Below are 220,209 nucleotides of genomic sequence, written 5' to 3' on the forward strand. Positions count from 1 at the left end.
TTGGCTACGGGCCACCGGAGCACGTGACCCTGCCAAGATGGCACCCAGCGCTCCAACCATGTGGAGGGGTGGTGCCTAGGGAGCTAGCCCCTGTCCTAGTCTCGGGACCCAAATGTTTCCCTTTCCCCCTTCATTCCCTTTCGCCTTCTCCTGGTTTTTCAAACACGCTGTTTCAGTGTTCTGCCAGTGTGGGTTTGTTCCTTGCTACCGGTTGGCCTTCCCTTGTCGAGGCCTAGGCCGAAGGCATACTTTCGACTTCCAGTGATGCTGCCCCCAGCACTTTCTGGACGGGCGTTACACCTGGAGCAGCCCACCTGGGCCAGGTGATTGCAATTCAGCCAATGGGAGTGACCTGGAGTCGTTCACCACACCTCCCCCGGGAACCCTTGAAAAGGCAGGAGCCGAGAGGGAGAGGGGCTTTTGGCTTGGCTTGTCTGGTCGTCTTCGTGGGAGGAAACTTGGGAGAGAGATCCTTGCGTGACCCTGAGCAGCCTCTGCCAGGCCCATGGTCAGAGGAATCCTATGGGTGCCGCAAAAACCTGATGCTTCTTTGAACTCTCATTAAATTCACTTGGATCAGGAGCCAGGCTCCAGCGTGAATTCTTTCTCGTGTGGAGCCAAGGACCAAGGCTGAAATCTAACAACTCTTACTACAGCTCTGCCGCCAGGATGTTCCAGCCAGAAATTCTGATTCTTTAAAGGTTCCCCGAGCTGCCGGATAGACGTTCCTTCCCTTCAGAGATTTGAGAGTCTGTTCCTGCCAGCAGGCGTCTTTGAAGGCCATGGGCCACACCATGCAGCGGCCCTCCTAGCTTGTGGACTAGAGAACGGTTGGACCAAAATGTCGGCTGCCGCGACTGGTCTTCGACCCCTTCCCTCAGGTGGGGGCACCTGCCTGAGGCCTCAGATTCATGGCACCCCAGAGGTGAGCACGGAATCTGCGGTTATTGGCTTTGAGGCATCAAGCTCTCAATAGCCTTGTTGTGTTGTGTTTTCTAGATGGGACTTACCATCTCAGTACCCAGGAATTTCCCCCTCGATGTATCCTGTTCAATTGGGAAAGATTTGATCCGGAACAGCTGGACAAACAGAAGCTGATTACGCTTTGCAATTCTATTTGGCCGCAGTATGTTCTAGAGGAAGGGGGATCGTGGCCCGCCAATGGTACACTTTCCCTTTCAACCCTGCAACAGCTAGAAAGAGCATTTTTGTGGAACGATGGAGAGGTGGTCGGAGATGCTGTATGTTAGAGCATTCTTTCTTTTGAGGAAGAACAAAAATCTCTATTCCCAGTGCACCCAGGACCCCCGAGGGACCATGATCTAGAGGGCACCTATTACCCCAACCCGGAAGCAGCCCAGAGAATTCTACCTGTAGTAGAGGCAGCAGGGGAACTTGGCCCCCAGGCAATTTACAAGTCTTTTACTCCAATGGAACTCAAGCAAAGTAAAAATGACTCGGGCAGGTACTCTAACAAACCCGAACAGCACACAGAACACTTCCAGCACCTCACCCGAGCCTGTGATCTACCCTGGAAGGATGTAATGGTCATACTGGGACAGACCATGACAGGCTTTGAGAAAGAGCGGGTGCTCAAAGGTGCTAGGAAGCTTGCAGAGGAGTTACATGTGATGAATGAAAAGTACCCTGTAGGGGAAGCTGCTGTACCTTTAACAGACCCTGCTTGGAATCATAGTGAGCCTCAGCACAAGTGGGCACGGGAACATTTCCTGGTGTGCATCACGGGGGGACTAAAGGCAGGCAGGCAAAAGGCCATTAATTATGTCAAGGTGACAGCGATTCACCAGGGACCTACCGAGTCTCCTGTAAGCTTTTTAGAGCGGCTAAAGGAGGCCCTGAAGAATCATACTGCTGTAGATACTGAATCCTATGAGGGGCAAGTCTTGCTCAGGGACAAGTTTCTCACACAGACCGCACAGGACATTCGCAAGAGACTCCAAAAAACTTGTGCAAAAGCCTGAAGGAGCTACCCTAGAGATGGTTGCTTGTGCCAATACAGCTTTTTACAATAGGGAGCAGGAAGGCGAGGCTCGAGCCCGGGAGAAGGAGGAAAGAAAGGACATTAGGCATGCCCAGGTATTGGCTGCACTCAATAGCAGACGCCCGTCGAATGCCTCCCAGGTTACCCAGACCTTTGAATCAGGTACGAGTGCTACATTTGCCAACAACCGGGTCATTGGGCTAGGAATTGCCCTGACCGGAACAAGCCTCCTCAGGCACATGCGTCCATTGCGAGCAGACTGGCCACTGGGCTGGCCTCTGTCCTAAGGCCCAAAACCTGGAGGGGAGGTGCCCACAGGTCAACATGCACTTGATAACAGAGGAGGCGGATTGAAGGTGCCCGGTCCGGACGGCCCAGCAGCAAGAGAAAACTGTTACTGGTCTGGAACCTAGGGTGAGCATCGGCGCGGCAGGAAGGTCAGTGAACTTCCTTTTGGATACTGGGGCCACCTTCTCCTTGTTTTCTTCCCTGGACCCCTGGTACCCCGCACCTGCTCCGTCCTGGGAGTATCAGGAAAACCTGCAGTTAAACATTTTACTGAGCCTCTCAGATGTCTTAGGGATAACTTCTATTTTTCTCACAGCTTCCTAGGAATCCCTGAATGTCCAGCTCCACTCCTAGGCCGAGACATACTGTCCAAGCCACACACCTGCATAGTCATCGGGCCTCATCCTCGACCCTCTACAGCTTTCCAATTGTTCCTCTCTGTGGAGAAGCCTCAGATTCCCCCACAGGAACCGTGGGAACAGACGAATATTCCTGTGAGCCACTGGGCGGTCTTAGGATGATATTTCATCGCCACCCCAGGACAGATGAAGGCTACACAGATGATTTTACCTCAGACCCCTCACAGCCTTTAGGCCAGTGAATGCCTTTACCCCGTTCCTGTGTTTACAGTGAGCAAACTCTCATGCCTGGTGCCAAGATTTCTATTAATTCCCTGTGTCACTAACCTAACTTCAAGGGCACTGCCACGTTACGATCTTACCTTTGTCTCCCTTAAACTGTTCGCCTGTTTGTTTATTTTTCCGGTTCTCAGGTTACCAAGGCCTCTAAACCAAGTGTGCCAGCTCCAGGCCCACCATCTCCTAAACCCACCTCGACCTTATCCATCCTGGGCTCTAAATGGACAACCCCTTCTAACAGAGTAGCAAAGGTATGGACCCAAAAGCCCTCTTCACCCCCTTTGCCAGCACGAAGTAGCTAGAGATGTCGTCGTCCAGTACCCCAAAGATTTGGGTCCATATCTCTTCAGGGGGGAATGTTAGGTAGGCTAGCACAAGTTTTAAAAATGTCCGTTAACGCATGCCCAGAGCGCCAAGCACGGAACAAGGAGTGGTGCACTGCACATGCTCAGAGGCTCAGGTTTCCCAATGGCAGGCATGGGTGGGCGCTACACCTGGATTGGCCCACGTAGGCCAGGTGAATTCAATTCAGCCAATGGGGTCGATCAGGGGTCGTCCACCACTCCTCCCCATGGAATCCTTGAAAAGGCAGGAGCCCATTGTCGAGAGACAGACTTTTCTGCGTGGCACTGAGCAGCTTCCAGCCAGGCTGCATGGTCGGGAGGAGTCCTATGGGTGCTGTGTAAACCTGAAATTTCTTCTAACTCTCATAAAACTCACTTGGATCACGAACCAGGCTTTTGCGTGAATTCTTTCTCACGCGCGGAGCCAAGGACCGAGGTGTAACTCTAGCTCCAGAGAGAGCTAACAGATACATTGTACTTGATCAGACCCCACCGGGCAGTATATGCCTTCCTTGTCATCAATTGTAGATCTTTTGCTATTCCATTGTCCCTGAGTTTATTGGCTCCCCACCCCCCGGACCTCCGGTCCTATAGTTTTCTCCTCAAGATTGTTTGTCCTGCCTATCTTGTATAGGTAGACATAGGACGGAAAGAAAAAAAAAAAGATAGTTCCAGGTCTGTCTGCTGATTCTTAGGAGTGTTTTCCAATCAGATCTGATGAGGTGCCAAGGCCTGTCCCCTGAATTAGAAGTCTATTTTCAGGATACCTCGGGAACTTGGTTACTTTGCTCCCCTTGCTGCCCTGTTTCGCTCCCTTCATGTTTTGCCTTGCTGTTCGTGGGGCAGACCGGGCACACTTTCCTCACAGTGTCTCCAGTGCTGTCCCCATGGCGCTATGGGTCAGTGAGGGAATGTTGTGTCTCGTGGTGGGGCCGTTCCCTAAAGTCCTCTCTGTGCATTGGCTGCTCCGAGCAGGGATGTCATCCCCAGGGCTCGGTGGGCCAGGGTGAGGTTCACTCTGTCTCTTTCCCTCTAAATGTGTACCCCTGTGGTCTGGACAGACTCACCACTCTCCCCAAGCGATATCTTCTGTACTAGCTTCTTCTGGGGAGGGGGTGTTGTTAGCTTGTCTTGATTCTTTGTTTTTGTATGTTTTTCTGCATGCAAAATCCAGGGCGGGCGAATCTATGGAGAGAGTAACTAGATTGATGTTTTCTTGGTGGTGCAGTCGGGTCGGTTTGGGGGCACTTGGGAAGCTAATGACAAGGAGGACGAGAAAGAAGAAAATGATCCAGAATTGACTGTGGCGGCGATTGTGCAACTCTTCAAGACCTGGTGGAACTAGCGAATCGAATGCTGTGGGGATGATGCCCAGATAAAACTGTTCACAGCAGACACAAAGAGTTACAGGGCTGGAAACCCACAGAGGGGAATTCTAGACCCTGCCCTGTGGGGTCACCACGAGTAGGAACTGACTGGAGGGCGTGAGTTCTTTTAGGCAATAATCCTTCCGTCTCTCTGCCCTCCAGCGATGGAGTGCCTTCCAAATTCGGAGGCTGGCTCTCGGCACCACAAAGCAGGAGGATAAAGTTGCTGGTGAGGCGACACTGGGACCATACAATCAGCCAAGCTCAGAATGTGGGGCAGTGAGCAGGACAAAGGCCGGCTGCTCCTGAGTCAGTCACGTGGAAGACAGAGAAAGATCCGATCTGAGGAGCAACCCAACCTCCCCGACAGACTTTCGCTCAGTCCTGGTTCCCCAAACCACCTGTCCCTTAAGTCCAGGAGCACAGAGAAAACCAGCCCCCTGAATCTCCACAACCGAACCCCACAGGCAACACCCAGATGAATGAGGAAGCAATGGAAGTGGACAAGGATTTCAGAACGGTCTCTGTGAGCCTCTCAGTCTGTAACTCTTTATAGGAGTGGAAAACCTCATCTTTCTCCCTAGGAGCAGCTGGTGGTTGCAAACTGCTGACCTTGCCATTAGCGGTCCAACGTGGGATGGCGTATGCTACCAGGCTCCTTTGTCAAGAGTGACAGCCTTGGATCGGAGTCCCAGTGGGGCTCGATGGCAGTGGATTTCATTTGAGTTGTTTAAGGAGACTAAGACAAGGGGGTGATGACAGAGAGAACTTGTCTGGGGCCATCCGTGGGTCACAGAGATGCGCTTCCACATGTGTTTTGCAAGACACCTGTGCACATATGAACTGGAAACCCACAGCAGCAATGGGTGTTAATAGGAGATCACAAGTCAGGATCAGGAACCAGTAAGGATACAGTTATTGGTTCACAGCATCACCTCTTCCTTGTGAGCAGCCAAGCCCCTCCTTGGTCCTCAGCTTCACATCCGAGTGGTTCCTTGGCCTCTATCCCTGTGGATCAAGAACCCCTCCTGTTGCTCTGTCCCACGGTCCCTTGGTCTCAGCACTGCTCCTCTGTTCTGTCTCATGGACTCCTTGCCTCGGGCTCTGGTCTCTCGATCTGACACCTTTGCTCTGTGTCACAGTCTTGGGTGCCTCTGGTCTTGGCCTTCACTACTTCAGGCAGTGGTCTCAAATGTGCTCTTCTGATGGCCTATGGCGTCTGGGGTCTTAAAGGCTTGAAGGTAAACAAGCGGTCATCCAGCTTAGAAGCAACAAAGCTCACATGGAAGAAGCACACCAGCCTGTGTGATCACGAGGTGTCAAAGGGATCAGGTATCAGGCATCAAAGAACAAAAAATCAGATCATTGTGAATGAGGGGGAGTACAGAGTGGGAACTGAAAACCCATCTGTAGGCAACTGGACATCCCCTTACAGAAGGGCCTCAGGGAGGAGACGAGCCAGTCAGGGTGTGATGTAGCAACAATGAAACATACAACTTTCCTCTAGTTCTTAAATGCTTCCTCCTCCCCCACTATCATGCTCCCAATTCTACCTTACAAACCTGGCTAGACCAGAGGATGTACACTGGTGCAGATAGGAAATGGAAACACAGGGAATCCAGGGCGGATGATCCCTTCAGGACCAGTGGTGTGAGTGGCGATACTGAGAGGGTGGAGGGAGGATGGGTTGGAAAGGGGGAACTGATTACAAGGATCTACACATAACCTCTTCTCTGGGGGACAGACAACAGAAAAGTGGGTGAAGGGAGATGTCGGCCATGGAAAGGTATGAAAAAATAATAATTTATATATTATCAAGGGTTCAAGAGGGAGGGAAAGTGGGGAGGGAGGGGAAAAATGAGGAGCTGATGCCAGGGGCTTGGGTGGAGAGCAAATGTTTTGAGAATGATAAGGGCAATGAATGTACAAATGTGCTTTATACAATGGGTGTATGTATGGATTGTGATGAAAGTTGTATGAACCCCTAATAAAATGATTTTTAAAAAAGAAAAAAATGTTCTAGAATTGAATGTGGTGATAATTGTACAACTCTTCTTGATATGATTGAATTATTGAATTGTACGACAGGTGGATGAAGTGCTAATAAAACTTTTTTTTTAAAGCAGTTTTACTTGAACCTTGTTTGTTTGTTTTTTGTGTGATGGCTGACTTAGAATTATGTGCGGGTGTGAAAACAAATCTTGTTTCCTGCTCCGGAAAAGTGTCTCAGAGACTGTTGTGATGTGGAACACAGCTTCCAAGGGCAGAGCAATGGAAAAAAGATAAAGCACACAAGTGGTTTTCTCGTATCAAAGAAGGTGAGATGCCAGTTGATGACTAACGTCGTTCTTGGCATCCATCAACTTCCCGAACAGATGAAAATGTCGATCCATAGTGCATTTGGAGTCTGTTCCACTGGTTTCACCACTAATACAATGCATCTGGCTCAGGCAGCCATCTCAGGGTGCCAGTTTTTGGGCCCCAAAAAACCCAGCATGCCTCTCTTGCCCCACACACCTGACTCACCTGACCTTGCTTCATTCGACTTCCTTTGAAGAGGGACATGAAAGGACAGCGATTTGATGACATAGAAGAGGTTAAGGGGGAAAAAGTGAGGGAGGTGCTGTCAGCCATCCAAACAGATGAGTTTGAAAGCATGTTTCCGAGAGTGGAGTCGCAGATTTGACAAATGTATAAAGTGTAATGGGGAGCAGGTTGAAGGTGATAAGGTTGTTTTGTAAAATAAATTTGAATACATAGGTGCAGAAACAATTCTGGTTTGGGGGGGGGTGGTGCCCCTCGTATGTTTGCATAGTATCTTGATCAGCTCTTCCTTCCTTCCACCCCCACACCACCTTTCGGAGCGTTCCACCGTGGCCTCGGTTCGTGGACGGCGGTGGTTCCATCAACTCAGTCTGTGTCTGTGACATGTACACGGGCAGTTCTATGACCAGCAGCCCCGAGGATGCGCTGCTTCTCATCAGTGATCCTGCAGTAAGACAGGAGGACCAGGACCTACTGCCAGGTCAGATGAAACACAGTCACTGTGTGTTGAAATTCTCCGATGAATTGAACTGGGTCGGTAGAAGAACTGCTGTGGTCGTTACTTAATTCAGATACGTCCTTCTGAAGATATAAGAGTGAAGGGGTGGAGTTTAGCCTGTCAGTCGTCTCAGCCTGATGATGCTGCCTTGTGGGCGTGGCCTTCTCATAAGGAGGGTCCTGGGATCCTCTCCTCTCTCTCTGCTTCACTTTCCGGATGTCAAGTCACTCAGAGAGCTGCCAGAGATACCGCCATTGGATCCGTACAATGCTGCACCCTCCAGACTGTGATCTCCCTGCATTCTGCGTCATTGCATGCAGCTGCTTGAGTCTGCAGCGGGATTTGTGGGCTAGTATTGTACTTACATGGACTAATATCTGACTTATGGACTTGCTCTGGACAGGGCTGGGCTGTTGACTTGATACAGAATTATCTCTTGATATAAAAGCTTGTGGGGGGAGGTCAGATGCTTACAGACATCCTCCCTGAAGATAGGCAGTCACCAGGGAGTAGGTCCTGCTTCCTGCTGTTAAGAACAATGGAGAGGCCTGCAGTCATGGATTTGGTTCCTGTAGGTGGAGTTCACACCCTACTGATAGTGGTTCCTATGGAGATCCAGAGAACAGGTCAAAGTTAAGCTGCCATCCTGACTCTAGGATCCGCCCATCTTGTCACATGTATACCCCAATCCCTCCTCTCCCTATTGCGTGTATGTCCCTAGACCACCCCCTCTCCTTGCTGTGTTGCCAATAGTGCAACCCCTCCCTGTAACGTATGTCTTTACCTGTAATTAGTGGGCTTGCACGCCCCCAAAAGGTATATAGGGTTAGCGATAGAGATCACGCTCTCTCTTGACTCCTCCTCTCCTCTCCCATCCTCGCTCCCTTTCCCCTTGCCCTCCTTCCCTTCCTCTCTCTCCACGTGGACCATCAAGTGGGGCTGAGGTGAGCATGCTACTATGAAATGTGTCTGACTCCATTATTTCAATCTCTCTTTTGTCTCTCATGCTCTTGAGGACTTTAATATAATATTTATATCTCTCAACCGTACAATTGTGCTTACTGAACCCGTCATTAGTGGTGGGGGGGCTGGTCTCCCCAACTCCTACCACAAAAGCTCTCTCTTACACACAGATGAGTGTCACTGGATTTGTTTCTCTAGTCAACCCGGCCTCACACAACTGCCCACCTTCCTTTTGCAAGTGTTTAAGTCTCCCACACCGAAGGGGATGTGCACTCTGATGGTGTTTCCTAACATTAGCCCATGCCACTTCCTGTAAGGCACAAAGCATGGGATGCAGGGACGCCCCTTCTCCCCGGACCTCGAGATACACAGGCTGTTGCTGCTTTATCGTTTATGGGAGCTATTGACTCCAGGGCGTCGGCTGGGGGGAGGGCGTTTCTTCACATTTGTGAGTTGGAGATGAGTCCCAATCCCATTCTCATAATTGATTAATCCCCACAATATCCTCCCATCACAGTGCTTCCTTAAAGTGCCCTCTTACAAGCACATGACCGATTGCTATCTGGCTGGCAGCCTTATCTGTAGGAGCAGACATGTTGCTATTGCTCTCCCTGCTCAGGGGACAGTCACTCCCCCTTACCTGCCCTCAGCACTGGTGTTAGGGTACTCCTCCAATGAGCTCAGGGACCTCTAGGGTTAGGCTACTGCCCACTTTGTTAGGTATGTTGCTACCTGTAATTATGGGGGCTTGCATGCTCTGAGACTATATAAGTTGATGTGAGAATACATTCTCTCTCTCTCTCTCTCTCTCTCTCTCTCTCTCTCTCTCTCTCTCTCTCTCTCTCTCTCTCTCCTGGATCTGGTTCCTGACACCATGGAGGAGGTGAGCACCCTCAAAATTTTTGTCTGCCTCTTAATTTCTTCCCCTCAATGATACAACCGTCCCATCAGGCCCATCCACAGGTGGGCTGGATCCCACACCAAATGAAGACAAATGCAGATGTTAATTCTCCATCCCAGATGAGCCCCCAAATGTGGCATTCTGTCCTGCGGAGGAATGCCATATCCCGTTGCCAGGCTGGTTATCCTCGGAAAGGTGGAGTGGGGGGCGGGGAACTAGACTGGATTGTAAGGTATAAGCCACAGATAAGCCAAACTCACACACTCACACACCTCGGCGACGAGTTAAGCGCAGTTTTGTGTTTCATATTGAAATCATTTTATTGGGGGCTCGTACAACTCTTACCACAATCCATACATCAATTATATCAGGCATGTTTGTACATAGGTTTTCCTCCTTCTTTTCTAGACAGTTACTTTCTATTGAGCCCTTGGTATCAGCTCTTTTCCCCCTCCCCCCTAAGGACAGGTTTGTTTCAGCACAGAATAGAGACACTTCAAAGAGTACTGAAGTGGGTCCCTTACCAGTTGAGGAGGACTCTAGAGTGAGGGGAATAGCCATTGTTTTTAAAGGCACCGTCAAAAGCCTGGGGGCTACAGCTCTGCAGACCGGCCAAGCAGCTTTCTGCTTAGGTTTCTTAGTTTGTCCTTGGTCCAGACAGCTAACTGACCAGATGGCCATGGTCCTTGGTGACGCCTCAAGGTCAAGCTGCTGCTTCCTTGACATTAGGAAAATGGGGGTGAGGCTGGGACGTGGAGGCCTTCCCCACCCCCAGCAGCCTCCCTGCCTTGCACCCCAAGCCCCTCGGCAGCAATAACATTGTTTTGCTCTCGTGCCTTCTTCCCGTCTTCACAGCACCAATGGGATAAGAATGCACAGGCATTTTGCTTTCCCCTCGTTTTTGGGGGGGGCTGTTTAGGGGGTATCTAAGACTTCGGGGTTTGGATTTAAAGGGCCTTGTCAACATAAAGGTGCGGGAGGGCAGACTGGGAGAAAGTGGATGCAGCTCCGGGAACTTCTGTTGGCATCTGCTGGGTTTAGCGTGTAGCACCGGCAGGGAGGCTGTTGGGATATGGAAGGCCTCAGCCTGTAACACCAGCCCCCCTCCCATGCCTTCTCACAGCAGAACCTTTAAGCAAGGGAACCACTGGTGACCACCCACGTGCATGCTGGAAGGAGGGCAGGCGCACTGATCTCTGTATCCGATGACCAGCTGCCTAGGTCAGCTCCAGGCTGGGTTCCCGCACTGAGGCACAGAGAGGTTAAGTCACCTGGCCAATGCCAACCAGCCAGGGAGTGGCCAGCCCTTCCTGCCCCACCCTTCCAGAGACTGGAGAGCAAGGTGGGGTGGAGCCAGCAGAACTAGGGGCCCTTCTCCAGGGCCTGCCCCAGGTCGGCTGCCATCCCCACCCACTCGGGAAGGAAGGCTGCCTTGGGCTTGAAGACCAGCTCGAAGGGGGAGCCGGGCAGGGTGAAGTTAGCCAGGTAGATGGTGTCACCCCCCGCGAGGTAGGCGGCCCAGAAGCCGAAGGTGCCGACTGTGATGACCGTGTGGTTGCACTGTGTGAGCAGCGCCATGTCCCTGGCGGGCGAGCCTTGCCGGCCACTCCCTGCAAACACCACGTCCCCCTGGGAGCTGTCGATGTTCCCATGACACCAGGCCATGTCGTCACTGGTCACCACGAAGACCGGGGCGTGGTGGCGGGCCCGGAACCAGTCCAGGGCCCGCTGCAGGTAGCCGCGGTCGGCTAGCACGCCTTTCCACACCCGCGGCATGACGCGCACGTAGTCGCCCCGGCGCACGTGGACCCCTATGAAGGTGGCCGGCCGTGGCCGCCGCGCCGCCAGCCGCCCGAGGAAGCGCTGGGTCCGGCGGCTCAGGTGCTCGTGAAGCGAGAACTCGCGCAGGATGTCGGCGCGGAGGTGGTGGTAGAAGGTCCAGGAGCAGGGGTAGCCCGTGAGGCGCACGTAGCGGCCGGAGATGTGGCGGTAGCTGTCCGACATCCAGTCCTGCAGCGGGTAGTCCTCCCACGGGATGCTGCTGGCCACGGCGCGGTGCAGGGCCGGGAGGGAGATCTGGAAGATGGGCGCCAGCACGCTGTGCATCTGCGCTGGGATGAAGGCCGGCCGCCCGTTCAGCTTGGCCAGGGCGTACAGCGTGGCGTACTGGCCCATGTGGTTCCCCAGCCGGCCTTTGGAGTTGATGGTCCACGCGCCCTCTTGGGAGACGTGCTCTTGGACCAGGAGCACCGGGGCTGGGTGTGCCCAGGGGGCGGGCACCGAGGCCAGGCGCAGGTGGCAGTGGAAGATGGCGGACAGTGAAAAGACAATGAGAAGGAAGTAGACCGTGGAGCAGGCGGGACACACGCTCCGCAATCCTCCTGAGGCTGCGAGGAGAGAGGGTTGTGTCCTGTAGGGTGGCTGGGGGGGGTGGGGGGCTCATGCATTCACTAACCCTAGTCATCCAACCATCGATCCATCCATCCATTCACTCCCTCCACCCCTGTAGGCAGATCTAGAGCACGTGGGGGTGTAGACTCAGAACACTTGTGTGGGATACCAGCCCCCACCAACCATCCAACGGGTCCAAGGGTGGTTGTGTGATTGAGGGGTAAAATTACAGAGACTTCAGACAAAAGATAGTATGTGATCGCTCACCTCCAGGACAGCCATGATCTCAGCAGCCAGGTCCACGCAGAGAGAGGATCTATTTCTAATCACGGCTGATATACATTTTGGGGGATGTGCAAACCCCCCTGACTACAGCCTAATGGGAAGGGGTTGTGCAATAGCATATGCCTACAGGAAGGGCACAAGCTAGGGGTGCACATGCAATAGGAAGGGGGGGCACTAGGGGTACACATGTGACAAGATGGGCGGGCCCTGGATTCAAGAAGGCAGCTAACGCTGGTCCTCCTTGAGGGGGCTTGACCTTGACTCTAGGCTCTCCTTCAGGGGAGCAATCCACCATCCTTAGCAGCAGACTATAGAGACTGATTGCTCTAGATGACTGATACCCTCAGGGAGATGACCTTTAAGCAGCTGACCTCCAAGTGTCATATAATATGGGGAGGGGGGTGACAATCTGAGGGAAAACCCTTCTGAATCCCACCCCCTGGTGCCATAGAGCTGGCCTGACTCACAGCCACTTGATGCCCAACCAAGTGATACACTGCCCGGTCTGTCCTTTGCCGGCCTCACAATTGCTATGTTCCAGCCCACTGTTGCAGCCACTGTGTCAATTTATCTATGGCCTCCAGGGTCTTCCTCTTGTTCGCTGCCCTTCTACTCTACTAAGCATGATGTCCTTACCCAGGGACTGGTCTCTCCCGATAATATGTTCAAAGTTCCCAAGAGGAAGGCTTGCCATCCTGGCTTCTAAAGAGCATTCTGGCTGTACTTCTTCCAAGACAGGTGTGTTGGCTCTTTGGACAGCCCCTGGTACTTTCGATAGTCTCTGCCAGCACCAGAGTTCAAATGCATGAACTTGCCGACAGCTGACCGCATTTTACCTCTACACACAGGCATCCCATAGGATTCCATCTGGAGTTACCGCAGATTGAAGCATCTATTGGTGGAAGCCAACAGGGTCCAGTTGAAGTCTTCTTTCTTTAAATCATTGTATTTGGGGCTCATACAACTCTTATCACAATCCATGCATACATCAATTGTGTCACGCACATTTGTACATTGGTTACCCTCATCATTCTCAAAATATTTGCTCTCCGCTTGAGCCCTTGGTATCAGTTTATTTTTCCCTCCTCCCTTCCTGCTCCCCCCTCCCCATGAACCCTTGATAATTTATAAATTATTGTTTGTCATATATTACATTGTCCGACATCTCCCTTCACCCACTTTTCTCCCGTCCCCCCAGGGAGGAGGTTATATGTACATCCTAATATGCGGTTCCCCCTTTCTACCCCACCTTCCCTCCACCCTCCGGTATCGCTGCTCTCACCACTGGTCCTGAAGGGATCATCCACCCTGGATTCCCTGTGTTTCCAGTTCCTATCTGTCCCAGTGTACATCCTCTGGTCTACCCAGATTTTTTTTAAGGTAGAATTGGGATCGTGAATAGTGGGAGAAGGAAGAAGCCTTTAAGAATTGGAGGAAAGTTGTATGTTTCATTGTTGCTACCCTGCACTGCTGACTGGCTCGTTTCCTCCCATTTGAAGACTTCTTAAGGTCAAATTTGGCTCAACTATTAATAAAGTCCTGGTTTGAGCTTCGTGGCCTGTTAAGCTCTATCTCCAAGGCCTCAGTTGACAGCAGGAACTTGGAAGGTTAGACAGGAAGCTTTGGCGCGGGGAACGTGTGTCAACGGGGAGGAACCATGTGGTTGCACAACTTGAAGACTGTCGCCAGTGTTCCTGAAGTGTACAAGTAGAAACCGACTAATTAGTGCATGCTCTGCTGGGTGTATGCGCAGCAAATATTTTTTTCTTTCCGTCATAATGTAACCTTCTCAGCATATCCTCTATTGTGTCCCGATCTGCTTACTCCCCCACCTCACCCCAAACACGGTCCTGTGGTTCCTCAACGTCTTGACTGTCTAAGAGGTCGCTCTGACAACTACAGTGCGACTAACCCAAGCCATGGCCTTGCCACCCAGCGGCCTCGTCTTCATGCAAAAGTTGGGTAACGAAGAAGAAGGGATGCCTTGAAGCCTCGTGACGGTGAAGAACTCTGAGTACACCTTAAACTGCCAGAAGAATCAACAGGTTTGTCCTGAAAGAAGTCCAGCCAGAATGCCCCTTCGAAACAAGGGCGTCTCATATTTTGAACATATTCTCGGTGGGAGTGGGGGGGACCAGTCCCTGGAGAAGGACACCGTGCTTGGTAAAGCAGAGCTTTGGTGAAAAATAGCAAGACCCTCAACGAGATGGCTTGACACCGTGGCTGCCACCACGGGGTTTAATCATGGCAAAGGCCACGAGGATGGAGTGGCAGCCGGCAGTGTTTCCGTCTGTTGTACAGTAGGGCCCCCTGAGTCTGGACAGCAGTCAGGTTCTGACTGAGCTGCTATATCCTATCCATCTAGATTTCTAGGCGGCCTTGGTGGGCCCAGGAACCCTGGTGGTGTAGTGGTGGTTTTGAGTTGGGGTTGCTAACCAAAAGGTGAGCAGTTCGAAACCACCAGTCACTCTGCAGGAGAAAGATGGGGCTTTCTACTCCTGTATAAGGTTACAGCTCATAAACCCCCAGGGGCAGCTCTCCCCTGTCCTATCAGTCGTTATGAGACATCATGAGCTAGTGGCACGGAGTTTGGTTTTCTTGGTCTGTGGGCACCCTCCCCGCTCTGTGCTCACTGCCTCCGGAGGCGTTGGAAGTACATGCCTTCTGGGCAACTGTACAGGAGGCTGGCTGCTCCAGTAAAGAATCCCAGCACCCCTCAGGGCTAATAATGAGAGTAGCGATACCAGGAGGATACAGGGAAGGTGGGGGGAGGAAGGGGAAACCGATCACAATGACCAACATATAACCCCCTCCCAGCGGGAGAACAACAGAAAAGTGGATGAAGGGAGACGGCCATCAGTATAAGACATGAAAAAATAATATAAATTATTAAGGGTTCATGTACCAAGGACTCAAGTAGAAAGAAAATGTTTTTGAGAATGATGATGGCAACATATGTACAGGTGTGCTTGACACAATGGATGGATGGATTGTGTTAAGATTTGGCCGAGTCCCCAGTAAAATGATTTTTTTAAAGGATCCCAGCTTAGGAAACCCTACAGAAGTGACTCAGTGGCAGTGGGCTCACCCAGCTGTGGCTACAGTGCCCCCCACGCAGAGGTTTCCGCGTGAGATTAATTTTTCGAAGCTTTGCAGACATCTTCCATTTAACAGCAGTCGGACCCGGAAAAGGGACGTTTGAGATGGTGGGGAGCAGCTGCATGAGTAGCTGCTGGAGCTGGGTCCTGACCGGTGACCTTCGCTTTTGTGAAACCCTGAACCTTCCTCCTTGCCCCAAGACATTCCATAAATGTGGCTCTTTTCTGGGCAAGGTGGCTGCCATTCGGTCCGGTGTCCAGTTTTCCAGAAGAGCGCCCTGAAATTTGATTTTTCTATCTTCAGACCAAACTTCAAATCCAATCGTCATCATCATGTTGTGGGAGGATGGGAGGGGCTTGCTCTGGAAGCCGGTGGCCGGTCAGTCTCAGGTCAGTCTCAACTTTTTATCGCACCTCCGGCCCAACTTGGGGGTGGGGGCAGGGAAGGCTGCCTGGGGTGCTACCTGCTACCTTGCAAGCTGGGGCGTCAGGCTCTTACCCAGCCCCCAGGCCCAGCCGGTGGGTCTCCAGCTGAAGAGAGCGAGGTGACCCAGGTCCTGGGCCCCAGGAATGACACCACACCACGGTCCAGGGCTGCCCTTTGCACTGTAAGACCTGCGCACTGGCCCGGCCCTGGCTCCCACCCCGCCACATGCAGTTCGATGCTCAGCAGTCGCGACTTGACTTTCTTCCAGGTGTCCTTCACACAGGCTCCAGCTACCTGACCTCCTCTCCTGGCTTCCCGTCAGGAAGAGCCGTGGGAGAGACCCGGTTTGCGGCGGGTCCTTCCCGGGATGAGGGCTGGCAGCCCTGCAGCGCCTCGTCCGCCGGCTTTCATCGGCAACTTTACTAAAAATCTGCAGTTGATTTCGGCTGGTGGGGGAGGGGGGAGCCAGAGAGTCCACGGGTGATCTTCTCATAGGGTGCCGGCAGGGCTCAGGACCAAGGTTTTGCTGCTGAGACCCTGCGGGGCTGCCAATTTGCGGAAGGGTCCTGCCAGCCCGGGGTTTTAGAGCAGAGAGGCGAGCCGGTCCTGGAGCACCCGGTTCCCATGAGCTTCCAGGAGGATGGTCTACATTCCAGTCCGTGTAAACCAGTGAAGTGGCACAGAGAGGGAGAGGGAGCCGGCGCCCAGCGCCCAGCTGGTGAGCAGGCCTGGGCTGCCCTTGAAGTCTGCACCGGGCACTGCCCTGGGCTTTTCCATCATGTTCTAGGAGTGAGAGGGCGGTGTGTGTTGGGGGGGGGGGTCCCGTTAACTCAGACACACCTCCCCCCTCCCTGCGGGTGACGCGCCAAGCCTTCGTGATCTCTGGGTCAGGAGGCAGGGGTCTTTCCGGAGCTGTCGGGGCTTGGCCCACACGGGAGAGGTGTGCTCTCTCTTCTCTCTGGGGCGGGGCTGACTTCCTGCTGCTTCTTGCCCCTCCCTGCGCTACCTCACCCAGGTGCCCTGGGGGGAGGGGGGGCGCCTCAGGTTTTTAAGAATCGAGCTGACTAGAAAAGCACGCCCTCCCCTAAATCATGACACTCTAGAAACGCAAACACACTTTAATCTTTCAACCCCTAGACAAAACTCTCCCCTGAGGGCATCTTTAAACCAAACCTCAGTTTAGTTTACATACTAGCACTCTTGGCTGCTGGAAGGGGGCACTTGTTTACTGAATCAATCGTCGGTCGGATTAGGCAGAGGCTCTAACAGCACAGAGATGTGTGTCCAAAAATCCCTCACCGCTTCACAAAAACTCCCTGCCGCCTCGTGGCCACCCTAGGGGACAGAGTTGTACCAGCCCCTCGGGTTGCCAGGACTTTAACTCCTGTTGTTGTTTAAATATATATTTATTTTTGTCATAGCTCTCAAGGCTCGAAGCCCAACAGCAAGCGTCAGCAGGGCCATGCTCCCTCTGGTTTCTGAGAGGGAATCATTCCTACAACTCCAGGGGTCTCGGGCATTAGGAGCCTTCAGCCTCTGTCTTCGCAGGACCTTCTTCTAAGGTCCCATGGAGACAGATCCTTCCCAGTTCAAAACAAAACCTGGCATTTTCTTTCTTTCTTTCACATCATTTTATCGGGGGCTCTTACAACATTCCATCCATCAAGTGTACCGTGGGCTCAAGTGGAAAATGTTTCTGAAATGGTGATGGCAGCCTATGTTCGAATAGGCTTCGCCCAAGACTTTAACGTTTCAGGGGAGCGGGCAGCCCCTTCTTTCTCCGGTGCAGGCAGGCGCTGGTGCATCGGAACTGCTGGCCTTGGGGGTAGCAGCCCAAGCCAGTAACCCACTACGCCACCAAGGTTCCTGCCACTGGTATCATGAACCCCAACATATTTGGGTCGCCCGCTGGGACTGCCGGGAGGAGAAGGCTCCAAGAAGCACAGTGCTGGCTGGCTGTTGGTTGGTCCATGCCAACTCCCAGGGCATTGCTGGACTGACCTCGGGCTGCCCATGAGAAGGTCCAGCGGGTCTTCCCGCCTGGATGTCTCTCTCACAATGGTCACCACAACTTCTGCGAGTCTGTCTGAACTCAACGTGACCCCAGGTCCCATGTGCCTCTGAGTGGCATGAGGACGAGGAGCCCTGGAGCCTCCTCCTACAGGGGCAGTGGGGTCGGGTTTGGGGCATTCCTCTTCCAGTGCCCCTCCCTGCCCTGCCCCAGCAGGACCCTCTGATCCCTTGTCGCATCGGGGCTGCACATCGGAGGGTCCCCAGGAAACAGAGTCACCCATGTGTTGGTTGTGCTCCCAACCCCCAGGGTAGGCACCGGGACAGCGGTGCCCCCAGCCCGTCCAACGTGGCCACCAGCAAAGATCTCGGACGGCGCGCGCTCCTCTGGCGGCAGCGGCTTCTCCCTCAGCGGCAATGAGGGGACACGTTCTCTGAGCCGCCCCCCCCCCAGCTCCGCCCCGGCGTGGGTCAGCTTGGACAGCAGCATTTGCCCGAAGCAGCAGGCAGAACGGGACGAGGGGGACGCTGGCTGTGCGCCATGCCCCCTGCACTCCCGGGGTGTCCCTGCTGTCTCCCGCCGCCCGCTGATTCTGGCGCCCTGCCCCGCCCGGTCCCCACCGCTCTGGGAGAACCCGCTGAGGTCTGTAGGGCTCCCCAGGGGCTCCCCACAGATGAAGGTAGCTCATCTCCCCCTCGCCTTAACCACCACCTACAGCACGTTCCACAGGGGAGGCGGGGCGGGCTGAGGTCACTCAGCCAGGGGCAGAGACCCGGCTGAATTCCTGGTGGAAACTGCCCCGCCGCCTGCCTGTAGGGCAGCCCCCTCCCCAGGCGAGCCTGCAGTCGCCACCGCTGGCCCGCCAACACGTGGCTGCACCACTGGGATTCTGTGGACTGGCAGGTGAGTGAGAGAGAGGCCCCCTTCCTACCTGCCTTGAAGCTCCTGGGCCAACTTGCTTGTGGCTGTCTGGCTGGGGGCTTCGGGACGCCATGCCGGCGCTCCAGGTCGACAGCGCTCTCGTCCTTTGTGGTCTCCAGTGGCTCTGAGGTCCGGGGTTCCTGCAGGAGGGGCAGGGCTGCAGTCCGTCCGTCTGGCCTGCACAGCGTGGTGGTGCTGCTGGCCTCTGAGCCACGGCTCAGCAACCCCACTGGCCCCCACTGGCCGGGGCTGAGCAGACAGACACTTGTCTCTGGGAGGGGGCCACAGCGGCTCCTGCAGAGGAAGCAGGACCAGAGGGCTGACCTCCTGGGGCCCAGGATCGGCCAAAGTCAGGGGCCGAGGAGTGGGGCTAGGGGTGCAGAGAGGGGCTGGGAAGGAAGCCTGGATCCTGGGTGGGCCCTATGAGCCCCAACTATGAGGCACTTGACTACTGGTCTCAAGAAGCCAGAGCTAGGCTGGCCAGGTGGGACTCAGGCCCCAGAGAAGGTCCAGCAGGGGGACCAGTCATCGGGGCTCCTGGGGGTGGGAGGTGGGGGACAGGAATGTCTTTTGTCCCCAGGATCAAGGCACCTGTTTCCATGAGGTGCTAAGGGCCAGAATGGGGTAGCCCCTGAGCTACACAGGCAAGAGAAGAGGGGCCCTGGGTGGGGCGGTGTCCTCCCCAAGGCCCCTAAGGGGCAAGGCCAATGCCCACGTGCAAGCCCAAGATGGCGCCAGGCTCCAGGGAGGGTGGAGGGCAGAGGGCGGAGGAGTGTGATGCATGTGTCGGATGGAGGGCACGACTGCAGGTGGCAGCAGCAGTGGGGGGACACAGGAACCATGAGACTAGCTGGGGGAGATGGTACCCCAGGGGATCCCTCCCAGGCTCCGAGCCCCAGTGTGCATGCCAGCTTTGGCCCAGATAAGAGGGTAAGGGGCTCTGCCACCCTCCCCCACAACCAGTCATGAATGAATTCTTGGGGGCTGCTGCCCAGACAGGGACTTCAGGGCCACATGCTCCTGAGCCTGGACTGTAACCCCTCGGGCACCTTGGGTTCCAGCGCCCAGCCCTGCCTCCCATTCTCCTCCCCCCACCTCCATCACCCACCCCACCAGCATCTGTTCCCCCATCTGCTCTGGGAACCCTTAGATCAAGGGGAGATGGTGGGGCTCTGGTCCCAGACCCTGCAGCCTGGGATGGTGGGTGGGGCTGAGACCCTAGAAGCCCTGCCCATCCTGTGAAGGAGCCTGGCTGCCGCCTCCCAGGCCCACAGGGACTTGGCTGTCTTGCTCCCCAGCCCCCAGCTGGCCCATCCATTTCTCTGGGTGGAAAAGGGTTAAGGGGGAAGGACTGGGGTGGGTGCCAGGGGGCACAGGGAGGCTGGGGCTGCTGGGTGATAATCCCCCTCCGTGCCCAGGGTGTGGAGAGCAGGGTTAGGGCCCCACGTGGGAAAGGGGCTCTCTCTGATCCCCGTGGGCTGGGGCTCGGCCTCCCTTCTGATCGCCCGCGGGATGGCATGACAAGGCCTCTTGTCCTCCCAGCTCTCCAGGGAGGTGGGGGGTAAGGGGGGGGCCTGCCTCCATACTGGCCCCCTGCCTGTAAGGCCCCCATGCTCGGGCCTCAGGCCTCCCACGCCTTGGGGCCTGTGGGCGCCAGACCTCTCTCTCCCAGCCGCCCCAGCTCCTGTCCCTAGTGGTGCTAACCACCAGCCTCTCCCTCTTTGTCTCTGTCTCTCCATCTGTCTGTCCTGCTCCAGCACCGCCCTCTCCCCAGAGGCCCCTGCCCGCTCAATGCGAATGGAGGAACGGAGGGAGAGAGTTCTGGGGTGTTAAGCTCCGGATTAGTTCAGGCAAAATTCTCGATTTTGCTTGCGTTCCTTCCCCTTTGGGTTCTGTAAACAGTAACTCTCCCCAGATGGAAAGACTTTCCTCGCTCTGAGGAAGCCGGGGAGGGGGCTAGGCAGGGGTGGGGGTGGGGGGGAGGTGCTTTCACAGTGGGTCCCCCAGACAGGCCCCTCCTCTTCCCGCCAGGTGCTGCCTCCTCGCTGGCTGACCATGTCCTCAGCCCTGGCCCTCTTGCTCCTCCTGAGCCAGGCAGCAGCGGCCGCAGACCCCTGCTATGATCCAGAGGGCCAGCCCAGGTTCTGCCTCCCGCCTGTCACCAAGCTGGCTGGAGTGACCGCCTCTTGCCCCCAGACCTGTGCCCTCTCCCCAGGGCCAGACCTGGGGCTCCGGGCCTCCTGCAATGGCAGCCTGGCCCTGGCCCTGGGCGCGCCCTTCCTCCTGACATCTGTCAGCTTGCGCTTCTGCAGCCCAGGTCCCCCTGCCCTGGTCCTGTCGGCTGCCTGGACCCCAGGGGGTCCCTGGAGGCCACTGTGGCGTAGGCCCACCTGGCCTGGGGCCCTAGGTGGCCCTGAGCGGCTGACCTTCCGTGCCAGGCCAGGCCCAAAGGCCAGCCTGATGGCTAGCCATCTCCTCGTTGAGCTCGGGGACCGGGCGGGGCTGGCTGCAGCTGGCGTCAGAGGCCGCTGCCAGTGCCACGGCCACGCTGCCCGCTGTGCTGCCCGCTCTCGACCCCCGCGCTGCCGCTGCCGCCACCACACCACTGGCCCCGGGTGTGAGAGCTGCCGTCCATCCCACCGAGACTGGCCCTGGAGGCCTGCCACGCCCCGGCACCCCCACCCCTGCCTGGGTGAGTGCTGGTCTTCTCTGCTGCTGCAACCCCCAGGGGGCTGCAGGAGGCTCCTCTCTCCCCAGAACTGCTTGCCCCCGGATCTTAGGACCAGCCCTCGAGCCCCCTCCTGCCCTGCCGTCTTCCCACAGGCAGAGTTGGCCCCGAAGGGTAACACACACACACACACACACACACACACACACACACACACACACACCCTCCCCCCGCCCCTCCCCCCCAGCTGCTGAGCGAAGGCTGCAGGCTTGGTTGGTCCACTGCGATTCCTGGAAAGAAAGCCTTGGCGATCTACGTTGAAAGCTTGGGGTACCCAGCTCCCCTCTGACATACACGGGGGCCCTGAGAGTCGGTTCTGACGATAAACCAGCCTCAGACACACGGGGTCACTGAGAAGCGGGGTCCCTCCCTCACACTCTTCTGCTGGGGATTGACCGGTTATGATACTAAAATGACACAGCCTCTCTGGAGCCCTGGCCCAGGGCCCAGCCAGCTGAAGGTGCCCGACTTCCCTTCCACAGCGGCCACAGAACACAGCAGCGGCCTCCCCATGCCAGCCGCATGGGGACCTGTCCTTGAGCCCAGCTGATAGATGACAGGACTGAAGCCAGAGCTGGGCAGGCCCGCGTGGAAGACCCATGGGCCTGGGAAGGTCTCCTCGGGGGGTGGAGGGGGGTGTTGTGTAGAGCTCTGGGCTCTCTGCTTGTCCTGCTCAGCTCCTGTCAGACACTGAAATACCAGGCTGCCTCCCTGGCTTCGTATCACAGCCACTCTGCTTGCTAGCTGCAGACTCCTGGCGGCTGACCTAACCTCTCTGTGTAAAGTGGTGAGAGAGGGGTCCTGGTGATGAGTGCTTAAGCACTCAGCTGACAACCGCTAGGTCGGCGGTTCAAATCCACCAGCAGTTCCAAGGGGAAAAGATGAGGCAGTTGGCTTCCACAGAGATGAAAGCCTTAGAATCCACAGGGCCAAGAGGCAGAGTTGACAGTTCAAGGGGTGGGAGGTGGGTGGGAGCTGCATTTTATTTTTAGAGGCTGTCAAAAAAAACAATCTCAGCTATGGGGTTGATTCCAACTGTAGACCCCACAGGACACAGAAGAACTGCACCCCGTGGGTTTCTAAGACGGAAACTCTTTGAAGGAGTTGAAAGCCTCATCTTTCTCTCGCAGCGCTGCTAATGGTTTCAAACTGCCGACCTTGCGGATGGCAGCTCTCAGAGCAACCCTGGAAGAAGGGGAGAACTGCCCCTGTGGGTTTCCGAGACAGCAGCTGCTCACGGCCGCCCTGTGTGTCCGTGGTCTATGGTGCCACCTGTCCCAGTGCCGGTGCTCACTTCCTATGGGGTCATTCTCACAAAAGGTTTCCCGTGTTTTGTAACCGTACTGCACACTTCATATATGACGGGCCAGTGTGGCGTGTAATTCGATGGATGTGCACGGGGAAACCAGACAATGGGCGTGACCCCTTGGGGACCCCAAGGTCCACCTGTACCTAAGCTGGTACCCGGCCTGGAGGGAGGGCTTTCTGAGCCACTTCTAGGGTCACCGTTCCTCAGGGAGCACAGGAATGGCCCTCAGTCCCACCACCACCAGTACTGGGCCCTGGCTCCCAGGACCACGGGTTCCCCCTCCAGGCCCCACTTATCCTCCCTCCCAGCTCCCCTCCCCTACAAGATGCTACCAGAGTCTCAGCCCCTCCCCCATTTCTTGTAGCAGCTACACACACACACACACACTGCAGCCCCATCCCTCTTAGAAGGTGTGAGTGTGTTTTAAACCTGGTCCCAGGAGGTCCAGTCCACTCCCCACTCAAGGTGACTGTGCGACAGAGGACTGCCCGCTAGGCCTTCCCAGCCTTTGAATCTTTCCAGAAGCCCACTGCCACCCCTTTTTCGCACAGAGCGGCTGGTGGATTTGAGCTGCTGACCAGTTGGTTAACAGCAGGGTGCTTAGCCGCCCCATCACCAGGGCTCCTGATACCGAACAGTCCCTGGGCCTCCTCTCCGCCCTCTGTGTCCTCAGATGGCCAGCTTAGGAGCCGCCATTCTCCCCATGGAGAATGCTCAAGGCCACCAACCTCCCTGCCCCTTCCCTGGATTCCACTGTCGCCCCCCACCCCCCAGGCCCATCCCCACCAGCCTGGTCTGGAGATGGAGAGCGGGCACTCACGTGGTCTGGGTGTGAGGCGAGGTGCATCCTGGGTTTGGACGGGGCCTGAGCGCAGGAGAGGCGGTCCTTCCAAGTCTAAACTGAGTGAGCCTGGTAGGGGTGAGGAAGGAGGGCTTAGATATGGGGGCTTCCTAGCCACCATCATTCCCAAGGTCCCCAGGGGCCCTGGCAAGCCTGCACTCAGGCCAGAAAGACCCCAAGCCAGTCTGAGCAGCTGCCTCTTCTCACGTCCCCAGACACTCCACTGGGTGAGAGGGGTGTGAGTGGGCTCCCCGTTAGACAGGGCACAGTGGGGCTCAGAGTAGGGGCATCACTGCCCCAGGAAACATGCCAGTCTCGGCTCCCAGTCATTCCATGGCTCTGAGGAACTCTGGGGACCTGCCAGTCCAGGCCTCTCAAATCTCACCAGCGTTGCAGGTGACCTGATCGTGTTCCCCGGAAGAGGGCCGGCTGCTGGCCTTGAACCGCCTACTTGGCAGCTAGCAGCCCCATGACTCAACCCACTGGGCCAACCAGACCCCAAGCCATACCAAAGCCACAGACTCCAGCCTGCTGGCCCTTCTGAGGCCCCACAGGGCTACGCCTGAGGGGTGTAAAGTGGGGCGGAGGTACCTGTACCCTCAAAGGGCTGCGTGAGGGTGACAGAGGCCCTCAGCAGTAACAGGTGAGCCCTGTGCTGCGTCCTGGATACAGATGACTCCATCCAACCCTGGGACCGAGTGGGTTAGGCCTTGGGCTTCTAACTGGAAGATGGGTGCCACAAACCCACCAGCCGCTCCCGTGACAATTTACTGCCTTGGAAATCCGAGGGAGCAGTTCTACTCTGGCCGACAGGGTCACTGTGAGTCAGAATTGAGTGGAGGGATGAGGCCGGCTTTGGGCTCATCCTCTGGAATGGCCGTTGCTGCCGCTGTTGTCAGGTGCCAGCGAGTCGGTTCCGACTCAGAGCGACCCTTCTGCGCAACAGAACCAAACACCGCCCAGGCCCGAGTCACCCTCGCGGCTGTAGCCACAGTGTCTGTCCATCTGGTCGAGGGTCTTCCTCATTGCTGCTGCTCCTCTACTTGACCAGGCAGAATGTCCTTCTCCACCAAGGGACCTGTCTCTCCTGACAACGTGCCCAACGTGCAGGAGCCCAAGTCTCGACATCCTGGCCTCTCAGGAGCACTCTGGTTGTACGTCTTCCAATAGAGATGTGTTTGTCCTTTTGGCGGTCTATGGTACCTTCAATATGGCGAACTTGGCACTCAAAATATCAAAGCAAAAACCTCAGTACCATCGGGTCGATTCTGACTGATCACTACCCTATAGGACAGCGCAGAACTGCCTCTGTGGGTTTCCAAGGCTGTAGCTCCTTATGGGAGCAGACAGCCGCATGTTTCTCCCCGGGAGCGGCAGGCGGGCGGGGGGGTGGAGGGGTGTGGGGAATCAGCTTGTGATTGCCACCAGGGCTCCTAGAACTAGCCACACAACGTGAGAAATGGTTGCAGAAGGGCTGTCACTTGCTCAAGAAACGCAGAGACATAGCCCCAGGCTCTGACTGAGGTCACACTCCACACCCCAGCCCTCCTCTCTGCATGCCCACCACTGAGAGGCCTTCCCCAGTCCTTGTCCAACGCACCCGTTTTAGCAATAAGAACGAAGAGGATCTGGCTGCAGGCACTCAGCCCACCCTCTTAGGTCCTGTCCACACTCTTCCCTTTCTTTGGTGCAGCAGGGGCCTGGGGACGGGCAGGAAGCCCAGCCTCAAGGGTCTGGCCACTCTTGCCCCCAGCCTGCTCCTGCAACCAGCATGCCCGCCGCTGCCGCTTCAACGCAGAGCTGTTCAGGCTGTCAGGCGGCCAGAGCGGGGGCGTCTGTGAACGGTGCCGCCACCACACGGCCGGGCGGCACTGCCACTACTGCCAGCCGGGGTTCTGGAGGGACCCCAGCCAGCCCATCACCAGTCGTAAGGCCTGCCGGGGTAAGTGTGACCTGGAGCTGGGTGGAGGCAGGATTGGATCCCTGGTCTGGGGGAAGAATAGGCTGGAGGCCCTGATTCCTGGGCGTAAGTCTGAGTGGATCTAGGGGAGGAGGGGGCTGCACTCCTGGGTCTAGGGAGGAGGGGGCTGGGGGCCTGGACTCCTATGTCTGAGGGAGGTGGGGCTGGGGGCCTGGATTTCTGGATCTGGGAGAGGGGGCTGGGGGTCTGGACTCCTGGATCTGGGGGAGGAGGAGGCTGGGGGTAGGAAGCATCTGCACACAGGCACCCAAGGCCCCCAGCTCCTCTCCTCATGCAGCCTGCGAGTGCCACCCTATTGGGGCGACAGGTGGTATCTGCAACCAGACCAGTGGGCAGTGCTCCTGCAAGTTGGGAGTCATGGGCCTCCGGTGTAACCGCTGTGGCCCTGGCTACCAGCAGAGCCGCTCCCCCAGGATGCCCTGCCAACGTGAGTCCTGAGGGCAGGGCCCCAGGGCCTATGTGGGGTGGGAGCCAGACTTGGGCTAGAGGCTGGATTTGGGATGTTCTGGAAGGAAGGGGGTGGAACCCCTAGCTCTGCAGGCAGGGGAGATGGGGGTCCAGACTCCTGAGGGAGGAGGGGCCTGGGGACTCTTAGACTTTAAGGGAGCAGATACTTGGGGCCTGGATGCTGATTCCCCAGGGAGTGGGAAGGGAACTGAGCTTTTGCTAAAATGCTTCTCTCTCTGTGTCTCCCACCGCCCCCCCCCCCAGGAATCCCAGAAACAACCACCACTCTTGCCACAACCCCTGGTGCTTACAGCTCTGGTAAGACTGACAGGGGTGCTGTCCCCAGGCAACAGGAGGGTGGAGGATGGGCTGACGAAGCCCCCAGGTGGGGACTCGGGAGTTGGGGTTGTGTGGCCCATGTCAGATGCAGGGGCGGGCAGTGGCAGTGCAGTGGGCCAATGCTCAGGAGCCCCCTGCAGATGGCTTGATCCTTCCCAGACCCTCAGTGTCGAAACTACTGCAACAGCTCAGACACCAGGGTCCACATGAGCCTCAGGCGGTACTGCCGGCAGGACTACGGTGAGTGGTGGTGGGGGGCGGGGGAGTGGATGGTGGTCAGGCAGCCCGAGACATCCCCTGGAAAACTGCCTTCCAGCCTGTCCTCATCTGACACGGGAGAAGGGTTGGATCCCAAAGGGTTCTTCTTGACCTAGGGTCTGATGGGGCAAATGGGGTAGGGGGCAGAGAGGGCAGTGTGGAGAGGATGTTATCTTCCTGGGTCCCCTTTTTACCTATGCTCTTGGCCTTGTCGCGTTGCAGCATCTCCCTCAGCCTGACCCCCAGGAGGGAGAGGTAGGCCGTGGGGAAGGAAAGAGAAGGGAGAACTAGTTGGCCTGGTTGAATGGGGTGGACCCTTGCCCTGTCCTGCCGATCTTAAACACCCTGTGCGCCTCTCTTCATTCAGTGTCCTTTTTCTCCAAGGGTCTCAGCCCCACCTGCACTCACTCAATCCATAGTTCCCTAGTCCCTCAGTCTGCTCCTCCCTCAGCACCCCAGTGACCCCAGGCACTCTGGCCTCAGGGACCTCAGCCCACCAACTGAAGGTGCCATCCCTGTGACTTCTCAGACACTTCCTCCTTCAGCAATGTCACTGGCATCTAACGTCATCAAGACCCCAGATGGCACCTGCTCCCTCCCCAGCCAAAGTCCCACCTCCTAACTCCCTACAACCCATGGTGCGGCTTCCACACGGAGCAACCCTGTCGGATGGAGAAGAGTTACTCCCTAGACCAGTGGTTCGCAACCTTCCTCATGCCGCGACCCTTTCATACAGTTTTTCATGTCGTGGTGACCCTCCCCCCACAACTATAAAATGATTTTCGTTGCTACTTCATCACTGTCATTTTGCTACTGTGATGAATTGGGCAACCCCAGCGAAAGGGTCTCGACCCGCAGGTTGAGAACCGCTGCCCTAGGGTTTCTGAGGTTGTTAATCTTCATGGGAAGGGTTGGCCTCATGTTTTGCCCCCACTGCAGAGTGGTAACTTTTCGGTTAGTTGACTCAAGGCTCCCCCCTAAAAAAAAAAAATTCCCCCCCCTGAATTATCTTATTGCAACCTTAACCCTTAGGTTTCACTCTTGTCCTCTTCCTTATTCTGCAAATACACGCCACCCAGAGCCCACCCCTGGCAATGCTCCTCCTTCTCACAGATCCCACTCCTGCCACCCCTAACCTGATCACAGCAGACTCCCACCCACCGGCCAACTTTCATTCCCAGATCTGCGCCTACTGTCCTTCCAAACTCCTCGTCTGCTTCCTATCAGGCCTCTGCCTTCCTGGGAGACACCGCCCTACAGGCTATAAAGCCTATAAGCTTCCTGGCCTCCACCAGACTGCCCCGCACCCTCTCCCCTCGAAAAGGCTCCAGGCCCTAACCCCTTCCCCTGAAGCCTCGTGCCCATGGGGGCCGGCGCCGACCCTCCCCTGCCTCCCCGCAGTGCTCCAGGCGCAAGTGCTGGCGATCCAGGTGGCGGACGACGCGTGGTGGCGGCTGGCCGTGCGCGTCCTGGCCGTGTTCAAGCAGCGGGCGCAGCCGGTGGCCCGTGGCGCCCAGGACGCCTGGGTGCCCCGGGCAGACCTGGCCTGTGGCTGCCTGCGCCTGCGACCCCGCAACGACTACCTGCTGCTGGGCAGCGCGGCCGGCGGGCCCGACCCTGCGCGCCTGGTCCTCGACCGCCACGGCGTGGCGCTGCCCTGGAGGCCGCGCTGGGCACGGCCACTGAGGAAGCTGCAGCAGGAGGAGCGCGCGGGGGGCTGCCGCGCCCTGCCGCCCCCCACCCGGGCACCGGGGTCGTAGGGCCGGAGCCCCTGTGGCCTCCCGCTCGAAAGATCAAATGGGGAGCCACCTGGCACGACGCCTTCCACCGCCGCCGGGCTTCCCTCAGCGAGTGACCAATCAGACGCCGCGGCGCCCTCGACGTCACTGCGCGCGCGACGACGTCACTACGCGCGCGCCGACGTCGCGCAGGCGCGAGGCACGTTTCCGGGGAAAGGCGGCACGCGGCCACGAGGGCGTTGGTCCCCTCGTGTGGCTCCCCGACTGAAGGCAGCGATTTCTCACAATAAAGTCGGGATCTTGTAGAACTTGGGCTCCGGACTCATGATGGGGTCTGAGGGCGTCTCTAGGGGGCGAAGGAGACTTAGAGAAACGCCTGGGGAAGTAAGGATGGGTAGCAGCCCATTGGTTCAGTGGCCAAGCCCTTGGCATGGGACGTCACTGAGGGGCTCGTCTGACTTGCATTGGCCGAGGATTGGCCAAGAACTTGGGAGAAGATGACAGGGAAGACGACGAGGAAGGGATAGCAGTCGTTTCCCATTGAAAAACTTTGCGTTGATGACGAGTCACAGGATGGTCTCTGAGAAAGGACTATATTATAGTGGTTCTCAACCTTCCTAATGCCGGGACCCTTGAATACAGTTCCTCATGTTGTGGTGCCTTCAGACGCCCCATCTTTCTCTTAAGACACACGTGTTGGTTCTGCTGGTCCTCTGTGCTCACGCCTGCTATGTTCTTGGCCTGCACCAACATTCAAAGGCATCCATCAGGCATGCTTGGCGTGGTGGTGATTATTTCAGGTACACCTCGGACGTTGCCAGAAGAAAAAAACAGGCCTGTCTTGGAAGAAGTACCGGGTTGCCACAAACCTCCACGTTGTAAACAACACAAAGTCCGAGACGGCGCAATAAAAATGAAATAAAGGGCCATCAAACCTAGCCTGCCTGCAATCTGAACCCCTGGTGGCCTGGCCTCCTCCAGGAAAGAAAACAGAGCGAGGAAGAGTTTGCGATGAAAATAATTTTATTATTGGAGGCTCATCACTGTCATTTTGCTACTGTGATGAATAGGACGACCCCCAAAGGGGTCGGGACCCACAGGTTGAGAACTGCTGGAAGGACTTTGATTATCTGAGGAGAATTCTGTTGGCTCTTCACCAGGTCTTGAAGGGTGACCAGACTCACTCCTGAGTGAATAGCCAATTGGGAGCCACAGAGTAATGTGATGTGACTTGTTACTAAGCAGAATTTCATTATCCCCTAACTCTTGAGTATCTGTAGGCCAGAGGGGTGGGGCTAAAGAGGCAGGAGGCAGTTAAGTGCTATGGAGTGGATGGTTGAGTCCTTGCTCAAAGCCACCATAGCTAGACGCCAGCTCCATCCAGCCATTCGCTAACCCTCTGACTGGTTTCATTTTTCTTCTCAGCACTTGTCACCGCAAGATATATTAAACAATTGTCTGTTTTTAAAAAGTTTTTCTGTCTTTTCAGCTAGAATCCGAGGTCCTTAGAGAAAGGGGTGTGGGTAGAATGTACACCCCGATCCCTGGCACCTAGAAAGGCCCCTGGCGCACTGTAGCTGTTCAATAAAAATGCCATCGAAAGAGTGGATCCACGAAGAGCTTCATTTCTGCCACCGCTGAAGGTGAGTGATGCCGCCTGCCGTCTGCAGCGTAAGGATCCATCTGGCTGTGGCTGTTAGGTACCGGCCAGTCGATTCTGACTCACAGCAACCCGATGTGCAACAGGACGAAACACCGCCTGGCCCTGCGCCGTCCTCACAACTGCTCTCAGGTGTGAGCCCATGGTTGCAGCCTCTGTGTCAATCCATCTCATGGGGGGGGGTCCTCTTTTTTTCACTGCCCCCTTTACTGTAGCAAGCATGCTCTCCTTCTCTGGGGACTGGTCTCTGGATAACTCGTTCAAGGTACACGAGAGGACGTCTTCAATGGCTTTGCTTCCAGAGAGCCTTCGGACGGCCCTTCTTTCTCTTAAGACACATGTGTTGGTTCTGCTGGTCCTCTATGCTCATGCCAGCTATGTTCTTGGTCAGCACCAACATTCAAAGGCATCCGTCAGGCGTGTTTAGCGTGGTGGTAATTATTTCAGGTACACCTGGGACATTGCCAGAAGAACAAACAGACCTGTCTTGGAAGAAGTATAGGGTTACCACAAACCTGCACTTTGTAAACAACACCGAGTCCGAGATGGGCAATAAAAATAAAATAAAGCGCCATCAAACCTACCCTGCCTGCAATCTGAACCCCTGGTGGCCTGGCCTCCTACAGGAAAGAAAACGAGGAAGAGTTTTCTGGCCTCCCGGAGTGATTCAGAGTTAAGGACAGAGAGTGGGGCTAGGGGACCCACTCAGAGACTGTGGGAACCGCCTGGGCCTGCTGTGCCCTGACCCTGCCAAGGCCCACCCGGGGGTCTGGGAGGTAGGAGGTGAAAGCATGGAGCGGGGTGAGAGCCCCATATGTTTTCTATGACCCACGCTTTGTTCCCAGCGCCCGAGACCAACAGGCGTGAAATTCACATCTGGGACTGCCTCCCGCCTGGTCCTTCCCTCCTCTCTGGGCGCTGAGCCCACCCTCTGCTGGAGGCCTCACAGGTGGCTCCCAGATCTCTGAGGAGGCCCCGCCCACCTCTGGACACTGATGGATGGCTTCCTGGAGGAGGGGCTCCTGAGACTTTGAATAGGAATTTCTCCAGCAGAGAAAGGGAGCTCCGAATAGAGGGAATGGTTTCTTCAAAGACCCAGTGTGTTAGTCCGGGTGGACCAAAGAAACAAATTCATAGACACTCAGATATGTATAAGAAAGGGCTTTATTTAAAAAGAGTAATTGTATATTGAGAAAATATCCCAGCCCAGTCCGGATCTGTGGGAAGAGGAGGGTCCCCAACAAATCATTACTGGCCCGGTAGGGGCAATTGTACAGCGATAATAAGTAAAGATTATAGTAAAGTCATACAGAGTAAGAGAGGTAAAGGATAGAGATTGAATGAATGGAGTCAGACACAATTCATGGTAGCATGTTCACCTCAGCCCCGCTGCTTGGTGGTCCAACCACGAGAGTAGGAGAGAGTCACAACTTCATTGCTAACCAAGGGTTATATCTCCTTTGGGGGGCATGATTACAGGTCACCACATGTCACAGGAAGGGGCAGTACAATAAGCATACACATCATAGGAAGGGGATAAGCTAGGGGTGTGCCCATAGGAATGGGAAGGTCTAGGGGTACACATGTGACAAGAAGGGTGGACTCTAGATTCATGAGGGCAGACTGACCTTGGTCATCCTAGAGCGGGTTTGACCTCTATTTCCCACACAGATCAAGTCCATAAGTTGGGTGTGAACCCACATGTGTGATATCAGTCTGTAAATTCCTCTTCAGACTCACCCAATACATGCAAAGACGCTGAAAGCAGGAAGGTCACAGGTCAGTGGGTGGGAAGTCTTGTTGGATCCAGTGGTGATGGAAGCACTTGAGTACTGGCCTGGGTCTCCATATGGCTCCTTCAGCTCCAGGGCCCTGGCCCCATCAGGGTAGCTCCGTGTGGCTTGTCAACAGGAACATCTCACAGAGAGTGTGTGTCTCACCTCCAGGGAGTTATTTATCTCCATAGCACCTCCAAATGAGGTCATCAAGCTGCGACCCCATTGACAACCTAAACTCCACCCCTTTGCAAGTGGACAAAAGATTATGTAACTGCTACACGCAGAAACCAGCGGCTCCAGAGTAATCAGAGAGGAGGGGTAAGGATAGAAGCTGGGGGTAGCCAAGGAATGTGGACTAAGATGCACTTAACCCAAGATATGATACTTTCAACGGTCTCATGTGTCTGAGAAAGCTGGACAATTTAAAGGGAAACCCAGAGAAGAATCGGTACTTTGGAATTATGGTGCTGGCCAAGAAGAGGTTATGGATAGCTGGAAGACAGAGCCAGCTCGGTGTTGACAGAAGTCCAGCCAGCATATTTTTTTACAGGAGAACACTTCATCCCATGCCATTTGGACATTCCCAAAAGGGAACAGTCACTGAAAAGGGACATTGTGCCTGGTAAAGTAGAGGGACAGTGAAAAAGAGGTGGAGCCTTATGAGAGCCTGAGTCACCACACTCATAGACGTGTAAGAAAGAACTTTAAATCAAGACGTCATGTAGCATCAAGAAGACGTCCTCACTCCGTCCAACCCAAGTCCATGGGCCGGTCATCCTTATTCAATGTTCAACTTTCACAGGCATATGAGGCGATGGGAAATACCATGGCTTGGGTCAGGCCCACCTGAGCCTTCCAACTAACATCCTTATTTTCAACACATTAAGGAGGTCTCGTGTAGCAATTTTACCCAATGCGCTGTGTGATTTTTATCTCTTGGCTGTTTTGACCTTGGTTCTTTGGAAAACTAGCTTGATGGATTATGAGCAAGTTCCTAGAAAGAGCTTAGAACCCAGCTTGACCCCTAGCAGGTGCTCCATGGGCCGGATGGTATTATCCAAAACAAAACTCACGACCATAAAATGAATTCTGACTCCCAGAGACCCTATAGGACTGATTCAAAGTACCCCTGTGGGTTTCTGAGGCTGTAAAAAGCCTCATGGGAGTAAAAAACCTCAGACTGTTCCCATGGGGTGGCTGGTGGTTTCAAACGGCTGCCCTTGAGGTTCATGGCCCCACATGTAACCTACTATGTCACCAATGTAGCGAGGCTGGGAGGAGTGACAAGTAAGATGAGGGCTGCTGTCACTTTTGTCTGTGTCTTTCTCCAGGCTCCACAGCTCGCTCCAGGTCTTCCAAGGTTTTTCTCGGGGCACCTGAATGTTTCTGAACATATGCCTACCTGATCTCCCAGCCTCACGGGCCTGTTAGGTAGTCTAGCTCAACGGCTGGGGCGTCCATTACACATGCCCAGAGGTCCGAGGTACGGAAACAAAGGCAGGGGCACACTGCAAATGCTCAGAGCTTCAGGTTTCCCACCAGTACAAGTGGGTGGGTGCTGCAACTGGATTGGCCCACCTAGCCCGGGTGAATTCATTTCAGCCAATGGGGTCGATCAGGGGTCATCCACCACGCCTCCCATGGAATAATTGAAAAGGCAGGAGCCGGGAGTCGACCGCGTGACTTTCTGACCAGTTTCCAGGCAGGCTGCACATTCTTGAGGAGCCCTGGGGGTGCCTGTGTAAACCTGAAACTTCTTCTGACGCTCATAAAACTCACTTGGATCACAAACTAGGCTTCAGTGTGAATTCTTTCTGGTGCAGAGACCAAGGATCAAGGTATACCTCTCCCTGAGAATTCTAACAATCCCATGTCTCTCCATAACTGGAGTCTGTTTCGAAGAGTGGCTAATGGTTTGTTTGAACTGTTGACCTTGTGTATCTCAGGCCTTGGGTGTAACACAATGGGTGTAACCACTATGATATCAGGGCTCCTGGCCTTTGGCCTGGTTCTTTGGGAAATCAGGTTGGAAAAAAGATTTAATCTGGTGTTCCACTTTGCTCTGGTTTGGTTTTGTGTTTGTTCTACTTTGGTTTAGGTTGACTGACATTTCCCAAGGCGAGCAGGAAACAACTTGATGGCTTGATCCTTTATGTCTGGCCTGGACAGCTCCCTGCCCTCTTTTTGGTATGCATGTTTTCAGGGTCTTGACAGTAGGTGCGTGGTGGCCCAGCCCAGCTCGCTAGGCAAGTGAAATGCCTGTGCCCAACTCAAAGGAAGAGGGGATTGATCAGTTCAAAGCCTTGGTGGAAGAGTCTGTGTCTTGTGATTGACAAGGAGTTCGCCGAAGAGTTGGCTTCGACTGCCATCTAGCTCAGAAGCAACAAAGCCCACCTGGAAGAAGCACACCAGCCTGTGCGATCAAGAGGTGTTGGAGGGATCAGGTATCACGCATCATCAGAACAACAAATAATATCCATGGGGAGTGTGGAGTGGAAACCCAAAGCCCATTTGTAGGCCACCTGGACATCCCCTTACAAAAGGCTCTCGGGGAGGAGACGAGATAGTCAGGGTGCGATGTAGCAATGATAAAACATACAACTTTCCCCTAGTTCTTAAATGCTTCCTCCCCCCCTCCCCACATGATTCTAATTCTACCTTACAAATCTGGCTAGACCAGAGGATGTACACTGGTACAGATAGGAACTGGAAACACAAGGAATCCAGGGCGGATGAACCCTTCAGGACCAGTGGGGAAGAGTGGTGATACTGGGAGGGTGGAGAGAAGGTGGGTTGGAAAGGGGGAACTGATTACAAGGATCAACATATAACCTCCTCCCTGGGGGATGGACAACAGAAAAGTGGGTGAAGGGAGACGTCGGACAGTGTAAGATATGACAAAATAATAATTTATAAATTATCAAGGGTTCATGAAGTAAGGGGGAGCGAGGAAGGAGGGGAAAAAGCAGGAGCTGGTGCCAGGAGCTTGGGTGCAGAGCGGATGTTTTGAGAACGATGAGGGCAATGAATGTACAGATATGCTTTACACAATTGATGTATGTAGGGATTGTGATAAGAGTTGTATAAGCCCCTAATAAAACGATTAAAAAAAAGAGTTGGCTTTGAAAAGTTCCTGGAAACCTTCCATTATCTTTTCCTTCCATCTCCCCCCCATTTTTTAATGGTGCAATAAAGTGAAATTTCTTAAGGTAGCTCTTCTATCCACGTCTCCGTAACGTGGGACCGTGCGAATAGTATGTGAGACACTAATAGAGGGGAGGAGCCGGTTTGAGAATGAAGCTTCTCAGAAGCAGGGAGAGAGAATTTCCGGGACCATCAAGGAAGTCAAGCCAGCAAAGGGGCACATGGGAAGTTCCTGTTTGAGGTAGGCAAGAAGACCATGAGACTGAGCAGAGAAGCCGCGCTGAGACTATGAGACTGTAAGGCAGAGTAGTGGGCTGGCTTCTTGGTCCACGGAGGCTGAGACCAAGAATCCATTTGGCTGAGAGGTTGAGGACCAGAGAGAGAGGCTGGACAGGCTGAGGAGAGAGGTTGCTGTGGACCAATGACTATATCCCTTCCGTTTACTGATCCTGGATGCAACAACTTGGTAACTTCCCTAAGAAACCCCTGTAAAACACTCACTGCCATCGAGCCAATGCTGACTCATAGTGACCCTGTGGGCCAGGAGAGAACTGCCCCCTGTGAGTTTCTGAAAAGGTCACTCTTGGCGGGAGTAGAAGACCCCTTCTTTCACAAGAGTGGTCTGTGCATTCTCTGTAGCCATTGCGACGCATCATCGAACCCAGGAGAGACGTGGAGCATCATGGATGGAGTGGTTGGTGTCAGAATAAGGTCCAGAAAGATGGAAGGTGGACGGCATGTCTAACCTCTGCCATGAAGCAAACAGCCGTGTGAAGATGGATTCGCCTTCATCCTGGTGTAGACCAAAAGAATTCAGAGGTGGCCTCCATGCCGTTGACCCAACAGCTGTCACACAGGAGCATCCAGCCGCAGGGCAATTTGTCAGATAGAAGGCAGCAGAAAAGCAGCAGGGAGAAGCAGAAAATAGAAGGAGGCGCAAAGGGAAGGAAGCAAGGAACCTACATGGGGCAACGGCTTTAAGGCTGAAGATGGCAACAGGCCCAGAAAGGGGCCCGGTGACAGAGCTGGGGGTGACAGGTGGCAGAGACTGTCCTAAAGAGGCTGAGAGGTGGCCTGCAGACCACAGGCGCCGAAAGAGCTGCCTTGTCCTGATGACAGGAGATTTTTGACTACCTCTTCCCTAAGCCTGAGTTCTACCTATTGATCCTGATCCCAATTTGTGCCTTGTTTCTTCCTCAGCCACATAACTGTACGTAATCTATGAGTGCTGGGTGGTCATGACAATGGATTACTGAACTGAACAGGGAAGCTGAGAGTGTCGTTGGGGGGGAATGGCAAGTTGGTAAGAAGAAATTGGATCATGAGGGAGGGGGGAGCAGGGAGGGAGTGTGAGGGGAAAGAGGACCTGATGCAAAGGGCTTAAGTGGAGAGCAAATGCTTTGAAAATGATGAGGGCAATGAATGTACAGATGTGCTTTACACGATTGATCTATGTATGGATTGTGATAAGAGTTGTATGAGCCCCTAATAAAACATTTTAAAAAATTGGAGAGTAGAGGCCTGATCTTCACATCTGAGTTAGGCTGGGTTCCCTAGAGAAACAAAGGACACCCATATATGTGTAAGAAAGAGCTTTATACCTGGAAGTAATTATGCATAGGGAAAACATCCCAGCCCAGTCCAACTCAAGTACATAAGTCTAATTCTAATCCATAAGTCCAATTCTAGTCCATAAATCCCTCTTCAAATTCATGAAGCCATTGCTTCTTGGCCTTTGGGCTAAGATCAAGTGCAAACTCATGAAGCCACGTGCAATGGTGCAGGAAGATCACAGGTCGGTGGGTGCAAGGTGCGGACAAAGTCTTGTGGATCCAATGGTGGTGGATGCGTTGACCACCAATGCAGGCCTCAGCATGGCTCACCAGCATGAAGGTGAAGCAGAGCGGGGTGGGGGGAGGCTCCCAGGAGCCTCCTTATGAGAAGGCCACGCCCACAAGCAGGCATCAATCAGCTGTGACCTGATTGACAGGTGTAGTAGTTACACGGTTCATGTCAACTTGACAGAAGAAGGAAGGGGTGGCGTCTAGCCTGTCAAGCAGCACTGTGGAGAAGCATACACTGCAGAACTGAGGCCTCCAGCCAACAGCCATAAGAGGGAGCCTGTTTGCAGATGGACTCCCCAGCCCCAGTTGAGACTTCAGATGGCTGCAGCTCTGACCAATAAAAAATAGCTTCACTCGTACCCTCCTGAGAGATCCCAAACCACAACCACCCAGCTCACTTGCTCCCATATTCCTGACCCTCAGAAACCGTGAGATGGTGCATGGCATTTCAAGTCAGTAAAGTAGGGGGTAATCCATATAAGCTGTGATGGACAATTAATCCCTATCTTTCTGGTGTGCTTCCTCTCTCTCTCCCCCTCCCTCCTTCCCTCTGTCTCTGTCTTCTCTCAGTCTCTGAATGCCCAATTCCTAGTCTCTCTCTCTCTCTCTCTCTCTGAATGCCTGTGTCTCTTTAGTTTCTCTCTTTCTATCAGCTGATCTACATTCTGGATCTCTCCTTCCTCTGTGCCTTTCTGCTAAGACGGCATTCCCTGCATACCTGTGTCTGTGTGTTGATGGGCAAGTACTGGGGAAGGATCTCTGGTGGTATGTGAGTTAGGTGCTGGGCTGACAACCCCCAGGTTGGCGGTTCAAATTCATCAGCTGCTCCGCAGGAGGAAATGGAGGCAGTCTGTTTCTGCAAAGATGTACGTCTCAGAATCTCCACATGGGGGTCACTCTGAGTCAGATGGCTCTGGGTATGAAATTTCGTGTGTGTGTGTGTGTGTGTGTGTGTATGAAGGTGGCACAAGCAGTTAAGGGCTGGGCAGTGAACAGGAAGGTTGGTGGTTTGTTCCACCCATCGAGCTACATGGAGAACCATAGGGTAGTGTGCCTCCGTAACAATGACTGTCTTACAATTAGCACAGACCCCTGAATCCATCAGCCCACCACTGTCGCACCACATCCTCAGCGTCTGAGCTGGTCCCCACCTGCCTAGGCTCCCACTGCCTGAGGAGGTGACCGTCCCAGAGGAGAAGACCAATACCCCCATGCAAAGAGCCGATGTGAATGTTGAAGCTCTCTGGCCCCGCATGATTTACAAAAGACTTTGACTGACAGGGCGGCCCTCATCTGCAATGTGGGAGTGGGGGAACCTATCCCTTCCACCACCACTGCCCCAGTTGAGGAAGAGAAAGTGGAAATCGAGGAAGATGGAGCTGGGGAATCTGATGATGACGTGGGCTTGGATCTTTTGTAACTTGTGAGGTAAACGGCCATACCCTTTTTTTCCTCTACAGTGATGGGGGGTTGTTGGGGAACTTAGCAACAGGATACTACAAATGAGGATCAGGAAACATTAAGGATACAGTTCTTTTGTCCTCAGCAATGCCTCTGTTCGGTCATAGTAGCAGCCATGTCTCTCTCTTAGGCTCCCAGCCTCTGCCCTGCTCAAGCAAGCTTTGCAAAGCTCCATGGGCACTGCCAAGTGCACACAGCATATCCCACTCTGCAAGCTAGCCTTCTGCCCAAAGGTAATTTAGCTTTGTTCACTCCTGGGGCTAGGAAGTCTGCCTCTCTGCCTCATGGTACTCGCTGCTGCGTCTTCTCCACTAGGGATCCAGGACCAACCCACATGGTGCTTCCTTTGCTGGCCATAGGATCCTCTCTCCCTGCTGCTTCTCGTTAGTAGTTTGCTTGTTTGACGCTAGCTCATGTGTCTCACACACACAATTGGCGTCAGTTCCCATTTTACATTTATGACAGATAGCCTTGAACACCTTACTGGGCAGTTCTACTCTGTGCTATGGGGTCACTATGCTTCTGTCTCGATCACAGTGGGTTTATGTGTCTACCAAGGCGCCCTGGCGGTGGTGGTGGTGGTGGTAGTGTGAATGGTTAAGTGCTTGGTGGCTAGCCGACCAAAGGTAGGCGGTTCGAAGCCACCCGAGGACAATTCTGGAGCAAGACCTAGCGATTGGCTTTCAGTAAAATGACAGCCCCTCACAGAGCTGTTCTGCTCAGTCACCCGGGGCCCTTACGAATCAAAAGTCGCCTTGAAGCCAACTGATAACCACAGCAAGGTAGTCTGTCTGTCTGTCTCTCTCCTTGGGTCGCTCAGTGTATGCTTCTATGTCCTCTCTCCTCCACTTCTACAGCAAATTGGGGTCTCCAATCCTGGTGGCCTAGTAGTTACAAGTTGGGCTGCGAATCACATCAGCAGTTCAAAGTCACCAGGTGCTACATGGGAGCAAGACGAAGCTTTCTTCTCCCATAAAGAGTTACAGTCCCGAAAGCTAATGGTGCCCGGCTATCAAAAGATATAGCACTTGAAGATAAACAAGCAGCCATCCATCTGAGAAGCAACTAAGTCCACATGGAAGAAACACACCAGCTTGTGATCATGAAGTATTGATGGGATCAGGTATCAGGCATCAAAGACCCAGAACAAAAAAATCATATTGATGTGAATGAGGGGGCGGGGGGAGTGGAGACTCAAAGCCCATCTGTAGACAATTGGACATCCCCTTACAGAAGGGTCACAAGGAAGAGATGGGCCACTCTGTGCAGTAAAGCACCGATAAAACCTACAACTTAAAAAAAAAATAGAAACAAATTCAGCTAGACCAGAGTATGTACACTGACTGGTACAGATAAGAGCTCACAACACAGGGAATCCAGGACAGATAAACCTCTCAGGACCAATAATGAGAGTAGTGATACCAGGAGGGGAAGGGGAAGGTGGGGGGACAAAAGGGGAACCAATCACAATGATCAACATGTAACACCCCCCCAGGGGTGAAGGGAGACAGCAGACAATGTAATATGTGAAAATAATAATTTATAATTTATCAAGGGTTCATCAAGGAGGGAAGGAGAGAAAAAAATCAGGAGCTAGTACTAAGGGCTCAAGTAGAAAGAATTTTGAAAATGTTGATGGCAACATAAGTACAAAAGTGCTTGACACATGGATCTATCTATGGGTTGTGATAAGAGCTATAAGAGGGGGGAAAAGAGCTGTAAGAGCCCCCAATAAAATGATTTAAATAATTTTAAAAAGAGTTACAGTCTCAGAAACCCACAGGGGCAGTTCTACCCTGCCCCAGAGGGTCATAATTAATCGGAATGGACTGATGACAGGGAGGGTTGGGGGGTTTGGGGCCCTATGTCTCTATGTCTCTATACTAGTCCGTTATTTGATGCTTCGCTTCTATTTTTGGATCTCTTTCTCCTCCTCCCACCCCAGGCATCTCCTTCTTCCATCCACAGTCTGTTACATGGGTGGGTCTCTGCCTCCTTCGTGGCCCCATTCTTTTTCTCTTTGGGGATCACTTTTTGTGAAGGTCTCTCTCTCTCATTCACCCCTTCTTCCTTTTTCTCCTCCTGAGAGTGTCCCCCGTGTCTTTCTCACTCACTCTATTTCAAACCAGCTGCCTCCCGCCCCCCACCCTGTCCCCCCAGCTCTCTTCCTGACCCCGCCCCTCTGCAGTTCCAATCTCACCTCCGCCCCACCCTGCCTTCCCCTTCCCTTTCCAGGTCTCTGCCTCCCTCTCCTGGTCAGAGGCTCTCACTGCACCCCAAGCTCCCATGGGAAACCCTTAGCCAGGTTAAGGCAGCCCCCCAGTGGAGGACGTGGGGGAGCGCTGGGAGGGGGCTGTCAATGTTAGGACGCGCCCCAACCGGGATCCCTGCGAACTGGACGGCCTCGGGCACGAACCCAGGCCAGCTCCTGGGGACCTGGGAGGGCTCGCCCAGCTCCACCTTAAGCAACCCCCCCATTTCTGCAGAGGAAAAGGAACAGCCATCTCTGGGCCCCAGGTGTCCGGGACACCCCCACCCCCATAGCCACAGCCGGGCTGGGAGTTGGGGGACCAGCACCACCCCCACACCCCCCGCACCCCCACCGTGCCCCTTAGTACCCGGCCCTTCACACATTCCCACGAGTGTTCTCTGCTGCGAGGAGGTTCATCCCTCCCCATCAACCCCCCCGCCCCCTCCCCCGCGGAAAAAAATAATTAAATAACACCCAGAGAGAGAAGCCAGGGAGGGGGAGGAGGGAGGAAGGGCCGAGAGAGAAGAGACAGGGAAAACGAGGAGGCAGGAGTGGAGGAGGTGGGGAGAGAGAGGGAAGCGGGAGACCGGCAGGAAGGGGAGGCAGGGAGGAGGTGAAGAAGGGAGAAAGAGAGGCGGGGAGCCGATGGATACCTGGGATTAGGTGGCTTGGAGTTTCATGTAAAGAGAAGCAGGAGGGGGTGTGGACTCAACCCCCCACCTCCCCCAGGTAACCCTGGGAGAGAGGCAGATCTGGAAGAGGTGGGAGTGGAAGTCTGGAGGAGAGGCCAGGGAAGGAGTGGGCTTGGGGGAGTCTCTTTCCCCAGCCGTTAGGGGTTGGGAAGCTGGGAACTCGCTGGGAGGAGAGGAGTGAGGTCGGAAGTTCTGGAGCAAGAGGGTCCCAGGAAGAGGGGAGGCGGCAGCTGAAGGTGAGGGGGCAAGGGTCTTGGAAGGGGGGGCTCTCCTTCAAGGCCTCCTGGGAATGGGAGGTGCCGCTCGTCTGAGCGCCCCTCGAGCGCTGGTACTCTGGGCCGCACTGGGGGCGGCAGGTAAGACCCGGGACCCGGGCAGGAGCCCCTCTGGGCGGGCTGTTGGGGGGTGGGAGGACGGGCCCAAGAGAGGGGTTCAGGCTGCTCTCTCCCCAGCTCACATCGGACCAGCACCTGACCCAGAGGACTGGTGGAGCTACAAGGATAATCTCCAGGGAAACTTCGTGCCAGGTGCAACCAGGGCGGGGACCCAGGAGTCCGGGCCCCCGCCCTCAAGCACCTCCTTCGGCCCCAGCAATCTCAGCCCCCAGCCCCCACTCTTTCCCCAAGACCCAGGAGTCCCAGCTCCCTCCCCGTCCCTCCTTCCCTGCCTCCCTCGCTCTGGAGCGGGGGCCCAGCCTCCGAATCCCCGGGGCTCACCGTGGGACATTATACATGCGCATTTCAAGTAGCGAGTGGGAGTGAGTGGAAGGAAAGTGTGGGGGTGGAAGAGTGTGTGTTCGCTGGGAAAGCGGCGGGTCCTGGCTTCTTCTGGGAACCGGAGGTTCAGAGGCCCCCGCCCCGCACCCCCTCCCACCTTTTCCAGCCTCTCTTGCAACCTCTTTTCCCCAATACAGTCATTTTCCAGCTGTGGGACAAGGGAGACTGAAAGAACTACAACTCCCATGGGGCGCTTAGACAGGCAGGCAGCAGATGGGTAGGCTGGCAACCCTGGGGGCTTATGGGAGTTGTAGTTCTCTCTCATAATGACATAATTTTAAGATGGGAGTGGATACAGGAGAGGTTGGAGCTGATAGTGGTGGAGGGGGAAGGGGGGCGGTTTTAGGAAACGACTCCCAGATTCTTCTAGAACCCAGGATTCTGGACCCCAGCCACTTCCGTCCTCAAACCAGGAGTTCAGACCCCCAACCACTCCACCCCACTTAGATCCAGGAGTTCAGACCATAGGACCTCTCTCAGGAAATCCCAGCATGGGGACCTTGTCCTTATTTCTGACTCCTCCTCCTCTGAACCCCATGACCCCAGGGCCTCCCTTCTGGGGCCTGGTGAATGCAGCCTGGAGCTTGTGCGCCGTGGGGAAGCGGCAGAGCCCCGTGGATGTGGAACTCAAGAGAGTGCTTTATGATCCCTTTCTGCCCCCGCTGAGGCTCAGCACTGGGGGCGAGAAGGTAGGGGGGCTGGATTACAAATGCTGGGGGTGGGGTGGGTGGGCTGCTGAGATGGGAAGCCAGCACCAAGGAGCAGGAGGCAGCCTTGGGGAGCAAGGAAGTCTCAGCTCCTATACTCTAAAGAACTCTTATCTTTTGTTCCTGCTCCAAACATACCCCCCAGACCTTCCATCACCGTAGAAGCAGAAACTGCTTTTAAAAGCATCACAAGCCCAGTGAGAGACCTACGCCAGGTATTCTTCTGTGGATGCTGAGCACTGAAGCACAGAGAGGTTGACTTACTTGCCTGGGGTCACACAGCTAGAAGGCTAACACTGGGGTCCCAAACCAGGAAGCTGAGTTCCCAGGGAGGCGTTCCCTTATCCACTGGGCAATGCCTTTTCTAATAAGAGCCCACCAGTGTTTCCTCGGACCCATTCCTGATCCCATCCCCTCCTCATTCCCAAGTCCACTCTTCCTAGTCTCCCCACTAAACACCATTCAATTGGATTCCTGAGATACCACTTTTCCTAGCTTCTGTTCGATTCCTTGCTGGTCTGTCTGCTTGCCTTCTACAAGCCGTACTTCCGCATCACAGACAGACAGACGGCTGAAAAAACACAAGGCAGATCATATCACTCATCTACTGGGAGCAGTCATCTCAGCAGATGCTTCTGTAGCACCTAGCTTCAGTTCCTTCTTTTAAATAAGAATAAAAACTCCCCAACCCGGCCTCCAAGGGCCACCATGGTCAGGGCCGCAGCCCCATTCTCTCCATTGTTCACTGGGATCCTGTCCCCACTGGCCCCTTGACTTTCACTGAAACAGGTGGCCTCAGGGCCTTTGCACTTGCTCCGTTCTCTTCCTGGAATGTCCTCCCTGCTTTTTGCATCAAACCCCTCCTCATCCGTTCGTTCGAATGTCAGCAAACACACACACACACACACACACACACACACACCACACCTCCCCCCGCCCAGACTGGGACCGCTATTGCATTTTCTTAGAGCCTCCCCTTCTCAAAGTAAGCACACACTGAGGGATTAAAGGGCTACTTGTACAATTGAATATGGACGGTCCCTCTCTCCCCCATCAGAACATAAGCTCTACTAGGCCCTGGAGTTCTGTCTGCTTATTCATTCTCGATTCTTGGCGTCCCTGACATAGCTTCAGCTCAGTAAATTTTGCCCATGACAGGAATCCAACCAGTTTTGAAAGAGCCCTTGTGGCACAATGGGCTCTGTGTTGGGCTACTAACCACAAGGTCAACAGTTTGAAACCACCAGTCACCGTGTGAAAGAAAGACGAGGCTGTGTACTCCCATCATGAGTTGCAGCCTTGGAAAACCACAGGGTCAGTTCTCCCCTGTCCCCTGGGGTCGCTAGGAGTCACAGTCGATACGATGGCAGTGAGTTTGGGTTTTTTATTTTTTAATGGGGTCGTTATAAGGTAGAGAGAGCAGTTCATTTTCTGCTCACCAGAGGCCAGCACAGAATCTGGAACTTGGTTGATGTTCAAACTATATTGAGTGACTAGAAGATTGTGGGGAACAGTTTAAGGTTAATGCTGGAAGGGGGATATAGGCTGGAAAAGATGAGTGTTACATCTCAGACCTTCTGCCTCTCTCGAAGCTCCGGGGGACTCTGTATAACACAGGCCGACACGTCTCTTTCCTGCCTGCGCCCCGGCCAGTGGTGAATGTGTCTGGGGGTCCCCTCCTCTACAGCCATCGACTCAGTGAACTGCGACTGCTGTTTGGAGCACGGGATGGAGCCGGCTCCGAACACCAGATCAACCACCAGGGCTTCTCCGCGGAGGTGATGGCTACTAACCTCTGATCCTTGGCCCTGGGTCTGACCTTACAAGACTCGGTTCCTCCCACTTCCCCCTCTGCCTTTCTGCACAGAATCCGTTCCCTCTTCTGAGCACTGACCCTCACCCATTCGGGGCCTGGGAATCTCCTCCTCTCTCCTCCTGCTGGGGGGTGGGTGGGACCCCCCAATATCTGGGTTCCCTCCCCCAGGTGCAGCTCATCCACTTCAATCAGGAACTGTATGGGAACCTCAGTGCGGCCTCGCGCAGCCCCAACGGCCTGGCCATTCTCAGCTTCTTTGTCAATGTGAGTCAAGCAAGCTTCGCAGGGAGCGAGGAGCTGGTTGCCTGCACTCTGGGGGCCTTTGGAGGGAGGAGGGAAGCCTGATGGTTTAGATTCCTGCGTGCTGGGGGGAGGAGAAGGTCTAAGGGCTTGGGGATCTGAGCTTCTGTGGGTTCCCCCCACTTTGTACTCCCCCCGCACAGGTGGCTGGCAGCTCAAACCCATTCCTCAGCCGCCTCCTCAGCCGTGATACCATCACCCGAATTTCCTACAAGAGTAAGTCTAAACCCACTGGGATGGGGGCGGGGTTGGGGTGGGGAGGGGCGGAGCATCCAAGTGGAGCACCTGGCCTCACACTGGGTGATGTCCCCACAGATGATGCTTACTTCCTTCAAGACCTGAGTCTGGAGCTCCTGTTCCCAGAGTCCTTTGGCTTTGTCACCTACCAGGGTTCTCTCAGCACCCCGCCCTGCTCAGAGACTGTCACCTGGATTCTGATTGACCGCGCCCTCAATATCACCTCCCTCCAGGTGACCCCTCAAATCTCCATCCATCCATCCATCCGAGTCCAAGCAGTCACTTTGTGTAGGGGCTTCCAGGACTGTAAATCAAGGGCCCTCAAACTATGGCCCGCGGGCCACATGCGGCCCACCAATGACATTTATCCGGCCCGCCGGATGTTTTGCTGCCGTTGCTGCCTAATCCTGCTCAGCAGCCTACTTGACCAGCGTTCATAGGAATTTGTCCATAGTTTGTTTTTTTTAAACTATAGTCCAAACAGTCTGAGGGGCAGTGAACTGACCCCGGGTTTAAGAAGTTTGAGGACCCCTGCTGTAAATCTTTATGGGATCTCTCAGCCTCATTTTTCTACCGCGAAGCGGCTGGCGGATTTGAACCACAAATGTTACCATTTGCAGGACCTGACCTAAGCCAACAGCGCCCCCACGCTCTCTTCCTGTTGTTGACAAGGTAGCAGAGCAGGCTAGAGGGAGGGTCCAAGGAGGGCCTCTGGAAGGTGTGCCACGGAGCGATGCCCCGCCCACTCGTGCCGGAGGGGCGGGGACGCGTGATGTCACTTGCATGATTTCTCTATTCACACAGTTCCCCTCCCTCCCCTGGCAGATGCATTCCCTGAGACTTCTGAGCCAGAATCCGCCATCCCAGATCTTCCAGAGCCTCAGCGGTAATGGCCGGCCTCTGCAGCCCTTGGCCCACAGGGCCCTGAGGGGCAACAGGGACCCCCGGCACCCCGAGAGGCGGTGCCGAGGCCCCAACTACCGCCTGCATGGTATGGTCCAGTCTGCAACCCCCCCTCCACCTCTTGGTCTAGCCCACCTATGCTCCCCCCCCCCTCCCAATGTGGCACGGTCCTATCCTCCCTTTGCTACATTGTAGGGCGCGTTACTTTCTATCTCTAGCTCAACTTGGTACGGCCCACGTCCCTCCTTCACCCCTGGGTGGTCCATGATTTGTATTTCCTCCCATCAATTTAGAAGTCAGTCTAGAACCCGAGCTGGCTTCGTCTCCTAGCACAGTTAACGACGACACACCCCCCGCTCCGTTTTCACGTGGTACAACCCGAAACGAGAATCAACTTGGTACACTCCTTTCCCCCCTTCCTCCTGTTTTCCGGTGGTTTATCCCTGGAAGCAAACGGTCACCCCTGGTTTATCGCCGTGGTACAGTCCAGACTCCTCGCCCCAAGCCCATCACTTGGTTTAACCTAGGGCTGAAACGGGCCCCCCACCCTCCTGCCTCCTCCACTTGGTTTAGCCCAGGGCTGCCCCCGCAGCGTCACAATGTGGTACATTCCGGCTCCCCCTTCGCCAACGTGCCGTGGTAGAATCCGGCGCGGCCTTGCCCCAAGCCCCGCTCCTGTCGTGTGAGCCTTAGCCTAACGCCTCTCCCTGATGCCGGTATCCTGTCTTTCAGTGGATGGTGCCCCCCATGGTCGCTGAGGCGCCCCGGCGAGGACTGTGCCTGCCCGCCACAAGCCTCCCTTCTAGGAGAAGAGAGCCATCTCCAAAATCAAAGCTATTAAAGGGATAGAATGTTTCCTGTTTCTCAGTTGTCTGATTCTAGGAGCATGAGGGGTATTTCGCAACAGTTTTCTTCGAGAAACCAATCGCTTTCTCTTCCTAAACCCACACGAGTTAACTCGACTCTTGTTTTCCAAAATAATCATTTGGACCAGCGGCTCCTTTAAGCGGCGTCTTCGGTTCCCCACCTTTTTCCTCCCGCATAAAATATCCCCCTCCCCACCCTCCTGTAGCACGCGCGGAGCCACGTGCTTCCTCCACTCGCCTGTCTCATTGGTCTGAACTGGGTCACGGTCCCGCCCCCAGAGCCTCCTCCCATTGGTCAAATGTAGGTCAGGGTCCCGCCTCCCTCCAAAAGGCAAGGCAACTTCACGCGCAGAGCTCCACACGCTCCCCGCTGCCCCTCCCCGGCCTTGGCAGACCTAGGTCGTCCCATTGGCTGTCAGTCTCCAGAGAGCGACACGCGATTGGCTCCTTTTTGCAGTGGAAGCACGTGGCTAGAGAGGAGGGCGGGGCAGGGCGGAGCGGACGCGGGCGGGGACCGGGAGGAGGGGCCCGCGCTGTGGCGTCGGGTGTTTTGGTTTGGCTTTTTTTTTTTTCCGCGAAAGAAGTTTGCTTTGGCCCCGCCTCAAGGCGGGTGTCTCCTCCTGCCCCCCACCCCCGCCCCTCCGCGCACACCTCTTGGTGCAGATTGCAAAGCGCCTTCCGTTGGAGAGCTGCAGATTTTGCAAGAGCCAGGCTCGCCCACCTTGCAGGAGCGCCTTGTGTCCCCTTCGCACCCCCAGCTGCAAAGAGCCAACTGCCTGCTTTGGTCACCCCTTCGCCCAGACTGCATGGTCTCCGGGGACCCTCTTGAGTTGCACGTTCCTGCACGGAAGACCGCGAATCCGCGTTGCCCCTAGGATTTGCAGTGTTCTGGATACTGGAAGGCTTGCAAGCTACACTCGCCCGCCCCTGGGCAGGCACCCGCTCGAATCACGGGAGTGTGCCGCTGACTGGCAGGCCAGCTCTTCGCCTCTCCATGAGCCTGTGAGCCTGGGGGCAGGTGCCCGGCGATGGCGCGGCCCGCGAGCGACCGGACCCCGGCCCCCCTGCTGCTGGGCGGCCCGGCCGGGGCCCCCCCTGGCGGGGGTGCGCTGCTTGGGCTGCGAAGCCTTCTGCAAGGGACCAGCAAGCCCAAAGAGCCTGCCAGCTGTGAGTTCCAGCCCCCACCTTCCCCAGCTCAGAGCCCCCTTAGGGACTCGGGAGCAATTCTCCCAGCCTTTAGGCACTCAGCTACTCAGGTGTTTACGCCCCTCGATCCCTTAGCTCTCGGGACGGTCTATCCCGAGGTTCCAGCACTGCTGGGCCTTAGCCGCCCCCCCTCTTTGGATTCCGGGAGTCTGGACCCCTGGGGTCCTGGGAGGAGGGAGGGGGTGTGTCGGGTGCTCACACGGAGGTGACACGGGCTTGGGCGGGGCCTCCAGGGGTCACATGGGGCCTAGGATGAGGAATGTGCCCGCGGAGCCGAGCCCCTTCCTGCCCCTTCCAGAGTGTGGGGGAGGGAGGAGAACTGCGTAGGGGAGGGGTGGGGTGGGGGGATTTCGGAGGACTTTACAGAACTGTCATTTTTTTCTCTCTCCACCTGCCCAACCCTCTGCCTACCCTATATCTTGTGACCCTCTCCTGGACTCCTGTCCCCTATTCCTTGGTTCTTCTTGTGTCTCCTGTTCACGTTGACTATCTGTCCACATCTGACTCCCCGTCCCCCCACCCACGCTCCTTTTTGTTTTTAATCTGCCCCACCCTCTTTGGGTCTGTCTCCCTCTGTCTCTGTCCTCTGTCTCTGGGTGTCTGCCCTCTTCTCTGAATCTCTGTCCCCTCCTCTCTTGGTCTTTGCCCTTCCCCCGTTCCCTGCCCCCTCGGCTCGTCCACTCGGTGTCTGGATCCCTCTCTGTCCATGCTGCGGGTCGCCATGCCCGCCCGCTTCTCCCCGGTCTCTCTGCCGTCCTCCACCCGGTCCCGTCTTTCCCTGGCCCTCAGGTCTCCTGAAGGAAAAGGAACGCAAGGCGGCGCCGCCGGCCGCCACGGTCCCCGGGCCGGGCCTGGAGCCGGCGGGCCCGGCGGATGCCCCGGCCGGGGCGGCGGTGGGCGGCGGGTCCCCGCGGGGGCGCCCGGGGGCCGGGCCTGGCCCGGGTCTGCTGGCGCCGCTGCTGTGGGAGCGGACGCTGCCGTTTGGCGACGTGGAGTACGTGGACCTGGACGCCTTCCTGCTGGAGCACGGGCTCCCGCCCAGCCCGCCGCCCCCAGGGGGCTCGTCCCCGGGACCCTCGCCCGCGTGCACCCCGGCGCCCTCCCCGGGACCTGGCTCCTGCGGCTCAGCCTCCCCCCGCTCCTCGCCCGGCCACGCCCCCGCCCGGGCTGCCCTCGGGGCCGCGGGCGGCCACCGCGCAGGTGCGGCGGAACGGGTGGGCGTGGCCTGGACTCCCGGGGCGTGGCCTGCGCTCCCGGGGGCGGGGCCTGGACTCCCGGGGCGTGGCCTGCGCTCCCGGGGGCGGGGCCTGGACTCCCGGGGGCGGGGCAGTTTGCTGAAGTTGGGGGTCCCCTAGTTGAAAGGCAGGAACCTTGTGCGTGCAGTGCTTAAAGCGCTCTTCTGTTAACCGCAAGGTCAGCTGTTTGGACCGACCAGCTGCTCGGCCTCCGACAGCCTTGGGAACTGCCCCGGACCGCGTGCACTTATACTCTGCCCGATGGGTTTGCTGTTCTGAGTCCACTGCGGGGCAGCGGGTGTTTTGGTTACTTTAAAGATGCTGCCTGAGGGCGCATATTCTGTACCACGAGAGGGTGAGCGAGAAAGGAGGAAGGCACTCCAGGAAACGGATTGAAACAGTGGCTGTAGCCCAAGGCAGTTTACACAGCAGTGACCGAGAATGGTGCAGGTGTTTGTTCTGTTAGACATTGAGTTGCTATGAGTCGGAACCGACTCCGTGGCACTTACCAACTGTACACTAGGAGGACGGGCTTGGGACCCTGTATGCCAGGACGCCTGCCCGCTGGGGGGATACTGTGGACGTTTCTAGGCGACGGAAACTCGTGGAGGCTGGGCTAGGAGGGAGCTGGGCCCTAGAATCTGTGGGACTAGTCCCGCTGCTAGGACAAAGGTGAGGGCTGAGCACAGACTTCTGGTTCTCCAGGATCAGAGAAGGTGTAACCCCAGGCCCTGCACCTACCCCACCCCGCCCAGCTTTCTCCCATCAAGACCGGAGCATTCAGAAGGGAGGAGACTGGGGATCTTGGGTGTAGGGCTCCCAACAGTGGAACTTTGCCCCCACCTGATGATTCCTGGCAGATTAAGGGTCTGGGGGTCGCAGGATCATGGGTACCCCAGTGGCCTGGGGACTCCCTATCCAGGGAGGAGGTGGAAGAAGGGAGGTTCTGTGTTGCTCAGAGAGCCGAGAGATCATCGGAGTTTTAAAAGGGCCAGGAGGGAGAAAGAAAACTTAACCTTGGGGTCTGCAGGCTCCTGCTGCAAGCCTGGCATTGTTGGGCACACCTGTCCCGTGCCCCACCTCTGGGCATAACCAGGCCCCTCCCCTTCTAAGTCGCACATTCCCGCGCCACGTGAGTCCTCCCCGCTGGCCCTGCGAGCTCTGCGCACGCGTGGACAAGCGGGAGGGGGCGGGGTCTGAGGAACGTGAGGGCGCCCGCAGGGAGGGCAGTGAGGAGGGGTGAGAAGCAGGCTCCGGCACGTGACTCGCCCAACCTGTGTCCTCAGCTGGCCCCGGCTTGCTCTCCCTTAAAGAGACAAGCACACCCAACCTTCTAGAAGCTCAGAGGCGCCTCCTCTGCTCTTCAATCCTCTGTCCAGTGGCTCTCGGACTCACGAGGCTGTGTCAGTGTCATAGATTGTTTTCACCTGAACACCCTGGGTTCTAGGCAGCGGTCCGGGTTGCAGTAAGGTGGAGGATTCAGCTAGACTAATGTTCTAGTCGTTGGGGTTCTTTGGTGCAAAGCCTTGTTGCCCTGGCGTATGAGAGTGGGGTTGGCTCCATGATTTCTGGACATCTTTGTAGTTTAGGAGCCTTTCATATTTTATGCGAGGGAACTTAATCCCAGGTAGGTTTTATGTTAGACTCAGGAAGGATATTGCTTGTGGTTAAAAAAGGCAGGTGGATGTAACACCTCAGCAGGGGGTGTAGATGCTGGAGACTCCCCTTTCCCCAGAGTGAATTCTTACTCCGGTGATACATTCTATTTCCCCAAGACCTGAGCTCACGGGACACGCCTAGCCCTGTGGACCCAGACACCGTGGAGGTGCTGATGACCTTTGAACCTGACCCTGCGGATCTAGCCCTGTCCAGCATTCCTGGCCATGAGACCTTTGACCCTCGGCGACACCGCTTCTCAGAGGAGGAGCTGAAGCCCCAGCCCATCATGAAGAAGGCTCGGAAGAACCAGGTGCCAGAGGAGCAGAAGGTGAGCACAGCCGGAGGTGGCACCTACTGGGGCTTCTCATGGGCCTCTCTCTAGAAGGTTCTCCTGATCTGCAGCCAAAGATGAGCCCTCCTTCCCCCCAAATCTCAAGGAGGCAGGCGTGTTGGCCTGAGATGCATGAAGACAGGTCATGGTGGGGAAGGAGTCCCTGGGTGGTGCAGCTGATGAGGCCAAAGGCAGGCGGTGAGAACCTTTCCCGAGGTCCCGTGGAAGAAAGGCCTGGTGATCTATCTCCAGAAAGTCACAGACTTTAAAACCCAATGGAGTGCTGTTCTGCCCTGCAACAAGGGGGAGGGTCTCCGTGAGTCAGAATCAATTCGATGACGGCTGTTTTTAGTATTATTATTTATCATAGTGAGATGCAGACTGAGTTCTGTGATCAAGGAGTATGTTGCAGTTTGGGCCGAAGAGCCTGCAAGGGGCAAGCATCTCTCTGCGCCCGGCCCCAGTTGCTAAAGACAGCCTTCCTCAGCAGCAGGGTTGTGGTATGTCTCTCCTTAGCCATAGTCCAGGCTCGGGTTGGGCCTTTGGAATGGCCACCTCTCCCTACCCAGCAGCCTTTGCCAGTCCCCAGAAGGCCCTGGGCCTCATCATGATTAGGGGCCCATTGGGCAGAAGCTCTAAGTCCCTGGGTGGTAGAAAGAGTTAATAAACCTACCCGCTGACAGAAAGGTTGAGGATCTGATCCGCCCAGTGCCACCTTTTGCAGTCACCCTCCCTCCCCTCTCCCCACCTTAAAAATTCGGCCATTAAACACTCCATTCTGGCAGGCACTTGCAGTCAACTGGAAGGCAGCTGGATTGGGGCAGTGACCAATCCAGCACCCTTCCAGCGATGTCTCTGCCGTTCTTGGGTCTCCCCTGGCAAGAGGCACTTGGGCGCCCCTCTGAAGACCCTGCCAGGCCTGTGGAGAAGAAGCAATCTCCTAAACTAGTCCTTTCTCCTGAGCTGCTGCAGGGCCTTGTTACTAGGGAGTGGATTTTCCCTGGCAACTGAGAACTGGGCTTTATTTCAATTGGGAGGGGGGGGGGGGATGAGAAGGATTATGAGCTGGGTGGGCCTTGTTGCTAAGGAGTGGTCTTCCTCAGCAATCAGATCTTTCAGCCTAGTGGTGAGCAAGTGGAGGTCTCCCTCTGGACCCCGTTGCTAAGGGTTAACTATTCTAGCAACCAGGGCCTATAGGGAAGAGGCAAATGCCTGGCCCCAGTTCAAGGCCAGCGGGTCAGAGACTGGCGGCCAGGCAGTGGGACCACTTAGGCCTTACCTTTTGTTTGCTGAGGACAATGGATTTGGTTTCCTTGGCAACCAAGGTCAAAAGAAGCGGAGCTCTGAGTTTTGTGGAACTCCACATCCTGGGGGGGGGGGGGGGGGGAGACCTAGGCCTGCCTTAGCAAGCAAATGGAAAAGTGATGTATCAAACCCAAACCAAACTCTTAGTCTGCACATCTGTTCTGACTCAGTGACCCTGCAGGGCCGAGCAGAACTGCCCCGGTGGGTTGTAAATCTTTCTCCCAGCAGAGCAAGGGAAGCAGGCTACTTCATCTTTCTCCCAGCAGAGCGGCTGATGGGCTTGAACTGCCGACCTTTGGATTCGCAGATGAGCTCTTAACCACTGCACCATCAAAATCCCAAGCCACCCTCACTGCCACGAAGTAGATTCTGATGCACAGGACAGGGTAGACCTGCCCCTGTGAGTATAACTCTTTACAGGAGGGAGTAGAAAACCTTGTCGCTCCCTCCAAGTGGCTGGTGTTTTCAAACTTGTGGTCGGCAGCATCTCATAGACCACAGTGCCAGCAGGGCACCTCGAGGCTCTTAAATGGCATATACCACAAAGATAGGAAACGCCAAACCCATGGCATCAAGTCTATTCCCACAAAGCCCACTGCTGTGGAGGTTTGGATTCGTACAGTTCGTATATAGGGTTTCCCAGATGAGTTTTTGTGTGGAAGCAGGTCGCCTCCACTCTCTCTCCTTTGGAGTGGCTGGTGGATTTGAACCGTTGGACTACGGTTAGCAGCCCAATGCCCAACCCACGGTGCCACTAGGCCTCTTTAGGTAATGGATAAACCACTGCCATCAAGTCCATGGTGACTCTTAACAGACCAACATACGGGTTCTGAGGCTGTGCCATGTCCCAGAAGCAGGTATCCTCATCTTTCTCTCGCAGAACAGCTGGGGCGTTTGCCCATCCGACCCTGTGGTTAGCTGTCCAGCATTTGCTTACCTGACAGTGGCGCGGGTGCTCCCTTATGTGATGCATAAGGCAGCGGTGTTTAGCTGTTGCTAGGGAACAAGCATCCTTGGCAACGGGATCTAGCGACAGGTCCTTTGTCAAAGGGTGTGTTCCAGTGGTACCTTGAAAACTTGAAGATCGTTTGCATGAGGGTGACTTATGTGTAGGGTTTACGGATCGGGCTTGCTAACTGCAAAGTCAGCGGTTAGAAACCGCCAGCTGCTCCCCAGTAGAAAGATGAGGCTTTTTACTCCCATAACGAAAGAGGGACCCTTTTGGAAACTCACATGGGTTGTTCTACCCAACCCGATAAGGTTTCTGAGTCGGAATCAACTGGGTGTCAGTGGGGTTTTTTTTCAGCTTGTCAGGGGCCTGCTTCCTTTGGTGATCAGGGCCATGCTTGGCTGGGCAGACCTTTGTGTATCTCATCTGGACCCTTGCTGGGCTAGAAACCCGAGGGGCGGACGGTGGTGGTGTCTTTTAAAATACACTGCAATTCCCTCCCTGCCGCCCCCAGGATGAGAAGTACTGGAGCCGGCGATACAAGAACAATGAGGCGGCCAAGCGGTCCCGCGACGCCCGGCGGCTCAAGGAGAACCAGATTTCGGTGCGGGCAGCCTTCCTGGAGAAGGAGAACGCCCTTTTGCGGCAGGAGGTGGTGGCCGTGCGCCAGGAGCTGTCCCACTACCGTGCGGTGTTGTCCCGTTACCAGGCCCAGCACGGGGCCCTGTGAGGCCGCCACCCCCTCGGCGGGGCACACCTCCGCCGTCTCAGACTTGCGCCCTGACGCCCTCCTCCCTCCCTGCCCTGTGGCCCTTGGGCCGGTCAGCTGGGTGCCCCAGGGACGAAGGGACAATGCAGACAAATACATTTATATTTTTAAGAAAAAGTGAGCCTCCCCCCCTCCCTCGTGGGGGCGGGGAGGGTGCTGTGTGTGCGCCCCTGGGCCAGCCGGGGACCCCAGCCTCCCACCGCCTCCGTTAACACGATCCTGAATAAATCTTGAGAACTCGGAGCTAGCTGTCGTGAGGGAGGAGGCAGCTCCCAGGTTCCGACTCAGAACTAGTGGGTCGGTCGGTCGGGCCGGCCGGGCGGAGGAAGGGGCGAAGGTCTGAGGGGAATGAAGCCAGCGTCTTTATTGCATAGACCTTTTCAATTGCTTTGAAGACGGGGGTCAAGTACCAGGACGCACAGGAGGCAGACCGGGAGCTTCCCCGCCCCCACCCGCGGGGGCCGGTCGGGAACCTTAGTGCAAATAGGAGCGCGGGGAACCTGCCCCTCCAGGGCGGATTGGCCCTTGAAGCGGAGGCACCAGAGTGGATAGGGCAAGACCTCCGCCCGACTGGCCAATGAGGGCCTCCCTCAGCCTGTCATTGGACGATGCGCTAACTCGGCTCCGCCCTCAGCCGCCCTGGCCTCCAAGCCGGAAGCGGAGGGAGGGTCCGGTTAGAGCCACGCCCCTCAGGGGGCGGGCGTTCAGGCCCCGCCCCCGCCAATCAGGCACTACTCTCACGCAGCACTGACTTTACCTGTCAAGTGCGCGCCCGCCCCTGGGATCCAGGCCACCGTCCAGCTCCCGGTCTGATCACCAGGGGGCGGTGCAACCCTGAGACAGGCCGGGCAGGGCTCTGGGGCCTTCCGCCACCTCGGGCTCCGCCCATTGGAATGTAAGCCACGCCCCCGGCGGGCTCCAGGCGGCGGGCAAGCCTCAGGGCTCCGGCCCCAGGAGGCCCGGCGGCCCAGTGAGGAGTGTCCCGAGGCCCGGGTGCACCTGTGCCTGCACCGGCCCGTACTCCACCATCTCGCCGTCCACCGTGAGCACACCGCGGGGTGTGAGCGGCTCTAGGCGGAAGGCACGCACCGCAGCGTAGCCCAGCTGGGGGCAGCCCAGGCCAAAGTGGCTACCCCGATCCATGGCCAAGAAAATGCGCAGCAGGTTGGCCCGTGAGATACCGCCCCGCACCCAGCACAGGTGCACCAGGCCGTCATCAAAGCGGGCGTGCGGGACTGCCACCAAGTCCGCCCCCAGGTGGCTGGGTAAGATGGCCAACATGAGCACAAAATCCTCCTCCATCGTCACCCAGCCCGTGGGCAGGGGGGCGTCCAGAGGCGGCAAGAGGTGGTCGGGTGGGCCCCCGCTGGGGGCAATTTCAGGACCATCAGGGCAGGGAGGTAGGTGCCCAGGGGGTGCTGGCATTTCCGGGGGATTCTTGGTGATGGGTGAGAGGACCGCTCTCGGGGAGCAAGGGGGTGAAGGCAGCAGTGGGTCTGGAGACAGAGGGGCATCCTCAGCCCCGCCCCAGTCCCCAGCCAACTCCGGGCAGCCACTGTTAAGGGACAGCACGGGCAGGGGTTCAGGCGAGCCAGGGGAGGCCAACACAGGTAGGGGCAGGGGCAAGTCGGACACAGAGCGGTGCAGGGGCGAGTGGGTCGCAGGTGGAGCTGGTTCAGGGGTCAGGGTCAGCTCCGACTTGGCACGGGGCAGGTTGTGGGTGGACCCAGGCTTGGGTGAGGCGGGCTCCCCGGTGGCGGGGAGGTAGGAGAGGCGTCCGCGGTAGGTGTGCAACGTGGCCAGGCCCAGCACCGTGCCCAAGGTGAAGCGGGCGCTCCCCAGGGCCCTGAAGCGCTCGGTCTGGATGTCCACGTCCGACACGAAGCCCCAGGCCACGGACAGGAAGGAGAAGCAGCGAGAGCCCGAGGCCAGCGTCACGGAGAGAAGGTCTAGCGGACGGCTGCCACCCCGGCACAGGAGCAGCGAGCAGTTGAGCAGGAGGTCCAGGCCGATGACCGACGCGAAACTTTAAGGCCAGGATATGCGGGGAAAGAAAGATGAAGGGATCAGTGAGTGAGAATGGGGCGGGGCACCCACCCAGGCCCCTCCCCCTCCCCACTATCTTGCAGAAGGTCCCATTAGTTAGTTCTTTCACTCCCCCTGTAGACCCTGTGGGTCTAGTGTGCCAGGGACAATTCCAGAACAAAGGATTCTGCCCGCAGAGGGGGAGGCGTCATTGTTCGGTGGCCTCCGATCGACTCTGTTGAGAAGCCACGTGACAGAGTAGGATCCCCGCCCCTCCAGACAAGGTTCCCCAAGGCTATGATTTCTCCAAGGTTGGACTGCTATACTCACTGCCCCCTCCAGTCTCCATGAAGCCACTTAAGTGGGTTCGAATAGATTTTGGGCTAGCAGCTGGGGCCACCGCCAGGCCCATGTCCCTAGTCCTCCTCCTTCCCTCTCTGTGACCGCAGCCCTGGGGGTTGGGGGTTGAGGGGTGGGCACAGCAGGTGCTCTGGCGACCATGCCTGACCTACCCCCCATGCTGGTTCACTGCTCCCGCCAGCGCATTGCCGGATCCGCACGGGAGGATGCCCACAGGTTTCTTCACCGCCTCCTTCCAGTCCGGGCGGGCCAAGAGCCCGTTCAGCACCTGCAGGGTGGGAGACCAGCTGCCTGGGTCCCGGTCCTGGCCGCCGGGGTCCCCGAGGGTGCAGGGCACGCAGCAGGGCTCTGGCCTACCTCGTAGAGGAGCCCATCTCCCGAGAGCGTGATGATGGCGTCCCACTCGCTCAGGCTCAACCCCTGCACCAGCTCCCGGGCGTGGTTCTGCCGCTCTAACGGGGAGCCCGCAGGTGAAGTCGGCATTGCCATGCCTCGGCTCCCCGGAATCCTGCCGCCACCGCCACCCCGCTCGTCTCCCAGGATGCAGGGGACCCATAACCATCCCCCAGGCCAGTCCCCCACGATGCGGCAGCTCTAAGGACCCATAGCCTCTCCCTTTATTACTTTCCCAGGACCCAGGCGTCCTGGCGCCCGCTCCGTCACTCCCTAGGGTGCAGGCGTCTAGGTCACAGCAGCCCCGTTATTCCCCCAGGGCCTGGGCATCCGGCCCACTGCATCCGGCCCACTGCATCCTCTCACCTGTCTGAATGAGGTTGAAAGACAGCCCTGCTTCAGCAATCATAGGCAGCACGTGGCTCTTACACCACTGCCAGGCCAAGCCACGCCCCCCGAAGGGATTGACCAATAGGAGCAAGCGGGGCGGCCGAGGCAGCATCTCCAGGGTGATCTCTGAGGAGAAAAGGTCGAGGGAGCACTGATGCCCAGTTTTGGGCGGCCCCTCCTCCTCCTCTTCCTGACAGATCTCAGGTGTGCGGCCGCAGCCCCTCCCCAGGTGCTGAAACACAGGCCGGGCTCAAGTGTCTTAATCCCAGTGCCCTTTGCCCTGTGTCACTTTCCTCTGTTGTGCCAGCCTCCTCCCTGTCCCCATCACCTTGAGGCTCTACTGGGGGTGGGGGAGGGGCGACTTGGCCTGGGACGGCCCAGGGCAGGAATCCAGGAGGCCCACCTGAAGGAAACCCTGGCTATTTCCCTTCTTGTGCCAAATGGGGCCCCCGGTGGTGACTTCTGCCAGGATGCCTTCCCCGAGCCCCTTGGAATGAAGCTGAGAAGGGTGCCTTGCAGAGTCTCGAACACCTGTGGCTCAGCCAGTCTGGTGATCTCTGCCTCATTTGTGTTCAAGGCTCTTGGAGGTGGGAAGGGGGCCCAGGGAGCTGGTGGAGGGAGGGCAGCAGACGGAGCGCTGGTTTCGTAGGTTCCTCCTGCACGGACCGCTGAGGGTTTGCAAGACTGTGACCTTTTCAGCAGCAGAGTGCCAGGACTTTCTCTCTAGGCACCTCCCTAGAAGTTCCAGGGCTTACTTAACCACCTGCCCCCTGGTCTCTTGAGGCCAGCAGGGCTTACTTAACCGCCTGCCCCCTGGTCTCTTGAGGCCAGCAGGGCTTACTTAACCGCCTGCCCCTGGTCTCTTGAGGCCAGCGCTGTCTGTACCACTCACCCAGCAGCGAGCCAGCCCAAGCCCTCCCACGCGGATGCACACTACAGAGAGAGGTAGAGCGCAGAATGGGAACGGGGGCTCTGGGGTTGGCGAGGCCCAGCATCTCACCCCCATCCTTGGGCAGCGGCAGCCCCCGGAGCAGGCAGGTGAGGGTGGCGGCCCAGCGCTGTGCCTCGGCGCGGTTCTCCTCGTAGGCAGCGGCCCCATCAGCCCGGAAGGTGCGCGTGGCTCGGCGCCTGGCCCCTCGGCGGGCCCGCGGGTAGGTGTAGATGCAGAAGTAGGCGGCCGAGTCCGAGGGGCTTCTGCTGCGCAGAGTGCAACAGCCGGAGACCTCGGACAGCGAGACCAGGCCGCCCCGGGGACGGGCTTCTGGCTTCGGGCGCAGCCGCTGGATGTGCAGGGCTTGTGGTGTGAGCGTGAGGGTGAAGCGGGGGCCGGGGGCCGGGTAGGAGCCGAACTCCCCATGCAGGATCGGGCTGCTGGTAGCCAGGGACGGCGCTGGTGGGGCCATGCCCTTGGCCCTGACTAGGATACTCTCAGCCCCAGGGCCCTGGTTCCAGGTCAGTGCAAGGTCCAGCCTCTGTAGGGGTGGGGTGGGGGGCAGGAGGGCAGGGGTCAGAGTTTAGGACACCCAAGGGGTGGGGAGGAAAGGAAGGCTGAGGTCTGTGGACAGGAAAAGACAAGCGGGCACCCGCAGGTGAAAGGCCACGTGAGGCAGACGGGACGGGGGATGCAGAGAAAAAGGGGCACCAGCATCCTGGAGTGCCCAGAGTCCCAGACATGCAAGCATGCCCCCATTCACCCTGGAGCCCCCGCCCCCAAGCCACTCAGTCCCTTTGAGGATGTCAGGCCGGCTACCACCACCAGGAACAAAACAGACCAAAAGCCCGGCTCTCGGGGCTTCGATTCTCCAACCCAAGATGAAGAAGTTACAGCTACAGGGCATGGGATAAGGGTCTTTTAGGAGGAAACGGGTGAGGGTGAGGGTGAGGGAGGCACATCCAAAAAGAGCCTGGCAAGAAGAGAAAGACACAGATATATGCAGAAACACCAGGCAGGTGGGGAGCAACAGGGGGCAGGGACTTGAACCCAGGCTGGAAAAGGAATAAGGTCTGGGAGCCAGAGGCACACAAAGAAGATAAACAGTATCCCTGCCAGAACCGGACCCCTAAAGGGCACTTGGAGAGGAAGCGGAGAGACCTGGGAGGCCAGCTCCCTGAGGGTCAGGAAGACATCAAGTACAGAGTTGGAAGGAAGAGAGAGGCTGAGAAGAGGCAAGAGGCAGGCAGAGTGGATAGACGGAGACCAAGGAAGGGCTGCAGCCAGGAGAGACTTGGGGCCTGAGAGCCACCAGGCCACATGCAGGCTCCCTCGGAGGCACTGGCTCCTATGTGCACTAACCTGAGTGTCTGGCCACCTGCTCTCCAGGGAGTGGGTGAGCCGGGACTGAAGTGACCCCCACCCCCAGAGGCCTTCCCCTGCCCTCTGCCCAGTCTCTACCCCCACGTCCACCTTCCTGCTCACCTTTGTTCCCGTGTCCAACCCAGCCACCTGCTTGTCCTGAACTACTTCCCAGGGTTGGCTGCCTAGACACACACCCATCAGAGGCGGTAACCTCTGGGGCAACTCCCACAGGCCTAGGATGGGTGCCAACCTCGGCACCCTAACCTGAAGTGACCCTCCCCTCCCTCACTCTGAGTGCCCAACACATCAGGTTTACATTCTAGATCCAGTCCTGGGCCTGGTTCTCTGTGCCCCCAATAGCCCCATACTCTGGCCTGGTCTCCATTCTGCCTACTTTCTCAGGGACTCCTGGGTCTCCACCCCCTGGGCTTCCTGACCCCGGGCCTCCCCCACGTTCAGAACCTGGAACCCTCAGTCTCCATCCTGGAGTTCCATCTCCATCCCCCAAGCCCGGGATCCCAGTCCCGGCCCTTCATCTGGGTTCCTCCAAGTCCCTTAACCTCCTCCCACTCCGACTTGGGGCCCTGCCCTGCGCCCCGCACCCTCTTCACATGCCAGGTCCTCCTCCAGGCGGCCCCTCAAGACAGCACCAACGGCCCCCCATCGGACCTGGGGTGGGGGAGGGTGTGCTCCGCTCGGCCAATCGCCCCGCGGCCAGCCTGAGTCTGACCAATGAGGGCGCACTGGGGCGGGGCCAACCGACTCGCGAGCTTGGCACAGGGGCCGGCGAGGCACCGGCAGCTCGAGAACAGGAGGGGCACCGGGTCTCGCGAGACCGAGTGCCATCCTAGGTGAGGGCACCCGCGCAGCAGAGGCGGCGTCACAGCCCCCACAGCCACTCCCGGTGCCACCATCTTTGTCGAGGGCGCGAGAGCCCGTCCCAGCCTTTGATGGGACCTTTCCCTGCAGCGGGAGGGCCTGGCCACGCAGGGACATAGCAACTAAAGCCCAGAGACCAGCAGACTCGCTGCCCAACGAGTTGATTCCGACTCATTGCAACCCTGTAGGGCAGAGTTGAGCAGCCCTGTGTCTATGAAAAGAGACAGACAGACAAAGGGATAATAAAAGCCAGAGAGAACCGACGAGGCCAAAACGCAGAGAAGCAAGCAGGCAGAGGAAGGGGCAAGGAGACGGACTGAGAAGTCTTCCTTTCGGGAAGTTACAGACTCAGAGAAAGGCAGGGCTAACAGACAGACAATGCCAGCAAGTTTGGGAAAAAAAGACAAGCACTTCTGGAATGGAAAGCAGAGGCCAGGTTCATTAAGGCACAAGGTATTTACTTTGGGCTCAACCCAGAACAGAGGCAGCCTGATACAACATCTACCCAGTGAATGAACCAGTTCTTGTCTAGACAGAGTTATAGTAGAGAGATGGGGAGCAAGGCTTCGGGGAGAGTAGGGTGGGGGAAAAATGTTGGAGGGCCAGCAGCTGAGAGGCACTGAAACTGAGTGTGTGTTGGGGGGCAGGGCAGGGGCAAATACACATGTGGCCAAGAAGATTCACAGAGGGAGGCTGACAAGAGCCAGGTAGGTCTATAAGAAACTCGCACACTCAGCGAAAAGGGGCTGAACTTGCTAGAAAGAGATAAACATCTTGCCAAATTCATTGCTGTGGAGTTGATTCTGACTCATCACAACCCCATACGGTGGGGGGCAGAACTGCCACTGTGCGTTTCCCAATCAGGGAATCTTTCCAGGAGCAAGACGCCTCGCCTTTCTCCGGAGACATAGCTGGTGGATTTGAAAGGCTGACCTTACTTTACACTTAACAACCACAAGCTAGTAACCCGCCACACCTCCGGGGCTCCGTGAAGCCCTCTCCAGGTGCCATCAAGTCAATTCCGACCCCTGATGACCCACCTGTGTGTCCAAATAGACCTGTGCTCTGTAGCATTGCTAATGGCTGTGGTCTTTCAGAAGTAGATTGCCTGGCCTTCCTTCTGACACGCCACGGGCTGGACTTCAACCACCAACCTTCAGGGTAGTCCTCAAGCACACTAACCGTTGATGCCACCCGGATAATGTGCCCCCAAAGAGACACTGACCAAAGCAGCTGAACCACAATGAAGGAAAATATGTCACAGAGTCAAAGGACCATGGAGGAGCAGAAAAAAGAAGCAGAGCCAAGGGGCCCCAAGCCCCTCACATGGATGGGCTTCTCTGAGCCTCAGCTGCCCTCTCTGTGAAATAGGGAGAGAGTCTGAGGTATTACGAGCTTTGGGTGCAGGGTCCCATAGGATTGTTACTTTGTTATCCTTACCTGATCCCACTCTTCCTCTGTTTCCGGGAGTCCATTCACCTGCCTGTCCCCGGGCCCTGGGGGTGGGGGCATGGCAGGGAGACGAAGGAATCAGAGCCCCCAATCCAGAGCTGGTCTTTGGCGCTTCGGAGGTGAGGCACAGTAAACAAACCCATCGAGGGCTGGCAAGCACTGCCAGGTGTGTCTGAACTCCCCTGAGGATGAAAGAGGGCTGGTTAGTACCATTGCTATTGCCCCAGCCAGTTCCTCTGGTCCCACCCAATTAATGTCTCTTAAGCAGCTACTACATACATAAATGCATCACTCTAAGCACATTTATGAATTCCTGATCCTAGAAACCACCCAGTGTGGTAACGTGTAAGGTCTGTATCAGTGAATTCAAGCCCAGAGAGGTTGTGACTTGCCCAAGGTCACACAGAATTAGTTAATTCGCAGAGCCGGGATTTCAGTTGGGCTTCAAAGAGAAGGCAATGAGCTTTTTAAACAAAATTCTTAAATCAATCATTTTATTGGGGGCTCTCACAGGTCTTATAACAATCCGCACATCAATGGTACCTAGGTTGCCAAGACGATTTTCAAAACATTTTCTTTCTACTTGAGCCCTTTGGTATCAGCTCTTTTCCCTCCCGCCCTCGTGGACCCCTGATAAATGATCAACTATTATTATTTTTCTATCTTACACTGTCCGCTGTCTCCCTTCGCCCAGGTTTGTAGTTCATGGTGTGTGGAGGGAGGATGTTATATGTCGATTATTGTAGTTGGTTGTTCCTTTCTCCCCCCATCTTCCCCCTCCCCTGATGGTATCGCTCCTCCTATTACTGTTCCTGCGGGGCTTATCTGCCTGGGATTCCGCGTGTCGAGAGCTCTTATCTGTACCGGTCTAGCCACCTACACTCCTCAATCGGTGTTCTCTCTAGAGCTCCATTTTCTGGATTTTTAAACGACTCTCCATCCTCCCCCTACCCTCACCTCAGTGAGCTTCCTCTGCGCACCGTGAATCTCCCAGGCACCAAACCCACTCTCGGCCAGCTGGATCTCTTTGGCTGGGACCAGGGCTAGGAAAGGACATCTGGAGCTAGAAAGATAAGGATGCTATAGACTACACGGCTTAGACCTCAAGTAGGGTTTCCTAACCTGCTGCCGCGACAAAGACGCAGTGCGAGATAAAGCGAACGTAAACTAAATCAGGAGAACGCCGGCAGCTTAGGATCGGGAATTCCCAGGCCGGAACCAATCCCACCAGCCCCGCCTCCTCACCTCCAACCCTCGGCCCGCCGAGTCCTCCGAGAGCCAGGGAGATGTAGTCGGCGTCGGGCCAGAGCGTCACCGCGCAACGCACCACCTCTCTGGCTCCCCAAGCCTTTCCATCCAGAAGGGAATCGAGAACAGGGCCTGCTGCGGGCCAGAAAGGCCGCCGACGTGCTTGCCCTTCCTTCCCAGACGTCGCGCTCCCTTCTCTTTGGTAGTTCTTCCGTCCTATTCCGCAGTCGCCCATTTAGCCGCCGTCGCACACACCACAAAGAGGCTGGAGGTGGGTGGTAGAGCGTCGCGTCGCGTCCCGTCGCGTCGCGTCGCGTCGCGCGCGTGACGTCACCCAAGCGCCGCTCGCCGGATGCTTTCCCCGCCCACGCCGGCGCCGTTCCCTCTTTCCGGACCCGGCTGAGCAGGAGGCGCCATCATGGTGAGCGCGTCTGGCGGTGTCCGAGGCTTGGCCATCCGTCGCCATCTGCTGTGATGGCGGGTTGGGGGCCTCCCGGAGAAGGGAAGGGGTGCCAGAAGTGGCCAAAGGAGGCCATTCCTGTGGCGAGGGAGGCGGCATTGGGGGTCCGGGGACCCGGAGTGTGGGTCAGGATCACGTCAGACTCTGGCGCCTCTCGCAACCCGTTCATGAACGCCACCGTGAATAGCTAATCAAACCGAGAGCTTCAGTAATAGAGTCAGGGTCCGGACCCAGGCATTGGGCCCGCAACTCCTGCCCCCCATTTGCCTCTGCTGCCAGTTGGCAGTGACGTTCTCTGGGGCGTCCGAGGGCCGCGTTCTGGGACCCCCTTCGGATCCTTGGCTCCTTAGCAACGCTCATCGGAGGAGCCCTGCTTTCCGGGCCTGTGCTCCACCTAGAGCCGCCCTTCTCGATCTTAAAGCGATCGCGGCCTCCGAAAAGGCGCTGGGTGTCGTGGGCATCCTGCCGTCTCCGTAGCACCCCGTTGGGAGTAGTGAGGTAACAAGCGCCCTCGTAGACCCTTTCGGCTCAAGGAGATGCTGGAGGAACGGTAATTCGCATTAACGGCTTGGTGCAGAGGTCTTGGGTGCCCGGGTGCCGGTTGTCATGGTTGCTAGGACTGCCCATTGGACTCTGGCGTGGAGTTTGGTTCGGCATTGATGCCGGTTTTCGGGCGCTGAGTAAAACCATTTCCACTGAGGCAGCGCAGCCCCTGTGGTGCTGATGTGCTGTGGATAGATTTGGGTCCCGTTTTAGCGGTCACTTGGACCCCAGCTGGATCTTGGTCAGTGATCCAGAGTGGGGCCCATGGTTATCCGGTCCCCCGTTCCCTCCCCCCCGACCACGCACCAGGGAGTGGACATCCGCCACAACAAGGACCGAAAGGTTCGTCGCAAGGAACCCAAGAGCCAGGACATCTACCTGCGCCTCCTGGTCAAGGTGAGGCTGGGCCAGCCAAGGGCCCACACAGCTGGAAAGGGGTTGTGGGGAGTAGATCCAAGCGCCGGGAAGGCGGGAGGCTTCTCGCCCAGGTTCTAATGCCTTTCCCCTCCCTCCAGCTATACAGGTTTCTGGCCCGACGGACCAACTCCACCTTCAACCAGGTTGTGCTGAAGAGACTGTTCATGAGTCGCACCAACCGGCCACCCCTGTCGCTCTCTCGGATGGTGAGGGGGCCGAGGGGCTTGGAGGATGAGGAGAGGGAGGGAACTGGCAGCCCAAGGGCTACTGAACCCAGATGGTGGGTGCTCTGAGGGGAGGGGGTGTCTTTGCTGCTCTTTCAGTGGTGCTCAGGGAAAAGAACATAACCGAAAACAGCTTTCCTTTCCTGGGAAAGCTACGGTAGGTAGACCCTGGTGGGGACTTTGCCCAGGCTTGAAGCCCCCTGAGTGTCTCAGAAAGGTGCTGTTGGCTGGCTCAGCCTGGAGGGCGGGGGTTGAATCCCAGAAGAGGGCTCATCTTTTCATCCACTGCATCTTTGCTGACCACCCCCTACCCCCAGATCCGGAAGATGAAGCTTCCTGGCCGAGAAAACAAGACCGCTGTGGTCGTGGGGACCATAACGGATGACGTGCGGGTGCAAGAGGTGCCCAAGTTGAAGGTGAACAGGGCAGGGCTCTGCTGGGTGGCATCGCAGTCTCGTCCCTGGTGACCCCAGACTCAGGCATCTCCTGGAGAGAGGCAGCAGCAATCACTGGCCCTTGCTGTCAAGCCAGGTGACCTAGGTTCACATCCAGACCTCTGACACAACTGCCATTGTCTCAGTTCCTGACAAAGCCCTGGCTCCTTGTGACCCTTGGTGACAATGGACTGTGTTGGTTATTGAGCAAGCTGCCAGGGGTGGCAAGTGCCAGCAGCTCCCCAGGACATGCCACATGGTGGTCCCTAACCACACCTCTCCTCCTGGGTTAGGTGTGTGCCCTGCGAGTGAGCAGCCGGGCCCGCAGCCGCATCCTCAAGGCCGGGGGCAAGATTCTCACCTTTGACCAGCTGGCCCTGGACTCTCCCAAGGGCTGTGGCACTGTCCTGCTGTCTGGTGAGTGGAACCTAGGGGCCCGTGGGGAGTCCTAAAGATGCACATGTCCATGCAGCTCAGGGCCAGCTCTATATTTGTCTTCTCCCCCCCCTTCCAGGTCCACGCAAGGGCCGCGAGGTATACAGGCATTTCGGCAAGGCGCCAGGGACCCCCCACAGTCACACCAAGTAAGTACCACCAGGATCTCTTCCCTCTGACCTGCCATTGGGACCCGGTCTGTGGAACTACACCTGCTTCTTTACCACACTAAAGCCAGACCCTGGTGTCCAGCCAGTGCGGCTCACGGGCCCTGTGGGACAGGGTGCAACTGCACCAGTTAGTTCCCTGACTGTTAATGGCTTAGGGGACTAGAAAGCCCCATCGTTGCCATTGGGTGTCAAACAGCACAAGGTGCCACTCCGCCTGAGAAGCCTGGGCCACCTACCTTTGAGCCATGAGCTTCTGGTCCTTAGAGGCCACCCTGCATCCTTGACTCTGAAAAACAACCCAGACCCACTGCCATTGAGTCAATGCTGAATCAACGCTGGCCCTGTGGAGGGGGTTTCAGGCTGTATGGGCTCCGAGGCCGACTGTCAGTTTTACCCTCCCAACTCTAATGAGTTCTAATCCCGGGCCTGGCTCAGTGAGGGACCTCCTGGGCCATCGGGGCTCCTGGCATCCTGACTCAACCCCACCCCTTTCTCCCCACAGACCCTATGTTCGCTCCAAGGGCCGGAAGTTCGAGCGGGCCAGAGGCCGACGTGCCAGCCGAGGCTACAAAAACTAACCCCAGATCCGGTCCTGCTATTAAAACGTTTTGGATGTTCACTGCAGATGTGTCTTGTGTTCCTGGGGGGCGGGATGGATGCAGCCTGAGGGCTGTGGGGTGCCTGTGGTGTGGGGCTGGACAGCTTGGCCTTGGGTGCCTCCAGTGGCGCCCCTAGTGGTCACTCGGACAACCTGTCCTCCCTGGACAACCAACTGCATCTACCTGCTTTCTCCCTGGATTGGCCACGCCCATCCGTCTTAAAGAGCCCGTGCGCACTAACCTGGCACTGGGGGGTGGACAAGGAAGTGAGGGCCGCTGGGGGAGGGCCGTGGGAACAGGTGAGGTGCGCTCCAGGGACCAGGAAGCCAGCCTGAGGCCAGGGACCGCTTAAGCGAGCATCTGCCTGGCGCTCTGCGGTTGGGACCCTGAGGGCTGCTGCTGGAACTACCCCTTCCGTGTACACAACGGGCTGGGCTGCCTGGCGTGGCCTCAGCCCCGGGAGAGGCAGAGGGCAGGACACTGAGGAGGCTCACCTCCCTGGATTGCTTGCGTGAGCACAGGGCTGGGTGGGTAAGAACGGTAGGGCTACTAGATAGATTTGTCCCCCTACAGGCCTGAGCCCTGAGGGGCTGGCCGCGGTTTCCAGGGGTTTGGGTCGCAAAGGGCAGTGGGTTTGAAAGACAGGCTTACACCAGTTGGATGGTCAGCCGACAGGAGATCCTGGGCTTCAGGTAAGTTCCGAGTTGGGTGGGGTCAGTTTGCCCAGGAGCCAGCCAGGGCCACCAGTCAGTCAAAGGGACATTGGCCGGTTCCCCCTCCCAGCTGAATGGCCTGTGGAGGTCACAGATTGGATCTGTAATAGTCCTGGGGCATCCTGTGGGGACTTGGGGGACAGTAGGGGTCCCCAATCAACAGCAGGGCAGGATGCTAGGAAGGGTGCAGGCCCCAGGGCTGAGCAAAGGCGCCCAATGAGATTTACTGATAAGGTGGTCAGGCAGCTAGATCCCGGGCAGACAGCCTAACACACCAGGGTTGTCACCCAGAAGCAATCTGATGTGACGGTTGAGGGGGTGCCAGCCAGCAGCCCTTCCTTGCCTTTGGTTGAGAACCAGGGGTCAAGCTGACAGGTGGCACCATTGGACTTGGAAGCAGGTGACCAGGGAGGTCCTGTTGTGGAATCGTCCAGACACTGGGGGCAGGTGGCAAGAGGGCCAGCCTGTCACCCTGTAGTGGTGGCCTGAGACGTTTGTAGGGGAGGAGGGCAAGGTGATCAGGAAGCAATTGGGACTTGGACAGGGCCACCCTATGGCTGCTTAGCATCTACCCATCAGAGAGCCCCCTCCCTCTACCCAATGGTCAGTTACTCCCTGCCAAGCCCCTAAGGACCCAGCCTCACCTCAGCAGACCACGATGGCGGCCTCCCAGCTGGCTGCGCTGGACAACTTGGACCCCGGGGCCGGGGAGCTGCCTTTGACAGAGGCCAGCCCCGGCTATCTGTACACGGAGGGCCAGCGGCTGGCCCTGGAGACCCTGTTGAGCGAGGGCGCAGAGGCATTTGAGAACTGCGTGCTTCAAGAAAGGCTGCGGCCCTTCCTGAGCGCCGACGAGGTCCGGGTCCTGGCAGCGTCGGCCGAGGACTGGACAACTGGCGAGCCCGAGCCTAGTGGGGCGGCCGAGGGAGCCGCTCTTACCAATGGAGTGGCCGGTGGCAGCCTGACCTACTGGCCTGGGCAGTCGGAGGAGCCTGCACCCGTGCTGCGACTGGGCTGGCCAGAGGACCCAGCCTGGAAGGGCATCACCCGGGCCCAGCTGTACACCCAACCGCCTGGTGAGGGCCACCCATCGCTCAAGGAGGTGGTGCGCCGGGAACTCCAGGCCGCCAGCAAGGTGGGTTCACGCTCCCCCGAAACTCAGGACTGCCCAAGACCGTGTTCTCTGGAACTGGAGCCTCCCCCTTCCCCCTCCCTCCTCAGGCTCCTGCCCTCCAGGCATCAAGGTGACCTAGTGGGGCTGCTCACCACAAGGTCAGGGTTTCCAAAGCACAGTGGCTCTGAAGGAGGGAGAGGCTGCCTGCTCTCCTGAAGACTGACCGCCTCAGAGGCCCACACGGGGCAGTTCCACCCCATCCTACGGGGTTGCTGGGAAGCCCGGTGGCGTTGTGGGTTACGGCTAGGCTGCTAACCTCAGGATCGGCTTTCCAAACCACAAGCCTGCTAACCTCAGGGTCGGCTTTCCAAATCACAAGCCGCTCCCCAGGTGAGGCCTTCTACTCCCAGAAAGAAACCCACCGGACCAGAGCATGTCCACGGGTACAGATCAGAGCTGGAAGCACAGGGAATCCAGGACAGATAAACCCCTCAGGACCAATCATGAGAGTAGGGATCCCAGGAGGGAAAGAGGAAAGTGGGGCGAGAAAGGGAGAACCGATCACAAGGATCTACATATAACCTCCTTCCTGAGGGATGGACAACAGAAAAGTGGGTGAAGGGAGACATCGGACAGTGTAAGACATGACAAAATAATAATAATGTATAAATTATCAAGGGTTCACGAGGGTAGGGGATGGGGAAGGAGGAAGGGGAACAATGAGGAGCTGATACCAAGGGCTCAAGTAGAAAGCAAATGTTTTGAGAATGATGATGGCAACAAAGTTACAAATGTGCTTGACACGATGGATGGATGGATGGATGGATGGATTGTGATGAGTTGGACGGGCCCCCAATAACATGATTTTAAAAAGGAAAAAGAAAGAACCCCACCAGGAGTCCTATAGGGGCCCTCTGAGTCAGAATGAACCCCATGGGGGTGAGAGTGAGTGAGTGAGTGGGTGGCTAGGTGTATGTCCAGGAAGGAAATGGGGAGACAGAGGCATGTGAATCTCTCCTGCAACTGACTGATCCGTGATGGGAACCCAGGCTGTTAGATGGTTGAGTCAGGGGTCATCCAACCAGCTGCCACCAATCCCGAGTGGACTCCCAGCGCCCGTGTGTGTGTGTGTGTGTGTGTGTGTGTGTGTGTCCAGCTCTGCCCCACAACAGGGTTTTCTGCAGCTGGTTTTACAGAAGAACACCAGGCCTTTCTTCCGAGGTCCTCTGACTGGACTCCTTTGGGCGAACCCGTTTGCAAGGCACCGGGGGCCTCTCCCAACAGTACTTACAGGAGCCACCACCTGCGTGAGCTCCAGGTCTTCCCCTGATGGCTTGCACAGGGCTGCCCTCCCCACCCCAGCACCCAGGGGGTCCGCCCCCCACTGTGGGGGGCAACCAGTCACAGACCCCTGGAGTAGGCTGCCATGTTGATGGAGGCTTGACACGGTCGCTGTTGTGACTCACGGGCCAGGTGTTACTAATGTCCAGCGGTTAATGGCTGGGTGTCCAGGAACATAGATAGTTCCTGATCGCGTTGCCGGCTGGACTGATAACCCAGCAGCACCTCAGAAGAGACGTCTGGCTGTCTTGGGCCAGACCCACAGACTCTCAGCACCCAGTGCATCTCACCCGCTCCCTGAGGCCCCTGTGCCCACCCAAAGCCGGGCTCCTCACATCCCTTCCTGCCCCTAGCTGGTGGCCGTGGTCATGGATGTATTCACCGACCCAGACCTGCTTTGGGACCTGATGGACGCCGCCACACGCCGCTGGGTCCCTGTCTACCTACTCCTGGACAGCCAGCAGCTGCCCGCCTTCCTGGCTCTGGCCCAGCAGCTGAGGGTGAACCCCTGGGCCACGGAGGTAGGGGCCCAGCCAGCGACCTTCCCCTGGGGCTGGGCAGGAGCAGTGGGGAACAAGGGCACCTTCCACAGGGTCTTAGGCTGCCAACTAAGAGGGGAGTCCCCAAAATCAGATGCCCAAGGCACTACACCGAGGGAGGTGTGGTGGACTTTTGATGCATGCCCGGGGCCACAAAGTTGGGGTCATCCCCGGAGGCCTGTTAGCCGGGACGCTGCGGAAGTTGGCAAGGATTCTATTCTGGATCCACAGGCCACCACCCATCTGGGAGCAGTGGTCGTAGGGGTGACCCTGGAGCTCTTGGCCCTGAGTGGGGGGACCCCGAGGGGTGGACCTGAGCAAGGGCATGCCACCCACCTCCACCCCACCCCCGTCTAGAACCTGGACGTCCGCGTCGTGCAGGGCTGCAGTTTCCAGAGCCGCAGGAGGCGGCAGGTGAGCGGCCACGTGCGGGAGAAGTTTGTGCTCCTGGACGGTGCCAGGGTCATCACGGGTTCCTACAGGTACGATGCCCCTGTGCCCACTCCCACCGCCCCCTCTGCCGGCACGGCATCCTGCCGCCCAGCCCCTCCACTGGCCGGGTTTGCCCTGCGCACCCCCTTTCCAGAGGGCCTCCGCTTCCTTCCTCATCTGGAAGGTGGGTTTAGAAAACACACACCCTTCCTCGCCTGGAGACTGAGGTCCCTTCTGGCGGCAGAAATGGGATCGGGGGTGCTGCTTCCTGGTCTCAAGGGAGCCTCCCCTCCCTGCCATCCCTTCTCCACATCGTCACTCACCCAGAGTCCAGTATGATAGTGGCAGTGTGTGTTAGGGGCTTGAGGGGATGGAGATTGGAGCTAGAGGATTTGCATGTCCACCAGCAAGTTGGGGGCCAGGGGGGGCGGGAGGTGCTCACAAGGCTCACCGCCACCCTGGAGGGGACCTTGCTTTAGAAGGGAGAAGCAGCGACAGGGTCGGCAGAGGCTCCCGAACCCTAGCAGCTGTCCAGGGGAATGGGGTTCACAGGGACCCCATCTGGAGGACAGGGTAAACCGCCCCCGGGGGAGTTTCCCAGAGGCTGTCGATCTCTGTGGGAGCATCAGAGAGCCTGGCCTTTCTGCCCCACTTTCCAGAGGAGGCATGAAAAAAAAAATCAATCAACCAACCAACTCCCGGCCAACCAGTGGGCGCCAGCTCAGAGCCACCTGATAGGACAGGGTGGAACTGCCCCTGTGGGTATCCCAGACTGTGACACCAGGTGGGAGTAGAAAGCCCTGTCTTTCTCCTACTGAGCAGTTGTAAAACCACGTGGAAACAAAAACACCACTGCCCTTGCCCCTCCAAAAAAAAATGCCCTGAAGACTTCTCTACCGACTGTCACTCCACAGAGATACCGTTCTCCTTGGGAGCGGCTGGTAGCTCCAAACTGCTGACTTGGTGGTTAGCGCCCCTGGAACTGAGGCCAGGTGGGGTGTTGCTGGCTCAGAACCCACTGGCAGGCATTTAACATCCACAGGGAGACTGGCCCGCCCAGCCCAACATCTGCCAGTAACACAATCTCCATGGACCGGCACTCCCTCCTCCATGTGGGTGTGGGTGTCCTGGGTCCTGGCTGCTCAAGTCCTAGGTCAGCAATTGGACACCGCCAGCCGTTCCGCAGGACAAAGACAGGGCTCTCGACTTCCGGAGGGAGTTACAGTCTCGGAAACCCGCAGGGGCAGTTCTACTCCGGGTGGTAGGGTGGCTGTGAGTTGGCATCCACTTAAATGGGAGTTTGGTTTGTGTGAGTGGGGCGGGAGGCCGTGGAACTGGGCACCAAGATTGAGCGGCATCTGCTTCCAGCCCAAGAAGGGATGCATGCATTTTAGAGCCAGGGAGCTACCCCCGCACTGCAGGGCACCCCTGCCCACCTCCAGCCTGCCAGGCCTCAGGGACCCTTCTCCTGGGTGGGGCTGCCCTGGAACAGAGCAAGTCTCACAACATGGGGTCCAGAGCCTGCAGGCCATTTAATGGGGGGGTGAGGGCTAGAGGGCAGAGGCAGGGAGTTCGGGGAGCCTTGGAGGAGCAGGGCGGGCCAGGCCCTGCCTCTTGGACTCCCCGGGGGGTCACGGCGACTACTGGAGCAGCAGCCCCAAGCCCAGCGCCAGGCCGGCGGTGGCCCCCAGGGCCCGGGTGCCAGTGGTGGGTGGGGCCAGGTTACAGAGGTCCCCTTGGCAGCAGGAGGTGACCAGGCTGTAGGTGACGCCCTTGTAGTTGACGGGTTGCTCCTGGCCACAGTTGGTGGAGCGCAGGCAGCCTTTGTTGGTGATGGGCCCCAGGCCGGGGGCCAGCCCGTAGCCCGTGAAGCAGTCTTCCTCTTCGGCGCAGCTCATGTGCGTGCTGGGGCACTGCTTGGAGTCCGTCAGCTCACAGAAGAAGCAGTCCTTGACGCCCCTGGTGACCGGGGACAGCGCCAGCGCGGTCAGCAACAGCCAGCCGAGGACCATGGCGGCCTGGCCGCGCTGACGGTGCCCGAGCCAGGCCGGGGCCTTCCCGGGCCTTCCCTGGACAGCTGAATGGCTCTGGGCACGCCCGGGAGAACTCTGGTCCCTCTCTCGCTGGGGCTTCCTGGGACCAGTGCTGGGGCGGCGGTCCTCTCAGGAGTTCTGTTGGGATGCGGCTCCCAGGGGGTTGTCCCCTGAGTTGAAGAAGAGCCAGCCTTCGTAGCCCAAGGAGACTCTGTGGAGCAGAATGTGGTGACCTCACAGAAGTCTTCTGCGGGTTCCCCACCAGCTGCTGGGGGGAGGGGAGGAGGTCGCAGGTCACAATCAGAGGGGCGGCCTTGACCCTCTGACTTCCCAAAGGGTGAGGGCACTGGCATGCCGCAAACGTAAGGGCACCTCCTATCCACATCCACCCACTCCCGGAGGCCAGCAGAGCACTGGCCTTCCAATGCCAGCGGCCCGACCAGTCCACCAGGACTCAAGGAGGCCGTCTGTGTGTGAGTGGCCCCGTGCACATGGGGGTCTCAGGGCCTGATTTTCCAGGAATAGACGGCCACGGCTGTAGTCAGAGGCACCTGGGGGTGGACTTAAACCGCCCACCTTCAGAACTGCCCCTGTGGGTTCGTCAGTCTTTACGGGAGTAGAAGGCCACCTCACTCTTTCTCTTTCACTCTCTCTCTCTCTCTCTGCCATCAAATCTGAAGCGCTACCAAACCGAAATTCCAACTCACAGCGACCCAACAGGACAGGGTCGGACTGCCCTTGCCCTTCTCCAAGACTGTAGAACACCCTCTAAGAGAGTAGAACACCCTCTCCCTCTGCCATCAAATCAATTCTGACTCATGGCAACCCAGTAGGAAGGACAGGGTCAAACTGCCCCTTCTGGTTTCCAAAGACGGTAACACGTCTCGGTGGGGCGGGCAGCCTCTGCTTTCTTCAGCAGAGCCTCTGGTGGTTCCCAACCGCTGACCTTGCAATTGACAGCCCAATGTGTAACCCCTGCCCCACCAGGGCTCTGTCCTCAGGGGCACAGAGGTCAGATGCACAGCGGGGGCGGGGGACACAACCGAATTCGCAACAATAGCCATTGCTGTTGAGTGGATGCCGATGACTCACGGTGACCCTGTAACAGGCCGGGGTGGAACTGCCCCCATGGGGTTTTGGACGCTGGCACTCTCTAGAGAGGCAGGTGGGCAGGTCTTTCTCCCATGGGGCTGCAGGGTGGGCTCAAACTGCCGACCTTTCGATCAGCGGCGGAGCCCGTAACTCCTTTGCCACCTGGGCTTCCTTCTCACTCTGCACCTGGGCAAGCTGAGGCTCAGGCAGGAGGAGGGATGCATGCAGAGTCACCCCCCATCTCCTATGCCGACCCAGGTTTAATAGACCTCCAGGGGAGGCCAGGCGTGAAGAAGGCATGTACTGAGCACCCTACTGTGTGCACGGGCGGCTCACAAGGTCTGCACATGATGGCTAACGACGGTAGACTGGTTTTGACAGAGCTTCCAGACAGGCAGACTAGGAAGGAAGGCCTGGACGCAGCCAAGGAAACATTCCAGAGCCTAGTTCTACTGTGACACACGGGGAGGTAGAATTGCCTCGATGGCAAGTTTTGAGGGGACTGGTTTCCTGTCTGCCTCGACTTTCAGCAACAAGGTACGACGTGACCGGTCACTCACCCCCTGCTGTCACGTTGATTTGGACCCCAAGCGGTCCTCCGGGGGTTTTCTGAGGCTGTGAGTCTTGACGGGAATAGACAGCCTCAACTTACCCCTGAGGAACTGGTGGGGGTTAGGGTGGGCAGTTTGAACCACTAACCTCGCGGTTCAGTCCGATGCTTCCTGGACAGCTGCCAGCAATCTCAGCCGCCGTGATTAACAGGTAAAGGAGTCCCTGCTTGCAGGTTTTTAAGGTTTACTTGGTGCTTGGCCTGCTGCTCCCCACTCTCTCTCATTCGAATCTCCCGATGGCTTTGACTCTGTAGTACAGAGGAGGAAACTGAGGCACAGGGCAGGTCCCCTGGGGACGTGTTCCTGGGGAAGGGCTTGATAGTTGGCAGTTTGTTTAGAAGAAGGCAAGGAGACCTGGTGACGAGTTCAGCTGCTCATTGCAAGGCCTAAAGTTCAAACCCACCAACTCCTCCCAGGGAGAAAGATATTTTTCTGTTTGGCCTGCTCCCGTCGACATTGACAGCCTCGAAAAACCCCAGGGTCACGGGGAGTTGGGATCAAGTTGGTGGCAGGGAGTTTGTGTGTTGCAGGGAGTTTGTGTGTTACAGGGAGTTTGTGTGTTGGTTTGATTCAGAAGGCAGTGGTGGCGGGTGTCAGAAAACATCTGTGGCTGTTGAAACTCCCTGCTGACCAGTCCATTTCAATGCTCAGCCACCCTACGGGGCAGGGTAGAACTGACCCCTGTGGGTTTCCGAGACTGGAGATCTTTTTAGGAGCAGACAGCCTCATCTTGCTCAGGTGGAGCAGCTGCGGGGTTCGAACTGCTGAACTTTTGGACAGCAGCCCAAGCGTAACCCACTGTGCCACCTGCCGTCAGGTTGGGCGCTGACATTGACCAGCACGTTCCAGGCCGATCCTTGTGGCTCTTGTGCCATCTATGAAGTCAGACAGTATTCTTTTTTGCGACACTTCGGGTTTTCACGGGTAGCCAGGCCTTTCTGCCTAGTCCGTCGCAGTCTGAAACCTTTCCACCCAGGCTGATCCTGCTGTAGCCCAGCTTCCGGCCTGAGAAGCAAGAATGCCTGTCGAGAGACTTAGCCGAGTGTACCGCACTTTAGACGCGCCGGCGGCAGGGGCTTGTCCCTGGAGAAGGGCATCGTGCTTGGTAAAATTAAGAGGGGCAGCAAAGGAGAGGATGGACGGACACAGTGGCTGCAGCTATGGGCTCGGACAGAGGTACAATTGTGAGGATGGCACAGGACAGGGTGTGTCTCCTGTGGCCCACGGGGTCGCTGAGTTGGGGCAGGTTCCAATGAATAACAGCTGCTGACACCACCCTTGTGGACCTGAATGGACACGGACTCATGGCGATCCCCCATGGGTGCAGTTCGGCACGGCCCCACCTGTTTTTCAAGGCTGTAACCATCTGAAGCAGATCACCCACCTATTTTCCCATGCCCTGCTGGGCGTGCAGACTGGCAACCTTGACGTTACTAGGGAGGTGCTCCCGTGCTGGGGGCAACGTGGAGCCTAGGTTTAAACCCACCCCTGATTCCGCACGATAACGTGTGGGTCTGTGGCCAACCTGTAGGAGACCTGGCGGCGGCGTAGTGAGTAATTCCACGCTGGGCGGCCAAACTGCCAGGTCAGCAGTTCAAAACCACCAGCCGCTCCACGCGGGAGGAGAAAGCAGAGGCTTTCTACTCCGGAACCGAGTGGGAAACCCACAGGGGCTGTTCACAGCGTGCTGTGAGCCTGCATCCCCTCGGTGGCAGTGAGCAGGGGTGTGTTTGCAGTTGCACCCCGTGCCCCGGGAGGGGGGGGCGAGTGGGTCCAAGGAGTGGGGCCACCGATGGCCACGCCCCAGACAGCAGAGGCCCAGGTCCCACCGCCTGCCTGGGGGAGGGGGAGGGGAGTAGGGGGTCAGGCTGAGGAAACCCTGACGCCCCCCGGCCGCCGCCTGTGTCCACGCCCCAGCTTCACGTGGAGCGACGCGCGCCTGCACCGCGGCCTGGTGACCCTGCTGACCGGCGAGATCGCCGACGCCTTCAGCCAGGAGTTCCGGACCCTGTACGCCGCCTCGCGGGCCCTGCCACCCGCGCCCGCCCCCGCGCCCTTCGTCAGCGTGCTGGACGGGCTGCCGCTGCCCCGGAGCCCGCACCGCGTGACCCGCCGCCGCTCCGTGGCGCCCGTCTCCCCGCCGCCCGACGACTCGCTGGCCCGCCGCCTGGCCGCCTGCCGCCTCGAGCGCGCGGACGCGCGAGCGCCCCCTGGCGCCCCGGCGCCGGCGCTCAGCGACGTCCTGAGGAGCGTGCAGCGCGCGCGGACCTCCAGCGGAGGACCGCCGACCCGGCCCAGCCGCTCGCTCTGGGACCTGAGCCGCCTGTCCCAGCTGTCGGGCTCCAGCGACGCGGACGAGGTGAGGCCCGGGGGGGCGGGGGGGCGCAGGTCGGGGACAGAGGACCAGAGAGGGCGAGGCACCTGCCCAAGGCTGCACACCTGCCGGGAGGCAGTTGGAAGCCACCTGCCATCCCAATGGAGAAAGATGGGCGGGCGGTCTGCTGCTTGTGCAGACCCGTGCGTGCGTGTGTGTGATGCATTATGAGAATATTCAGACATTCCAGGTGACCAAGTAGAAGAAGCCCCCTCACGCTCCTTCTAGGATTTTCTCGGCTGCTACCTGGACCCCTGGTAGCATCGTGTTTCCATGTGGAGCTGCCAGCTAACTGCTAGGTCGCAAGTTCGAAACCACTCCATGGGAGGAAGATGGGCTTTCTACTCCCGGAAAGACTTAAGTCTCAGAAACTCACGGGGGGGCAGGTGGATGGCAGAGAGTCTGTCTGTTTGGGTTTTTTGAGGGGGTAGGGGTAGGGGGCAGTTGGTCTGCTTCTGTAAAGATTTACAGCCTTGGAAACCCCAAGGGGAAGCTCTCCATCCTAGAGCATCACTATGGGTGGGAATCGACTCAGGACAGTGGGTCTGCTGGGTCTTGGCTGCCAGGGAGCTGGACACCGGCCCCTCCTCCATAGACGGCGGAGCAGAGCCTCCCACCCACCACCCCACCTGAGTCCATCATTGCACCCTCTCTTCCCTGCACACTCCTCCTGTGTGCTGGGCCCAGCAGTCGTTCTCTTCCTGTTTGACTGGGAAGAGGGGGCCCTGAGGATCCAAACCCAAGACCTGACTTTTACGGACCCTCTAGGACAGGGTGGAACTGCACCCCACGGGTTCCCGAGACAGTAACTCTTGATGGGAGCAGACAGCCTCGTCTTTCTGCCCAGGAGTGGCGGGTGGGCTGGAACAGAGGACTTTGAGGTTAGCAGCCCACAGTCTGACCCACGGTGCCTCCTTCAGTGAAGACGGGCTGAAACCAAAGAATGAAAAACCCAAACTCCTGAACGCACTGCCGTAGAATGGATTCTGACTCTAGGGTACAACTGGCCCTGTGGGTTTATAAGACTTTAACTATTTTTTTTCTGAGATATTTTTTTCTTTCCTTTAAAAAAATCATTTTATTGGGTACTTTTATAACAATCCATCCATCCATTCCTTGTGTCAAGCACATCTGTACATGTTGGCAATCATTTTTGAAACACTTTTTCTATTTGAGCCCTTGATATCAGCTCATTTTATCCCCTCCCTCCTGAACCCTTGATAACTTTTTTTTCATGTCTCACACCCGTCTTTCATGTCTTCTTTCACCCACTTTTCTGTTGTTTGTCTCCCAAGCCTTTAACTCTACGAGAGCAGAAAGCCTCATACTTCTCCCAAGGAGTGGCTGGTGATTTTGAACTCATGACCTTGCCGTTGGCTGCCCACCTTGAAACCACTCCACCTAACACCATATTCACGAACCAAAAACCCTAAACGCCCTGCCATCCAGTCTATCCTGACTCATAATGACCCCAGAGGTCCGGTTAGAACTGTGTGTCTAAGGTGTGTCAGAGGTCCTGTTAGAACTGTATGGTCCCTGTGTGTGTCTGGGACCATAGATCTTCATGGGAGCACAAAGCCTCATGCATCTTCCTGGAAGCAGCTAGTGGGTTCAAACCACTGACCTGGTGGTTAGTAGCTCAGGGTGTGCCACCAGGGGTTCCTTACCACATTCACAAGATGGGCTTCATTTGTACTGACATCACTGCTTCTCACCCACCCCACCCCTGAGAAGCAATGCTCTGATCCTGCCCATTTCACAGATGGGGAAACTAAGGCACCAGGGAGGGTCCAAGGAGCCCTGGTGGTGCAGTGGTTTACAGGTTGGACTGCTAACTGCAAGGTCAGCAGTTCAAAGCCACCAGCCTCCCTGAGGGAGAAAGATGAGGCTTTCTGCTTCTGTAATGGAGAGTGACAGTATTGGAAACCCACAGGGGCGGGTCTGCCTTGTCCTCTGGGGTGGCTACGATCAGAATTCACCAGATGGCAGTGCGGTTTTCCTGTTTGTTTTATTTTTTCAGAGAGGGATGGAGCTGCCTTCTAATCCGGATTAGAGAAAGATGATGGGGGGGGGGGGGGTGAGGGTGAGGGGGAAGGGCCTGAGTGTCTCAGAGCAGCCTCAGCTTGGCGGTCCCTGAGCAGGTGACTCTTTCTCTCCAAGCCTCTGGAGCCTCTGCTTCTGCGGCCATGAAGTGGTCTGTTGGAAGCATGAGATCCGGGTCCCTAGGGGCAGCTGCAGCAGGTGGCCTCCCTCTGGGGGCTTTGTTCCCCTCAGCCTCAGTTTCCCCACCTGCTGAGTGGGAGCCCAGAGGCCTCTCTCTGGGGCCAGTCCTGTCCATCCCAGTCAGCGGGAAGCTGAGCTGAGAAGGGGGATGGGTGGGAGGCCAAGGTCCTCACCTCTCCCTGGTCCCCAACTGCCCTAACCCTCATCACCTCCCTTGACAAATATTTGTTCCCTCACCAGACAGCAGACAGCTGTTTCCTGGTCCTCCCCAGCTGCAAAACCGCAGGTGGGGAGGCCCAGTAGTTCCCCCTGCCAAGCCTGGGGATTCAGAGGCCCTCTCATGTCCCCCAGAACTCTGTACCCCTTCCCTCCCTCCTCTGCCATCTCCCTTATCTCTCCCTCCCTCCCCTCTTCTCTCACCCCCTCCTTCTCTCTGACACTTCCTCCCCCTTCCCTTCCCATCCTGGTCCTCCCTCTCTCCCCTATCACCTTCCCCTTCCCTGACTGGGGCCTCAGAACCTCCTTCCACCTGTGCCTCTCTCACCAGCCCCTCTTCCTCCACTCACCTCTGCCCCTCTCTGACTCTGGGCCCCCCAGAGCCTCCTCTCACCTTCCTCTCAGGCTCCCTCTCTTTTTTTACCCCTACCCCGCCCCCCCCCCCATCTTCCTCTCTCTTTCCTTTCCCGCCTCCACCTCTTCCTGTCCCGATTCTGGGCCCCCCTCACCTCCCTGTCTTTCCCTCCACAGCTCAAGAAGTCTTGGGGCTCCAAAGACACCCCAGCCAAAGCCCTGATGCGGCAGCGAGGCACTGGAGGGGGACCCTGGGCTGACGGGGACCACGCCCGCCCACCTGCCCTGCCTCTGATCCCGGCCCGCCGCCGCCTCCGCTACCTGTCCCCAACCCGGAGGAGGCTTGGGGAGGAGACAGCGCCCAAACCCTCGGATCTCAGAAGCCTCGGGCAGCCGGACTGGGCCCAGAGGCCGGGGCTCCGGGGCCGACCTTGACCCAGCGGGGGTTGGGGGTGGAGCGGGGACAATCACGGCCCCCTGCTCCGAAGCCCATCCTAGCTGGCTGCTTTGCACCGGCTCTGGCCTCAGGTCTGGGGCGCTGCAGAGGGGAGAGGATTTGATAGCGGGAGGTTGGAAGGACTGTGTCCTCCGCTGCGTAGTGCCCATTCAACAAGCCACACAGGCCGGCTCTGGGCCAATGGGAAGCCTGTCTCCCAGGAGAACAGCATCACCCCACCTGCCTTATGGGTTCCTCCCCGAGGTCTGCCCCGCCCAGTCGCCCGCCCTCGGGATGGCCCGCCCAGATCGCCCCGCCCCCTGGATGCCCCGCCCAGTCGCCCTGCCCCCGGGATGCCCTGCCCCCGGGATGCCCCGCCCTCTGGATGCCCCGCCCAGTCGCCCTGCCCCCGGGATGCCCCGCCCAGTCGCCCTGCCCGCGGGATGCCCCGCCCTCTGGATGCCCCGCCCAGTCGCCCTGCCCGCGGGATGCCCCGCCCTCTGGATGCCCCGCCCAGGTTTCCCCGCCCCCTGCCTTGTCTTCGCAGCTTCGCTTTGGCGCCCCCGTGCGGCCTGTTTGCGCTCCGGTGGCCATTTGTTCTAAGGCACAGACTCCTCCAAGGTGTCGCTGTTGGTGTTTAGGCCAACCTATTGTTTGGCTGAAAGGTGACCTTGAGAAGTGGTTCCAGGTCCCAGTTTCCAGGGTGTCATAGGGCCGCCGCCTTTGGGGGATTCCTCAGCCTCCATCTTTTCTTCTTTCCTAATTTAAATCTAGGTAGTGTTCTATTTTTTTATCACTTTTTTTGGGGGGGGGCTCTGGCCCCCGAATAAGAGCCATGGTGGGGCGGTGGGTTATGTGGCAGATTGCTCTCTGCAAGGGCAGCAGTTCAAGGCCACCAGCTGCTCCGAGGGAGAAAAGTGAGGCCTTTCAACTCCCACGAAGAGGCTCCCACCTCGGAAACCCACGGGGGGGCAGTTGTACCCTGTCCTGCAGGGTCGCTGTGACTTGGAACGGACTGGCCGGCAGCAGGTTTTTGTTTTTTTATCTTGAGTCCCCGGAGGGTGTACAATGGATCTGGCTGCGGACAGAAAGTGGCTGGTTCCAACCTGCCCTAGGGTGACCCTGAAGAAAGGCCTGAGAATCAACCTCCCCCCTCCAAAACAAAACCCCAAACCGCCATGTCCTCCTCAGACACGTGGGGGTGGCCGTGCGTCAGTCGGCCACCGGTGGAACTTGGACAAACCCAAGTCCACTCTCCACCTCAGCTGCAAAATGGGTAGAACAGCTGCCGGCTTCTAGAAAACCCAAGGTCCTTTCAATGTGCCAGTGAAGAACAATGGGACTGCCACGGACTGCCCACAGGACAAAGAAATCTGACAGCCAGAGTGCTCCTTAGAGGCCAAGATGGCGAGGACTTGATCTCACAAAAGTTGGACATGCCGGCAGGAGAGATCAGACCCTGGAGGGGGACCTCCTGCTTGGTGCAGGGCAAGGGCAGTGACGTGGGAGACTCAAGCTGATGGAGTGACCCGGTGGCTGCCAGCCCGGCCTCGATGCTAAGGACAATCGGGAGGATGGTGCAGGACTGGGTGGGCTTTCCTCCTCCTGGACATGGGGGGTCACTAGGAGTTGGTCCTGATTGGACAGCACCTAACAAGAGTAAGAGTTACCAGTTCTGGGGCAGCAGCCTCCAGAGGGTCGATGTCGCTCCTGTTGTCACACACACACCCCACCCCATCCCTCCTGCCCTACACAGAATCCTTAGAAATGTGTGTCCAGATTTGGAGGGGAAAAAAAAGATTTGAATCATAAAGCCCCATGTGATACATCGATTCATAGATCGCTTGTACACCGTAGTTCTTTGGGTGAACACGCACCTCGGAATCACATGGCTGAACGTTCTCCGTTGAATTAAGATGTTATTGGTCACTAAGTCGACACCTTTTTTTTTTTCCTCCTCCTCTTTCCCTGATGACTCCCTTCCCAAAACAATGTTGATAATGGGCCACAAACCCTCAGCGCCATGACGTTGCAACTAAAACACCAGGGCACTGGGAAAAATCAAGAGACGACCTACAAAAACACCAGCAGCAGCAGCAGCAGCGAACCCACTGGCTCTGTAGCTGGGGAGGGGGGCGGGGCACGCAGACAAAACTACGTGCTTGGGAGCATCCTTGTGATTTGGTGGGGGGATGACTGGCTCTGACTGGAGGACTTCGGAAGGCTTGCGAGGTAAATTAGCCGGGAGGTTTAGCCTTGCGGGTCTATTGAAAGGATGGCAGGTTGTACAGGAGCCAGTGAACCTGGCCTGGAAGAAGTACAGCCACTCAAGTCATGATATTTTGAATCCCTTCACATGCATGTGAATGTTAGACACTGAGTCAGGAAGACTGTGGGTGATGGGGTGCATCTGCATGATGGTGCAGGTGAGGGAGATAGAAGGTGGCTGTGGTGGGTACACCATCTGGTGTCAATTTGGGACTTGAGAGGATTAAGATCGAAGGGATGGAGTCTGGCCCGTCAATCAGGTCATAGCCAATGAGGCCTCTGTGTGGGCGTGGCTTACTCCTGAGGATTCTGGGAACTTCTATAATTCTTCCCTGGAGATGAGAGATACTGTCTCACTCTGTCCATTCCCTGACAAGACACATGGAATTACGCTGAGAGACCCCATGCCCTGGGAACTGGAGGAACCACATGGAGACCCACGCCAGCGCAGAGATGCTTCTGCCGCCACTGGATCCACAAGGCTTCCCACCCACTGACCTGTGATCTTCCTGTACTCGGCACCATTACAAGTATTTCATGAGCCTGAAGAGGACTTTATAGATTGGTATCGGACATTTGGACTGATATCAGACTCATGGGCTTAATCTGGACTGGGCTGGGATGTTTTCTCAATATTCAATTGCTCTTATAAACCTCTTTCTTATACACACGAGTGTGTATGAATTTGTTTCTCTAGTCCACCCAGTGTAACACACAGTACCATGACCTGCCGAGAGAGCTGACAAACCTTTCTTGGAAGTACAGCCAAGAATGCTCCTTAGAGGCAAGGATGGCGAGACGTGGTCTTACATACTTTGCAACTATTACCTGGCCAGACCTGTCCCTGGAGAAGGACACCATGCTTGAAGTGGAGGGGCAGCAACACAGAGGGAGGCCTTTGATGAGATGGACATCGTGGCTGCCACGATGGAATCAGGCCAGGATGGCCAGACTTTTTGTCTCATGTGCTTTGGACATGTTGTCAGGGGAGACCCGTCTCTGGACAAAGGACTCCATGCTTGGTAAAGCCGACGGGCAGCCAAAAAGGAGGCTCTTCATAAGACAGGTTGGCACAGTGGCTGCAACATTGGTCTCAACCATAAGGACCGTGTGTGGACGGTCCAGGACAGGGCTGTGTGTCATTCCCTTGTATCTAGGGCGGCTGTAAGCCCAAACGAACTCCAGGGAACCGGACAGCAACAGGGATATTTATACTAGTCAGCCGAGCTCAGGAAAAATGTGTTATAACTAATAACGACAGGGATGGTTTTTATATCAAATGATGCCTTTCTGTTGTAACACTGAATGAAAAACTTTACAGTCAATTTGGTGTCAGGGCTGACCCCTTAGTGATAGCCTGGTCTGAGGGGTAGCCTGGGGGCCGCTCCCCGCTAAATCTCTAGGCCCTAGACAGCAGTTCTCAACCTGTGGACCCGCAGCCCTTTGGGGGTCGAACGACCCTTTCACAGGGGTCGCCTGACACATCCTGCCTATCAGATATTGACATGACGATTCATCACAGTAGCAGAATGACAGTGATGAAGTAGCAACGGAAATCATTTTATGGTTGGGGGGCCACCACATGCGGAGCTGTCTGGAAGGTTTGAGGTATTAGGAAGGTAGAGAACCACCCTAGACTCTAGGGTGGACATGAGGTCCCTGAGACAGACGGGGCAACTGAGTTCAGTTGAGAAGAGAGCCTCCGAAGGGAAGGGAGGAGGCGGAGCTGAAGGATGGACTGGAATGCCAGGGAAGCCAGAGGTTTGGGGGAGGGAGGGAGGCGCTGGGATTAGAATGGTTGGTTTTTTGGGTGCTGGGGGGAATGTTGGGTCTACTGGAGCTCCCTTTTTGCCCCATCCACTTGTAATAAAGTTGCTTCACATCAGCTAAAGTCTGGCCTTGGACACCCCCCCCACCCCTTTCCTCCTTCAGACCCTGGCGGCCAACTTCTCCATCCCCCTCCCTTCCCCCTCCTCCCTCAGACCCAGGAATCCCAGCTCCTGGCCCTGGGAAAGTCACATGCCTGCCCCGCCTGGTGCTAGGCTCCTGATGACACCTTGGACTCCAGGCGGGGCCTCTGAGTCACCCATTGGTGTGCCAGGTGGGGGTGATCACCGCCCTCCTGGGGTGCAGTGCACAGGTTCCCCACCCAGCTCTGGAGCTCCACCCAGTGGCCCTTGCTCGCCTGCCTCCCCCAAAGCGCAGAGAGGAGCTGGGGTGTTGGCAGGAGCTACGGTTTATTCTCAGGGCCATGGGTCGGGGCTCTCGGGGGCTTGACAGGGGCTGGGATCGGGGTCCGGGCTGTCGTCCTTCGGGGCCTCATCCCAGGGGAAGGTCGGCTGCCCCTGCATCTGCTTGTGGTAGACGCGGTCAAAGGCTTCGCTCTGCGCCACTGTGAAATAATTCTTCCAGTCTCCGCAGACCCCTGAAATGGGGTGGGGGTGGAGGGCACGACAGACAGGGGTGAGCAACCTCCTCGCTTCAGAGCGATCCCCTCCCCCCATTCTAGGATCTCCTTCCCATCCCCCTGGCTTTTGCCAATAGTGCCCTCTTTTGCCAGGCAAGCCGTGGCCGTCACAGCCACCTTCCAAGGCCCAGAGAGGTTAAGCAACCTGCCCAAGGTCGCACCTTTTCGGAGAAAGGCCCCCTGCCGATTGTCCAGCAGGCTGGGGGGCAGCAGCGTGTAGTTGGACATCGAGTTGGCCTTCATGGCGCCGAAGGCCGAGTGAGCCACGACCGAGTCCAGCGCCTCAGGGCTCAGCGGCCGGCCCAGGAATTCTGCAACACGCTTCACAGAGCCTTGGAGGTCCTGGAGGGGCGGGTGGGTGTGGGGTGGGCATGGAGGAGAAGGGTCAGGGGAGTGGGCCCAACTCACTGCGGAGCCAGGAGACCCTAACAATAGAGTCTGGGCGTCTGGACCCTAAGCCAGAGCTGTCTGGGAGAGGCTACCACCGCCCTGCCCTGCCTCAGTTTCCCCACCTGCAAGCCAAGGGGTTGGACCATGGCTTCTAATGAGCTTTTGCAGTTTTGAGTTTGGGGGTGTTGTCTGGGTGGGAGAAGAGGCGCCCTGGTGGTGTAGTGGTTAATCATGGGGCTGCTAACCGCAAGGTCAGCAGTTCGAAACCACCAGCCTGGCAGAGGGAGAAAGATGAGGCTTTGTACTCTCATCAAGAGTCAGTCTCCGATACCCACAGGGGGCAGTTCTACCCTGTCCTCAAGGGTCACTATGAGTCACACTTGACTTGATTCAGTGAGCCCTGACCCTTCCTCTACCTCTTCTGCCTGGCCTCCTGCTTCCAGCACCCCCACAGGGCCCCAGAAGGGCCTGTCTTCATCCCAAGTTCACCCTGCTCCCTGCCCTTCTGTAGCTCCCCAGTGCCCTGGGACAGTCTCAGCTGAGCACTGTCCCTTCCCAGCTGCCTCCCTGTCCTCCCCTTGGAGCCCCTGAAGGGGGCCTCCTCACCCTTCCCACTGAGTAACCGCCCCTCGGAATGCAGCCCAAATGTTACCTCCCGGCTGACAAACAACAACAACAACAAAGCCAAGGCAAAACTCGCTGCTATTGAGTCCATGCCAACTCCTGGCAACCCTCTGGGACAGGGTAGACCTCTCTCTGTGGGCTTCCAAACTGCTAACTCTTTATGGGACTACAAAGCCCCGTCTGTCTCCCAGAGAGGGACTGCTGGTTTCGAACTGAGGACCTTGCAGTTAGCAGCCTAACCACGAGGGCACCAGGCTCCCCCCTGATGACAGGGAGGGTTCAGATCACGTGTACACTGAACGTCCAGTGTGTACAAGTCTCTCCTGTAGTGTCTGCCCCTTCCTTACCCACAGCCAGAACTCAGAGGCCCGGGGAAGGCAAGGCACTTGGACAAGGTCACGGGTGCAGCCAGAAAAGCACTCAAGCTTGGGTCCCTGCAGCCCACAGGGCCCCCCTGGATCTCCCTGCCTTCTTTCTCTGATAACATAGTACCCAGTCTTCCACCCCCCCTACTCCCCAAGAACCTTCTCATTTGACAAACTCCAACCGCTCCTTCGGGCTTTCTCGGCTGCATAGTTTTACCCATGGAGCCCCGGTGGCAAAAAGGTTGCCCAGTTGGGTCACTAATGGACGGGCTGGCGGTTCAAATCCACCCAGAGGGGCAGCGGGAGAAAAGACCAGGCGACCTGCTCCCATGGGGGTGGCAGCCTGCGGGTCAATTCTTCGATTCCCATACACGGGGCCACCGAGAGTGGAAATCCACCTGGAGGCCATGTTTAGGGAAAAGTTGGTTGCCAGGTGTGTCTTCCGGCACCTCCTGTGGGCTCAAGCCGCCCACCTTGAGGCTTGGGTCCCAGTGCACACCGCTTGCGTCAGCCAGGGCGGCCTCCCTTATCCAGGTCATTCCTGATTTCATAACAGCCCATCCCTTGGTGCCCTGGAACCACAGCCGCGGCCCAGACAGCTGGCTGCGCCTCCCAGCAGGGGCGGCCCTGCAGCTCTGGCAGCCGGCCTGGCCCACTTTTGGGCTCAGAGAAGAAGGCTGGAGGGGGTGGGGCGATGCCGAGCCCATTTCCAGATCTTTCCATTGTTTATCAGGATGGGAAACTAACAGTGGGCGTCTGCAGTGAGGAGCTGGGTGACCTGCAGACGGGGGCCAGCTCTGTCTGGACCTCCGGTTTCCCCTCTCTCTAATGGGCTCATAACGAGCTCAGAAGGCGCCCTGGTGGCAGAGGAGGGCTTACCCATCGGGCTGCCAGCAGCAAGGTCAGCAGTTTGAACCCACCTGCCGCTCCTCGGGGAGAAAGACAAGGCTTTCTACTCCCACCAAGATCCCGTGTGGGAAACCGACAAGGGGGCTGCTCGACCCGGGTCTTAAAGGGTCACTGTGGGTCAGAATGGACCTGATGGCAGTGGGAATAACAACTGAGCTGATTCTGAGCCGGTGCCGGGCAGAGGGAGGAGCCCCCGTGGTGAAGCAGGTGAGGCGCTGGTCTGCTAATCTCAAGGTCAGCGGTTCGAAACCATCAGCTGCTGCTTGGGAGAAAGACACGGCTTTCTGCTCCTGTAACAGCCCCAGAAACCCACAGGGGCAGTCCGACCCTGGCCTTCAGGGTCGCTGTGGGGCAGAGGCCACTCGATGGCAGTGAGGTGTGTCCTGGTGCGGGGCACAAGGACTCCGGCCCCCGCTGGAGCCACGGCCCCAGGCTGCACGTGGGTAGAGCCGGCCCCGATGGGAGGCGAGCGTGCAGGGGCTGGGGGCATGTCCAGCGAAGCGCTCACCTGATGCAGCTCTTCGTAGGTGGTGAACAGGAAGTTCTCTTTGCCCTGCATCCGAATCCAGCCTTTAATGTGGTCGAACCAGGAGCCGAATTGCACTGTGACGGGAAGAGGCAGGCGCTTGGGCACCTCCCCGGACTCCCTACACACCCCAGATCCCCACCACATTCCCTGTCTGACCCAACCAGCCCCTCCCCCAGCGCTGTCTCTCTAGACTATGAGGCGACCTGCTCCCTCCAGCCCCTCCTCCATCCACTTGGGGCTCCCTCCCACTGGAGAACAGAAAAGGGGTTGGTGACTCAGGGGCCCTGCCTTTCTTATCATCTGGGGCCCTGCCTGCTTTGGGCAACACCTCACGCCCTGATCACCCCCATCCTGAACCCCATACCTCCCCGCTTGCTCCACTCTTTATTCCCTGAAGCCAAACTGTCCCTCCGTCACCGGCCCCCCGCAACTGTGGCTCTGTCTACCCATCTCTATCTTGGGGTGCCTCTCTGTTCCCTTTTTCTTTGTCTCATGCTTTTTCTCTGTGTCTCTCAGTCTCTCCCCTACCTGTGTCTCTGTCTTTTAGTTTCTCTCTCAGTCTGTCCCTTGTTGCCTCCCTGACTCCTTCTCTCTCTCTGTCTCACTCAGCACTGCCTTCTCTCTCTCTTCGTCTGGTCCTGTCTCTGTTTCTCTTCTCTCGGGGCTCCTGGGGACTCCCTCTCCCCTGGGACCCTGTCCTGTTTGCTCCCCGTCCTCACCTTCGCCATTGAGGAAGTCCTGCAGGAACTGGTCAGGTCTGCCGGGGTCCTTCAGCTGCCCGGCGATCTTGGAGTAGTAATAGAGGGAGACCAGTACATCCCGGGGGTTCCGACTCACGTAGATCACCTGCAGGTGATGTTATCAAGGCATGGAGGGGAGGGGGCGGGTGTGGTGTCAGTCACAGGCAGGACCCTGGCTCTTCTGCCTTCCTGTCCTTAAATCCCTTCTCTCCTGACCCCGCAGCATGCAGAACTCAGGGTAGACCTTTCAGGGGACTTCCCAACGAATGGTGCTGGGACCAGAGCACCTCATCCCCGAGATTGGAGATAGCGCCTTCCCACTGAATTCTAGGAAAGAGTTTCTGAAGCAGGCAGGGAAGAGGGGCAGCTTCGCTCCAGGAAATAAAGAGACGTGGAGGGAGGCACGGCTTCAGGATGGGGGAGATCAAGGTGCAAGGTGTTGGCTAAGAAAGAAGAACAGCCGGCCCCCATCTCTCTGTTCCCAGAACCCACCCTGGCCTCCTCCTTGGCCGCCCAAGCTGGCTGCCACAGTGGACTTTCTCCCTCTGAGCAGCTGGTGGTTTCAAACATCGGACCTTACACATGGCAGCCCAAGCCGCAACCACCATGCACCCGGGGGCTCCTTCCCTTAGCCTCCCGTGTTGGGCAGCAGTTCAAACACACCAGCCCCCCTTGAGGGAGCAAGATGAGGCCGTCGACTCCTATAAAAGTGTCACAGCCCTGGAAGCCCACAGGGGAAGTTCCACCCCATCCTATAGGGTCGCTGTTAGTCGGAATCGACCGGATGGCACTAAGTTTGATTTCTGAGTGCTAATGTACCCACGCGCATGCCCGCGCCCACGCCCCTCCCGCCTGGGCACCTTGGCCTTGGTGTTGAAGATAGCTTTGTTGAAGAGCTGGATGGGGAGATGTGAGCTCCTGATGCGGGGGCTGTTCTGGTTCTGGAGATTGAAGGCGCCCATGATGGTCTCACACCAAGGTGCCCGCTCCCAAATGGGAACTGTGCGGATCCAAGAGGGATCCCCGTCCTTCAGGATCAAGCTGACAATCTCGATCATCCAGTTGGTGCCTGTTGGGAGAGAGAGGATAGAATGATTGGAGGGCAGAGGAGAGGCCAGGGGTCACACAACAGCGGGGGTGATTGAGGCCTTGAGGGGGGAGGTGATGATGGTTAGGGATTCTGTTAACTGCACACACCTGGGTAAAGGTAGGGGCGGAGCTCAACCTATCAACTGTACTGCAGCCTGGTGACATCTCCTTGAAGCCCTAAGCCTCTCATGTGAGAGAGAGAGACTGAGTGGAACAGAATCTTCTCTGGTCCTTAGCCTTCTGGTTCCGCCATCTCCTGTTGCATCACCTGCGGATCCCAGGAGCCACCGTGGGACCACCAGAGGTGGATTCATGTGGCCGACCTCAGCCCTCTGCATCCACCAGCCGGTTCCCCTCGCTCGCGCTGTTTTGTCACCCTGGTTTGGTTCCTCGGTTTCCCGTTGTGTGGCCTGCAGATCCCAGGAGCAGCCAGCTGACTCTCTGGATTGACCCATTTCTTTCCTTTTTAAATTATCTGGATATACTATTTCCCATGTGAGTTCTCATGAAGATGCAGCAGCAGGACTTGAGCATCATCACTGGGAAGGAGGCCCCCGCTTTTTGTTTTCTTTGCTTGGTCCTGAGTTCACTCATGGCCCTTGATCATAGTTGGGATGCTTTTGATTGGTAAACTCCTTATTTATGCCATTTCCACAGGTACTAGTTGCATTCATTAATTTGGGGGAGAGTGGCTAGAGAGGGGTTGGGATTATGTTCATCATCGAGTTCTTTTGGTTTAAAAAAATCATTTTATTGGGGGCTCGGGCAACTCTTATCACAATCCATCCATCTACCCATCCATCCATCCATTGGGTCAAGCACATTCGTAAATTTGTTGCCATCATCATTTTCAAAACAGTTTCTTTCTACGTGAGCCCTTGGTATCAGCTCCTCATTTTCTCCCCTCCCTCCTTCATGAACCCTTGATAATTTAGAAATTATTATTCTTTTTCCATGTCTTACACCGTCTGATGTCTCCCTTTACCACCTTCTCTGTTGTTCATCCCCCGGGGAGTTATAGGGAGGTCATTGTGATAGTGAGTCTGTTTTTTAATTGAAGTAAAACATACATAACAACAACAACAAAAACGCAACAACAAAGACATAGTCCTGCTCATGGAACCAGCAGCCCTGGAATAAACTTACCGGCCTCGAACGAACTCACTGCCAACGAGTCAATTCTGACTCACACAGCAACTGGACAGCACAAAGTACCACTGCCCCTAGGGCTTTCCAGTATTATTTAAAATAGATATATTTTAATTTTATATAGTTTACATTTTATTATATAGAATATAATTTTATTATATTTTATTATATAGAATAACACAATGCATTTATTATAGAAGATATTTATTATACACAATGCATTTACTATACAGAAGATATTTATTATACACAATGCATTTATTATATAGAATATATTTATTAGATAAAATAAATATATGGATTAAAATTAGATTTAAAAAATGTTTATTAATTTGAGTATACCTATTTCCCCAACTGTGTCAGCCATTCCTTGCTTATATCTCATTCTATGCAACACATACAAGCGCCACTAGAGCCCAACCTAATCCAGGTGGCATGCTCGACGCCGAGCCAAGAGGTGGGCAGTTCAAGGCCATGCATCTGCCCCTGCAAAGCCCTGCCCTTAAGGCCGGATGGAGCTAGTTCCGCTCGGAGCCACAAGGGGGCGCCACGCGTCGGAGTTCCCACGACCACGAGCGGCAGCAGCCACGGACGGTTTTCCGAGCGCTCCTCATTTCATCTCCCGGATCCCACGAATCCAGAGGAGAGGGGGTCGGGATGAGGACGCCTCGTTTCCAGAGGCGGGAAGGCCAGGCTCAAAGAAAGCCGCTGCGCCCAGGACTGCCCGCGGCGCCGGACTGGACGCGGAGACTCGGCTTCCTTCCCTCTGCCAGTAGAGGGCGCTCTGCGACCCTGGCGTGGCCGTTCGTCCAATGGCATCTCCGTTTCCTGCCGGGACTCTTAACTTGTCTGCCGGGAGCGCAGTGGGACTCTTAACTTGTACCCACCCCGCGCACGTACAGGGAGTCTGTGGCGTCGTGGGCTGTGCATTGGGCTGCTAACTGCAAGGACAGCAATTCGAAGCCACCAGCTGTCCTTTGGAGGAAAGATGAGGCTTTACGTTCTCAAACTTGATGGCAGTGAGTTGTTTTAGTTCTCCACCTACATGGGGGGCCCTGTATCCAAGTGAAGTGTTGGTGAACATGTAGAACACTCACATGGGGCCTTCCCCTCTCAAGAGTAGGAGTAGGTGTGACAGAGCCGTCCCCCCACTTCTTTGCACCCATTCTGCAGTGATTGTAGCTTGCAGGAAGGGGAAAATAAGTTCCCCTTGGGATCAGTTACAGATGTTCTAGGGTTTATAAAGTAATTAATCCCTCCCACCCCCCAAAAGGGAGGGAGCTGCAGATTCTGACTCACAGCTGCCCCAGGGGCGTTCCAAGTCTGTAATCTGTACAAAAACCAAACTGTTCCATCTCCTTCGGAGACGCTGGTGGGTTGGAAACTCTCCTAGCAAACAAGTACATAATCACTGGGCCCTTATGGCCAAACTCACTGCTCCTGAGTCGATTTCAACTTATACCGGCCCTGTAGGACAGGGTAGAAAGGCTCCTGTGGGTTTCCCACACTGTAACTCTTTACAGGCGAAAAAAGCCTCATCTTTTCCTCAAGGAGCGGCTAGTGGTTTCAAACTGCTGACCCTGCAGTTAGCAGCCCAATGGGGAACGCACTACAGCATCCCTTTAAACCCCTGGAGGAAGCTGGGTTGGATCCAGGTGTCTGGACAAACTCACCCTGAAGCTAAGGCGGCCCTGGGTGGGGACTCCAGGCGAGTGCTTGGTTGCTGGCTGGAAGGTGGACAGTTTGAACTCATTGGATTTCACCTTAGCTGATGCAAGGTCACAGCTTTGAAGCTCCCCGGGAGCAGTTCTACTGTGACACACACGGGGGAGCCGTGAGTCGGAATCTGCGTGCCAGCACGGAACAACATGGACGGCAGGGACCCCTGGTGGTGTAGTGGTTAGGTTGGGATCTGCATGGTCGGCAGTTTGAGACTCTCGGGCTTCTTCATTCCACAGTTACAGTCTTGGAAACGCACAGAAGGTCACGATGAGTCAGCTATGGATGGATGGCAGTGAGATGTTTGTTTGTTTTAACAACTGGGGGTTACTCCTTCACTTCCCCAGAGTTCCCCGACACTGTATATTAAAAGGGGACTTCACTGACTACCCAGCCACAGGTTGGAATTTCAGAGGAACGCAGGCATGCCGGAGAGAACACTTTCATAGTGCTGAGACGTCGGACAGTGTAAGACATGAAAAAACAATAATAATTTATAAATTATCAAGGGTTCATGAGGGAGGGGGAGTGGGACAGCAGGGGACAAGATAGGGAGCTGATGCCAGAGGCTTAAGTGGAGAGCAAATGTTTTTCGTTTCGTTTTGCTTTAATCATTTTATTGGGGGCTCGTACAAGAGCAAAGGTTTTGAGAATGATGAGGGCAACAAATGTGCAAATGTGCTTGACACAGTGGATGGGTGCATAGATTATGATGAGTTGCATGACCCCCCCCCCCCAATAAAATGATTTACAAAAAACAAACAAGAAAGAAAAAATAGTGCTAAGAACCTACGATTGGTATCACACTGGGCTGAATTCTGACAATCCAGCCTTGTGCCAGTTATCAGTGTGTATTACCTCTCAGCCCCCAACCCCCTTTTCTTTGCTGATTTTTACGCTATTGGAACTGCGCCCTATAAACATCTCTCTGCTGACAACTGTTCAATGCTACCCTTTGCCGGTAGAGGGCGCAGGGAAACACCGCATGATTTCTGCTCCCTGGTCCTCATTTCCTCCTTTCAATGGGCTCTTTTAAAAATTGTGTGTGTGTAAATACATATGTGTAATATTTATCTGTTTACATTGATGAGCGCTGGCGGTGTAGCAGGCCACACGCTGATCTGCTCAAAGTCATGTCAGCGGTTCAGACCCCCAGTTGGCCCCCAGGAGAAGAAGGCCAGGCTGTCTTCCTTCTGATCTTGTTGAGCATCTTGCAGAGTACTAACCAAATATCGCATTCACTGGGAACAGGGGAAGCCAGCCCTGGTGAAACAATGGCGAAGCTAGCTGCCAACCTAAAGGTTGTGGTTCGAACCCACCCATCGGACCGACTTCCACAGAGAGGACCCAGCCCAGGAAAGCCTGTCATCAACTCCACACCTCAGGCCAACCCACTAGCCACTCCTTGGTAGAAAGCACATGGTGAGCTGGTCCTGTGAACACTCACAGCCTTGGTGCCCTGGTGGTGTAGAAGTTATGCCTTGGGCTGCTAACCACAGGGTCCAAAGTTCAAGACCACCAGCCACTCCACGGGAGAAAGACCAGGCTTCCTACTTTTGTAAAGAGTTACAATCAGGAAGGGAGGGTAAAATTGAGGAGCTGATGCCAAGGGCTCAAGTAGAAAGCAAATGTTTTGAGAATGACAATGGCAACAAGTGTACAAATGTGCTGGACACAATGGATGGATGGATGGATTGTGATGAGTTGTATGAGCCCCCAATAAAGTGATTAAATTAAAAAAAAGACATTTCCATTTTAAAAAATACAATAAAATCAGGAAAGAAGAAAAAAAATTTCCATCTTGCTTCTAGATCAGTGGTTCTCCACCTTCCTCATGCCACGCCCCTTTCAGACAGCTCCTCATGCGTTGGTGACCCCCACCATAAAATTATTTCCGTTGCTCCGGCATCACTGTCATGTTGCTACTGTGATGAATTGACGACCCCTGTGAAGGGTCGTTCAATTCCCAGAGGGGTCTCGAACTGCTGGTTGAGAACCGCTGTTCACTCCCCAAATCCTTCACTCTTACCGGCACATCACTGCCCGCATGATTTACCCTGAACTAGTTTCTTTGCTGGTGGCTTGGCATTTTTTCTCTCTCGACAGTCCGTGTGGGTTGACCAGATGTAGCACGGCGACTTTTGTGAAATGAGTCACTGACCGTTGCCGGCGCGGTTCCTTCTCCTCTTTTATACCTAGATGAACGTGGCAGGTACGTTTGCCGGCAGAGATCAGTCAGTCCCTGGACATGGACGTCAGGCTGGCGAAAGCAGAGGGGCAGCTGAGAAACGGGGAGGCCCTCGGGGAGGTGGGGGACACATGACTGCCACGTGGGCTCAGGCACAGGTACCCCTGTGAGGATGGCATGGGACCGGGCCGTGCTGCCTTCTGTGGGGCATGGGTAAGGGTCACTGTGGGTCGGAACCCAGGCGACTGCACCTTCACAGCCCCAACAGCTCCCAAAGCAAGCATTCCCTTTGCCACCCACTCCTGGTAACCACTAATCACCTCTTGGCTCCCACCGCCTGGAGTTTGCTTATTTGCTAGGGATGACCTCACTCCATTTGCCGGTTTGCAGTGCCACCTTGCAATTGTGCTTCCTTTCTCCCGCCTGGCTGGCTGAGTCAGAAGCCCGCCTGTGTCTAGACCACGTTTGCCCGTCTGCCCAGCTGAGGATGGGCACGGTGGCGGTCTCTACCGCGTGGCGGTTGTGAAAAGGCATTAAGGGCGTCTTCCTCTCTTTTCCGTTCCAGAAAACTCGAGGAAGCTTGGACTCGTATCAGGAGGAAACGGGTCTGGGAAGGAGAACTGGAGGGAGATGGGAAAGTGGAAGGAAACGTGCGAGACCCTGGGGGGTGGGGGGAAACAGGGCAGTGTGGCCGGGTTCTGCCTCTGGAAGGTCTCAGGGCTGTCGCAATTCCTCTGTGGTTTATCTGTCTGGATCACGGCGGACACGTGCCCATGAGCTCACTGCGGTCACCATCCATCACGCCACCTACCAAGCTATTAGGACAGAGAACTGCCCGTGGGTTTCTTCTCCGTCTTTAAAAATATATGCATATATATATATATATATTTACTGTGAATTAGGTGGGGGGAAGGGGTGTTTACATTTCAAATAATCAAATCTGCATCGAACAGCTCAAACCACTCCTCAGCACACACCCCCCTTGGGGAAGTTACATCATCGCCTGTCAACTTGAGTGAAGTCTAGCCTGTCAATCAGGTGATAGCCAACGAGGCCTCTATGGGGGCCTGGTCTTCTCCTGAGGATTCTGGGAACTCCTGACTTCCTCCCTGGGGGTGGGACACTCTGCTTCGTCTTCCTGCTGACAAGCCACCTGGAGCTCTGCTGATGGAGCCATTGCCCTGGAGCTTGAGGAGCCACGTGGAAGCCCACGCTAGCGCTGAGATGCTTCCACCAGCCCTGGATCCACAAGGCTTTCCACCCACCGGCCTGTGATCTTCCTGCATTCGGTGTCATTGCATGTATGTGTCGCATTAGTCTGAAGAGGAATTTATAGACTGGTATCGGACCTATGGGCTAATATCGGACTAATGGACTTGCTCTGGATTGGGCTGGGGTGATTTCTTAATTACTATATAATTGCTGTTGGATATAAAGTTCTCTCTTACACACACACACACACACACACACACACACACACACACACGAGTCTCCCTGGATTTGTTTCTCTAGTCTACCCAGGCTAACAGCCCCCCTCTTCTATCCCATTTTCTCTCCAGTTTCTCTTGTCCCCCTTGTGGTCCTCCAGCCTCCCTTTCACACAAGTCAACACCCGTCAACCCACTTGTCTACTGTTACTTCCTCTTCCTTGTCCCCACCCTCCACCTTAACATCCAAGTTCACTGTCAATTCCATCCAGACCCTCCAGGGCAGGGTAGAACCACCCCCTCCGTGGGTTTCCCAGACTGTAACTCTTCTCTTTTAAAAAAAATCATTTTATTGGGGGCTCATACAACTCAGCACAACCCATCCATTGTGTCAAGCACATTTGTACATCTGTTGCCATCATCATTTTCAAAACACTTTCTACTGGAGCCCTTGGCATCAGCTCCCCCACTGTAACTCTTAATGGAAATAGAAAGCCCCATCTTTCTCCCGAGGAGCAGCTGGTGGTTCCACACTGTCCACACAAATCCATAACCACTATGCCACCAGGGTCCCCTCCTCGGGAGAAAGAGGAGACTTTCTACTCCCGTGAAGAGTGACAGGCTTGGAAACTCACAGGGGCGGTTCTGCCCTGCCTGGAGGGTGACCACGAGTCAGCATGGCCTCGATGGCAGTGTCTTTTTGCTTGTTTGTTTCGTTAGGACTCAACCAGGGGCAGGCAATTCCCAAGGCACAAAGAACACAAGGGCCAGGTGCACGGGCACTCAGATCGTAGACCGAAAGGCCAAGGCAGCTCCTGAAACATTTAGAGATCTTCTGGCTTCGTGAATAAAAACAGAAATACAGTGGGGAGGAGCACTAGAATGGATCCTGAGGATGTACATACAACTCATTTACAAACGATTAACCATGAGGGGGAAAAAACAAAACCTGTGGCCAAATACAGAGGGCAAATATTATCCAGACTGCCCTTTATTTAATTAGTTAGTTAAAAAATTTTTATACTTAAAATTTTTTTACCAAACTGCCCTTTATTCTATTTATTTTAAATTTTAATATATTAAAAAATAAATGTTAATATATTAAAATTTTTTTTACTAAACTGCCCTTTAAAGTATTACAGTATCCGAACATGAGACAGAACTGAAATGTCTAGTAACAGGAGGAAAACTAAGAGCATCGATGTGTCCCTGTGATGGGGCATGACATTCCTGCTTAAAGGAATTCTCCTGAAAACGAAACTAAAACAATTCTCCTTAAAATATGTAAAAAGGGGGACAAATAGGGTTCGCCTTCCCATCTCTTTGACTCCTTCTGTAGAAAGATAAGTCTCTTGAGAGATGGTTGGAAAAAAAACAGAACTCCCCAGGAAAATAGCACTAGAAATCCACTAAGCAACAAATGGAGAGGGGCAGGGAAAAAGAGCAAGTCCCTGGACAAGGTGGATTGACGCCTGGCGGCGAGGATGGGCTCCAGCCCGGGGCCAATAGGGCGGAGGGCGCGGGATGGGGTGGAAACATCAACAATATGTTGGAAAAGACTCAGCCATGGGCGAGGGGGTGGGAAGCACCCATCCTCAGAGGCTGCTTTGGGGAGAACCCAAACACCCGAATCCAGGGCCCATCGATCCGGGTCCTGTCGGTCGCAGTGGTGGACACAGAATCACCCCCACCTCCAGGGGGAAGAACAAGAGAAAACGCGGGGGGAGGGAGACAGTGGGGTTAATGTGAGATAAGAAAATCACGACAAGTTACAATCTATCAAGGGGCCCTGGTTGGGGGGGACAAGGAGGCCGGGGAGAAAAAGGATGCTTGGAAACGCATGGTGGGCCCTGCAGTATAATTCTGCTTGGTGTGATTGGACTGCAAAATGACAGGATCGATGTATTAACTCCCAATCAGTTATAAAACAATTTTTAAAAGACAGTATTGCTTATCACCAATAGTCCTCATAGGACCAGATAGAACTGCCCCCGTGGATTTCCGCGACTGAAACTCCTTAGGTGACTAGAAAGCCTCATCTTTCTCCCTCAGAGCGGCTGGTGGGTTCAAACTGCTGACCTCACGACGCTACGAACAAGCTCTCTCACTGCCACTGAGTCAATTCTGATGCACCGGGGCGGGTAGAGCCACCATCCTGTGGGTTTCTGGGGCTGTAACTCTTGGTTTGTTTGTTTGCCATCGTTTTACCGGGAGTTCTTCCGGATGCCATAGCATTCCACACTTCAAGCACCTGGAGCAGTATTGGACAACGACTCCCACGGTCATTTTCAAACACATTTTCTTTCTCTGTTTTTGGAGAGGGTAACTCTTCAAGGGAGTAGAAAACCTCATCCCTCACCTTCTCTCACCCCACTTGGACTCCAAAGCTAACCAGTAGTTTGGCTTTACTTTGAGCCCTGAGCCTCTATGAAGACGTGCCCATATGGGAGCAAACTGACCACGGCCACTCCCGAGATTACTAAGACCAGTCACCTCCTCTATTCGGCTACCAGCCTCTTCGGGCCGGGAACCAAGGGCAGCGAAAGAATCGAAAGACAAAAGAAAGTGATCAGTCCCCATCAGGAACTTGTCTCCTCCACCCCGAGACGAGAAGAGCTAGCTGGTGCCCGGCTTCTGCTCCCAACGGCTCTCACCAGGGACACAGCAGAAGGTCCAAGTGAGGACGGGAGAAAAACGTAGAGCAGAACTCAAGTTGATTTAAACCACAACAACTCCGTGTTACTGGACTGACAGAGGCTGGAGGAGCCTCCAGGACATCTCTCTGAGACACCCTGTTTGCCTGGAACTGAAGCCACTTCCAGCAGTCGCCACCTTTTAGCCAAATCATGCGTTGGCCTCTAAAGTAAATAATAACATCTGTGAGACACATGCGCCTTAGAACAATCAACTGTGTGAGGCCACATGGGCAGTATTTGCCCAAAGGCGGAGATGAGAAGAAGGCAGGGAGGGGCAGGGAACAGGGAAAGATTGAAATGAGGGAGACAGGGTATGTAATAGGGTGAACTAGAGAAACAAATCCACGGCCTCTCGTGTATATAAGAAAGAGCTCTACATACAAGAGCAATTGCATATTAAGGAAACATCCCAGCCTAGTACAGATCAAGTCCATAGTCTGATATTAGCCCATAGGTCCGATACCGGTCTATAAATTCCTCTTCAGACTCATGCAGCCATGCACTGATGCCGAATGCAGGAAGATCACAGGCCAGTGGGTGGAAAGTCCTGTGGATCCAGTGACTGTGGAAGCATCTCAGCGCTGGTGTGGGTCTCCACGTGGCTCCTCCAGCTCCAGGGCTTTGGCTCCGTCAGCATAGTTCCTTGTGGTTTATCAACAGGAATGTCGTGCAGAAAGTGAGGGTGGGTCTGGCCCCCAGAGAGCTATTTAGCTTCATTGCGCCTTCAAACGAGGTCATCAAGCTGCGACCTGATTGACAGGCTCAACCCCACCCCTTCACTCCTAAAAGTCTCAGGCTGCCACCAGATGATGTCAGGGCCACAGGGTAAGAAATGAGGAGAGTGCTAACGTGGCAGGGCTAATAGCCGCACCAACATCCTGAGGCAGTTCGTGGACCAACGGAGAATGAATTTGCTGTCTGCGCTCTCTTAACTCATAATAAAAGGGATTTTTTCCCTTTTATAAAGCAAACTCACTACCGTCGAGTCAGTGCTGACTCATAGTGACCCCCTGTGGGTTTCCGAGACTATAACTGTTTACAGGAGTCCAAAGCCCAGTCTGTCCCCACGAAGCTGTTGGTGATTTTGAACTGCTGACCATGAGGATCGCAGCCCAACGTGTAACCACTGCACCATCCAGGGCACCAATAAAATGTGTGCTTCTGCTTCTTCTTCTCTTTCCTTTAATTAGATAGAGGCTTTCAGGGGAGATAGGGGGAGACCCATTCAAGAAAATGTCTTGAAAATGATGGCAACCTATGTATCAATGTGCTTGATTCAATTGTGTTAGTCCGGGTAGTCCATGGACACTCATATGTATATAAGGGAGAGGTTTATATACAAGAGCAATTGAACATTGAGAAAACATCCCAGCCCAGTCCAGTCCAAGGCCATAAGTCCGATATTAACCCCTATGTCCGATACCAATCTATAAAGTCCTCTTCAGACTCATGAAACACATGCAATGGAGCCAAATGCAGGAGGATCTCAAGCCAGTGGGTAGGAAGTCTGGTGGATCCAGTGGCGTTGTGAGCATCTCAGCGCTGGCAGGGGTCTCCATGTGGCTTCTCCAGCTTCAGAGTTCTAGTTGCGTTCTTGTGGCTTGTCTTCTGCAATGTCTTCCAGGGAGTCGAATTGAGAGAGAGAGAGAGGTGTCTTCTGACCTCCAAGGAGGAAGTAACAGAGTTCCCAGAATCCTCAGGAGAAGGCCACACCCACACAGAAGTCTCATAGGCTATCTCTGGATTGACAGCCTAGACTCCGCCCCTACACTCTTCATCCAATCGACACCAGATTAGATGACGGCCACACAATGGATGTACGCATTGTGATAAGAGCTGCAAGAGCCTCCAATAAAACGATTTATTCTGACACTGGGAGGGTAGAGGGAGAGTGGGTTGGAAATGTGAACCCACTGCTGCAGTTACAGGGTCCCTCCATCTCGGCGGGGGCCTTCCTCTCTCGCTCGCTGCCCTCCACTTGACCAAGCATGATGTCCTTCTCCAGGGACTGCTTTCTCCCGACCACGTGTCCTAAACATGTCAGAGTACGTCTCACCATCCTTGCCTCCAAGGAGCACTCTCTGGCCGTACTACTTCCAAGACAGATGCGTTGTCTTGTTGTTTTTTTTGGGGGGGGGGCAGCTTGAGAGATTCTCCCACCCACACCCCCAAACACTGAGGATTTTTCTGTTTTCTTTTTGGTACCCCGGTGGGTTTGTGATTCTTGTCCAGGTCGATTGACATGCTGGGTACAGCTTTAAACAGCGTTGGTTGGATCCCTCCCCTGGCTCCCCCTTCCAGGGCTGCTGCCTTTTCTTCCAGTGAGTAGGCACCTTTGCAGGGATTGGCTAACCAGTTAGTCAAATGAGGCGTCCAGTGCCTACTATGCAAATGAGCACGGGGGGGCCAAGAGTGGGGAGGAGGGATTGGCCGGTGCCTTGGCCCTGGTGGGAGGACCTTGCCTGGCAACCATCAAGGAGTTATCCAGGTCTCTGTGCAGGATTGAGATTTCTGAGGTAAGACCCTGCTGCATGATGTCACGAGACAGGAAGTTGACAGATGCCCACTGGGGAGAGAAGATGGAGAGGGAGGAAGGAGGGCCAGGAGCTCCTAAGGAAGCTGTAACGTGGGTTGAGGGTTACAACAGTGAAGTTGGCAAGAAGCCTGGAACAGTGAAGTTGGCACAGAGGCAGAAAGGGCTGGTGGTGACAGGGAGCAGGGCTGAGTGTAGCCTGTCTTGAGGAGACCCGGAGGAGGCCGGCATGAGGCCCCAAAGGGCTAAGCGCACTGTGGGGCTTTGAAGAAGGGAGCCTTTGCCTCTGTGCCCTTTTTTTTTCCTTTCTAAAAATCACTTTATTGGGGGTTCGCACAGCTCTCGTAAGAATCCAGATAGTGACCACATGAAACACATTTGTACGTACGGCGCCATCATCATTTTCTAAACACTTACTTTCTACTTGAGCCCTTGGCCTCAGCTCCACTTTCCCCCCCTTCCTCCACCCCCCTCACCCCGTGGCGTGACCTCCTCGATAAATTACAAATGATTTCATATCTTACACCATCTGCTGTCTCCCTGCACCCACATATCTCTTGTTTGGCCCCCTCGGGGTGTGTTATATGTCAATCGTTGTGATGGGTTCCCCCTTTCTTCCCCTTGTCCCCCCACCTTCCCCTACCCTCATGGTATTGCTACTCCCATTACTGCTTCTGAGGGGTTTATCTGTCCTGGATCCCCTGTATCTAGATGTTTAACTGTCCCAGTGTACATGATCTGGTCTAGCTGGATTTTTAAGGTAGAACTGGGGTCATGATGTGGGGGGGCATTAAAGAACTAGAGGAGTATTATATGTTTAGATGGACTCGTCCCTTCCTTGTGACCCTTCTGTGAGGGGATGTCCATTTGTCTACAGATGGGCTTTGAGGTCTCCGCTCAGGACACTGTTTCTTAAACACACCACGGACGTACCAACCCCACTGTGAGGTATCTGCCGAGGTTCATGAAAACACACCTCCGCGAAGGACCATGTGCACAGAGGATCCTAGTGCTTGATACATCCTCAGCCCAAACTGGAGACCATTAGCCTTCCACAGAAGACCAAACAAACTCACTGCCATCGAGCCTTCCTCAGAGGGCTGGGTAAACGGCGGTCTGTCCGTCCACTGCCATGGAGACCATCCCAACCCAGAGCACAGGGTTTCCAAGGATGTAAACCTTCCCCCTGCCTCCATCTACATATTAAAAACAAAGCCCCAAATGCCTTGCAGCTGAGTCAGTGCTGACTCACGGCATCCCGAACGAACACAGTAAACTGTCCCTGTGAGTTTCCGAGACTATAAATTCTCCACGAGCATGAGAGCCCCGTCTCTCTACTTCGGAGCAGCTGGGGGTTTCAAACTGCCAACGTTGTGGTTACCAGCCCAACGTGTAACCACGACATCACCGGGGGCTCCTTTCTTTAAAAAAATTTTTTTTTAATTAAATCGTTTTATTAGGGGCTCATACAACTCTTATCACAATCCACACATCCATCCATTGTGTCAAGCACTTTTGCCCATTTGTTTCCCTCATCGTTCTCAAATCGTTTGCTTTCAAGGGGCTCTTTTTTTTTTTTTTGGAAATTTTTTATTTACTAACTCTCACCTAAACTTTTCCTTTTTATAATTTAAAAATTATTTATTTATTTACTTAAAAAAATAATTTTTAAGCCTGTAAATCTTTTTTTTTTTTTTAGGCTGTAAATCTTTATAGTAGCAGACAGCTTCATATTTTCCTGGGGAGTGATCAATAGGTTTGAACCAACAACCTCATGGGTATCAGCCCGATGCCTAACCCACTAGGCCACTGGCGTTACACACACACACACACACACACACACACACACACACACACACACCAAGCCAATAAGTTATTAAGTCGATGGCAGCTCATTGTGAGCGTGTGACTCACAAGACAGTCGACCTGCCCCTGTGGGTCCGGAGGCTGCACATATTCGCAGGAGCAGACAGCCTCATCTCTCTCCCGAGGGGCGGCTGGTGGGCTTGAACTTGTAGTTAGCAGTCCAGTGCATACCAGCAGCATCCCTAGGACCCCTTTATCATGAGATTAAAACCCCCAAAACCTCTGTCATCGTGTGGATTCTGATTCGTAGCGACCCTATAGGTCGGGATAAAACTCCCCCTGTGAGTTTCCAGGGCTGTAATTCTTTTTTATTTAATCATTTTATTAGGGGCTCATACAACTCTTATCACAATCCATACATACAGTAATTATGAAAAGCACATTTATACCTTTGGTACCCTCATCATTCTCAAAACATTTGCTTTCTACTCAAGTCCCTGGCATGAGCTCCTCATTTCACCCCCTCCCTCTCTGCTCCCCGCTCCCTTATGAACTCTTGATAATTTATAAATTATTATTATTTTGTCATGTCTTACACTGTCTGACATCTCCCTTCACCCACTTTTCTGTTGTCCGTCCCCCAGGGAGGAGGTCACATGTAGATTCTTATAATGGGTTCCCTTTCTCTACCCCACCCTCCCGGTATCACCACTCTCACCACTGGTCCTGAAGGGATCATCCGCCCTGGATTCCCTGTGTTTCCAGTTCCTATCTGCACCAGTGTACATCTTCCTGTATAGTCAGATTTGTAAGGTGCACTTGGGATCATGGTAGGGGTGTGGTGGAAGCAGTTAGGAAATAGAAGAAAGTTGTATGTTTCTTTGTTGCTACACTGCACCCTGACTGGCTGGTCTCCTTCCCAAGACCCTTCTATAAGGGGATGGCCAGTTGCCTACAGATGGGCTTTGGGTCTCCACTCTGCACTCCCCCATATCCACATTGACATGATTTTTTGTTCTGGGTCTTTGATGCCTGATACCTGATCCCATCGACACCTTGTGATTGCACAGGCTGGTGTGCTTCTTCCATGTGGGCTTTGTTGCTTCTGAGCTAGATGGCCGCTCGTTTACCTTCAAGCCTTTAAGACCCCAGATGCTATATCTTTTGATAGCCGGGCACCATCAGCTTTCTTCACCACATTTGCTTATGCACCTATTTGTCTTCAGCGATTGTATCATGCAGGTGAGCACACAACGATATGACTTTCTGTTCTTTGATGGGCTGTAGTTCTTTAGGATGGTAGAAAACCTCATATTTCTCCCTTGTAGCAGCTGGTGGTTTGGAACTGCTGACCTTGTGGTTGCGAGCCCACCACCAAGCCCACCATGCTCCCACAGCTCCTGCAATCATGGGCCTAAAGACACAGCAATGTGAACGACTCGAACGTGCCCTGGTGGTGATGCCACGGGTGACATGTCGGACTGCTAACCACAAGGTCGGCCGTGTGACCCCACCACCGCTCTGGGGCAGAGAGACCAGGCTGTTTGCTTCTGTCAAGAGTGACAGCCGTGGGAACCCACAGGGGCAATTCTGCCCTGTCTGATGGGTCCGGCTGCACAGAGTGACCAGGAGAGAGCTCTACCACAGAATACTCATCAAAAGAGCCCACGAAACCCAAACCAACGGCCATTAAGTCCATTCTGAATCTAGAAGACAGTGGAATTGCCCGCTGTGGATTTCCAAGGTTGTCATGTTTCTCTCTCTCTCTCTCTCTCTCTCTCTCTCTCTCTCTCTCTCTCTCTCTCTCTCTCTCTCACACAATGGCAGTGGGTGGGTTCACACAGCCAACCTTGTGTGGTTTAACAGGCCCCCAATGCTTAACCCACTGCACCACCACGGCACCTACCACTCCCATAGTACCAAACACACCTAAAAGAGTCCAAAAAAAAAAAAAAAACCAAGCCCCACTGCCATCAAGTCCGCTGTGAGTTTCTAGGATTCTAAGTCTTGACAGGAATAGAGCCTCACTTTCTCCCAAGGAGCAGTTGGTGGTCTTGAACTGCTGGCCTTGTGGTTCCCAGCCCCACTGCACAACCACTACGTCAAATGGGCTTCTCTCTCACTGAGGGCAGGGCACCAAGAAGGAATCAAGATGCCCCACAGGTCACAACAGGATGGACCTTACAAAGCCGGCCGTAGGGACCTGCACACAGCCTGATTCCACTTGTAGGACATTTCCAGGAAAGCCAAATGGATAAGATTCAGAGAATAGGCGAGGGGTGTCAGATGCGGTTTTCTACTCCCGTAACGAGTTACAGCCTTGGGAACCCACAGCGGCAGTTCTGCCCTGTCCTAGAGGGTCGCGATGAATCGAGTTGGTGGCAGAGAGATGGTTTTGTGTTTGAGCCAAAGGACTGGGGCCAAGGTCGGGGCGTGGGGAGATGGACGGGGGATGCTTAGCGCCTGCTCTGCTTGTGTCTGCCCTCCAGTCAGAACAGACTCCTGAGCATCCTCTTGAGATGGGGTCGAGCTGCCTCGCGTAGGTTTTCTGGGCCGGCATCTACAGTGGGCATTTGGGCAGGCCGGCTTCACGCGGAGCCGGTGAGTGGGCCGGAACTGCTAACCTTCTGGTGATTCCGGAGGGCTTAATCCTGGGTGCTCTCCGGGCTCTTAGGCTAGCAGGCAGCCCAACAAACAAACACGAGAAGTCTCGCCATCCTTGCCTCTAAGGAGCACTCTGGTCCTCCTTTTTTCAAGGTTTGTCCTTTTAGCAGTCCATGGTCCGTGCCATATTCTTCTCCACCATCAAAATCCAAGCGCATAATTGTTCTTCAGTCTTCCGTAGTCAACAGCCAACGTTCACACGCGTAGGGGGCGATTAAAATCCCACGGCGTGGGTCAGGCGCCCTGTAGCCCTCAAAGGAGCCTCCCCGCGCAGCAGATTGACAGAGCGATGTGTCGTGCCATCTCTGGACGGCTGCTTCGGTGGACATTGACTGTGGACTCTAGCGAGCGGAGCTCCTTGACAAATTATTTTTTTGTCTCCAATAGGTCACATCGCGATAAATGGAGAAAAGATTCCAAGATTACCGGAATACACAGCCTCATCTTTCTCCCTCGGGGCAGCTGGTGGTTTCAAACTGCTGACCTTGCAGTTAGCAGCGCACAATTCATCACCACTCCGCCGCCCCACCAGGGGTGCAGGAAGCACTTCTTTGGGGGCTTGCAGACCTGAGATTGTGCGGACACCCCGCACCGCCTGGGTCGTGTGTTCCAGCCTAGCAAAGGGGTTGGGGGGTGACCTACCAGAAAGCAAACCCCACACACCGGTCCCACCCGCCCCCCTCCCGGGCCTCAGGTACCTACCTGACTTGGGGTAGGTGATGATGAAGATGTCGTCGCTGCGTACGTCCTGGCTGTTCCCAGCGGTGCTGATGCTCTCCGGAGAGTAGAGGCCCAGGGGGAAGAGGATGCCTTTGTACCGGAAGTAGTCCCCGGGCAACTTCTCACTGCGGGAAGGAGGAGGACAGTGTGAGACCCAGGAGGAGAGGAAGGGGGACCAGGGGCCCCCCGGGCCTGCGCTGGGGGAGGTCAGCTTATGGACACCCCTGATGGTGGGAGCACAAGCCCAAAGCAAGAGAGGGTCCAGCAAGCAATGGAGCAGGGTCAGGGGCCCTCTGGGCTGCCACAGGCTAGGGCTGGGGTTCTCAACCTGTGGGTCAAGACCCCTTTGGGGGTCGAAGGACCCTTTCACAGGAGTCGCCTAAGACCATCGGAAAACACAGATTTCTGATGGTCTTGGGAGCCGTGACCCCGCTCCTCTATCCGCCCACGTGCAGATGCGCCCACCTAGGAGCCCCCCAGCGTGAAGACTGTTACCCATGCTACACCGCTTCAAGACACAATGTCATGATTTGTCATCAGAGGTATACATATTCCACCATCGATAATGCTATTGTTCTTGTGATGAATCACGCTGCTTTCCTGACGTTCCATTTGTAGCCATGAAACTACATCCCGCTTATCAGATATTGACATGATGATTCATCACAGGAGCAAAATGACAGCGAGGAAGTAGCCACGGAAATAATTTTATGGTTGGGGGGGGTCACCATCACATGAGGAGCTGTCTGAAAGGGTCACGGCTTGAGGAAGGCTGAGAACCGCTGCTCTAGGGGAATTTCATCTTTTGGCCAGAAAAAGGGGATGGTCTACTGGCGGGGGGAGGGCCATTTCCATACACTTAGCCTTTGACCCAGGAATCTCTGGGTGTTGCCCGCAGGTTATGTCCAGCGACCGCACCGAAGGTCGGCGGGCGGGCGCTAACAGTGCGGCTGCAGAAAGGCCTGGCAATCCGCTCCCGTAACAAACCGCCCAGAAAAGCCCATGAACACCAGGCATCGCCGGAGATTAACGATGAAACCGAGACGGGCCTGGGGGACGTGGCACACAGTGAACTTAGCCCATCACAAAAGGGCAAGCGTGATTGTTTGCTTTGTTCAGTTTTCTGAGAAACCGAACCCTAACCAAACTCAGTGCCGTTGAGTCGTTGCTGACTCACAGCGCCCCTGCAGGAGTCGAAGGCCCAGCCTTGCTTCCATGGCGCTGCTCGTGGTTTCGAACTGTCGACCATGCAGATCACAGCCCGACGGCGTAACCACACCACCAATGGCTCGCGAGCTACAGCGATCATGGAGGACTGGGTGGAACCGCACCCGTGTGCCTTCCCGAGACGGTAGCTCTTTTGATTGATTTGATTTAAACAGTCTTCTTGACGTGTCATCCACACATCACACAATTCAATATACAATCAATTGGAGGATATTTTTCTAACACCCCCTCACTCCCAACCCCCCCAACCCCCGGTTAAATCGCTTTTAAAAATGAATTGCGTGATCACCATCAGTTCTAGCGCTCCCTCTCCCCTCGCGAGACTGTCACTCTTCCTGGGGGCAAGTGTTGGTTCTGAACTGCTGACCTTCTGGCTGGCAGCCTAACACCTAACCCATGAAGCCACCAAAGCTCCTGCCGCTCTGGCCAGGGCCACCTGAGGTATAATGACCCCATCTCCACCAGAAGGAAATATGGCCCTGTCCTGTGCCTCCACCCCCTCCCAGAATGGTTCCGGTGAGCCCATTGTTGCAGCCACTGTGTCTGTCCATCTGGGCGAGGATCCTCGTCTTTTTCAGGGTCTTCTGTCTTCCTCCCCCGTGCACCCCTGGATCTGGCCCCCCGTGGGTCACGGCGCCTGCCTTGCCTCTGGCCAGGAATGCCTCCCTTAGTGGCCTGACCTCCAACGCGTGCCTGAGGCTGCACTGGGAGAGCTCTACCCAGGTTCCTGCCCAGCAATCTCTCCCTGTGTGTCCCCAGGCAGGCCACCCCCCAGGGTGCCCGGGGTGGGGGGCTTTCTCTCCTGTTCTGTCTCTGGGTGACCGCTCGCTCCTGCACTCCATGTGTCCAGGGCCTGGCCTGCAGCTCTCGCTCCGCTGGAGGTGAGGAATGGCAGTGACCGGCCAGTGTGCCCGGTCAGAGGCTTGGTGAAGCAGGGAGACTCTGTGGGGGGCTGGCGGGGGGAGGCTGTGGCCCGAGGTGGGGAAGACACAGGAGCCCGTGGGTGGTAATAGCAAAGAGCCCTGTGTGGTGAGGTAGAAACGTAAAGGTCGATGGTTCAAACCCACCAGCCACACCGAGGGAGGAAGATTGAGGCTTTCTACTCTCATAAAAGATTCACAGCCTCAGAAACTTCCAGGGCCCGTTCTGCTGGGTCCCTTAGCGCTCCCTGTACATCGGAATCAACCCAACCACAGGGAGTTTGCTGGTCTTCCAGGGGAGAGGAATTGCAAATAGTTCAGTGCTCTGTGGGATATAAAAGCATTTTTCCCCAGGTTGTCTCCCCCAAATACATGCCAAACCTAGGACGCTGCTTGCTACACATGGTAAATGACTGTGCACTGATCTCCCTGAGGGTATCAGCCATCTAGGGCAGTGGTTCTCAACCTTCCTGATGCCGTGACCCTTTCATACAGTTCCTCATGTGGTGGTGACCCCCCCACCCCAACCATCAAATTATGTTCGTTGCTACTTCATCACTGTCATGTTGCTACTGTGATGAATCTGGTGCCCCTGTGAAAGGGTCATTCCACCCTCAAAGGGGTCGAGACCCACAGGTTGAGAACTGCTGCTCTAGAGCAATCAGGCCCTATTGTCTGTCCCACCCCAGCTAGGGTCCACTCCCTGTGGATGAGGATAGTGGATTGCTCCCCTGAAGGACAGCTCAGAGTCAAGGTCAAGCCCCCTCAAGGAGGACCCAGGTTAGGCTGCCATCTTGAATCTGGGGTCTGCCCGTCTTGTCACCTGTGTACCCCTTGTCCCTCCCCTTCTTAATGCAGGTACACCCCGAGCTCACTCCCTTCCTGTCATGCACATGGCTGTTGTACAGTCCCTTCCGGTTATGTATGTGGTTACCTGCTATTAGGGGGGCTTTCACGCCCCCTAAGTATATATAAGCCTTGGTTGGAAATATATTCTCTCTCTCTGTGTATGTGTGCGCGGACCTGGCTGCTGAGAACATGGCCTTGCTGGAGGTGAGCATGCTAACCATGAAAGGTGTCTGACTCCTTTATTTGCCCCCCTCTCCTATCTTCTTTGACTGTACTATGATCTTTATAGATTTAGCCATACAATTGCGCCCACGGACCCTTCGGTTGAAGGAGGCTAGGTTGCCTCCGACATGCTCGGACTTTGGTGGTGGTGGTGGTTGGCGAGGTGCTCTTGGGCCTGTCCTGACTCATAGCGACCCAACAGAGCGAAACCGCACACGGTCCTGTGCCGGCCTCACCGTGGTGGTTAGGTTTGGGTCCATGGTTGCTACTGTGTCCATCTGTCCATCCGTCTTGTCAAGGGCCTTCCTCTCTTCTCAAAACTCCTCCTCGTTCCTCTTTACCAAGCACGACAATGCCTTTCTCCAGCTGTCGGTTCCTCCTGACCACGCGTCCAAAGCCTCATGTCCTGGCCTCTAAGAAGCCTGGCCGGGCTCCTTCCAAGGCGGATTTGCTTGTTCTTTAGGCAGTTCCCGGGACTTCCCAAAGCTCCCTGGCCAACACCGTCTTCCGAAGGCATCCGTTCTTCTCCGGGCTTCAGACGAGGAGCCCAAAAGGAGTCCTGCTGGCACCGTGGGTTACGTGACAGCCTGCTCACTGCAGAGCTGGCAGTTCGAAACCACCGGCTGCACCGAGGGAGAAAGATGAGGTTCCATCCTCCCAGCGAGAGTTACTGTTGGAAACCCACTGGGGTACTTCGACTCTGTCCTGTGGGACTGCTGAGAGGCGGAATGGGTTCGATGGCCGTGAGTTTGGATGCATGGGTTTAAGGGCCAACAGACCAGTGGGCGGGGGGTGGGGTGGGGTGTTTGAACCCACGCAGAGAGGGACATCTTGGACAACAGGCCAGTTGTCCTGCTCCCCTGAGGTCCCAGCTCCAGAGCCTTGTGGAGCCTCCTAAAGCCCTGGAGGGCTGTCAGGTTGGTGCCCAGGCCCTTCTCCCCTGGAGCTACTGCATGGGTTAGAACCACCAACCTTTGGAGGACTACTAGTTGAGCATTTAAACCAGGGGCTCCTCACTGCAGTCATTCTCTCTCTCTCTCTCATAAAGCTTTTTCCATACTTCCAAGCCTTAGCCCATTCTGTTCCCCCGCCAAGCATGCTGTTCCCACCTCCTCCGTCTGCCCATCTTTGTATCCAAACTCCCAGTTGCAATGTCGCCTCCCGAATGCAGACCTGAATACCTGCCCTGGTCAGGTCTCCTCAGACCTCAGGGGCTGGATAAGTCCCGAGACGCCTCAGCTAAGGGTCTGGCCCCAGCGGAGGGCGTCGAGGGGTTTAGGGAGGGGGGCAAGGCCCTCCCTTTATGGCAATGTTATGCGAAGGGCCTGGGTGATCAGACGGCTCCTAGCATCCTGAGAGGTGGACGCCATCCTGAGAAGTTGACAATGTGACTCCCTGAGGTCACGCAGCAGCCTCCACACGAGGCCTCGGCACGGAATCCAGAGCGAGGCTTCGCCGTCTGGGATTTGAGTCCCACAGGGCAGGAGCATGTCTGCCTTGATCACTGCTTTCTCCCCACCCCCAAACACGTGCACACACACGCGTGCGCATACACACACACGCACAGCCAACCACATGCAGGTCCTTCGGGCTGGCAGCAGCGGAACCTGTGCCTGGCCACACCCCTTCTCTGTTCAGAACCCCCTCTATGACCCCGCCTCCTTACCACCTGCCCTCTTCACACTGCCCCACCCCCAACACACACACACACACACACACACACACACACACACAGTAGCAGTGTAGGATCACCCAACAAGCCAGGTAAGCACAAGCATCCTTGTGCTTCCTCACTCACCTGTAGGGAACATATTCCACCACCCCACCCCCACCACATCTGAGCTTTCTGCTGTGAGGTCACCTCCTGCGACACCCCCCCCCTGCCCCCGCAGCCCCCGCCCACAGAACCGCAGCCTCATTTTGCAGACTCAAACCCAGACAAGGGGCAGTGGGCTCAGCAAGCCATGTAGGCATGGGCTCCCTTGTGCCTACTTACTAATCGTGTGGATTTTCACCATAGTGGGTGGGGTGCCTGGTGGTGGTGGTGGTGGGGAGCCTCCCCGCTCCCTCCCCAGCCAGAGTCCTGCCTCAGGGCCTTTGCAGGGGCTCTAATTCTTACTCCCCACTCACCCGCCTCCGTTCGCCCCGATGCCACCCCCCCAAGCCAGCCTGTGGCCCAGCGGCATCATAAGCTAAGCTTTGCTCACCACTCAAAGTGGCGCTGCGGGGATCGGCATTGGATCGCTAACAGCCAGGCCAGCAGTTCAAACCCACCAGCAGCTCCTTGGGAGGCAGAAGAGACCGGCTGCCCCTGTGGGTCGGAGCCCACTCCGTGGCAGTGAGGTGCGTTTCAGATGAACTTGCATTGTCCCCTGCCCGCCCCCCCAAGTCAAAGTTCTTGAGTGCCATTGAGTTAATATTGACACATAACCACCCTGGGTGACGGAGTCAAAAAAGGATCCCATTGGCTTTCCTCGGCGATGTGGCCGCCACATCTTTGTCCCCTAAGGAGGCAGTGGATGGGCTTGAACTGCCGGCCTTGCCACTGCGGCCGAGTGTTTAACCATCTGCAGCCCCAGGGACGTCATGACAGAATCTCCCACAGGTACCAAACTGACTTCCATCAAGCAATTCTGATGCATCGCGACCTCTGAGACGGGGGGGGGGGGGTGAGGGGGGGGACTGCCTCTCTGCCACCAGGCTCCTGGGGAAAGCACAGTCCCCAATCAATGCTCATGGGAACAGCAGTCGGAACAAACAAAGAACAAAGCTCAAGGCAACAGCAGTCGGAACAAACAAAACCCAAATTCTTGCTCGGGACAAATCTACTTCATAGGACCTCTTTAGAGGGAGGGGTGGGAATGAGGAGCTGATCCCAAGGGCTCAAGTAGAAAGAAAATGTTTTGAAGACAAAGATGGCAACAAATATAGCAATGTGCTGACACACAGATGGATGGATGGATTGTGATCAGAGCTTCACGATCCCCCAATGCAATGACTATTAGAAAAGATCTTTTTAAAAGGATTGAAGAGCTGTGCGCTAAAGAAGAATCGACACACCCCTCTGTAGGCAACGGGACATCCCTTACAGAAGGGTCGTGGGGAGGAGACGAATCAGTCAGGGTGCTGTGTAGGACTGATTAAACATACAACTTTCCTGTAGTTCTTGAATGCTTCCTCCCCCCCAATATCATGATACCAATTCTACCTTGCAAATCTGGCTAGACCAGAGGATGCACACTGGTACAGATAGGAACTGGAAACACAGGAAATCCAGGACGGATGATCCCTTCAGGACCAGTGGTGAGAGTGGCAATACCAGGAGGGTGGAGGGTGGGTGGGGTAGAAAGGGGGAACTGATTACAAGGATCTACATATAACCTCCTCCCTGGGAGGTGGATAGCAGAAAAATGGGTGAAGGGAGACATCGGACAGTGTAAGATATAATAAAATAATAATAATTTGTAAATTATCAGAGGTTCATGAGGGAGGGGGAAGGGAGGAGGGAAATGAGGAGCTGATAACAAGGGCTCAAGTAGAAAGAAAATGTTTTGAGAATGAGGGCAACAAATGTGCTTGACACAATGGATGGGTGTATGGATTGTGATAAGAACTGTACGAGCCTCAAACAAAATGATTTTTAAAATAAAATTAAAAAAAAAAAGAACAGATGCATGTGAGTTATGCTGCTGGTGGAGACTGGAAGTGTCATGAACTTCAGAAGAACAAGCAAGCCCTTTTTGGAAGAAGCGAAGCAATGTGCCCCTTAGGATCCGGGAGGGTGAAACTTTGCTTCACAAACTTTGGACAGGTTGCCAGGAGCGACCTGTACCTGCAGAAGGACATGGTGTTTGCCCAGTGGCTGTGGTCGGGTGCCAGCCAGTCTGTTCCTGACCCTTAATGACCTCACACGCCACCGAAGGAAACTCGACCTCACAATGGTTTTTGGCAGGAAACATGACCTCACAATGGTTTTTGGCAGGAAACACGACCTCACAATGGTTTTTGGCTGGAGCCCATTGTCCTGGCCACTGGGTCCACCCGTCCTCCTGTTCTATCCGAGTCTGGCCATTAGGCATCCTTCCTCTTAAGGAGGCAATCTCAGCGTTCAACGGGACCGTGGGAGGGTTTTCTTTGGGAAAGAGAGAGACAAGCGAGGAAGGAGAAGGAGGCTCGTGGGATGCAGGCTGGGACGCTGACCTCAGATTTCTGCACTCGGGAATTGCTAGGTAGCTGCGCTGACTCACAGAGGGGTGCTGGTGGTCACCTCGCCTCCCTGGAGCCTGTGGTCACCTCTCCTTTCCTACTGTCTGTGGGGTGGTGCGGGCTGGGGTGAGGTGTGGGTGGGGAGGGCAGCAGAGACTCCGAGTCTCCTGGTTGGTGCTAATCCCAGGCCCCTTTGGAGCCCTGCTGAAGACTGCCCTTTCTCACCTCCACATTTCCCCAGGGCGGAGGAGGATGGAATGCCCCCTGGAGCCTGTCCCTGAGATCTGTATCTTGAGGCCCGAAGGAAGGACACAGGGTGTTGGCCAGGCCACCAGGACGTGCTTGCTCTCTGTGAACTTGGGGAGTGGGGTGGGGTGACGACTGCCTGAGCCTCTTTAGTGGGTAATTCTGTCCACATCTCAGTTTGCTTCTGATCTGAAGGTCAGTGGTTCAAACTCAGGGCCGGTCCTGCAGGAGGAAGATGAGGCGGTCTGCACCTGTAAAGGTTTCTGTGTGTGTGTGTGTGTGTGTGTGTGTGTGTGTGTGTGTCCTGCAGGGGCAGGTCTTCTCTGTCACACAGGCAGGGCAGTTATGAGGCTGAATGGACTCCTACCTCAGTGGGTTTGGCTCGGGCCCTAAGTCCTTCTGGCTGACTCTTCTTTAAATCCAACTTGAGGGTCTCCTGGCTCCCAGACCGCCCCCCCCCCCTTGGCTAAAGTGGCCGGGGAGGGGCAGGGACACAGAGTTGCCTGGAATCCGTCCTGAGTTTTGGTAGTTGTGCTGGTTACATCGTCAAGTGTCAACTTGAGACTATTAAGAGTGAAGGGGCGGAGTTGAGCCTGTCATTCAGGTCACGGTTTGACCTCATTTGGAGGCACTAAGGAAATAAAGAGCTCCCTAGAGACCAGACCCACACTGACTTCTTGGTCTCCCTGTGAGACATTCCTGCTGACAAGCCACATGGAGCTACACTGATGGAGCCAGAGCCCAGGAGCTGGAGGAGCCACGTGGAGACCCACGCCAGCGCGGAAATGCTTCCAGCGCCACTGGACCCATAAGACCTTCTTCCACTGGCCTGTGATTTTCTTTCATTCGGCATCATTGTATGTGTTGCGTGAGTCTGAAGAGGAATTTTTAGACTGGTATGGGCATATGGGCTAATAGCGGACTATGAACTTGAACTGGACTGGGCTGGTTTATTAATGTACAATTGCTCGTTGGTAGAAAGCTCTGTCTTTCTTTTTTAAAAATAATTTTATTGAGGGCTCATACAACGTTTATCACACTCCATCCATCCATCCATGGTGTCAAGCACATTTGCACATTTGTTGCCATCATCATTTTCAAAACATTTGCTTTCTGCTTGAGTCCTTGGGATCAGCTTCTCATTTCCCCCCTCCCTCCCTCCCTTACGAGCCCTTGATTATTTATAAATTATTATTTTTTCATAGATTATTTTTTCTTATCCACACGAGTGTCTCTGAATGTTTCTCTGGTCAACCCGGACTCACACAGCGCCCCCCTGTAAATCAACGCAGAAGTGCATCCATGGGATGTGCAACATGGCTTTGGTTTGTTACCAGGTCTTTTTTTCAAGGCACCCTTGGGGTTCAGCCGAGGGGCTTTCCTGTGCGCTCCGCCCTGGGGCTCCAGAGCCATGGCAGAGCCCTGCACCTGGCCACTGTTCGCTTTGTCTTGGGCCTTTTCCCTAGAGACCTCTTCCCCACTGATGGGGGCAGCTGGCAGAAAGCAGGACTTCTCCCCTTACATTTTCTTACCAGGAACGACCAGCGTCTGCCGCCCCAACCTACACCACTCACTATGTTGGATGTGTGACAGGAACCTGGTTCCCCCTCTGCACCCCGCCTTCAGGAGGGTTAAGGACTCATGGTTGTCCTGGAGGACAGACAGCTGATGGCTACCAGGGTGTCGGTTGTCACGCTCTGTGGAAGAGGGAGATGGCTGGAAACAACAACAGGACGGGGTACATTCAGCTGGACTCAGTAGGTGTTGGGCTTCAGTCACTCACAAAGGGGTGCTTACATCTTAATAAGGATTCAGGGTGCATATCTATCTATGTATCCACCCATCCATCTACTCACCCATCTATCAGTTCATCCATCCATCCATCCATTTATCCACCCATCCAACTACTCACCTAAGTATCCATCCATCTACCTACCCATCTATCTATCCATTTATCCACCCCTCCAGCTATACATCCATTCATCTATCTATCCATCAATCTACCTATCCATCCATTTATCCACCCATCCATCCATCAATCTACCTACTCATCCATTTATACATCCATCTGTACATCCATTCATCTATCCATCCATAAATTTACCTACCCATTCATCCATCCATCCATCCATCCATCCATCCATCCATCCATCCATCCACCTACCCATTCGTCTACCCACCCATCAATCCACACATCTATCCAACAGCCATTTATCCATCTACCATTTGTTTATCCACCATCCATCGACACATCTATCCATCTACCAGTCCTCTGTATAGCTATCCATCCATACATCCACTTATCAACCCATCAATCTATCTACACGTCTATCCATCTATCAGTCCTCTATATAGCCATCCATCCATCCATCCATCCATCCATCCATCCATCCATCCATCCATCCATCCATCCATCCATCCATCCAAAAGGTTCCTTTCAGAGAAGTGTCCATTTCTCTGATAAAATATCCATAACTATATCCTGGCACTGAACCCTGGCTAATGATCCAGAGTCCCAGGCTATTCCAAACTCTTTTGCTCCTGGGGCTGCTGACCAGGAGGTGGTAGGGCAGGAACACACAGCTGCATGGGGAACAAGCAGAGGAGCCTCTGAGAACGGAAGTCCGGGGGACTGACTGCCTGGGGGGTTTTGTTTTCCAAGTCGTGCATGTTTTCTGGCATTGACAGGGTACAGCCTTCCCCCTTTTCTAGAGAATCATTCGCATGGTTTCTTCTTCTGGCAAGTGGACACTTTACCCTGGGGCCATCGCTCACAGACTTTCCCAAACTCACGGCCACCACGTTGCTTCCGACGCATAGCGACCCTATAGGCTACCAGAAAGCCTCCTTTTCTCCTCATGGATCAGCTGGGGGTTCAAACTTTTGACCTGGCAGTTAGCAACCTCACACGTAACCTACTATGTCACCAGGGCTCCTCTGCAGAAGAAAGACCTGGCGATTCGCATCTAGAGAGACGACAGCCAAGAAAACTCGGGAGCCTGGGCTGCCAGGCGTTGGGAACCCCTCCACAGCCCTGGGTTTATAGGTTTGGGTTTTGATTCGCCTTGACAGGTGATCACAATGGCAGTCACTGCCTTGTATCCACCTCCCGCCTGCTCGGGGCTGTAGACCCCTTTGGGGGACTTGGGAGCCACAGGTGGAAGGTGGTAGAGCCACTGGTGAGCAGAACCTGGGCCTCTGATTATGTGACTTGGAGAAGCCACCTGGGATGAAAACATGAACCTGGACAAAGATTGTCCCAACGCCCCGGGACCGGGGAGGCTGCTCCGTATGTAGACTAAGCCTCCTCCATACGGCCTTGTTGCTTGTTAGCAAATGCAATTTAGAAATTATAAAGTCTTGCATTGTAACTCTGGTTGTACCATCTGATTGATGAATTAACAGCTTTTCATCAGCCCTGACACGGGGCCCTGGTGGGTGAGGCATTGGGCTGCTCATGGCCAGGTTGGCGGTTCAAGGCCACCAGCCTCTCCGGGAGAGGAGAAGGCTTTCCGCTCCGGGAAAATTTCCAGTCTCAGAACCCCACAGGGGCAGTTCCAGTCTGTCCTAAGGGGGTCACTGTACGTCAGAATGGACTCAATGGCAGTGAGTTTGGCTTTTTTGGGGGGTTTTGAGCTCAGCCCCGAGACAGGAGTTGGGGAGATGGGTGTGTTACCTATCTGTGCACCCGGAGAGGATCAAGCAAGGAGGCTTTCAGTTTTGTTTCGTTTTCCCCCCTCCATACTTCCTCCTCGACCTCTTCTTCCTCCACTTTTACCCCTTCTCCTCCCCCTCCTCCTTAGGAAAAAGCCTGGGATCAATACCCTGGATCTGTTGGCTTATCTTTCGGGTAATAAGGGGGGGAAAGAGGCTGTCTACTCCCATAAAGAGCACCAGTCTCAGAAACGCACCGGGGCAGTTCTACCTTGTATTCCAGGGTCCCTATGAGTCGAACAGACTCAGGCAGAAAGCGGCGGGTCCTTTTCAGAAGCCGTTTTAAAAGCGACTTTCACTTTGAGGAAACACACACACACACACACACACGAGCCTGGGCCCCTGCACACATCCACGCACTCCGACCCGCTGTCAACCCCCAGAGGCCTCCAGCACCAGACACCCCCAGAGGCCACCGCTGCCCTTGCGTGTGTTCGTTTGTTTTCAATCCTAGCCAGGCTTGGATGTTATAAAAGCATCTGTTTCCAGAACATGCCTTTTGGCTTGGGGGAACGTTTATCGATATCCGTGTGTGCAGTGGACTTTGTTTCTGTTTTATGGCCAGGCACAATGGATAAACCACAGCGAATTCACTCGCTCTTCCCCTAAGGGTCACCTGGGCTGTTTCCAGGTGGGGGTTATTGTCCCAGCAGCTGCCATCAATCTTGGGAGAAGAGCTTGTTCCCCCTTGGGTAAATGAATAACCAGGCCGACAGATTGGCTGGGTCATCCCCGTTGACGGGAGCACCATAAAACTAAGACCATTGCCCTCCGGTCGATCCCACCCACCCAGCGTGACCTTGTGAGACCAAGCTGAACTGCCCCCAAGGCTTTCCCACACTTGTCAACTCAAGGAAGGTCAACTGCCACCGCTCACTGGCCCCAGAACACCTGGTGGGATCCAACCAACAACCCTTCTCTGGGTCGGCGAGCACTTGAACCACTGTGCCACCAGGAACATCCTATAGTAACCATCAAGGGGGGGGGGCTGCCATTGAGTGGTCTGTCTCATAGCAACCCTATATAGGGTTTACCAGGCTTTGTAATGCTTGAAGGCAGCAGACAGCCTCATCTTTCTCCCTCAAAGTGGCTGGTGGATTTGAACCACCCACCTTGAGGTTAAGCGGTCCTCAAGTAGGTTTTAATAGTAGGCAAATCTGCTCTCACCACAGGTCCCCCACTCCATTCCCTCCTTCTCTTGACCATTCTTGCACACTTAAACACCTCTACAAAATTTAAAGTATCTACCGTATAGACATTTTGTGTTTTCCGTTTTTTTTCAACTTTTTAGGGCGAACGATGAGGGGGTTCACATAAAAATATCAGCATAGACTTTTAAATGATGTCTTAGGGGAAAAAAACCCATGGAGGGCGACATACCACTTTGATCCCTAAAAATCGAAAGGGGAGGGGGGATCTAGCCAAAGAAATGAATCACCAAAAGGTTTTAAAAAGGAAAGAAATGAATCCCTCTATCTCCATAGCCCCCTCCCCCCGATTTCCCAGAATGCTGGGGGCGAATTCAATGCGGATTTTTTGTGGCTTTGCCTGGGCTGCAAGCAAAACCTTGGTTTCAAAACCCAGGAAATTAAAAAAAAATTTTTTTAAACCAAAACGCTAAAAAAAACCAAAAAACCTAACTCAAAAAAAAAACAACTTAAAAAACCTACTAACTTTGCCACCAGCGCGTGCTGACTCATAACGACCCTCTGGAAAAGGGTCTACCTGGCCAGGTGGTTTTCTGAGAGGGAGCCTCTTTCCTGGAAGCAGAGAGCCCCGCCTTTCTCCCAAGAGTGACAGGGTGGGGAGGGGGGGCTGGGGTGGGGGTGTTCCAACTGCCGACTTTTGGGGTCACGGCCGAACTCCGAACCACCGCACCTTATTAAAAAAAGGTGGGGGGAGGAGGCGTGGGTGCCCACAGTCGCAGCAGTTCCCGGGAAGTTACAGGGTGCAGTGCTCAGTCACCGGCTGGGGTTGGGGGCCTCGCAGAGACCCACTTTGGGCAGCGGGGGTGGGGTGGGGTACGGAGAGTCCCCAGGCTGCCCCTCACCGATGGGAGGCGGACACCCTTGGGGTGCTCGGCCCCTCCAGGCCCAGTCGGGCGGCTGGCTACCCCCCGGGGGTCCCACCCCCACCCAGCCCGGCATGCGCGGCTCGTTCCGTCCCCGTCCCCGGTGCAGTTCTCCTTGTTCTGTCCGCTCCACGCTCCACCGGCCCGCCCAGCCCGGACACACAGCCCTCGGGCGCTTCGCCTCCGGCTGGCGTTCTCGAACCTTCGAACCTTCCCCGACCTCCCTCACGGTCTCCTCTCTGGCCACGCCCCTCTCCTCGCGCCCCGCCCCCTTCCCACCCACGCTCGTCACGCGACCCCGCTGGGGCTCAGCGTGGGGCCCACCAACTCCGGGGTCCGCGGTTCGGAGCCTGCGCCTGCGCGCTGCACACCCTCCTGAAAAATATCCAGAGAGTCACTAAAAGGCACTTTGCCACCAGAGCTGTTTCCGCGGGAGAAAGATGAAACTTTCCCTTCCCCCCAAAAGTGACAGGTTCAGAACCCCCCAGCGGCAGTTGCACCCTGGCTCACACAGTCTCCCCAAGTTGGAATGGAAACCCCCCCACCATGGACTCTGAAAGGAGTTGGGATTCATTGGGTGGCAGGGAGCGGGCTTTGTTTGTGTGGTTTCAGTGATGGCACCCTGGTGGCACCGTGGGCTGCCAACCACAAGCTCAGGGGCTCAAACCCGCCGGGCACTCCGCAGAAAAAAAAGATGAGGCTGTCCACGCCCATAACGAAACCCACAGGGGCAGTTCTACTCTGTCCCACGGGGCCGATAGGAGTCGGAATCCTCTGGATGGCAGTGAGTTGTGGACAGGGAGCAAACGCTCACCCCTAACCCAAAGGTTGGGAGTCTGAGCCCATCATCTGGGCCACTGGACACAGATGAGGCAGTCTGCTTCCATCAAGACGCACGGCCTTGGGAGCCCGATGGGGCAGTTCGAGTCTGCCCTACAGAGTCGCTGTGAGTGAGTTCGGACTGGAGGACAGTCCCTGCCCCCAGAGCCCTGCCCTCCAATATAACTTGCGGCCCGTGACAGAAACTCCCCACCCACCCGCTGTCCAATATGGGGGCCACCAGCCCTGTGGGCCTGCTGGACCCTTGAAACGTGGCAGGTGAATGCCAGGAACCGAATTTCTTTTTTCCATCTAACTTCACGTGATAGAGGAGAAGGAGCCCACCCCGCCCCCCTCCCACCCCTGCCCTAGGATTTTTCTGGGCTGCTAGTTGGGCCTCTGGTAGCATCGTGTTACCACGTTGAGCTGCAACAACTAACTGCTAGGTCAGTAGTTTGAAACCACCAGCCACTCCATGGGAAGAAGATGAGCTTTCTATTCCGGGAAAGACTTACAGTCTCAGAAACTCACAGGTGCAGGTAGATGGCGGTGAATTTGTTTGTTTGTTTTTGAGAGGGGCAATTACTCTGCTCCAGTCAAGATTTCCAGTTATTTTGAGAGGACCTTATAGAACAGGGTAGAACTGCCCTCGTGGATTTCTGAGACGGTAACTCTTTATGGGAATAGAAAGCCTCTTTTTTTTTTTAACTGTGTGCATATACTTTTACTATTTTTCTTTTATTTAAAAGATCATTTTATTGGGGGCTCTTTCTGCTCTTATAACAATCCATACATCCATTGTATCAGGCATATTTGTACATATGTTGCCATCATTATTTTCTAAATATTTACTATTTGAGCCTTTGGTATCAGATCCTCTTTTTTCCCTCCCTCCCGCTCTCGTGACTCTCAGGAATTATTATTATTTTCATATCTTACATTGGCTGCTGTCTCCCTTCGCCCATGTTTCAGTTGTTCATCCTCCTGGAGGAGGGGGTGTTATGTGTTGATCATTGTGATCGGTTCCCCCTCCTCTTCCCACCTTCCCCTTACCTTCCTGGTATTGATACACCCATTTCTGTGCCTGAGGGGTTTATCTGACCTGGATTCTGTATGTCCTGAGAGCTTATCTGTACCTGTGCACATGCTCCAGCCCATCCCAAAGTGAAAGGCAGGACTGGGGTCATGATAGTGGGGGGTGAGGAAGCCTCAAGGAACCAGAAGATTATGCACCCTGGTTGACTCATCTGTGAGGGGATGTCCCATTGTTTGCAGATGGGTTTTGGGTCTCTGCTCTGACCCCTCTCATTCTCAACGATATGTTTTCTTGGTTTGTTTTGGGTCTTCTGATGCCTGTTACCTGATCCCATTGACACCTCATGATCGCACAGGTTGGTCTGCTTCTTCCATGTGGGCTTATTGCTTCTCTGCTAGATGGCCGCTTGTTTATCTTCAAGTTTTTAAGACCCCAGATGCTATGTATTTTGATAGCTGGGCACCATCAGCTTTCTTCACCACATTTTCATGTGCACCCATTTTGTCTTCCGCAACCGTGCTGGGAGGGTGAGCATCACAGAATGCCAGGTTGTTAGAATAAAGTGTTTTTGCGTTGAGGGAGAGCTTGAACAGAGGCCCAAAGTCCACCCACTTCCTCAATGTATTATCCTATAAATATATGTACTTAGGCTAATACCTCTATTTTGTAAATTTACTTAGTTACATAAGTGCTCACCTATGTTTATACCTCTACGCATAGCTTTGCTTTCTAGATTGTTCCTCTGTTTCCTTTTACCTTCCTCTTTTCCCACCATCACACTTGGCCTTCTGCTTCTTAGGAATTCCTCTCAGCTAGACTGCTGTTGCCCCAACACCACTGGGATCCCTCCGTCCTCCTCGTTGTTGATTTTAATGCCCTAGTTGTTCCCCTGTCTATGGCGTTGTTTGCTCACCCCTCCCTTCCCTCTAAGTCCCTTGGGAACCGTAGGTCAGTCCTGTTACAGAAAGCCTCCTCTTTAGCCCTCAGAGCAGCTGGCGGTTTTGAACTACTGACCTTGTGGCTAGCAGCCCAGTGCATGACATCAGGTCACCAGGGCTCCCTTGAACATACACTTGAACCTTCCAGTCAGGTCTTGGAAAATCTGTCAAGTCCATTGAGGCCAGTCGCCTACGTCTTCAACCTCAAATTCGGCGAGATCTCAACTTCAAAGACCCCCCATCAGCTTGTGAACTGGCCGTCTGTATAGGTGGCCCTGCCTGGGAGGGAGAGGATGGGGACTATCTTCGCCATCTGTGGATCCTTCGTCGGTGGCACGTCGAAATGGTCATATTTCGGAGGCATCAGATGAGAGAAACGATATCACGATATCACGAAGCTGAATTTCACGGGTTTCTTCCCCTCTCTTTGTTAAAATGTACTTAGGAGGTGTTGGCGAGTTAGCGATAGAATTCGGGCCTTTCATGCTGTTCCACCCGCCCCACCCCCTGCTCCTTTCCAAGGGTTTTCCTCACTGGTGAGAGGAGCGAAAGCCACGTGGAGCCATGCATTTCCTTAACCCGTCTCTTCTCTACCCGGCCCCTGAGAGACTTTGATCTCTACACGTTTGACTGCTAAAAACACATTTGGAGGCTTGTTGTTGGCTTCCAGATTAAGATCAAGGAGGAAGAAAGACCTGACTGTCACCTTCCAAAAGCAGGTGGAAACACCCCGTGGATCAGATCCCATCGTGGGGGAGGGCTCAGTCCTCATTCTGTTGGGCAGGAGGTCATTGTGAGTCAGGGCCCACCCCAGGGCTGCTTACAACAAGAAGGTGCTCACAATTGGGGTCTCTGGTCACAGGTCATCTGAGGGGCAGTCAGCACCTCCATTCTGACTCTTAAGGACCCTGTAGGACAGAGCAGAACTAGCCCCAACCCCGAGAGTTTCTAAGACTGGATTTTTTTCATGCAAGCAGACTGCCTCAGCGCTCTCCCTCTGAGCCGCTGGTGGGTTCGAACCACTGATCTTTCCATTAGTAGCTATGTGCTTAAACCACTGAGCCACCAGGGCTCCTAGCTGGTCTTTAATCGCTTCATGCTCCTCATAGAGGGCGACCCATCCATCCCTCAACGAAGATGGCTGAGGGGGGTGGTGGTAGGGTGACAACCTCTCTCTGGGCACAAGGGCCTGATCATCCTACCCCAGGAATGAAGCATAGGCTCTTTCCAAACTTACTGCCATTGAGTCATTTTCGACTCCCAGCGACCCTGTAGGACAGGGTGGACCTGCCCCTGTGGGTCTCTGAGACCCTGACTCTTTACGGGAGCAGAAAGCCTCATCTTTCTCCCGAGGAGCGGCTGGTGGTTTCAAACTGCTGACCTTGCAGTGGGCAGCTCTTTCTCGGGAGCAAATCCAAGCTTGTGCTGCCTCCCAGGGTCTCAGTGTTGCCCTCTGTAAAACGGGAGTCAGAGCAGAAGGAGCCAACTCACTCGGACTCTGGCCCAGGGCCTGGGGCCCGGGACCTGCCTCCGAAGGCCTTAAGTATCACCCTGCCCCATCGCCTCAGGAGGGGATATGGGGGGCGGAGGGAGGAGGGAATACTCTGAACCCTGACTCAGAAGATCCAGGCGGGCGGGGCCCCCCCTGCCACCGCACCCATTTCACAGACTCGCCCAGAGTCATCGGGCCTGCCTGGTGGGTCTCGGCCCATGAGCCAGCCACAGGGCGGGATTTGAATGCAGGGCTGGGGCACTAGTGCCTGCAGTCTGCAGTAACAAGACCCTCATTTTCCCTGATGGCTGGATCCTGACCCGGGCCTGCCTCCCCACAGGAACAAAAATGGCCCATTCCGGGGGAGCCCCATCCCCCACAGCAACCCTACCCCGTTGGAGGAGAGGTGAGTGCCAGAGGGCTTCTAAGGGTGGACCCTTCTTTTTGTTAAACCACTCGGCTTTTTGATATCCTTATTGCCTTATGAATATAGTCAGCCTTTTGTTATATACTTGTGAATTTCATCTCTCTCTATATGGAGTTATAGATATAGTTAGCTTTCATGCCAATCCTCTCAGTAAGATGTAAGATGTAAGTAAGTAAGCTCCAGCAGGCATTGGGGTGGGGTGGGGGAGTTCAGTTGTCCCTGTGTCATTGTGGTCCAGGCATTGAGCTCCTTAACACAAGGTCGACAGTTCAAACCAACCAGGCGCTCTGGGGGAGAAAGATAAGGCTGCCTGCTCCCTTAGAGACTTACAAACTCTGACAGCAGAGAGCAATTCTACTCCGTCCTATAGGGTCACTTAGAAGGCAGGTCAACTTGACCAACCCCAAAGGAAATACGCAAACTCACTGCCATCCGGTCAGTGCTCCACAGGACAGGGTAGAACTGCCCCCTGGGGGTTGGAGACTCTCAATGTTTCAGGGAGAAAAAGGGTCTCATCTCCCTCCCCCCAGAGCAGCTGGTGGACATGAACCTGTGAGCTTCAGGATCACAGCCCAATAAATGACCATGGCTCTTGACCAGCCAGCTAGGAGAGACAGAGAGACAGACACAGCGACAGTGTTAGTATCCCCTATTGCACCTGGATAGCGTAGTGATTATGCATTGGGCTGCTAACTGCAAGGTCAATGCATTGAAACCACCAGTTCATGCATCCTGTCCTCCGCCCTCCAGGCCCCAAACCCTGGTATGGGTCAGGAAGCATCTTTCTCAAAGGCTCTCGAAAGTGCCACATCCACCGCGCAGGTCCAGAAGTCCCTTTCTTGTCTCCATTGCCTTACTGAGGATTGATGCACTGGTGGGTGCTAATCACAGTCGACTTAGATGCAGACACCCTTGTGAAATACGTAACCGGTAACCTGCTCAGTCCAGGAAGGTGCTGGTGGTGATGGCTGCCAGTAGGCCTTGAGTAGACCCCAGGCACCACCAAACGGAACGCTGGTCCTGGACCAAGCTGTTCAGCATTTTCACAAAACACAACCCTCCACTGAGGGGCAGATGGTGGCTAGCTGGGAACTGAACCCTAGTCTCCACTCTGAAGGCTGAGAATCTTACCCCTGAGCCACCACAGCATAGCTCTTCCTCCTGTTTATCAGACTCGCTGGGCTCAGACAGACCACAGGACCTTTGCACGGCTTCTTGGTGACTTGACTTGAATCCTTTCTACCTCCCTTAGCTCCACCACAGCCTCCATCCACCATCTCATAGCTTTGCTTGAATTTTACATTTCAGTCTGGCTTCTTCCGAGACTACCTTCAGTCCTGGTGGCAAAAAGGGTTCCTTGTTGGGCTGCTAACTCCAACGTCAACAGTTCTAATCCCCTCCAACCGATGTTGGAAGAAGCACGAGGCTTTCTATTCCCATAACGATTGAGTCTCATAAACACACTGGGGGTAGCTCTACCGTGTCCTGTCCTGTCGTGTCGTATAGGGTCCCTGGGATCGACTCGATGGCGGTGAGTGTGATGAAATGTGCCAACGCGGGGCTTCAGAAGTCCAGGGAAAAGGCGCCCCCACCCCAAGCTTCTAGAAGCCCCCGCGTGTATATAAAACAATCCTGGGGACATAGCATGGATATATTCCACTGTTCCTGAGGTGAGATGATGAGCTTCATGATAATATCTCTTAAAAATCCGAAAACAAAACCAACAAAAAACATCGCTCCCCCCGCCCCCCAAAGCACCTTCCCAACTGGCCCCAGCGCAAGGCCCCATCACTGGAAGCTGCCAGCGCCGTCCGTCCTCATTCCTGATGCTCCACCTCCAAGCCTGGGGGGGGGGCGGGCGGCTGCCTCCATAATGAGGCAGAGGTCAGAAAGTGCTCAGGCAGGAGAGGCAAAGATCACGGGAGTGCGGGGAGTGGGCGGGAGGGGAAATGGGCAGTGCCCAGGCGTCGCCAAGGCCACCTCAGACCTCCCGTGCCAATGGCTGCCTCCCAGGAACGCAGAGGTGAAAAAATACACCTGCTGCCAGTCCTCGGGGCTTGGCTCCGCCCTGGCCTCTCTCCTCTTGAAATTCCTTTCACCCCAGCTCATCCCTTGGTGGGGGGTGGGGTGGGGGTGTGGGGAAGCTGCCCTGGGGCCAGTCCTGGGAGGCTGCACGACCTTCCGTGGGTTGCCCAGCTTCTCTGGGCCTCTCCTGCTGCTGAGGGGGGGGGTGGCCCCGCGTGGTCGTGCGGTCTCTATGGGGACAGACCACCCCCCAAGTCGTTCTTCCCTGGAGACCCCCCTACCCCACCCCTGGGTGGGTGTCAACCACCACCTTGCTGTTTTCACCATCGGCCATAGTGACGTGGGACCAGTGGGGTTCTCTCGGAAGGTTGTCAGGAGGTGGCTTCCATGAGCGCCCCCACCCCCACCCGTGGCTCAGCACCTCGGAGTATTTCACCCACGGAGTCGAATCAACTCGACAGGGCGGGAAGGGTGGGGAGGGTGTCATAGGGATTCATGGAGAGACCCTCGTAGACTCGCAAGCAGTTGGTACTCCACCACGCCCTTCAAGGTGGTTGGTTCGAATCCACGGGTGGGGGTGGGGGTGGGGGGCGCCCTGGAAGAAAATCCTGGCGATCCGATTCCCTGAAGATGACACCCACTACAACGCGGCAGAGCACAGTTTACCCTGTGACTCACGCGGTCAATGTGGGGACAAGTCTATCTGACAGCAATGGCTTTGGGGTTCCCTAGGGATTAGTGGGGCGCAGGGCATGGGGTGCATGCAGGTGCTTCACACGCACTACTGAGAAGTGAAGGTTGGCGTGCCTCGCAAGAAAGGTCTGGCCATCTGCTTCGGAACAATGCAAACCAAAACCCAACTCACTGGCGCTGAGTGGACGCCGGCTCACAGCGACCCCTACGGCCCACGGTGGGAACTGCCCCTGTGGGTGTGCGAAGCTGTGACTCTTTATAGAAGCCTCATCTTTCTCTCGGGGAGCGGCTGGTGGTTTCGAACTGCTGACCTTGTGGTTAGCAGCCCGACAGGTAACCCATTACACCCCAGGGCTCCTTTTTCCAAGCCATCAGCCACTGAAGATGCTATGGGGGACAGTGCTACCCCGAAGGGGGCCCCCACAAAGCAGACTCAACCCCAGGGCAGCTGTCTCCTCTGGGTCTGTCCTCTGTACACTGGGTCTAAGTGCCTCGATCCCTGCCTGCCCTGACTTCTAAATCGACTTCGTCTATCTTGCCATTTCCTCGTTAGTCAATTCGATCCATACAAGGCTACGTGGCACATAGGCAAACCAGCCAGCCTCATTTACCACGTACGCCTGGAATGAGAACCAAGGCTATGTGGCACACAGGCAAATCAGCCAGCCTCATTTACCAAGTACGCCTGGAATGAGAACATTCGGGCCCTGTGTCTGGTTGGCGTCTCTGATCCCTTCCCTGCCCCATCCGCCTCTTCCCCCAACCAATACCCCAATGACAGCGTTAGCAGTCCTGTAGATGGGGTTTTGTTTGTTTGTGTGTTTCTACATAAAAGCTTATTCCCCAAACAGTAAATGATTTTTTTTTCTCCTTTGAGTGATTGCCTGGGCACTGAATCTTCCCTTCAACTTCAAGGGCCACCTGGGGTAGTGCTGTCTGTACAGTCTTGGAAACCCACAGGGGCAGTTCTACTCCCCTCGTCGCTAGGGGCTGGGAATCGACTCGATGGCAGTAGGCGTATTCATGGAGGGACTTTGGTGGCTAGTGGCTTACTTGTTAGGCTGCCAACCTCAAGGTCAGCAGTTCGAACCCACCAGCTGCTCCAAGGGAAAATGGTGAGGCTGTCTGCACCCATTAAGATGTGCCATCTCTGAAACCCACCGGGGCAGTTCTACCCTGTCCCGGAGGATCGTGTGGTGTGGAGATCAGCTCGATGGCAGTGAGCTTGTTGGGTTTTGTACCCCTGGGTCCTTCCTGCCACCCAGCCTGCCCCTTCCTTGAGGTTTGGTTTCTTGAGGTCCTGCCATGCCTGCCCTGCCCCCCTCCCACATATCTGCCTAACCCTGACTCACGCTCCACCACCCCCATCACGTCACTCAGGGGCCCCATCTCACCTCCATTCATTCTCTCATGTCATCTCTGGAGGTGGCCCGCGACCCCGAGCCCAGTCCAGTTCTGCCTCTCTCCAAGAGCCAACCACCATTTGGCAACTAGGGGGCAGAGCTTGCGGACAGACATGAGAGCCAGGACCCGTACCATTCTGGAAGTTTCCTCTGGCCCCTCATCAAGGAGAGGACCCTGCCCTCTTGGAATCTTAAAAGCAGAGAGGATGCCTGTCAGGTACAGGAGGAGGGCAGAGGCCATCTGGAGAGAAGATGTATGTGCAAAGGTCCTGAGGTGGGAGGTTCAGCTTGGACTGGGTGGGGAAGCAGCCGCGGGAGGTTTGGACAGGCTGCAAGGCCAGGGCAGGAGGAGATCTCAAGCTGTGGAATAGGTAGAGTGGAGAGGTGAGGAGGAAGAAGAGAGGAGAGGGGAGACTCCCCCTCCCCAAACTTCACTCCCCCATCTTAAACCAGGTCTTGATCTGGCCTGATGGCTCCTGCTTCAGAAGATGAGAGGCTGCGGCATGCTTTAACTGTGGACACTGGGGAGCCCCCAGGAAGCATGAGAGCTGGGAAGGGCCAGGGATATTGATTGGGGGCTTAGAAGAGATGTCTCCTGAATCCCTGCCAGACATGCAAAGGCACTGGGGCAGGGAACAGCAAGGTGTGGCCTGGGAATCTGAAGCCAAGGGGGTGGGGGTGGAGAATGGAATGCAGAGGGGGAGGGGTTGGGTTGTGGGCTGGGCAGGATGAGGAGATTTGGGGGGTGGTGGGGGAGAGCATGCAGAGGGGCTGGGGGGCTGAGGAGTGGGGGGATGGTGGGCTCTATGGGGAAACAAGGACAAGGGTCCAGAGGAGGGAACTAGACGGAGTCAAGGCGTGGCCATGAGGACCAAGAAGAGGAGGCAGCCCAGAAAGAGCTGGGTGCGGGAGAGATGAAGCCTGGGGCCAGGACAGTGTGGGGCGTGGGGGTGTCCCACCTGGTTGCTGACTGGGAGCATCAGGAGGAGGAAGAATTTTGAGGGTACCATCCAGCTTGGTGGGGATGTTGTACAGATAAGGGGCCTGGTGTAGAAGTGGGGCCACCCAGAGGGAAAGAAAGGGTCTAACCCGGTGTGTGCATGTAGTGTGTGTGTGTGTGTGTGTCCGCAAACTTTTGAGATGGAAGAGTCAATTCTGTCCCTCACAACATTTCAAAAATTGTTCGAGAACCCTAAGTATATTTTTTACACACAAATGAAATCACCATGACCTGAATCATACCCTTCCAAGATTTGATAACCGAACTTCAGCGCCACCTGCACATCCCGGGACAGGAATCTTGTTCATTGATCTTTACAGCGAGGATCTTTGTGTCCGTCCACCCCCTCACCGCCTCTCCCCCCGCCCCCCGCACACATACACTTTTTTTAGATGCGAACACTGAGGATCAGAGAGGCCAAGGTCACACACTTGAGCAAGAGCTCCTGGGGAGAGGGCAGGGTACGCAGGGGAGGGGTAGACACAGAAGAGACTGGTTCCCCCAAAGCAGGAACCCAGGATCCAGTTTCTCTCTTAAAGGAGATACACAACCTCCAGCAGGACCCAGAAGCTATCCTGAGCAGAACCACAACCAGTCCCTCTTAGCTCAAGGTCCAGGGACCCCTCTCTGAGGCCAGCCTGGGCCACACAGCAACCAGGATTCAACTAGCCCCTGTAGCTAGAGAGTGCTGGGTGAGCAGGGAGGCAGACCTACCCCCAACCCTCACTGGCCCCAGGTTCCCTGGGCCAAGGAGGTCCCGGAAACTCCACGGTGGTACTGGTATGGATGAGACAACTGGCCCCAAGGCCCAGGGTGACCGAAGGGGCCCATGGGAGGCCAGCTCAGCAGAGTAGGTTGGAGATTTGAAAGCAGTTTACTGCGAGATGTTGGGCAACCTACCTGAATCCTGGATTCTGAATCCTGGATTCTTTGAATGCTCTCTCTGAAAAATGGAGGCATTCGGCAAGGGGCCCCCAGGATGCTTGGGGCTCCGGGGCTGTGGAGGCGAGGGCTCCAGTTGTTTCTAGCTTCTCAATCTAATCTGGTCCCTTCCAGCCTTGGTTTCCCCATCTGCTCTTCAAAGTGTCTGACTCTGTTCTCAGGAACTTGGAGAGGTTGGGAAAGGCCACCCTCCCGACTGGGCGATCAGCTGGCCCAGTGCCCCCTTAGCATCCCCATCTCTTCCTTTAGAATACAGCCCACCACTCCAGGACTCAGAGACACCCCATGTCCCTCTCCTCTATGCCCCAAATGAGCAGGTGGCACATTCTGAGTCCCTGAGGGGAAAGCACTCCCATTCAATGAGGGCTCTCTTGCCCCAGGACTGGGAGACAATAGACCTGCCAACCTTTAAGACAGAATGAGAAGCGGAGGCCCAGAGGGGGCCAGCGATGCCCCAGGCGGTCAAAGTCCTGACTCAGCTGCCCACCCAGGGACCTGCACTCCTGGGTGACCTGTGCAGCGCAGCCCCCGGGCCGGAGGAGTCTCTGGGACAGGCCGTGCCATAGCCCGCCTCCGGCTCTCCCACCCCAGGGCGCCGGGCCCTGTTGAGCACGGCTGGTGGTGGGAGAGGGGGGGTGGGCGGGGGCGTCTGGGAGCTGGCGCCCCGGTGTGAGTGAGCCTCACCTGATTTCGGAGATGTTGTTCTGGTAGGTGTCGCACAGGCCCGGGATCCGGGGCTCGGCGGACCCGTCCATGGCGGGCGAGGGCCTGCAGGGGAGGACACGCAGGGAGCAGGCGGCTTGAGGGCCAGGTGTGAGCAGCCGCAGCGTCTGCCACCCGCGGAGCCCCGCCAGGTGCCTACCTCCACGCCCGGCCCAAGGGGAGGGGCAGCACCCAGCCGGTTCTCCCAGCTGCTGCCCACGCCTCCAACAGCGGGGAGAGGCACCCAGGGAGCCACCCTTAGCCGAGGGCGGGGAGGGGTGGTGATGGGCGGCCTGAGGCCAGCGGGGCCTACTGGCTGGCCAGGAAGCAGGTGCCAGCCTCACCCCCATCTTCCTGGATGACGGTCTGGGCGTGTCTGTGTCCACCTGGCAAATGGGGCTCGGCACACATCTCAGAGGGCCCAGCCATCTGCTCCTCCCTGGGTTTGTCCATCCACCCACCCATCCATCCATTCATTCATCCATTCATCCATCCATCCATCCATTCATTCAAGACCTGCGGTCTGCCCCAGCTTGGGAACAAGACAGAAACGGAGTCTGCATGGGGTGGGGGGCGCTGGGAGGGGCATGCACAGGCAGAGACTGAGACCCACAGGAACAGAGGAGAGAGGCCAAGGGAGAGACAGGAACACACAGAGATGGAGAGATGGAGAGAGATCACAGGAGAGTCAGAGACACAGAGATAGACCAAGGGAGAGATGACAAAGACATAAAGAGACAGAGAGACACCAAAGGAGACATAGGGGCACACAGAGACCTAGACTAAGGGGGAGACAGAGATACACAGAGACACGATGAAACAGGGCAGGGGAGAGACAGAGGTACATCGAGGGAAAGAGACCAGAGATAAGAGACAAAATCAGAGATAAGAGACAGAGACACAGAGGGACAGAGAGAGATGGGGACCAAAGGAGACACAGAGGCACACAGAGTGAGAGAGAGACAGTGAGAGACACAGTGAGACTAGGGGAGAGACACAGGCATCGAGATCTCGGAAGCAACAGCATGGGATTTGGAAGGCCACACCACCAGATTGGGAACCTGGAGACAATTGTGCCTCAGTTTACCACCTGTAAACTCCCCCCAGGCTGCCGTCCGCTCTGCTCCTTCAGAAACTGCCACGCTCCACCCCTGGTCTCAGAAACCTGGCGTCCGTCCAGAAAGCCCAACCTCCCCAGCAGAGACGACTTATTATCGTTGTAGAAATTATTACACCAATTATTATCAGACAAAGGGAAGCCGTGCCCCTCATTAAGAGAACCATTTCTGGGGAAACAAGCCCACAAAAGGCAAAAAACAAACAAAGGCCTGGGCTCCGCAGCCTCCCCGCTACCCACGGGACAAACCACCAGGAACAGTCGGTGGGACCTTTCTAGAAGCTTCTCCACCGTTTCCTCGCAGGTGCCCAAGGGAACTCTGGGCCCCTGAGCCACAACCTGTGAGGGGCACGCCAGACTGCAGGCTCAGAGAGGCGAGCCAACTTGCCCGGCACATCGTACCCTCTCTACTCGTGGTCCTAAAGTCCTCCTGGGAACAAGACCGTGGCCGGGAGCCCTCCAGCCCACCTCCGTGCCTTCTCTACATTTTCTACCTTCAGCCTGAGCCTCCGGGCTTCCATTTGTGCCCAGGGCTTGGTGAGAGGCCAGCTGTTCTCATCTGGGTTCAGCCTTCTCCTCACCTGGGGTGCCCCTGGTGCCGGGGCCCCCAGGCCTGAGTCTAGTCTGTCTTTCTTCTGCTGCCACTGACCTTTGCTTCCTCCTGGCTCTGATCACCTGCGCCTGTCCCTGGCGGCCCACTGGGCTGCGATCCTCAAGGGCAGCAGTTCGAGACCACCAGCCGCCCCGCAGGAGAAAGACAGGGCTTTCGACTTCCGTGAACAATTATCGTCTGTCCACAATTGGACATCCTCTCACAGAGGGTCCCAGAGAGGAGACGAGCCAGTCAGGGTGCAGTTTAGCACCGATGACACCTGCACCTCTTCTCTAGTTTTTCAGTGCTTCCTCCCCTCGCCCCCCACTATCATGACCCCAATTCTACCTTGCAAATCCGGCTAGACCAGAGCACGTACACCAGTACAGATAAGAGCTCGTGACACAGGGAATCCAGGGCGGATAAACCCCTCAGGATCAGTAATGAGAATAGCAATACCAGGAGGGGACGGAGAAGGTGGGAGGGGGGAGAAAGGGAGAACCAGTCATAATATCAACATACAAACCCCTATCAGGGGGACAGAGAACAGAAAAGTGGGTGAAGGGAGACAGCAGTCGGTGTAAGACATGAAAAAAATAATAAAAAAAACAAATAATATATGAAAAATATTTATGATATATATATATATATATATATATAAATTATCAAGGGTTCAGGAGGGAGGGATGGTGGGGGATGTAGGTAAATGAGCTGATACCAAGGGCTCAAGTAGAAAGCAAATGCTTTGAGAATGATGATGGCAACAAACGTACAAATGTGCTTGACACAATGGATGGATGGATGAATTGTGCTAAGAGTTGTAAGAGCCCCCAATTAAATGATTTAAAAAAGAAAAGGTTACCGTCTCAGGAACTCACAGGAGACAGTTCTACCCTGTCCCATAGGGTCGCTATGAGTCAGCGTCCACTCAATGGCAGTGAGAGTCCTTCCCCCAGAGGCCTCCTCCACACACTCTACTTCCAGAGGGGAAGAAACAGGGGGTCTAGGTCCCGGAGGGCAACTTGGAGGAAGGGACACACGCCCAGAGGCTAAGAAGATCCAGGGGGCATTTAGCACAGGACTAACCACGAGGTCAGCAGTTTGAAACCACCAACCGCTCTATGGGAGTAGAAAGGACTTTCTACTCCCGTAAAGAGTTTCCATCTCGGAAATTCACCGGTGTGTGTTTGGGGGATTGGGGGGCAGTTCTACCTTGTCCTTACAGGCCTGCTATGAGTTGGCACCCACTCGATGGCAATGAGTTTGGTTTGGGCTTTAGGTTTGGCTTTCATAGTGTCTGGTGATCGGGTGGAAGCTTACATGGAACACATGCCTTGTCTATGCAACCGTCCCTCCGTATTCTGATTCGGGACCCTGAGTCCTCCGGGCGCCTTACCAGTTCCACCTGTCCTTTCCTGCCTCTTCTGAGCAGTCACCGGGGCACATGCTGCCCTTTGAGCATCTCTGGTTGGCTGCTCGAGGAATTTGTCCCTCTCTGGCGCGAATGATCCACTTCACCAGCCTGGCTGGTGTTCGGCTGAAGGTTCAGGACTCGAGTGCCTTTGATTCTGCCCTTGAAGGGAAGCACAGGGTCCTGAAGGACAAGGGGGAGGGGCTGGAGGGGGGGAGGGGCGCGGAAAAGGGATCGCAGTAAGTCAGCGGTTCTCAACCTGTGGGTCGTGACCCCCTTTGGACCCTTTCACTGGGTCGCTGGATTCATCACAGTAGCAAAATGACAGTGACGAAGTAGCAACAAAGATAATTTGATGCTTGGGGGGGTCACTCTAACCAACGGGAGGAACTGTATGAAAGGGTCGCGGCATGAAGAAGGTGGAGAACCTCTGCTAAGGGCTCAGAGGCCTTTGCACTGGCCGACCTTCCCGCCTCCTTCCCACCTGGCTCTTCCACCAAACAGCTTCTGCGCCTCCCTTTCCTCAAGTCTGTCCAATCACAACTTTTCAGAGAGGCCTTTCCCAGGATTTCCCAGATGCCCTTTCTGCTCTCGCCCCCACCCTCACCCCTCCCCCGTACCCCTACTTGACTCCTCTCCACTGGCCACCACCTCCACTGGAGGCTTGTCCTGTTTCGTGTCTGTCTCTGCTTCAGATGGCCGACCCCACAGGGGCAGGGTCTGTTCACCGTCGGCTCCCCGCTGGAGCTTCCATGCAGGCCCTCGCAGGGGTCCTCCAATACAGTAGCTGCTCAGGGAATGCTTGCTGATGACCTGAGTGGCCTGGCCTGGGGTGCCGGAGGGGTGGTGAGTGGAGGAGGGTTGGTTGGATCCATGCTCCAAAGGCAGACAGGCCCTGGGGAGATGTGACACCCATGCTGGGTTGGTGAAGGTGAAGATTCCTGAGGAGGTGGGCAAAAAGACTCTGGAGATACCAGGGTCACAGCTGACCCCGCGACAGGAGGGAAGGGACCCGTCATGGGATCCCCGTCCAATGCAATTGGTTCTAGGGGGCTGAGCATCTAGGGGGAGAGGAGACTGGGGGTGTGGGAAGGTGGGAGCAATGCCTGGGAAATCCCATGCCAGCTGCTGGAACAGAAGGGGCGGATCCCACATCCATCCATCCATCCATCCATTCATCAATCCAACCAGCTCTCCCCACATGCATCCAGCCATCCAGCCACATACCTGGTCTTCGTTACTTAGAGCTGCGGGAACGATCGTGCCACAGGTGAGTGGTTTTTGCAAGCAGAAGTGCATTTTCTCACCATTCAGGAAGCTAGAATTCAGGGCAGCAGCACCAGGGGAAGTTGGCTCTCTCTGCCACCTCTGGGGGGAAGGTCCCTGTCATCTTGAACTTCTGCTCCCCGGCCATCTTTTGGTGGCATACCATCTCTCTTCCCCCACCTCGGCTTCCCTTGCTTGTTTAATCTCTTATATCTCCTAAGAGATGGGTGCAAGATACAGCCTACACGAACCCAGCCTTATTAATTTAACAAAGATAACTCTTTCCCAACTGGAGTTATAACCACAGGCTGAAAGGTTGGGATTCATGACACATATATTTAAGGGACATGGTTCAATCTGTAACACACCCACCCATCCAGCCATTCATCCATCATCCATCTACTTCTCCATTCATTCACACTACTAGCCATCCATCCATCTCTCCATCAATTTCTTTAATCGTTCATCCATCACCCATTCATCCATGTATCCATCCATCCATCCATCCATCCATCCATGTCTTTATACATCCACTGTCTATATGTCCATCACTCATCATTCAGCCATTCATCCGGCCACTCATCAATCCATCCATTCAGTCATGCACCCACCTTCTATCCACCTGTTCACCACTCCATTCCATCATCCAGTCATCTGTTCTTCTATCTGTCCATCAACCACCCACTCCTCTCCACCCATTTATCTCATTATCCATCCTTCTCTTTATCCTCATTCATCATTCAACTATCCCTCCACCCATCATCCTTCCATCCATCCATCCATCCATTCTGTATCCATCTATCTAGTTATTTATCTACCTATTCATCCATCCACCCATTTGTCTTTCCAGCCATCTATCCATCATCCAACCATCCCTGTGGCATCTGGGCTAGGAGCTGGCATTGGGTTCATAAATGGAGTTTAGACCTGACTAGAAATGTGATCCGGGTGGCTGAGTAAAGGCCAGTTTAAAGATTCTTTTGCATTTAATTAATTCCAATTTTAAAACGGAATCAGTGTCTAATCGTTTCCTCTCAAACACAACTTTGTGGCTCTGTCATAACTCCATTTTACTTAAACCTTTGGAGATGGAGCCTTGAAAGTGAGATGCCAAGCATGTCACATATTCCATGAGTAATTTTTTTGTCTTGACTGAAGCGATGCTGCTAGAATTGATCTCACCTGTTTCTAAGATTATTTTCCATGTGACCATTGTTTTATTCAAGAACCCCGGTAGCGTGGTGGGTTAGCCATTGGACTGCTAACTTCAAGGTCGGTGGTTCAAACCCACCAGCTGCTCCAGAGGAGAAAGGGGAGGCCGTCCGCTCCCGGAACGACATCATCTTGGCATCCTTGGGAAGTAGTTCTATAATTCAGTCTTACACAGTCCCCCGGAGTCACAATCGAATCGAGGGAGTTGGGGGTTTGTTTTTTGTGCTGGTGTTGGGTTCGGCTCAATGACTTCAGCTTCACGGGGACCTGAGATGGAGTAGAATAGAGGTTCTCAGCCTGTGGGTCGCAACCCCTTTGGGGTTTGGACGGCCCTTTCACAGGGGTCTCCTGATTCATCACAGTAGCAACATGACAGTGATGAAGTAGCAACTGAAATAATGTTATGGTTGGGGGAGGGGGGGTCACCACCACATAAGGAACTGTATGAAAGGGTCACAGCATGAGGAAGGTTGGGAACCACTGGAGTAGAACCAACCAGCTATTCTTGCTGTCAGTGGCCCAGCGTGGGCCTCACCACACCATCCAGGCTCCCTGGAGGCCTCTCTTGAGCCGCTGGGTGAGTTGGAACCATCGACCTCTCTGCTGGCTTGGAGTACATTCGCTGTGTGCTTGGCGTCTTGCCTGCGGACGCCCTTCTGGAAGCTGAGCAGCAGAATGCAAATCCAAAGACAAAGGGAGATGAGTGAGCAAAACTGAAATAGAAAAGAGATTGGGTGGAGGGACTGACTGGGCAGAGGCTGAGAGGCTGGACAGGGAGCTGGAGGAAGGAACCTTGAACTCCTTCTCAAGGTTTCTAAGACGACGTCGTTCCGAGAGCGGATGGCCTCCCCTTTCTCCCATGGAGCAGCTGGTGGGTTTGAACCACCGACCTTGAAGTTAGCAGTCCAATGGCTAACTCACCACGCTACCGGGGCTCTTCAAGAACACAACTGTCACGTTAAAAAAAAAAAGTAGAAATAAATAGGTGAGGTTAATTTTAGCAGATTTTATTTGGTCCCAAATGTCATCATTCAGCATGTATCCAGTACAAAACAAATTATGAATGAGGTATTGGACATGCTTGGTATCTCAATTGCTTCCCGGTCAAGGAATGGGGCATAAAAACCACTCCTGGGTCCCTGAGTGCACACTGACTGTGCAGGTGCCCAGAGAAATTCACACCCATCCCTGGGGCCTGAAGGGGAGCAGGGAATGGGTTCAGCCAGTTAGGACATGCCATTCACCCCATTCCAACCCCCCATGACCCCTGGGGAAGACAAACACCCCATGCTAGCCCCAGGGGAGGAGTCCCAGACCACAGTGACTTAGGGTGAAAGGGGCATCAGGAAGTGGTCTCCCCCCCTGGGCTGGGCAGAGAGCAGGGGTGGAGTCCCTAGTAATGCCCTGGCCTCTCCCTGGCTTCCAGCAAGTGCCCCCCCCTGTCTGGGGTGGGGGTGGCCAGAGGTGCCAGGGAGCTCAGCCTTGGGCCAAGGCAGGTCACTGGGTCACGAGGTCACATTTCTACGGACTTGAGGCCAACCTCTCCTTCCCTGCTGGGCTGGGATGCCAGGAGGGCAAGCAGAGCCCAGGCTGGTGCTGACCGGTTCTTGAGAGGGCGAGGCTGCGGGACAGGGTGCCAAGGTGCCCATGTCAGTGACCTTGCAGAGAAGAGCCTGCAAGTGGGTGATGGGGGTGGGGTGGGACAGAGGATGGAGGGCCTGACTCCTGGGTCTGAGGACGGAGGGACTAAAGGTACCCCCTGGTTTCTGAGCAGGACTCTGGGATGCCTAGGTGCCAGCAGAGGGTTGAGATAGGGCGGGTTATGGAAGACACCCCCTGAGGAGAAGCAGGAGACCTCAGACTGGGTGGGGTGGGCAGAAGGCGGTGAGGTGATACCTCAAGCCTGCCGAGCAGCCCTCCCCGCGGCCTTGCCCCCTAATCAGTGGGCCCATCTCTCGGGGTGTGCGGCGTGGCAGAAACTTCACTCTCCCCTCCACCCGGATTACTCCATCCCGGAGGGCGGACCGGCAGCCCCAGGGCCGATACTGTGGCCCAAGCCCCACCCGCACACTCACCGCCTGCCCGCCCCCGCTGTCCCTGTCCCCATCCCAACCGCAGCGGGGGTGCGGGGGGGGGGCGTGCGGAGGGGACCCAAGTGCAGGAGCCTGTGCTCTGGGGCCCTGGACAAGGGCAGAGCCTAAGGAGGATGCCCAGGGAGGTCGGGGGTTTGGGGGGAGCAGAGAGGGAGGCATGGGTCCCGGGAGGATGAGAAGGAGGCAAGACTTGAGCAGGGGCGGGGTTTGGGTGGCCTGGACTCCTGGTCTGAGGGAGGAGGGGCAGGGGGGGTGGGGGTGGTCAGGACTCCTGGTCTGAGAGAGGAGGGCTGGGGGTCAGGACCCCTGGTCTGAGGGAGGAGAGCTGGACTCTGGGTCTGAGGGAGGAGGGGGCCAGGGGATTCCCTGCAGAGGTAGGAAGGACTGCAGAGGGAGGTGGGGACAGGACATTGGACGCTTAGGGAGGCTGGGTTCTCAGGCTACTGGGCTTGAACACGCAGAACCTGGAGAGGCTCCTGAGGGGGGTGGGGCAGGGGGCTATTGGTTTTGGGTCTAGGGTCCAGCAGCCAGGGATCGCTGAAGGGATGAGCCACCCCTCCCCCCCCACCATCCGGTCCTGGGGCGCTCCCAGCACCATCCTCCCCACCTGTCCCCACTCTCCTCTGCCAGATGCCAGGACCAGCCAAACCAGCCGTGCCAGTTGGGCATCCCCTTGCAGGTGTCTCAGGGCAGCTATGGCCCATCCCGAGGGTGGTGAGCCCGAGCCGGTGGGTGGAAGGCCGGCTCAAGCAGGAGAACAGGGTGCTCTGCAAACGCTGCCTCATCTCTCAGCCTCCAACCTGCCGGACAGGTGCTTGCTCATCTCTGCTGCTGTTCCATCCTCTTGCCCCGGGCGAGGGCTGCGACCCCCACTTCCTCCAGGGGCTGGCACTTCCTCCTTGGCCCTCTGTTCCCAAAAAACCTGCTCCACGGAACATCCACCTTCTTCTTCTTCTTTTTTTTTTTTTTACTATTTGTGTTTCCTCTGTTCATTCATCCACCCTTCCTTTCTGCCAGCCGATATCCACGGCTACTTACTTAACAAGTTGGTTCTAAGTCACAGTGATGGCAGCTGTGTTGTGCTCCACCCGTTCATCCACCGATCCCTGCAGCAGACAGCCAACACCCCCCACACACACACAACCATCCATTCATCCATTGACCCCCCCTATGTATCCATCCACTCATTCACCTACCCACCCATTCACCCCATCCACCTCATCCATCTACCCACCTATTCACCCACCCATTCATTCATCAGTCCCCTTATCTATCCACCCACCCACCCATTCACTCCACCCACCTTATCCATCCACTCACCCACCCACCCATTCACCTATCCATCCACTCAATCAACCATTCATCTACCCATTTATTTAGTCAGCCAACATCCCCCTACCCACTCACCTACTCCTCCACTGATCCACCACCCACCTGTCCATCCACTCACTCACCCACCCTCCCATCCACCCATCCACCCTTCACCTCATCCATCTACCTATCTATCCACCCACCCACCCACACATCCATCCATCAATCCCCATATCCATCCATCCATCCATCCATCCCTCAGTTGCCATCAAGTTTACTTTGCTGGTGATCCCATGTCCACTCACCCACCTATCCATCCACTCACCCACCCACCCATTCACCTATCCATCCACTCACTCACCCAACCTCCCATCCACCCATCCACCCTTCACCTCATCCATCTACCTATCTATCCACCCACCCACCCACACATCCATCCATCAATCCCCATATCCATCCATCTATCCATCCATCCATCCATCCCTCAGTTGCCATCAAGTTTACTTTGCTGGTGATCCCATGTCCACTCACCCACCTATCCATCCACTCACCCACCCACCCATTCACCTATCCATCCACTCACTCACCCAACCTCCCATCCACCCATCCACCCTTCACCTCATCCATCTACCCATCTATCCACCCACCCACCCACACATCCATCCATCAATCCCCATATCTATCCACCCAATCATCCATCCATCCATCCTTCAGCTGCCATCAAGTTTACTCTGCTGGTGATCCCATTGTGTTTTAATGGCTGACATGTCCCCCCAGAAGCAGAAAGCCAGGTCTTTCTTCCAAGATACCTTTAGTGGGACTTGAACCTCAAACCTCGTGGTTAGCATCTATTCTGTGCCAGGCACTGGAGATACAGCTGTGAATGGGAAAAAATGAGGATGTAGTGTGGTAGCAGAATAAGGCGGGTGGCCGCAAAGATGTCCACATCTCTGTGTTACCTTTGGAGATATGGTTGTACTCGGGTTCTTGACGTGGGGAGTGTATCCTGGGCTACCTACGTGTGTCCACTGTAACTGTGTTAGTCAGGCTTGACTAGATACACATCCAGAAACAGAGCTTTAGATAAAGAGTAATTGTATATTAAGAAACATCCCAGTCCAGATCAAGTCCATAAGTCCAATATTAGCCCCTATGTCCAATACCAGTCTATAAATTCCTCTTCAGACCCACGCAACACATGCAATGGAAGATCACAGGCCAGTGGGTGGAAAGTCTTGTGGGTCCAGTCAGTGGAATCATCTCTGGGCTGGCGTGGGTCTACACATGGCTTCTCCAGCTCCAGGACTCTGGCTCCATCAACTTGGCTCCATGTGGCTTGTCAGCAGGAAGACAAAGCAGAGAGTGTGTCCCACTTCCAGGTAGTTATTTATCTCCTTAGCGCCTCCAAATGAGGACACAAAGCTGGTACCTGATTGACTTGATGCCACGGAGCTTCAACAATTACAACAATGGGTGTGTGTGTGGGGGGGGGGTGTCCGTCTGGGTGGGCTAGAGAAACACATTCATAGACACTCCTGTGTATAAGAAAGAGACAATTGGGAAAAGCCTCTTCATATCCCAAACCGACCATCCGTTATGAATCAGACCCTCGTGAGGCTTAGGATATTTTTGGAAGTTGGTTACCAGGTCTTTCTTCCTGGTTTGCCCCTAGTCTGGAAGCTCCACTGAAAACCCGTTCGGCATCCTAGCCACACACAGGAGATGTGCCGGCCAGCCCTGGAGCCATGCTCCATCCTCAAGGACTACCAAAGGGGCAAGCCAGCCTGTCCTGCAGGAATACAAGTCCAGCAGGGATGCTCCTTGGAGGCCAGGATGGCGGGACTGCGTCTCACTCCCTTTGGACGTGTGGTCAGGAGAGACCAGTCCCTGCAGAAGGATGTCATGCCTCGTAAGGCAGAGGGGCAGCAGCACAAGGGAAGGGGACGCCTTGGACAAGATGGATGGACGACAGTGGCCGCCACAGGAGCTCACCCGTGACAGCCATCGGGAGACTGGTGCAGGTTCAAGGGCAATCCTCGAGCGGCCAGGGTGCTGTCACTCACTGTGGGAAACGCTGCTCTAACCTCAGAGAAGGTCGACGCCTTCTAAAGGGACTCTCTCAGGGTAGTTCTCACGCTGCTGCAAGGACGACCTGAGACACCAGACCCAAACCAAATCGCTCGATCCTGACCCGCCGCGACCCCACAGGACAGCAGAGAACTGCCCCCGTGGGTCTCCAAGGCGGTCGCTCCTTATGGAAGTAGACCTCATCTTTCTTCCAAAGAGCGGGCCTGTGGAGAGCAGTCCACCGTGAACCCGCCAAGCCACCGGGGCTCCTAAGAACAGAGAAAGGTCTTTCTGAGGGAAAGATAGGGTGTTGGTGGTTCAGTGGCAGAAAGCATGCCTCTTATATACGGAAAGCACCACGGGCGGCTCAAAGGACAAGCTGGTCAGTCTTGGAAGAAACACAGCTTCTTAGTGCTCCTTAGCGGCAAGGACGGCCAGACTTCACCTTACATGCTTTAGGCAGGTCGTCAGGAAAGATCTGTCCCTGGAGAAGGACCTTGTGGTCGTTACATACATCCCTGTCAACTTGAATATATAAAACTGTAGGGGTGGAGTCTAGCCTGTCAATCAGGTCGCACCTGATGGCACTTCCTTGTGGGTGTGGCCTGCTCATCAGGAGGATCCTGGGACCCGTCCTCTCTCTGCCTTCACCTCCCTGTGGAGGAGCCACGCGGAGACGTGCGTGAGCTCTGGAGATGGGTCCACCACCAATCGGATCCAAAAGACCTTGCACCCACCTGCGGGTGATGTCCCGGCCTTCTGCATCATGGCATGTGGGAGCATGCGTCGGAAGAGGGGCTTAGGGAGGAACATCGGATTTACAGCCTTGATCCGGATTGAGCTGGGATGTTTTTCTGCTATCTCATTACGTCTTGCTGTAAAGCTCTCTCTTGCACAGGTCCAAGTGTCTCTGGACTCGTTCCCGTAGCCAACCCAGCCTCACACAAACATCAGGCTTGGCAAAGGGGAGGGGCAGCGAAAGAAGGCACTCCACAGGACGATCCGGCGCCGTGGCTGCAACGAAGGACTCCGTCATGGGGACAATTATGAGGACGGTGCAGGACCGGGCAGGGCTTCCTTCTGTTGTGCACGGGGTCGCTATGGGTCACAACCAACTCAAGGACTGTGGGAGACAGAATGATTTCTCCCCAGTTGTCTCCCCCAAATAGATGCCACACTTCGCGGATTTGCTACACGTGGCAAATGACTGTACACTTGGAGATCAACACGAGTAGGTCAGGGGTTATTCTCTCTAGGGGTTGTCAGCCATCCAGAGCAGTCAGACTGTATAGTCTGTCCCACCCTAAGTAGGGCCCACTTCCTTCTGATAAGGAGAGCAGTAGACTGTTTCCTTGTAGGACAGCCCAGGGAGGTCAAGCCCACTCAAGGGTGACCAAGGTTAGGTGCCATATTGAGCCTAGGCTCCACCCTTCTTGTCATATGTGTACTCCTGGTCTCTCCCCTTCCTATCATGTGCACACCCCTAGCTCATCCCCTTCCTGTCATGCTTATGCCTACTGTACATCCCCTTCATGTGACATGTGTGTTGTTACCTGTAATCATGCCCCCAAAGAGATATAAGCCTTGGTTAGCAATAAATCACCCTCTCTCCTGCCCCCTGTGTCGGTGCTGTGTGCAGACCTGGCTGTTGAGATCATGGCCGTCCAGGAGGTGAGCAGCTACCATGAACTGTGTCTGACTTCTTTATGTTACTCTCTCTCCCATCTCTCCCATTTCCCTATGACTTTATTATGAACCTTATAGATCTTAACTGTACAATTGCGCATACTGAGCCCGTGATTAGTTGTGGGGGGGCTGGCCTTCCCCCGCAGAGGACACCTAACCACAACCACATGGTGCCTAGAGTGGCCAGCGCGTCTCCTGTGTGTGGCTACGACGCTGAACAGGTTTCAGCAGGACTCCCAGACCAGGAAGAAAGGCCTGACGACCAACCCCTGAAGATTCTATAGCAGCTACAGCTACCACAGCCTGCAGAGAAAGGGGAGACAGAGGAGAAAATCTGAGACAAGGACGCTCCTCTGCTGGTCTTGAAGATGGCGGAAGGAGAACCCCAAGGGTGATGACCTTCCTTTGCCCTTGAGCCCTGGAACTGAATTCCTGCCACCGGAGGCTCAGGCCTCAGCCAGATGGCACGCAGGTCGCCAAGCCGCACAGTGACACCTGCTTAGAGCAATCAGCCGCAGCAGCGACCAAGGGCAGTATTGCCCAGGACCAAGCTGAGAAGGCAGGAGGAGTTAGGGAAGGCGGGGGAAGGGAATCAGGAAACAGGGAGGAAGTGGGTTAAGAAAGGAAGGGGAAGGGAAACACAGGGAGGAAGTGGGTTAAGAAAGGAGGGGGGAGGGAAACAGGAAACACAGGGAGGAAGTGAGCTAAGAAAGGAGGGGGAGGGAAACAGGAAACACAGGTAGGAAGTGGGTTAAGAAAGGAGTGGGAGGGAAATGGGAAACACAGGGAGGAAGTGGACTAAGAAATGAGGGGGAAGGGAAACAGGAAACACAGGGAGGAAGTGGGTTAAGAAAGGAGGGGGGAGGGAAACAGGAAACAGAGAGGAAGTGGGTTAAGAAAGGAGGGGGAAGGGAAATGGGAAACACAAGGAGGAAGTGGGTTAAGAAAGGAGGGGGAAGGGAAACACAGGAAGGAAGTGGGCTAAGAAAGGAGGGGGGAGGGAAACAGGAAACACAGGGAGGAAGTGGGTTAAGAAAGGAGGGGGAACGGAAATAGGAAACAGAGGGAGGAAGTGGGATGAGGACTGGCAGGCAATCAATGACAAGAAACAAAATGGGTGTGACGGTTGAGTGGAAAACCGATCAGCGAAGCAAACGTTTATCCAACTTGAATAGGGTCTTCTGTTGTGTTTTCATGCCCCTCCCCCCAAAAAAAACACGATGGGGGGCAAAGCATACTGGATGGAGCAGTTATGGGTTGGTCTGCAATCCACATGGTCGACAGTTTGAACCCACCAGCAGCCCCTCGGGGAGCAAAGACTGGGCCTTCTACTCCCGTAAACCATTCGGATCCATGAGTCACCGCAGACTCGATAGCAGGGAGTTAGTGAGTTGAGGGGTACATGAGTGGGGGCGGGGACCTCAACACACAGGGAAAGACAAGGACATTCTTCCTGAGAGTCTCCAGCAGGGCCCGTACCTTGCTTTCAACTAGTAGGACCAGTTTGAGACTTCGGGCTCCCAGACGCCGCATTGTTTGGTGTCACGGAGCTGTGACTCTGGGATGGAAATGCGGGTGGGAGAGAGGAGAAAAACCAAACAGCAAACCAAACCAAACCCACTGCCATCCAGCCGATTGCGACTCGCAGGGACCCCGCTGGACAGAGCAGAACTGTCCCATGGGGCCTCTGAGGCGGTCCTAAGTCTTCATGGGAAAAGACAGCCTCGTCTTCCTCCCATGGGGCCACTGGTGAGATGGAACCATCGACCTTTCCGTGAGTCGCCAAGCACCTAACCAACGGGCCTCTCTCACGGCCGAGTCAATGCTGACTCACAGTGACCCTGCAGGACAGGGGAGAACTGCCCTTGTGGGTTTCGGAGACTGTCACACTTCACGGGAGTAGAAAGGCGTGTCTTCCTCCCATGACAGGTGAGTGGTTTTGAACTTCACCGTCCACTGCATAACCACGACACCCACCAGGGCTCCCTTCTGCACACGAGGGCCCCTTCAGAACAAAACAAAACAAAAGGATTCTGACTCACTGTGATTCTATAAGGCAGAGCAGATTGCTTCTGGGGGATTCCAAGGCTGTGAATCTTGGTGGGAGCAGAAAGCCTCATCTTCTGCCCCTGGAGCAGCTGGTGGATTCCAACTGCTGACCTTGCCGTTAACAGCCCAATGCAGAACCCACTATGCCACCAGAATGACTTCACCAACCCCACCCCCACCCCCACGCCCTCACACACTGCCATGGAGTCAATGCTGACTCACAGTGACCCTGCAAGGCAGGGCAGGACATGCTCTGTGGGATTCTGGGGCTATGCATGTTTACGGGAATAGAAACCCCATTTTGATCCCCCAGGACTTCCCCAACCCTTGGCGCCCAGGACTTCTTAAAGAAAGGGAAAGACGATAGAAAATTAAATAAACCCGCTCACTCCAATATTGTCATTGAGTCTATTCCGAGTCACAGCGACCCTCTAGGACTGTGTGTGGTTTCCTGAGACTATAATCCTTTACGGGAGCAGAAAGTGCACCTTTCTCCCTCAGACACATGCGTTTGAACGGCTGACCTTGGGGTGCACCCCGACTGTGTTAGTCTGGGTACTTGAGAGAAACAAATCCCCAGGAATGGATGTATAAGAGAGTTTTATATAAAGGTGAAGTGCACATCAAGAAACTACCCCAACCCAGTGCTGCCCAAGTCCACAAGTCCATCATTAATCCATTAGCCCATATGTTCAACACCAATCCACAAAGTCCTCCTCCATCTCACAAAACAGATGCAATGATGCCAACTGCAGGAGGAAAGCCGAGTCAGTGAATGTGTAAGCATCTCAGCACTGGCAGGGGTCTCCACACGGCTGTGCCAGCACCCAGGGCTGCATCGGGGTAGGTCCAAGTGGCTTCTCCTTGGGGAAGTGAGCCTTGCCAGCTGAAGCAGGGAACTGGCTAAGGCAGCTGCACCCTGGTCCGACCATCAGAAAGCAAGAGACCCGAGAACTAGAAAGGCGAGGCTCACCAAGCCATTTATCTCTCCTCCCTTCAATTAACCCCACATGTGCTTATCGGCCAGGTTGCCACAGTAAGTTTGAACTATCTCACCGAAGTATATCCCACCCCACCACCAGGGTGCCTTGACATGAAACCACAGAGGAGGGCAACGCGGGGGAAGAACACTAACAGTAGGGAAGGACCCAGGTGTGAACCCAGGGCTGTTTCAGGTGGGCCTCCCAGGAGGAGGTCACAGAGGATGGGAGGAGGTGAGGGAGAGAGCTGGGGACGTACCTGGGGGAAAGGTGTTATAGTCAGACGGAACAGCCTGTGCAAAAGCCCTGATGTTGGAGCGAGCCTGGTGTCATGAGGCCACACGTCGAGGACACCACTACCGCCGTGGCTGATTGCATGAGGGAGCATGGGCACTTCACAGAACACCTCCTTGTCAGTCGGACGGAACTTCCCGTTTTGCAAATGAATCTTAAAAAAAAAAACAAACCCAAAACTCAGAACAAACTAGCCCAGCTTAACATCTGGATGTGGCTGGACCCCTTGGGAGAGTCTTCCCGTGAAATATGTTCAGGGGATTCTCATTATGCATGGTAGGTAGTTAGAGTCCTTAAAACGAATCCGGGTCCTGCACACCCAACTGAAAGTGGCGGCTGAAACTCATGCAGCTGCTCTGCAGGAGAAGGCCTGGCCCCGCTGCACCCCTGAAGATGACGGCAGAGAAACCTCCCGGGCCAGCCCTGCAATGATGCCACATGGCATCCTTCTGATTCACCGTCGACACGACGGCACCCACCGCCGCCGCCATGTTCTAGGAAGCCACTCTGAGCACTGAATTGGTGAGGACGAAGCCCTGGTGGCATACTGGTTATGCCTTGGGCTGCTAACCGCAAGGTCAGCAGTTCTAAACTGCCAGCCGCACCTTGGGAGAAAGTAGAGGCTTTCTCCTCCCATGGAAGTTACATAACATGTCAACTTGTGAAGGGGTGCAGTCTAGCCTGTCAATCAGGTCACAGCCAGTGAGGCCTCCGTGTGGACACGGCCTTCTCCTGAGGATTCTGGGGACTCCTGTCTTGTTCCCTGGAGGCGGGAGAATCTCTCTGCTCCATCTTCCTGGTGACAAGCCACAAGGAGCTCCGCTGATGCAGCCAGATGGACCCATGTGGAGACTCACGGCAGCACGGAGCTGTTTCCATTGCCACTGGATCCACAAGACTTTCCACCCCCTGGCCTGTGATCTTCCTGCGTTTGGTGTCATTGTTTGGCTGCATGAGTATAAAGAGGAATTTGTGGAATAATATTGGATATATAGGCTAATATCAGACTTGTGGACTCGGCCGGGATGTGTTCTTTTTTTTTAGGGGGAATGTGTTCTTAATGTACAATTATATTAAAGTTCTCACGTAGACACATGAGTCTCCCTGGATTTGTTTCTCTAGTCTACCCAGCTAGCAGACCTCCCCTAACGAGTCTCAGAAACCCACAGGGACAGTTCTGCCCTGTCCTGTAGGACCACGGTGAGTCAAGATGGACTCAATGACAGTAGGCTTGATGACCCGATTATTCAAAGCCTCTGGTCACATTTTCGCCAACGCACTGTGTGTATGTTTCTGGTTAAGGAGCTCCAGGGGTGTCCTGGGTTACCCACTGGGTTGTTAGCTGCCGAGTCCCATCAACGAAGTGACTGCGGGGATCACGTTGCCCTCACGGACACAGGGCACAAGGCATTTGCAAAGTATCTTCCTCTCCGACAGGTGACCTGGGTGGATTGAGACAAGTCATAGGTGCCCAAAGGATCCAGGGGCCCCCCGTAAAACTAACTCTATCAGGTATGTGCGGTATGAGTTGGTGCCAGCCCCCCCCCCCAATCACGGGTTCAGAAGCACAATTGTATGGTTGATATATATTGTATTATATTAATTACTTTAATTATATTATATTTATTGTTTTATAATATATTTATTATATTAATTGTTTTATATCATATTATTTTATATTAATTATATTATATTATAATATTAAAGTCATTGATATCATGAGAGATAGAGGAGAGAGTCAAACAATGGAGTCAGACACATTTCATAGTAGCGTACTCACCTCAGCCCCGCTTGGTGGTCCACGTGGAGAGGAGGAGGGGAAGGTGGATAAGGGGAAAGGAGCCGGGGAGAGGGAACTGAGGAAAGGAGAGGTTATCGCTAGCCCAGGCCTATATACCTTTTGGGGTGTGTGCAAGCCCACTAATTACAGGTAAAGACACACATCACAGGAAGGGGTTGCACTATAGGTTATACAGCAATGAGAGGGGGACAATCTAGGGACATACACACAATAGGAAGAGGAGGGATGGGGGTACACATGTGACAAGATGGGTGGGTTCTAGAGTCAGGATGGCAGCTTATAATTGACCTGTTCTCTGGGTCTCCATAGGAACCATTATCAGTGGGGTGTGAGCTGTATCTAAAGGAACCAGATCAATGACTGCAGGCCTGTCCATTGTCCTTAACAGCAGCGAGCGGGGCCTACTCCCTGGTGACTGACTGCCTGTCTTCAGGGAGGATGTCTGTAAGCATCTGACCTCCCCCCACAGGTATGCTGCGAAAAAACCTTCCCAGAAGAACCACGATGCAAAAGCTGCATCTTCTTCCTAGGGGAGGACGTTCCAGAAGAGATTCTGAAAGATAGAGGAGAGCCTCCCCAACCCGAAGAGTACTGGGATGGGAGTCTAGAGGAAATAGAAACTTTCCCTAGGGTGTGGTCCCCGCCTGAAGGCAATCCGCCGTAGGAGGACTGTGTGAATCCGGGATGAACAGAGAAACAAATGCATAGACACTCATGTGGGTGAGAGAGCGCTTTCAATCAAAGAGTAATTGTGTATTAAGAAAACACCCCAGTCCAGTGCAGACAAGTCCATAAATCCGATATTAGCCCATATGGTCTGATGCCAGTCTATAAATTCCTCTTCAGACGCATCCAGCACGTGCAATGACACCAAGTGCAGGAAGGTCACAGACCAGTGGGTGGAAAATCTTGTGGATCCAGTGGCCGTGGAAGCATCTCAGTGTTGGCGTAGGTGGCTCCTCTAGCTCCAGGGCTCCGGTTACATCAGTGACTTGTCAACAGGAATGTCTCTCAGGGAGAGGAGTTTCTGGCCTCCAGCGATTTACTTGTCTCCATCTCCATCGCACCTCCAGATGAAGCTATGACCTGACTGTCTGCTAAACTCCACCCCTTCACTCTTAATAGTCTCAAGTTGACCCCAGATTATGCCACTGCCACAAGGGCTGAGCTGAATCAGTGGAAGCCTCTTCCTGATGAGTTTCTCCAAACCTGCAGGACCAAGTGACATAAAGGCTCCATGTTGGCAAGTGACCTGTAACTGTGGATGCCCGCTGTGGGGACAGGCCAGTGTGGCAGGCATTCAGAATCACCGCATGTGTTGCATGAGTCTGAAGAGGAATTCATAGATTGGTATCGGACCTATGGGCTAATATCACAATTATGGACTTGATCTGGGTTGGGAGGGATGTTTTCTCAATATTCAATTGCTCTTGTAAATAAAGCTCATATGAGTGTCTGTGAACTTGCTCCTCTAGTCTACCCAGACTGACACAATCAGGAAGAGTGTCTCCGTCAGCAGGAAGTTACAGTGAAATCAGACTACTTTATGAGACTGTTTTCTTATGCCACCTAGTTGGCACCTGTAAATGATGACGATAGAATTGATGACTTGCTTAAAAAAAAAAGACAACCTGCTCTCATCAATATCTATCAAGATGATTTCTTTGGATTCCTGAAAGAACAGCTGCTAAGACTTTTTTAAAATAATTTTATTGAGGTCTCCTACAGCTCTTATCACAATCCATACACACATACATTGCATCAAGCACATTTGCACATTTGTTGCCATCATCATTCTCAAAACATTTTCTTTCTACTTGAGCCCTTGGTATCAGCTCCTCATTTCCCCTCCTCTCCCTCCCCGCCCACAAACCCTTAATCATTTTTTTTCATGTCTTACACTGACCGCTGTCTCCCCTCACCCACTTTTCTGTTGTCCATCCCCCTGGGAAGAGGTTCTATGTAGATCTTTGTGATTGGTTCTTCCTTTCTCTCCCCCCGCCCCCACCTTTCCCTTCCCCTCCTGGTATTGCTACTCTCATGATTGGTCCTGAGGGGTTTATCGGTCCTGGATTCCCTGTGTTTCCAGTTCCTATCTGTACCTGTGTACATGCTCTGGTCTAGCTGGATTTGTAAGGTAGAATTGGGATCATGATAGTGGGCGGGGGGAAGCATTAAAGAACTAGAGGAAAGTTGTATATTTCATCGGTGCTATACTGCACCCTATCTCTTCCTGTGACCCCTCTGTGAGGGCATGTCCAGCTGCCATGACTTCTGAGCTGATGTCATTCTCTGAAATGGAATGGGCCCAGCAGACGGACGGACTCCCCTCAGAAGCTGCGGTCCTGCCTGGACTGCTCTTTCCGAAGGCCCTTACCAAGACTAAGGAGCCTCAATGGTGGAGTGGTTGGCGAAGAGGTGGGCTGCTCGCTGCAAGCTTAGGAGTTCAAAACCACTCCGTGGCTGCACAGGAGATGGAGCGGGCTTCCAGCTCCTGTAAGCTGTTGCCCACGGGGGCAGTTCTACCTTGTCTTCTAGGGTTGATATGAGTCATCATCCACTCGATGGCAGCCAGTGGGCGGATGAGACTAAGGCAAGGGCCTGACTTCTTGAACCTGTCTGTTCCAGATCTGAGAGACACGTTTCAGCACTGTGTGTATGGAAGACACCAGTGTGTGGGGGACTGTGGGAGATGTTTGGGCCGGGTCTGGACCATGCAGCCCCTTCCCCCAGCCTCTCAGAAAGACGGGTGATCCGCTGGACTTTGCAGTCCCTGTCTCCAGCATTCCAAGGAGCTTATCTCTCAGGGCAGGGTCCACACAGCCCCCCCCCCACCCCTTCTCAAGGCCAGAGCTGGACTGGGCGGCCTCTTCCCCCACATTCCAAGAAGCTGGTCTGGGAAGGGCTCAGGCTCTGCAGCTGCAGCACCAGGAAGCAAACCTCCCTTCTCCTTATCGGCTCAAGCACCAGCAGCTCTCTTCCCCTTATTTGCCTATTTTCCTGACCCAAATCCTACAATTATCCCACTGCCCCACCGACGGGCATGATTTCCCTGACCTAACTCCTTGGGTCTCAGAACAGCCCCGGAGCTGAGGAGCTGAAGATGCTCTGCTCTCCCTTCCCTCCCGGGAGTTCCTTCCCTCCCCTAATAAAACTGCTCTTAACCTCATGTCCTTTGTCTGAATTCTATCTCCGTTCAGTGTCTCAGTGTTGACCTCTCCGGATACAGAAAGATTTTCTTCCCCAGGTTGCCACCCCTTCCCCCACCCCACCCCCATATTACATACCAAACCTAAGGTGCTGCTTGCAACACCTGATAAATGACTATACCCTTGCAGGTGAACTACTTAGGGGTGATCTCCCTGAGGGTGATCAGCCATCTAGAGCCATCAGACCCTAGAGTCTGTCCCATCCAAGGTGGGGCCCACTCCCTGCTGATGAGGATAGTAGATTGCTCCCCTGAAGGAGAGCCCAGCGTCAAGGTCAAGCCCCCTCAAGGAGGACCAAGGTTGGGCTGCCATCTTGACTCTAGAGTCCGCCCATCTCGTCACATGTACACGCCTAGAGCCTTCCCTTCCTATTGCATGTATGCCTGTGGTACCACGCCTTCCCGTTACGATGTAATCAGGGGGCTTTCACGTCCCCGAAAATATATATAAGCTGAGATTGGAAATATATTCGCTCACGCTCTCTGTGCGTACCTGGCTGCTGAGATCATGGCCATCGCGGGGTGAGCGATCCCATGCTTATCTTGTCTGATGTCTCTTTCATTTTACCCCTCAGTGACACAACCTCCCCCTTGGACCCCTTCGATTGTGGGGGCTGGTACCCCACAGGAGACCTGGAACCCCAGCGGTAAGACTTTTTGACTGACCCTCGGCCCTATTGTGCCTTGGGCAGAACTTAAGGCGGCGTGGGGTGCTGCGAGTCAGGCAGTGAGGGGGTGGGGGGTGGGTTGCGTTGTAACTGACCAGTTACTTAACTGACCAGGCCTGGAAGGAGACAGGGAGGTGGGGGGAATCATTCCAGATGCCGGAGACCTTCACGGGAGCAGTGGCCTCGTCCTTCTCCAGAGGAGCGGGTGGTGGCCTCCAACCACAAACCTTGTGGCTGCTAGTCCAGTGCTTACTCCAACAGCGCCCCCAGGGCTGTGTGTCGGAACTCACAGCAGGGGGCCAAAGGGCTCGCTGAAGGGGGAGCGAGAGAGTGGAAAGTTGGGGTGAGGGCTAAACCCTCTTTTGCTCTGTGGCCTGGGGCAGTCCCCTCTCTGTGGTCACTTCTCAGCTTGCTCTGGGGACCTGACACCTCATCACACAAGCAGTAATGCCCTGTCACACCAAGGCTCACGGTCACTGTTTTACCGTGTTTTTTCAAGCTCATACGTAGCATTTATTCCATACCAGGCTGTGGGCCGAGAGTCCCATGGTGACTCATGTCATCTTGGCCGTCACCCTCGAAGGGAGGTGTCACTATGATCTTGTCCAAGAAAGGATCTGGACCGGGCAGTATTCACACAAGGAAAAATGACTCTGCGCAGAAAGGACAATTGTCCCCCGAAGGGGAGGGGACCAGGGAGGGGCCACCGTCTCCCGGAAGGAAGGGAGACTACATGATCATTACAGTGGGGTGTGGTGGGGTCAACCTGAACTCCGTATGAGCCCCTGCTCTAAGAACTGTGATGTTTCTAAAAGCCGGGGTGGAAGCAGAGATGAGGAAGAGAGAGAGAGAGAGAGAGAGAGAGAGAGAGAGAGGTGGATGCCGGGCCACGTGAAGAGGGCCACGGAACCACGGAGCGAAGACCTTTCCCCAGAACCCACGCAGAGAGAGCACCTTCCTGAACTGGGTCTCCAAAGCTCACGGAAGCAGCAGCCAGAAATCACGGGATGCACATGGTGTTGAGCGAAACTGCACGGATGTCACTCTGTGGACTAAGGTGGGCCTGAGCCAAGCCACGTGTGTTCGATTGCCTGAAATGCATGTGACAGCTGGACACTGAATAAGGACGAGCCACGAAGAGTCAACGCACCTGGATCACGGCGCTGGCGAGGAGCGCTGAACGCCCCGTGGACCGCCAAAGCAGCAGCACCTCTGCCTCGGAAGAAGGACAGCCAGCCAGCATGCTCCCCAAGAGGCGAGGAGGGCGAGACTCCATCTCAAGTCCTTTGGACATGTTGTCAGGAGAGACCAGTCCGTGGAGACGGACATCCTGCTTGGTAAACAGCAGAGGGGCAGCAGAGAAGCGGAAGGCCCTTGACAAGATGGATGGGCACAGTGGCTGCAGCCATGGACACCCACCTCACAACCTTTCTGAGGAGGGCACAGGGCGGCTGTACATGGTCGCCATGAGTCGGAACCGACTGGACAGCTCCTCAGAACACACCGTGAGAAAATGAATGTCGGTTTATTCGAGTCAAAAGTAGATGAATGAATGAAGTTCGGGTGTGCTCGGGGACAAATACCAGAAAGGACTTAGGGGCTAATTACTGGAATGAATGATGGATACGGTCGGCTTGGAATTAGGGCCAATCACACACTGGTGAAAGGGTCACAGGGTAGTGCCAATAGTTTGCTCTTAGCTCTTGGCCTTCAGGTTGGAGGTTCGAAGCCACCCAGCAGTGCCACGGAAGACAATGGTGATCTGCATCCGTAAGACTGCAGCCGAGAAAACCAGGGAGTGAAAGTTCTATTAGGAAAGGAGCCCGGGTGGCGTCCTGGTTATGCATTGGTCTATAATCCCGAAGGTCGGCCGTTCGAAACCACGAACCGGTGGCTCTGTGGGAGAAAGACGGGGCTTTCTACTCTCGTGAAGAACGGCAGTCTCAGAAACCCATGGGGGCAGTTCTACCCTGTCCTGTGGGGTCACTATGAGGCGGCATTGACTTGATGGCAATGAGTTTGGCTTTGTTAGTTCTATTCTGAAGCACATAGCGTCACCGTGAATCAAAGTCCACTCGGCGCCAATGGGTTTTGGGTTGTTCTCTTGTGTTATTGTTGTTGGTTGTGTTTGTTTGTTTGTTTTTCGGGGGGGGGGGAAGAAGGGCGTGATCAAATTATCTCCAATCTGGAGGCCTGGTGGGAGGAGTAAGATAAGGGGTTCTCTGGTTGGGTATCAAGGAGTCCTGGTGGCAGCGTGATTGACCTCAGGCCAATCTATTTCTGAAAATCAGCCAGTGACAATACAAGAGTCTCGTGGCTCACCAGTTGTCCGAGGGGCCACCGTGTTCCAACAATGGCTGCTAACAGCAACAAATTGCACCTCATCAAAAAAACCCCACAACATAGCTTTAAACCAACACTGAACTCCGGCTAACCAAGACATCAGCAGTTCGAGCCTGGGGCCACTCCACGGAAGAGAGTAGTGCTAGTTTGCCGTCATAAAGGTTATAGCCTTGAGAACTAGGGGACAGTTCTACTCTGTCCTGTGAGTCTGAACTGACTTGGTGGCACTGGGTTGGGGGTTTGAAGCGTAGAGGTGACAGATGCCAAAGACGGAGAGCCGGGAAAGACCAGGACGATGAATGGGGTGGGGAGGGGCGAGCATCCTGTCTGCCCTTAATCCACCACATCTGAACAAAGTCCACCATCCAGGCCGGCTCGAGCAGTGGTTTGCAGTTAAGTCATGCTCGACTCAGCTAGACGAAAGGAAGCCTGGCAATCTACTTCTGAAAATCGGTCAACGAGAACGCAGAAGTCTGATGTGTAACTCATTGAACCAGGGGTCACCATGTGCCCACGACCGCTGCTCACAGCAACAAATGTCACCTCATTTTAGAAAAGGACAGAGTTTGGAACAAACGCCGAACTGCCGTTAACCACGTGCTTGCGGAGGGTGATGGGGTGAAAGGTACTGGGTTCTCCAACTTCTTTTAGAATGTCTCAGGAGATAAGATGACACACCCACTGAGGTTATTAGGTGCCGGCAAGCAGGTTCTGACCTGTTATCTGTCCGGTGGGAGGGAGTAGAACTGCCCTTTTTTGGGGGTGGGGGGATTCCTAGGCTGCTGACACAAGAGCTGATTGATCACTAGGTATGTCTCCCGGGGAGGCTCAGGGTGGGTTTGAACCACTAACCTGTAGGTTGGCAGCTGAATGCTCAACCTCTGTGCCCACAGGGCCCCTTTGAACTCCCACGGCTGTTGCTAGTTCCCATTCCCCTAGACCTCATGCACAACAGAACAGAACGCTGTGTGGTCCCTGTGCCACCCCCACAACTGCTCCTAAAGCCCGACGTGGTGATTTGGCAGGATGCGTTCAGCCCCGCTTCCTCTCCAGCTACGCGCTGTCTCCCGAGGGTGGTGAGGTGGGGAAAAAAAAAGTCCAGAAGGTGAGAAGGTGCCGGACAACCCCTGAGACCAGGATGTGAGGGCCCCACTCGAGGAAAATCACTGCAGCCGGCTCACCTTTATCTCCGAGTCTCAGCACCAGTAGGTGAGATCTCTCTTGTGGGAGCGAGACCTTGGCTTCACGCCAGAAAGAATTCACTCCGAAGCCTAGGTTGTGATCCAGGTGAGTTTTATGAAAGAGAGAAGAAGTTTCAGGTTTTACACAGGCACCCGCAGGGCCCCTCACCCCCACACAGCCTGCCTGCCGAGAAGCTGGTCTCTGGATCCCACCTTTTCAGTTCCTCCGCTGGGAAGTGTGGTCGACGATCCTGGTCGAGCCCATTGGCTGAATTGTACTCACCTGGCCCAGATGGGTCAATCCAGGCGCGACGCCCACCCAGGTGGGCCACCCCTTCCGGGCCCTAAGCTGGAACTTCTCAGCATGCATAATGGACACCCCAGTCCCTGTGCTGGCTCCCTAACACGCCCATTGTCAGTCCATCTCGCGGAGGCCCTTCCTCTGTGTCCATACCCCTCTACTTTACCCAGCATGCTGTGCTGCTCCAGGGACTGGTCTCTCCTGACCACGTGTCCAGAGCCCAGGAGACAAAGTCTCCCCGCATGGTGGTTGTACTTCCAGCACAGATGTGCCTGTTCTTTATGCGGTCCACGGCACGCTCGGTGTTCCGTGCCTGCAGCGGGCGTGATTCAAATGCATCGATTCTAATTCAGGCTTCCCGATTTAACGTCCGACTCTCACATGCACAGGAGGCGAGTGAGCATACAGGGCTGGGGCCAGGCCTACCTGTTCTCAAAGGGCCGTCTTTGTTTGTGGGCACAGCATGTTAAGGAGGTCTCGTGCGGCAGATTGATCCAGTGCAAGGCATCATGGGGTTCCCAGGCCGTTGGTCTAAGGGGTGTGGAGATGAAGCGGAAAACCTTGCCGGGATCCCTATGGCCTGTGGGGACCTGACAGAGGGCAGGTCACTGGGTACCGGGAAATGAGAAGTTCCAGCTAACGGCCCGGAAGGGGTTTCCCACCTGGGTGGGCGTTGCGCCTGGATTGACCCATCTGGGCCAGGTGAGTACAATTCAGCCAATGGGCTCAACCAGGATCGTCGACCACACTTCCCAGCGGAGGAACTGAAAAGGTGGGATCCGGAGACCAGCTTCTCAGCAGGCAGGGACAGGAAAGAGGACCAGGAAGGGGATGACAGACAGGCTGATTGGATAATGACCTCCGAAATTCTCAAATTGTACCTTTTAAAGAGCATTTACAGCATGTTAATTATGCCTCAGGAACACTATTTTAAAAACAACCAACAGCAAATACATAAATAAAAAAAACCCACACACAGGACTGTATGCGAAAAAAAGAGTACATTTGATTGTATGTAATCATTAGATAATTATATGCTAAAGCTGTTAATAAGTAAATACATTCAAACAAACAAACAAAGGAACACAGGCTTTAAAGTGAATTTGATGGGCTTCTTTGTGTATTTTTAAATCATTTTATTGGGGGGCTCGTACAACTCTTATTACAATCCATCCACCCATCCATGATGTCAAGCACATTTGTCCATTTGTTGCCCTCATCATTCTCAAAACATTTGCTTTCTACTTGAGCCCTTGATATCAGTTCCTCGATGGGTTTGTTTTTTAATTTTCAAAAATCATTTTATTAAGGGCTCATACAACTCCTATCACAATCAATACATACATCAATGATGTAAAGCACATTTGTACATTCGTTGCCCTCATCATTCTCAAAACATTTGCTCTCCACTTAAGCCCCTGGCATCAGCTCCTCATTTTTCCCCTCCCTCTCCTCTACCCCCTCCCTCATGAACCCTTGATAATTTATAAACTATTATCTTGTCATATCTTGCTCTGTCCCACATCTCCCTTCCCCCACTTTTCTGTTGTATGTTCCCCAGGGAGGATCCCTGAAATAGGTTCCCCCTTTCCATGTTTTTCAATTATTTATTTTATTGATTTTAAAAATTTAAATCATTTTATTGGGGCTCATACAACTCTTATATAATCCATACATACATCAATTGTGTAAAGCACACTTATACATTCGTTGTCCTCGTCATTCTCAAAATTCGCCTTCCGCTTGGGTTCCTGGAATCAGCTCATTTTCTTTTTCCCTCCCCCATGTTTTTTTAAACATTATTTATTACATAATTATGTGCTACGGCTGTGAAAGGAGCCCTGGTGGTGTCGTGGTCACGCGTTGGGCTGCTAAGCCAAGGGTCAGCAGTTCGAAACCACCAGCCGCCCCACGGGAGAAAAATGAGGCTGTCTGCTCTCTTAAAGAGTTACAGCCTTGGAAACTCACAGGGGCAGTTCTACTCCAGGTACAGGCAGGGCTTGGCGTCTGGCTCCAGGCAAGGTTAGAGGTCGCCTGGAGGTGCAGGATTTCTGCGAGGGCAGCGCACCACAAGGAAATACCTTTGGTTTTATCACTGCGGAGAGTTGGGCCTTGGTCTTTCGATGGTTCCTGCAGACATGGACCTGGGGTGGAACCCGGAGGCTGCTGCCCCTTTGCCACCAGGAGCGCCTGCGTGTTAGGCTGAGGTGTGCAGAGAAGTAAAGCCAGTGCCACTTCCCTAGGTCTGAGAAAGAACGTGGCATCAAGGGAGAGTGCCCCACACAGCCACAGCAAGTGCAGAAGCCCAGCCTGGCTCAAGGCCGGACGCCTTCCCCACCTGACACAGCTGCCAGGCCTTGATGAGACAGGAAGCCGCTGAATCCAAGGTCAGAGACAACTTGGCAGGGCACCAACCGCTCCCAGGGTCAGAGGGCAGAGTGGCGAGACGCCCACCCAAATCCCAAGAAGCCAGACGCAGGCTCTGGACCGGCAGGAAGAAGAGGAGAGAGTTCTCTACAACATCTGCTTATATCCATGACGAAGGCCACGTCCCCAAAGACGTGTCATCAGACAGAGACCTGAGCAAGGGGAGGTGCTCCACCCCAATCTTCCCACAGCTGCTGTACAGCGGCCTCTCCATAGATCCCTCCAGGAAGAGACAACCTGGGAAGAGCATTCTGGGGAAAAAACAAACCTGAAAAGAAGCCAGGAAACTCTCACACCTTATCCAGGACTTTCTCCCACTCGCTGTGGGGCTTTCGGGGTTACCTGCCGTCCAATTGGCTCCCTGACTCGGGGGGCTCCCTCAGGCTGAGTTCTCAAAAGAGCAAAACCAGCAAAGCTCCTGTGGAAAGAAAGGTGGTACTGCCTCAAACACCCAAGGCTAGAATTTCCGCACAACTGGCCATTCCTCTGCTGGGTATATGAGGGAGCGCCCCCCCCCAAAAAAAAAAAACAGAAAAAAATTTCAAAACTATGCATTTAAATTGTTTTACAAAACAACCTCATCACCTTCGAAGCACTCTCCGTCACACTTTACACATTTATCAAAGCTGCTATTCCATTCTTGCAAACGTTATTCAAGCTCATCTGTTCCAACGGCTGACGGCACACCTCCCTCGTGTGTTTGGTTTTCGCCTCCTCGTTTTAAAAATTCAAATGTTATTTTATTGGGGCTCTTATCACAGTCCGTGCATAGATCCATTTTGTCAAACACATCTGTGTATATGTTGTCGTCATCTTTTTCAAAACACTTTCTTTCTGCTTGAGCCCCTGGCATCAGCTCCTCATCCCTCCCTCCCTCCCTTCTTCGTCTCTTGTATGTCCTCAAATCGCTGTCCTTTACTGGCCCTCTTCATTCGAGGAAACAAAAAGAAGTCACACACAGTGGGGTCAGGTGAGTAAGGTGTCTGGGAAAGAGAGGCATGCTGTTTTTTGGGGGTTTTTTTTTGACAAAAACTGGTGCTCTGAGATGCCTGCGTGAGCAGGTGCATGGTTTTGGTAGAAAAAAATAGTCCCTCATCTGCCACACATCAGGGTTTTTTTCTCGGCTTTTCTTTCTTTTAGAAACCATTTCATTGGTGGCTCATATAGTTCCTTTTGTTTTTTTAGTATTAAAAATGAAGATTTATTTTTTTCCTTTTTGGAAAAAAATTTAAAAATTATTTTATTGGGAGCTCATATAACTCTTATCACAATACATCCATCCATCCATTGTGTCAAGCACATTTGTACATTTGTTGCCCTCATCATTTTTAAAGCATTTTCTTTCTATGTGAGCCCTTGATATCAGCTCCTTATTTTTCCCTTCCCTCCCTGCCACCCCCTCCCTCATGAACCCTTGATAATGCATAAATTATTATTGTTTTGCAATATCTTACACTGTCCAATGTCTCCCTTCACCCACTTTTCTGTTGTCCATCCCCCAGGGAGGAGGTTCTATGTAGAGCCTTGTCATCGGTTCCCCCTTTCCAACCCACCCTCCATCAGGCCTTTTTTGGTCATACACTAGTATGCTGTCTTTTTGGAACCTCTAAACAGAAGCTTGACTAACAGTCTGACCTGGTGAAATGAACTCCAAATGCACTGTGAGTCCGGAGATCCAGAACGAGTTTGTCATCAATCGATGCTTCACCTTTTTTGAAACGAGAAACCCACTCATACATTTGAGTTTTCTCCATAGTGCTGTCCTTGTAACCTGTGTTCAACATCACAACAGTTTCTGCAGCACTTTCCCCAAGCAGGAAACAAAACTTTCACGGTCACATGCTGTTCTCTTAAAATGGCCATCAGAAAAAAAACGAGGTCGTGTGAAACTGCTTTTATCAAAAAACTCACAGTGACCACAGAGAACCTTCCCAGGTGATGCCATGGGGTGCACTAACTCAGAGCAAGTTGTTCCATGCTCGCCTAGTAGGGGAAATGCGTACTACAAAAGGCCTGCCCATTGGAGCTTTTCCCAGTTTTGGGGAGGGAGGGACAAACATCCTAAAGAAGTATGAATTATAGCACAAATAGACATGCATACACCCATGGCCATCGCAGCACTGTTCACAAAAGCAAGAAGATGGAACCCATCTAAGTGCCCGTCAGTAGAAGCCTGGATAAAGAAACATTGGTACAAACGCACAATCGAGGTCTATGCATCGCTGAAAAACAATGACGAAGCCACAGAGCATTCATGGCCTGGATGGACCTGGAGAACATCACGCCGAGTGAATAAGTCCGTCCCAGAGGGATCAATATTGTAGGAGACCAATGTGATGAAGAAGTAGAAAAATGGGGGAGTGGAAAGGCAAAGAATTTCCCACCAAAGGGAACATGCCTTGGACGGTACCCAGGGTGGGAGGTCCAGGGAGAGAAGGTGAAGCCATAGATTAGAGGGTTGGCAGGTGTTAACTTGGGTGAAGGGGAAGATAGCCATTCACAGGAGGGAGAAGAGAAGTCAAAGGAGGGGATAGGGTAAGCCCCTGGGAGGGGTCTGCTAAGTAGTTTAAATAGCTGAATACAAAATGGATTAGCTGATTGTTAAAAAGCAAAACAAGCAGGAAAGCTGGTGTATGTACCAGGGTTAGTCAAAAAGTCTTGCTACTGCAAGAGCCCCCATTCACCCAAGCATGGGTTTATTCAGAATGAGACCCCAATGTCTTTATGATCAGTGGGCGGCATGCCTGCGGGGAAACTAAAGGATATGTTCTATGTGATGGGAATGTGGAGAGAGATGGATGTTGAGGGTGAGGTTCATATAGAAATTTTATCAAAACTCTGGTGGACCTGCCAAACCAAACTCTCTGCCATCGAGTTGACTCTGACCCATTGCAATCCTACAGGATAGGATAGACCTGTGCCTCTGGGTTTCTGAGCCTGTAAATCTCTATGGAAGCAGAAAGCCTCATCTTTCTTCCGAGGATCTGCAGAGGGGATCAAACTATTGACCTTGTGCTTAGCAGCCCAATGCATAGCCCACTAGGCCATCAAAACCAAACAACCAAAAAACCCTGACTGCCATTGAGTCAATTCTGACTCATGGCAACCCTATAGGACAGGGTAGAACTGCCCCTGTGGGTTTCTGAGACTGCGACTCTTTATGGGAGTAGACAGCCCCATCTTTCCTCTGCAGAGAGGCTGGTGTTTTTGAAGTGCTAACTTCATGGTTGGCAGCCCAAGGCATAACCACTACACCACTAGGGCTCTGTGTTAGTTACATAATCTGGTGTTAGCTTATGCAGGGGTGGAGTCTAGCCTGTCAATCAGCTTGATGACCTCATTCTGGAAGCACAAAGGAGATAATTAGCTCGCTGGAGGCCAGATACAGTCTCTGCTACACCTTCCTGTTGACAAGCCTCATGGAGCTACACACATGGAGCCAGAGCCTGGGGCTGGAGGAGCCACATGGAGACCCACGCTAGTGCTGAGAGGCCTCAACCGCCACTGGATCCAGAAGACTTTCCACCCACTGGCCTGTGACCTCCCTGCATTCAGTGTCATTGCATGGCTGCGTGAGTCTAAAGAGGAATTTATGGACTACTAATGGACATATGGGATAATTTTGGACTTATGGACTTGATCTGGATTGGATTGGGATGATCCTCAATCTTCAATTGCTCTTTGATATAAAGTTCTATCTTACATACATATGAGTGCCCATGAATTTGTTTCGCTAGTCAACCAACCCTAACTCACTCAGGCTCCATATCTCAAGTGGACATCTTCCCAATCATGGCTTTGCAGTGAGTTGACAGGGAGACGCTGCCCCACAGAAAACACGTGTTTTTAGATGGACCGAGCACTGGAAGGTGTGTCGGGAAGGCCTCAAAGATGAATTCAAGGCAGAGAGAGGTCAGCTCAGAAGGTGACAGGGACCAATTGGGGGACATCAAAGGGGGTCATCTTTGATAGATTTTCTCAAAGGACATAGTACAATGAGGGGTGGGGCTTATTATGAAGAAGTCTGAAGAAAACTGGCCATTATACTGGTAAGAAAAAGTCAGGAAAATTGTGCTGAGGGCTTTCCCCCCACTCCCATCCTGACAAGGCTGATTCTTGAAGGGGTAGTAAGGGCTGCCCTAGGTGCATTTCACTGGGAAGCCTTACTCCATCCATCTAACTTCCTTCATCTTGCCCCTCCAGGCTTTCTTTTGTTCTCCAAACTCAGAAAGGCATACAAAAAAGGAACACAATTTCAGTGTCTGTGTTAGGCAGGGTTCTCTAGAGAAACAAAACCAGGATACTTATGAATATATATTTCACACACAGCAGTACAGAGGGCTCAGTTCCACACACTTCCAGGGAATAGTTAATATAATGGAGGTCCTTCAATTCACGTGTGCTGCTCGGTGAAAGAGCAAAGAAGCAGACAGCAGAGTCCTCCCTGGGGCAAGGCAGGCAGAGTCTGCCCACAGGCAGCAAACAGCAGGTCAGGTCAGAAATAGGCAGCAGCTTGGGAGCTTAGCAAAGCAGGCCCAGATGGGACATTGAACTCAAGCAATGCAAGACGACAGGATCTACCAGCCTCAAGTTCCAGCGATGTACGCACCAGCAGTGTGGTGAAGCAGGTCTTGAAGGAGCCTCAAACTCTAGCACAGTGGTTCTCAACCTTCCTAATGCCGCGGCCCTTTAATACAGTTCCTATGTTGTGGTGACCCCCAACCATGACATGATTATTGTTGCTACTTGATAACTGTAATTTTGCCCTGTGAAAGGGTCATCACCACGCAAAGGGGGCGCGACCCATAGGTTGAGAACCACTGTTCTAGCATGGGTTGGCTTGGCCCACAGGTAGCGTAGCTCACAAGTTAAGGCAGAGAACTAGCTAAAGCAGCTGCATGCTGGTCCACTGGTTGGATCACCAGAGAGCAAGAACGAGAGGGGCGGGCCTTTCAGAACCATTTATCTCTTTGCCCTCCAATCAAACTGTGACCTGATTAATCCCACATGTTCCTATTGGCCAGGTTGGCACAGTAAACTATCACAATGTCCAAACTGCCATTATTTTTTTGTTTTTGTCTTTTATTTTATTATTATAGTTTTAGGTTTTTATTTTCTAAAATGGCCATTTTTTTGTACACAGTGTAAACCGAAGTGCTCCAAAGTCTTTGGGGGAAGAATGTATACGACCCAGCATTACATGCAAAACAAAACAGAAATCAAGAGAAATGTTTTTCTCCCGTAGCAGCCGACTGTGAAGGCTACAGGAAGGCCTGAGAAAGAGAAAGAGGAAAGGGGCAGGAAGTAAACAAACAAACAAACAATAAGACACACACGTGGAGAGACCTCTGCAGAGGCACAAACATACACACTAAGTCAATAAATATTAGAACCCCATCTATATATGTGCTTACTTACATAGGCATACAGATAATATTGTAAGATGCATCTGTTAGCTGTTAGCCTCTAACATCCATGGGGGTCCATAGGAGCAATTGAACGGTTATAATATATAAATATCAAAGTAAAGTCATAGAAGATAGGAGAGATAGGAGAAAAATCAAATAAAGAACTCAGACACATGTTACAGTAGCTTGCTCACCTCCGGGATGGTCACGATCTTAGCAACCAGGTCCACGCAGAGAGCTGTAGGAGGAAAGGGGAAGGAGGAGGGAGGAGAGAGCATATGGTCTTTACTTCTGACCAAGGCCTATATATACTCAGGGGTGTGCAAGTCCCACCTGATACCAGATAACCACACACGTCACAGGAAGGGGCTGTACAATAGGCATAAGTGTGACAGGAAGGGGATGAGCTAGGGGTGGACACGTACTAGGAAGGGGAGGGATTAGGGGTACACATGTGACAAGATGGGTGGGCCCTAGATTCATGATGGCGGCCTAACCTTGGTCACCCTTGAGTGACTCAACCTTGTCTCTAGGCACTCCTTCAAGGAAACAATCCACTGTCCTTATCAGAAAGGAGGGGGCCCTACTTAGGTTGGGACAGACTATACAGTCTGATTGCTCTAGATGGTTGATAATTCTCAGGGAGGATAACCTCTAAACGGCTTGTGTTGAGCTCCAAGTGTACAGTCATTTGACATGTGTAGCAAGCAGTGTCTTAGGCTTGGCATAAATTGGGGGGAGACAACCTGGGGAAAACCCCTTTTGCACCCCACATGCATATGTTTCATCTATTGGAGGAATATATATGGAAATGTTTCCTGTGATTCTATCAGGAAGAAGAAGGAGGAGGAGGAAGAGGAAGAGGAGAAAGAGAAAGAGGAGAATTATTATTATTTAAGGGAAGATTTGTTTTTGTAAGCATCCAAGTTGGTTCTAACTCATAGCGACCCATGTACAAGAGAACAAAATGGATTGATCCCGTGACCTCCTATTATTGTTGTTAAGTTTGGGGCCCAATGAGACCACTCCCCAACCTGCCTGGTCCTGTGTAATGTAAATTCCACAGCTTGCCCAAGGAGCCTACCCTTTGAATATCACAGGATGTTGGAATGCATACCTCATACATTGCCCCACGGTTAACCTGGACCTCCCATGCTGATCTTTTCAGTCCTATCCTCCAGGTAAATTAACTGTGATCGTTAGTTTGAGTTTTTTTTTTGAATGCCAACCTGGCACCAGTAGAAAGATGTGGGTGGAGTCTAGCCTGTCAATCAGGATCACTGCCTGATGACACTTCCTGGTGGGTGTGGCCTTCGTATAAGGAGCATCCTGGTAACTTTCTCTGTCTGCTAATCGAGTTACTCAGAGAGCTGCCTGTGATGCTTCTGCTGGATCCACAAGACTTTGCACCCACCAGTCTGTGATCTCCCTGCATTCTGCATCATAATGTGAGTCTGGAGAGAGATTTATGTACTAGTATCAGACTTATGGACGAATACCAGACTTATGGACTTGATCTGGACTGGGGTGGGATGTCTGAGCTAGAGTTACTTCTTAGTGTCATACTCTCTCACTGAATGTGTTTCTCTAGCCAACCCGGCCTAACACAGTGTCCCAACACAGTAAGTGAGTCTCAGGTATGCCCAGAAGTGGGCCCAGTGAATACACACAGAAAGGACAGTCATGCATTCAGGTCGCCCCAGACTGAAAGCACTTCGGTCGAGGAACCAAAAGTCAAAGGAACGGATGTCACCAAACCACCTGGGAAGACAATCTGAAGGCACACGGTCCAATAAGCCATATCCTGTCCATACTCAAAACCACCTGCCCACCCCAATGCATATTCATGAGAGTGTAACATAGTCATCATCCCCTCAATGCACTTCCTGGTGTGGCAGCGTGGTGATGACCTGGGCTGTAACCACAAGGTAAGACGTTCTAGACTACCAACCGCTCCTTGGTGGGGAAATGGGGCTGTCTAAACTCCTGTGAAGAGCTACAGTCTTGGAAACCCTCAGAGGGAGGCAGTTCTGCCCTGTCCTATAGGGTCGCTATGAGTTGGGAATCTACTCAAATTTGGTTTTGCTTTAGTGTTTGTATAAAATAGCAAATTCCTGTTTTGTGGGGAGCCTGCCGGGGTGACTCTAATTTTGGCTTGCACCTTGCTTAGTCAACCATCTCTGTCTCTGAAATGTGCGGAGTGATACCTGGGCTGGCGACATCCTTATTACGGCCACTGTGTCAGTCCGCCTCATGGAGGGTCTTCCTCTTTACCAAACATGAGGTCCTTTTCCAGGGACTGACCTCACCGTAATAACATGTCTGAAGTACATGAGATGAAGCCCTGCCATCTTCGCGTCTAAGGAGCTTTCTGACGGTACAGGTGTTTGTTCTTCTGGCTGTCCGTGGTTCTTTCAACATTCTTCTCCAGCGCTGCAATCCAGATGCATCGAATTTTCCAGGTCTTCCTTAGTCAATGTCCAGCTCCCCCATACAGGTGAGGCGATTGGAAAGATCATAACCTGGGTCAGGTGCAACTTAGTCCTCCCAGTGAGAGAGATTTGAAGCTCAAAACTCACTGCCACCGAGTTGACGCTGACTCATAGTGACGCTATAGCACAGGGTGGAGTCAGTGGCCCTGTGAGTTTCCTAGACCATAACTCTTTATGGGGGCAGAAAGCCTTATCTTTCTCCCAAGGAGCATCTGCTGGTTTTGAACTGCTGACCTTGAGGTTAGCAGCCCAACGCATAACTACGACACTCCAAGAGAGAGAGAGAGAGAGAATTAAAAAAAACACAGCCTTCAGAAGTCTATAGACCGAGACAGAGAATGTGTTAAGAACTAATAGCCTCACATTTTTATATTTTCAGTTAGCAAACATCTCTATGATTTTGTAGACATACTTTGACTCATTTACAGCTAGACAGACAGATAGGTATCAAGGCTTATCTCAAGAGAGTGCCTCATTTGGTCGTAAAGGCCAGCAAGTCCCAAGTCCATGGGTTAAAGACCAGGCTCGAGTAGCTGACTCGTATAGCTCAATTCAAGGAAGCAGGGGTTAGAGAGTTTGGCCGGACGTCAGATTGTGTTCAGGCCAATCCCCCAGGAACCTCCTTTTCAGCTGGCGGGCTGCTCAGAGCAGACCTTCAGCCTGATCCCTGTTCCACTTGTTCTCCTCCCCCTTAGATCTATCTATCTATCTATCTATCTATCTATCTATCTATCTATCTATCTATCTATCTATCTAATCTATTTCCCATTTAGCTGAAAATGGAGCCACGTGGATTTCCAGCCCCCAAAGCTGGCCAGGGACCATCCTCTCAGAGGTTCCACCAGCATCTATACGACCAGTTAGTTTGATCTCCTTCATAAGTTTGTGTTTTGTTCCACAGCTCTATAAGAAAGAGATTTATATACAAGAGCAATTGTTATTGCAAAAAACATCCTGGGCCAGTCCAGATCAAGTCCATCAGTCCGATATTAGCCCATAGGTCCGATACCAATCTATAAAGTCCTCTTCAGACTCACAAAACACATGCAATGATGCTGAATGCAGGAAGATCACAGGCCAGTGCGTGGGAAGTCTTGTGGATCCAGTGGCAGTGGAAGCATCTCCAAGCAGGTGTGGGTCTCCACGTGGCTCCTCCAGCTCTCAAGGCTGCATCCAGGTAGGTCCATGTGGCTCCTCCTCAGGGCTGTCTCCCAGGGAGTCAGCCTTGTCTTTAGAGTGTCTCCAAGGAGGTGAATAGAGAAAGTAGCTCCCACCTCCATGGAGGAAAAACAGGAATTCCTAGAATCCTTGAGGGAAGGCCATGCCCACACAGAGGCCTCATTGGCTACACAATGATTGATGGACTAGACTCCACCCCTTCACTCTTAATCCTCTCATATCGCAAATTGACACCAGTTTACGTAATTACCACACACACATTTACTCAACACCGTCAAAAACTGGAAACGACCCAAATGTCTGTTGGCCAGTGGTGGATAAACAGATGTGGCATAGCCGTGCAATGCAATGCAAAAAACAGACTCGGTTATTTACACACAGCGGCACCATGAGTGGGTGAACCTGAAAGGCATTGTGCTCAGTGAAAGGCAAGCAGCCCTCGCAGTGGGGTGATTAAAGCCCTGGGATGCTAACCCAAAGGTTGGTGGTTGCAATTCCCCCATCACTCCCACAAAGACAAGGCTTGGGAAACTGCTCTTGTTAAATAATAAAAAAAAGATCAACACCCAATGTGGGCAGTTCAACTCTGTCATATGGGATCGCTATGATTCACAATCAACCTGACAGCACCCAACCTCAGCCACCATTGCTCTGCCGGCCTGTGTTTGAGACCATTTTATTAAATGATGATGATTGAAAGAGAAATGTATTAAGTCTTACACAGGACGAGGATACGAATGCTGCACACATATCACCTGGAGAAGGGAGAATATGGACCCAAGGCCACAATGGAGTCCAAGAGTGACTGAGATCCCAAGCTTTGCAAACAGACAGGGAAAGTCAAAGAAAATAGTCACAAACCCATGGCTGGCGGCAGATCGATACATCGGAGTTACCAGTGGGACTCTTGGAGTGGGACCTGGGGCCATGATTGGGACTCGTACCTTGTGGTAGACCAAAGACCAAAACAAGCCAAATAACCACACTGCCATCACGTTGATGCTGACTCGCGGCGACCGCATGGGACGGGAGAAGTACCCTGTGAGTTTGAGAGACGAACTCTTCAGTGGGAAGACCTCAAAGATGAACTCAAGGCAGAGAGGTCAGCTCAGGTTACAGAAATATATTTGCACATTTAAGTATATTTAAGATATAATACATGTAATAATATAGTATATAACATGCAGTATAATGCGATATAGTATGTGTATAAAGAAGTGTCATATTGTTGCTGGTGCCATCTAGCTGCTTCCACTCCATAGCAGATCTATGTACAAAAGACCAAAACATTGTCCTGCACGACCCTCACAGCTGTTATTTTTCAGCCCGTGGTTGCAGCCGCAATTCCAATCCATCTCCTTTCGGGTCTTTCTTGTCTCCACTGTCCCTGTACTTTACAAATATCATGTCCTTCTCCAGGGATTGGTCCCTGCTGATGACATGTCCAGAGGACATGAGAGGAAATCTCTCCATCCTTGCTTCTAAGGAGGATTCTGCCTTAACTTCTCCCCCAAAAAAGATTCGGTTGTTCTTCTCAGTCCATGTGTAAATATTCTCTAATGTCGTATTTCAAAGGAATCAATTATTTTCCAGTCTTCCTTTGTACTACTGCCCAAGCCCCAGACACCACACTAAGATAACAGATATATGCGTACAAACAGAAACTTCTTCTTGATTCCAGCTTAACAAGATGCTGCAAGTGATCCAAAGCCAACAGAAGAACCGCCAAGCAGAGCCCAGGCAACAGACAAGATAATGGACAAGAACAAGTCATCATGGTTTGAGGCACTATATTTTTGGCAGTTTGCTGAACACATTCCTTTGAAATGTGTTGTGTTCCTTTGGGCCTTGTTGTGAAAGATTATTCGACTTTTAAAGATCAGGCTAACAGGGCATTTAGAGAGGTCTAAATAAAGGCATGTACATATGTAAATATGTTTATATATGAGAATAGGGAAATAGATTTAAGTGCACATATTTATGGGTTTAGTATTAAGGTAGCAGATGGACATTGGGCCTCCACTCAAATACTCCCTCAATGCAAGAATACTTTGTTCTATTAAACTGCCATTCCATGATGCTCACCTGCCCGACTCGATCGCTGAAGACAAAGCGGGTGCATAAGCAAATGTGGTGAAGAAAGCTGATGGTGCCCGCTCTATCAAAAGATATAGCATCTGGGGTCTTAAAGGCTTGAAGGTGAACAAGCAGCCATCTAGCTCAGAAGCAACAAAGCCCACATGGAAGAAGCACACCTGCCTGTGTGATTATGAGGTGCCAAAGGGATCAGTTATCAGGCATCAAAGAACAAAAATCATATCATTGAGAATGAAGGGGAGTGCGAAGTGGGGACCCAAAGCCCATCTGTAGGCACTGGACATCCCCTTACAGAAGGGTTGTGGGGAGGGAGCAAGCCAGTCAAGGTGCAGTGTAGCAATGATGAAACATAACTTTCCTCTATTTCCTAAATGCTTCCTCCCCCCACTATCATGATCCCAATTCTACCTTACAAATCCGGCTAGACCAGAGGATGTACAGTGGTACAGATAGGAACTGGAAACACAGGGAATCCAGGATGGATGATCCCTTCTGAACCAGTGGTGAGAGTAGTGATACCGGTAGGGTGAAGGGAAGGTCAGGTGGAAAGGGTGAACCGATTACAAGGATCTACATATAACCTCCTCCCTGGGGGATGGACAACAGAAAAGTGGGTGAAGGGAGATGTTGAACAGTGTAAGATATGACAAAATAATAATTTATAAATTTTCAAGGGTTTATGAGGGAGGAGGAAGCAGGGAGAGAGGGGGGAAATGAGGAACTGATGGCAGGGGCTTAAGTGGAGAGCAAATGTTTTGAGAATGATGTGGGTAACGATTGTACAAATGTGCTTTATACAATTGATGTACATATGGATTGTGATAAGAGTCGTATGAGCCCCCAACAATGATTTTAAAAAATCAGGCTAACAGGTGACTGAGTGTACTTCAGATGTTCTAGGTTAGCACTGTCTAATGACACTGAGCGATGAGGCAAATGTTCTAGATCTGCAGTGCACAAAAGCTACTAGCTGCGAGTGGGGGGTTGAGCTCTTGTGATGTTGTTATTGTTCGCTGCTGTGGATTTGGTTCTTTTTTTTTTTTTTTTTTGGATTTGGTTCTAACGCATAGCATGTCAACGCACAACAAACAAAACACTGCCCGGTCCTGCGTATTCCTCTCAGGAACTTCTCGTCGTTTGCTTGAACCCATTGCTGTGGTCACGGTTTCAACCCATCTCATCAAGGAGTTCCTTGCTGATTCTCTAAGTTAGAAACATATTTCCCTTCTCCAGGACCTGGTCCCTCCTGATAACATGCCCCTAATAAAAGATATGAAGTCTCGCCATCCTTGCTTCGAAGGAGCATTCTGGCTGTACTTCTCCCAAGACAGACTTGTTCATTCTTCCGGCGATCCATGGACTAGTCAATATTCTTCTCTATGCCAAGGGCACCCATTCTTCTCGGGTCTCCCTTATTCGCTGTTCAACTTGCACCTGCAAAGAAAGCAATGGGAAAGACCATGGTTTGGGTCAGGCACCCCTGAGTCCTCAAAGTGACAGCTGTGCTCTTGCACGCTTGAAAGAGAGTGTCTGCAGCTGGAGTGCCCAACGCAGGGCATCGTTTGATTCCTTGTCTGCTGCTTCCATGGGTAGTCATTGTGGACCCAAGTAAAAGAAACCCCTGACCACTGCAGTCTTCTCTGCCTTATCACGATGGAGTCCAGTTGTACTGATGTCTGTTTTCTTTACATTGTGCAGGAACCCATATGGAAAGGCCATCATCTCGGATCTACGTCCGTAAGTGCTTCAGGTCCTCTTTACTCTGGGCAAGTCAGGTCGTGCCCTCTGCATATTGCAATTTGTTCATAATCCTCCTCTAAGCCCGATGATACATTTTTCTGGCGGAATCCAGCATACAGATGAAATTAGCATGGAATTAGCATGGTGAAAGGATGTAACCGTGACGCACACGTTGCCCGATTTAAACCAGGAAGTATCCCTTAATTCCGTTTGAACAAAGGTATGCACCGTTTGTTATGATCCTCAAAACGGAATGCCTTTTTCATGCTCAGGAAAACACAAGTCAGCATCTCCCTGGCGTCCTCTGCTCTTACCTGCAGGCCATCAGACATCTACAGTAATGCCTCATTCTTTTCTGACCCCAGTTTAGGGACTGCTGTCTTTTTTTTTTTAATTATTGTCAGCAAAGCTTTATTTCCACGTGACATAAATGATACTGCTTGATCATGTCTGCCTTCTGTTGGCTCACTTTCAGGATGGGGACAGATCTGGATTAAATACAAATTGCTTCAACTCATTACTTTTATTTATTTATTTTTAATCGCTTTATTAGGGACTCATATAACTCATCACAATCCATACGTACACCAATTGTGTGAAGCACATTTGTACATTCATTGCCCTCATCATTCTCAAAACATTGCTCTCCACTTAAGCCCCTGGCATCAGCTCCTCATTTTTCCCCTCCCTCCCTGGTCCCCTTCCCTCATGAGCCCTTGATAATTTATAAATTATTATTTTGTCATATCTTTCCCTGTCAGCCGTCTCCCTTCACCCACTTTTCTGTTGTCCATCCCCAAGGGAGGAGGTTACATGTAGATCCTTGTAATCAGTTCCCCCTTTCCAACCCACCCTCCGTCTACATTCCCAGTATCAACACTCACACCACTGGTCCTGAAGGGATCATCCGCCATGGATTCCCTGTGTTTCTGGTTCCTATCTGTACCAGTGTACATCCTCTGGTCTAGCCAGACTTGCAAGGTAGAATTGGGATCATGATAGTGGGGGGGGGGGGAGCATTTAGGAACTAGAGGAAAGTTGTATTTTTCATCATTGCTGCATCGCACCCTGACTGGCTCGCCTCCTCCCCAACAACTCATTACTTTTAAATTTAATTAGTTACATGTGGTTAAAAGCCCTAATGCCTCTGTAGTTAAATGTTTGGCTGCTAACAGAAGGGCTGGTGGCTCCAAGCACCGGGCTGCTACGTGGGAGAAAGATGTGGCAGGTTGCTCCTGTTAAGATTTCCAGCCCTTGTGCTCGCTTCAGGAGCACCTATCCTAAAATTGGGAGACTTCAGGCCCTTACAGATGACAGGGAAAGCCCAAAATTAATTTGAAGAGTCCGCCTTACAGAATAGGCCTTCATTGACCAGGGACATAGTCTTGCCTGTCAGAGGAACCAGCTTCTGACAACCGAAGGGTCAGTAGGTGCAATTGCACGGTTCTCCTCTATGGAGATCATAGTAAAGTCAAAGCGACTAGAAGAGAGAATACAATTGAGTCAGACACATTGGATGGTAGCATGCTCGCCCCCTCTCGATGGTCCACGTGGAACTGGGAGAAGAGAGAGCGTCTTTACTCTCTGGGAATATTTATAGGTCACCATGAGACATGCATATTCAGTAGTTACATAGGTCACAAGGTGGGTGGTAACTATAGTAGGTTCCTGAGCTCACAGGAGAGGAAACCCACCTAATACCTGCCTTGGGGGAAGGTACGAGGGGGGTTGGGTGACATGATGAGAGGAGAGAGTAAAAGGATCATGTCTGCTTCTGTAGGGAGATAAAATCAACCAGGTGCTCACTGTAAGGCAGCATGGCTGTTAGGGGAGAATGGGGGGGGCTGGGCGAAATGATATTTCAAGCTGGATCATGTCCTTGGACTTGATCTCTAACTTACCAAGGTGCTGGCTTTCCTACCATGGAATACTAGCTTTCCAGATTCCCTGTTATAAGTTAGGGAATCTGGTCCTTGTCTTATTTCCCTCTGTGTTAGTTTCCCATACTTGCCCTCAGAGAGAATACAGATCTGGCTAGGTTAACATTTACCATATCATTTATTTTCTCTTTGGGCCCATTTTAGTTTGGCCTTGTTTCTATTGTCTTCGGCTTTCTCTTGAATTGAGGGTTTTTTGGTGTGTGTTTTATTTTGTTGCCATTGTAGGTGGGGTCTTTTTGTTTGTTTGGGTTGTTTGGGCATGATTTCCTTTCTCTGAAATCCAGGACAGGTAAATCCATAGACAGTGACTGGTTGAACGTTTTCTTAGGGTTATGGCAGGGGAGGTGTGGGGGCCATGGGAAGCGAATGAAAATGGTTACAAGAATGAAGAAAATGTTCTAAAATTGGTGGTGTCGCTGACTACCCAACGCTTTCTTTTTGCACCCCCAGCTCATCTTAATATGTTTAAACCATTGAATCGAATGAACCACGAACCACATGCCAAGAAACTGTCTTCAAAGGGATGTGCACAGCATTTGGAAACTCTATAGGGTAGTCCCAGGTGGTTCTACAGGGTCACTCTGAGTGGGATTGAACTCAGCCGAATTTGAATGGGCTCAAAGACAATGGCCTTGGGTTCTTGGACAGCACCTTCTTGAACAGCACGGCTCTCGGGCATCGTCTGACAATCAATGCCTGGTTTGTGGTTGGCTGCAGTCAAGCCCATTCCAACACAGCCAACCATGTGGCTGATTAAGATAGTGCCCATAGAGTTTCTTGACTGTAATCTTTTTAAGGGGGTCGGGGGTAGGGGGTGTGGGGGGGGTGGAGAGGGTCTTTTATTTTTTCAACTTTTGTGAAAGTGTACAGAGCAAGCCAGTTTCCCATTGAACAATTCACACACATCTTGATTCCGGGTGCAACAATGTAACACCTTGTTACGTTGTTACATTCTTGCTTCCTCCATTCATCTTTCTTTCCTGGTCCTTCCTGCTTTCTGGGCTTTATCTCTCCCCCCACCCACCCTGTCCATGCTGGGTGTTTCTTGCTTTTTCTTTTGTACCTCAGATGGTTGATGGTTCGAAGCCGCTCAGACCTCTCTGGTGTGACTGTTCGCCTTGACAAACCACAAGTAAACCCATTCCGTTCCAATTGTGTTGAGTCCAGTCCAATTCATAGCAACCCAATAGGACAGCCCTATAAATCAACGGACCCTTTGGCTGCAAGCGGAGCCAGAGGCTGTAATCTATGTAGATGAAGATCTCCAGGTCTTTCTCCGGCAGAGCTGCCATGTGGGTTGAAACCAGCAAGCTTCCATTGAACGACTGAGTGCTTCAACTTGGTTACATTAAAAAAAAATTTCTTCTTCCTTTTCCCCCCCAGTTTTATTGGGAACAATAAAAAGTTTTATAATCCGGATATGATCCAATAGTTTAATCATATCTAGAAGACTTGTACAATCATTACCACCATCAGGTTTGGAAAAATCTCTTCTTTCTCCTGCCCCTAGTTCTTAACTCCGCATTTCCTCCCAAACGGGCCTGCCGGAGCCTCAGGACACTGTTAATCCAGTTGCTGTCTATAGATTCATCCATCTCGGATTTCATAAACCAAAAAATTTTTTTTTTAAATAAAGAACTGGATAAATATTCAGGCCAGCGGTTCTCAACCTGTGGCTCGTGACCCCTTTGGGGGGTCCAACGACCCTTTCGCAGGGGCTGCTTGATTCATCACAGTAGCAACATGACTGTGATGAAGTAGCCACGAAAATAATTTTATGGTTGAGGGGAGGGGGGTTCACCACCACCACATGAGGAACTGTATGAAAGGGCCGCAGCATCAGGAAGGTGGAGAACCACTGTTTTAGGCTTTTCGGTCATATGGTCTCTGTCGCCGCTACCCAATGTTGTCATGTGGCACAAAGAGGACCTTAAACTAGCGAGCCAACCTCCCTGCCAGCCCATCAGTCCCAGCTCCTGGAGAGACCTGTGAGCCTCTCTGGAAACAGAGCACCTCCTCTGTCTCCTGCTGAGAGGTGAATGGGTCTGAACCGCCTACCTTGTGGCTATCAGCCTCATGCCTAACCCGCAGCACTGACAGACCTCCTTAAAGAGTGTGACAGACAATGCTTAGATGAATGGGCATGTCTGTCCTCCAATTACACTACACCCCCCCCCCCCCCCATGATAGAGTTTACTAGGGAAGTCAACAGGTTATAATTCTTGTGAGACAGGCTCACCATACCATTGTTGGGTTGGGACAGTGCCTGGTTTCTCTGCTGACCATCGGCCTGTTGGCTTGCCCTCGTCTCTGCTCTGGGAATGTTTGAAAGCCCCTTTAGAGCTGCCAAGATCACATCACCATAAACCTCAATCTGAAGTCATTCAGCTTCAGCTCTGTGGATCCACAGATCCAGCACCCCCAGTTAAGTGACTGGAGGTGCCCTACTCCACAAACGAGCTTATGGCCCCAAAGCGTTCAGCTTTACATGCTCTGTGGGCTGGGAAGTCCCCTGTGCCCCCCACCCCCACTTTGACTCATGCTGATGCTCCTGGGTCACTTCATAGCTGTCTCCTGGACCAAGGAGGCCAACTAGACTTTGTTGACCAAAAGAGGCAGTGGGCACAAGACACACATCTGTAAGCAGCAGCCCTGATCCGCAAGACACCTGTATGAGTACTTTAGAAAAACAAATCCACAGAAACTCATGTATAAGAGAGAGTTTTATATAAAGGGTAAGTGCACATCAAGAAAACATTCTAACCCAGTGCTGCCCAAGCCCACAAGTCCAACATTAACCCATATATCTGACGCCAATCCACAAAGCCCTCCTCCATCTCACAAAACATACACTATAATGCCGACTGCAGGAGGAAAGCATCTCAGCGTTGGCAGGGGTCTCCACGCAGCTGCTCCAGCACCCAGGGCTGCATCGGGGTAGGTCCATGTGGCTTCTCCTCAGGGATGTCTTGCAGGAAGTGAGCCTTGCCAGCTGAAGCAGGGAACTGCTAAGGCAGCTGCACCCTGGTCCGACCATCACAAAGCAAGAGACCTGAGAACTAGAAAGGGGAGGCTCACGGAGCCATTTATCCCTCTGCCCTTCAATTAACCCCACATGTGTTTATCGGCCAGGTTGGCACAATAAACTAACTACCTCAACACCCAAGACATCCACCCCATGGACGAGAAGGGTGAGAATAAAATGAATAAATAAATAATAGGGAACAAAGGTGTCATGACCATATACAATCGTTACATGTTGATAATTACAGGAATCCATGTCACACGCACACGGAGGCAGTGGGCAGTTTCAGGCCCACGGCCATAATCTGTCAATCTTTGGTTCTGAAGGACAATACCTTTGTTTGCTTTCCTATTTAGTATGAAGGAAGAGCCTAAACTCTGTGAAGTGCCAAAAAAAAAAATAAACTAAAACTCACTGCCACTGAGTCCACGCCGACTCATCGCGACCCTACAGGACAGGGTAGAACTGCCCCTCGTGGGTTTCCGAGACTGTAGGGCTTCACAGTAGAGAGCCTCGTCTTTCTCCTGCGGAGCAGCTGGTGGTTTCAAAATGCCGACCTTGCGACCAATAGACCAGTGCGTCTCCACGACACCACCAGGGCTCCAGCTCAGAAGGCAATACAGCACCGACCCGGAGTCCAAAGGGAATCCCCCAAACCTGTTACCTTGAAGATCTCTCTTTTTGTCTCGAACTTCACCCACCCCCTCCATTCTGCCCTTCACTCTCTCCCGCCAACAACATAGTCACCAACCTCTCCTCCCCTCCCTGAACAATACACTCGCTTGGCTGGTTTCCCAGTGATACATGCAATAAGTTACGGTCGCTAGAGATTTGCATGAATCGGGCTTTTCCCCTTGTCTTTTGAAAAGTAGTTCTCTGACAATCCCTCCCGCAATGTATATATCCATATATTTTTTAAGCGCATAAAAGAAAAGTCACTGGATTAGAAGAGTAATCCGCAAAAACGAAAACAACCCAAAATGCCGTGATCTTAAAAAAAATTAACTTAAACTAACCCCGCAGTTAGCAAAACACCGAAAGGATCCCTTTCCCTGTCGGAGACAGCTGCCTCCCGGAGGGCATGCTCCATCACAAGGTCTCATAGCAGGTCTGAGAACGCTGTAACTTCCGAGTGCTGGGGAGGGCGGCTGTCACAGCTGTGTCACACGTGTGACAACTGTGATGCAATTTGCAAAGACCTGTGACTTCCTTTGCTAGACTAGCCGACTCCGGGATGAATGGGCGAAGACATGGGGGTTGCACGTTGCATGTTGCGAACGCAGCCGTGGGCTGTGGTTGTCTGGAGGCGCCATCCAGGGGCTTCCAAGACTGACAGCCTCCATTTTCTCCCACAGGGTGGCCGGTGGGCTTGAACTGAACGGCTCCACAGTTACTAGCTCAAAGCTTCCACCACAGGGCCACACCAGGGCTCCCAGCCAAACGGGAAACCCCAAACCAAACTCACTTCCTTCGAGTCGATTCCGACCCTCTAGGACAGGGCTGGACTGCCCCTGTGGGTTTCTGAGGGCTGCAACTCTTGATGGGAGTGGACAGCCTCGTCTTTCTCCCTAGGAGCCATGGGTGGTTTTGAACTGCTGACCTCCTGGTTAACAGCCCAACTCATAACCCCTGTGTCGCTGGGACTCCGATAAAGTGAATAACTCCAGGAAAGAAAATGTACTACTACTGCCTGGTTCACTCAACCCCCCGAGACCCAAAGGGCAGCATTTGCACAAAACCCCAAAGGCAGGAAGGAAAGAAGGATGCAGGGAGGAGGGGGAGCCCCAGGGAGGAAGTGAGACGGGCGCTGTTATCCTGCAGGGGCTTGTAACCAGTGAATGGCAGGAAATCAAGTGAGGGCCAACGGCTGTCCATCAAGATGACCATCTCCCAAACCCTATGGAGCAGTTCCACCCTGACGCACGGGGCTTCCCTGTGTTGGGCTAGACTCGAAGGCAACGGGATGTTTTAACTTTTTTTATTATTATTTTAAAGGGACAGGAGAAGGTACCGCTTTGGCTGTGTGGTGTGGACGCCTGGCAGGAAACGTGGGCAGGTGCGTGATGAACGACAGTGTCCTGTCAGGCCAAGGCCTGAAATCAGAGCTTTTGGCAGTGAAACCTGTTTCCTAACCCTGGGATTCCAGGGCTCCCGAGGGTAGGCTGGGCATGACAAAGGGGTTGAGGGTGGGAGGAGATGAGCAAACAGAGGGGCAGGTCTTCTGCCAAGCAGGGGGTAGTCAGGGAGAACTTTAACTTTTAGTTAAGTGAGGTGGGAGCCACAGAGGGGTCAGGAGAAAAGGAGGGGCATGAGCTGACTTAGATGTCCTCAGGGACTGAATTGGGTTGCCCCCCTCTCCCCCCCCCCCCGCCAACCCCTCCTCTTGGCCCCACCCCAGTGTGTCAACTCAGCTCAGCTGTGATTCGCCAGTCGTGTCACCATGTGACCCTCCTACCTGATGGGATCTGAAGGGATCAGCCACTCCGTTGTGAGGTGTTTAGGGTGGGACGCCACACCCTGGATCCCACGTCACACGGCAGTTTCCCTGGGGTGGGGCCTGCATGGCATCCTATCTGATGAGACAGAAATGAGCAGAGAGGAGGGGACCTCCGAGCCACCAAGGAAGAGATGGGGGTGGAGCTCATCCTTGGACCTGGGGTCCTTGTACTGAGAGCCCACGGCCACGGCTCCTCAAACGTACTTGACTGAGTTCTCTTTTTCTCAGGAAAAAAATTTTTTTTGATGCCAGTATCCTCCTGGCAAGGAAAAACTTTTGTACTATATAACCCCGAATCCAGAATAAAGGGTAGGTATCTGTTTTTGAAGCCCCCCCGCCCCCTCCCCCCCGCCGTTGGATCTTTTCAGGGATCCCGAGGGGCCTTGGTTATGCATTGGCATGGTGAGTCATTCAAAATCAAGGCTAAGGCTCTGCTCTTCTGTAAAGAGTTACGGACTCAGAAACCCACAGGGGCAGTCCTACCCGGTCCTCGAGAATCACAGTGAACTACAATCAACTGGAAGGCAGAGAGTTTGGCTTGAGAGTCTTGAGTCGTTCCAGCGCCCTCTGCCTCTGAGGGTTGGTATTGCTCACTTTGGGAAACTGCCCTTAGACCCAGAGTTAAGACTGATGCCAGGACTCAAGGACAACTTAATTTGGGATCATTTCCGTGCCCTCCAGTCGGTTCCGACTCGCAGCGACCCTGTGTCCAACAGAACCAAACAGCATCTGGTTCTGGGTCACCCTCACTGTTGCTCTCGGGGTTCAGCCCATTGGCTGATGCAGCCACGGTGTCAGTCTGACTCACGGGGACCCTGGAAGACAGAGCAGAAGTATGTGGCTTTCTGAGACTGGACTGAGTTACGGGCTCGAAAGCTTGATCTTTCTCCTGAAGCAGGGGCTGCTGGTTTTGAACTGCCGACTTTGAGGCCAAAGCCACGTGAAGCTCTCCAAATGATGCCCAGCCTACAGATGGCAAACGGTGGGCGAGGAGGACCTTCCGAGCAGGGCTGGCGCTTCCAACCTCATAATCCACAAGAGATTTTGACTACTTTCTGTTTGCCGGTGACTGTTGGAGGCGTGTGGCAGCAGAGAGCTGGGGTGCTGACAGGTCCCCGCTTCTGCTGGTGGCAAGAAGAGAGGGTGCAGGGGCGGGGGCGGAGCCAGGAGATCAGCAAGGAGGCTGTGGCCGCGGTCCAATCAGGCATTCCTGGCTGTTAAGGGACTGTCCCTTAGACTCGGTCAGGGATGCAGAGGCAGCAGGAGTTGCTGGCGGGCTTGTTTGTGGAGGTGTGAGAACAAGACAGGACAATCATGACTCCAAGGTTCGGGGCCCAAGCCACTGAGCTGGGAAGACAGTGGGCGGAAGAGCTGGACGCTTCTGGAATGTTCCAAGCCGGTTCATCCCTCCAGGCCTGTGTGCACTCTGCCTCCCCCTGCATGGAGTAACCTGGCGGCTCCCTTTCCCATCTCCCACCCCCAGCTTCAACCTCACTCCTGATCCCCTCTGCACAGCCGGGCCCAAAGGTCACCCTTTCTGGAAGCTTCTCTTCCAAGTGACAAGAACGCAAGCAGCCAGACACAATTGGCTAAGGGTGACATCCAGGGGGCTGACATCACATGAGGAAATGCTCGCCATCTTCAGCTCTAAGAACAATACGGATTGAAACAAGGGTGAGCTCCTACCACCCAATGACACTCTGAGCCAAATTTGAAGGAAAATAGAACCAGGCCAGGAAATAATTGGTGTTGGAGAGGGAGCTAGGAACACTCCACGGCGCTGCCTTAAACAAATGCAAACCCAACCACCACAGGGCCCTGGGATCGCGCTACCCAGGACATAAGGCAAAAAAAATAGCGAACAAACGAACCGTGATCGGAGATGGGCGCTCAGGTGAACGCAGGTTTGCCACGGCCACTTCTACTGTAGCAAAAACGATGGAAAGAGCCAATCGTCAGGTCTCCGGAGAACAACGGATCCGTGCACCCCCGGGCGGGTCCACACAAAGCACAGTAGGCATCTCTAGCAAACAGTGGTGGCCTCCGGACTGTGGAACACCTCAGGACATGGAACGAATGGAAGACATGCTTGAACGTCTGATAAAGATGACGGCATTGTAACCACGGGGGGACATGGTTTTCACACCAAAGGAAGGCACTTTGAAAGTGATGACGAAGATAAAGCAGGGGGGGAGGAGAGGGGGGAACAAGGAGGGAGGGTGGACAAAGCCCGGGGGGCGGGGCAAGGAGGGAGGGTGAGTGGGCAAAGAAAAGAAGGAGGAGTTAGAAAGGGAGATGGAGAGGAAGGGAGAAAGAGAAAGAGGAGAAGAGGAGGAGGAGGAGGAGGAAGAGGAAGAGGAGGAGGAGGAGGAGGAAAAAATGTGACCCCGGCTCAGCCAAATGAGCCCTTTGCGTCCCCCCAGATGTCTAGCTTCTCCTCTTCCCTGGAATGGACCAGTTGAAGTTGTCTGCAAGTAACTCACACCCAGTGGGTCAAACACCAGCGGCTGATGGGGGCAGTTTCCCAGAGGCAGCAAACACGTCCACAGGACTCATTCGTCCATTCAGAAAACACTTATTGAGCACCTACTGTGCGCCAAAGGAACCCTTGGTGATGTGTGGAGTTGATGACGCACCTCCAGGTCAGTGGTTCAAACCTACCAGACGGCTCCAAGGGAGAAAGAGGAGGCTAAAGATGGCCAGTCCCAGAAGCCCTCAGAACTCTAGGGTCAAACAAGCGGCCATCTAGCTCAGAAACAACAGAGCCCACATGGAAGAAGCACACCAGCCTGTGCGATCACGAGGTGTCAAAGAGATCAGGTACAAGGCATCATCGTCAGAAAAAAAAATCGTACCATAGTGAATGAAGGGGGAAGTGCAGAGTGGAGACCCAAGGCCCATTTGTTGGCCACTAGAGATCCCCTCACAGAGGGGTCTGGGGGAGGAGATGGGTCAGTCAGGGTGCGATGTGGCACCAATGAAGAATACAGCTTTCCTCCAGTTCCTGGATGCTTCCTCCTCCCCAACTACCATGATCCGAATTCTACCTTGCAGGACTGGATAGGGCAGAGGTTGTACACTGGTGCATACGAGGGCTGGAGGCACAGGGAATCCAGGGTGGATGATACCTTCAGGACCAGGGGTGTGAGGGGCGATACTGGAGGGTAGAGGGAGAGTGGGTTGGAAAGAGGGAACCGATTACAAGGATCTACACGTGACCTCCTCCCTGGGGGACGGACAACAGAGAATGGGGTGAAGGGAGACGCCGGATAGCGCAACATATGACAAAAATAATAATCTATAAATTATCAAGGGCTCATGAGGGAGGGGGGAGCGGGGAGGGAGGGGGAAAAAGAGGACCTGATGCAAAGGGCTTAAGTGGAGAGCAAATGCTTTGAAAATGATGAGGGCAAAAATGTACAGATGTGCTTGATACAACTGATGTATGTATGGATTGTGATAAGAGTTGTATGAGCCCCTAATAAAATGTGTAATAAAATTTAAAAAAGAACTCTAGGGTCACAGAGTCAGAATGTCCTTGAAGGTGGGGGTGGGGTGTGTGTGAAAGCCAGGGCCGCCACCTGGCACTGGGGAGACCAGAGGGACGGAGGCAGAGAAGCCCCCACCCTGGAGGGGCTGTAGGAGGGGACAGAGAGTCACCAGGAGGAAGTAAAAGGTGACACTTGTCTCAGAGGCAGGGAAGGCAAAGGAGCACTCAGTGTGCGTCCTGTGGGGTGCAGTGATTCATACGGTGATCAAGGAAGGCTCCGTGGAGGTGGTGACCTTTGACCCGAAAGAGGTGCAGGAGGAGCCCTGTGGAAATGGGGAAAGGCCATTCCGGGTGCAGGAAGCAGCAGGTCCAAAGGCCTGTGTGGAGCATGGAGGAGGAAGGACGCAGAGATGGGAGTCCCCGGGACTGATGGTACGTGATAACCGAGGAGACAATTAAAATCACTCACCGACAGATAGTGACCCAACAGCACTGAGTGGGCCTGTTTCACAGGGTTCCCAGAGCTGCCTTTACAGAAGCCCGAATAAGAATGGATGCGTTTGTGTGCTGGTTAAGGTGTATTGTGTCAACCTGGCTGATCAACACATGTGGGATTAATTGAAGGGCAGTCTCTTTTATCATATCATTAGGGGCTCAGGCAACTCTTATCACAATCCATCCATCCATCCATTGTGTGAAGCACATCTGTACATTCATTGCCCTCATCATTCTCAAAACATTTGCTCTCCACTTAAGCCCCTGGCATCAGCTCCTCATTTTCCCCCTCCCTCCCCACTTCTGCCTAAGGAACAGTTTCATTGAAGAGCTGAGAGATACATGATTTGTCGAGCCTCGCCCTTCTAGCTCTCTGGCCTCTTGCTGTCTGATGGTGCGGCTGTCTTAGCTTGCAAGGCTCACTTCCTGCGAGACATCCCTAGGGAGAAGAAGCCACACGGACCTACCCTGATGCAGTGCAGCCCTGGGTGCTGGAGAAGCCAAGTGGAGACCCCAGCCAGTGCTGAGATGCTTCCACTGCCACTGGGATTCAAAGACTTCCTACCCACTGGCCTGTGACCCTCCTGCATTTGGCATCATTGTGTGTGTTGTGGGTTTGAGGAGGACTTTGTAGATCGGTGTCAAATATACGGGCTACCTACGTCGGACTTTGGGGCTTGTACTGGACGGGGTTGGGATGCTTTCTGAATGTACACTTGCCCTTGATATAAAACTCTCTCTTATACACATATATGAGTTTCTGTGACTCTGTTTCTCTAGTCTACCCAGACGAACACGGCAAAGAACAGGGCAACCAACAGAACAAACAGCTCTGTCGTGGAAGAAGTACAACAGGACGGTTAAAGATGGGAGGCGCTGTCTCTGGGACTTTGGACATGTGGTCGGGAGAGAACAGTCCCTGGGGAAGGATGCGTCGTGCTTGGTAAGGCCTCTTTCTCCGTGAGAAGTGGAAGGCCCTCAAGGAGAGGGATTGACACAGTGGCTGCACCCAAGGGCTCAAACCTAAGCACAATGGAGAGGGAGGCGTGAGACCAGGCGGCGTCCATGCTGTTGTCCATCAGGTCATTGTGACTCAGAACTGACTAGTGACTCCTAACAATATTAAAAGCCTTTATGGGAACAGACAACCTCACCTTCCACCCTTGGAGCGGCTGGTGGGCTCGAATCCCTTCGAGTAAATAACCACACCCTTCAGGGGTCCTGGGGTGGACAGGAAATGAGGACAGTAATGGAAGGGGGTCCTGCACTCCCGAAGGGCCTCACGGGCCACAGTGATGACTTGGCTTTGCCTACGAGGGAGCCCTGGTGGCGTGCCGAGTTGAGCTGTTAGTCCCAAGGTCAGAGGTTCAAAGCCACCAGTCACTCCAAGGGAGAAAGATGAGGCTCTCTACTCCCCCATAAAGATTTACCACTTCAGAAGCCCACACGGGCAGTTCTAGGTCGCCCTGTAGGGCTGCTAAGAGTCAGAATGGACTCAATGGCAGTGGGTTGTTTGTTCTTTGAGTCAGGGGGCAAGGTGCCCCAGTCAGGCAGTGGGTTAAGCGGTAGGCCGCTGACCGAAAGATCAGAGGTTCAAACCTATCGGCCTGTCCCGTAAAGAGCGAGGCCACATTCTCTTTGTGCATGTCTCCCTTGGATTGTTTCCATTCCGGGGCCACTACAAATAACGTGGCTACGTATATTTGCGTTTACGAGTTTGACAGATGAAGGTTTTATTTCTTCGGGGTCCTACCGGGGAGTGGAATTGCTGGGTCCAGAGGGCAGTGTGAAGGACAGCCAGCATGCTCTTAGCAAAAGGACTGGCCAGACCTCTTCCCATGAGCTTTGCACATGTTGGCCGGAGAGACCGGTCCCTGGGGAAGGACGTTGTGCAGGGTAACCTGGGAGGGCAGTGAGAAAGAGGAAGGCCTTCAGGAGACGGGTTGGCACACTGGCTGCAGCCACAGGCTCAACCGTGACAAAGCGTGGGAGGGTGGTGTGGGGCCGGGCAGTGGTTTGTCCTGGAGTGGGTAGGGTGGCTTTCAGTCAGCGCCCTCTCAAAGGCAAATAACTACAACATTGTAGTCCTGGTTGGCGTCGTATTCAAGTGCTGGGCTGCTACCCAGAAGTCGTCGGTTCAAGCTCATCCTCCCCGCTATAGGAGACCGCGATGGCCGTCTGAATCTGGAAAGACTTACAGTCCAGGAACCCACAGGGGACAGTTTCACTCTGTCTCCCAGGAACGTCCTGGCTTAGACTGAAGTGCACAGGAATGGGCTGGGTACAGGCCCTGTCCTTGATCAAGCCCGGGACTCAAGCCAAGTTCATTTCCTGGGAACTGCCGTGACCAAGCAGGCTGAGACACAGTAGGCCATCCGCGATTTACAGCGTCCCTTAGTCACGGCAGGCGACATTGACCATCGCCCGTTTGGTGGGTTTGCTCTGGCTTCGTTGGTACCTTTTCTCATGAGTCAGGTGTGTGGCCGTTCTGGTTCCGGGCCTTCGGGTCGGGTCCACCTCGCAGCCACTGCTCCACGTGCAAGGGGGAACACTGCCCAGGTGTGCGCATGCTCACAACGGCGATTGTCTTTGCGCCCGTGGTGGGAGCCGCTGTGTCCGCGGCTCAGATAACCTGCGGCTGCCGCTCAGATCGTTCTTTGTCCCGGGCTCATTTCTAGTCCGTCTGCATCCAGAAGCTCCATGCATCCTGGGGAACGTGACACACCTGGGCCGTCAAGTGTTCAACACAGCCGCACACAGTGACCAGTGTGACAGACTGACAGACGTGGGAAACTGAAGAACGGGAAGAGAGTATATGCAAATTTAAAAAATTTTTATTGGGGGCTCTGACAGCTCTTATCACAACCCCTACACCCATCATCCTTTTCAAAACAGTTTCTTTCTACTTGAACCCTTGGGATCAGCTCATTTCCCCTCCCCCTCCCTCATGAACTCTTCATCATTTATAAATGATTATGTTTTTTTATGTCTCACACCCACCACTTTTCTGTTGTCCATCCATCCCCCTGGAGGTGTTACATGTCGATCATTGCGATCAGTTCCCCTTTCTCCCTGCATCTCTCCCGTATCCTCCTGGTATCACTACTCTCATTATTGATCCTAAGGGGTTTATCTGTCCTGGATTCCTGTGTTTCCAGCTCGTATCTGTACCAATGTGCATGCTCTGGTCTAGCTGGATTTTTAAAGTAGAATTGGAATCATGATAGTGGCGGGGAGGAAGCATTAAAGAACTAGAAGAAAGTTGTATCTTCCATCTGTGCACCCTGCACCCTGACTCGACTCTTCCTTGTGACCCTTCTGTAAGGGAATGTCCAATTGTCTACAGATGGGCTTTGGGTCTCCACTCTGCTCTCCCCCTCATGCACATCGATATAATTTTTTGTTTGGGGTCTTTGATGCCTGATACCTGATCCCATCGACACCTAATGATCACACAGGTGGGTGTGCTTTTTCCATTGGTGCAGACAAATTCTTTATTCTCATATTTTAAGCAGCCCGACAGGCCAGGATTCTGGGTGGGGGGAGGCCTCCCCACTTGTGGGCTGAGTCCCAATCACATGCTCTTAATCCCCACAATATCCTCCCATAACAGTGCTGCCTTAAAGTGACCTCTTACAAGCGATGGTCATCTGGCCAGCAGCTTTTAACTGTAGGAGCAGACACATTGCCAATTGTCCTCCCTCCTCAGGGGACGGTCACACCCCCTTCCCTGCCCCCAGCACTCGTGTTAGGTTACTCCTCCAGTGAATTCAGGGACCTTTGGGGTTAGGGTACTTAGTTAGGTATGTGATTACCTGTAATTGGAGGAGCTTGCAAATTGATGTTGAGAATACAATACTCCCTCTCAGCTCTTACCTGGTTCCTGAAACCACCAAGAAGCACGGAGCACCCCCAAACTTTTGTCTGCCTCTGAATGGCTTCCCTTCAATTACACAACCATGCAGATGGGAGGCTGGATCTCACGGACTGAGCAGTGCTGGTGGTCGTGGGCCCCACACAACGTCCTTTGCTGAGACCCTCATGTTCAAACCTCTCCTTGCAGCTGTCCCAGGGCCAATCCTATAAGGCCACGGTCAATGAAAGGCAGTAACAATGAAAGCCTGAGAGGCGGGGGGCAAGTATTCACCTTATGTCAGAATCGACTTACATCACAGTCGCTGGAGCGTAATGCCATCAAACGGAGTGGCCTAGACCAGATTTGGGGGTTTTGGTTTTCTTGTGGAAAACGAAACCAGCTTTATTTGGTTGGCCCAGCGTAGGCACTCACGTGGGAACACGGAATCCCAGAAGAGAGGCTACATGTTCTACCAGCTACTAACACCACCAGAGGGGGGGAAATAAAGCAGAAAGTCAAGAAACAAGTCCGTAAGCCCATTGCTGTCAACTTGATGCTGACTCACGGCCACCCCTACAGTCCAGAGGAGAACGGCCCCTGTGGGTGTCCAAGGTGACAATCTTCATGGAAGCAGGCTGCCACATCTTTCTCCTGAGGAGCACTTGGTGGCTTCAAACCTGTGACCTTTCGGTCGGCAGCCACGTGTGTGAACCACTGTGCCACCCGGGTTCCTTCAGCCCCCCAAAAGGCTGCTGTTTATGTGGGTTGTCCCTGTGGCAGTGATATCATGTGTCAACTTCACAAATAGAATGAAGGGGTGGAGTCTAGCCTGTGACCCCATGGTACCTTCTTGTGGGCGTAGTCTTCTCATAAGGAGGGTCTTGGAACACCCCCCCTGCCCCCCACACACACACACTCTGCCTTCACCTTCCTGTTGAAGAGCCACTCTGGGACCTGCCAGAGCCCGGGAGATGCATCCATTGCCATGGGATCCACAAGACTTTGCACCCACCAGCCTGTGATTTTTCTGCATTCTGCGTACAGATTCTGCATACGGCTGTGTGAGTCTGAAGAGGGGCTTGTGGACTTGATCTGGGGACGGGGCTGGGATGTTTGCTTGATATAGAATTACCTTTTGATAGAAAGTGCTCTCTGACACACATACATGAGTGTATCTACGTCTGTTTCTCTCGTCAACCCGGCCTAACACAGTCTCTATTGATATTTACCATGGCAGTACAAATGTAAACTGCAAAAAAGAAAAAGAAAAATTTTTAAAGAAATGGAAACTGATCATTTCTAATATAAGTATTAAAATGAACAAAACCCCCCAACTACCATGATCCGAATTCTACCTTGCAGGGCTGGATAGGGCAGAGGTTGTACACTGGTACATATGAGGGTTGGAGGTACAGGGAATCCAGGGTGGATGATACCTTCAGGACCAAGGGTGTGAGGGACGATGCTGGGAGAGTGGATTGGAAAGGGGGAACTGATTACAAGGATCCACATGTGACCTCCTCCCTGGGAGATGGACGGCAGAGAAGTGGGGAAGGGAGACTATGGATAGGGCAAGATATGACAAAATAACAATGTATAAATTACCAAGGGCACATGAAGGAGGGGGGAGCAGGGAGGGAGGGGGGAAAAAAGAGGACCTGATGCAAAGGGCTTAAGTGGAGAGCAAATGCTTTGAGAATGATTGGGGCAAGGAATGTGCGGATGTGCTTTATGCAACTGATGTATGTATATGTATGGATTGTGATAAGAGTTGTTTGAGCCCCTAATAAAATGTAAAAAAAGAAAATGATTAGGGCAAAGAATGTACAGATGTGCTTTATACAATTGATGTATGTATATGTATGGATCGTGATAAGAGTTGTATGAGCCCCTAATAAAATGTTTTTAAAAAAATTAAATGAACAAATAAAATACAATTATTCATTCCTGAAAGAACTGCAACCGTTAACCTATTGTCAGTTAACACATAATCCTCTTTTTTGTTTATTACAAATATTTTTTATTCAATGAGAAGACAAAAGGCCCGGTTTTATCTCTTTAGTGGGTGTCTCAATAGAAAACCGCTCCTCTTTGTCGTGGCTTGTCTGCAATATCACAATCCAGGCAAATTCACTATCTCCGAGTCAATGTTGAATCATGGGGACCCTACAGGACAGAAACCCATGTGGGTTTCTGAGGTTGCAACTCTTAGCCTCACTTTTAGACACCCCCCCACCCACTCACCCAGCCCCTCCCCCACACGGAGCGGTTTAGGGGGCTTACGGTTCACAGCTCAATGCATAATCCAGTGGGCTACACCCTCCAGGTAGCCTCTCGAAAATTTCGCGGTCCAATTGTGAAAGATCGAGAGGGGATGGCAGGTAACAGCATCTCACTGTTAGAATGGAAAGATCGTTTGACCTCAAATGGACGCCTGGTAGCATCGCCGTGATGCATTGGGTTGCTAACCGCAAGGCCAGCAGTTTGAAACCACGAGGCGCTCTGCAGGAGAAAAACCGGGCTGCCTACTCCCATTAAGAATGCTTGACCTCATGGGCTTCCGTGAACGCGTTCCAGGGACTCCTAGGGGGCCTCTGAAGCCCCTAGGTGTCACAAACAGTTTGCTTACGACTACGAACCCTCTCAAAAAAAAGTTGGTGGTATCAATCCACCCTGCAGCGCCGCGGAAGAAAGACCTGGCCGTCTGCTTCCTTGAAGATAACAGCCCTGAAAACCGTACGCAGCCGCTCTGCTCTGTAACATAGTGGTTTGTGGTCCTGCTCGGGGTCAGAAGTAACTGCTTTTTCTCTCCGCCCCCACCCCACCCCCACCCTCACCCCCACCCCTAGGGGCTGGGATGAGGTAGTAAGACTGGCTGAGATCACCTTTTAACCTTGGCAGTGTGAGACCACGCACAGTCGCCCATGAACCTTGGGCACCACCCAGGAACTCCATGCGTCTCCCAGAGACCAGAATCCTTCCCGCGTCATCTCAAAACCCCAGGACGCGGATTCCTGTCCTTGGCTCCTGTCATCTCAGCCCAGAAAGCCAAACCCAATGCTGTCAAGTCGCCGGGGACTCACAGCGACCCTATATTAGGATTTCTGAGACGGTCAATCTGGGTGCGAGCAGACAGTCCCCCCACCCCACCCCACCCCACCCCACCCCCGCCTCCAGCACAGCCTGCTGCAAACGAGGAGCCGGAACCACATTTCCCAAAGCCTCAGTCGTGGCACTACATCTCCCACAAACCTCTGATTCCCCAAGGTCCTACGCCCTTCAGCCCGGAGAGCAGTTAATTGCGTTTTTCCCAGACCTGCCCCCACCAATTCCATTCCAACTGCATAATCATCAGGACACCTCAGAGCCAGAGTCCAGGCACCCTCTCCCCTCGAGAACGTGCCTCAGTTTCTCCAATGAGACACCCTCCCCTCACGCCCCGCCAAGCACGCGCCCTCCCCGCCATCCCTCCCCTGCGCACCCATTGCGCAGGGCGGTGCGCTGCGCAATTGGCGACGCGCGGCCGGGCTACGGCTGCGCGCAGGGTGCAGAGCCCGGGGCCCCCGCTGGGGGGCGAGGGTGAGCCACGCCGGGCTAGTGGGGGACGTCTAGGGTGCCCACGTGGTTCGTTGCTGAGGTTGCGTTGAGGTGCGCAGCTCCGGCCCAGCCTCACCCAGCGCGGGACGCGTCGCAGGTGCCCACGGACCATGGCGACGTCCGCGCCGAGGGTGGGACTCTGTGCTTCTGGGTGTGTCTGCAGCTCGGGGTGCTGTGGGGTGGGGTGGGGCTCCCCGAGACGCCGGCCGCTTGCCACGTGATGTGTGTCCTCCGTCTTGTTGTGTCTGTGTCTGTGACAGACGGGTTCCAGGCCCAGCGCTGCCACTTCCCGCTGCTTGCCCTTGAGCAGGACCCTCAGTTGGCACCTCCGTGCAATGGGTGTGGTATTCATGCCCTCCCTCCTAGAGGGCTGTAGAGAGGAGGGGAACGTGTGTGTAAAGGCCTGGCCTGTGAGAATAAATAAATTAAGTAAAAATATGATCATGTATCTTTTCTATGAGACGGGCGCCTAGGGGCGTGCAGTGTGTCTGTGGAGACGCTTAGGAAATGGGGGTGTTGTCTGTGCGTATCTCTGTATGGGGTGTGCCTTGCCGACTCTTGGTGTGTGGTATGTGGGTCTGTGGGTGTTCATGTCGCTGCTGTGTGACTACGCCGGGCCCAGCGTCTTTGTGGCCATGTGTGTGCCCGTGGATGTTCAGGTCTGGAGTGTGTGTGTGTGTCCTTAACCTCGGTGTGTGCGCCGGTGTTGTGTCTGCGTATGATTCTGTACGCTGCGTGCGGGCGTGTCGGTGTCCGATGTGTGTCCCTGCGCCGTGTGTCTGCGGTATGTTTGTGGCTGACGCACATCTACATGTATCTGTCTGGTGTGTGTGCCTGTGTGTCTCTGTGTGTGTTGTGTCTCTGACTAGCTGTGTCTCTGAGGCGTGCCCCTGTGTGGCGTGTCTGTGGGTACTTAGTGCATGATTTCTGTGGCCGTGCTCATGTGTGCTGTACATGGGCCCGTATTGTCACAGGAGTTGTGTGTGCCCACGTGATGGGTGTCTGTGTGTCCATGTGAGGGGTGTGCGCCTCTTTGGTGTGTCTTCTGTCTGAGTACATGGATGTATTGAATGAGTTGTGTATTGTATGTGATTGTGTATGTATTGTGTATTGTATGTATTGTGTATGTATTGTATGTATTGTGTATTGTATGTGATGTGTCGAAGTGTGTAGACGTGTGTCTCTGGTTGGATATATTTCGGCGCAAGAGAAGCAGTGCGCATTTTCGTGACGTGTGAGTTGTGTGCGTGCTGCGGTGTATGGTGTGCGGTTCTGTGTCTCAGTGCAAGTGAAGCAGTATGGAGCTGTGTGATGGGTGTTGTGTCTGTGCAGCCACACGTGGGATGTGTGGTTCAACGTGTATCTGTGTATGCCTGTGTGCACCCCGCGTATCCACCTGTGCTTTATGTGTGGTTCTCCGTGTTTCCATACAAATGAAGCTGTATCTGTGGGGTGTGTGTGTGTGTGTACCCATGTGTGTGACGTGTGTCTGTGACAGTGTGTGACTTGTGGTTCTGTGTCTGGCTACGAGTGAAGCTGTGTGGTGTGTGTGCTGTGTGTGAAGTGTCTCCGTGTGCGTGTGTGATTCTGTGACTCAGTACAGGCTGTATGTATCTGCATGATGGGTAGTCACATGTGTTGTGTGCTTGTGTGTGCACGTGTGTGACACGTCTGTCTGCCTGTGATGCTATGTGGGAGTTCTTTGTTGCCCACTTGGAACGCCTGTGTGTGCCCGTGTGCCTTGGCGTGCCACAGAGGTGGCGTGCATGCTGGGGACATGGGTATTTAACTTTGCCTGTGGCGTGTGCAGGGAGGGCTCTGCGCTGTGTGGAGTTCCTGCGTGGCCCGGTCCATCTGTGCTCAGGGCCGGCCTCCCAGTGTATCCCCAATGCGGGCGTCTCTGCGTCTCGCGTCTTTGTGTGTGACGTGTTACGTGTCCTCTTCTGCCTGTGGCTGTCCACCTTTGTATGTGAAGACTATGAGGGTCCCTGCGACGTGTGTCAGCTGTGTGTGCGAGCGTGTCAGCTGCATCTTAGCGTGTGGCACACGTGTTCAAGCCGGTGGCCTGTCACTGCCGTGTCCCGTGTCCGGGCCAGACTGTAGGCCCCGTGGCCCCCCTCCCTCCGGGTCTGCCGGTCCCTGTCTCTCCTCCTCCCCTTTCCCCTCCCTCCTGGCAGCCAATGCTACCCGGGATCCAGTTTCCATGACGACGCTCCATCCTCCCTCCTCCCACCCCTCCCTCTGACAGGCTCTCTTCTTCCCCAATCCCGGCTGCCCTCGGGGGCGGGGCTCTCGTTCTCTGCCCCCCACCCCATCTTACCCTCTCCCCCCCACCCCAGCAACCCCGGTTCCCAAGCTCCTCTCCTCTGTCCGCCTCTCAGTCCCTTCATCTGTCTGTCCCTGCAGAGAGGGGGAGGGGGGTACCTGAAGCAGTAAGCAACCCCTCCCTCCCCCTGTCCTGCGTCTCCTGCCCCTCTCCTGGGCCTGGGGGAGGCCAGGGTCGCGCGGGTCCCCATGGCTGGGGGCTGAGGGCCCGCCCCCCCCTCCTCCCCAGCCGCTACCTCCTCCACCTCCCTTCCATCCTCGCCAAGATGCCTGCCCCCGGCGCCTTCATCCTCCTCGCGGCCGTCTCTGCCTCCGGCTGCCTGGCGTCCCCAGTCCACCCTGGTGAGTCTGTCGGGCCATCAGTCTGTCTGTCGGTCCGCATCCCCAGCGCGCGGGTTGTGTGCGGGGCTCGGCTCCATCCCTGTTTGTGCGTCCTCCCGCAGACGCGCGAGGCCTGGGGAGCTGCGGGGACGGGCCGCTGTCAGCAGGGCCTGTGGGAGGGAGGTTGGGGGGCGGCGGGGAGGGGGTGCGCTTAGGCAACGTGTGTGCACACACGCGTGTGTGTGTGTGTGTGTGTGTGCAGGAACCGGGGACGTGCAGGCAAGGTTGGGGCAGAGGGGAGAGCACTCTGTTTAAGGGGGACCCGGCACAAGAGGCTGGTTCTGGATTTGGGGGCAACCCAGGGTTTGCGGAGTTCCGGTCGCAGGGGTTGGCTGGAACTGCAAGGGTGGTCTAGGAATCCCCTAAAGGGGCATGCCCCCACCTCCTCAGCTTGGGGAGGGGGTACCACCAAAGGTCAAGGATCTCCCAGCCTACAGTTGGAGGCTCATCGGGTTCCCCAAATCAGGAATGATGAGGCTATCCGTGGAAGCACAAATTCTGGCATCTCCAGGCCCCTTTCTCCAGTCTTCACCAGAATGTATCTGTGCCTAAATTGAAAGGGCGAGGGAGTCCAAGCTGGGGCAGAGAAGGGGGAGACCCCACCCCCAACCCAAGCACCTGGGAAGGACCCCAAACTACAGCTCCCATGATGCCGCGGGGCCATCCGGCTCCTCTGCCAAGAGGCCCCTAGTGGCAGAGCATTATGGGAGTTGTAGTTAAATACTGGCTAGGTGGGCAGGGCAGGGAGCTGGAGCCGGGGAGCGAGTTTGGAGCCGCGACCCCAGTCTAGCCCTGTGCCCACAGATGGATTTGCCGGGCTGAGCCGGGCCCCTCTGGCACCCCCATACGCCGTGGTCCTCATTTCCTGCTCTGGCCTGTTGGCCTTCATCTTCCTCCTCCTCACCTGTCTGTGCTGTAAACGGGGCGATGTCGGCTTCAAGGTGAGGTGTATGGATGGGGGTGGTGGATGCAAGGTGGGGAGGAAGACCCCAGCCTACTCCTCCCCCCCCCCGCAACCCGGGTGGCAGGTGTGGAGCGGGGCAAGGGGGGTGGGAGAGAAGTCCTGGACCTGGAAACATCCTCGGAGCTTCAAGTTAGGGAGGCACCGTGTGTCTTGGATGGAAATTGGCCCGGGACTGGGAAGACGGTGACGAGAGACTTACCGGGAAAGACGATGGGGATGGCGGCTCTCTCAGCCCTGTCCTCTCCCACCCTTCGCCCCGGCCCGGCCCCAGGAATTTGAGAACCCGGAGGGGGAGGACTGCTCCGGGGAGTACACGCCGCCTGCGGAGGAGACCTCCTCTTCCCAGTCTCTGCCTGACGTCTACATCCTCCCGCTGGCCGAGGTCTCCCTGCCCATGCCCGCCCCACAGCCTTCACATTCAGGTACAGCCCCAGCGCGGGGCGGCCAGGGCCCTAGAAAGCCAGAGAACATCTTGGGGAGGGTACCAAACCGTTGCCACAGAGCAGACTTGCGCATGTTACTAGACCGCCAGGCCTTTCTTCTGAGGCGCCCTTGGGTAGACCCAAATAACCAGCCTTTCCTAGAGGCCAAGCGCCTAAGGGTGCATTGCTTACTGCAAAGCCAGACTTGGGGACGCTCAAGGGGAGGTGCAACTGGTGGTGAGGTCAGCCTGGATCTCAGTTTTGCCAGCAGCCAATGGGACTCCGGAATCACACCACGGCGCTTGGCACGCCAATTAGATGCTAGGATCTTATGGGCAGCCAATGAGGGAGGTGGAAATCTGGCTTCAGAATGTCTGGGGGCGGCCAATGGGAAGCCTTCGATTGCGTTGTGGACTATTGGGGGCAACCAATGGAAAGCTACTAGTGTCCACCATCCTGCGGGGGAGGGGGCAGTTGACACTGGGGAGGGACCAGAGACTCAGCGGCCTCCCCTTCTTGCTCCCTTTTCAGACATGACCACCCCCCTGGGCCTCAGCCGCCAGCACCTCAGCTACCTACAGGAGATCGGAAACGGCTGGTTTGGGAAGGTGAGCGGGGCGCAAGGGGCACGGGGTGCCCCTGCAATCCGGGCCTGTGCTCCTGTTTTGTGTCCATCGCCCTCGCTGTCTGTCACTTCTCATCGGTCCTTCCGCTCCTCCCCCTGCCCACCCATCCCGTGCACCTCGGCCCCTCCCTCACCCGCCCGCCCCCCCCCTACATCTGTCTATCAGCGCTTCCCTCCTCACTCCATCGGTCACTGCTCCTGGCCACCTGGTTCTCCGCGCGTCCGTTTGTCCTTCCATCATCCATCCATCCATCCTTTCGTCATCGGACTCTGGGCCCGTGAGTCTCACCCACCGCACCCCGTCCCATGGGTGGTGGAGTAAGAAGGGCGGGTGACAGGAGAGGTTGGGGCCGCTGGGAAGTGAGCGGTGCGGGCAGAGCTGATCCCCGCGGGGCTGAGACTGATAAGAGGGCGCGGCGTGACTTCCGGGTCCCCCTGGGCCAGGTGATCCTGGGAGAGATTTTCTCCGACTACACCCCAGCCCAGGTGGTGGTGAAGGAGCTCCGAGCCAGCGCGGGGCCCTTGGAGCAGCGCAAGTTCATCTCGGAGGCCCAGCCTTACAGGTAGGTACCGGGGACTCCAGGCTGCCCTGCGCCCCCTGGTGATTGTTTTTGGGAGTGCGCGGTCAGGTGTCAACCTTGGGTCTGTCCTCAGGTAAGAGAGGCAGCATGGTGGCAGAGTGAGCTTGGAGACTGAGCTGGTGGCCTGCCCTCACCGCCACTCAGAACCTCGGTATCTTCCTCTGGAAAAAATGAGGTCACAGAACCTGCCCTGTAAAGTAGGGGCAGCCCAGAGGCTGAGATTGACTGAAACCAATGTAAACAGTTGCTGTCCCACCTCTCCAGATTCCTGGTGACCCCACGGTTTGGGGGGTGCTCTGTGGGGTTCTCCATGCCTGAGTTATCAGAGGGGAGGCCATTGGGCCTTCCTTCCAAGGCACCGTTGGGTGGACCGCCAACCCTCTGGTTAGTTGAACTGATTGCTCTGGGTTAAGTGCTGGTGGTGTCCCCTCTCTTAAAAGCCCTGCTTGTGGGCATAGGGGAAATCACAGAGCCAGCTGACCACTGAAAAGCTTTGTCCTCCCCTCCCCTGCTGGTCTGGGAGGGCAGGACCCCCATCCCCACCCCTCTTCTACCTCCCCTCCATTCTGAATACCACTAAGCGATGTGAGAAACATTTGCTGGCTTATTTTTGTTTGTTTTTTTAATGGCTTGTGAGGTCGTGAGCTCCCTGGCATGTTTATACACACAGAGGCCTTTTCTCACAATAGCGGGGACCTTGGGAGTCACAGACATTGGGCCTTGGCATGCCGTGTCTCTCAGGCTCCCCATTGTCCAACAGGACAAAGTCTCGCTCTCTGGTTATGGAATGCAGGGTGCTGCCACGGAAAAACACGGGCTCTCCCTCCTGCTGCTGTGGCTCCCGTCCTTCCATCATGCCCTGCCTCAAGGCCTGTGCCCTGGTGGCTATTCCCTCTGCCCCGCTCACCCACCCCCAGCTTCTTTAGGTCAGACAAGCCGGCCCAGACACCCTGCTCAGGGACCTCTGTGAAGCTGCACCTGGGCATCCCCATGTTTGGGGGACCAGTGATGTGAGCCACGCCCACCACAGAGACCCAAGGGGAGTGCAATCCGATAAATCAAAGGGAAGATCTCCTTCCTTCACCGCACGTACCTTCCAGGTGTCCCGCAGCCACTCAGAACATCTCCTCTGTAGAAAGTTCTCTTGGTTCTAGACCGCCACCCCCACCCCCCGCCCCCAATCTTGGCACTGCTGTGTCACCTAAGCAAGGCGCTGCACCTCTCTGAGCCTCCTGGAGCCGCCTCCTGCCTAGAAAGGCTGTGGGGAGGGTCTGCTAGCGGAAGTGACTGGCTGGGGCTGGGACCAGTAGGCGTGCCCGTGAGCAGGAGCTTCCTTCTATTCCGAGGCCTGCGTTGGAAGCACCGGTCACCCTATGGCCCCAGCACGTGCCAGGTGGCTGCTCTGCCAACCAGGCATCTCACTGCCCCTGCCGTGATTCCGGCTCATAGTGACCCTACGGCACAGAGTGGAACCACCCGGTGGGTTTAACTGTACCTCCGTCTTCCATACTTTGGATGTGTTGTCAGGAAAGACCAGGCCCTGGAGAAGGGCATCATCGTGGGAAAGTGGGGGGGTGGGCAGCGAAACAGAGGAAGGCCCTCAATGAGATAGATGGACACCGTGCCTGCAACAGTGGGCTCAGGCCTGGGCACATTGTGGAAGCGGTGCAGGCCCACACAGGGCTTCGTTCTGTTGGGCAGGGCTGATAGTACCGAACAATAACCACCCCTTACAGAAATAGACAGCCTTCGCTTTCTTCCCCTGGAAGCAGCTTTCTCCGGGTTCCTTACCAGTCCCACATGGGAGGGGCTTATTCTCCTCAGCAAAAGGACTCAATAAGGTCCCCTAGTGGTGCAGTGGTTGAGCTCTAAGCTACTAACCAAAAGGTCTCTGGTTCCAACCCGTTAGCCACTCCTCGGTAGAAAGCACATGGTGAGCTGGTCCTGTGAACATTCACAGCCTTGGTGCCCTGGTGGTGTAGAAGTTATGCCTTGGGCTGCTAACCACAGGGTCCAAAGTTCAAGACCACCAGCTACTCCACAGGAGAAAGACCAGGCTTCCTACTTTTGTAAAGAGTTACAATCAGATTGGGGGGGGGGGATGAGGAGCTGATACCAAGGGCTCAAGTAGAAAGCGAATATTTTGAGAATGATGATGGCAACAAATGTACAAATGTGCTTGACACAGTGGGTGGATATACGGATTGTGATGAGCGTTGTACTAGCCCAATAAAGTGATTAAAAAAATTTTTTTTAAGTTACAATCTTAGAACCCACAGGGGCAGGTTTACCCTGCCGTGCAGGGCCACGAAGAGTCAGAATCGACTCAATGGCAGTGTTTGGTGTTGGAAACCGTCTGGGAGGCAGTTCTTTGTGCCATGGGATTGATTTGGGTTGGAAAGGACTCACAGCAGGGGGTGTGGGCAGCCCAGAAAGTCAGCAGCAGAGCTGGGGTTGGACCCCAGCTGGCGGCAGAGGGCATGGGGAGTGTTTGTGGAATCCCATTTCCTGTGCATCTGGGCCAGGGCTGGGCTGAGTAGGGAATGGTTTCATCATTTAAAAAACAACTCACTGCCAGCAAGTCGACTCCAACTCCCGCCCCGTTGGGTTTCCGAGACTCAGTCTTGGATGGAGGCAGAAAGCCTCGTCATTCTCCCAGGGAGCAGCGGGTAGTTTCAAACCGCTGACCTTGTGGGTCTCAACCCAACGTGGGACCCCACTATGCCACCACAATGGGGCGGCCAGGAGTCGGACTCCACTCAGTGGGCGCAAGACAATGGTGCTTCCTGAGGCAGACCACCAGAGCTTTCTTCTGTGGCACCCATGGGTGGGCTCAGGCTTCCTGTGTGATTCAGAGTTGTGTGCGTACTGTTAGCACTCCCCAGGGACTCCCTTGCATACTTACTGGTGCAGGTTCTGGGGGTCCAGCTGTGGGAGAAGTGTCCCCAAATCTTAGACTTAGGGGAGCTTCCCAGAGAGTAGAAAAGAGGCCCAATAAGGGGACCTCCCAGAGACTTTTCTGGTCTCATCAAACCCCTTCCCACACCCAGAGGAGGGAATTTACGATCCCTGTTCCATGTGACAGATTAGGGAAACTGAGGCAGGGGACAGTGAGGTTTTTCCGGTGTGTGCTCTGGGCTCACATTCCTGGCAAAGGGGAGGCTGGATTCAAGCACCTCTGTACCCTGCACCCCACCGCAGCATGAGCAGAAGATTGGGGCACCCACCCCAGCCCTACGGGGCGGTGGCAGTCCCCCAGGGAGATGAGGCTGAAACGCAAGCCTAAGGGTCAGCAGTGACTCTGTGGAAAGGAAGGTGTCTCCCACCTGCCACACAGAGAGAAGGGGGTGGGGGTGGGCTGAGCAGGCCAGCATCTCAGTGTGAGCCTGTTGTGTTTGGGGAAGGACTTAAGGAGTGACAGGGCTAGCAGGACGGGAAGGGGTAGCCACAGGGCTGGGAGCCATGAAAGGCCACCGACAGGCAAGTGCAAGTCTGGATGGACTGAAGGAGAAGGCAGGACGCTGGGAGGCTGGAAAGAGACTGAGGAGAGACCTCGGGCTACATCAGTAGGCCAGGTCTGACGGGGGACTGTGGGGACAGGAAGGAGGTAGAGGGGCACTTGGGGAGCAGAGTGAAGGGTGGAGACTGAGGCAGGAACCCCCAGACCTACAGAGGCTGCAGCAGCAGCGTGGCTTTGCTGGGCGAGATGGGGTACAAAGGGGCCTTTTCCTTGAGACCCAGCCCCTTTGTCCCCCTCAGAAGCCTACAACATCCAAACATCCTCCAGTGCCTGGGCCTGTGCGTGGAGACCCTGCCCTTTCTGCTGATCATGGAGTTCTGTCAGCTGGTGAGAGGCTGGGGGTTGGGGGGTAGGGGTTGGACCTGTCGGGGATGGGTGGAGTGAGAGGGGCCCCCGACTGAGCCAGGGTCCCAGGATTTTAGGAGGAAGTCACACCCTCCTCCTCTTACTCCTGGGGACAGATATGTGACATCCACCAGCACTGACTGAGCATGACCTGTGTACATGCAAGGGGACTTATGGAAGTTCCTGGAAAAATCCGGTTCTCCATCCGTTTGGGGGAGCCCGCTAGCACTTATCGCTAGATGGGGTTCCCTGCCCTAGCTGGAGCTGTGGGTTCTCTAACCAACGGGGGAAACTGAGGCTCAGAGGGGCTGCTGGTCACCCACCGCGGTCTCCAGCTAGCTGAAGGGGTGGGGGCTTGGAAGTGGCTTGAGGTGCTGAGCCTCCCCGCCTCCCCACCAGGGGGACCTGAAGCGGTACCTGCGGGCCCAGCGGCCCCCCGAGGGCATGTCGCCTGAGCTGCCCCCTCGAGACCTGCGGACGCTGCAGAGGATGGGTCTGGAGATCGCCCGCGGGCTGGCACACCTCCACTCCCACAACTACGTGCACAGGTGGGCCTGAGGGCGGGGCCGGGAGAAGGGGGAGGAGTCAGGAATGGAGGCGTGGCCGTGATGAGAGAGCTGAGGAGGTGGGGACCGGCTGTATAAGAGGCGGAGCTCGGAAGGGGAGGCATCAAGGGTGGCGGGGAGGGAACAGAGGGGAGGAGTTAGGCAAGAAAAGGAGGGTGAGGTCATGGGAGGGGAGGAGCTAAGAGATAATGAAGGAGGGGCTAAGGGAATGTGGGCGGGGCCAGAAATGCAAAGGAGGATCCAGGAGACAGAAGGGTGGTGGTAGGGGAGGGGGAGGAGTCAAATGCAGAGGGAGGGGTCAGGTAGTGAGGGGAGGAGCAGGAGGTAAAAACCACACCCACTCGCCATTGGCTGCAGTGTGCACGCAGATGCACAGCGACCCTACAGGCAGAATAGAACTGCTCCATAGAGTTTCTAAGACCAAATCTTTACCGGAGCAGCCAGCCTCGTCTTTCTCCCACGGAGTGGTTGGTGGGTTTGAACCGTGGACTTCGAGGGTGGGACCCATGGCACTCTCAGGGGTTCTTAGAGGAGGAGGACAGGAGACATGGGCAGGTGTTTGGAGCTGGCAGGTTGGCAGGGCTGCGCCCCTGCCCTGTTCTTATCACCCCATCCCCCCTACCACCCCCCTCCACCCTGACTGCCCCCAGCGACCTGGCCCTTCGCAACTGCCTGCTGACCTCCGACCTCACCGTGCGCATCGGAGACTACGGGCTTGCCCACAGCAACTACAAGGTGGGAGCTGCCCGCGATCGGGGCGGGGGGCTGCAGGGGCCCCAGCCGCCTGACTGCGCCCCGCCCTCCAGGAGGATTACTACCTGACCCCGGAGCGCCTGTGGATCCCACTGCGCTGGGCAGCACCCGAGCTCCTCGGAGAGCTGCAGGGGACCTTCATGGTGGTGGATCAGAGCCGCGAGAGCAACATCTGGTGAGGGGACCCTGGCCACCCGGCAGGTGGGTGGCGGGCAGGGCCAAGGCCGGCCCGGCCAGGGCTCTGACCCTTCCCCACCCCATCTTCTCCGCAGGTCCCTGGGAGTGACCCTGTGGGAACTGTTTGAGTTTGGGGCGCAGCCCTACCGACACCTGTCTGATGACGAGGTCTTGGCCTTCGTGGTCCGCCAGCAGCACGTCAAGCTGGCACGGCCGCGGCTCAAGCTGCCCTATGCCGACTACTGGTAAGGGGTGCCCAGGATTGGTGCCCTGCAGGGCCTATCCCCTGCCCTGGCCCCGAGACTCTCACTCCTTCCCTGAAAGCCCTCATGGCATCTTGGGATTCAGAGGGAAACAGGCCGGGAGGGACCGTGCTGGCCTCCGACCTCTAGTTTTGCTAACCCTGAAAGGTGATTTCCTCCTTCGGTCAGAAATCATGGTCTGAATCCGGGATGGGGGGTGGGGAGAGCACCGCCTTACCCATCACGGCTGACCGCCACCCCTGTCCCCACTCGCTCTGGTTCTCCTCGCCCCCCTCTGTCTAGGCTTCAGTCCTCCCCTTAAGTCCCTGCTGAACTCATACCCGCCCTTCCCCCAGGTACGACATCCTTCAGTCCTGTTGGCGGCCACCTGCCCAGCGCCCCTCGGCTTCTGACCTCCAGCTCCAGCTCACCTACCTGCTCTCCGAGCGGCCCCCGCGGCCTCCTCCACCCCCACCCCCACCCCGAGATGGTCCCTTCCCCTGGCCCTGGCCCCCGACGCACACTGCCCCGCGTCCAGGGACCCTGTCCTCCCCCTTCCCTCTCCTGGATGGCTTCCCCGGGGCTGACCCCGACGACGTGCTGACGGTGACGGAGAGCAGCCGGGGCCTCAACCTGGAGTGCCTGTGGGAGAAGGTGCGGCGGGGGGCTGGCCGGGGTGGGGGCACGCCCCCCTGGCAGCCGGCATCTGCGCCACCGGCGCCCCATGCCAATCCCTCGAACCCCTTCTACGAGGCCCTGTCCACGCCCAGCGTGCTGCCCGTCATCAGTGCGCGGAGCCCCTCTGTGGGCAGCGAGTACTACATTCGCTTGGAGGAGCATGGCTCCCCGCCCGAGCCCCTCTTCCCCAACGACTGGGACCCCCTGGACCCAGGAGTGCCCGCCCCCCAGCCTCCCCAGGTCCCCTCCGAGGTACCCCAGCTGGTGTCCGAGACCTGGGCCTCGCCCCTCTTCCCGGCACCCCGGTCCTTCCCGGCCCAGGCCTCAGCCGCTGGCGGCTTCCTTCTAAGTGGCTGGGACCCCGAGGGCCGGGGTGCTGGGGAGACCCTGGCCGGGGACCCTGCCGAGGTGCTGGGGGAGCGGGGGGGCACCCCGTGGGCCGAGGAGGAGGAGGAAGAGGAGGGCAGCTCCCCAGGAGGGGACAGCAGCAGCCTTGGGGGGGGGCCCAGCCGCCGGGGTCCCCTCCCCTGCCCCCTGTGCAGCCGAGAGGGGGCCTGCTCCTGCCTGCCGCTGGAGCGAGGCGATGCTGTGGCCGGCTGGGGGGGCCACCCTGCCCTTGGCTGTCCCCACCCCCCAGAGGACGACTCCTCCTTGCGAGCAGAGCGGGGCTCCCTCGCCGACCTGCCCCTGGCCCCCCCTGCCTCGGCCCCCCCCGAGTTTCTGGACCCCCTCATGGGAGCAGCGGCACCCCAGTACCCCGGGCGGGGGCCGCCACCCGCTCCCCCCCCACCGCCGCCGCCTCCCCCCCGGCCCCCCCTGGACCCGGCCGCGTCCCCCGACCCCCCGTCGGCCGTGGCCAGTCCAGGCTCGGGCCTGTCTTCCCCGGGCCCCAGGCCGGCGGACAGCGGCTACGAAACCGAGACCCCTTTTTCCCCCGAGGGAGCCTTCCCAGGCGGGGGGGCAGCCGAGGAGGAAGGGGTCCCTCGGCCGCGGGCTCCCCCCGAGCCCCCCGACCCAGGAGCGCCCCGGCCACCCCCAGACCCGGGTCCCCCCGCACTCCTGGGGGCCCGGGAGAAACCGACCTTCGTGGTTCAAGTGAGCACGGAGCAACTACTGCTGTCCCTGAGGGAGGATGTGACGAGGAACCTCCTGGGGGACAAGGGGGTGGCCCCCCGGGAGCCGGGCCTCAGGAAGATGGGGAGAGGCCCCGCGAATCGAGGGACGGCGGCTGCAGGCCCGGCAGTCCCAGGCAGCGGTCCGAAAGCCCCGAACCCGAGCGAAGACCTGAGCCTCCCCATGAACGGGGTGACAGTGTTGGAGAACGGGGAACAGAGGGCCACGTGCATCGAGGAGATGGTGGCAGAGAATGGGGGGCCGGTAGACCCCGAGAGAGAAGAGAAAGTGCTGGCGAATGGGGAACTGACTCCACCAAGGAGGGAGGAGAAGGCGCTGGAGAATGGGGAGCCGAGGTCCCCAGAGGCCACGGAGAAAGTGCTGGCGAATGGGGGCCTGACACCCCCAAAGAAGGAGGAGAAGGTAGCAGAGAATGGCGGCCCGAGCCTCCCCAGGAAGGCGGAGAGGCCGGCAGAGACTGGACCTTGGCGAGCCCCCGGGCCCTGGGAGAAGAAGGCCGAGAGTGGGGAGGCAGCCCCAGAGACCCCGCTGGGGAGAGCCCCCGAGCTCGCCTCGGCAGCAGCCTCACCCCAGAACGGCCTGGAGACGGCCCCTGGGCCCCCTGGCCCAGCCCTCAGGAGCGGGGCGCCAGACCCCGAGACCCCGAGGAGAGCCCCCGAGACTGGGGGGGCGCCGAGAGCCCCCGGGGCTGGGAGGCTGGACCCCGGGAGTGGGGGCCGAGTCCCGGGGGGCATGAGGACGGCCCCCGTCGGCGGCCCCGGAAGCGGCGTGGACGCAAAGGCCGCGTGGGCAGACAACTCGAGGCCACAGCCACCGCCGCCACCCCTGCCCCCGCCGCCGGAGGGCCAGTTGAAGAGGCAGGAGCCAGTGGTCTTGAGAGCGTGGCCGGAGGCGGCCCCCGAGGGAGGCCCCGCGGCCCCAGACTGCAGGGCCGGAGGAGACACGGCACCCAGCGGAGACGGGGAGCCCCCCAAGCCGGAGAGGAAGGGTCCCGAGATGCCCCGGCTCTTCTTGGACTTGGGACCTCCCCAGGGGAGCAGCGAGCAGATCAAAGGTAAGGAGCCGCAGCTGTGGGAGGGGTGAGGGGAGCGGAAGAAAGGCTGGGCCCACTGCAGTTCTAGGGTACCCCCCCCCCCGTGGCCCCACTTGGGTTCCCATCCTGTCTCTGTCCCTCCCTCCCCCTGTAATCCTGGGCACATCCGTGTTAAGTTTCGCTGCCTCAGTTTCCCCACATGCCCAGAACGGTCAGCTTTCGGTCCTCCGATGGTTGTGCCGGTCACATGGGTAAGCCCCATGGCAAAACTGGGCACTGAGTCCAGCAAACCCCAGCTTTTCACCGACATTTGCTCAGACCCGTTTTCAGAACGATCGCAGGGGCTCAGGTGGAAATGAGCTGTGTGTGAATGGAGTGGGCTGGGGACACGTGGGGGGACACATGCTTCAGCTAGAGGGATGATGGCCCTCTGCAGCCAGACGGGCCTGATTAACCCCAAGGCTGCTGGTCCAGAGCCACCGGGCAGTGCTTACAGGTCAGGCAATCTGTTTCCACAAAGATAGACGCCAGGTTTGTAAACCTCATGGGGGTGGTTCTGCTCTAGAGCACTTGGGGGCACCCTGGGCCAGAATCGACTCAGGGGCTGCGGCATTCGTTTTCCAACAGATTGGCATAACTGCCTCTTTGGCGTGTGTCCCCCTCCCCCTCCCCCCCCCCCCCCCCGCGGTGAGCGGCAGGGCCACCAGGTGGCCTTGGGGGAACTTTGCAACAAGCTAAGGCCTCCATCCCTCCATCCCACCGACTCCCCCGGGGGCCAAGCCCTCAGCTGGCAAAGGCTAGGATCCAAGGGGTGTTCCGATCTTGCCTGGCATGGTCCAAAGTGACATTAAGAGAGCAGGTCCCCGTTTAGCTGTGGTTCCATGAGAATGCTAACAAGACAGTGATTCTTATGAGCAGGAAGCAGTGGGGGGTGAGGGGGCTGAGTGTAATGACAGCTTCTGTCTGCATGACCCCTACTGTGTGTCCCGACCCTCAGCAGGTAAGGGTCAGGGAACAGGCTGGGCCCAGAACTTTCTTCCCTCATAGCCTGTGGTGATAGCAAACTACTACTACCTTCTGTCACGGATGCTGTGACCAGCCATGCAGAAAAGACCCCTAAGAAAGTCCCAAACTTCACTGCCATTGAGTCAACTCTGATTCACAGTGACCCTACAAGACAGGGTAGAACTGCTCCTGTGGGTTTACAGGACTGTAACTCTTTATAGGAGTAGAAAGCCCCATCTTCCTCCCTAGGTAACATTTCAATGCCACAGGAAGAGTGCCTAAGATGGCTTAGAACAGCGGTTCTCAAACTGTGGGGGTTGCCCTATTCATAACAGTAGCAAAATCACAGTTATGAAGTAGCAACCAAAAAATTTTTATGGTCCTGGGGGTTCACCACCCCATGAGGAACTGTACTAAAGGGTCAAGGCGTTAAGAAGGTTGAGAACCACTGTCTTAGAGGATCTAGGTGGGGTCAGGGTTGCCAGGGGAGACTGGTTTAATGAGCTCTCAACAGTGAACTCCTACTCACCCTGCAAAACCCCACCCAAATGTCCCTTTCCCACGGAAACCTTCCTGATTTCTAAAGGCTGTCATCCTAAGAGTTCCCTCTATACAGGACACTGAGATGGGTGGTCAAAGGAGACCTCCCTGAGGAAATGACATACAAGTAAGCCTTGAAGGGTGTGAGGGAGCCAGGTGGGAGGCCATTCAGAGGAAGGCTGTGCCAGGTTGAGGGCCCCGAGAGGGACATGGCTTGGCATGTTCAGGGAAGCAGAGGAATGAGGATGGGGCATGTGACCTGGCTCACACCCATCTCTCTCTCTCCCCACCTAGCCCTCTTCTCCTCTGCACAGTTGCCCTCCCCCCACCCCAACAGGGCCCAACACTCAGTTTACTAGTGGAGGAGTAAGTGACCCTTGTCCATTTGCTAATGCAGAAATAGGCTCAGAGAGGTGGAGCCACATGCTCAGGGACACACAGCGAGCTTGGGATTCGAAGCCAGGTTTCCTACTCCCCTTATTCCTACCCCCTCACTCACTCCCACCCCGATCCAACAGGCTGGGATCGAGGAGTCTTAGGATAGGAAATTGGGGCCTGGAGATGGTTCAGGTGCCTGGACTTGGCAGGCCAGGGCCAGAGAGGGCAAGTACCTTGTTCAGTGTCACACAGCAGAGGAATGCGTCTGAATCCTACAAATAGCAAGTGTTTCTGGGAGCTTGGGAATGGAGCCCAGAGTGGGCTGACTGGCGGTCTGTTCACATCTCCAGAGAACTCGAGTTGCACATGGAAATAAGCCGCACAGAACAAGAGGCGCTGGGTGCGAGGGGGTGAGGAGCAGGCAGCCCCACCTGACTTCCTGGGAGAAGGCTGAGGGCGGGCTGGTAGGAGTGGGGTTAAACCAGGCTGGACCACACGCACAGGAGCAATACAAGCAGAGGCTCAAGAGGAGAGCAAGGAAGAAGAGGTCTTGGTGGCTCATGGAGATCACTATAAAATGAGAAGAGGGCATGGCCTGGAGAGGCCAGCTGGGCTGGGGGCTTGGCCTGCTGAGGGGTGAAGTTGGGGCTTTTATAGTGTGGGCACAGGGAGCCACAGGAGAAGGAAGAACTCCTCACCCTGCATGGTGATAGCCCTTCAGTTCACAAGGGGGGAAATGAGGCCAACCCTGGACACTCAGCAGGAAGCGGGCTCTGCCTCAGTTTCCCCGAGGGCTTATCTGAGGACGCACAGCTAGGGGGAGGCCCTGCTTCCGTTTCCCCTGGGTCAGGGGCTCACGGGGTCTCTCCCCTCGCAGCCAAGCTGTCCCGGCTCTCGCTGGCGCTGCCGCCGCTCACGCTCACGCCGTTCCCGGGGCCCGGCCCGCGGCGGCCCCCGTGGGAGGTCGCGGACGCCGGGGCAGCTGGCGGGGAGGCCGGCGGGGCGGGGGCGCCGGGGCCGGCGGAGGAGGACGGGGAGGACGAGGACGAGGAGGAGGAGGAGGAGGAGGACGAGGCGGCGGCGGACGCGGCGGGGCCGCGGGGCCCCGGGAGGGCGCGGGCAGCCCCGGTGCCCGTCGTGGTGAGCAGCGCCGACGCGGACGCGGCCCGCCCGCTGCGGGGGCTGCTCAAGTCGCCGCGCGGGGCCGACGAGCCCGAGGACAGCGAGCTGGAGAGGAAGCGCAAGATGGTCTCCTTCCACGGGGACGTGACCGTCTACCTCTTCGACCAGGTGAGCCGGCAGAAGGCGTGGGGAGGATCCTGGGAAAGGACAGGGGTCTAGAAAGGGGCGGGGCTCTGAAGAGAGGCGTGGCCTAGGAGGGCGGAGCCCAGCAAGGAAGGGGCGGTCCTGGGAGTAGTGGGCGGGGCCTGGGAGAAACTGGCTAGCTAGGGAATGGGGTGTGGTCTTGAGCCTGGGGGCGGGACTGGAGGATGGGGCGGGGTCTTGGAAGATGAGGGCGTGGCCTTCTGAAAGTCCTGCGGGGTGGGGGATACTACCTGTACAAGATTTTGTGTGAAGGGCGGGGCCAAGGAGTAGTGGGTGGAGGGTGAGGAAGAGACTTCAGGATTATGAGCCGATCTGGAGAGAGAGCCAGGCTAGGATTAGGAAGTAGTTTAGAGGGGGCGGAGCCTGGAGAGGTTTAGGAGGGGCCTTGTGGAACTGGCCTTTAAACCTAATGTGCATCCACTGCTCCGGGCTCGTTCTGACTCTGAGTCCATCCTATAGGACAGGGTGGAACTACTCTTGTGGGTTTCTGAGACTGTAGCTGTTTACGGAGTAAAAAGCCTCATTTTTCTCCGTGGAGCGTCTGTGTAGTTTCGAATTGCAACCCTTGAGGCTGGCAGCCCGATGTGTAACCACTACCTGTAACCCCCTCCCCTTAGGACAGAGTTGAACTTCCCCCATAGGGTTTCCAAGGCTATAAATCATTATGGGCACAGAGAAGTCGTCGCCTCTTTCTCCTGTGGAGATGTGAAGGAGTTTGAACCACCAACCGTGCAGTTAGCATTTCCCCTGCTTAACTCACTGAACCACCAGGAGGCCTGGGGAATAGGGTTCTAGGAAAGGTTTCTAGGTGGATTAAGGATGAAGATGGGGACCCCTCCCCCCAGGGGATGAGCAACAGACACGTGGATGAAGGCAGACAGCTGATGGCGTAAGATATGAAGATAATAATTTACCAAGGGAACAAGAAGGTGGGAGGGTGGGGGAGGGAGGGAGAAAAGAGGAGCTCATTGAAAGAAAATATTTTGAAAACGAAGATGGCAAGCAATGTACAAATGTGTTTGATCCAATTGATGCATGGATTGTTATAAGAGCTGTCAGAGCCCCCAGTAGAATAATTTATTTTAAAAATGTTTTAAAGGATGAAGATTGGTCTTGCCCTCAGGCCATAGCGAAGCCATAAGGGGGGCTTACTCAAGCCAAACCCACTGTGGTGGATATGCTCAATCCGATACACCACCAGGACCCCTTAGAGATAAGACAGTGTGTCAGCTAATCAGTGTGCAGCATGCATGAAGGGCGGGGCGATGGATTAAAAATTGTGTTGGGGAAAAAACGTATATTTCAGAATAGTATATCTCACTGACATGTTTATAGGTGCTGTGAAAATTCATGCCTCAAAATGAAAAAAAAGTTCATAATAAATAATGGTATTGCCAAAAAAAAAATGTGTTGAGTAGGTGGGGATAAAGGCTCCAGGTAGTGTAGTGGTTGTGGCTGGGCTGCCAACCTCAAAGTCAGCAGTTAGTTTGAAACCACCAGCTGTTCAGTGGGAAAAAGATGAGGCTTTCTGTTCCCATGAAGAGTTACTGTCAATAAATACATCAAAAGGAGTTATCGTCTCGGAAAACCACTGGGCAATTCTAAATTGTCCTCTTGGATCGCTCTGAATTAGCATTGACTGGATGGCAGTGAGTTTGATTGGGTGGTGGGAATAGAGTGGAAGGGAGGGCGGGGCGATACTATGGGGCTGGGGCGTGGCTAGAGGAGTATGGGGCATGTGATTGGTGAGTTGGGGGCTGGAGGCGGGGCTTGAGGGAGACTTAGGGCCTTGGCCACTGAACCAGAGGCTAGGGCAGGACACTTCTGAGGGTCGCTTAGGAGTCGGGGGACAAGAGCACCCCATTCTGGGGTGGGAGTTCGCAAGGTGGTTCTCTTGAGGGCAGTAGATTTCAAGCAGCTCCTGAACACAGCGGGGTTTACGGAGATACTGGATTGGAGAGTGAATTCCTACCTTGGGCTGCTCACCTGTGGGCGGGGCTCAGGTGTCGGGGGTGGAGCTTCGAAAGTAAGGCCTAGCCAGAGGTTGTAAGTTGGGGTGCCTGAAGCCCCAGAAATCTTGCCGGGTTTAAAATAATAAATGTCGCTGAGTTTTGTTACGTGCTGGGCGTGGTGCTGGGTGGGGTTTGACGGGTCACCCCTTCTCACATCCCTTAATCTATCCTCTCAGGAGACGCCAACCAACGAGTTGAGCGTCCAGGGGCCCCCCGAGGGGGACCCGGATCCGTCAACGCCCCCAGCGCCCCCGACACCTCCCCACCCCACCACCCCCGGAGATGGCTTTCCCAGCAAAGACAGCGGCTTTGGTGAGGGGCCGGGTTACCTCTGTGGGCGGGGCCAGGGAGGAGCCGGACTGCGTCTAGGGGCGGGGCCTGAGGGAGACCCCTGCCCCGAGTGGTGGGCGAGCACCTGAGGGTCCCAGGTCCTGACCACGCCCTCTCCTCCCCGTAGGAGGCAGTTTCGAGTGGGCGGAGGATTTCCCCCTCCTCCCCCCGCCAGGCCCCCCCCTGTGCTTCTCCCGCTTCTCCGTCTCGCCTGCGCTGGAGACCCCGGGGCCCCCCACGCGGGCCCCCGACGCCCGGCCCGCAGGTACAGTGTCTCAGAGCCTCAGCCCTGAAGATGTTTCTCCATCTCTCGGTCCCCCATCTCAGCACGTCCCCTGCCCCTCAGGGCCTCTTGCTCTGCCCTTTCCTCTCCTCTCCCAGGGGTGCCACACAGAACCCCAACATTGCCCAGGTGGACTTGAGCTCAGCCTCGGCTTCAGTAAGGATTCTCCGATGTCCTCCCAGTTTGAAGCCCTTGCCTGGTGCTGAGGGGTCCCATCACAGTGGGTGCTTGGAGAAGCCCCGATCAGGGGGCAAAGGGTGGCTCAGAGAGACGAAGCCACTAGGGCCTGTGAGTCCCAGGAAGACCCGTGTGTTCTAAATCACTGCTGTCCAAAGCACTTTCACAGACTTCCAAGGTGATGGGGTGCGCCTTGGATCCAGTGAAATCCTGACTGAGAGGAAAGGGAGGGCCGAGGTGCCCCTGACCCAAGCCACCAGAGATTCAGTCGCCTGCTGTACAGTGAATGCCGGTGACCGGAGGAGAATGGATGCCATGCAATGACGGGGTTGATGGATATCAAAAAGTATAATTGCCTTCGAAGACGTACAGCTGCGAGGCTCCTTCTAAGTTAGGATGGTGAGACTTTGGTCTTGAGTGCCCTGGGGAAGGACATCGTGCCAGGTGAAGCGGAGGGTCAGTTAAAAAGGGGGAAGACCCCTCAACGACAGGGACGGGCGCAGTGGCTGCAACAATGGGCAAGGCCTGCGCAGAGCAAGGCCGTGAAGGTGGTGCAGGGCTGGGCGATGGCTCGTTCGGTTGAGCAGGGGGTCCCCGGAGGAGTCCGCTGAAAGAGGAGGCTGCCAGCGTCGGTCAGAATGGCCACCTTGGAAACACGATGGGGCGGTTGGACTCGGTACCTTGTTGGAATCACCTGGACTGGCAGAGGGATCCTGTGAGCAAGCCTGGTGACGCAGTGGTGAAGTGCTCGCCTGGGACACCGAGGTCCCACAGGAAGCCCAGTGGGGCAGCTCTGAGCAGTCCTGTAGGGTCACCATGGGCCAAAATCCACCTGGCCGGACCTTCCAACCCCAGGAGCCCTGGTGGTGGGACGGTGAAGCGCTCCCATGCTAATTGGAGGTGGCAGGCAAACCCACCCACGACTGAGTTAAACTGAGGAGGGCAGTCGGTTTGCCAGGCGATTTTTGACCTCTCAGAAAACCCCTACAGTGCCGTTCTCCCTACCAGGGTTGATTTCCCTCCCCCACCCCCCTGCGGGGTTGATTTTTCTACTTGAGCCCTTGGTATCAGCGCCTCATTTTTTCCCCCTCTCTCCCTCATGAACCTTTGATCATTGATAAATTATTTTTTTTCTTTTTTTCCCCCCAGAATCAAATTATTATTTTTTTTTATGTCTGACACTGACCGCTGTCTCCCTTCATCCCCCTGGCGTGGATCATTGTGATCCATCCCCCCTTACAACCACCTCCCCCCTTCCCTTCCCCTCCTAGAATCTCTACTCTCATGATAGGTCCGGATGGGTTCGTCTGTCCTGGATTCCCTGTTTCCAGCTCATGTCTGTATCCGTGTACATGTTCTGGTCTAGCCAGATTTGTAAAGTAAAATTAGGATCATGATAGTGGGAAGAGGGGCTGAGGGGCGGGGGAAGAAGCGTTAAAGAACTAGAGGAAATTTGTGTTTCATTGGTGCCACACTGCACCCTGACTGGCTCGTCTCTTCCTTGTGACCCTTCTCTAAGGGGATGTCCAATTGACTACTGATGGACTTTAGGTCTCCACTCTGTCCGGTCCCCCCATTCATATCGATGTGATTATTTTGCTTTGTTTTGTTTTGGGTCTTTGATGCCTGACACCTGATCCCATCCGCACCTCGTGATCGCATAGTCTGGTGTGCTTCTTCCACGTGGGCTTTGTTGCTTCTCAGCTAGACGGCCGCTTGTTTACCTTCCAGCCTTTAAGACCCCATGAGAAAGAAATCTTAAGGCACGGAGAAGTCACCTCCAGGGCAGTGAGGATTCAGAATTCTCACCCAGGCTTGCCGGGCCTTGGAGTCTGTGTCGTCTTCGTGGATTTCCATTTGTCCACCGCTTTTCCTGCTGTCTCTGATGTGTTGCTGATCCCCACGGCTGCCTGGGGAGAGGATCACTTCTCCGCCTTTTTTGGCTGTGCCAGCCTCAGAGGGGGCTCGGAGCCTGCAGGGTTGAGAAGGCGTCCCTGGCTGTGCTCTCTGATGCGCCCTGCTGGCCATCCAGGGAACACCGTGGGACCCAGTAGGCGCCTGGTGGCTCAGGAGGTGGGTGGGAGCCGGTTCCCTTCCTGATCCCTCAGACCGGATTTCAGTTTGGGATGTCGGCCATCAAAGCACTATTCCTGTCTGCGCCTCAAGGTTCCTCCTCAATAGAATGAGGATTGTACTGAAACGCGCAGCCCTGCTGGCCCGCGTAGCCAGGTCAGCGGGTGGAAACCACCAAGCCGCTCCAAGGGAGAAAGATGAGGCTTGCAAAGATGAGGCTAGCAACGCCTGGTGATGATTGACAGCCTCAGAAATCCCCAGGGCCCATGCTACTCCGCTGTCCTCCAGGGCTCTGGGAGGCCCAGTTGACTTGATGGCAGTGAATTTCCATGAGACAACCCCCAAGACTGTGGACGGAGTGAAAAGACTGCCTTCCCCATCTCTAACCAGCATCAGCTATGGTGACACCGAATGAACTGAGTCCGTTGGAGAGGGAGCCTTGGTGGCAGAGCGGGTCATGAGTTGGGCCGTGAATTGCCATGTCAGCAGTTCAAACCCGCCGGCCGCTGTGAGGAAGAAAGTGGAGATGTTCTTCTGTCCTAATGTACATCCTGGGAGAGCCATGGGGAAGCTCTACTCTGTCTCATGGAGTCGCTTAGCGTGGGAACCGATTCAATGGCCGTGGGGCGTTAGGGGTTCATTGCCTTTGATTCTGCCTTGCCGACCCCCCTGTGTGTCAGGGGAGACGTACTCCACAGGGATTTCAAGGACTGGCTTTTTCAGACGCAGGACAGCAGGGGTTACTTCTGACACCCTTCCCATTAGCAGCCAAGTGCGTGAACTATTTGCACCACGTGGGGCTCTGTGCTTAATTAACACCACACACACATACATGAAAACTTGCCCACTCCGGTGTTGAAGGTAGAACACCTCCACAAGACTAGATCTGTAATCTTTATGGCTATAAACCACCAGGCCTTTCTTCCAAGGCACTGCTGGGTGAACGCCAATCACCCGCCTTTAGGTTCGCAGCCAGTGGCAAACCACTTGAGCACCCCACCACCACCACCACCCCACACACACCCAGTCTCCTTGGGGTTCATTAAGCACTAGATGCTTCTTGCAGGAGCCCTGCTGGCATAATGAGGGACTGCTTTTAACCACAAGGTCAGCAGTTCGAAACCACCAGCCATTCCGTGAGAACCACAATGAGGCTGGCTGCTCCCATAAATACTTACAGCCTCGGAAACCCACAGGGGCAGTTCTGCTTTGTCCACAGATAAGATTTCTAGGAGCCAGAATTGGCGGAGGGCGTGAGGTTGTTTTTGTTTTTTTGAAGATGTTCATTGAGTGCCCATTAGCTGGCACTGTGCTGGGCACAGGCAACACCAATGAGTCCAACCCAGCCTCCCACAGCCGCAACGCCAGACCGGGAGCCCGAAAGTCCCACAGTAAATGTGTATTTGTTAACTGGGGGCTGCAGAGGAAGCAGATACCGAGAGGTGAGACTTCCCCACCGCTCCCACCCCCATCCCGGGAGCAAAGGGGACAGCTTGTACAGAGGGAGGGCCTGAGGCAGGCAAGAGCTGGGCCGAGTCTAGGAATGGAGGGAGTCACCTTGAGGTTGGGAACAAAATAGACAGGGAAAGCCATGGAGGGATTGCATGTGGGCTGAGGACTTAGAACTTTACCCCAAGGGTCACTGAGGAGCCTTGGAAGGGCCATAAGTTGGGGGTTGGGAGACAGTCCCTGTGGGGAAGAACTGCCCCTTTGGGACCCTGTGGTCCAGGAAGAACTGGACCAGGGGTCCAGGCAGAGGAGAATAAGGGGGCTGAGGGCTGGGGGAAACCTTCCCTATCTCAAGGCCCCATGAGGACAGAGCCTTGTGGGTGTTCCAGGGCACAGGGGCCCTGGCCAAGCCGGTGAGTCACTGCGGAGGCTGGCAGGGCAAGCCAAAGCAAACATGACTTTGCCTTTAGTCACCAGGAGGCAGAGGGCCCAGCCGTGTGACACTGCACCCTGGAGTCCACTGGACTCCTAGAGACCCCGCAGGCCCAGGTAGAGCTTCCCCTGTGGGTTGCCAAGACTAAGATACTCACAGGAGTGGAAAACCTCATCTTTGTCCCTCTGGAAGGCCGGCGGTTCCGAACTGTTGAACCTGGCAGCAAGCAGCCCATCCCATAATCCACTACACCACCAGGATTTGTTTTTTCAGGGCTCCTGTGACCACATATAGCGGGCTACTTTTTAACCTGATCATTCTTGTTGGCTCGAGAACAATGTTACAAATATCCAAATGGCCCTTGGCAGGGAAAATTAACAGAAGATTTCCCACCCCTGCCGTCAATCTTTACAGGGGCATCCACAGCCTCCTCTTTCTCCCACAGAGTGGCAGGTGGTTTTGAACCTAGGACCTTGTAGTCGGCTCCTTTATCAGGTGCCAGCTATCCCTGGTGGTGGCTGTGGGCTAGAAATTGGCCCCCCAGGCTGTCTGCTCCCGTGAAAAGTTACTGTCTAGGAAACTCCATATGGGGTGTGTGGTGAGTTGGAATCGATTTGGTGGCGGTGGGTTTTGTTTGAGTTTGGAGGCTAGATGAGACCAAGATGCACCCCACGGACACAAGGGTTGAAGGCCCCACTGCTAGTCTAAGGGACAGCAGTTCAAACTCACTCTGCCTCACCTCGAGCAACTGCTCCTGTAAGGAGGACATTTCAGAAAACCACAGGGGGCAGTGACCTCTCTCAAGGACGCAAACTCATGTCCACTGAATGGATACCGACTCACAGCAACTGTATGGGACAGGGTAGCTAGAACTGCCCTGGAGGGTTTCTGAGACTGTACCTCTTTATGGGAGTAGAAAGCCTCGTCTTTCTGCGGTGGAGCAGCTGGTGGTTTCAAACTGCTGACCTAGCAGCCGACCGTGGAAACAGCTGGAAGCAGGCTCCCGGACGGGCGCAGGGTGGAAATGATTAGACCCGGGCTCTGGTGTGAGGAACTTCAATTCAATCCCATTGCGTACTGCTTGGCGGTCTGGATCTGAGAAATGGGGTGGGGTGGAAGTGGAGGCAGACGAGAGGATGTTCTGGGAGGGATTTTTTCTGGGGAGCCGGTCACTGGATGCTAGACGCGGTGGCAATAACTCCCAAAACAGATGGCTGTAGGTGGAGAGGCCGAATCGGACCCAACTGCAGCTCTTTGAAAAAGCCTGACATTCATCACTGGGAGACCATGCGACCGAAGAAGGGAGGCCTGAGCTACACCAGGTTTCCCAGGACGAACTAGGGCAGAGCTCAGGCCTGAGAGTGAAGGGGAGGGCACAGGGAGAGGGACAGGTACTGGGCACCCCTTGGAAGGCCTCCCTGGGACTCTGAGCCCATCCACCCTAATTCCCTTTCTCTCTCTGCCTCTCCTGCCCTCAGGCCCCGTGGAGAACTGACGCCCCGAAGACCCGACCCCCCAGCACCCCCAGAAGAGGGGCTGAGACTAGAAACCTCTGTGGACGAAGGAGCCACTGCCACCCCCGCAGACTCCGCCTCCGGGGAGGTGCCCGAGGCAGGGCCCTCCCCACCCCCCACCATGTGCCAAATGGGAGGCCCCGGTCCCCCACCCCCCACCCCCCCAGAGGGCTCCCCTGAACCCCCGGATCCCCTTGGTGCCAAATGAGGCAGGAAGCCCCTGTTCCCCACTCACCCCTCTGGACAGCCACCCTTCTGAGAACCGAGTGGAACTCTGTGAGGCCCAGAGCCCGTGGGCACAGTCAATGCCTCCCTTTCCCCCCACCTCCCGGGGGCCCCACACCGGGAGACTGCAGGCTTTGGGGGCCTGGACTCCCCCATCTCACAAGCGAGTCTACCCTTCCCCTCCCCAGCCCTACCCCCTCCAAGGGACTTCGGGTCCAAACCTGCGCGTGGCATTTTCACATTATTTAAAAAAGACAAAACAACTTTTTTTGGAGGAACGGAGAGGGGCTGTGTGTGTTTGGGAGGGGCGATGGGAGGGGGGGACGGACACAGTGTGGTGCTTGCCCAGGAGAAGCCGGAACCTTCCAGAACATTCCATCCCCCTCCCCCAACCCCACAGCCTTGCTTGACAGATGGGACTGGAAAGTGGCCGTGAGGCCCAAGGACTTCACTCTGGTGTTTGCAGCCTGCGCTTTTTAAGTTCCAGAAGCAATGGGGGTGGGGGTGGAGCAGGGGTGTGGGTCGGGGCCCTTACTCCAGAGAGGGGTGCCACCACCTCACTGACTCTCAGAACAGAACCGGCCCTTCCTGCCTGGGGTGGCCCTGGCCTGATTGACCTACTTCTCCATCTAGCGGCTTCCCTCACCCCTCTCTCTACACCCATCCCTCCTTTTCTTCTCGGGGTCCCTGGGTGCCTCCCGATGGCTAAGGGCTAGATGATGAACCCCAGGTTAAGGGTTAAAACTCACGCAGCGATTGTCCCAACAGTAACACCTGCCCTGTCCGCGTGCTGTCTGAGAAGTTCACAGCCTTAAAAAGCCCCGTGACCTGGACCAGTGTCCAAGTTGTAGCTTCCTGCCTCACGCTGGCCCACTTTCGCCTCCCCTTTCCTTTCTGTCAGCATGGGTCTGTCTCCACGCAGGTCTTTCTGCTCAGCCTCTGCCTCTCTCCCTGGGAAGATCTATTTCTACTTCTTTGTCTGTCGGAGTCTCTCCCTGGCTCCGCTTGTCTCCTCTATGTCTCTCTCCGCTGGTTCCCCTCCTGGTCCTATTAGGTCTTTTCTGCCCTTTGTTTCCATCTGTCGCTGTCTTTGTAGGGATTGCTCCTGGCCTGTTCCTGCCTCCAGCTGCCCTCTCCCACTCCAAAGGGGTCTCTGATCTCTTGGCCTTGACTTGCCCCCCCCCCCAAAGATGCTACCAAGGGCATTTGCATATCCCAGGGAGACTCCCGCTCCCAAGGTCATTTGCATATCCCAGGGAGACTCCTGCTCCCAAGGTAATTTGCATATTCCAGGGAGGCTCCTGCTCCCAAGGCCATTTGCATATCCCAGGGAGACTCCTGCTCCCAAGGTCATTTGCATATTCCAGGGAGGCTCCTGCTAGCCCTGGTGGTGCTTGATCTGAGAGGTACCCCCTTGGGGTGGCTACAGGATGGGACCAGGCCAGGGAGGGGGTGTGGACTCCTGAGTCAGGGAGGGGCTCGGACTCCTGGGTGTAGGCGAGGAGGGAACTGAAAGTCAAGACTCTTCAGCCCTTATAGTGAAGAAGACCAGGAACGGGGGGGGGGGGCAATGTTGAGGGGGGCTGGAGTCTGGGGGTGCTATGAGCTAATGAGCAGAGGTCAGCTGTTCTAAACCTCCAGCCCCTCTGAGGATGAAAGGTGAGGCTGGCTACTTCTGTACAGATTTACAGTCTCGGAAACCCTATAGAGGGTGGGTTTGGCTGCGATTCTGAAGCCCTGGTGCCCCAGTGGCTCAGCAGCTTCCGGAAAGGTTGGCAGCTGGGATCCACTGAAGGCCTCTGAGGAAATAAAGGCCTGGTGACCTGCTCCGATAAAGACAGCAGCCCAGAGAGCCACCCGTCATGCGAGTCAGTTCTGTGGCGAGTACCCTCCGTTAAAGACCAGCTGCTTCCCTCTGAGCCAGTTTTCCTCATCTGGAAAATGTCCCTGTTTTTGCTTCCCCAGAGAATGACAGTCCTCACTTTTCTCCCTTGAGAAGTATTTTGTTCCGATTTATCACACGAGGATATCCAACAATGTGGCCTTCTGGGGCTGGGGTGGCAATTCCCTGAACCACTGGCAAGAGCCGGAAATTCCCTGCGTTTGGGAATGCCATTTCTCACCAGGGCCGGGGGTGGGTGGTGGTTGTAGGGAGTTGAAACAGGGCTGGGACCTTTTTTTCCCCAGTCTGCTAATTGAATCATGAGAAACGATGGCTCCCAGGAGACTACCTCTCTCTGTAGGGAGGCAGCCAGGCCGCAGAGCCTGTAGGGAATTGTAGTCCTCGCCTTGGAAAGTGGTCGCATGATTACTGCTGTGTGACCCTGCAGGCCCACAGGAGCCTTTGGGCAGAGGTGGGATGGGGATTCCGAATGTTGTTCGCTCCTAAGGACCTGTCGATTAGAGATGGGGCCCCTCCGAGAGGCAATTTTCAGGCAGGAACTATAATTTCCCGCAAGCCTCAGGGGCAGTAAGCGTCTTTTGCAGCCAGCTGTGGTTCTGCCCGTGGCCCACCGTGAGGAGTTACTACTTCGTGTCTCCATAGAGGAGCTCTTGGGATCAGTGAGCCCTTGTTCTCAGAAACACCGAGGATGCCCAGGCTGGAGGGCTAGGGGTGGCCAGGCCCAGAACAGGTAGCTCAGCAGAGTTCCCCCATCCCCACCCTACAAACTCCACCTTAATTAAAAAAAAAAAAAATCCTCCATCTTCATTACTTTTTTCCAAAAAGGGGTCAGACTGCGGCTATCTTTGGGATAAAGCACCCCCTGGGGAGAGTGAAGCTAAGACTTGAACTATATTTGAGGCCCTGCTCTGCTAGGAACTGTGAGGTTTCGTGAGGTGGAAGCAGAGATTGGGGGGAATAGATGGATGCAAGGCCACATGAGGAGGACCACAGAACCACGGAGTGAAGCGCTTTCCCCAAGACCCACGCAGAGACACCTTCTTGAACTGGGGCTCCAAAGCTCATGGAAGCAGCACTACACTGGGGAGAACGGCGTCAAGACGTCTTTCAAGCTCAAGAGTTAGGATGTCACAAGCCCAAGGCAGTTAGTTCCCATTGCCTGAGGCAAGTCAGAGTTGGACTCGGAAGTAGACCTGATGCGTCTGAATTGTGGCGTGGCGAAGAATACAATCGCACTGACAGCCTCCTCAGTCTTGGAAGTACAGCCAGCACGCTCCTTAGAGATAAGGATGGAGACGCCTCGTCTCCCGAGGGACCACAGGGGACCACAATGGGATGGACGGACAGTGGCTGGCCCAGGGCTGGTGGGTGTTGTTATACAGGGGTTGCTTTGATGGAGACGACCCTCTGGTTCCAGGGACACTAAAACCCCACCCCACCCACCCTGGCCATAGCCCCGGGGCTCCTCCATCACACCTCCACCCAAAGGCTCCTTCCTGACGCTCGCTTCACTTGTCCCTATGGAGCACCCCCATCGGCCTGCCTTCCCAAGACTGTGCCTCTTAATTCCAGTCACCAGGCCCTTTCCTCCTTCTGGGATTGAGGGGGTCACCTTCACGGAGACTGTCAGGGCTTTCTCCTGCTGGACGCCAAGCACCAGCCTCGAGGAAGCAGCCCAGCGCTCAAACTCGGCGCTACCAGGGCTCCTGGAAGGACTGCCAGGCCCTACAAAGTCACCCTGGAAGTAGAGGTCACCTTAGGTAG

The 220,209-nt window shown here is 54.8% G+C and overlaps 10 protein-coding genes across 15 annotated transcripts; 6 read left to right on the forward strand and 4 right to left on the reverse strand.

The window, feature by feature from the left end:
• Positions 1 to 10,908: 10,908 nt before the first annotated feature.
• LOC142432687 (galactoside 2-alpha-L-fucosyltransferase SEC1-like) lies at positions 10,909 to 12,219 on the reverse strand. Its single transcript, XM_075537908.1, has 2 exons — positions 12,205 to 12,219; positions 10,909 to 11,967 (listed from the first exon to the last, which is right to left on the reverse strand). Exons 1-2 carry the CDS (start codon positions 12,217 to 12,219, stop codon positions 10,909 to 10,911), a joined length of 1,074 nt encoding a protein of 357 aa, XP_075394023.1.
• Positions 12,220 to 14,141: 1,922 nt separating this feature from the next.
• On the forward strand, positions 14,142 to 28,342 carry NTN5 (netrin 5). The gene is made up of 10 exons (XM_075537910.1): positions 14,142 to 14,184; positions 16,070 to 16,160; positions 18,212 to 18,400; positions 18,592 to 18,661; positions 20,711 to 21,371; positions 25,311 to 25,499; positions 25,816 to 25,965; positions 26,250 to 26,303; positions 26,484 to 26,564; positions 27,984 to 28,342. Exons 1-10 carry the CDS (start codon positions 14,142 to 14,144, stop codon positions 28,340 to 28,342), a joined length of 1,887 nt encoding a protein of 628 aa, XP_075394025.1.
• A 12,525-nt stretch (positions 28,343 to 40,867) lies between these two features.
• On the forward strand, positions 40,868 to 46,745 carry CA11 (carbonic anhydrase 11). Its single transcript, XM_075536377.1, has 9 exons — positions 40,868 to 41,507; positions 41,604 to 41,678; positions 42,474 to 42,616; positions 44,227 to 44,412; positions 44,619 to 44,714; positions 44,894 to 44,966; positions 45,066 to 45,220; positions 45,813 to 45,978; positions 46,623 to 46,745. Exons 1-9 carry the CDS (start codon positions 41,441 to 41,443, stop codon positions 46,646 to 46,648), a joined length of 987 nt encoding a protein of 328 aa, XP_075392492.1. The 5' UTR covers positions 40,868 to 41,440; the 3' UTR covers positions 46,649 to 46,745.
• A 648-nt stretch (positions 46,746 to 47,393) lies between these two features.
• DBP (D-box binding PAR bZIP transcription factor) lies at positions 47,394 to 54,448 on the forward strand. Its single transcript, XM_075536254.1, has 4 exons — positions 47,394 to 47,923; positions 48,752 to 49,162; positions 50,973 to 51,184; positions 53,956 to 54,448. Exons 1-4 carry the CDS (start codon positions 47,785 to 47,787, stop codon positions 54,169 to 54,171), a joined length of 978 nt encoding a protein of 325 aa, XP_075392369.1. The 5' UTR covers positions 47,394 to 47,784; the 3' UTR covers positions 54,172 to 54,448.
• A 102-nt stretch (positions 54,449 to 54,550) lies between these two features.
• SPHK2 (sphingosine kinase 2) lies at positions 54,551 to 63,527 on the reverse strand. Of its 6 annotated transcripts, XM_075536248.1 has the most exons (8): positions 63,251 to 63,527; positions 62,963 to 63,068; positions 61,994 to 62,187; positions 58,379 to 58,850; positions 57,355 to 57,504; positions 56,953 to 57,047; positions 56,748 to 56,863; positions 54,551 to 56,236 (listed from the first exon to the last, which is right to left on the reverse strand). In XM_075536248.1, exons 3-8 carry the CDS (start codon positions 62,063 to 62,065, stop codon positions 55,147 to 55,149), a joined length of 1,995 nt encoding a protein of 664 aa, XP_075392363.1. In that variant the 5' UTR covers positions 62,066 to 62,187; positions 62,963 to 63,068; positions 63,251 to 63,527; the 3' UTR covers positions 54,551 to 55,146. The 6 variants fall into 6 exon arrangements, with proteins under 6 accessions (XP_075392363.1, XP_075392364.1, XP_075392362.1 ...); XM_075536249.1 differs by lacking the exon at positions 62,963 to 63,068; XM_075536247.1 differs by lacking the exon at positions 63,251 to 63,527 and having other exon boundaries at positions 62,963 to 63,237.
• Positions 63,528 to 63,542: 15 nt separating this feature from the next.
• On the forward strand, positions 63,543 to 66,561 carry RPL18 (ribosomal protein L18). The gene is made up of 7 exons (XM_075536255.1): positions 63,543 to 63,674; positions 64,566 to 64,652; positions 64,772 to 64,879; positions 65,215 to 65,313; positions 65,625 to 65,748; positions 65,846 to 65,915; positions 66,439 to 66,561. The coding sequence occupies exons 1-7, from the start codon at positions 63,672 to 63,674 to the stop codon at positions 66,512 to 66,514; spliced, it is 567 nt and encodes a 188-aa protein (XP_075392370.1). The 5' UTR covers positions 63,543 to 63,671; the 3' UTR covers positions 66,515 to 66,561.
• A 1,345-nt stretch (positions 66,562 to 67,906) lies between these two features.
• FAM83E (family with sequence similarity 83 member E) lies at positions 67,907 to 80,012 on the forward strand. Its single transcript, XM_075537911.1, has 5 exons — positions 67,907 to 68,383; positions 70,057 to 70,224; positions 70,600 to 70,724; positions 76,328 to 76,769; positions 79,755 to 80,012. Exons 1-5 carry the CDS (start codon positions 67,907 to 67,909, stop codon positions 80,010 to 80,012), a joined length of 1,470 nt encoding a protein of 489 aa, XP_075394026.1.
• Positions 72,244 to 72,968, reverse strand: SPACA4 (sperm acrosome associated 4). Its single transcript, XM_075537561.1, has one exon. It carries the CDS (start codon positions 72,684 to 72,686, stop codon positions 72,315 to 72,317), a length of 372 nt encoding a protein of 123 aa, XP_075393676.1. The 5' UTR covers positions 72,687 to 72,968; the 3' UTR covers positions 72,244 to 72,314.
• Positions 80,013 to 84,524: 4,512 nt separating the features above from the next.
• SULT2B1 (sulfotransferase family 2B member 1) lies at positions 84,525 to 191,403 on the reverse strand. The gene is made up of 12 exons (XM_075537912.1): positions 191,128 to 191,403; positions 190,936 to 191,020; positions 164,838 to 164,881; positions 132,582 to 132,684; positions 131,542 to 131,614; positions 131,211 to 131,294; positions 106,279 to 106,520; positions 89,166 to 89,374; positions 88,285 to 88,411; positions 87,545 to 87,639; positions 84,910 to 85,090; positions 84,525 to 84,706 (listed from the first exon to the last, which is right to left on the reverse strand). The coding sequence occupies exons 1-12, from the start codon at positions 191,401 to 191,403 to the stop codon at positions 84,525 to 84,527; spliced, it is 1,701 nt and encodes a 566-aa protein (XP_075394027.1).
• Positions 191,404 to 193,399: 1,996 nt separating this feature from the next.
• On the forward strand, positions 193,400 to 210,877 carry LMTK3 (lemur tyrosine kinase 3). The gene is given in 18 exon segments (XM_075537913.1): positions 193,400 to 193,718; positions 194,562 to 194,698; positions 194,993 to 195,143; positions 195,675 to 195,781; positions 195,783 to 195,830; positions 195,832 to 195,869; positions 195,871 to 196,062; positions 196,064 to 196,094; positions 196,096 to 196,331; positions 200,109 to 200,196; positions 200,614 to 200,762; positions 201,431 to 201,515; positions 201,587 to 201,708; positions 201,806 to 201,955; positions 202,309 to 204,818; positions 207,598 to 208,010; positions 210,235 to 210,370; positions 210,516 to 210,877. Coding segments are annotated over 18 exon segments (5,031 nt in total). The 5' UTR covers positions 193,400 to 193,642.
• The last annotated feature ends 9,332 nt before the right edge of the window (positions 210,878 to 220,209 follow it).

The sequence above is a fragment of the Tenrec ecaudatus genome, chromosome 18 (genome assembly GCF_050624435.1).
Source record: "Tenrec ecaudatus isolate mTenEca1 chromosome 18, mTenEca1.hap1, whole genome shotgun sequence".
NCBI classification, from domain to species: Eukaryota; Metazoa; Chordata; class Mammalia; order Afrosoricida; family Tenrecidae; genus Tenrec; species Tenrec ecaudatus.

Excerpts from the sequence above, each read along its gene's own strand:
- NTN5 (XM_075537910.1), top strand. The coding sequence starts at position 14,142 with ATGGCCTTGCCACCCAGCGGCCTCGTCTTCATGCAAAAGTTGG. Across the intron at positions 14,185-16,069 it reads CGTCTTCATGCAAAAGTTGG|GAAGAGCCGTGGGAGAGACC; the intron begins GTAACGAAGAAG and ends GCTTCCCGTCAG. Across the intron at positions 18,662-20,710 it reads GGGATTCTGTGGACTGGCAG|GTGCTGCCTCCTCGCTGGCT; the intron begins GTGAGTGAGAGA and ends TCTTCCCGCCAG.
- CA11 (XM_075536377.1), top strand. The coding sequence starts at position 41,441 with ATGGGAGGTGCCGCTCGTCTGAGCGCCCCTCGAGCGCTGGTACTCTGG. Across the intron at positions 42,617-44,226 it reads TCAGCACTGGGGGCGAGAAG|CTCCGGGGGACTCTGTATAA; the intron begins GTAGGGGGGCTG and ends CCTCTCTCGAAG. Across the intron at positions 44,413-44,618 it reads ACCAGGGCTTCTCCGCGGAG|GTGCAGCTCATCCACTTCAA; the intron begins GTGATGGCTACT and ends TCCCTCCCCCAG.
- DBP (XM_075536254.1), top strand. The coding sequence starts at position 47,785 with ATGGCGCGGCCCGCGAGCGACCGGACCCCGGCCCCCCTGCTGCTGGGC. Across the intron at positions 47,924-48,751 it reads GCCCAAAGAGCCTGCCAGCT|GTCTCCTGAAGGAAAAGGAA; the intron begins GTGAGTTCCAGC and ends CCTGGCCCTCAG. Across the intron at positions 49,163-50,972 it reads CGCGGGCGGCCACCGCGCAG|ACCTGAGCTCACGGGACACG; the intron begins GTGCGGCGGAAC and ends TATTTCCCCAAG.
- SPHK2 (XM_075536249.1), bottom strand. The coding sequence starts at position 62,065 with ATGCCCCCACCCCCAGGGCCCGGGGACAGGCAGGTGAATGGACTCCCG. Across the intron at positions 57,505-58,378 it reads GCCGCTGCCCAAGGATGGGG|AGATCACCCTGGAGATGCTG; the intron begins GTGAGATGCTGG and ends TTTTCTCCTCAG. Across the intron at positions 56,237-56,747 it reads GCAGTGAACCAGCATGGGGG|TTTCGCGTCGGTCATCGGCC; the intron begins GTAGGTCAGGCA and ends CTGGCCTTAAAG.
- RPL18 (XM_075536255.1), top strand. Across the intron at positions 64,653-64,771 it reads ACCTGCGCCTCCTGGTCAAG|CTATACAGGTTTCTGGCCCG; the intron begins GTGAGGCTGGGC and ends CCCTCCCTCCAG. Across the intron at positions 65,314-65,624 it reads AAGAGGTGCCCAAGTTGAAG|GTGTGTGCCCTGCGAGTGAG; the intron begins GTGAACAGGGCA and ends CTCCTGGGTTAG.
- FAM83E (XM_075537911.1), top strand. The coding sequence starts at position 67,907 with ATGGCGGCCTCCCAGCTGGCTGCGCTGGACAACTTGGACCCCGGGGCC. Across the intron at positions 68,384-70,056 it reads AACTCCAGGCCGCCAGCAAG|CTGGTGGCCGTGGTCATGGA; the intron begins GTGGGTTCACGC and ends TCCTGCCCCTAG. Across the intron at positions 70,225-70,599 it reads TGAACCCCTGGGCCACGGAG|AACCTGGACGTCCGCGTCGT; the intron begins GTAGGGGCCCAG and ends ACCCCCGTCTAG.
- SPACA4 (XM_075537561.1), bottom strand. The coding sequence starts at position 72,686 with ATGGTCCTCGGCTGGCTGTTGCTGACCGCGCTGGCGCTGTCCCCGGTC.
- SULT2B1 (XM_075537912.1), bottom strand. The coding sequence starts at position 191,403 with ATGAATACCACACCCATTGCACGGAGGTGCCAACTGAGGGTCCTGCTC. Across the intron at positions 88,412-89,165 it reads TCTTCAACACCAAGGCCAAG|GTGATCTACGTGAGTCGGAA; the intron begins GTGCCCAGGCGG and ends CATCACCTGCAG. Across the intron at positions 84,707-84,909 it reads GGGGGCCTTTCTCCGAAAAG|GGGTCTGCGGAGACTGGAAG; the intron begins GTGCGACCTTGG and ends ACCCCATTTCAG.